Genomic DNA, 288,358 nt, shown 5'->3' on the forward strand with positions numbered 1-288,358 from the left:
AAAAGAAAAACCAGAGGTAAGAAGACCTACTAGAAGATGATTAAAGTCCAGGGGGGAGGTCTTGGTAGGGCAGCTTTTCTTCAAAGGCCTGAGATTAGACGTACAGTTTCAATTTCTTTTTGAGGGCATAATGGCAGCTTCAAAAGACATCCTAGTCTCCTCCTAAATTCCCTAAGGAATTCTAAGCATTTTTCTAAACACTCAAAATCACTTAGGAAAGAATTACTCTTTCTAAATACAGAAAAATAAATTGCAAAGCAGGAAAAAAAAAATCATTTGCTAGTGTATATAAACTTTTTAAACCCAACTTCATTTTTAAAAGTTATTTATTTGCTGGATTTTTGTAGTGGTACTATATTTCTTGAATTTTACTTTCAGAACTGCAATTTTTGTTACCCGAAAATTCTTGAAAGGATTTTGTATTCCTCTTTACTTAATGCATTTCATCTTTCTTACTTATCTGTTGTCCCTTGAAGTAGGAAAATTGCTGTATTTTCTTTTCACCTTCTACATTGTTGATAGTGATGACTTTAGTTAACACGTTAGCAATTCAGTGGAACCTACCAGCACAAAATCTTCTAAAATTCTCTTATAAGGTATTGATGATTCAATCAACATTTACTGATTGGCTTATATTTGCTAAGCATTCTTCTTTTCACTGGTTACAAAGTGATGAACGGACTAGACATAATCCTGACCCTCATGAAATTCATTATCTATTATTGGCTGAATAAAAATATAGAGATGAGTAGTGGATTCTAATGTGTTATGAAGGAGTCAAAGAAAATTCTGAGATACAGATGCAGGGAATGTGATAAAGTGTGAAAGGATTTGAACCTACTTCAATAGAGTGGTCACCTCCAAGGAAGTGTTATTTAAGTTGAGCTGAAAAGATTTTTTAAAAAGCTATAGCCTTGTAAAAATTCAGTGGACTTAAATATAGTAGTTGAAGAAGAACTATATTGAATGTTTAATTGTAAGACAATTTATAAGGGCAAACACAGTTAAGGATAGTCAGCAAGGGAAGGTGAAGTGTCTAGTTTAAAAACAGTAATGAATTGTTACCACCCCTTGTCCCCTTGGGGCAAGAACAGGAGGACAGCACATAATCCAAAATGAATGTAGCTGTAGCCATAAGAGATGATGGGGAAAAAAAGAAACTATGGCTTTGAAAAGAGGAAAGCATTACTGTCAAACTGCAGCTAGCAGAAAAATAGCCCAGAAAGTAAAATCTACACTTTCAATCTCTTCTACAATATATGGAAATGCAATTTAAAGGACTTAAAATAAGCAAAACAATTTTTAAAAGAACAAAGTTGGAAGACTTGCCTTATTTTATTTTGAGAGAGTGTGGTGTTAGTGAAATGGAATACATGTAGATCAATGGAACAAAATAGAAAGTCCAGGAAAAAAAATCATATATATATATATATATATAGTCAATTGATTTTTAATAAAGGGGCTAAAACAATATGTGGGAAAATGCTAAATTTTCAACATATGATCTGGACTGCCTTCTCTCTCTTTCTTTGTCTTTCTCTGCCTGTCTGTTTGTCTCTATCCTTTATCTATTTACCTAGGGAGTGAGACAGACAAAAACATGGGGAGAGATCAAATTTTCCTTGTCTCTCAGCACACATAATAGATTATTTGAGGTGGATCACTGACTTAAATATAGAAATGTAAATAACAGGGGTGCCTGGGTGGTTCAGTCAGTTGGGCATGTGACTCTTGGTTTCAGCTAGAGTCCTGATCTCATGGATCGTGATCTCCTGGGAACTGGGATGGAGCCCTCAGACTCAGTGCTCGGTGGGGAGTCTGCTTGAGGATCCTTTCCCTCTTCCCCTCCCTTGATGCACATGTGCTCACTCTCTTTCTCTCTCTCAAATAAATAAATAAATCTTAAGAAAAACAAAATAAGCTTCTAAACAAAAATATTAAATGAAAATCTTTGTCTTCTGATTGGCAAATGTCTTCAAGTACAAAAAACAATGATTATAAAGAAAGGTTAAACTTCATCAAAATTAAAGACTTCTGCTTATAGAAAGTTGTCATTAGGAAAACAAATAAGCAAGCCAAAAGACTAAAATAAAATATTTGCAAAACATATGCCTGATGAAGAATTTCTATCTGAAATATGTATAGAACTCTACAACCCAATAATAATAAATGCAGCCAACCCAGTTAAAAACAGGTAAAAAATGATATAGATCCTCCCCAAATGAAGATATACAAAAGACCAAATTAGCACATGGAAAAGTGCTCAATGTTATTAGTCATCAGGAAATGGCAAATGAAATCACAGGATCCCATTGTATCCCCACCAGAATGGCTGAAAATGGAAAGGAGTGACTTGTGCTCTCATACACTTGATGGGAGCTTAAAATGGTACAACCACTTTGGAAAAATGCCTACCCTGTGAACCAGAAATTCCACCTGTAGATATTCATGCAAAATAAATGAAAGCCTGCATTAACAAAACATTTGTACAAAAATGTTTGTTAAAGCCTTATGCCTGATAGCAAAAAACTGGTAGTCCTGTATTCAAAAACAAACTGGAATTCTATTGATACCATAGGAATACTACTCAGTAGTAAAAAGAATGAGCCACTGATTCAAGCACCAACATGATAAATCCTTAAAAACATATGCTGTGTAAAGGAAGCTTTATCTATTTACCTAGGGAATGAGACAGACAAAAACATGGGGAGATTTTCCTTGTCTCTCAGCACACAAATAGATTTTTTGAGGTGGATCACTGACTTAAATATAGAAATGTAAATAACAGGGGTGCCTGGGTGGTTCAGTCAGTTGGGCATGTGACTCTTGGTTTCAGCTAGAATCCTGATCTCATGGGTCATGATCTCCTGGGTCCTGGGATGGAGCCCTCAGACTCAGTGCTCAGTGGGGAGTCTGCTTGAGGATCCTTTCCCTCTTCCCCTCCCTTGATGCTCATGTGCTCGCTCTCTTTCTCTCTCTCAAACAAATAAATAAATCTTAAGAAAAACAAAATAAGCTTTTATACAAAGATTATATGTCATGTAGTTCATTTATATACATTTTAAGAACAGATAAAACAAAAATATGGTGAAAATCTCCATAGCCTCTGGAGCTGTTGGCGGTGGAGATTGAAAAGGGATGTGCAAAATTTTCTGGAGTTATATTGTTTTCTATATCTTGATAAGGATTTAGGTCATTTGAGTGTATGAATTTTCAAAACTCATAGAATGACTCACTTAAGATTTGTTTAATTCATGGTATGTAAATTTTGCTTAAAAAAAAGAAACTTAAAGATACATTAAACTCTAGTTAATGGTATTCATAGTGAAGCATTTAAAGATGGTGTCTACTCACGTCTACAACTAATTTCGAATTAAAACACAAAGTGAACTGACAGAGAGATGGATTAATGGACAGATACATAATACATAAAAGTAGCAAAAAAAAAAAAAAATCTCTTTCTTAGACAATGTGGGGCTTAAACTCATGACCCTGAGATTAAGACCTGAGATGAGATCAAGAGTCAGAGGCTTAATTGACTGAACCATCCAAAATAGCAAAATGTTAATTGTAGAATATCAGTGGTGGATATAGGGTAATCATTATACAATTCTTTCAACTTTTCTGTATGCTTGAAAATTTTTATGATTAATTTTGGGGGAAATTACAGAGGATAGTTGGAAGAACCTCAATGCATACTTCCCTTCAGTTCCTTTGTTTTAAAGACATTTAATTTATTTATTTGAGAGAGAGAAAGTGAGAGAGCAGGGAGACAGGCGGAGGGAGAGAATCTCCAGCAGACTCTATGCTGAGCTCAGAGCCTGATTTAAGGCTCGATCCCACGACCCAGAGATCATGACCTGAACTGAAATCAAGAGTCCCTTGTTCAACCAACTGAGTCACCCAGGCTCCTCTTCATTTCCCTTCTAACTCCACTTCTGACTTCACTTTAAAATGACATGTTAAAATTGGGGCACCTAGGTGGCTCAGATGGTTAAGCATCTGCCTTTGGTTCAGGTCATGATCCCAGGGTCCCCACATCAAGCTCCTTTCTCATCCACAAGCCTGCTTCTCCCTCTCTCACTCCCCCTGCTTGTGCTCTCTCTCTGTCAAATACACAAATCTTTAAAAAAATAATAATAAAATGATATATTAAATTTGAAATTATGAGAAAAGCAAACTCCCTTAAGAATATTTAATGGTTACTTTAGTGAAACATGCAAAATGACTCTCCCATTGTGCGACTGACCTGCCCAGTGTACTATTTTTAACATATGGAGTAGGTAATAGTAAAGCGGCCTGACTGTATTTGAGCTAAATGTGTGTGTACACTCTGAAAACTAGCCAGACCTGTCCAGTGTCTTTAGAGCTAAAGCTATAGACAAACTTCTACAATTAACCATATTAACTTCTCCAAATGTGCATCTTTTCAGGCACAGCAATTCTTTGGCCACAGAGGTATGGTTAATAGGCCAGTCTGATGCCCATATCTTCATCCCTTTTTGGTTTTACATATGTCCTTGTCTGTTGGAAGTGATTGTTTTGTGAACTGGACTATTTTAGGCCTATACTTAATCTATCATGAATCTTGTACCACCTGATATATAATTGCCCAGAACGCCCAAAGTTTTCTTACTAGAAGAAAATACATTTCCAATAATAAAGTTTTATGGGATACCACATGTGTTTTAACATTCAGATTCAAGTTTGCTGAGAGCAATTTTTCTAGTCTGCCCTTGACGCTGTCTTCAGTTGGTCTGTTTTCAGTGGCAATAGGCCATTTCTCTGCTACTACTTTCTAGGAATTTGTTTTTCCCTCCAAAAAGTGAGCTTGGAAATGGAGCACATAATTTTACTGAAAAATATCATATTTGAGAGGTTATTGTGTTAAATGCTTTCATCCTCTCGCATCGTTTTTATTAAAGCCACTGTTCTCTTGGGAATGGGGCAAGGGAAGTCGGGAGAGGGGGAGTGGAACACAGAAAGACAAAAGCAGCCCAGGAAACAATGTGCTATCACTACTTTCTTAACTCACAGCACTTTCTGGAACTTTGTCAGGTGCCCTCTCCCTCTCTTTTGCAGGTGGTTAGAGGCATAATTGGAGCCTAAAAAGAAATGTTACTGCTGGAGATCAAAAGTTAAAAACACCATTAATGATTGATAGGCCTGGATTCTGACAAGAGCATCCTTTGGGTCAGAGATGAGTTAAGAAGCACTTAACAAGCATTCCTTTTGCAGTTCTTGATGGAACAAGTAAAAAGAGATGGGAGTTTATTATCCAGATATATAGCTCATTCATTTAAAAAATCATGACTATGTTATGTAAAGCACTGTCTTATGACCAAACATTTAAAATGAAATAATTTTTAAAAACATGATCACCTACAAGGAGAGGTGGTCATTTGAGCCAAGTGTTTGTGTTCAGAATAAAAAGGTATTTGTGTTCATCTTAACCTACATACCTTTTGGCCATTGTATTGAGAAAAAGCATTTTGAGGTCTTCACAACTGTATTCCTTTTGGCCATTGTAGACAAATCCGAATTTCTCCTAAGTAGGTCACAAATAAGTTCTGATGCTGCTCGTTTCCATTTTAACAGCAACCCAGGAACAGACAAGCCATCTCTTCGAGGGAGATGTTTCTGAGTACCAGTTAGAGCAACTGTAGGAATCAGGCATGATGAGTTCTTGCTTTATTCTTTACCCCCCACATGAAAAGTTCTTCGCCCCCAGCGTTGCCTCAGGCCAAAGCCATAAGGCCATAGCCTCAAGCTCCTGATGAATCCTTATAGACCTCTGTGGTCAGAGTTTCTCAGGCAAAGTCAGCATAGAACAAATGCTTTTCACTTGATGTCTGCTTCTTGAAAGCTTAGGGCAAAGACATCTCTTTGCAAAAATAGAAAACAAAAATTGAAATTATGCTTTTATGGTCATCCTTCCCTTCTTCCCATTTGTGTATGCAGTATACACTAAATATTGTATTGCCTAGCAGGAAGTCAAATACAAGTGCCCAATGTGTCTTAAATAAAATAAGAGGCATGTTCATTTAGAGATTGTGAGTGATAATTCAACATGAAAATCTGGGGGCAAAGAAATGATCCTGGGAGCCCGTGGGCAATCCTGAAGAATTGGCACATGGGCAGTCAGCAACCTGGCTTGCCTTCATTACCAATGGGATGTACTTTGCCTTTTTTCTCCTGTCTTTATTCATTTTTCAACAGCCTGCCACATGCAATATGCCAAATCTCATATAAAAAAAGCTCCTATGCACGCACACATACACACACACACACACACACACACACACACACACACACACTGGAACTAAAGAACCTTCAGCGGATTCCGGCATAGACAGTAAAAACAGCCATCTGTACCAAAGCTCGGGATTTATTCAGTTACACTTGCCCGAGTTATTTGTTTGGCTTTGCAATGTAAAGAGTTCTGTTTTATTGTTGGAACCTTTCATGCTGTCGAATTGTTTTCAAAACTCTTTCCCCAGATGCGATTGTCATTTACCAACAGTGAGCAAGCACCAGCAATGGAACACAAAAATGTATGTGCATTAAATGGGCATTGAAATCTTTCCCAAGGTCACTTACTAGCATCAGACTAAGATTTCTGGTATTTAATGGGAAGGTTAAAAAAAGTTTACAGGTTTAATGCCTGTGGCACACTGATCATTTTTCAAGGTTTTAAGGATTAAAGCTTCTGAGATTCTTTGAAGCAAGTTTGAACAAGGGTGTTGGGAAGCATGAATGGCAGGTGGCTGATCTATACAAAATGTCATCCGGGTTCAAGCTTCTGGACATGATGTTATCAACAACCAACTCAGATTTCATGTTTGATCCCAAGGATTCTCACGTTGCTATAATCAAATCAGGTAGTGCAGCCAACTCTTCATTTAAAGTAAGGCTTTTTAGTACTGTGTATGCTTTCTATTAAACCACATAATTGCTCTCACATAGTATTTTTTTGTGAAGAGCTCAAATGCTCATTAATATTTACACCAAAGAAAGCAAAATATAGAATAATAATTGAAAAAGGTAAAATATAATAATTAATTACAACACATGTAATTTTCTGATGCAAAACCTCTATTCTTATCTATGGCCATAATAGTGAAAGACCTTAGATCAAAATGGAATGACTTCATATTCTATATCAGAATGCAGGATTACACCACAATAAATTTATCACATGCAATCTTAAATTTAATGTGCAAAGCATGTAACAATCCACAACTCTTGGAATTGTCATGACCAGAGATGAATCTGATACTTTAGTTACAAGCCTTGTTCAATATACACCTGCTGTAGAGGTTTCATATATTAAAGCAGATGGATATGTGTGTGTGTGTGTGTGTGTGTGTGTGTGTGTATTTATGTCTCTATACCTATCTCCATATCTGTCTTGGAATGTTGCTCACTTTGGTAATAGCTGGGCACGTTTTTATCCCCGTTCTAGTTTATAGTAATTATGAAAACTCTTGTTTTTCCCACAGATATTTATCTTCATTTGAACATTTTAAACATCCTTTAATTGTTCCATTTAGGAACATTTTACTATATGAAACAATCCAGCAGAAGGCTACTTATGGTTTCTCAAAAAATATATAAAATATTAAAAATATTAAAAACTACTTATAGTTTCTCCAAAAATATAAAACGTTAGAAAATATTTCTTCCTTCTTTCCTTCCTTCCTTTCCTCCTTCCTTTCAAATGTCAATGCTTGGTTAGGATTTGAAAATAAACTGTGCTTTCACTGTTTCTAAAAAAGAATGAAATTGGAAATTCAAAAGATATTACACAAAAGCATATCCAAATAAGACCCTTTATGAGATACATGAACGTCAAAACTGATGCTCTTAGTTGTAAAATGAGGCACAGTGCCATGTTGATATGTGTCGTTGTATAGTCAACTGACTGAAGTTTATCCTCTTGGTGTTTTTCCTTCCTGAATTATTACATGTCTCAGGTTCAGAAAGGAAAGAGATGTTGGGGCTTTCATTTGTAAGTTGCACCCATAGGTGTTACACTATAGATACCCTTATTATCTTTTTCCCAGATGTTAGCCAGAAGACAGGTGTCCTCCATTGAGAGCATGGACAGGTTCTTTTTCTGGATATAGCCTGAAGGGATTGGTTAGTTCTGGTGTTTGGTCCAAAAGCTCATTGTAGGCTCAGAGAGAATCTTTTCTTTTTCAACATAATAGAAATCCAGGAATCTCTTTTTATTTTGGGGAAGGAAATGGGGAAACAATCAGAGCCAGGTCTTAGTTCAGTATGGGTCCCTGGATGCCTCTCTGTTTCCAGTTTTTTCTTCATATTTCCCTTCCATTATGAATTTGAAACATGGTGGGTTATGTTTTGTCTTGCAGGAGTTTCTTAGTCTGGGAGCAATTAGTGCCTGGAGGCTAATAGCTAGTAGTATCCCAGCTGTGACTTGGGAGACCTAGCAAACTGCTACAAATATTCAGTGACCTAGGATTTGAGTGAGAGTGGGATGCATACCATATCCATCTATGAATGTATTTCTTTGGATCTGTTCAGCTTTGCTTTCCTATGAGTGAGACAATGACCATTGCTAATTTTTATGCTTTCTGAAAATATTGCTGTGTTGAGCATAAAAATGTGATTTCTTTGTGTCATAACACTGCTGCCAAACAGATGCATAGTTTGCATGTATCAGGGTAGCATTTAAATAAAAAAAAGACAGTGAATTAATTGTATTTTAGATAAGATTTAAATCAACGAAACTGGAGTGGTGGGATGGCTATTTGGAATGTAAGAAGGCTTTTTCTTGTTGTGATTTACATGGTTTGCTGTTTAATTTATACTTGAGCATTTACTGCACAGTCTCTAACTTTTATTCTGTCCTTCAGAAACAATCATCAGATGTCTACTATGAACTAGACACTGTATTTGATATTTGGGTTTTAATGATGAATTTACCCAGTCAGAGAAATGTGGAAATACCAAGGGGATCCCAGGGAAAAAAGCTAAAACATAAGGATTAGGAAATTGACTTTTTACCATGCCAATAAATATCAAAACACTTGAAATTATATGACAAATAGGGAAAGTTAAGGATTGGTTCCATAAATTCCTGCAAGTGTTCAAAGTATAGTTATAGAGGATATTTAGAGGGTATTTCATGTTTACAGAGAATAGTAGGAGGCTCCAGGAGTCAGGTCCATTGCAAATAAGAATTGGGTTTCACATGACAAACTTTTTTTTTTTTTTTTTAAGATTTTATTAATGAGAGACAGAGAGAGAGAGAGAGAGGCAGAGACACAGGCAGAGGGAGAAGCAGGCTCCATGCAGGGAGCCCGACCTGGGACTCGATCCCAGGTCTCCAGGATCAGGCCCTGGGAAAACGTTTTGACATTAAAGGTAGTAAAGAGTTTTTTTAAGGGAGGAGGTGAATTATCCCTCCTTCATCAAGGAACTGAATGTTGAGCTACCTTCCTACTCTGTCTTCCATGATTTGGGTTTTATCTGCAGTAAATGGAGAGATTGGACCAGATGTCCCCTCTTGGTCTTTTCCAGCTTTTATGATTCTTTGATACACATGTTGGAGAATAGCTGTGGGCAAAAAGTAATTTGCCATTACTTGGTTCTTTATAACCTTTCTTTTCTACTTAGTTCGAGTGAACTGAGGCTTGGGGGGAAAGGAGAGTTGAAGATGACAGTGAATTTCATAAAGAGCACACATCAGTGCTTTGCAAGTGAGGACCTGACTCATCACACAACTCTTGTTGAGTTATCAGGCCCCATCTCATTCAAAGATTCAACATGTCATCTCAGGGGTGGTTCCTTTTCGGTGCAGCATTGCCCTTTGCAATGCCATAATTAAGATTGTCACTGTTTTCCTTATAAACTCCTAATTTCTGAATTTATAAGTTAAGGCTAAAAACTCCTGGGCTGAAGCATGGAAACTGCAATCTGATCTTTGTTGGGTTTTTGTTTCTGCTTTTGCTTTCATTTTGGCTTCTGAAGATGAAGAGTAAGTCCAGCTGAGCTCAACGAGGACCTGATGTGGAGAAAATTAGACTGAGGATTACCCTTCCAGTTTCAGCTCAATTTTGCTTAACATACTTCCAGCTTACAGACTCTGAGCCTTTAAATCTCAGACATATGCTGTAGAGGACCATTTATAGATAAACGAGGTCTCAGAGGTTGTGAGTGTTTCATTTTGACCATGTTTCACCAAGTACACTCTATGGGTTAAATAACTGGAAGTCCTTCCCTGGAATTAGTGAGTTTTTATAATTAATTTCTTAGCCATTTCTTTTCTTTTCTTTTCTTTTTAAAGAGATTATTTATGTATTCATGAGAAACACAGAGAGAGGCAGATACACAGGCAGGGGGAGAAGCAGGCTCCCCATGGGGAGTCTGATGAAGAACTCAATTCCATCTTAGCCATTTCTTAGCTTTCCTGCTCATATGGCTTTATGCCACACCTCTAGTAGTCGAGTCCAAACAGCATCTATTAATGATGATAAACAGACCTGATAAAAATAGCAAAAGAGAATCAATTTATACATATCTCATTTGGTTTGGATGGAAGGAAACTGGGAATACTGACTGCATCGAATACTGCATTCAAAAAGCCACGAACAAGCTAAGTAGAAATAATACCTGAGTCCTAGTTGGAATCAATTGAATTTTACTTGGCTTAAAGTCAATGATTTGATGTATCTCTCAAAAAAAAAATTTTTTTTTTCCCTAGGCACTTAAAGAGTCTAAATATAAGAAAAGAGTACAATTCATAAGGGTATGAAAACCTGAAAGGTAAACCTTTATTAATTCTTGCCTGTTGCATTTGTGTGTAGGTGTATCTGACCCCCAGACCTAAAAAACAAAACAAAACAAAAACAACAACAACAACAACAACAAAAAAACCCATCCACCGCGTTCTTATATATTTTCCCCTTTTCACCCAGGTAGATAATCTCACCATTGAACATGAATCCCTGTGCTTCTAAAGCTCTTGATTCTTTACTTTTTCACATAAAACATAATATTCTCAGAAAGTACGATTTGATTTTTTTAAAAGGCATTTTTTTTTAAATGCCAGAAAGGAGATGTTTTATGCTTCTTTTCTGTCCTTTTCTTTTCAATCCACATGAACAGGCTTACAAGTTTTATTTTTTATTCTCAGACCAACACAATTTCATGATTTTCAAGCACTGATTTAAAAAATAGATAAATAAAGCAAGGTCTGTCAAGCTCTGGGTTTTTTTTTTAATATTTTCTTTTATAATAAATTCTTTTTCAAATGATGCCTGTGTGTATATTTTGACATAATCATGGGTACAAATGTGCAAAGCCTGAAATCTAAAATGACACTGGAATGTCTTTTCTTGTATTAGCATTATTTTAGCATTCTTACAACAGGGGGTGGTTTGGAGAAATGCAGAGGCTTTCAGTTTATATATACACCTCTGATTATTATTCTGGTACCTCGAGCTACAGATCCAATCTCATATCATGATGGATGCATCTCTCAGAGTTGAGAAGAAGTGTTGGCAAAGAAAAGGGCTTTCAATAAGGCAACCGTGAGAGCCCAAGATGTAAAATTCAAAATCGAATGCCATGGTGTTAAATGATGATCTGGTTTTCCTTTGGGTTTCTGCAGCAACACCTGAGGTCTATTTGGAGCCTTCACGGGTAGCGTCATGTGTGAACACAGTACTAAGGATCCAGAACCACAGTGACTGCTTCAGTCACGCTCTATGTTGCATTCTGATCTATTCAGTGACTTGGAGAAAGTCTGGTCCTGAGAGGACGGAGGGAGGGTTCATCACTTTAGGGGAGACATATAAATCAGCATGTCCTAAAGAGGAAGAAGAATTAGGCAAATGTGGTAGGAAAGGAAGAAAATGAGCCTATTGTTCTCGTTTTATTTCAGGTATTCTTCCATCTGAGGCACAGCCAGAAAGTTGCAGAGCAGAGATTTGGGTGCTGGTCTTAGTAGAGCCAGTATAGAATGTTCTCACAAGTGTATTGCCATCGAAGTAACTACAGACACTGTCAATAGCTGAAGACTTTTCCACACTTAAACTGAAGAAGCAGGGATGCCTGGGTGGCTCAGTGGTTGAGGCTCAGGTCAGGAGCCTTTGGCTCAGGTCATGATCCTGGGGTCCTGGGATCCAGTCCCACATCGGGCTTCCCATGGGGGAGTCTGCTTCTCTCTCTGCCTGTGTCTCTGCCTCTCTCTCTTTGTCTCTCATGAATAAATAATATCTTAAAAAAATAAACTGAAGAAGCAAAAAATAATCACCTGGTTTTGTTGCACATGTTATGTGTTTATAATAGAAACGTTTGGTCTGTGACAGAAGTTAGTAGACTATTTTAATCTCATCATTGGTTAGAAAACAAAAAGAAAAGACTGAAAAGAAGGAAGAAGGGAAGGGAAGGTTCATTCCTTTGAGATGTGATACTGCACTGTTGAGATTCCAAGTTTGAAAGGAGAATACTCTTCATTGGGGTAACAGGTAACCGATTATTCCCTGAGCTGTGCAAATTAACTGATTAAAACCAAGAGGTGAGGAGGGGAAAAGGTACTGCCAGATGTGGCTGTGGCCCCAGGTGGCAGATTCTGCTGGACAAAGAGCCTCGTGGAGGGAGAAGCTGCCACACAGCAGGAGGGCAAGAGGGAACTAAAGACCCATTTTGGTTTTGTTTTTGGATTTGCCTGAGCCTGGATGTGAGGACAGTTCTGGTAAATTCTGGCCAACAGTCCTTAAGATAAATACTCCTCCTTTCATACCAGCTGGTGAACTACTGATGGACCCAGTGCCTAGAGGTTAGAGGTCAGCTGTCATTTGTGGACCCTCAGCATCTTTGCACCTATTTTATTAAGTGAAAGTATTGAATGGTGTCTAACATCTCTCTAGCTTATAAAGTGCGCTGTTCCAGAGGATAAATTCTATCTGTCCACTTGTAAGAGCTCCAAGGTAAACCGAGCATTATCAGGTTTAGATCTTGCTATCGACATGCACAAACTGATAATGATTTTTATAACACTAATTTGTGGATTTTTTTTTCAGAATCATGAATCAAGTTAAAACCATTTGCAAAAGCTATTGTCACCTATTGGTTCCTTAGCATGGGTCACTAATTTTCTTCGGAATGTGACAGGGTGTTTAGGGAGAAATCAGGCTAAAGAGAGCTGAGGGGGACTCTCCCTTGAAAAGAAATATTTCCATTTATAATGTGCCTGAGTAATTCTCAGGGGCAAAACCCTGGGATAGAAACCATAAGGCTTTTCTAGAGTGTTTTCTCCCTTTACAGCTTTTGTTGTCATATACTGAAAAACTAAATTATAATCTCACATTTTCTTCCTCCCTCATTCTTCTTGCCTCTAACTTGTGGAGTTCTCAACTTAAGAACTTATTTTCCCCTTTCAAAATGTTCATTAAAGCACAAATGACTTTCTCCCTTTTGATGTTGCCAGAGAAGCTGAAGCACTCTGTAATTAAGCTTCTGTTTTAAAGTATTTCTCTCAACAAACACAGGCTTCCAGGACTAAGACTGCATAATAGATGTTATTAACTGTACATATAAATAGGAAATGTGTCTTGCAAAGCATTATATTTGCTGAATGAGTTTGCCTTATTCCAAAGTCATCTCTTTACTAATGACTCATGAATTTTCTTTCCATTATTTAAAAATAATGTAATCATAGACTATTCTGTAATAATTTGACATATCTTATATTCATATCTGAACCTATTAATTAGAGACAGCACAGGTATTTATAATGTCTTTATTATTCAAGGTAATCCCTTTAATCCTATTTAAATGGCCAGATAAAAATTAATCCTTTCAAACATCTTTATAAACAAACATTTAAACTCATCTATTTTCATCTTTGTTCCCCGCACCTACCCTGAAAGCTTTCATGATTGAGGTTGATAGAAGCAGTAAACAAGCAATCCGGGAAGAATAATATGCAAATTATTTTTCTTTGCAAAGAAATAATACGCATTTACAAAAGACTTCTCCCAGTCTACAGGGGCCTAAAATCACAGAGAATTATTTTAAAGACTTTAGTAATGTCCTTAGAAATTATTGATGCAATCATTCTTAGGGCACAGGGTAGTTGTCGGGGTCCTTGACTCCTATGATGAAGCTGTCTGTCTCATAAAATTAGCAGATGTCTATTTGAAGACTTTTTGGCCCAAGAGAACCAGGGCAGTACAAGGCTTTGAGGTTTCTCAGAGGGTCCTTTGGACGAGGCGTTTACTAATGTAAAAATAACAGAGGGAAGCCATGTTGAAGGCAATTTTGGATACTTTTTCCGACACTGTGATCCGCACACACGCTAGGTCACTGGGAACAGGAGAGGAAGCAATTGTTTTTCCCCGCTGTGAGCAATGGATTTGAACATGGCTCACACTGTTCTCATGCTGAGTTTTCCTTCCCTTTCTTTTCCCCATAACACAAGTGTAAACTGAGCTCATGCAAGTCCTTTGGGCACTAGAAATAACACAGCCTGTGCACAAATGAACTGATTATCTGATGTCATTTTTTTTTCCTCTAGAATTATGCAGAATTAAGGAATGATAGCTTACCTAACCGGAGAAAACTGACACATAGCATGTACTTATTTATTTTTAAAATATTTTTGTTATCTAGAAAATTTGAGAAATAAAGTCCAAAAGAATAAAATAAAAGTCATCAGTGATCCTAGAACTAAGAGATAACCATGTTTATTTCCTTTCAGGCTTTAATATGGTTGCATAATTGGGATCATGCTATAGCAATGACATTATGCCTTTTTTCTTGTTATTAATAATTAGCTACATGACATCTCATCTCAAACATTCCCTCTTCTTATGTCCTGTGAATTGCTTCTCCCCACCCCAACATCTTTCTTTTGTTTTTAGCTGAAGATGGTTTTTAAAGTAGTGGCTTGGTCCATTTGGGGGAGTTTCACTATTTTCTTGGGTATCTCCCATGTATACATGAGGTATACATGTTAACAACCTTCTGTTTGTTTTTCAAATCTGTCATTTATTGCAGGGAGTCTCAGCCAAAACTTGAAAGGGTAGGGGGAAAATTATTTGTTCTTTCCTGCAAAGCTATTACCTACTTGCGAAAGATCATAATGGAATGACAAATTTAGGGGTTCCCCACTGGGTTTCTCTTCACCAGGAGGAAATGCAGTATTGGGGAAAATGTTCAAAATCTCGCAGAATTAATTCTCCTCCTCTACAAAGAGGCTTGGCTGTACTGGTAGTGAAGAACTAAAATAAGTAATACAAAGCTCTCTGAAAGAAAAGGGAAATATAGGGAGAGCGGTTATTAAGAGGTCTCAGGAGGTTTAGTAAATAGGCTTGGTATATGGGCCAAAGTACTTAATATTGCTCATTTAAAAATTCTTGAAATAATGAGTGTTTGGCTTCAGGCCTCTGAACAGGACTGGGGAAATGATTTAAAACTCCAGCATGATCTCTTAGGAATGGGTGAGAGAGACTATTATCTATGGAGACAAAGGACATTCAACAAGTTTGGAGAAGTTAAAGTAAAGCCATGGTTCAAAACTAAGGATATAGACAATTCTAGCTACATTCTTTTATTCCAGTTATCTTATTCTTGCTTTACCATTAAATATTGGGTTGGAGTTAGGAGTTGCCTGACCTTGAGAACCCACAGATGAACCTGATGGAAAGGTTTGTGCGTCACCAAGGGATCCAAGACTATCTGGAAGCCATACTTGTCCAGTGGAAAACTGGAGAGACTTTTAGCTGCTCTCCAAAACCCATTTCCTCTTCTTCCTACTACACGAATGGGCCATATTTTCCAGTCTCCCCCAGTGTAATATGGCCGTGTGACTGAGTTTTAGTCCATGGAATGTGCAAGGGAGGGATGTGAGCCATTAGATAGGCCGGCATCCCCCAAACTATCTAATGTTATCCTCCGAGCTCAGGTATCTTTGAAAGCCTGTTGCTGAAGACAAGGAAAAGGGGACAATCTTAGCCTCTCACTTGCTATTTGGATTAGACTTCTCCCACCACACCTCTCCAAACTGGAACCATCTTCTGCCTTTTTGTGAACAACAAATGCACTTCTATTGTGTTTGAGTCATAATTCATTTTTGGATCTATTTTTTTACAGCAGTTATCCACTCTAAGTTTAGGGAAGGTCTTGACAAATGGCAGAAAAAATGACCAACCATCTCTAGGCTTCTTCATGTCTTCATTGCTCACAATATCAGGTTAAGAGAGATATCTGCTCTCTTTCAACAATCTTAAATATCATGTGGGAAAGTTGTTGCCCTTTTAGTGTCTTATGTTCATTCTTAAAATATGGAAGGCCAACTCCTCTGCCCTTTAAAACCACATGGTATTGGTTGTCAATGAGAGAAAACAAATGTGTTTCCTGAAGGATGAACAAGGCTTCTAGGTAAGCAGAAATAATTTTGAACAGTATAATCTGAAGGTACCAATACAGATAATTCTCTAGCATATATAATATGATCGCGTTAGTGTAAATATTTTAAAATGTGTGTGTGTGTGTGTATGTGTGTGTGTATGTGTCTGTTTGGGGCAGAAAATAAACTTAATTTTCCATCTATTGTCTGAAAATTTAAAATGATATTTATTACTTCATTTATTTTTCAGTATCAATGGTTATATTTCATGAGATGACACTGTGGGTCAATTTGTTTCCTACTTTATAATTTCAATTATGAAAATTAATTTTATAGTGATATAGGACTTTAGGAATTTTCCTTACTTAACATAGTGAATGTGGCTTGTCTTGGCCTATATCCCCAGTACTTTCCAATGTTGCTAATATAATCTGAAGTAAGAGGTTCAGATTACTTTGAAATTATTACTAATTATTAAATTATTATTTCTGCCATTATAGATGAAATCCTTAAAAATTATTTATTTTACATTGATTTTGTTTAATATATTTATAAATTTAATTCTTATTTAGTGAAATTAGACATTAATTTAGTCCTTTATTCTCTGACTTATGTTTCTCCTTTGATTCACACTGCATGATCATCAGGAGGATTTTTTTTTTTTTTTGAGTAGTTTTTTTTTGGAATATAGTAATATATATTCTGAGCCCTCTGTTTGAGAATATTTTTTCATTGCCTTTGTATGTGAAAAAAATAACTTGGCAGACCATGGAATTCTTGGATCTCATCCTTTCTTGCTCAAAACTCTCAAGATTAGTCCTATGTCTTCTGCACTCAATAATGAGAAGAATGCTAAGGCTGGTCTAATTTTTCTTCTTTGTAATTTTTTTTCTTGCCCAATTGTTGAGAGGATTTTGTATTTACCATTGAAGTTCAAAATTGCTGCCAAGATATTTCTAGGTATTGGCTATTTTTCATATACAGTATTCCATCAATTATAAGATATGCACTTTTTCCCATCTTAACATCTCTGAAATTAGGATACACATTACAATCAATGATTAGAAAATCATTTTATGTCATAGTTTAATTGGCAGCATTTTTTCTTTCATACTGAATCTGAAAATAGTAGTATATTTTAGAATTGGTGGAATTTCAGATTTGATGAAATAAAAGCTATAGTTTCTACCAATATATACTATTAATATGTGTTCCTTCCCTGCCACCTCCTTGACTAAAGGAAAACATATCACCACCAAATATGTCTCTGCCCTTTATCATAGCCATCTCTTTGATCTATTTCTCTGCTCTTTTCTGTGCCATATGTGGATGTTAGTTTTACCATTGTATCCTTTATTTCCCTGGATATGTTTTTATGTAAGGTAAGTATTTTTATTTAGATATCTTTAAAATTAATATTTTAATGAATTTTAATTCATTTAAAAAAATAAAAATGATACTTGCACCTGGTAAAATTCTCATATAGTACCGAGTATATTATTATATTAGCATAATGTAACCTTGACATACATAAATCTGCCACAGTCTTTCTGACTACTCCATACTTCTAATTTATTTATAATAAATTTATTCATTAAAAATGGCTAAATTATTTAGCCATTTTCTCAAAAGGGACATTGAATTGTGTCTAGCCTTTTGTGATTATAGACAATGTTACAATAAATATCCTTATACATAAGTTTTTCCATTTCTGTAGGTGATAACTGTAAAATGATTTCTTTTTTTTTTTTTTAAAGATTTTATTTATTTATTCATGAGAGACACAGAGAGAGAGGCAGAGATATAGGCAGAGGGAGAAACAGGCTCCATGCAGGAAGCCTGATGTGGGTCTCGATCCCAATACCCTGGGATCATGGCCTGGGCCAAAGGCCGACTCAACCACTGAGCCACCCAGGTGTCCCTATACAATGATTCTAAAAGTGAATTGATAGGTCAAAAACTAGCGTGTAATTTAAACTTATATAGATGGTGCCAATTGCCCTCCAATGAGTTTATGACATTTTTGTTTCTGAAAATGGTCTTTGAACAAAACTTTTAACCTTGATACTTGCTGCATTGTATATTACCAAACTTATTGTCTTTTCCAAAATTGAATTTGAGAAACACTATCTATGGGGTTTTGATACCCATTTCCTTAATTCTAAGAGGGAGAGTTTGAACAATTCTCATGAATTTCTATAATCTGTTGTTTTTTGTTCATGTTCATTATGTTCACGTTTTTTTTCTTATTATTTTTCCCATTATATTCATTTTCTTATTAATTTATAAGAGCTTATTATATTTTTTTTTCATGAAATGAAATACAGGAATTTTTAATGTTTTTTTTTTTGTTTTGTGATCTACTTAAAGCAGCCTTACTCCAATATTCTTCTTCTTCTTCTTCTTCTCCTTTTTCTTCTTCTTCTTTTTCTTCTTTTTCTTATTTTTTTTAATAAAGATTTTATTTATTTATCCATGAGAGACACAGAGAGAGAGGCAGAGACACAGGCAGAGGGAAAAGCAGGCTCCTTGCAGGGAGCCTGATGTGGGAGTCTATCCCAGGACCCTGGGATTACGATCTGAGTTGAAGGCAGATGCTCAACCACTGAGCCACCCAGGTGTCCCTCTAATATTATTTTCTTAAATAGATAGCTTGTTCTATTACTGGTACAGGTCCTTTCTTTACTTGTATAACTTGAGCCCCTCTAAAATATATTTTAGTATAAAGAGCTAGATATAGATTTACCTTCATGTTTTTTTATAACATGGACACTCTCACATCATTTTATTAAATAATCACTTTCCCCAACTGTCCTGATTTTAAAAGTCATATTAATTATAATCTAATATTGAATAATGCATTTTCTCTTACTTCTAAGCTCTGTGTTCTCCTCAGTTGATATGCTATATATTCCTGGATAAACATCAGTTCTAATTTCCACAGCTTTAAAATATGTTTTATTCTTTTGTATGAATGTTCCTCTTAGATTCTCCACTCCTTTCCCTGCCACACACTCAATTTTCATGACTACTATCAGGCACCACCTTTCCCTCCAATAATCATGTTGATATTTACACTGAAATTACATTTGATTTATAGATTCATTTTTGGAGAATTTCATCCACACTGTATTGATTCATCTATTTAAAACAGGTTTTATCTTTCTGGTTTCTCACCTCCTTCAGGTTCTTTAACAGTTTACATTTTTTCCCCCAAACAAGTCAGTATTCCTTGTTATATTCATCTCTAGTTTAGTATTTTTTGTCACTTGTCAAAATGTGGTATTTCCTTTCCTTATATTATCTAACTTATTTGTGTATGGGAAAGCTATTGTTCTTTGTATAACTGAAAACCCTAGAATTATTATTGCTGAATTATTATTATGCTTTAGTTGTTTTTTTTTTAGTTGATTCCCTTGGAGTTTCTATGATTATAATCATATTGTTGTCATATGGGAATAATTTTGCCAATATGTACATCTCATGTATTTCCTTCAGTTCTGATTGGCCAGAATTTGTTCCAATGGGTTGGTGTATGACTCACACCGCTTTTAAAAATATTTTGCATGTTACTCCTGTGTTACATGACACATTTCTATTCCTCATCAGAATAGAAGGCATATGTGGTTCACAATGAGACCTTAGAATTTTAATGCACTTCATGTCATGATTTAGTATGTATTTCTTTCATTTTCATTAGCTGCCTCCAAGGTGATTGCTCCTTTATTATCACATTCCCTCTACCTGCTTCTCCCAAAGATGGCTCATCTGAAGGCCATCCCCTAGGGTTTGCTTCACCTAATACTACACATTTCAATAACACTTTAATGTATATTTATAAAAAGTAAAATAATCCTTGCAAGGGTGTATAGTAACATAACGTAACCTGGACATACACAATCTACTAAGTTCTTTTTAAGTACTGTGTCTAGTTATTTATGATAGTTCACTTAGGTAGTCTTTTATAAAAATATGTGGAAAAGCATTGTTTTGACCAACGTGTGTATTGTCCACACCATCAGATGTGACTATTCCAACTCTGACACAGCTGCTTAGGCCTTTTGCTGATTTCGCATCTAGAACCTCTAAGAAACATTGCATCCTCCAAGAGAAATGTAAAACTTTGCACATGCGCTCAGGGCTCTTCTTTGATTTCATCCTAAATTCATTGTATTTGGCAGCTTTTTAAAAATAACCTGAGACCCAGGATTGTGACTATGTTCTTAGGTTCATAAGGATGGAGATTACTGTTTTTATCTTTTTATTTTATTTTATTTTATTTGCAATGAGTGATACAAGTGAAGAGAAACTGAAATGATGCCGTAATCCTCATTCCTAATGCAGCTGGTTTGCTTTATACTTTATCTTTAATAATGGTCTCTTTCATCTTATCTTGTGTGATAAAGTTTATGTTTTCATATGTTTTATTGAGAACACAGAGTAATGCATTTGAAAATAGAGGTTTCTTAATTTTTCTTTTCTATTTAAAAAATAATTTTTATTGGTTTCATTCCCTCTACCTCATTAGACCAAGTTTTCTTTTCTCCTATGCTACAGATTTTTAAAAATATATAATTGCTATCTAGTTCGTCGTTTGCTTTGTTTATACTTGAAAGCAGGGAGAATTTGCCAGGTCTTGCCAAACAACAGACTGTCTATAATCTCTTTGATATTTTTTATGGTTAATGTGGGGATGGGGTGGAGTGTTAGAATACACTGTTCAGGTTTCTTGCTGGAAATAACATGATGTTCATAGCCCCCAGCTAAATGTGTAGTCTGGCAGGCATTTATCTAATGCAGCTTGGCTGGTTTGAGGTGAGAGTAACTTTGCTGTTGAGTGGTATATGTCTTTCTCTTTACTAGTTTGGTAAACTAGTAAAATATTTACCTGTTTGCATACCAGAGTTCTATAGAAATTTATAATTTTTAATTCTCAGAGGCAGAAATTTGACTATTTGCTAGAGTTTTTCTTATAGAGTTGTTTAGCCTCAGGTGAGCCAACTCACCATTTTAACATCCACATCATAAAAGATCCTTATGGTTCATTGTAGTCCAAACAAAGTAAGGCCAGTGAAATGCAAAACAACCTCCGTATCTTTCCGTGGCTGTTGCTATAAATGGCTAGCCCTGAAAAGGAAACCCATTGCTTTATAAATTATTTTAATCCTACATTTACGGAATTAATAAAGGTTTTGAGAGGCTTACTGTCTTTTATTGAATTTCATGGGGGAAATTATAGCCCAACTCAGTGTTAAAAAAAAATGCAACTATTAGAAGATTAGGATATTTTTTCCCTACTGAGTCGCATGATTTTTTTCTCACAAACTTCTTGAAGAATTTTTCTTTAGCCAGAAATTTATTATCTGGTTTCTTTCTTGACTGTTTTCTGCCTCTTGACTTTGTTAATACTCCTTTTACTATTTTACTGTTGTGCAATTCAAATTTACATCTGGGTTGAGCAAAAGAAGCAAGCAGAGAGAGGAATCTGGAGTCATTGGTTTTACATAGTGATTTATGGTCTTGCATTTGTCTCAGCAACACTTTGAAATGGTTGGACCTATTTCTCTACTACTAAGAATAAGTACAGGATCCTCTTATGTTTGGTGGTGATATTTCTATTTCTCAGCAATTATAATACTTTCATCTAGGCTTTGAGATGTTAAAGTCATTTACAGAAGTGTCAGAACTGGCGCACAAATATATCCAACACAACTCTCCTTTTAAATGGAAATTTTCATAACAGTTGAGTTGGTGCCCGATTTGATTCTCTGTCAAATGCCTGTGGTTTGGTAATCCATGCCAGGCTTTTACCTTTATTTTCCTAAGTAATCAAATATTGTTTGAATGTGCAAGTTAGTCTAATTCTATATTCATTCACTGAACTAAAATATCATTCTGAGAGACTCTAAAGTAAACGATGCCCTACCAATGTCTCCCTACCTCTGAGAATTGGATCAGAAGGCAACATTCATTTGCCTCTGTCCACACAGGCAAAATGAAGTGCAGAACTGAATTAATTAATCAGATATTTCAGATAAAACTAATTTTATTGTTTTATTGAGGAGAAAGTAGGAGTTTGAGGCTAGAATTTTCCTTTTTTTTTTTTTTTCACATTGGCTAAATTCAGCAGATAGCTAACTGCTCAACTCACCAGATAATTGGCAGCTCCTCTTTATGGATGTAGGTGTCTAGTCTCGGTCTTTTAAGTATTCAAATTCTTGGAATAAAATCCTATTAGAACTAGAGTTACTCTTTCCAAAAATTCTACTCTTCTCGCTGAATTTAAACTTTTCTTCCCCCGACAGGTCAATCCTCTTTGCTTTCAGTATCCTAATTCAGCAAGAAGGGCTAAGTTGATATTTAAAGCCACTCTCCCTAAAATGCCTCTCATAATTTTAACAAAAAAAAAAAAAAAAGAAAAAAACATGTTTTATTCAAGATTTTATTTAAATTTGAGTTAGTTAACAAATAGTTTAGTATTATTAGTTTCAGGGTAGTGATTCTTCAGTTGTATATCACACCCGGTACTCATTATATCATGTGCCTTCTTTAATGCCCATCACCCAGTTACCCCATTCCCCCACCCACTTCTTTGTTTCCTAAAGTTAAGTGTATCTTATGGTTTGCCTCCTCTGGTTTTTGTTTTTGTTTTCACTTTAAAACCTATCTCCCTCTCTTTTCTAGGTAGATAATTCCAACATCTATGAATTTCATCATTGGCAAGGTATGTGATGGAAAACCATTCTCTTCTTTAAGTAAACCATACAAGTTAAATTTTTCTTGGAATTAAAAATGATAATGTGGACATTTAAAAACATGCCTGCAGTTGGTCACTGAGATTGTAAAGAAAATATAACGTTAGTTGATAATGAAGAGATATCCCGTGTATTTCCAAAGTATTTACCATTTACCTGGGGTTGAAGCCTAAATGGCCTAGACTCCAAGAATATTCTCACAAACACTCTATCAGACTAATTTGAGGGGGAACACGGAGAAAATGGGTGAAATTAATCAGATCTTGTGGAGCGAAGTAAGAAAGCCTTGGGAAGTGGTCTTTAAAGGCAAGTTTGTAGCTTACCTGCCAAAAAAAAAAACAGAAACAAAAACAAAAAGCAAAAAATCTAGAGTCGATTCTTTGTAATGGTGGGGGCTGTCAGATATAAAATTTAGGAAAGAAAGAAGGAAGCCAGGCTATATGAAGTCACAGAAAACAGAGTTAGTCTGAAACAATAGGTTTTACCTCAGGAGAATAAAGGAATTAGGCCAAGAAATCAGGAGTTGCTGCTGTCCTGGCTCTTAAATTCACCCAGGGTTTTTGGTGGATTTAAGGCACACGCTTCCGAAGTGTTCCCTGAGTTGCTGTGTGGCCTTGCCACGTCCAGGACGCTGACATAAAGAGCACAGCAGCTGCTAAAGTAAAATTTACACTGGTCTGGTCATAAATGCCTAAATGGACAACTCCTTGGGGTTCATGTTTTCTTCCTTTCTCGGGTCAAGTTGAAACTAAGACATTGTATTTTAATCTCTTTACTGTGTAAAACTACCCAGAAAGGAATATCCCGGGACCCCTTTTCGGCCAATAGCCAACAGAGCAGCAGATCTGTTCAAAGAATACTCTTTTTTCTTTTTTCTTTTTCTTTCTGTGATAGATGCTTAGCATCCTATACCCTGAGGAGGACCATGAAAATCAGCGGAGCTTTTGAGAGGAAATGATCTGCTAAGATTTTTGTATATCAGATATTAAAAAGAGAAAAACGTTGTTTTCTGTAATAGGAGCTGTAAAGCAAGTAACAGGAAAACACTTGCACTTACTTTGATATACAAATACAAATCGAAATGGCAGGGCACGTTTGAAAGGCAGTAAAGTTAAGGTGTTTTTGTTTTTTTTGTGTGTTTTTTTTTTTTAAAGATTTTATTTATTTATTCACTAGGGACACACACACACAGAGGGGCAGAGACACAGGCAGAGGGAGAAGCAGGCTCCATGCGGTGAGCCCGACGTGGGACTCAATCCTGGGTCTCCAGGATCACGCCCTGGGCCGCAGGCAGCGCCAAACCGCTGCACCACCAGGACTGCCCAAGTTAAGGGTTTTTTGACAAAATAAAAATACTGTATCCATAGAGGACGCAAAGCTTAGCGATGAGGTCTTCTTAAATCATTGTACCTTTAGGTTTTCAACTCTAGAAATGCTGGAAGAATTTGGCACTATTCATGTATTCCTTGTGCAACTACTATGTTTAAAATGCTGGGAGGCAAACCAGGCACCTGGTGGCTCAGGGGTTGAGCGTTTGCCCTTTGCTCAGGGCATGATCCTGGGGTCCTGCATGGAGCCTGCTTCTCCCTCTGCCTGTGTCTCTGCCTCTCTCTCTGTGTCTCTTATGAATAAATTAGTAAAATATTAAGGAGGAAACCAAGATGCATCATATGCAAATCCTGGTCTCAGGAGACCTCCATGCTAGTAGTCAAGTGAAGGCAAAAATAACTGGTGCTTAAATGCCATAAAAAAGTACCTGGGATTTAGGATTAGAATATGTAACAGGCAATGATTTCTTTGAGCTGGGTAGATTCCAGGCACTATAATGACGAAAGTGAAATTTCAGCTACACTTTGAATACTAAGTAGCTTTTATACAGACAAATGGAACAAAAATCACCTCCAGGCTGAGGCAACAAGCTTGTCTATTGGCGTCCTTCTTGTTTACCATCGTAAGTATAGTACTTGGCACATAGTAGGTGTTTAACAAATACTTATAGACTGAATAAAGTAAATGGTTTATTTAGCAAGAGCATACTGTAAGGAGAAAGGAGACGAAGAACACAAGGTGGGAAGTAATGATATCCCAACAGTGACAGTTGGGTTTCCTTCTCTGGGCAATGGACAGTCCTCAGGATTTGTATTTTTTTAATTATGTCATTTAAGCAAGGGGAGATGAGTGACCGTGGTTCGAAGACTATCTTCTTTACATGGTGGGAAAATGTGTGTCGATGAAGGGGAAACACTGACAGTAAGGGAGAAAACACTCCTCCCTGATGGATAAACTATAAAACAATTACACAAAGAATCAGATTTGAGGAATCATGCTCTGTAGCAGAGAGAGACTTGGGCAGCAGATTTTATTTATTTTATTTTATTTTATTTTATTTTATTTTATTTTATTTTATTTTATTATTTTATTTTATTTTATTTTATTTTATTTTATTTTATTTTTATTTATTAGTTTTTTTTCGGGGGGGGGGATAAAGGTCTTTATTCAACAAAGTTATCTCACTTAGTAGGGCAGCAGATTTTAAATACCGCTCTTCCACAGCAAATATTTTCACATTACAGAGCCTGACTTGATACGATGTGTCTGAACACTCACCGATAATAGACTTTTGACCAAAGTTGATGCTGTCATGAAATGTATGCTTTTATGTCTGTATCTGCCAAGTAGTTGACACACTTCTTGAGGTCAGGGAGTACATCTTGGTTGACTTGGTGTCTCGTTTGTCTTCACATGCTTGATGTTCAGTCTGTGCAACAACTGATTGACCAGTAGACTCCCCATATTCCAATTTTCTGATGCCCTGCATACCTAGGAACAGATAGTTGCTAAGTCAGCTAAAGGATTAGTCATGCCACCAAGAAAAGAAGTTGGGTCTATGTGTCAGTCTCGGGGAACTTTGTTGATTACATCTTCCCATGACCAGTAATTCCTTTCTCCCCTTGCTCACAAGATCGGACTTCTGAGCTTGCACAGATCAGAGGATCAGACCCTGGATTATCACAATTTTGCAAACTAAATGCCATCTTGTGTGCAAGAGAGGAGGCCTCCTCCAAGGACACCCTAATCTCATCACACCTGATCTTCCAAAGGGTTCATATTAGAGATAGTGATTATTTTTATGTTAAATGAGAACAGAATAATAAACAAAGGTGCCTGAGTTCCAGAAGGAACAGCCTAGGCTAGTGGAAACAAGAATTTGCCGTATTCTGAGTTTTCCCTTTTGAGATGTTAAGAAACTGTCTTGTGGCCTATAGGGATTCGACTAACCTAAATGACCTGGGGGAGGCATGGTCTATGCTTGCTCTTTAATTCCATGACACAGTCCTTTCTTTCCACCTAATTTTCTTTTTGTGCTCTACTAAAGAATGAAGGCAAGCTTTACAAATGCATTAATAGCAAAACAGATGACAACTTTAGTACAGGCCCCATTAGCCATGTCTGTATAAGCGCACATGCTGAGAAAGGAGAGCATTTTATTAAATATCACCTGAAGACAGCAAAATAGCAACAGCAGAAAAGAAAAATGGTCACTGAAAAATTTAGTGCTGAGGAGCACACACTATATTTTTTACCATTTGCCATATTTACTGAAAAATCAATTACAGATCTCCCGTGGTATGACCGTGATGGGACAAACTCTTATTATAGGCTAACATCCTATTACACTGGTTCATTTGTGTAAAACTTTCTGCTGGATCGGCAAATATTAGTTGCATTGTCAGGAAACAATAGCTGGGGTCTTCCAAGGATGAGAAGGTAAGGGGCATCTCTGAGAATGGTGATATTTAATTACAGCTTTATTTTGTGTAAATATTCTACTCAACAAAAGATTTGAGATTACTTCACAAAATGTACACAACCCAACAAGATGGAATCATTCTTTAAAACAGACAAGGGAATGCAGTAAAGGACAACAATATTAGAAGGATAATAAGAAATTAGAATTGAGACTAGTATCCGCATCAAATGTTGGGAGTTTTTTTACTCTTGAGTGAATTGGGCCATGCATATGGCTTTAAAATTTTGAGCAGCCAGTTTAAAGAAGACTCGATCAGCTTTATGATTCACAGCATTTAATGAGATTAAAAACAAAAAAACAAAAAAACCCCCAAAAAAACCAGGTCATTGTTCATGAATATTCTGATTTTTCCCACTCTATGCCCAGAGATAAATTTCTCTTGTGGATTCTCAGAGGGGGAGAGAGAGAGAGAGAGAGAGCTCTAGAACATGGGAGACTGTATTCGTACTTTCACAATGAGCTTACTTATAATTTTCTACTACAGAGCTGGGTGGAATTATACTCCAAAGCAACAAAGTAATAAATCTTTGGGGAACTAATAGAATGTGCTTGAGGGGTGACTGGAATGGTATAATGAAAAGACAAATTAATGAAAGACAAATTCTAAAGTATACTAAGGACTGGATGGGCTCTGCATCCTCTTGAGGCTCTCCCCTCCCCCCATTTCTCTTATTTTCTTTTTTATTTGGGCTTGGGATTTTTAAGTACCTGGCTAGCCTCACCGAGCCGTATGCTTCAACTGTTAGTCCTGCCGGGAGTAGGATCAACATACTCTTATGGGAACTGGAGAGTGGCAAAAGCATCTACCTGAACAGACCACTCTGCCTCCCCACCGAGGTGACCCCAGGATGCCCCAACACTTTCCTCAGTAAGAACAGTCCCATTAAGGATACAGAGAAGCATATTGGCCACAATGTTCAGAGAGAACCAAATTCTTTTGGCAGTATCACATCAGGGAGTAAATAAAAACTGATTTATGTTCTCATAAAATTTTCAGTGTGAACTGACAAAGACAAATCAAATAGAAATAACTCCAATCTCTGAAACTTAAGTCTGAAAATTAGTAGCACAAGCTCATCTGAGGGATGTAGAATTTCAGAAATTGAGAACATGGGAATGAAAAGATCAGGGGAAGAAGATGCACTCAAGCCTCCTTCACTCTCTACTTGTTCTTCCTTCCTCTGTGCGCTTGAAACACCCGCACTGCATCCTCAGATCCATCTGCCTTATAATATCCACCATGTGACGAAGTGATTCTCTTCCATTTAGGTCTTTACAGCAGCAGCAACAGCAATTTTGTTTACCTAACATGGTAGCAAAGTCAATATTGGTTGAATGAATTGATATTGCTGTTTTTCCAGCCCCATTTGTGTAAGTAAAAATCCCTTTGCTAGTTTAGGAAGAGCCAAAAGTTTTATTCCTAAATTGGTTAGCTAGTGAAATATTCTATTTGCATTATAGATTTAGGACTGGGTTTAGACAGGAAGAAAAATTAGGGGAATTTTTAACAAGTGTAAGAGTCTAAAAGTTGATAGGGGGGAAAAAAAAAACCTTAACAATTTTTTCCTGTTTTGCTCATCCCTTTTCACATATTTGAAATAAAACAGAACAAAAACAACTGAAACCTCTTAGTCACACCCTTTTACGATTTATGCCATCCGGCATTTAATCCTTGGCCAGTGAAGACGAGGACTTTGAATTTGGATGCTGGTCCAGTGTTGGTGCCATGTGGCTTCCAAGCCCAGAAACAAGGCTCTGCGGAGAGCGGGGTGGAGCCTTGGCCTGGGCAGGTGACGTCTGGGTGTGGGCCTGGGAATTAGGCGCATTGGCCCTGATGCTCAGCCGGTAAATGGGTACCCTCCCCACAGTTTCAAAGTGGCTCCGGCCCTGTTTCACTTCTCTCCCTGTGGGGGGCTAATCTCATAAAGATTTCAGCCACACAAGCAACAGTGTCTGGGGTGTAATGATTGCTTTGAAGTTTGTTTGCTCGCCAGTGCATTTAAAGCGTCTAAATGTTCCAGGAATAGGATTAGATGCCCCAGTGAATTCATTTCATTTACCCCCAGCAGTGGTTTCCCGATGCTAGCAGAGGTTTACATGGTATCCATTTAGAGGCATGCTGCTTTTGAGATTTTCCCCTTCACCCTCTCAATTTTCTACCTCTCCCAAGGTCTCGCCTAGAAAAATATTTAGGGGTCAGGGCTCAGTAGAGAGGGGCATTGCTGTTAGGCCCCTAGGGCACGCTAAAGATGATTTCCGGAATCATCTTCGGAAGTGTTGTTAGCTTACAAAGGAGAAGGAAGAAAAGGAGAACCAAATCAAGGCTACTTTATACTTGTGCAAAGATTAAAGCACCCCCCACCCCCAGCCCCAACCTCTGGATCAGTGGTACCTTTGAGAAGTGGAGGATTTTGAACCCGAATCAGTGCACTCCCTACGTGGCCGTTTCCTGGCGGATGCCCTTTTCACCTTCACCCTTTGGAGCTACAACGATACATCTTCAAACAGCCCACATATTGTCTCTGAAAATAAATGGTTGGTTCTCAGTGGGCCCTCAATGCCTAGCATCTCTTTTTTTTTTTTTTTAAAGCTTTTTTTGTTTGTTTGTTTGTTTTTAATTTTTATTTATTTATGATAGTCACAGAGAGAGAGAGAGAGAGAGAGAGGCAGAGACACAGGCAGAGGGAGAAGCAGGCTCCATGCACCGGGAGCCCGACGTGGGATTCGATCCCGGGTCTCCAGGATCGCGCCCTGGGCCAAAGGCAGGCGCCAAACTGCTGCGCCACCCAGGGATCCCTTTTTTTTTTTTCTTAAAAATAAATTAGAAATAAAACATACTCATTTTAGAAAACTTAAGAAAATAGGGAGTTATAAGGAAAAAAATTAAAATGACAGGTACATTTCCACAAGGTTGATAACCACAGTTAAGTTATTGAGATATTTCCTATTTTCCATCATGTATGTTTCCATAATTATGATAATGCTTTTATAAATGAATGCTTTTTAGAAAGATATTATTTACTCATTTGAGAGAGAGGGGGAGAGAGTATGAGCAGAGTGGGTCAGAGCAGAGGGAGGGGAAGAAGCAGGCTCCCTGCTGAGCGGGGAGCCCCACAAAGGCCTCGATCCCACGACCCCAGGACCCCAGGACCAGGACTCAAGCTGAAGGCAGCCGCTTAACCGACTGAGCCCCCCAGGCGCCCTCTATAAGTAAATGCTTTCTTCATGTCGGTTATAGCATAAGCATTTTTTCATGTCATTAAAATTATTATTCAATGCAATTTTAGTGGCTGAAGAATATTTCATTGGGTGAATATTCCATAGCTTCCTTCTGTATTCCTTTGTTGCTGTTGTTGTTGTTACACATTTAGAATCTTCCCAACCTCTTGGTGTGCAGTTTCTATGTAGTTAGAAATATTCCCAACGATTTGATTAGGCTGAATTTCTACAACCGGAATTACTGGGTCAAAAGTTCGGAACATTTTAAGGATTCTGATATATATTGTCAAACTGTTTTTCAGAAATGCTCTATCAAATTATGAGATGTTTAATGTTAAAAGTATGCTTATTAGCCTTTTTTTCATGTTCCTTGCCCAAACCCCAGTCATTTGTCTATTTTTTTTCCTTTGAGGATGTTTATGTTATTCTTAATGATTTTTTAAAAATTTGTCATATTAGGGTTATTGTCTTTTTCTGTGTTTGTTATAAACATCTTCCCCCTGGGCTGAGAATTATTGGACTTTGCGTCTCCCAACACATTCTTATCTTGCTGCTATAGCTTCTGAATAAACTCATTTAAATGGCAGATGTTGGAATTTATATAGATTATTAATGTGAAAAATAGATTATTAACATGAAAAATAACTTCGTACTTAGCAATTATTAGTTACTGTTTCAGCGTTATGGAGAACCAGCTACAAACTTGCTAGAGGTATGACAAAACATTTTCTAAGGGAACCAGACACATTTCATCTAACTTGGTCTTTACTGGATGCTCATGCTTCTTCCATTTTCTCCACACACCCCCCACTCCCCATTAACCACCTTATCTCTGTTTTTCCCTGAAGGAGAAAACTTTTCTTTCTTTAAAGCAGAGTGAGCAATCAATTGATCTTCTTCTCCCGCTGTCTGGTTAGATTACCCAGGGACCTGCGGCACATCTTTTAGAGTATAGTCTGCTTGCCACACACAAAAAGCTCTGCATGCAGAAACTGCTAATATCACTCTGCTTGATCCTATTTTAAGGGACTTTGCAGCCTGCCACACTTGGTGTTATGATGTGACTTGATACTCCGTACCCTGAACACACTTTTGTCTAGCTCATTAGTCTCTGTGGAGATACAGCTCTAGATAGTTCATTCATTATGCCAACAGTGAATTGGTATCCTCCCCCCCCTCTCTGTAGTTATTTTATAGTTGTTATATGCTTGAATATTCGAGGCAGTGGCCAGTTTTTTGTTTTTTGTTTTTTGGGGGTTTTTTTTGGATGACCCCAGAGAAGTAAGAGTGAACTGCTATTGGCCTTGAGTTTAGAATTTCTCTTTTCCCATAGGCAACACCAGTATACCACCAAGATATAGTTTATCCTCCCTTGAAAACTGGACTTGGCATTTTTGCTGGGTTCTTGCAGACAATTGATAATGGACAGCGTAGCTTATAAGGCTCAGATACCAGACAATTAGAAATCTCTGTTGCCTCTCCTGTGGTTATTTATTTTTGGTGTTTTTGAAAAATGATAATATGCTCATTTACACAATTACAGAAGGACATTAAGGTTATATTTTAGGGTAAAAAGGCTTGTTCCCTGGAATGACCTATGGGAGAGATTATGGAGGTCTTCGACTGTAAACGGTGAAGCAACAAACACCACTTAAACTAGGCTCTGCTTCCTAAACAAGTATTTAATCTCCTCATTAAAGATATATGAAACTAAAAATCAATGAGCTCCGGTGGTTAGAGCTTTTTAGTGGAACTAATGGATACACCTTGTCTAACATTAGAAACTTCACTTGTGGTTTACAGCTGTATATGAGGAGAAAAACATGAATCTAGAAATAAGGTCTCTGGCCAGGGTAATAATTGCGCTGTGAGTTCTGGATATGCAGGCCTCATAAATATATAACGTATGGAATAATGTATTGCCAATGCATATTCTCTCACATTAAATAGATATAGTGAACTCTTACTATAAAGCTCAAGATTAAAGTCAGCAAAATTCTGCTTGGATACATACCCTCCTGAGGCCCATTAAACTCTTTAACTGTATAAATTTAAACCTCTGACACGCTGACATCATGAACTATTTAAACTGAAAAATATTCCGTAAGACTTGTTTGGAGATATGAAAAACAAAAAACAAAAACAAAAACCAGGCTTCCTTTCACTGGGCAAATATAAGTAAAATGCTGGCATGTTTCGTGTAAATAGGATCCTGGTCATTTGGACAAACATCCAGAGCCTGAAATGGATCTCGTATCAAAGATTTTACCAACAAAGCTACAGTATCCTTAAGAAAATTTTAGGACATTTATTACCTATTCATTAGGCTACTAGGTTTCAAAGTCCTTTTTTTTTTTTTTTTGTCTATACATGTTCTAAACAGTGCAAGAAAAAAATAAATAAACACATGAAATAGATTTTTAAGCTCCTTGAGGCCAGAAACTGCATCTCTTTTTCAAAACCTCAACTGGTGCTCGCTTCAGAGTGGGCACTCATATTTTAGTTACATTAGTGAATGGAGCCTGGTGAAGGTAATATATGCAGGCTGGCTAGACTGTGAATGGAGGTACAGTCTACTTTGGATGGTGAGCCAGATACCATTGCACATCGTCCCGACTCAATTCACTGTTTTCAGTCTTTGCTTCATTGGTCTATGAAGAGATACAGCCCTAGGCCTTTCATTCATACTTTTGAAGCTCTCACTTAGTAAGAAATGAACCCACAAAACACAAAACTCCACTAAATTTGCAACCTGACCAAAGTCACTTGCTTTTCATTCTAAGCATACAGCCAGGTATCCAGTAAGAATTACAGGACAAATGTCCCCTGGCAAATGGAGAAGGGGATTCCATGTAGCATTTTAGTAAGGTCCCTTTTTTCTCAACACTAGGGAAATTTCTAGCACTACAGGTAGAGAAAGTTGTTTGTTTTTTTTTAAGATTTTATTTATTATTCATGAGAGACACAGAAGGAGAGGCCGAGACACAGGCAGAGGGAGAAGCAGGCTCCATGCAGGGATCCCAATGTGGGACATGATCCCAAGACTCCAGGATCACGCCCTGGGCCAAAGGCAGGTGCTCAACTGCTGAGCCATGCAGGTGTCCCAAGGTGCAAAAAGTATTAATAGAAGTTAATCAGAGGGCATTTTTAAGAAGTCCAAATGAATTGCAGCATTAGTAGTTCTAACACTGCACAAGATATCAACGCACACAACACCAAATTAGGAAAGAGACGCTTTCCTATAGGCTCCCCATATAGAACAGATATCTAACCCTTGACCATACCAGTGAGGGTTTACACCAAAACCTAGTGCGGAATTCCCTCAAAATCCCACGGTACCTATGTATCTTTACATCTACAGTTATCTCTTGCTTCTTTTCCTTCACATGTTTAGTAATCTATATATGGTTGATTTGATAGAGTAGGTGCATTCCTTTAAGTGAGTACTTTTGCTACTATTATTATTATTCCTTTAAGTGAGTACTTTTGCTATTATTATTATTTTGCTCTTATTATTATTAATTATTAATTATTATTATTATTATGAAATCCCGACTTTAAAGAATCTGTTTGGCCAAGAAGACTGATTCTTTGTCATTATTGTGCTTTCCCAGTGAGAGCAGTACAGGTGAGCTCACCCTTACAATCCACTCTTAATGAGCTCATATAAAGTGGCATGCAATGATGAAACACCATTCAGGATGATTCATTATAGGAAAGCCATCCTGAGGATAACCAACTGTCTGGGCACAGCTGCCTGGACTTCTTCAAAAGTCATCATAAATGACTCACAGATCCTCGGGTCATTTTTCAATTTCAGTGAGCAAAATTATACTCACCTAATGACAGCACGAGAGAAGTTTTGAATCTCAAAATAAGGAGCAAGGAAATTTAGCTGAGGCCTGGCTTATCAGAAATATCTAGAGACTGAAAAAGGAAATACTTAGGGATTGAAAAAGAACTCTTTGCAATGAACAGGAATTGATCAAACGTTTGTAACTAGGATGCCAAGTTCCTCTAATATTGCTTTCATTTTGTGGAGTCTAAGGAAAGCAGAAAGCAGAACCTTCTTGCCAAGAACATAGCATCCCTACTAATAAAATACCCTATCTGCTCCCAATCTTAATGAATTCTGTCTGCAAGATAACCTTTAGAAAAAGAATTAAACCTGTCTTTTTGGCTCCTAGATAAGTGGTTGTGTTTTGTTTTGTTTTGTTTTTTTTTAAATGAGTTGATGTGATTTTATGATGGCATTTTCAAATCATTATGCTTACTAATGCCTGTTCTTGTTTTATGTTTTATAGCCTATTCAACTCTATAAATTTTATTCTGATAATTCACCCTAAGGCAATTCAAAGCCAAATATATAAACCAAATATATAAAGTACATATTATTGCTGTGAGGGCATGCTTTTTGGTAAGGAAGACACCACCGAGTATGGTAAATGATAGCCATATGGGGTGGAAAGAGAAGACAATTGTCCACAATTTTTAAGAGAGGAGTCATGGAAAGGAGTGAGAATAAACCCTGCTCATCACGAAGTATTGAAAGGAGGAAAAAAGTAGCTTTTAAAGTTACTCAGTCTGTAAACCGTAGGTTTATTGTAACAATGCAGGCAGTTGTCCCCTCTTTAAAATCCCACTTTAGCAAGACTCCTCACTGTTTAATGAGCTTTGCTTTTACCGTCTTCTTTACGTTGAAACTTGTGTTTAGAGCTCAGCTCAAATTATCTTGTGAGATGTCCTTTTCTGAGGATCTTATATAAAGTAGCAAGGTCTTTCACTTTGCATGCCTTTACCTTGCTTCTTCTTCTATTTCTCCACAACGTACTTATCTGTCAAATATATATATATATTCATATATAATTTATGAATTATATACATTTCTATAGTGTTTGCTGTCCCTTAATATAATAAGTTGTGTAAGAATAAAACAACTTTGATTTCTTTTCTGTTATGTTTTTGGTGCATTAGACTTTGCCTGGTGCATAGCAGGTGCTCAAAATATTTTGCTGAATGAGTAAAATTATGGACAGATGGCAATGAAGGATTCTTAAATAAAATCTTACTATTTAGAAAATAAATGTACACTTTATAATACATTCGCAGTAAGCAAAGTCCCTGTTTACTTGTATGGTTTTTTTTTGATGGCTTAACATGCAACCTTCAACAATAATAATTCATGTCATGTAAAATAAAGTGTGTATTCTAATAATAGCTTGGAGTTCTTTTGCATTAGCAAAATATAGGGTTTTTTTTCACCCCTGGGAGAGAAAGGGGATCAAAACATTACTATTATTAGTTGAAGATGAATACACAGTAGAAACATCTGAGAATTGAATACTGTTTATAAATGATGTGCTTTGCCAGAATGTAATTATTACTAATTTATTTTTGTAAGAAAACTATATATATATAACAGAAATTTTAGATCATAGTGTAAACACTAAGAAAATGTACATCACATTTTATTTTGTCATCAGAGGTAATTTTAGTGAATTTGATACATACCTTCTATAAGTGTTTTAGATGAGGTTTATAAATAATTGGAATTATATTTTTGAGTATTTTGAAACCTGCTTCTTTTTTCTATTTAGTCATATTCAAAATATCTTCTCATATTGTTAAATGTTATTCTACATGACATTTTGATAGCTTAATAGTATTTCACTTTATGGATGAAAATTATTAATTCTGACAGTCCCCTGTCGTTGGACATTTATATTACTTATGACCTTTCTCTGTTACAAACAAATTGCAAAGAACATCCATATTGTAAACCATTATACCTACCCATGATTGTCTCCTTAGGATGAATTTCCGTAAGTGGAAATTCTAAGTCATAGGAAGTATATGCTTTTCATTTACTTTATACTTAACCTCCAAGTTATTCCTCTGAAAGATTATAGCATGTTATTCTTCCTACTTAGTGTACAGAGTATAAATATAGTAATTTTAGGTAATGAGAAGAAAATGTTGATATTTTGACAGCTAAGATCAAAGTTTATTTTCAAATAAAATTGTCTTTATTTGAAAAATTACTTTAATTCATGCTTATGGTAGAAAGTAAGCTCCCCGAGGGCTTAGAAGTCAAGAGTTACTTTGTATGAGTCCTGAATTAGTTGAATGGTCAGTGACATTCCATGGAGGTGAGGAGTTTCAATGGTTCGTGAATATAATTATTAAATCAAACAAACAGAAAATACTACTGTAAAGTTGTTTGCATTGCTATTGTAGGAACCCATCTCATGTAAAGTTACCTTTACTCATAAGGAGCCTGTGTGTGTAGTTTTTCTTAGCCAAAGTTGAAGGGCGGTTTGGGGGTCACTATGGAGCAGCATTTGAGTTGATAAATAGGGAGACTGGAACCCAGGATAAGAGGGGGTTATGAAAATCAAGTCCTCAGGGAAGTGTTGGACTCTTGGAAAGGAGCTTATATTTCCCATTTCATTGGGACAGTAGAGACATGGTGATGGTTGAGTCAAGTTCATTAAAATCCCAGAGATATGGAGGCTCACATTTAATATTTTGGCTTATATATTAGTAAATTCTAGATAACATTTTTGAAGATCTTTTAACATGAATATTCAAACTGTCACAGGAAACAATATTCAAAGCCAGTTCCGCTATTGTTGCCATTAGATCAAGGATAGTGAGGAGAGAGGTGCTTGGTGGCACAGTTGGTTAAGTGTCAGACTCTTGGTTTCTGCTCAGGTGGTGATCTCAGTGTCATGAGATTAAGTTCCCGGGTTGGGCTCCGTGCTCAGTGGGGAGCCTGTTTGAGTTTCTCTTCCCCTCTCTCTCTTCCTCTGTCCCTCCTGCTTGTGCTCATTCTCTCTCTCTCTCAAATAAATATGTAAGTCTTAAAAAAATAGTGAGAAGAATGGAACCTCTTAATTCATGTTTTTTATGGGTCATGATGAGATCAATAAAAGTATACATTGACTATGTAGACAGATCAGCATGAAGAAGCTGAAGCTTGGGCAGGGTTGCCAGATTTAGCAAATAAATATAGTTCATGTACCAGAGACTTGTTTGTTTCCTCTGAAATTCAAATTTAGCTGATATCCTGTTTTTTATTTGGCCTTAAGCTTGGGTTTCTTATGAGGATAAAGTAACCATTCAAGAGATGTATAAAATGATAACAATGTGAATTCTATTTAAAAAATACAGAATTCTAAATCAAACTAGTAGATTCAAGGACTTGCAGATGACAGTTCTATGAGATGAAGGTCCAGTGTAGCTGTTGCCTTTCTTGACTAATTATTTCAGGAGCCGAGCAAATTTATATTTCTAAATTGGGATTCGTAACACTCTTTATTGGCCTGTGGCTAGGACAGTTCAAGTGGGCAAGACCCTGAGGCCAAGAGATATAACCAATTAAATGGAGACCTACAAAACTTGGGTTGTATCAACCTCTTGAAACATAAAATGCCACTCATTGGCTCCCTGAATCTGCCTGTCTTAACAACAGGACAGATGAGAACCTCAGAATTTCTCTAATATAATTGATACCAATACCCAAGAAAGCTCAATGTTTAGATCTCTTGCCCTTGTAATATTGAAGAAAGCTACTGCCGTTCTTTATCATTATTATTTATAATGTGTTGTCTTGATCAGCTAGCTGCCAAAAACAACTTTATCAAAGTATGATTTATTAATCTCTATTTCCATTATTTTAATGTGTTATATCCTAGCAATTTAACACATTGCATTGCTGTTGGAGTTAGAGACATGGTCTTGAGAGACCCTACTTCGCCACTTCATCTATCAAAATTCCACCTCTAAGTATATACTCAAGAAAAATGCATGTCAGTGTTCTCACAGACATGTATAATAATATTTATGGCAATGATATGGATCCTCTTTCTGATATTGTAAGGCTTAGTAATACACAAAAACTAGAAAAAAAAAGTCACTCAATAATCATGAATGCATGTCAAAAAAGATAAACAAACTAGAGCTATATGCAACAACATGGATGAATCTCACAAAGACAATGTTGGGTGTAAGAATCCAGGCGCAAAAGAAGATATATTGTATAATTCCATTTATGTAAAGTTAAACAGGCAAAAATAAACTATAAGGTTGAGAGATGCAACTTAGGCATAAAGGTAAAAAAAGCAATTTCCATAAAACTTTCCATAAAATCAGCATAATGACTATGAAAAGGATAATGAAAAGGAAAGGGTAGTGATTGGGAAGGGAAATGAGGGGGCACACATGGGGCCCAGGCAACATATTAATTCTTGATGTAGTGTACAGGTGTTTGGTTTATGAGAAATCATTGAGCTGTGCATCTTTCCTTCGTATGGCCTTTTTGAGTGGATATTTCACAACCAAAATGTTTAAAAATTAGAACAAAACCAAACTTCAGCCCAGCTAGAATGAAATGATAGGCTCTTTTAATTTATTGGAGCATGAATTAAAGACATTTTCACATTCCGTTCATGACTATGAAAGGTGCCTTGGTTGCCTCTCTAATATTAAAAAAGTGATATGTTCAGTCACGAAAACAGCATCTTTAACAGGCTACCTAATATCTTGTAGATAAAAATAAGAAAATAAGAGATGAATCACTGATGATATTAATTACATTCATGTCTGATTTTATTTTATTTTATTATTTTTTTTCATGTCTGATTTTAAAGCATCTCTTCAAGACACTGAATGAGATTCTTTCGGAATAATAAAACAGAGTATCTTTTTAAAAAGATTTTTTATTTATTTATTCATGAGAGACACACATAGAAAGGGAGAGAGATAGGCAGAGGGAGAAGCAGACTCCCTGCAGGGACCCTGGTGCATGACTCAATCTCAGGACCTTGGGATCACGCCCTGAGCCGAAGGCAGATGCTCAAACACTGAGCCACTCAGGTGTCCCTAAAATTGAATATCTTGCATAGAGCTATTATTTAGCAATTGAGTTTTATAGTCATCCCCAACCTAGGCTGTTATTCAATATTATTAGCAATATATAAGCCCCATGTTCTGTTGAACAAAATGTATAACATGGTTTCTGACAGTAAGCTATTAATTTTAGCAGATGTACTTAGCAACTTGAAATTGTAAATCCTTTTTCTTCTTTCTGATAAGGTTAGTCAAACAGATGAAAAGCCTACCAAACCAATGAACTGGGTTCAAACTCTAGATTTATAAATACTTGTATGAAGATATATGCACTTAAGTCCTTTTCTACACCCTGCCCCCCCCCCCCCCCCCAATCTTGTGACAAGGGCAATACCACCCACAGATTGGCTCAGGCCTTTAGCACCAAATCCACTGCTGAGATAGTGGTAGAGCCCCACCCAACCTCTTAGCCTGAATTGTAAGGTGGGAGGTGTCCATACTCCATCGAGGCTCCTGGCAGAAAGAAGAGGCTATAAAAGCCAGAGTCAAAAACATGCTCACCACACGTTTATGAATCAGCCTTCTCTTTTCTTTGATATGCATCCTTCAGAGTGTCAAAGGCCATGGACCTCTTCTACTTCAAAAGGTTGATATATAAGTATATTCATGAACTAACACCACCTCCTTGCCTACCAGCTCTTTGTGTAAACAGTCCCAAGGCTGGGGTATCATTAACCCCACTTGTACTGAAGTCCAAGCTGATGTACTTTGACAAAGAAGGACACAGTGAGTCAGTGGCTATCCTTCCAGCTGAGCCAGCTCTACGTGCAGAAGGAAGAATAAGTCCTGACTCCTCGTTCCCATGTAGCTCAATGCAAACGGACAGCATCCTACACATTTGGTCCCAGACTGGCCAGATGACACAACACAGTTACCACTGATTTCTGCAAACATTTTTTCTTCCATCCTTAGCCTGGCTGTACTGTGTTTGAGAGATATGAATGACAATATAGAGGTCAAAAAGACACTCTAGTTCCAGTACATCAGACAATAAGGACACAAACAAAGCTTCTTTTACCAGCTTCCATTGACGCATGAAGAAACCCATTATTGGGCCATTTGTATGTTTTCTCTAAAATGGCAACCCTCGGCAGTGATGTCTTGGTAATGATATGTTACAATGCCCTGCAAAGAGCTCATACAGGAAAAGGCTGTGGAAGCGTTGTCTCCCTCCTATTTGGAGAAAGGTCAAACTCATGTCACTCTTGCTGACATGGCATGAGTACTAATCTCTGCACTTCGAAGTCAACCAGAAATGGAGTGGGACAGCTTGTTCGGGGTTCCTGACTGCACTAATGGTAAATTAGCTCAGTACGACACATGCACAAGCAAAAATCCCAGTTTAGACTTTGTTGCCTAAAGTACTGTAATGATAATCCTAAGGCCTGTCATTACTTCTGAAAGTATAGTCAAGTGGCTATGACTTGGCAGCTACCAGAGGATAAAGACTCTTTTGTTGGGGCAGTTTGGCTAGATCATTCTGCACTGTAGGGATGTTGATGAAGACCACCTGAGAAAAACAGGAGTGAGGGCAGATAAGGGAAAACAAATCGGATTGGAAATGTTTCCAGAGCTTCTAAGTTGTTTGGCAATTTATATTTATTGACTCAATGTAAGAGTAACTACAAGAATGTCTTAATTTAGGTTCACCTGCGTATGATGACTTCCTCTCTGATTTTTAACCTGAGAATCCTTAAGAAGACCGATGTATAGTTGTGGAGAACTGAAGATGCTTAGTTGTCCTGTAAGAGTTTTATTCTTTAGATAGGACAACAACTTTAGGCAAATGAATGTCAATCTACTCTATTTAAAGTATGGTCTCAGGTTTTGTTTGCTTCTGCTTTTTTTTTTTCTTTTTCTTCTTTTTACAAATAGTGTCCATATAAGATATTTATATGTATTTTTCAGGCTTCAGGTTTTCTTTTTTTTCTTCTTCTCTTTTTCTACTTTGTAACGGAAGAGAGCCAGCATTTCCCTTTCTTAAATTTTGGTCTTCATTTTTATCGCACATTTTGTTGCTCTAAAGAAATCATAAAGTGTTTTGGGGGAGTGTGTTCTATATAATTAATTCATTCTTGCAGTTTTAAAACCATTTTTATTCCAAGTAATATTTAGTGTTCTATTTTTTTCTTTCATATTTTTTGGGGAAATTATAAATACAACAATGCAACAGTATTTTCTTTTTGCTTTTCTTTTATTCATTTGTATCTAAAATTTATTATTGATGTTATGTTGTGTGACTTTGGAGATCTGTCATCACAATTCTCCTTCATAACGTATTCCAACGTTCCACAACAGTTTGGAAGGAACATTTCACAATCTTCATTATTATTATATCTGTATCACCTAATGTCAAATCCTTATATCACAGCTTGGTTTAACATCCATAAATAAAATTAAGTATTAAAGTTTCCCAGGCAAGTGGAATGTTAAGGATTAGAAGAAACTGAGGAGAGGCTAGGATTGGTTCCATGGTGGCAAATGACAGGGGAGAAGAGATGGTCCCTGATTTACAAAGGTTTGGCTTGGGACTGAGTTTATGATGGTACAAAAACAATATGCTTTCAGTAGGAAGTGGACTTCAACTTTTGTATTTGAGATTTTTTTTTGGGGGGGGTGGCATGCTGTTGATACATGGCACAATGCTCTTGTGATCCTGGGTGGGGCAGCAAGCTGCAGTTCCCAATAAGCTGCGTGATGAGGAGGGTAAACAGCCAATACCCTTACAACCATTATGCACCCATATAAGCCTTCTGTTTTTCACTTTTAGTACAGTATTCAATTACATGAGATAGTCAACACTTTTTTATAAAATTGGCTTGTGTCAAATGATATTACCCAACTGTAGGCTAATGTAAGTGCCCTGAGCATGTTCAGGGTGGGCTAGGCTAAGCTATGATGTTGGGTAGGCTAGGTGTATTCAATGTATTTTTGACTTATGATATCTTCAACTTAGGATAGGGTTTATGTCCCAATAAAAGAGAAAGATGTGTATTCACTTACAGTTCATCAGTTTCTGGGTGAGGTGTGGAAAACGAGTCATTTAGCTTTTGGCTGTTGTTACTGAGTCCTATGACATAAATAATTTGGGTGTTTTTCAATGACTAATATAGTCTTTAAGAGTAACAATTAAACGCAAGAAATGCTCCAGTAAAGGATGAGAAAGGGAGGGAGAGAGAGAGAGAGAGAAAGGGAAAGAGAGAAAGGAACACATTCAATACACTTTTTCTTGCCATTCTTTGGTTCCTATTTGGTCTTATAGTTCTTGATGGCAACCAGCTTTTTCCTATCTGTGAAATTCTAAAAATAAACCTTTATAAAGCTTTAAGTCATTTCAGGAATTTGTGCTCTATTACATTCAATCTGGGAGGTACTTCAAGGAAGCTCTGAGTATTTTGCTTTTTGCCCTTTGTCTTTAAGGGCAGTGTAATAAAATGGCTATAATAATAGGGAAAGGAAATGGGGAAGAAATCATGTGACCAAATGACTTATGGGGAAACATGTTTCCCTGGTGTTCCTATTCATTTATCTCTACTGTATAATGCATTTTTCTTGTTTTACTGGGTAATTAAACCTTCAACACTCCCAAGTTTGTGAGGAATCTGAATCCCATTATGGGGAGATGCTGGAGTTTGATTCCCTTGTATTATTATCAAGAGTTGGCCTCGTTCAAAGGGAATGCTTTTGATAATGTTTGGAGAGGTCTCTAAGGAGAGTCCCTACTCTGGGCAAGTTAAGCACTGTCACATGTCTTGGCAAGGTTTACTGAACTTTTAGGTTAATTCCTACAGCTGTTTCTCCCCCTCCCACCTAAAATTTTGTTTTAAACTTATTGCCTTGTCTGCTTCTTAATAGAGCAGGATCATTTTTCAGAGGTAGAACGATTCTCTTCTTTCAAGTTACATTTTTATGAAAAGGGAAAAAAGAAGAATCCACATCAAAGCCCTTATGGGAGAGACCACAGGTTTTCTGCATGTGTCTGTTCTAGTAGAACAGTAGTCTGATATCAATCCTAAAAGATGAATTACTTAAAAGTTACACTTTCCATTCTGACCTTTTGGATTTAAAGCCAACTTTTGTGTCATGTGTCTTTAATCTGAAATGCACAGCAAGGATCATAACTCACTTTTATTCGTTTTTCTAATCAAGGGAAGAGGAAGCTACAAACTTCTGTTTTGAATGCTGCTTCTCCTTTGGATACTTCGATCATGCATCTTTGTTCAACTTTTCAAAATCATAAGTACACAAAATAAAGTGGTTCTAGTTTTTTTTCCAGAAAAAAATACCTAAATAGTCAGCTATATGTCTTACCTGCTTACGAATTTACTCTATCTGGAAACTAAGAGACTATGTGATTTCACAATGTACCAGTTTTTGACAAGAACTTTGTAATATGCGATGCTTCCAGAAATGGAAGATGAAATTTGAAAGACCAAATGCTGTTTTTGCCTCTTCAAAGAAAAACCAGAAGATTTTAGTAAGGAGGTATTCTAAGACTTCAAAAACTATGTGAAATAATGGATTAACAAGTGAAGGAAGATTTTTAAATCCTGAAGTAAGTTGGTTTTGTTGAGACATGTATTAAACTATGTGAGCTTTCAAAAATACACTGGGCTTGGACAAAACCAAATATTTTGGTGAAAAGAAATAGAGACATTGTCATGGGACTATAAAGATGTATATGGAATCTTTATTAGTGTTTAGTGATGTTATAAGTGATGAAAAGACTGAGAAGTAAAATTCATATTCCTTATTATTTTTTTTTTTTTAGTGAAAATTTCCTGTGCATTTTAGTTTTTAATATATTTCTCTTTGGGGAAAAAACGAGTAAGACAATAGTGAATTATTAAGAGAACCTAGATTTGTGATTTGATAAAAAAAAATCACTTGACTTTTTGGGAGACCTGGATTGTGGTGGTAGTATTTCCATGAAATAAGATTCTGGATCAGATACTGAATTTCTATGAGTCTCAATGTTCTTATCTGTAATATGTCATTTTAGGCTCGAATCTGTAATCTTATAAATTTATGTTTTCTGAATACATTTTTCACTGAAAACCTCATTCATACTGTGATTGTAATCCCAGTTCAGTTTTTCTCCCTTAAATCTGGGATCTCAACTGTATATTATAACACAAAGAATAATTTTATTCTGCACCCCCCCCCCCCCCAAAAAAAAAGAAAACACCATATTCTCTTCAAGAGTAGTAAAAGCTCACAAACCAGATGCGGTTTGTATAGGTATTCATTGTGAATTTGCTGCAAACTATAATTATAGAGATAGCCAAACCCAAAGGCACACTTCAGAACAGAGTAATAGGGACAGAGATTTAAGTGATCCTAAAAGGAAGATATTTAAGAAATATTTAAATGTCTTCGTTATTTTACCTTGGTGAAACGGCAACACACATTAGGAAGAGTTCCCTTTATCCTTTATCCTGACGAGAACTTCTGTCCCGCTTCTGCAGTCTGGTCAGGGTGCAAGGCTCACAACACATCAAGGAGCACAACACATCATGGGGTTATAACAAGGCTCTAATTCCAAATGAGCTGGGATCAAATCTCATCTGGGCCATTTGCTAAACATTTAACTTTGAAAAATCTTGACTTTCTGAGCCTCTTTTCCCTCATTCAGTTATGACTTTGGGTAATAACACTTACCTGGTAGGACTCATTGTTAGAATTGGAGATAATTTTCACCTGCCACGAATTTTATACCCAATAAGCTACAGATGTCAGTAATGTTATTAGTTGGAGAAGCTAACTACATGTGTCCTTACAGGGTAATTGGAAAGGCCTGGAGACTGTTGATCAGGATATCGTAAACAGGAAGGTCAAAACCAGGAGGCCCTATTCGTGTTGGGCATGGTTGAGGAGCATGCTCTGGCTGCAAGTCTTGGGAATGTGTAGGCCGTGAAGGGTGGAGGGATGCATCAAGTGTAAATAACTGAATAATTGTAAGGACTCCACTGTTTTATTGATAGCTGGCTCCAGGAGGCTACCTTCCTTGTTGGAATGGGAAATTACTTTTTGTTCTTCATATCCACATGGCACTGTGAGTAAAAAAATGCACATTTTAACATGGAAACTTTTATTTTTTCTAATATTACAATTATCCTGTGTGTTTACAGTCGATGTTTATGTTGTTTCCTTCCAGGATCCTCTCCATCTCTTCTGGTAGCTGCCCTTGGATATCTTTTAGAAAATAAATGGTCTTCCTTCCTCGTTCAGCTGACTGGCTGGCATGAGATTGATACACACTCAGCAACCAGAGATGACCTTGAATAGTTTGGGCCAATCAGCACATTACATCTTTTAACAGGGAATGTGTTTGGAATGGGAACTTGAAAACCTGTAAGTCTTGTTGGAGTCTCAAGACGTTTGCTTGGAATGCTGGGGCATGGATGGCATTTTCCCTTCTGGACTTGAAGGAAGCCTAAAGCCCTGAGAATTGCTGCAGCCACCTTGGGATTACCAGGGAAGAAGATGCCTGGGGAAAGGATCAACGGCACGAAAGCAGAGCACAGAAAGGAGAAGGTAAAACATATCCATTACTTTTATTTTTATTTATTTTTAAAAAGATTTTATTTATTTATTCATGAGAGATACACAGAGAGGCACAGACACAGGCAGAGGGAGAAGCAGGCTCCATGCAGGAAGCCTGATGCGGGACTCGATTCCAGGACTCCAGGATTATGACCCCAACAAAAGCAGACACTCAACCACCGAGACACCCAGGTGTCCCAGATCCATTATTTTTAATATGAGTGAGCCAATTATTCAAACAGACTGAAAAATTTCACTCGTATTCACTATACTATTTCATATAAGCTAGTTTTGTTTAGATTTCTGAAACTTTGTAAGATGTTAGTGATATACTTATTAATAGTTGAAAATTTAGAAATAAGGAGAAGAAAATACATTCTATTTATAATTCTAACACCTACAAACTATCTTAGTACTTAATGTAGAATATACATCTAGTCATCTATTTTTCTATGTGTATTTATATACACGTGCTTTAAAATATTTAAAAATACATTTTGTAATCTGCTTTTTTGCTATGATTATAAGCATGTTTTTTTTTTTTGTATATCATTAAGTGTTATACTACAATCCCATTTTTATAGTTTCATAGTAATCTGTTGTATGGATATACCATAATTTATTTTACCAATTTCCTACCTTCGGGAATTAAATTATCACTCTTTTCATTATTGTAAACAATGTAATGAACTTCATAGATAAGGCCTGATGCATATTTTTAAATATTCTCAATAGGAAAAATTTGTTAAACCTACTTTTCAGATCAATGTGTTTGATGCATTTATATGCCTTCCAGAGGTTACATACTAATTTATACTTCTAATAGTGATTGAAAGTTTTTGCACTCAAAAACCGTAAGTGTTATTAGTAAAAATTTGCCAGTGTGGTAGATACGAAATGCTAGCTGTACGGCACCTCTCATGGATAGATGTGTAGATACGGAGTAGAGTTTTTGCAATGTGCATAAAGGATTTTTTCTCTGAAAATTCCAAGAATTTTGAATTATGAACATGTTAATGGGAAACTACAGGATCAACTAAACTGATCCATTTTAGTTGAAGAAAACGATGGTTTTATGTATTTTTACTGATTTATTGCTTATATTAACTATCTTTAAAGATAGAACCCTTCAAATTCCTTGAGAATACATAACAGAGATGAAAAAAAATACTTCAGTTACTCTCTACAGTAGCAGCTGATGGTTTAAAACTGAATATGATATGGTTTATCTTAGGATAGTATTAGGTTGTGGAACCTTTAGAAATGTGCAGATCTACATAGCAGACAACGTTGTGTATGTCATCTGGAGCTATTTTCCACTCTCTCTGTTGCTGTTCAACTAAAGTGTTTTTAAAGGTGATTTGCAAAAAGCTGATCGAGTTACTTGGAATGTTTCATTGTCTAAGGCCACGCCAGACATGGTTTCAAAGATTCTTAGGAAAAGAATGAAAAGAAATGGTGGAAAATAGTGAACATACGGCAAGGTAAATTCAGAGTAGCATTGAATGATGTGACCCATTTGTGCCTCTAAGTAAGTCACTGTGTTTGTCCAAAGAAAGTGTGCAGGTTCTTGCTTTCAAGCCACCAAACTTCCCTGTCTGGAAGTCTGAGTGATTGGGGTCACCACAATGTAACACTTCAAAATACTCATCTGGTTTGGCTGAAATATCCTCTTAGAAACTCACTAATTCTTTTGGGTCAGGGTTAAGGTACATATGACAGCACTGTTACTGACCAGAGAATTATCAGACCCCAAAAGATGTAATTGCTAACAGTATGAGGAGCTATAGGAGATAGAGATGATTTTTTTTTAAATTCCCATTTAAAAAATGGCAATACCTCTCTCACCTCGACAGGGAAAGTAGATCTTCCTGAAATGCTTCAACTAGCTTCTTTGTCTGGGTGACTATGAACACTTGAAGATAAAAACCTTCCTGATCCCTATAGCTATTTCCGTTAACTCCTTGAAAACCAAATAATGTGTGCGCTCAGCTGCTGAACTGTTTTAATGAGGTGCCACTGATTTTAATGGGGCAAAAAGATGGATGATTTACACCAGATGTCCGTAAGGGCCATTCGGGGATTGCTTTGCTGGACACATAGTACATCATGTTGCTCGTTGAATTCTTAAGGGGTTAACTTGACCTTTCCCTTTAACACAGCACTAAAAATAATGTAATTTTCATTCTCGGTGTCTCTTTTATTTATATAGAAAAGCTTCATGACAAACCCATCAGGCCTCTGAGAGCAAGTTTCTCATTTATGTCTTTGCCATCCATAAACCCCAGTGGGTGATTTTGAAAGTGAGAATAGACACTGGTGGATGCTTCACTCATGAGCATGAACCAGGCTTTTATTATCAACACTTCAGGCATTGAATCATTCCAGGATGAAAGGTATTATTTTCTGAAGATTGCTGGTCAGTGTTGTATGCCTCATCTCTGGAAGAGTATTTCAGTTAGATGATCAATACTCTTGCCCCTTGAAGTATGAAAATAAAATTTAAAATCAAGAGAATGGAGCATAAATCTTCTTTTAAACATAACATCACAGGCATTATATAACATTATTGTTCCTTATTTTCTAGATTTTGGGGGTGATATATGCTGTACCATTTAAGTTATCAAGTAGTAAGATATCATAGGGTGTATAAAATGAACACTTGACTGGCATTCATCAGGATTCTTACTTCAGAATATTTTCTGTTTAAAACTGGAGAATTGAGATTCTAAATATTAACATTTTGCCTCTTGCTTGGGCCCAAAAGTTAGATTTGTGTTCCACCTGAGGTCCTAACGTGCTTATTTCAACTCCTTATAAAAATAAAAGAGCTTATTTATTTGTTGGTTATCATGACCTTTGCATCAAGAGAAGATTCATCTTTTGCTGTATATTTCCTTTGAAAATCAGATATTATATGATTGAAAAAGAAATCCAGAAACTCCAATGCTTGTGACAATCATCCAACAATGAGGGCACATCATTGTAGAGAATCTAAAGTGTGACCCAAATGACAAATAATCACTCCTTTCTTGTTTCTTCTGCTGTGTCTTTAGGGTTTACCTATCATTTTGGACTTTGGATGAGGAGCTTCATTTTGCCGTAAAAGTAGTACAGCAATGTCCACATAGTCAAAAAATAAATCCCCCCCCCATGTTTATTCTGCAAACTTGAATTTTGTGTATCAAGATTTTTTTATGTCTATGTATCCTTTGGTGATGCCTACATATTTTCCTTGAAATATATAACAATTTACATTGAGATTATGTCCTTTAAAAAATATTGTGCAAACAAAAGAGAAAAAGAAAAAAAGGTAAACATATCCCACTGACGAGCAGATATTCCTCCCCTCATCTTTCTCTGATATTGTAGATTTTTGTTTGAGGGCTCATGGAAGTGTGATTTCTCTTTCTAGTCTCAATGTGATATTTATGTTTAATGGGAATTGCTAGTTAATCAAGCACACTAAGATACTTCAGTTCTGCTCACTGTATTATTTCACTGTTAAGGTATAAAAACCTTTCATTGGGATCCCTGGGTGGCGCAGCGGTTTGGCACCTGCCTTTGGCCCAGGGCGCGATCCTGGAGACCCAGGATCGAATCCCACGTCGGGCTCCCGCTGCATGGAGCCTGCCTCCCTCTGCCTGTGTCTCTGCCTCTCTCTCGTTCTCTCTCTGTGTGACTATCATAAATAAATAAAAATTAAAAAATAAATAAATTAAAAAAAAAACCTTTCATTATGTTAGCACTCTCATTTCACCAGTTATTTGTTTTTACTCAGATGAAAAGGATCTGAACATTGTTACCAATTATATTTAGTGGCCTTACTGTTGTTTTCCTATCTTTGGTATTACATATATCTGTGTGTCTGACCTTATAATGCAAGCTAAAGTTTTGTAAACTTTTGGTTTCTAGGCCTACACCCACCTCTATTTCTTGTAAAATTTTGACCTGATTATAAGTATGTGGTAACATTAAGTACAAACATGACCCCAAATGTCCCCCTGACCTAGTATATTCACTCATCAAGAGGTAGGAATTCTTTGAATCTGGATTGGCCTTGTTAAACTGTGATTTCTGTTCAATAGAATTCAATAGAATAGTCTAAGCTTATATATATATATGATAGTCTAAGCTTATATATATATATATATATATATAGTCTAAGCTTATATATATATATATGATTATATAATCTGCTCTCTCTCTTACCCCTCTGCCTCTGCCAAAGAATACACCTGCGATAGCCTGCTGGATGTTGAGACACACATGACTAGCTGCCTAGTCCCATCCAGCATTTGAGTGAGGCTAATCTAGACCAGAAGAACCATCTAGCTGAGTCCAGCCTAATTCTCTAACTCACAGTATCATGATCTACATGTGTTCTTTTAAAAATTTATTTATGGTGTATTTTGCTACACAGCAATAATTCAAGTAGATTTGGATTTAAATAGACTTAGGTTCAAACAGATTCCAAAGAAAAGACTAGACATAATTATAGTGAGCATTGAGCTATCTATGTGGTTGGTATATGGAGATTGGACCCACCTAAGACTAATGCCTTTTGCTCTACAGTGCTCTTTTCTGGGTTTATAATTTATCTGCCAAATACTCTCTTTTAAATGACTGTGTATCACTTCATCTTCTTCAGAGTCAGCTATTAGTCCACAAAGGGTTGTTAAAGACAATGATGGAAGAATTTCTTTGCAAGTCCTTTATATGCTTCAATTTAGCAGTACTTCCCAATATTTTATCAGTAAAACAGATTGCTTTTTGCTTTTGGTTTTGCTGTGTTATTTATTTTCTCCACTGACAGCTATGTGGTATATTTCTTTTATAAAATCACATGAATTAATATGTATTCTGGAAAACATTGAGATCGCTGGATATTTTTTGACAGTGAGGAAGAAACTCTTGATGGTCACAAACTTATTTTGGAGAATTTATTTGGGCAAACAACACAAAAAAATCTGGTTTATTAAGCAAAAAGTGAATTATGACAGTCCTCATAATATTAATTTATCGCCACAAGACTTCATGGAGTGGCTGGAAGAAGAATTTTTTTTAAGATTTTATTTATTCATAGAGACACAGCTAGAGAGAGAGGCAGAGGGAGAAGCAGGCACCATGCAGGGAGCCCGACGTGGGACTTGATCCCGGGTCTCCAGGATCATGCCCTGGGCTACACACAGCGCTACACCGCTGCGCCACCGGGGCTGCCCTATTTTTCTTTTAAGTAGGAAATGTGTGGCTTGAACTCACAACCCTGACATCAAGACCTGAGCTGAGATTGAGTCCGGTGCTTAACCAACAGAGCCACCCAGGCACCCCTGGAAGAAGGGATATCTAACTGCTTTGCACTTCTTTAATGGGCCTTTGTTCCCATTTATTTTGGAATGTATTGTGAATAAGAAGGATTTTTAATTTTTATGCAGTCAAGAAACAAGCGTCTTTTCCTATCTCTTTTGCTATCTAACATTCTCATGTACCATTTCCCCTACTGCCGATTTTCTTACATTGAAGATAAAAGCTTTAGGAACAATGACATTTCCATGCAATCAAAAGATGTACTTATCCCCTCCCTAAGAGAATGGTAAATGAAATCTTGTAATTGACTCTGTCAAACCTCAAGTCTAAGTTTAAGGATATTGGTCAGGTCTCTGAATTTTTTCACAATCTTTAATAACAAAGGAAATAGCTTAAGGAAATACATATGTGAAAAGTAAAAAAAAAAAGCTATTTGTGTAGAGGCCACAGTCCTTGTTTTAAGATTTATTAATGAGGACTTAGGTAGTATTGATAGCTTTCTTCTACTTCTCATGTTTTCTTTGCTTTCTGCCAGTACCTCATTTAATTGGTACCCCTTATCCAGTAGGGTGTCCCATATCTTTGTTCTTGAAGAATGGTAACCCTTGACAGTGGCACTGCCTCCACCAGATGCTATTTAATATGACTATCTGTGACCAAGAAACTGTTCCACAGTGTGTGCTTTCCAGCATGGCAGCTTCTGGCCACATGTGGCTATTGAACACTTGAAATAAAACCAATGAGATGAAGATACTGAATTTTAAGTTTTATTTATTGTTAATTAAATCTTAAATAGACACTTATTAGATAATATAGCTTCAGTAGTCTTTCATTTACTTTTACCCCACATATAGAAATGCCTGGAGGTACCCCAAGGGATCACTTGGCTTGGCTTACATTTCTGTTTATTATTGGTTTCTTTTGAGAGTCTTCTAGACCCTCTTAGAGGATATAATTAGCTTTTTGGTGTGTACATGACACGTGATGATCAATTCCAATAATTCCATCTCCCTAATTTTTTGGATTTAACCTATTTTAAGTCAAGAGACAGATGGCATTTCACCTGAATTCACAGTGAAACTGTCTTAGAATCTAGCTAGACTATGAGGTAATCAATTAAGACCACTTCCAATCACTCATGCAAACTTATTCCACAAAATATCAGTTCAAATTTGTTCTCTCTTTCTATCATAACCTGAATCTATTCCTACACATTCTCTCCTACATCAGATATCTCCAAATATCAAATATCTCCAAATACAGTAGCAAAACTCTAAAATTTATCTGGAGTATAGCCTTCTTTTTCTGAGTTTTATTTCATAATTTCTCTATGAGGACTGCTGGATTCTAAATTTATGGTTTGGAAGAATGTAAAGGAGGGATGTATGTGTGCAGCGGATGGGGGAGGGTGGCATGAGAAAAACAGATTTCCTCATAGGAGATCACCAATGCAAGATGCAAGAAAGAGGAGTAAGAGTCTTCAAGGAATACTGGACTTCAACTATGTTTAACTTGAACTCCAACCCAAGATTCTCCCTATTTCCTTGCTCTTGTCTGCATCCCATTCTCTGTTACCAGTTTCACTGGGAGTCAAGAGTTTTTATGTATAAACAATAAAAACTGGCCCTGATAAACTTAGGAAAAAAACTTTACAGAGACCAGAATCAACAGAATGGGTGGAAGACTAGTCAAGGGAAAAAGTAGAGTCAAGATCCTGTGACTGGTTGCTGGTACCAACATCAAATGGCATTTGCTGCCTTTGTTATTGTTACTGTAACCACTGAGCACTTGTGGCCATTCACTGAATTTTTTTAAGATTTAAATTCATTTAATTAACACATAATTTATTATTGGTTTCAAAGGTAGAGATCAGAGATTCATCCACCCAGTGCTCATTACATCATGTGCCCTCCTTAATCCCCATCACCCAGTTACCCCATTCCCCTACCCCCTCCCCTCCAGCAGCCTGCAGTTTGTTTCCTATGAGTAAGAGTGTCTTATAGTTTGTCTCCATCTCTTGATTTCATCTTTTTATTTTTTCCTCTCTTTTCCTATGATCCTGTTTTGTTTCTTAAATTCCACATGAGTGAGATCGTATGATAATTGTCTTTCTCTGATTGACTTATTTTACTTAGCAACTCTCTTTTTTTTTAACAAACATTTTCTTTTATAATGGTTTTATTGGTGGGAGGACACAAACATTCAATCCATTATGGTTTCTAAATTTGCGTTTTTATTTTTGTTTTTTGGTATATAGACGTTCCATTGTTCCAGTACCATTTTTTGTAAAGACTATCCTTTCTCCATCAAACAGTCTGCTCTTTTATCAAAGATTGTTGACTATATTTGTGTGGGCTTATTTCTGGCCTCTCTATTCAGTTTCATTGATCTACGTATCTGTCTGTTTTCTTTTTCTTTTTTCTTTTGTTTGTTCGTTTTTCATCATTACCACACTCTCCTGATTACCACAGCTTATAGTAAGTCTTGGAGTCCTGGAATGTCAATCTTTCAAATTTGTCCTTCTTTGGTATTATGTTGTCTATTCTTGATCTTTTACCTTTCCATATAAACTTTAGAATCAGCTCATTGATATCTACAAAGTAGCTTGCTGTGATTTGATTGGGATTGTATTAAGTGTATAGATGAAGTTGGGAAGATGAATATCTTAATTTAGAGTCTTCTGATATAAACATGGAACACCTCTCTGTTTATTTAGATTTTTAAAATTTCTTTAGTGTTTTATGGTATTCTGTATGCAGACCCATATTTTTCTTTTGATTTATATCTCCATACTTCCAAGTTTTGGTGCTATTGCAAATGGCATTTTGTTTTTAACTTCAAAATTTCATTATTTCTGGTTTATAGGAATGTAATTAACTTCTTCATATTGTACAGGTCCGCTGTGGTTGTGATTCTTGGTAAAGTGTTTTTCCCACTTGCTTTCAACTTCTTTCAAGATTTTTTTCTCCATCTTTGGTTTTCAGTAATTAGACTATTATATGACTCTGTGTGTGTGTGTGTGTGTGTGTGTCTGGCATACATCCTGCTTTGTATTCTCTGAGTTTCCTGGATCTATGCTTTTGTATCTATCAGTACTAGTGTTGGAAAGTTCTTAGCCACAATTACTCAGAAAATTTCTTCTATTCATTATCTTTTTTTTTCTTTTTTGCATTCCAATTATACAAATATTACATTTTTTGAAGTTGCATCATAATTCTCAGATATCTATTCTCCTCCCACCCTAAACCCTGCCATCTGCCATTATTTTCTTCGCTTTGCATTTTAGTTTGGAAAGTTTCTATTGATTTATCTTCATGGTCTCTGATTCTTTCCTCAGCTGTGTCATGTCTACTGATAAACACATTGAAGGCTCTCTTTATTACACTGATTTTATCTCTAAAATTTCTTTTTATTTCTCACGGTTTCCATACTTCTGCTTATATTACTCATCTGTTTTTTCATGTTATCTACATTTTCCAATAGAGCACTGAACATATTAATTGTAATTATTTTTAAGTTATCTGTTTGACAGATCCAACATCAGTGTCATATCAGAGTCTGATTGTATTACATGCTCTTTTCTTTTCAAACTGTCTTCTCTTGACTTTTGACATAGCTTTTATTATTGAGTGGAAAGCCAGACATGTTGAATCAGGTATTAGGAACTAATATAAATAAGCCTGTAAGGTAGGATTTATGTTAATCTGATTAGGACTTGGATTGTGTTAGCGATGGGGTGCCAGAGGCTTCACATTTCTCTTCTGTCTTTGTGTCTTCCCGCTTGACTTAGGGTTTCCCTAAGTACTCCTCCTCAGAGGATATGTCTTGCAGCTTTTTCAATTATAATCTGCTGTTAATTTATTGCTGTGGCTGTGAATTGTTGGGGAGAGGGAGCATTCTATATTCTGCCAATTATCTCTCAGTCTTTTAGTGGGCCCGTGACCCAACATTGTGGGCCCCACAAGTGTTTTTCCAGTGGGATAGCTTTTATCTCCTTCCCCTACTCCCTTCCCTGGCTATAGTATTCCAAATTAGCCAAATCTATTTCCTTAAAGATCTGACCACTGTTGACTATATTTTTCTCCCACCAGTTGGGTAATCAGAAAGGCTAGAGGGCACTAGAGTGGGAGGAAATTCCTTTCCTCTGTCTGATAGAAAGATCCAGCAAAGTCTTTTTTTCTGGAAAGTAGGTTTTTGTTATGAGGAAGACCTATGGTGAAGGCTCTGGATGTATTCCTCAATGATCCATCTTCTCCTCTCTTTGTAAGGGCCAAAAGGGAATCTTTCTCAGATCTCTATGATGAGAACCTGACAGGGCTTCTGGAGGCAAAGTGAAGAAAAGTGTGGGAGCTGCCCTAAAACTGTGATATTGAGAAACTTCAATATCATGCTGGTGTCATACTCAGTCTCAAGCAAGTAGCCAAAATTGTCATTTAAGGTCCTGTTTATGGCACAACCAGCTTCACCTCTAGGCAAGCAGATCTCAGCTGTGACTGTTTGGATAAACCTTTAGATTTTGATATGGCTTTTTGCTACAAGACCTTCATTCTCTGGTGGCTCTGAGAAATACCTCTGATTTTCATTTATCTAGCTTTTTCTTATTGTAAGGACAGAATGAAGACCCAGAAGCTTTTTTCCATGGCAAAACTGAAACCACAAGTCCCTCACTGAACTTGTGGACTCATTGAAATAATTTTTAATGGTTCTTGAGTGATTGTGTCATTTTTTCAATCTTCACAGTCCTCCCTTTCAGCAGGCTTCTCTAACAGCAGAAACTAAGCTGTGTCTCTCACATACAAGATCCCTCAGAAGGAATGAAAGTACCTTGATTCTGTGTAGCCAAACAAAACGCTGTACCAAATGTGTGATAGCAAAATTTAAAGGATATTTTTCTTGAGTGGATATATATTATCATTAGATTGATGTAATTAGAATTCTGGTTGTTTTATACATACTGAGTGATCTTTTGGAACATTTTAGATGCCACTCTCCAACCTAAAGATCATAAGTTGCTTGCCATTTTATTTAGGATACAGACAAAAATGTTATTACCTGATCTGGTCTTGACTTTGTACAGCCTTATTTGATGCCACCATTCTCTTTATTCAATAAAGAGTTCAGACAAAGTCTGCCTAATATATACTTTCACAGAACTGTGTGTATTTTTTGTGGGAAGGGGGAATATTGCATCTATAATAAATTATTTCAGTTATCATGTAATTCCTTCTTTATTATCTGTCTCTCCCATTGAATATACATATTCCAGTTGGTCAGGGACTGCCTGTCTTGTTCATTGTTATATTATTTGCACCAGCAGAATCTTGGAAAACATTTTTCATGTGCATGAATTACGAATGAATTCTACCTTCATTTTCATTTCATGGCAAACCAAATCCTTGATTTGGGCTTAGGGGTGAGAAGCATAGAGAGGCACGAATCACACAACTAGAGGTTCCTGAGGAGAAAACTCGGAGCAGAAATTTAGCTTGAGTAATGATATAAAATCTCTTCCCTCAGGAAACTCAGGAATATTTGTAGCTTTATTTTCTGCAGTTATACAGATGTCAGCATGACTTGATTTCTTTGGGTATCAAAGGAAAGGATAAACTGGAAATGTTGACAAATAGAGGGGCACTCAGATTACAGCAGCAGTAAAAATGTGATTGTTATTATCAACTAGCTAATATTTTTAGGTTTCTCAGTGATTGGAATGAAGCATGAGATGATTCCTCAAAACCACTGTCAACAGAATGAGTCCCTGGGTGAGATTTTGTGCTCATCCAGAGTCTTCTGGGGTCATTTTAGGACTTCATACTTAAAGATGGCCTTCCATGACCACTTCTAATGAGTATCACACTTCACTTATGGTGGGGTAAGCTGTGGCCATACAGTTACCTTCGTAATAACATATAACATGAAATGTTTGTTAGATAGAGATTGAAGCCCATTAAACACATGAAATAATTACATTGTACTTGGTGTGCTCTCATGTATTATTACATTTAATTTTCAAAAGAATTTTATCCAGTAGGGCATCATTTCCATTTTTCACAAATCACAAAATAGGTTTAGGATGATTGAGGAATATAGCCATAATCGAAGAGTTCATGTAGTGCCACAGGGAGGATGAACCTGTTTTCTAACATCACTGAGGTTGGAGGCCTCATTTCGTGAAGAGTTTTGTAGTCATTATCAGTATCTATGGCATTTGGGGGATTTTCTTCTCTCTCTCTCTCTCTCTTTTTTTTTTTTTTTTTTTTTGGTACTGTTTTTCTATCTTAGTCTCTTTAAACATTGACAACATTAAACCTGTGAGTTCAGAGCAACAACACAGATTAATACTTTTTATGCCAAATTTTATGATCATTGTTGTCCCAACCTCAATCCAAAGAAAGAATTCCCTACCACCAACACCAAATTCTCAAAACATGTGTGTTAAACAAAAAAGAGAGACAACAACAACAACAAAAACCAAAAAAAAAAAAAAAAAACCCATGGAAATATGTCGGATATCAAGGTTCTTAAAGCAGCTGTTATGCATAGAAAGTGAGCACACTTTATAGCAGTTTTTAGTATCTGTTCCAGCTGCAAGAGTGTAATATAATCTGAAAATTATACAGTGTAGTATTCATTTAAATGTGTAAACTTTATTGACAAGAAGACAGCTTCAAAAGAAATAGCAAGAGTGCGTTTTGTCAATTTTGTTTAGAGAGATTTCTTGGTAAACAAGGATAAGAAGAGAGCATGATAACTTATATGACACTCTAAATTGCATTTCAGGGCATCCAGCCAATTCTGCACCTTGCATAGCATGAGTAGGAAAGCAATTTTGTCTAATTAGAACACAGGGCAATCTTGATAAGCATGTTATATATTGATATTCATATAAATGATGTGAATGAATATGTATTATTAGATACTACTGGTACACACACACACACACACACACACACACACTCTAATATGAGTTTGGTTTTGTTATAAGAAACACCAAATAAGAAAGTAGGTGATTCTAGACAAACCAATACTGGAAAAAATGCAAAGTTTATTCCCTATAGGAATTAATGCCCTAGAATCAACTTGGTATATGACTATTTTTGCATTGAGAAATTTATTTTTTATTAGTTTGCTAATAAGACTCTTTCCTTCTGTGCCTATATTAAGACAATCATAATTTGTTTTCTACTTAAATTATATTAGGATTGTGAATGATATCAATAGGGTTTTTCGTCCTGCCATAAGATAGAAATTATGTATTATCTATTCCTTGAAAATTTTATAGACTTCACCTACAAACCAATTGAATCTGGGCTTTGAGGTTGATCTATGCTAGTTTTTACATCTTGTACCATATTTTTTCAGAGGTGTATTTATTTCCCTTTGTTTTCAAACTTATTAGCCTATAGGTTTTTTTGATATTTTCATTATTTTAAAAGTCCTTTTTAAAATCTGGATTATTTTTCTTTATAAAATTGGAATTTCTTTTACTTGCATTCTGTCTTTTTTGTTAAATCCGTCTTACCAGAAGTTCATCTTGTTTTAAGTACCAACTTGGTGTTTTATGAGTATTCTCTATTGCTTTCTTTTGTTCTATTACTTTATTGAGTTTTCTTTTATTCTAATTCTTCCCTTCCTTTTTGTTGCTTTTTAAATTTTGTTCTGTACCTATTGTTCAAACTTTTTTATCAGAATGCTTAGCTCAGTTTTTATTTTGTCTTTCCATTTTTTCTATATTAGTTATGTATCACAAATTTTGGACTATATAGTTTTTACTGTTGTTTAATCTTAAATATTTCATTATTGCTTTTGTATTTCCTCTTAAATACAGAGACCTATTAGTTATATATCACACATATAGAATTTTTAGCTAGTCTTTTATTATTAATTTTCTGTATTGTCTTCAGACAGCATAAACTATATGATATCATCCTCTGTAATTTATTGAAGCTTCCTTTAGGGCTAAATACAGGAGCAGGTTTTGTAAATGTTCTATGTATATTCAAAAGGAAAATATGCATTCTCTGTTTAAGTGAATACATTTTTAGAAGTGGATACATTTTTAAGGTATAATAGTTTGGCATTATTAGTTGAGTTATTTATTTATTTAACATTTTCATTTCATTGTTTCCTTTGCTGTACAGAAACCTTTTTTTTACATTTTAAATTCCAGTATAGTTAACATATAGTATTATATTAGTTTCAGGTGTATAATACGATTATTCTACAATTCCATATTGCTCATTGCAACGGGTGCCCTCCTTAATCTCCATCACCTATTTCATCCATCCCCCCACTCACCTCCCTCTGGTAACCATTATTTTGTTCTCTATATTTGAGTCTGTTTCTTGGTTTGTCTCTCTTTCCCTCTTTTTCTCTTTGCTCATTTGTTTCCTAAATTCCACATATGAGAGAAATATTATGGGATTTGTCTTTCTCTGACTGACTTATTTCGCTTAGTTTAATACTCTCTAGCTCCATGCATGGCATTGCAAGTGATTGAACAATATTTCATTGTGTATATACACCACACCTTCTTCATCCATTCATCTATCGATGGATACTTGGGCTGCTTCCTAATTTGGCTATTGTAAATAATGCTGCTATAAACATAGGAGGTGCATGTTTCACTTTGAATTAGTGTTTTTGCATTTTGGGGGGTGGGGTAAATACCAAATAATGCAATTTTTGGATCATATGGTATTTCTATTTTTAATTTTTTGAGGAACGTCCATACTGCTTTCTACAGTGGCTAGTTTTCCTTCCCATCAACAGTACACATCTTTGTCAACACTTTGCCAACACTTGTTTCTTACGTTGATTGATATACCCCCTTTAAGAGGGCTAGGTTAAAATCAACAACAATGAGTGTTTTTTCTACTTTTACCTGTGAATTTCTTAGTTTTTGCTCTATATATTCCTAGACAATATTGTGAATTATAAATATGTTACTTTTACTCTATGTAGTACCTCTTGTATTTTGATTTTTTTTTGCCTTAAATTCTCTTTTGTCAGAAATAAGGATTATTACCTTAGCTTTCTGTTTATTCTTGCCTGACATGTTATCTCCATCCTTCAATTGTCAAATTTTTTTATATTATTAAAGTGTGTAACTTGTAGACCAGTGCTTCTCAAAACATTCTGATGAAGGACCAGGGTTTCTAAACTTTCTATTCCATTTCCATTATATTTTACTTTTGTAACATGCAGTAAATATGGTTTTCTAGCAAAGAAAATAAAACCATACAAAATACATGATTATATTTTTACCTATTAACTCAGTAGACAGGAAGTTTCTCTGTCAAACTTCTATAAAACTTTATAAATGATCTCTATTTCTCTATTAATTTTGTCACAGATTGGTAGCAAATAAGCTATAGACCAATATTATTCTGCAGACCGTATTTCAATAGTGCCATTATAGGCAAATATAGCTAGATCTTGTTTTTTTTTTTATCTATCTTAATTGGTGATCTTTGTTAATTGGTGAGTTTAATTTATTTAAATTTATTATAATTACTGCTAAGATTTATTTCTACTATCTAGTGTCGTATTTTTAATTTATGTTTTTTTTTTTTCCCCCTCACTGTGACTATGGGCACTATCAGTTCAGGCTGGTAGATGTAAACTTACACTTATAATTCAAATACCATGGTCATTTTGCTGATGTGATATTTTTGGAATAGTGAAAAATCCTGGATAAAATTCCCAACAAAACAAAGCATGTTGATTCCTGGACACTATAAACGGATACTGAAATTCTGCAAAAATACTTGGTATATAGAAATAGTTATACTCTGGGTTAGGTAAGTACATAAATATATAGCAGAATATTACCATGTTATTTGGAAGAGAAAAATTAATTTTCTGGGATTATTCTGTGTATTGTAGAACATCCATTATCTCTGCTTCTGTCTACTAACTGCCAATAGCACCTCCCAGTTATTGTGGTAGTCAAATAAACCCTCAGAAATTTCCAAAATGTCTCTTTAGGGAATGCTTTCCTTTTATTGAGAACAGTTGCTCTGAGATGTAACATAGAATTTGAACTAGATCAATTGGAGTCCTTTCCCCAGGGTTTGAGACAGGCTCTGTCCAAGCTGTGAGGACGACTGTGGACACTATCAATAGTACGGCGTTGGCTTTGTGGAAATGGTTAGTTTGCAACAAGACAGATTAAAACTGACACAGGGAAGGAGAGGCACCAGATATATCCAGAGTGCACTGCTATCTCCCTGCCTCCCTTTCATTTGGAGATATTTTTCCTCTTTGCTATAGCTAGTTCTGGTTGAGTTTCTGTTGCTTGCTACTGAAGGAATCCTAAAACAACATAGTTACTTATTTGTGCATTTTACATCATGTGTAATCAGTTATCATTATAATATCCTGGAAGGAACTGAATAAAAGAGATATTCAATAAAGCCAAAAGAATGAGAATAACAGTAAATAGAAAGTCATTTAGATGGTTATGATGAACTACAAAAAAAAATTCCCAGGGATGCTTACTTAGGTACAATTGAAACGTTGCATTTGTATTTTAAAAATGAAAACAGAGGGGTGCCTGGGTAGCTCAGTCAGTTAAACATCAGACTCTTTCTTGATTTCAGCTCAGGTCATGATCTGATGGTTATGAGATCAAGCCCCATGTAGGGCTCCCTGCTGGGCATGGAGAGATCTCTCTCTCTCTCTCTCTCACTCTCTCTCTCACCCTCTGCCTCCCCTCGCACGCTTACACTCTCTCTCAAAAAAAAGAAAAGAAAAAACAATAGATTTGGTATAGAAATTATGCACTCATTTTAAATATTAAAAAAGAATAGGTATCCAAGGATGACTAAAACGTTCTATCTGGTCCATGCAGATTCCTTTCCTGAAATGGAAAGCTAGGGCATTTACTTCTCACATACATTTTACTAGGTGTTACTAAGTGTTCTCTGGCACGGCCAATGTTTTCATTGGAAATAGCTACCTTATAGAGTAGATGTTTTCAGGATAGCAGTTTCTATCAGAATTTTGTCTGTGGTCCAAATTTGGTATGTATATTCTTTGGAAAGTCTGCAGAAAAGATTTACATTTACATTATAAAGAATGTTTAGTTCTTCAGAGACCTGCTATAAAATGTGTATTAGGATGTATGATAATGCACCAATTCAGAATAATGAAACGTTAAAGAATAGTAAATAACTCTAATTATGTCTTCTGTTATTTCTCCAGTAGAGTTTGGTACACATAATCTCTGACAGTCAACTGTAGTTAGAGATAAAGGACATGGATATTAGGATTTAAAGGGAGAATCACTTAAAGGAAACTTAAAGGATAAATTCATAACATATTCTTAATTTATATTTTAAAAAATATTTAATATTCAGATACATGTACGTATTCATTTGTGAAGATCATGAAGTAAAACAAAATAAAGGCTAACGTGTTTAGTTTTGTTTTTTGATTAATTTCCATTTGTCCTTGTTCCTTTTATTGAACTTGCTCTTTATTGCTGAGAACCACCAGTCTCACAGCTCTTCCCTCTTCTCCTGACCCAAGATGATGTTCCTGACTTCATTTGCTTGTCCACTTAGCCTGGATCTCTAGGTCAAACTTTAAAAATTGACACAAATAGAAACAACAGAAAAGTTGCATAAATAATAGGTATCAGAATGGGGACTCAAAATCAAGTGCTCCTTGCTGCCAAGGCCTTTGTAACAGCTGCTACTACTACCGTTGCCATACTTAATGCTGTGATGCATTACAGGCTTTTCACAGATAAGAGCTGAATGTTCATTTTTATCTTTTTCAGAACAGAATAAAACACCTGACATAAAACAGGAAACAATATATTTCAGAATAAGGGGATGATATTATCTGTTTTATTTTAAATGCATACTTCATTAAAATATTTTAAAATGTTGAGTAATAATCAAAATTCTAGTTATATGCATACATACATTCTTTTTATCTACCTGGCAATTTATTTACAATATGAAGTGAAAGCATTGGATGATAGAAAAAAAATCATTTATGTAGCAATTGATTATGAGAGATAGAAAGAATAATACTCTTAGAATATTATTTAGTAATAAGCTTTAAAAGCTCAGTAAGTAAGCTTTTTAAAATATCAAACAGGAAGGAAAACAGAGGTTCTGTAGGATTTATACAACTCAAAAATAGTAAAATGGTTGGATATTGCCAAATTCAATTACTAGAAAGCAAAGCAAATAATTTTAGTATGAAATTTGATGGAAGCTACTACTTACTTTTCATTGGCTTATTTATTTCTCCATTTGATCCCATGAAACCAACTCATTTTATTCTTCATTGTATGTTATGCAAACATTAGTAATGAAAGAAATTTTGAATTCTTGAATATAAGCTCTAAGTTATGGTCTAATTCTTAAACAGAGTATTAAGTCCCATTATGCATTTCAGTGTTTTGCTAATTAACTTTAGTAATTTTATTGGTGTTATTATGGTAACATGTAATTATTTACAATATTTTATTGTAACTCTGTTTGCCATTTAGAGTTGGAAATGATATGGATCAATAAAACTTTTCTATTGTTTGCATGTCTACATCATTTAAAATGTAATAAATCAAGAAAAAATAAAAATGGTGGAATATATTTGATGACACAGCCCTTTTTTTTCAGGAGAGATATTAGGAGCCCTACTGTTTTTGTCATTTGAGATTAGACTAGAAAAAAAGGGATAAATTTATGAAAAATTAGTGTCTGAAGAAAGTGGCAAAATGACCAAACCAACTGTCTTCCCTCTTTAAATTTTGTGGTGTCTTTCAAATGGTTTAAGTGGATTGCTGTATCTTATCTACAATAAGTTTTAACTAGCTTGTTTCTAGGCTACTATTTTCATTTAACATTATAGGAAAGAAAATGGGATCCCTGGGTGGCGCAGCGGTTTGGCGCCTGCCTTTGGCCCGGGGCGCGATCTTGGAGACCCGGGATCGAATCCCATGTCGGGCTCCCGGTGCATGGACCCTGCTTCTGTCTCTGCCTCTCTCTCTGTGTGACTATCATAAATAAATAAAAAAAAAAAAATTTAAAAAAAAAAAAAAAAAAGAAAATGTAATCAGAACACTAGAGACAGCATCTTTGATACAGCTCCTGAATTTGTGAATTATTTCATATAGTTCTGCACATGTTCGAATAATATGAAATAAGTAGTTAAAAATCTCTAAAGTATGTGATTAATATAGGCTAATAATCTAATTCTTTCAATCTGAAGATTTTAATCCTATTTTTCCCTTCAAACAGTATTTATTTTTGGAATCATCTAGATTATCATCTTAACCCTCTACTTTGAATAAATGCTACCTTCATAGGTTCACCTGTGTGGGGGAGTTACTAAAAAGAAAGCTCCTTATAAATATTCTCAGAAAATATACCCATCTCTCTGAAGTATTTTTATTTGATTCATTTTATTCTGGAAAAATAATGAGATAGAATTACATTTCAATGGTATCTGTTTTGAAAAGTTGATTATAAATGCCTCAAGAAGATTCCAAAATTCTTGTCATTCTGTCTTCAGAAAGGTTCTCCTTTCTATCTAATCTAGATTTCCCACATCAACTTCTTTTGTATCTCTACCACATATTCCACACCATTGTCTCGCATGTTTACATTCTCTCTGCTTTACATGTGTATGTATATAAGCGTATACATATATTTACTTGCTTTTTGGCTCTCATTTCCATTAGACTGAGAGTCATGAAGGCATGGGCTCTTTGATCTTACTCACTGCTGTGTTGCCAGCATCCTGTCTAGAGACTAGAGTGTAAAGGAGGGATCTTTGTCTGCTTTGCTTGCTGCTGTATTTTTAGCATGTAGAATAGTGAATGACATATTAAAAAAATTGTCAGAGTGATGAATATAGTAAGCACTTGGTAAATATTTCTTGAATGAACATATTAAAAAATTCCTATAACTGAAAATTTTGTTTCTGGACAGTGTTTTTTTAGGTACAGATTGCATGCACCCAGAGTTTGATTGTTCAGACAGCAGCAATATATTAGTTTTGCAAAGCAATGGTTCAGTCCTGTCCATCTTATAGGCTTATATGCTTTTGCAAAGTATTGCATTCAGAATTCAGAAATTCTGTTTGTTTTAGATACTTTATGTTCCATAGAGGTAGAAGGCTTTTCCAGAAGAAAACAGAGTTGTCCATATTTCTAAGGAGGTTGTCTGTGGGCCTTGATTCATGAACTGAGTTTAAGACAGCTAACTATATATAATATACCCTGCTTTCTGGTAAAAGGAAGCAGTTCACAAGCCATTATCTATTGTCCAATATCCTTGAGAAAATCTGAGGGAGAAAGTGGGGAAAATAAGTCATTGCTCTTTCCAGACCTAGAGTTTCTATGTAGTCACCTGATCTTTTCTGTATTCCCAAAAAGGTTATGGGCTGGGATGGTGGGCATAATTGTGACATCTGTTTAACAATGAGTTTTCTATGAAGAGAAACCTTTTGATTTTTTGGTGATGATAGAAGATTTTCTAAGAATACACTCACTGATTTAGAGTTGTACTTTTGTATTAATGCCAGGTAATGGAAGAGAAATCTCACCATCATAAAATTAAAATTAATCAGTTCTTGGGGCACCAGGGTGGCTCAGTTGGTTAAGCATCTGCCTTTGGCTCAAGACATAATCCAGGGTTCTGGGATCAAGCCCCAGTTTGGGCTCCCTGCTCAGTGAGGAGTCTGCTTCTTCCTCTGCTCCTCCCCGGTTCATGCTCGCTCTCTCTTTCTCTTAAATAAATAAATAAAACTCTAAAAATAATTAAAATCAATCAATTCTTAAAATTATGTCCACATGATCAACAATTATTGCTTCTTTGTGTCAATAAGAACATGGCTCAAAATAGTAATTTGGGGTAAAAAAAATACACTCCTGCCTTCCTTTTCCTCTGCTTTCTACTCTTTTAAAAGTCCCTCTCTATTTTCAACTTGAATGATTATTTGTCCCTGGTACCAGTGTGGAAGAGGAGGTGAGTGGCTAAAAATGGGAGTGGAGGGAAAAATGAATGAGAGAAGAGGAAAAATTAGATAAATTTCTCTCCTAGAAAAACCCAGCAGAATAATTTGGTTGTTTTCAATGGATTATGGGCTCTCTGCCTACTTAATCCCACTTTGCCCAGCTCCCCAGTTCACTCACACTTATGAACATTTTTTGAAAATGGAAGAAGAGTGCATGCTGAATATATACCAAGTCAGATTATGTTGGTGTTTTGCTTTCTTCATTTCTGTTACAGATTTTGGCACCTTAATACAATGATGATAACATGCAAATCTTTATACAATAACCTAGTTAGGATTTCTACAATAAATAATTCTCATATCCATCACTTTTAAAGCATCATTGCAAAGAGTAGAGTGTAGCAATGTGCCCTTATGTTTCTTATTTTCCAGATCAATCTGTTTTTCTTAATTTTAATTTATAATCAGCACAACTGAAGCTTCCTAATCATATCAGACATGCCAATCCTTTCAGAAGCAAATCTGATTTAACATCAAGGAGCCTGGCTTGTGTTCATGGAGGAGTTTTTTTCTCCCACTGCTCTCCAGAAGTTTTTGTTGGTACTTAACACATTTACACAGCTGAAATTCAAACCAGTTTCCTAATACTTGATGGACAAAAATCTCCCTCAGTTGAGCCAAGTAATCTTGTCAGCATAGCAGAGGGTATGCCCAGGCAGGTGACCCTGGAGTTTCTTGTTTGTAGTTTTGGTGGAGAAGAAGAAAAATAAATATACACACAAAAGGAAATTGCTCTTGAAAAAGTCTAGGTTAAAATAGAAGATGCTGCTTTGAAGATGGAGATGTGTTTACTGTAAGCTTTAAGGAGATGTATAGATAGAATATAGGCTTTTTGTCCGATTTTGTTTTGCATCTCAGAACAGTTGAACCTAACAAATACTAATGATCCTATCTTAAGGGATACACAATTTTCCAAGAGGGGACTTTGGGTATTTTTAGCCTATAAAACAGCGGATGAGCTTTCCTTGCTAGCTGCAAGCTGGAGCTTGTGTCAGGCTTCACTAGGCACACAAGGCTCTGATTTTGTATCATTAAAGACTCATTATCTCTTTTAACTTCTGTTGAAAGCATTCATCCATAGCTCTAGCTACTACTGAAACAATAGAGGCTCCTAGCTCAGTAATAATGCCCCCCCACCCCCCCCCCCCCCCCCCCCCCAGCCCCCAGCTTAAAGAGCCTTTAAAGGATGGATTGGCTTCTACAATGTAGAAACAAAAAGCTACTGCCCAGGAAAATATGAAAGGCTATTTCTGTAAGTAACTTCAATTTTAAAGAGTGAAGGAAAATCATCTGATGCGAGTTTCTGGGAGCTGGGAGTCTGAGTATACCTGAATACTAAATTCCTGTTGGGGAAATATTACATTTTCCAAAGAAGAATGGCATGCCTTACTTATGCTTCGTCTCAAAGAGAAAAATACTTTAATAAGAATGAAACAGGCTTGGTGTATTGATCTTGCCAATTTGTTTGGTATTAATATATATTTGGCAGGGAGCTAAACTCTCCATTGAATTCAACAGTGGATTATATGAACAGTAATTTCTACATTTACCGGCTTTGTTTACACTTTCATTATACCTCTAATGCATTATCTGATGCCTTCATACAGTTTTCAATCTTATAGCCACTTTAATCTCCTCCTGCACTCAGCATATCTGAGTGAGTTTGTTGGCATAAGGGAATTTTGAAGGTTATATTACAGTACATGAATCAACAGAAAATGAAATGCACTGGAGACACGATCAGCCAGTTTTAATTCATTGCAGAAAGTTATAGATACCAAAATGCATTTAATGTAATCTGATCTCTTTATTCAGTCCTGAATTTATGAGCAATTTACCAGGAGTCAAATGACAACTTTGTTTTAAAAATAGTAGTCTATATCGAATGCCATTTTAATATATCTCTGACATATTTACATTTAAAGAGTCGGGAAAAGTGGAATCTTTGAACATAAATTTCTCTTTTCATAGAAAAGAAAAGCCTGAGAAAGATGCTACTTTTGTTCATTGAAACATTATTTGTCACTGTAACATAGGTCAGGTTGGTGATAACAGTTAAATAAATCCGGCTCATCAGTACAGCTGGCAAACAGATTAGAAGCCCCCTCGATTACTGAGCATTTCATTTTAAGGAGGAGGCAAATAGCATCATTGTGCTCAGCTCTGTAAAAAAACATTTTATGTCAATAAGCCTGCTCTTTGCCTAGAATGATAAAACGTTCTTGGTTCACACCGGTCAACAAGAAGATATGGACAGTAGCTTTCAGACAGTTTCCCTAGCAGCAACGCAAATGGATGTTAAAAATCAGTCAATTATTGCCTGGCTATAAGATGTGATCTTTCACTTGGGGTCCTAAATCATTTTTGGTAATACTGACCCCATCAAAATCACTCGTCTTACCTGGGAGGAGATAAAGTGACTCTTCTCATTCATATTTAAGACATCTCCCTTCTCACATACCATGGCACTGACATTCGGGTTGAAGGAGAAATATAGGAATACTACTTGCTATTTTTATTTTAACGTACAAAATTTGTAATCCATTCCAAAGCAAACAACATTTTTTTTGTGTCTCTGAAAGTTTCTCACTGTCCATATAGAAAAGCTATATCATTTTATTAAGCCCAAAGAAATAAATCATATTTTTGCAACTAGTACATTGACAACATCTTAGCTTGTCAAATGTGGAAATTATTATTATATAAACAGTATATAGTCCTCACAGAGAAGAGATGTGTATGTTATTTATTATACTTATATTAGTTATAAATATGGCCAGAAAAGTAACCTGTTTTTATCGAGTATGTGAATTAAAATTTTAGGCTACACCATAATTTTCATATAATAACAATAGTTTTGGGATGGTGGTCATTTTAAAGGATTGTTTTCATAGATCAATTCTGAGAACTAAATTCTGCATTGCTTCAGAATTTCTACTTTCACGGTAAACATTTTCCTAACAAGAGTCAAATGGCTAGTTCTATTTAAGAGTTGTTAATTTCCACTCCAAGAATGTTCCAAATCCAAAATGGACTGCTTTCAGATACCTTTAGTTTTTAGTTCATTTTACTCTGGAAAATAATGAAATGGTAGTATATGTCCTGTATATTTCCCTTAAAAGTAGACCATAGGGTTGGGAGACGAGAAAAAAGAGTTAATATATTGGAGGTGGAAGAATTTATTTTTAGAATCAATGGCCTGATACCCTAAACGTTTTGGTTCACAGAAATCAGGAGTAAAAACTATTTATTAGACTCTGTCCAAGTAGACCCATACCCCTAGAGGGAAAGCTTGATCCAATCCAGTTTTAATGAAATAAGAAAAAGGGTTTCACCATTTCCCTTGAAAGGGTGACTTTTCCAGAGTCTAACCAACATCTCTGTTAGAAAATACTTCGTAATACACAGCCCAAGTTATTTCCTCGCTCGATTTCATCCAATTGTTCCATTTCTTGTGTGTTCCCTTCAAAAACCGGTTGACTAGTCTTATCTTCCTTCAGTTTTTATCCATTCAAGCTACATTTAGTTCTTTGTGCTTTCATTATGGTTCAATTCCTCTAATCAAAGGTATCATTTATTTTTCTCATTTTTAACTTTTATTTTTGTTGTTTTGGTAAATCGGTGATGGTGTTTTAATTATGTTCTTTAAATGATGTGAAGAAAGAGGCTTTTCTAGCTTCTAAACACTGAATCTCTACTAATGTAGCCCAACTTGTGGTGCCCAGGAAAATTACTTGCCAAAACTTTTCAGAATTAACAATTTATTGCAGCTCTTCCTTTTGAATATCCCTATACTTTGAATTTTTCAGGATGACTCTCAAGTGATCTCTATTCCCTCTGTGTAACTTTTCTTGGCTATGCCAGGTTTGCCAAATAGAATGAGAGTTTTATCCTGTTTATCTCTGTTCTTCTGAGCTGTCTTTTGTCATCTTAGTAACTATTTCAACTATATTTAAACTACAAAAGTGAACATAGCAAGAATATACACTTAACAGAAAAATAGAAGCATAACACCATCTTTGAGTATACAATCTTAAAATAAAAATCACAAGTGACTTAAATTGTCATTGTCTTGTCTTCATAGAATCTTGAGATGAAGAGGCAAAAGCATTTGACACCACAGTTTATGTCCTTACATTTTCAGGCAAAAAGAACTCTGGTTCATAAATGCTGGTATTCTTGGAAGAAAGTGAGTGAGAACAGGTAAGTTCTCAAGTTATGAGGAACCAATGAGGATGGAGCAGTTTGGAGAAGGATTTGCCTTTCACTTAGGAGCGAGGACTTAGAACAGTGGAATCAGTGTTTGTGGGGGACAAGGGTTGCATGATCTACTTATACTATCCCAAAGCTCAAATTAACAGTCTCTCACCCCCTCTATGCCTTTTGTTCTTTCTTCCTTGTCAGTTGTATCTTCTCCAAACTTATCTTTGCAGTTGACTTTTGAGGGAGTAAGAATTTATCCATTCAAGCAATGTTCAAATTTTAACAAAATTTTACAGATAAATGGACCTCAAGGTTTCAGGTGTTCAGAAGACACACATTTATTTATTTATTTATGTATTTATTTATTTATTTATTGACACTTTTTTTTTAAAGATTTTATTTATTTATTCATGATAGACATAGAGAAAGAGAGAGGTAGAGACACAGGCAGAGGGAGAAGCAGGCTCCATGCCGGGAGCTCGAGGCGGGACTCAATCCCGGGACTACCAGGATCACACCCTGGGCCAAAGGCAGGCGCTAAACTCCTGAGCCACCCAGAGATCCCCTCAGAAGACACTTTTAAAAAAGATGTTATTTGCATAAATAATTCCAAGGCCCTTAGGGGTTAAGTCAATTCACCTAACCCATCCAAATGCCAGTTGCCTTCATATGTTCAAAATCATCTAGACATAATAGGAAAATATTTTGTAATTGTCAGAAATAGGATAGAACTGATCTAAATACATGAAACCAGTTACACAGATTGGCAAGTATGACCAAGGATTCTCTGATTCCCCAACAGTGCTAACACTGAAATATTTTCATCTTGGTAGAAAACAGTAGCAAGGAAAAACCTATGAGGATTAACTTTTTTGAAAGATCAATCATTGCTTTCTCCCGATAACCCTGGGCCTTCTCCAATTTTTGTTTTGTTATCTGTCCATAGTATGCTGTCTAGGGCACGCCTTATATTTGCCACATGGGCAGTCATTTATGTTTCTTCTTGAGAACCATGTGTGAATGCTATGAGGGATGATGCTTTCAATGGGAACAAATGGGGCAACAGTTAATGGGGGACACACATAAAAGAATAAATCCACAAATATTAATCCAACCTGTGGTCTTCGCACCACATTCAAAAATTTGCTTTTGCCAATGGTCAGTAAATAGATATGACCAACCATTGTTCCATTCAGTGGCTGTTAATTCAGGTATTGATAATTCCCTTGCATTAGGAAATTTACTGTTTAACTCTGTTGTCCATGCTATCCCAGGGTGCCCAGAGAAAAGAACGCACTGATGGAAGAGCCAAAATAGAAAGTAAAAGCTCCGAGTGTGGTTGAGGCTGAAGGTCGTGGGGCAATGGTGTGGAAGGGAAAGCTGTGTACAAAATGATACCTATGAATTCATATAGCAACTGCACTCATCCATTTGAGGTAATGTAAATGCATGATAAAAGTAAAATGACCAAATCCAATTATATGCATCAATTCTAACTTCTTGAGCAATTATCATTCTTTCGTAAACTGCAATTTTGGCCACTTGGTGTACCAACCCTTAATTGTCAGTAATTCTCTAGTTTTCTAGCATTTTGTAATGAGATATTTAGCACACAACATGGCTGCTGCCAGCTATTTACATTGTAGAATTAAATTACTAGACATAAAAAATCATGGGAAGCAGCCACTTGGAGTATTCTTAAATATTTTGCTCTTTTAGTTGATATTTAAAAACAGAAAATTATTGACAGAATCAATGGTAATCTCAAGGGGCTGCCACAACTACTCTTTTCCTTTCCATGTCACAATCTCATCAAGAATTACAGAGAGCTCTTTCCTATATCAAATTACACCTAATATAGAAAAGGAAAATCATGGCCACTTCTGAGGGTTATTTAAACATTATTAAAACTCTCCATTTTTTCTGAGAAATATACTTTTAAATAAATATCAGGAATAGAAACTAGTCATAAAGTACTAATACTTCAAAAAAAAATGACCATGTGGACTTCCTGAGGACTTTGGTCTTGAATGAAGTTTTCCAGATGATCGAATCAGTAGAGCGGTGACATTGTTTAAGAATTTATAATGTCATGGAGAATCCAGGGTGGGCATGGTCGGGAAGAATCCCTAGATTGCTTCACTCTTTATTGGAAAAAGAAGCCACTAGAAACTTTAACTGCATGTTACAAAGTGAAAGAAGCCAGTCTGAAGATGCTGCATGCTATACAGCTCTAATCGTATGACTTTCTGGAAAAGACAAAACAATAGAGTCAATAAAAAAAAAAAAAATCAGTGGTGGTGTGCCTGCATGACTTAGGTGGTTAAGCCTCTGACTCTCGATTCCAGTTTAGTTCATGATCTCAGTGTCATAAGATTGAGTCCTCCATGGGGGGTGGGGGGGAGTCCATGCTCAGCAGGGAGTCTGCTGGAGATCCTCTTTCTCCCTCTGCTCCTCCTCTTGCTCTCTTGTTCTCTGTCTCAAATAAATAAATAAATCTTAAAAATAAAAGATCAGTGGTTGCCAGAGGTGAGAGTAGCAGGGGAGAAATTAACAGGCAGAGCATAGAGAATTTTTGCAGGAGTGAAATGCACTGTATGACACCATAACGATCGGTGTGTGTCGTTCTACCTTTGTTCATACCCATAGAATGTATGATACCAGGAGTGAACTCCAAGGTAAAATAGAGATTTTGGGTGATTCTGATGTACCAGTGGAGGCTCATCTTTGGTAAAGCAAACAAAAAAGTCTACCATGCTGGTAGTTGGATGATGCTACGTGGGGAGGCTATGTATGTGTAAAGGCCCTTAATTTTGTCGTAAACTTAAACTACCCTTGGGGGGGAAAAGGTCTTAAAGGAAAGAAGCTATTGCACTGGCTGTTCTCAAAGATGCCTCATCGGTGTCCAAGAGTGGCCTTTGGTGATATTTTAAGGGGTTGGTAAATGCAATGCTGATGGCTGATGGAAGAGAGCTGGCCCTGGGCTCACTAGTTATGCAATTCACGTCCACTGCTTGGGGTTGGAGCTTTTCATCTATCCAATGAAGATGTTGAATTAGATTTGTGAAATACCTTCAAACCCCTAGTTTTTTTGACTGCAGCGATCTAGAAGTTGTATATTCCCCCAGGCATTTCTTTGCTTATTGTTTTTTTTGAAGCTATTTTGCATAGTATCTTTACTATTTGCTTTTGGTTTTGCTTGATTGCCTGATCTTGTGTTTGTTGTTTTTAAAAAAAAAAAAAAAAAAGTTTTAGGGACATCTGGCTGGCTCATTCAGTGGATCAGTGACTCTTGACCTGGCAGTTGTGAGTTTGAGCCCCTCACTGGGTGTAAAGATTACTTTTTAAAAAATCTTTTTAAAAAGTCTGAATATGGGATCCCTGGGTGGCGCAGCAGTTTGGCGCCTGCCTTTGGCCCAGGGCGCGATCCTGGAGGCCCGGGATCGAATCCCACATCGGGCTCCCGGTGCATGGAGCCTGCTTCTCCCTCCGCCTGTGTCTCTGCCTCTCTCTCTCTCTCTCTCTCTCTCTCTGTGTGACTATCATAAATTAAAAAAAAAAAAAAGTCTGAATATGAGCTGTTTTGGAATGAATAGTTTCTTCTCTTATTTCTTTTATTATATGAACCACCCTTTTCTCCTATTATTTTTGGACTGCTGGAATGAAAATACTTAAAAAGAAATGTGTTTCCCGATCTCTCCCCATATGGAATGCCTTACTTTTGAGTTTGTTCTTATTTGCCAGTTTTCATGTTTCATTTAGTCCATAGACCTCCTAAGACTATCTTCTAAGAACCTGGAGATAGTCCACTCACCTGATTCTTTTTGCATTTTCTTCATTCCATATCCATTGTTGCATATCCGGTTCTCTATTCAGGTTGGGAACCTCTTCTAATTCATGTCATTATTTGTATTTATTTTTTGGTTCTTTTAAAAAAAGATTTATTTATTTGACACAGAGAGAAAGAGAGAGTGAGACAGTGGATGAATAAGCAGAGGGAGAGGGAGAAACAAACTCCCGACTGAGCAGGCGGCCTGATGTGGGGGCTCGATCCCGGACCCTGAGATCATGATCTGAACTGAAGGTAGACAGTTACTGATGGAACCACCCAGGCACCTCTATTCTTTAGTTCTAATTAACATTTGATTTAGTTCATTTCTGTTTGGATATCTGACATCTTATGTCCAAAGCTAAATGTATTACTTTCCCATCCCAACATGTTTCTGTGCCCTCTTCCCTCTCTTAGAGAATGGTGTCATTATCCACTACGTTTCCCCTACTAGAAATATCGGCAACATCCCCAACCTCTTTATCTTTCTTTTTCTTCATCCAGTAGGTCACAATTCTCATTGTCATAGCTGCACTTTATACATTCTCATCCCATTTTAGATCACTTCTGGAGAAAGAATCTTTATAAGGTAGAGCTATGTGAGGGGTGTTCCCAAAGATTAAGGATGCTTGTAAGGAGGGAGATTGGAATTTTGTTTCTCAGTTGGTCATTTGGTTGGGCAGCTGGCTTGGCCATCTGCCTTGCATCTACGTGGGCAGGACAAAAGTAAGTAGAGAGAGATGACAGAGCAGGGGAATGGAGGCAAGGCAGCCTCTATCAGACACAAAAGTATATGTGTTCCTTACAGGTCACTGGGCATCACAAAGGGCTAGAGGCTGGGGCAGGACTCCAAAAGACGTTGTGTCATACTTTTCTGGGAGCAGGAGCTGCAAGACTTAGAAGAGGATGATGCCTGCACATAGAGATTCACAACAGTCAGAACAGAGATAGGCAGCGCAGGCAGATGGCTATAGAATTAGGCCTGGAAAGTGGAGGGTACAGGATGTGTCCCAGAGCAGATGACAAGCATCCTGCAGTCCCCACAAGATCAGAGAGGGGGGAAAAAGGAGGAGGAAGGAATACTTTCTCTTTCCTTCCTTAGGTCCCTGCAGGGTAAATTAATATCTTTAAATGTGATAGAGGGGTGCCCGAGTGGCTCAGTTGGTTGAATGTCAGCTCAGGTCATGATCTCAAGGTTGTTTAATGGAGCCCCAGGTCTGGCTCCACATTTAGCATGGAGCCCCAGGTCTGGCTCCACATTTAGCACAGAGTCTGCTTGAGATTCTCTCTCTCTCCCTCTACCCCTCCCTCTATTCTCTCTCTCACAATAAACAAACAAAAAAAAACCTTTAAAAAATAAACATGTTGGAAGAATAAGTTTTAAAGCAGATGACAATTGAAAATGAAAGATTACAACCTTAATAACTAGAAGTGCTTGAGAAATTTTGAGATCTGCTCAAGACATGATTTAGTATATATCCACAAGATAGGGAGATTTGACACAGTGCAACAGGCAATGGATTTAAGAGAGAAAAGTATATCATGTCATCACTTACCCATCTGAGACAACAATTCAATAACCCCCCTAGCTATTAACATATTGCATGGCGTTTTTCTGTTACATGTCTACTTTCCTTCCTAGGGCATCTGTACCCCCAGTACTTGCGTTTCACACATGCTCAAAAATATTTGTTAATAAATGATGGAATACACACATGAATAAATCAGTGTCCAAAGCAGTGCATAAAGGTACATGTGAGGCACTCCAAAAGGGGAAGAATTAGGCAAAAAGAATAATCTACATTCCTAAGGTAACAGGTGCTATGTAAGGACTGAAACATACATATTCCTCGCTAAAAATGAAATTCATAGTAAGCTGCCCATCTGTCCTCCGTCCTACTCCACTCATCCCGACCTCTCACTCTTTTCATCTAAATTCTTCTATCCCTGCATATAGCATATGATTGCTATTGTGCTTTTGAATGCCCCTTGTGTTTCTTGGTCACAGGCCATCAACTGGCTAGTTCTAGGTGGTAGCTACTACTTAGTTACATGATTACATAAAACTTTGAATTAAGAGAGGCCATTGTTTCTGGACCATCATTTTTCTTGTCCATATTTCTTCATGTAATACCCTCAAATCATCTGATATAGTTGCCATCAGGTTTTGAAACTGCAAACACAAACTTCTCATAGTTTTAGATCCACACCTGTATGAGGCTCATTCAATAGAATGAGTTTATGCTCCTTTTCTTCTTTAAAAAAAATAGTACTTTCCATTGCTTTCTGCTTTAGAGATGCAAACCAATACTGCCATCCACTGTTCCTTTGGATAATCTTTTTCCCACAGTTCTCACCAAGATGCTTTGGGGAAAGAAAGAAGGAAAACTGACAGCAAAATTAAGTTCTTTGAAAGGATGGGGAATTTGTTACTTTTGAGCAAGTGCTGCACTGAAGATCATAAAGGAATCAAACAGGATGACTTACCTTCTTTTTCCAAATGCCTTGATGGAGAAAACACACTCTCAAAATGTGACCAAGTAAACGAGCATCTAGAGAGTCAGCCTCTTCCTGAACATCATAAGGAGGAAAAAATCACCTAGACCCTCTTTTTTTTTTTTTTAAGATTTTATTTATTTATTCATGAGAGACAGAGAGAGAGAGAGACAGAGAGAGAGAGAGAGAGAGAGAGAGAGAGAGAGAGAGAGACAGGCAGAGGGAGAAGCGGGCTCCATGCAGGGAGCCAGACGTGGGACTCAATCTCGGGACTCCAGGATCATGCCCTGGGCCAAAGGCAGGCGCTAAACCACTGAGCCACCCATGGATCCCCCTAGACTCTCTTTGATCACAGTTTAACTTTGCTTCATTCAGCTCAAGGCCAGGCTCAAGGTCATTTCTCATCCTAGTCACATTCTAACATTTCTGGAAGAGAGCCCGGGTCTTCTTCCAAGTCAATAAGCAGGGGATCTCTGTCTCCTACTGCTGTCAGAGAAGGCCCAACACTTTGAGAGAGGAGCACACTTTCCTAGTGTCTGACGCTTGCAAGTGACTGTACTCGATTTTGTTCCACTCAATGCCTACCGCACATTATAATGCATCTCCTTTTAGCCTTATGTTTTCTGTCTGCAGTTCAGTTTCCAACGAGTACATTTGTAACTAAGATTATGAGGAAATCCTTATTTTCCTCTCACTTGAAATAGAATTGATCTTCCAGGTGCTACAGGCAAAATCAAGGGGCCAAACTTTGAGGCAGATGATGGCGATGCTGGAAAGCCTTGAGGGGAGCTGGTCTGATTCTCTGACTCTGTGAATGTAGGAACTGAGGCCCAGAGAGGAAAAATAGAACACCTGGGGCTATGGAATCGGGAGATAGCAAAGCCAGTGGTATAACCCAGGTCTCTCAACCCCTAGTCAAAACCTATCTACTGCAGAGTGTTCCTCCCAGAAGCACAGTCCATCTCTCCATCGCTGGGTTACAGGACTTCATAAATGGCTTTTTAAAAAGTAACATAAACCCCTCTGAAGGCATTTCTGTTCCTCTGTGACTCTTATCCTCCTCTTGACTCCCACCTCCCGGAAAGCCACAGGATGTCTAGGTTGGGAGCTCACAACAGTGACATCCTTCTTCCTTCTCACACAGGAAAGGAGAATGTACATGAGCATAATGATCTGGAAAGGGGAACAGAGGAGAATCGTCTGTCTTAGGGCTGTTTTCATAAAAGGACAATCAATGTTATTTTACTTATCTAGATTTATAGCACCAACGTTAGGAGACCTCAATTCCTTCATTCATTCAGGCACCATTATGTTTGAACTGTTCTTCAGATTTATGCAGGTTATATCCCCTTATTAACTCTTGAAAGAGCCCTAAAGCAGGCCGCATGATATTCGAAAGCTGAGTAGCTCTCTCAATGTTTGTTTAGTGCTATTCATTCAGCAAGCACAACCTGCTTGAAAAAACACCAAGATGAGGTTTATGTTCCCATCAGATTCCAATGCAAGGGAAATGCTGGCACTTTTCACTTTATGGATTGTCATCGTGTGGTTGTGAGGTTGAGCTGTACGAAGTTTTACCACAGAAGAAGATGGTGCCACAATGCTTCAAAGAAAATTCTTTCTCGAGCAACAGGGTTTTTCTTCTCTAAGTAAATGATTTAAAAAGATAAAAGTGATTTAGAGAAGCTATTGGAAGGTGGTAGGTATAACATACACCTAGAAAAGGACCCCAATGGGCAGAAAAGGGTAGTGATCAATTTGAATTACAAAATAAAACGTAGTAAGAAAATTACTATTTCCCAAAATCACATTATGGACCAGGCATCATGTGAGGAATTTTGAATCTATTATTTCATTACTCAAGAAGCTCTAGAAGTAATTGTAATGACATCCACTTTTCTGGTGAATTAACTAAGACTGGGAGAACAAGAGGCTTCCCTGAGATCGCTTAGCAGATAGGGGCCAACATGAGGAATGAGTCCGTGAAGAATGAGGGTGTGCTGACATGGAAAGCTTACAGAAGCAAGGATGCTTAGGGCACACACTGGCAACAGGAGGTTGATTTACTTGTCTGGAGTAGATAATTCATAAAAAAAATATTAGGGTAGAGGCCTAGGAAGATAAAAGTTTGAATGCTAGGTTAAAGTAATTTTGTTCTGTAGACAATGAGGAATTATTGGTGATTTTAGAGATAGGAAGAGTCATCAAAATTGTGTTTTACAACTTAAAAATCTGGTAGTCGTGTACAAAGCAAATGTTGCAAATAACAAAACCAATTTGAGAGCTATTCAAGTAGCCCAGGAGTGATGCTAAAGCAAAGATGAGGAGAAACAGTTTTTACAAGGTGGCCTTAAAGTTCAATGCTAAATAACCTGACAATGTTAATTTTTCATTCACTCATTCATTCAGCTAATATTTATCACTGTGCTAAGTATTGGCATCTTGTGGTTCAATTCAGGAAACTGTACTTTTCTAATCGAACATTTTATTTGGAATTAATTATAGATTCATGTATAATTAGAAAAAATAATACAGAGATATCCTGTGTGCCCTTTACCCCAGTTCTCCTATTGATAAACATCTTATAAAATTCTAGTATAGTATCACCCCAGGATGCAATCCATTGATCTCGTGCAGATTTCCCCAGGTTTACTTATCCTCCACAGGTTTAAAACGCATTGTTTATTCTATAGGCCTAGTAGACTATTACTATACTCGGTTAATCAGCTTCTATCATAAACCCTCCCCACTTCTCTAGCTCACTGCAAGGAGAGTCTAAGAACATCGTCAAATGCACAGTACACCAGTCCTTCCTTTACTCAGGTCTCAAACTAACAGTTCTGAAACTGTGTTTAAATCTTATTTCTTGTGGTTAAAACCTGCCTACGCTTTCCTTTCAGCTGGCTTTTATCCATCCCGATAGTTACTGGGGACTTCTTTGGTATTTTTCTTCTACGATTGAAATAAACACAGTCCATTAATACCCTGGAATGGTCTTCATTCTTAAAGAGCTGGGTATTCTGCTATGCTCAGGATTCATATTCTCCACTAAACCGCATGGATTTGTCTACCTGAAGACTTTCAGGTGGAATATATCAGACTCACTGATGTTATTTCTGACTCAGCATGACTTTGGATGCTGTTCTTAACCTCTCTGGGCCTCAGTATTCTTGTCCCTTCCACTTCAAAATGTCATGATGCTGTGGGAGGCAGATCCTACATTTTCTGTCCCTTTCACCTTTGGTACCTCCTTTTTTATCCTCTCAGGCTCCCAGGGTTCTCATTTTCCCTGCTGATATTCCCTGAAATCTTCTCTTATGAGAGGATTTGAGAACTTAATGCCACCACATACCTGGCTTGTGTAGCTAACAAGCAGAAGCAAATATGTGGGTGTCAGCCAGTGCTCTGGGGATGGCATTTGGGGAGATCCAGGATTTCCTGTCTATGGGATGTGTTATAATGTGAAGAACATTAGACTCTGAAGGCAGACTATCTGAATTTGAACCCAGGCTCTGCTACTTACCAGTTATATGATGGTGGGAAATCATTTACCATTTCTGAGGCTCAGTTTCTTCATTTGTAATATGTGACTAGTTAATAGTACCTTCTTCATAGCATTGATTTAAGTATTACATGAGCTAATATAACTAAAGCCCTTAGCATAGTGCTCGACACACAATACACATTTAAGTCTTAGTGTTATAATTTAAAAACCCATAGATATGAATGATCCATGGTATTTATGTAGAACCTGTAGTCTTCCTGATGGGTAGATTATTTTAAAACTGTATTTTTTAAAAAAATGTTTTATTTATATATTCATAAGAGAGAGAGAGAGAGAGAGAGAGAGAGAGAGGCAGACACATAGGCAGAGGGAGGAGAAGCAGGCTCCATTCAGGAAGCCTGATGTGGGACTTGATCCTGGGACTCCAGGATCATGCCCTGAGCCAAAGGCAGATACTCAACCACTGAGCCACCCAGGCATCCCTTTAAAACTGTCTTATTTCACAGATCTCCTCTTCTCTTCCTCATAATTATTATATTGCTAGATAATATGTCAAAATTTTATAAATATATGAATGTTATACCTAACAAGCAATAAAACACATTTTAATGGGGGTTTTCTTGCATCTATGTCATGCCACAAAGCTATCTCAGTGTGTTTTTGGAGAAAGGGAAGGGGATGGTATAATTGAACATGTATTAACTGTAGACTTGTATGAATATTGTAGATTTATTAACTCAAATGATCTTTAACTCTTTAGAGCAGATATCAAAAATTCAGCGTTTTTTTTTTTTTTTTTTTTTTTTAGAAGAGAATACTAAGACTTGGAGAGATTGAAAAACTTGTCTGAGACCAGAGATCCCTGGCAGATCAAAATTAGAACACAGTAGTCTCTACACTATAATATATCTCCTCCTCTGTTTACTCTATATGCTTTTGGAGAAGCCAAAGTACAAAGAAATAATGGCTTAATATAAATATCATAATGCAATAAAAAAGTTAAATAATTGGTGACCATTTTATGGGAAAATAGTTTTTAAAGGTCCATTTTGAAGTGGTCTTTCCAAGCCCACATTTTCATTGCCAATTCTAGGACAAGCTCATTTGGGTCTTTCTAGAAAACTCTTCTATTTTTTTAAGCTTGAGTTACAATAATCTTAATAACTCAATGTAAATGATTCTGTCTTTAGAATCTTTGTGTTTCTTGCTTTGGATCTTCTATCTGGGTAACAGTCACAAAATAATATTTTGAGAGAGAAAATAAAAACAGTTGAACCAATGATTTGTGTTTTTTTAGGAGCGCCAAAATGTTGATTCTCACCATGTCTGTCTATCCCCCTTCCTTTTCCTTACACTTCCTGAATTTTCTGCCAGCAATCAAGCTAAGATTCAGAAAATTACCAGATGCAGCAAATGTTAACCAAAGCTGAATTGATAGCTAGACAAAATGCCCTCTGAATAAATTCTTGTCAGGTTCAGAGGGGATTCTTTGTTCTGGGAGGAGAAAAGTCCTTTGAAGGAAGGAAGGTTGGAGGTCAGCAGTCCCTGAATCCATACCTTAAATGGCTCCACCCTCTCTTTCAATCGCAGGCAAACCCAGTTCATCTACTTGTGGCCCAAGGCTTTCTGGATTCTGGAAGCTACCACAACTTTTTTCCTGATTATTTGTAATTGGTCATTAGGCTCTGATATAGAGTCTCTTTTTCCTCCTTGGTTATATGGTCTTGATTTTTCTTGTATCACCTCTGGTTTTGCTTACTTGTTTTATAAGTGACAGAAGCTCAAAGAAAACTCAATTGTGTAAAAAGAGGAGTTTATTGGATCATGTAATCCAAGAAAAAGCTGATTGCTAATTGAACTTTGGATCTAGCTAAGGATCCATTGGCTTTAGCAGTTACATTTGAATTATTCACTAAGTCTTGAATGTCCAGCTTGTACCCTTCATAGTCTGCCTAAGATTTTTAGGAAAATAAATATGTAACATTTTGCTTGTTTACTTAGCGTGACTGACATGGTATTCTAATAAATTTGAATCAACTGCCAGATACCACCATCATGTCATTAACCAGATTTCTTACCACATGATTTGGATCTCAAAATTTTTGCCATTGAAGTTGTATGTAATAAACTCAAATTTAGTTTAACTAAGATCATAATATAAAATTTTACAAACCATTACAAAAATATTGGGAAAAAATTAGGAAGCAGAGCTCCTCAATGAATTACACTGAGCCATAGCTAATGCGTTTTTTTCAAAATAATAAATTCATAGTGATCCATTAATACTTCTGATTACATATCCCATTCTGAAAAATATCTGTGTACCCATGCAATTATTAAGAATGCTCAGTTCCTCACACCCCAAAGCTTAGTAAATACCCAGAAAAGCTGAATTGCTGACATTTATTCAGAAGGTAGTCTTTCTACCAAACGGTCATTGACCTCTAAAAATGCTTTTGCTGTTCTTGTATAAGTCAGTGATAAAGATAGAATTAAAAATTGAGATATTGGCTTCATCATACTCATTTTTAATATTCCTTCAATTTTGAAGCAAAATAATTTTGGTTAAAAAAAGAAAATACTTTGCTGTCACTGCATACTTCACATCAACATTTTATTTTCATGTTGGATTGGCATTATCTGCCTAATTTCTAAATAAAACTGCACATTTTAATAAAGAGATCTTAAAACAGTGTTATATGGATGTTCACATGAGAGTAAGATGGAATAGTTGTTGCCATACCAAAGCTCCCATTGAGAATAGCTAGAAAAGAGATTAATTAAAGGATCATATGTTTAACAATGGAGAAGGCTTTGACACAAAGAAGAACAGGGGGATTAAGAATATGGAAAGGGGAGAGCCATGAAGTAGAGGGCTGACATTTTGTACTTTTACTCTGGTTGTATTTGCAAACTTGGGGTATGAGCAAGAAATTGAGTTCCTGGACTTTGCACAGGCACAGAACAGCTGCTGCCAGACTTAGAAGTCAACAGGACATTTGGCAGTCTTGCAGGACTTCATTAACAAAATTGGAAACTTGTAAGACCTCAAATGCATGGCCAATTTCCCCCCTAAGACATTTGCTGAATTCTGAAATTTTGGGTAAGGGGAGATAAATAGCTAGGTAGAAAACAGAAAGGCAGAATAGAGTTTTCTTCAGTCTTCCTGTAAGGAGACCAAAAGCTTCATGTCCTGCAAAGGAAAGGAGCTCTGGTAACACATCAGGTTCTCACTGAAAGCCCTGGTTAGGTATGTCATATACAGAAGAAGGGTGAATTAAAATTAGGCTGAGTTCAGCTCACTCCCTAATTGGATCATGTTGGTAAGCCTTCACATTGCCTCACTGAGAAAGGGTTAAATAACTCTGGAGGATGAGCTCATCTATACCTCTACCATGTACAGATGAAAATTTATGCCATTAAATCTAAAGTTATTAGGCCGCCAAAAGATAGGACCATGAGACTAAAACTCAAGAGAATAATGAGTATACAAGAATATAAGAAATCCAAAGATAATCCATATTTTGAAGGTAGCAGACATAAACTCTAAAGTTGGTGAAGATGAATAGTTTTAAGAAATAGATAAAATATGCAAACATATAGATGAAAGATGAAGATTTTTACCAGGCAATTTAGAATCTATAAAATAAAATTAATGCACATTTTAAACTGAAATCACAACATCCAAAATCAACTCAATAGGTATATTCATCCACATATTCAACACAGCAGAAGACAATTTGAAAGCCAGAAGACAGCTTGATAGAAAATATACAAATTGAAACAGAAAGAGAAAAATGATCTAGAATACAGAAAAGAACATAAGAGATGCATAGAACAATATCCAAAGCTCTAGCATACATATAATTGAAGTTCCTTAAAGGGAGAAAGAATGAGGTTGAAGATGCATTTGAAGAGCTAATGGTGGAGAATTTTCCAAAACTGGTAGGAGATAATGACCCTCAAATTCAAGAAGCTTAGCAAATTACAGGCAAAATCATACAAAGAAAACAAGATTTGAGAATATTAGAGTTAGACTATTGACAACCAAAAACAAAGAGAAATATCTTAAAGGTATCCAGAGAAAAACAACACTAAATAATAAGCTCATAGTTGACTCTTTAACATAAACTATGAAAGCTGATAGAAAATTGAAAATGCCAGAAGAAGAAAGTATCAAATTATCCAGCAATAGTGCAAAAAGGATTAAATAGAAATACACCAACCATCAATAAGTGAAAATAAAGTCATGAAAATTAAGTTAAAAAGATCTTCTGATCATTAGTGAAATGTTTTCTCAGGAAAGTAGAAGCTGAGAGATTTTGTCACTAGCAGACCTTCATTAAAACAAATACTAGAAGTTCTTTAACAAGATGTCTCAGAGGTAAATGTAAAAATGCAAAAGAGGGAGCTAAACTAAATTAAAGTATTCCAGAGTTCTAGCGTTATTGGGGAAGAGATAAGAATGGTAATTTGTAGTAGTCTGCTCTAGGCCAAGGATGTATATCATAGTTTCTAACATCACAGAGGATAATAAAAGAATGCATGACTAAAAAATTAATGGAGTAGGATAAATAATATTTTTTAACCCAAAGGAAGACAAGGGAAGGGAAAAAAACATGAAACAGGTTGGTCAACTAGAAAACAAATAGCAGGATAATAGACATAAATTTAAATAGATCATCAATTACATTACATACAAAGAGTATCTATGAATCTTTAAGAAAGGGAATACAACCCAGTAGAAAAATAAGCCAAATATTTGGCTAGCCACCCACAAAAGAGGATTATTGAATGGCCAATAGATGTGAAAAGTTCTCAATTTTATTAGTCACCATGGAAACGTAAATTATCTTGTGATATCATTACACACACTCCAGGATGGCTAAAATTAGATATACAAACAGGTAATATTAAGAATTGGTGACAACGTGGACTAATTCCAATTCTTATTCACTGCTGGTGGCAAAAGCAAATTGAAAACATGTTAGGCAATTTCTTCTAAAACTAAACCTAGCAAATCACATTATCTAGTAAATAGGAGTATAATAATTCAGCAATTTCCCCAAGTTTATACTCGGTAGAAATGTATACACAAGTTCACCCAAAGACATAATAATACTCAAAACAGTACTATTTATAACAACCCTCATACTATAGAATGAATAAATAAATTGTAGTATATTTATTGAGTGGAATAATAAATATTATAAATAAAAAATAAAACAAACCCCACAGTTATATGCAGTGGTGTGCACTGATTTCATAAACACCAAGCTGAGTGAAAAAAGCCAGCCATGAAAGAGTACCTATTTGTATAACTCCATTTATGTAAAGTCTAAAAACAAGAAAAACGAATGCTATAAGAAGGCAGGATACCTGTTATACTTGATAGGGGGATGGGTATGGGCTTGGAGGATGTACAAAAGGGGCTTTTGCGATTCTAATAATGTCCTGTTGCCTAAACTGGTTGCTGGTTTCACAAGTATGTTCACTTGGTGAACATTCCTTTGGTCTGTGCACTGGAAGTACTTGCATGTTTCTGTATGTACATCATAAAGAATTTACTTGTGAATTATTAAGCACCAACTGAATGCATGGGACTGAACTATGTGAGTCTCCCTTATAAATTGCTTTTCCATTATAAGTACTCTGCTAATAATTATCCACTGTTACTTGCCCTGAAGTAGTGGAGAATGGAAAAATAATAATGGTGACGATACATGGTTGATGTGTCACTTACCATGCCGTAAGTGACACATTTATATACATTTCTCCTAACTTCACAACAATACTGCTTTTAGTAATATTATATAAAAAGCAGTTTATTTCTTCAAAGAATTGAGTCATAAAAAAGACAAAGTAAAACATTTCATAACAAAATAATAAACCATACCTCCAAAACTTGTATGATTCTCCAAAAAGTTGAAATCTGCTAAACAAGGAGCCCAGCATCTAAAAATTTGTGAATTGCATCTGTTTGCCTGGCAGTTCAACAGGTCAATTGGCAAGTACTGCAGAAGTTACAAAAGAACTGGGTATTATGGTTTCATCCTTCAAGAATCAAATAATTCATTCAGGGACACAAGAGTTAAATCTGCAAAGCAATGAAAAGAACAACACAAAGAAATGTAGTTTACTAAATTGTGTCAAGTATTCCATGGATAGTCCAGAAATGAAAGATATGGTTATAGGATGGAGTGATTGAAAGTCTTATTGGAGGAGGTGTGGCTGGAACTGGGTGGTAAGAAGGTGATTGACTGACAAAGTTCATTGGAGATCTAATTAACACATATTGTGTTGGACAGTTGAAGATTACCTTTTTATAATAGTAAGAATTGATATCATGAATGGTTCTGATGCCATTATGATGTATCTTGTGTGAATAATTCATGCATAGACTACTGGAGCCATACAATGGAACTGCAGGGGGTGTTACAAATTAGGATTTATGTGCATTGACATAGCTGTGGGTAGAAGCTGGTAGTGTGTTTGCACCCCTCCCCAGTGACTATACCTCACTCTTTCCAGGACTAGAGAGAGGGAGAGAGAGAGAGAGAGAGAGAGAGAGAGTGTGTGTGTGTGTGTGTGTGCGCGCATGCATACATGTTCGATTATTAGGAAAACAAAATTCATCTATACATTGAATTCATAAAAATATTTCTCAAAATAATTTGTGCAAAGAGTCAGTGTATATCCATTGAAGGAAAATTGAAGGAAAGAGACCAAATCTTTTGCAGCAGAGTTTTATGAGAGGCTGGATCTTTTGAACATTATTTTTAAATTTTTTGAGAAGTTTAGCTGAGAATATAATTTGGTTGAGTTATTTTTTAATTTTATTTATTTATTTATTTTTAGAGGGGGAAAGAGAGAAGTGGGGGAGAGGCAGAGGGGTATGGAGAGAGAATATTAAGCAGGTTCCATGCCCAGTGTGGAGCCTGATCCAGGGCTCGATCTCTCAACCCTGAGATCATGACCTGAGCCAAAATCAAGAGTTGGATGCTTAACTCACTGAGCCACTCAGGCATCCCTGGTGAAGTTATCTTAAGAGACTAAGTTTTATTAGAAAATTTCCTGTATAAGCCCACTGTTCATTTTATACTGCCATTGATTTTTCTTTTTGCTTCTAAAATTATCAAAGTTAATGTATTATTTGCTAGGCCTTTTTTTTTTTTTTTTTTGTGGTGGGGGGTGCCAGGGGCATAATTTAATCCATAACAACTATTATGTAATTATTTATCAGATTACTGTGCTATGTATTTTAGTTCCATTACCACAAGGATAGCAAAATGTACTGTAAATGCTCTGTTTTGCTCATGGTATAGGGCTTTGCCACCGTATGTAAATGAAGTCATTTAGAATAATAAATTCACACAGCAGAACATTTTGAAGGTAACTTTTACCTCTGTTAAATCACTATTATGTGCCCAGAAGAAGGAGTAAATTCATACTTTGATATTGTTATGTTCACTCAAAGATTCAGAGTCTTAAAATTGAAGGGACTTAAAGGTTCAGTAATTCCCAAAGGATGATCAAGGGACTCATGCTAATCCATGACAGGGATTTTGCCATTTTGCCTCAAATGGAGAAAAATAAAGCTCATGTCAATCTCTTGATTTAGCAAGCTAAATTTTTGTCCAATAAAGTTAGGATCTGTGCAAAATTTGTGTTTATTTTTGCAGACTTCCTTTAGTTTTAATATTATGTCTTCTTATGTTTTCATTTAAAATATAATTTATTTATGAAATGATACTGGTCACTGGTTTTGGTTTGAAGGTCTTGGCATTACAAAAAAATTAGGGAGCATTTTTTAGTTTCCATTAAAAAAATTATATATATTCCTGGTCCATGAGATTTATGTTCATGGATCATTGACCTAATCAAAATACCCATCTGATTCTTGAATTCCCTGAACTCTATGCTCACTGCACTCAGGTCAAATATATATATATATATATATATTAAAAAAAAAAGAAAAGTCACCAGTCACCACTTTCAACATAGTCCTTTCCATCCTTAATTTTCTTAGAAAATCCTTTTAAAAAACTTAGCTGAAATTTTCTTGAAAATTTATTATGTTTTAATTTTTCACCTCTGAAATCATACCAAAGAAATATACTCCCTATTCTGAATACATCCCTTCACAAAAATGAAGAAAAGTATTGTTTTCTGAGTCTTCTCTTTTTTTGACCTGATTCTCTTGGTTCTTCACGAAACAATGTTGCAAATCACTCAACTTTTCCTTCCTTGCAAACCTGTTTTAGTTTGTCAGTGATACTCAAACTCTTGATACCCAGAACTGAATTAGAGGCTCAATAGACATAAATATTTAATTGAAGGGTTTATCACTTACCAAACTCCAGATACCATGTTTCAGTACCATTTACTATTTTATTTGCCATTTTGTCAATTGCAACTCATCTCAACATTTTCAACTGAACGAGCACTTACAATTTCTTCAGCCTCTAGCTTACTATTTTCATCTAGAAAACTAGAAGGCATTGCACTAAGAAAGGACAACTAAATATTCACTTGTGGACAATTTACAGCAGGCCATGTATAGAGCACTGGGTGTTATACGCAACTGTTAAACTACTGAACACGACCTCTGAAACGAATGATGTACTACCTGTTGAATTGAATTTAAATAGGACAACATGAAAAGATAAAAACAAATTCTTTCCTCAGTGTCCAGTATCTCTTGGATGGCCATCTCCTTGTGAAAAATCAGTTCTTGGTAAAGACAATAAAGTTGGTTGGTAGTTAAAGAGAATTCTTCCATGGGCCTCTTCATTTTAGCCAAGTCTAGAGCCATAAACCAAAGCAGGGAACAATAGTCCCTGGGGCCAAATGCACCTTATCTGCCTGTTTTCACAAACTTTTATTGAAACACAGCCACACTCATTCATTTTACATGGTCTATGATTGCTTTTGCACTACAAGGGACGAATTGAGTAGTTGCTACAGAGCCTAATTATCCACAAAACCTAAAATATTTCTTTTTGGGCCCTTTTAAGAACAATTTTGTTGATCCCTGAAGCTGCAAGAGCATTTCAGCTATGGAAGTTTTGGAATAACAGGGCAGAGGAGCATAAAAGAAGGAGAGAAGTTTTCATGGACACCTAAAATTAGAGCTGGTTCTCAATCTACCTGACAAGAGGTCAGTCTGGGTTGGGAGAAGAAATGAACAGCACTGACCTAGTTATTATGGATTCGACATCTGCTTGAGAAGAGATCTGTTCCATATGGTAAAGCTGAAAAATTAGAAGTCAGTGCTGAGTTTCTGCAGAGAGGCTGGCTGTCTTGAAGTACCATACACATTGTCATTTATGACAAGAATTACATTAGCGTTCTTTTTGTCACCATGCTCAGGCCTCCTTCAATTTGGAAAGAAGGTGGACCAAATAATCCTATGCTTTACCATGTAGTATTCACTGGAGAGATTTTTAAAAGCTGACTCAACAGAACCAAAAGAAGTCATATTACATACATACTGCACTGCTTTGGGGGTACAGAGCTAGCATCTGAAGAGACAACACCATACGTGGTGAAGTCAGCTTCTGTTTATCAACTGTGGAGCAACAGGATGCTGATCCAGCAGATGTGATTTACATCTGAGTGGTGGTTTTTAAAAAGACCCTTTTATATTATAAGAGTTTGGACTTTTTTCCAGTCTGGAAAACAAATAAGAAACCAACATATTCTTAATTTCTTTCTATGAAATGCATCCCAGCCTCCACAAAGGAAATGCCAAAAAAAAAAAAAAATAAATAAAAGATCAAAATTTGAAATGATGTTAAGAATGCCTGTGCAGGAATTGTCAATTTATGAACAAACAAATAAACAAATGAAAACCTACCTTTGCAGTGGAAGGAATTAGCACGGAAGACCATAAGCTAGACTGTGACTGAGGCAAATTTACTTTCCAGGTTTTTTATTTCCTCCCTCCATTTTTGGAGTTACCTCTGCCTTCCTCTCTCTCTCTATGAGTTTAATACACTGTGCCACTGATGGTGGTCCTGGTTTTCTTCTTTCACAAGTCTTTTGTGGATCATTTTGGAGATTCATATACACACTCAAACATGTACATACACTTTCCCACGTTTTATAATATGTATAGTCCTGCTGATTGGCTTGATCTCTTTAGTGGTTCTGAATACTTTCCTTTCTTCAGAATTTGATGTCATGGAGGCCATTCTCACAGGGCCTCTAGATGATATCACAGGTCCTGCGTAGAAGACCCCAGAAGTAAATGCCCATGTGTGGCACCAACTGCAGGAGAAAACTAGAAACTCCAATTCTTATGGAATACACGATACCTACCTCATATGATGTCCCTTGACTGGAGAGGATCTGCAATGCCTTGCTGAGCCATACTGGTGCTGAGGCTAAAGGCAAAAATGTGCTCTATACCCAGGCACCAAAATATCTTTCCATAATTTTAACCAAGTGGAAAAGTTAATAAAAACTATACCGTTTTTTAAAAAATATAATATGTAGAACCCTGTGTTGCCTAATCTGTTTGCACACTGTTAACCTTTATACATATGCCTGGAGGAGAACACGATCCCCATGGTCAGGAACCAGACTGACTGGAAATAACTGTTTTTCTTTGTACAGTAATGCAAAAAACAATTCTAATATTAAATACTGAAACTCTCATGCAAATTAAGTTTTGTTTTTGTTTTTTTTTTTTTACCTGCCTGCTTCCTCAGCTCAGGCTAGACATAATTCAACTTTGAACTATGTTTCAGTTCACCTTTCTGCACTTTGTTCCCAACACCCTAGGTGCCTTTGACTTCTCCAGGATTTGAAAATGCGGAGATAGGTCAGACACTGAAAATGTTTTGCTTGACTGGCACAGTTGGTAAACTAGCATTGGTACCCTTTGCGTTTCATTGAATTTCATGCAAATAAAATGAAATAAAACCAGAGAGGAAGGCAAACCATAACAAGCTGAGGGTCACTGGAGGGGAGGTGGGTGGGGGATGGGGTAACTGGGGGATGGGCATTAAGGAGGGCACATGATGTGATGAGCACTGGGTGTTGTATGCAACTGATGAATCACTAAATTCTACCCCTGAAATCTAATGATACACTATATGTCAACTAAATTGTATTTAAATAACTTTAAACAATTCTTTTCTTCTTTCACAAGTCTTTTGTGGATCATTTCGGAGATTCATATACACACTCAAACATGTACATACACTTTCCCACATTTTGTAAGACTTCTTGCTGAGTTTTTCCAGCACAGATGCTGCATTATTTGCTAGCTGCTTAGGACTTGATACCTAACTTAGGGAAGTCCACTCACACAGATTTACTTGTTAAGTTCACTTTGTCCTGCTGATGTTCCTCCAGTCAACATCCAGGACATCTCAAGTCTTCTCTGAGGTCACATTTTAGCACAGAAATCATCGATGGTCTTGCTTCATCAGACTCTGGAGGTGTGTGATTTTCCTGTGGTGGGTGATGCCTATGAGTCACCAAGCCGGCTTTCTCCATCTGTGAATGCCTGTGAAGACCCAGCATGCCATTTTTGATATAGGAGTACTTACATCTAAAGGATTTTTTTTAACACTGAGGTTTCAGCCCAAATTAGGCAACAATCAAATTCTCATTTTAATATTCTTTACAACCATGTAGCTAGTTTTTAAAATAGAGTTGGGGCAGGAAGTTTTTGCCACTCTTCTCTGATGATACTCCTTTTTATTAATCCATCAGCCTCTTTTATTTCAAAGTTAATCTTGGTAGTGACCTGTGTAAATTAAATCTATGAGTGAGAAGAGTGTGTGTCAAACATGCTCTGTGGGAAATTAAAAAGAAGTAGTTAGAGCTCTTGTCCTTAATTTGCTTATTGTCAATGGATGTGCTTTACTATCACAAGTAGGTTCCCAGTAGCATGATTGAGAGACATAAATACAACCATTCGCGGCTCACCTCTAAAACATATTCTTTAGTTGACAATTTGGTAGAAGATATGAGATATGTAATAAAATAAATATAACAAAAAGATACCACAATTTTAACATTAAATTAGGTACTACGTTTTTCTAAACACGGCTTCTTAAAAAAAAAAAATGACTAGAGCAGATCATTAATGTGATTCTAGACTCTGAACTTGGAGGAACTTTGTTCTTTTAAAATAGAGATGGAATCACTTTTACCTGTTGGGACAGAGGCTTCTTTCTGACTTTTGAACTGAACCAAGTGGTCTTTTCCTAAGGTTTCTGAAAGCTATTTGGTGCAAAGTGTTCCTTTGTGGATTTCAAAAATACTTCAATCAATAGTGTAAATCATTCATACCTAATTTTAAGTGCTCCCCTTATAACTTCTTTCTATTTCTTTCTCATTTCTTCCAAAATCCACCTCTGATGTACCCATTTTTTTCCCTGTGGGGGGGTTGTAATCCTGCTTTCCCTCCATGCATGTTATTCAACAGTAAGTTCAGTTCAGTCAGTGAGTCAGCTTTATGACTGGATGGATGTTACCCTGGGAGACAGGTAACATTCTCTGATTTTATGGTTGTCATATATATATATAAATACTGAGTCCAATTTTCTAGTCTACTCCTGTTATTGCTTAAGATAGTGGCCAGGCAACAGATGAGATTGGGTCAGCAAATTTCCAAATCTGTAAAAACTGTTCTTTAAAAAAAAAAAAAATCAAGATTTTTTTATGTGGTGTTTTGTTTGTTTTTTTTTTTTTTTTGTGGTGTTTTGTATTTTAACTTAGGATCTGGCTTTCTAATGTAAATACACACTTAAAGTTCTGGGCGTTTCGCTGGAATTATGTTCAAAATCTATAAAGTGGCCTACCAGTAACAAAAAATGGCCAATAACAAAAGACTAAAAAATTAGCCTGAAGAGCAGTCACTGTCTTGCCTGAGTCTTCAGAGTGCTGGGAGTCTTCAGAAAATGCCAAGAAGACCTGAGAGCACATGGCAACACAGTACCAGGTTAGGGTTGGAGACTGTTAAAGCTAAGTTGGGGCCAGATTGTGTCCGCATTCAAAGACATCTGTGGGTGTTTGGTCTTCATCCTGTAGGCAGTAAGACGACTTCAAAGAATTCTAAGAAATGGTATGGCATGATCAAATCTGTGGCCGACTGCAATGTGGGAGAGATTTGAAAAGTGCAAAGTCAGAGGCAAACAAGCCAGTGAAGAGGCCATTATAATGATCTTGGTCATATACAGCCGACACATTATTTGGTGGAATGTTACCCTGAATTATTACCAATGATAATTAGCCTATAATTTCTAAAAGATATCAGAAAATTTCACTGGTAATTGTCAGGCCAAGTATAGTTAGGAACATCAGAGAAGTTCTGTCCCTGGCTGGGAGTTAATAGCCAATGATAATTCAGACATGAGCCAAAGATTTTGGTGCAAAATCTGAAGAATTTGCTTGCCAGCCAACCTCTCCCTGTGACTTGTCCTTGGCCTTCAAACTCCACAGAGAAGTCTCAGCAACGAGAAAGCCTAGAGTTAGGAAATTTTAGAGTTCAAAATATTGTAACTATTGGTGTTTCACCTGAAGCCTGGTAAGTTTCACAGCAAGTGCCTTCCCTTCTAAGGAATATTTATGGTTTCAATGTTAGGAGTAAGAAAAATCTGAACACTTGGATGATGTGAATCAAGTATGTTATTGATAGATGAACACAGTGTGTAAGTGGTTAGAAGGCCCATTGGGGCATATATTCCTTTCTACTTTAGTTATTTAGCAGATAATGATGTACTTTTATTAGGTTTTATGCAAGGATCACCCAAAGGAGTTTTAAGAGAAACCTAATTGAGAGAATGATAGAACAATGTGTTGGAGCAGACAATAGATACGGCTTTGATATCATGAAGATCATGGATCTAGATAAGACACTTAAATAATAATGAAGGCTTTAGATTCTCTTGTTGAAGGATTCAGTTAAGCACTATAAAATCCCAGGATATTCTGGCTTTTGCCACTTGAAGTTAGTAGAAATGGAGTTAGAAAGATCTAGGCTGTGTATTTATACTAAAATCATTGAAATTCCATCTTCCAAGAATAAGGAGATTTAGATTCAAGTGTTTAGAAGGACTAGAATGTGTACGTGTGTGTGTGTGTGTGTGTGTGTGTGTGTGTGTGTGTGTGTGTGAAATATTAGCTTTTAGTTGGCAAAATACTGATCTTTGATTAGGGAAACCAAAATTGTTTCAAATTATATGTCACAGACTTCAATTGCTCTGCAGAACTATTTTCCAGTTTGGTGAGTTGTTTTATTCCTTGATTCCTGCTTATGCTTTTCTAGTCCAGCAGGGGAAAATGAAATGGATCCTATTCAGCCAGAACTCTGTCCTTAAGTCTCATGAACTTGATGGCTTGTTAACGGTGCCCCAGCACAAAACAAACCAGTCTTTCTATTGGAAAATTTCTAAGCAGGCTTCATCTCAACTCTGTTCTATTAAGGGGACCCATACACATTTTCAAGGAGCATGGATTTTATGACTGCAGCTTGAATGCAGCTGTGTCTTTTCCAATCTACAGCCAAGAGACAAAATGCAACATGAGATTTTTAAACATTCCAAGGCCCATCTGCCATGTAACCCACTTATCTTTGTGGCTGCAAGTTCTTTATTGATCCAAAATGGTAAAGAAAAAAAAAAAGGCAACAAAGGGGTAAAATGTAGGGGGAGAGAAAAGCCATAAATCCATTCTTTTGTTGTTCTTCCAACAGCATCTGTGAGCAATTGTCACAATTACTAGTCAAACTGTATTTGACTTGTTGCCAACATGAATTTTCCAAAAACCCAATGTAAACAAACTCTGCAAGTACTTCCTCATTTGCCAAGCCAGTAATTATTTACTTTGTTTGGGCCTAGCATTAATGTCAGTTCAGCTTTACAGCCTGTAATGTGTTTGTTAATGAAACCGTGAGGTCTAAAGCTATGTATTAACCTTGCCACCCTTCAATTTTGAGCTCAATAAAGTTGCACCATGGTTTTGTAAACTAGTGTTGGGGGACAGGCAAATGATTAATTATATTTTTCCTTTTTCCTTTATCCAAGCAAATTGTTAATCTTTAAACCTGCCTCTCATTTTAAAGTTAACAAACCAAAATCCAGCAGCTGAGAGATATGATATCATTTAGACGAGAGTCACTGTGGCTGTTGTGATGCCATATTTGGAAGTCATCAGCGATAGTGCTTGCATTCATATTTAGTAACCTTGCAGGCACTGCACACTTCTTGAAAGGAAGGGAAAAATCCCCAGGGAATTGGGGAATATCAATCTGGTAGAGAAGTGATGGAATGCATGGTTGGGACGTAGTATTCATTTTGTGGAGACTAAATGAAAGTCAGGTGGTTTGAGGATGTCTGAGCGATTCAGCTAGCAGAAGAGATAAAAATTCCTGATCTGGGTGAGGAAGTAAAAAGGTTGGGGAGAAGGAGACTTAGCCTAAGGATATGATATTTTTCTCCCAGACACAACAGAATCTGCCTTTGTCTCTGGTCTATTAAACATATACTGTGCACTGCTGGTGGCTTAGAATAAAACAGAGGACAGGGAAAAAGCCCTGTTCTCAGAGAACTCAGATTCCAAGGGGGAATGGAGGCCTGAAAATAAACAAAGAAATAGGCAAATTTGTCTCAGGTCATGAGAATATTACAAAGTCAGTGAAACAAAGGAGTGAGAAATGAAATTTCTGCTGAAGCCACTTTCAGTGGGTGGCTAGTGAAGGCCTCCCTGAGCTGAGACTTGAACAATAGGACAAAGCCCTATCAGAATGTATGTGTGTACGTAACTTTTCAGGAAGAGAAAACAACAGCAAGTAGCCAAGCAAGGACCAAGAAGAGAAGAAAAGGCAATGTGGGTGCACCCAGTGAGGAGGAGGGGGTTGGCGGGGGCAGAGGGATGGGCCTGTGTATTGCTCTCTGGACAACTCTGGATGTGAAAGGAAAGAAGTGATAGGGTTTTAGGGTTGCACCTTCCCAGAAGATGCATTTGCCCCCAAATTAATTTGGCAGTCTTGATTTGTTCTGCGGAGAGAGAAGCATGAAGGGTGAAGCATCTGGCTAATACTGGGTAAAAAGTCCCTGGAAAAAATATCACTTTTCATAAGCTTTTTCATGACCACCTCCTCTGAGTATTTGAGGGTTTAAAAGCCTCAGGAACTGTCTAGAAATTTGACTTACAGATGAAATTTAGTTCTTCACTGTGGAGCTATGACTATTTGATTTACCTGACATGGAAATTGACTCCAGATAGAGGTGTCTGCTCTATCTAATGTAAAACTATAATGTTTCAGGAAGTTAGATGATTATTGTCCCCTTTATCTCCAGAGAAGGTGTGAATAAATCCCCCCAAAGGGATAATTTTGTTTAGCATCAGAAACTGATGGTTGTGTTTGATTATGTAGTTCTGAGCTCAGAATAGGCATTTTATGCAAAAATCAATATGAATTATGGAAAGAATCTAGCATTTTAGTTACACAGTGTAAGGGTTTTATAGTTAGCTACAGTGAGGAAGGAAACTACAGAAGGCAATTTCAAGACTCTTTCAGGAATCCTTTTTTTCTGGGGAAACACTTTACACTTAACAGTGTAAGTTGATGAAAAATGCACAAATTGGACATTCTCAAAATAAATGGTGAGAGAGAATGTAAAGAATCTTATGAATAATGTCAGTTCCTTATGAAGAATTATATTTTAGCTTACTTGTATGCCAAGAGTGCTTGCATTCATATCTTGTGGATTTAATTTAACATATTTATTTTGAGGTAATCTTAGCTTATGAGCTAAAATTTTCAACTTGTCATACCAAAAATATTTTTAAAACAACAACCCTCCAACCCTAGTATACAGAAATCAGGAACAGAACCTAAATTCGTGGATAATTGGATTGAGCCCCGAGCTTAAAGATGAAGGAGACAAAAGCATGTCCCAAAGCAGCATTTGATAGTCTTATCTGTGGATGTTTTACACCAGGCGTGGAGGCAGTATTTGTTTATGGTGATTTGTGCTATTTGCAGTGACATTTTATTTGAGCTAGTATTCTGTATCCAAGCCAAAACATTTATGTATAATGGCTTGTTTCCCCCTTTCCTTTTGGTTCAAAAGAGATACCCAAGCAACATCGCCTATTCTGATGACCATGTTGGCAAACTGAGAAGGTGGTTTGTGAGACAGGGACGCAGGCTATAGAGCAAGGATGATAACAAGACAATGACATGTCACGGGGGCTTTGTGACAGCTATAGCCTGCTCGGGCAGAAACAGAGCTGTAAACAACCTTTGTAGATGGGGAGTATGGAACTCAATAAACTCAAACTCACAAGATTTGGGAGTAGTTGAAGGCTGACTATCTCAATGCTGACACTTCTCAAGTAAGTCTGGTATCTGAGTGTTTTGAAAGCATCATAGTTTGTGATCATGCTCATTGGGAGATACACGGTGAGGCAGGCTCTTCCATGCTGTTTAGAGCGGGGATCTGCTTTCTCTTAAGGGCCCTGAACTACACGTTTTCATGCATATCACTGAGCCATGCTCTGTAGATGGGCACCGAGTAATGCTCAAGGCATTTCCCGTTTTTTTCTTGCCCACAGTCCTTCATGTGTTTGTGTCATCTCTCCCTCTCATTTCTAGCCATTGTTTCTGGGAAGTTCTTCTAAGACAGTGACGACAAATGGAAACTAACTTTAGTAGGTGTTGCTAGGCTCAAAGGGTCAATGAGTAGTGTTTTTTAAAAATTTACCCTGATGATAGTAAAAAAAAAAATTATTTGTTTTTACAAATGCATTTTAAACATTTCTGCCCATCTCTGTAAAGTTAGGAAGATGGACAAGAAAGAAAGGTTCAAACACAGAGACAAGGGAAATCACGGTGAAAAATAAAAATCCATTAAACAAAAATGCTTGCTTGTTTTCAAACCGTACTCATGGAAACCAATGATGGTACCTATATTTAAACTAGGTTAAGAGTCATCCTGGGGCAGCCCCAGTGGTTTAGCGCTGCCTTCAGCCCAGGTTATGATCCTGGAGACCCAAGATAGAGTCCCACGTTGGACTCCCTGCGTGGAGCCTGCTTTTCTTTTGCCTGTGTCTCTGTCTCTCTCTCTCTCTCTGTCTGTCATGAATAAATAAATAAAATCTTAAAAAAAAAAAGTCATCCCAGAATTATAATTGACTGTATGAAAGGCAATTGCTTGATTTAATCGGTGTTGCAAATTTGAAGAAACTGCTGGAGGCAACACAGACATTTATTCTTTCTCTCTCTCTTTTTAAATTCTGTGGCCTATGTATTTTATTAAGAAACCCACATGTGGTTTAATTACTTCATATCAAAGTTATGGAGTTCCATATCTTACCACCAGTTGTATATTCTTCTTTCATCTGTCCATCTGCTAATTTATTGATTCACTTTCAGAAAGTGCCTACTTTGAGAGAAGTACTGAGGATATAAGAAAAAATAAGACCTAGTCTCTGCCTTCAGGGACCTTATTACTTAGGGCACACTTGCATGTACTCACTCACATATGTGCCCACACATAGACTTGTGCACACATCTATATTGCCAAAGTGTTTTCTCGGCCCAATGATGGCCTTGTTTGTCTACTTGTCATCTGGTGGTCAGAGTGTGAAGAAAACCTTATTTTCAGCCTTAGGCCCAGAAAATAAGAGATTTCTCTGACCAGATATAAAATAGTCATGAGGATTCGAGAAAGAATTCCATTTTCCCTTTAGAACAAAGAGTAATTGAACCTATTGAGTTAAAAAAAAAAAAAAGTCTTAGATTTATGTGTCTTCAATTATTCAGGTCTCAAAAATACACTTTTGATGTAGGTATTAAATAGGTTATAATGTTTCACTTTGAATAGACATAGACATAATCCCTCCCAATTCTGCTTCTATAAAACCTTAAAAAACTAAGGAACCACGGTATCTCAAATTCCACAAATATGCACACGGGTATTTGTGACTTTTCATAGTCTTTCTATATATATCTTCTGGATTGCAATTTTGAATAAAAAATCTAACTCCTCTCAGTATGAGCAACCTAATACCTTGGATAAAAATTCTTTTGCTCTTTTTGGAGATAAGTGTATTTATGTGGAAATGTTTGAGAAGTACATTTGTTTACATTCTTGGATTCTTCCAAATATTATTGGACAGTAGTGGACTAAGTCAAATGTTTAGATCACATTATGTCTATGCCTATTTACATAGACGCAGTGGCCTCCCTGTGTATGTGTTTATTGGGGCGGGGCAGGAGGAGGGCGGCATTTGCTTCTTTAAGGCTTAAGCACCAGCTCATGTTCGCAAGGTGAACAACTTCATGATCAGTGTCTTATAGTGCATTATGATTCTACTTTTACCATGAACATGACAGTGAGCCTGTGGAATAAAGACTGTCTACCGTTTATTTCTACAGCCCCAGTATCTACCTCTGTGTTGAAACATAAAAAAAAAACCTTGAATTAACAAGATCTGAAGCCCAAATACAAAGGGCCAATCATGGAGATGGCAACAAAGTGGAATTCCAAATGTAAAACACATTTTTGAAATGCACGTACACTTTCAATTCCTAATAAGCAAACTCACCTCTGGGGAATAGCAATTACTGAAGATACAGAACTTGAATATTTGCTACCATTTATTGAGCTCTTAGTTTGAGTTGCAGTCTGCATGCCAATTGCTTTATAGACTTTATCTCATTTAATCCTCTCGACAACAGGGTAGGTGAAGGCAAGTACAGTAAAACAAAAGAGCTGTGAGATAGCAAAATGGGAAGTATTCATGGGAACAAGGACACTTTCCAGTTCTTACCCTCTTACTGATTTGTATCTCTGGTAACTAGAACAGTGCCTGGCACCAGAGATGGATTTACCAGAAAGGAAGACTGTGCCTGGGGCTGGAGGGGAATTGAAATGCATAAGTGAAGGTCTCTACTCTAGAGGACTGGATAGATCTTTTTGAATGTATTTGGCATTTAAAAGAGCATTTATAAGGTTGGTGACTAAAGTTGCATCAGAGTATTTGGGATTAAATCCAGAGGGCCATGGGCTGAGAATAAATTCAAGCTGCAGAAGTCAGCAGAATGTATAGCACATTCTTCCAAGGAGTTTGATGAAAAGAACAAGAGAGGAGGGGGAGTAATCTAAGAGAAATCAGGACTGAAAAATTTTCGTATCCATTTTCTCAGTGAGGAAATTGAAGTCATCACTGATAAACTGAGGTCAAAGAAATGATGGAGAGAATACAGAAAAACTACAAGGGGGGTAAAGCCATTTATAGGAAGAAGCAAAACATGAGGAGAACAAGATCATGGATGTACAATTCTATTTCAATCTTTTTGAAAATTTAAATAAACCTCCTTTTCTTTTATATGTCTATTTATACCCTAAGAGATATTTATTGGAAGTCTTTGCTTAGACTTCTAATCCAACTCTCCTTAGGCTTATTTTTTATTACGATTCCAATGACTTTTTCAAGATAGTTAATATGTTTTTAAATAATATTTTATTAAAAATAATAATTGTTTCGGGCACTTGGGTGGCTCAATTGGTTGTGTCTGCCTTTGGCTCAGGTCATGATCCCAGAGTCCTGGCATCGAGCCCCACATTGTGCTCCCTGCTCAGCAGGGAACCTGCTTCTCCCTCTCCCTGCCATTCCTCCTATTTGTGCCCTCTGGCTCTCTCTATTTTTCTGTCAAATAAATAAAATCTTTTTTTTTTAAAGAAGGCTTTAAAAATTATAATTGTTCCAAAAACCGAATAATTCAATTTAAAAAATGGGCAGAAGACAAGAACAGACATCTCTTCAAAGATGACATAGAAATGGCCAAAGACACATGAAAAGATGTTCAACATCATCAGGGAAATGCAAACAAAACTACTATAAAATATCACCTCACACCCATCTGAAATCAGAAACACAAGAAATGAAAAGTGTTGGCTAAAATGTGGAGAAAGGGGAACGCTCTTGCACTGTTGGGAATGCACACTGGTACAGCCACTGTGGAAGACAGTATGAAGGTTCCTCAAAAAGTTGAAAATAGAAATACCCTACAATCCAGTAATTGGACCACTGTTTACCCATAAAATTTTTAAAAAATACTAATTCAAAGTAGTACATGCACCCCTATATATATTGCAAAATTATTTACATAGCCAAATTATGGAAGCAGCTCAAGTGCCAACAATAGATGAATGGATTAAGAAGATATACATGTGTGTGTTTGTGTATAAAAATATTATTTGGGGCAGCCCAGGTGGCTCAGTGGTTTAGTGCCTGCCTTCAGCCCAGGGCGTGATCCTGGAGACCCGGGATCGAGTTCCACATGGGGCTCCCTGCGTGGAGCCTGCTTCTCCCTCTGCATGTGTCTCTGCCTCTCTCTCTCTCTCTCTCTCTCTCCCTCTCTCTCTCTCTTTCTCTGTCTCTTTCTCTCTGTCTCTCATGAATAAATAAATAAAATATTTAAAAAAATATATTATTTGGCCATAAAAAAGAATGAAATCTTGCCATTTGCAACAACACGAATAGATCTAGAGAATATAATGCTAAGCAAAATAAGGCACTCAGAGAAAGATAAATACCATATGATTTCACTCATATGTGGAACAAACAAAGGAAAAAGAGAGAGAGAGAGAGATCAAGAAACAGACTCTTAACTATAGAGAACAAACTGATGGTTACCAGAGATGAGGTAGATGGGGCGGGGCGGGGGGGGGAATAGGCGATGGGAATTAAAGAATACACTTATTTTGTTGAGCACTGAGTAATGTACAGAATTGTTGAATCAGTATATTACATACCTGAAACTAATATAATACTGTATGTTAACTATACTGGAATTAAAATTTAAAACAATAAAAATTTTTAAAAAGATTCTCAGAGCAACATTAGCATCAAGTTTCTTCACGTGCTGGGGGAATGAGACAGGTTAGCCTACGTGGCAAAATTCAGTATTGAGTAAGGTCAAGAAGATCATTTGGCTCCAAATCTAATGTCCCAAAAATTCACATGGATCATAGATTTTAAAAGGCTGCCATATTTTGATAAGGTTGGTCTCATATGGGACAAACATCGTGTAATGTAACAGCTGTGGCCTGGGAGCTGAGCCTGAGTTCCAGTCCCCCCTCTGTCACCACATAACTTTGTGACACTGGGAATCATTAACATTTTGGCTTTCATTGACTCACACATTGAGTAGAGGCCATTGTCCCAGCTGATCTGAGGTCATTTTGTAAATATTACAGAAGCACAAATGTGATTAGAAGTCACAGATTACTTCTTGTTGAGACAAGGAGCAACACTGATTTTATTTCTTGCATTCCTTGTAGGGCAAGCAGGCAAACATCAGTCAAACCCATTATTCAATCATCCAGACTATCATTGGTAAGAGGGTAATAATGCACGGTCTGAAGAGGGTGCATCTGTCTAGTGTGATGGATTCCTTCCAGGCCATTGAGGAGGACTTGGATGCTGGACTATGAATGGGAAAACATAGAATGAATTATACAGTGGAACTGCAGCTTCTAAATCACATGCAGCCATAGGCATTGGGGAAAACTGATTGTAGTCAACTTTCCCAAAAGCTAATGATGGGTGAGGCTAGATATCTGAGAGGTAGAATCTGGCATCAGGGTCCAGCGTCCTGCTAATTTAGGAGAGCTCTGGAAATGTGCCCTGAGAGCTTCAACTGCAGGACAGAGGAGAGCAAATCTGATGAGGCTTCTGTCTCACACTGGGGAGTCCTGTCCAAGTTTAGACCACAGGAAGCCGCCCTGTCCCTTGCTCTCAGGCCATCCCACCTATACACAAATGTGCTCTAGAAAAACTGGCCTTTGTGTGCAAGGACAACAGGGAGGAAGGGTAGAGACTTCCTTTGACTTGTTCTCAAGACTCCTGAGTAGAAGTGAAGTGGGTCAGGACCTGGCCAATAGTGGGACATGGAGTTGCAGTGTAGGGATACCAGAAAAACCAGGACTGCAGAAGTGAATGAAAAATAATAATAACAATAACAACAACAACAATAATAAACAATACTAATAATTATTGATACAAGTAATACATGGTTCTTGTAGAAGATTTGGAAAATATAGATGAAGCAAATAATTTTGTATTTTAAATCCTTTATAAATATATTCATTATTCTTCCTCAATAGGAATTATGATGATCGTAATCATCACTGAACCAGTCTTTCTACCATTTATCTGTATTTTCAAAAGTTTTATTCCTTTTTTGTAAAACAAAAATGGGATCATATATCAAACTATTTTAAATCCATTCCCAAATGTTTCTTAAATAATATTTTTTAGCAACTTTTCATGTCATTCCACATAATTGTCTCATGATTTTACTAACTGAAGATAATTAAATTGTATGTATTTATTATAATTTATTGAGTAATCTTTTCCTATTAGATATTTCAGATTTTTATATCATAACCAACCATCCATGACTAACTTTAGAATACTAAGAAGGAAATGCTTAGTCAGAATATGCATTATTTTATGACTTTTGTGAAGTTTTTCCTGATAGTTCTCCGAAGAGATTGTGCCAATTTATACTATCACCAAGAGAATATATGGGAGTGATTGTTGCCCACACCCAGGCTAATTCTAGGGACTGGCATTAAAAAATCCTTTCTAATATCAGTTTTTTTGAAACATACTTCACTATGGTCCTACTTTGCACTTTTACTATAATAAGGTTGAACTTATTTCTAGTGGCTCTTTCTCTGTCATTCCTTGCTCACTTATGTGGTTGTTTGATACATTTTGTATTAGGGTTGAATTTCTCAGTGTGTTGCAAGTACTTTTTAAATGATATATATTGAAATATGAACCACTTATTAGGCATTTATTTTCTGTAAATATTTTCCCTTTTTGTCATTTGCAATTTACTTCATATGATTTAGGTCATGCATAAGCTTCAAAAATTTGATATATTAAGCCTTTTTCTTTATGGTTTCTACTTTTCTTGTGAGGCTAAAGGCTATAAATATTCACCTCGCATGTTTATGGCTTCACTGTATACATTTGAATCTTTAAACCATTTGGGATTAATTTCATTGTATGGTATCAGATGTGCAGTTAGAATTTAAAATTATTTTTATGTTTGGCCAGTTATCTAAACAATATTCATTGGATAATGAATTCTCTTCCTCACTGATTTGAGGTGTCACTCTTACCATAGATTAAGTTCTTGTACATTCAGCACTTTAGGTCTAAATATGGTAATTCTCTCCATTACTATATCTATCATTTCTTGTAGTAATATCTCACTTTTATTATATTATAGATTTATAATGTCATTGGGATAAGACTCCCTCATATTTTACAATTTCAAAAACTTTGGCTCTTTTGACCTATTCATTCCATCAGTAACCTCACAGTTCTTTTGGCAGCTATGTTCATGCAATGGAATACTATTTAGCAATAAAAAAGGAACAAAGTACTGGCACAGGCCACACCAAGAATGAATCTCAAAAACATTGTATTAAGTAAAAGAGCCAAACACAAGAGATCTTATAAAGTATGATTCTAGTCATCTGATGTCTCTTAGTGTTTCTCTGGAGCCTGATTTGGGAAGGGGAATTAACTACACATGGGTATGGAAGAATTTATTGGAGTGATGAAGGCATGTTCAAACTGATTTAGGTTGATGGCTTCACCATGCAGCAAGATTACTAGAAATCATTGGATTGTGCACTTGAAATGAGTGAGCTTTATGATATGCAATATATATGTCAGTAAAATTGTTAGGAAAAAAGAATCACCCTGGAAAGTTCATCAAAAATTATCACTATGCTTTGTTTGGAATTGGACTATGTTTTTATATGAGTTTCAGAATTGACATCTGGAAACTTTATTTTCTTTTCTACATGATGATATTTACCTCTCAGGAAATATTATAACCTTTTCCTACAAATCTATAGTTTCCCTATTAATTCCTTGGACTCTCTGTTTTCTCATTTATTTGTTTTATTTTTAGGTGGTTGCTATTGTTGATGTTGTTACCCCCTGTTAAATAGAGTGCCTGGTTATTGATAATATAGTGGGAGACTGCTTGATTTTATGTATTTATTTTATGAATAATCCCATTAATGAAATCGTTTATTAATTCTAACATTCCAGAATGCACTGAAAGGTGTGAGTTACATTAACAATCTGACTGACCTCTGGCCCAGAGACTTTAGAATGACAGCTTATAGATCTAGCCATGAGTTGAATAATTTCACTGTGAATTTTTCCCCAAAGTTGTTAGACAAAGGTCACTTGATCCTGGTGATTTATCAACATCCAGTCTGTCAATTTGGCTTGAATTTAGAATATCTACTCCCAGTGTCAGACCTTAAACCTATGACCTACCAACTTGAAAATAGAGCTTTAGAGTGGGAAATTTTATAACAGCATGGTTAGTAAATTAACTATCTAATGTATAATGATGATTAGAATTTCATTGAATTCAAGCATATGTCAAGAGATCATAATCAGAACACTGGCCATCAGGTAAATTAACAAACCATTTGGCTGGGGATAGACTGATTAGCACAGGGATAATCTACTCTGTTGCTGATGGTTATTGGACATGAGACAGTTATCTGATATCTACATGTTTCAGTAAATACTGAGCAAACCTTTGCCACTAAGAAAAAAATGAAGATTTTAGTTGTTCGCATTTGGTTGCTGACATATTTTTCGTTTAAATACACTCTACTGTACATTCTAATTACCAGATAAAGGTATAGGAAAAGTTAGAAAGGTCAAGTGGTGGTAAATTTACAAAAAGGATTTGAAAAAAGGAGAAGATATTATCTTGGATTTCACTTAGACATGTTAGAGAATATTTGAGGATAGAAGTGAATTTGGACAAATTTTAAAGCTCTGGGGACTGTAGTTATGGGAAAGAGGGTCAAAATGGTGATCTTCACCTCAGCCTTTCTGGCTCATCTAATATATTTAACCTGAAGATTTTTGTTCTATGAATTATGTTGGAAAAGTCATATTTTGTCATATTTTGGACCCAGTAAATCATTACATTATCCTGCTAGTATGCACACTTATGTAGTGGTCAAATTTTTTGTTCCAAATGTCAAACAGTGACCCCAGAAAAAGTATATATTTAAAGGATATTGTAGCATGCTCGTTTACAGTTGTAGTAACTCTCGCTGACTTCTTATCATTAGATGTTATAGGAGAGGCATTTCAGAAATCTGCCAGTTCCATCTAAACACATTCCATTGTATGGCAATTACAGAACATTTCCCTTCATAGTTAGGATTATCACTGTGGCCAATATCGGAATCCTTAATTGTTGCTGTTCACCTTTTGGCAGAGAGTTCCAAAATTGCTAGACCATAGTCTTAGCTTATCATCAAGTTGTGGATGCTTCATGGGGGAAGCATACATTTCAGAGTTACTAAACCTCTGAACTGGTAAAACCAAGAGTTGGAAAGGTAAGGGCAGAGGTATTAATGAGTCATCGCTTGGACAAGCAGAGAGCCATGATTTCTTTGTCCATTGCTTGGTTTCCAGGTGCTTGGATATGGCTATCAAAGAGATAACACCATATATTGTTCCTGGTTTGGAGCATCCATTTCTCTTCTATGTAAGCAGTCTCTGTGCAATGAGATAGATGATAAAAAAAAAATAGTGAAGCTCATCATGCATTTTATTTTGCTGCAAAGTTTGTTTCTTATTCAGGAGCAATATTGTGTAGCATTTCCTGAGGGAGTATAAGTGTTCAGAAACTTCACAAATTCTAGAGTTAGGTATAGCATGACAAGCAGAAAAAAAAAAACACAAATCTGGATTAAGTGTCTAATCTGTCATGGATTGGATTCCATGAGAAGCAAATTCTGAGACAAATTTGCATGTAGCATGTTTATTGAGGAATGCTCTTGGGATCATCACCTAATGGAGACTAGAGGCATGCAATTGGAAGGAATGGTTGAACAGTAGGGCAGCCACAACAAAGTTCTTGGCTAATCCCTATACAGAATTCTGGAGTGGAAGGGGGCTTATAAATTGGTCCTAAGTGGGGCATAGAGGCTGAGGCTTTTATATAGCCCAAACAAATGTACCTTAGTTATAACAAATGTAATCTCAGTTGAATCCCAGTAGGACTGTTTTAGTACCGACAGCTAATTCTAAAATGCATTGGAAATATAAAGGGCTAAGAGTAGCTAAGATGTTGAAGAAGGAAAACAAGGTAGTAGCACTTGTTTTTCTACACATGAAGATTGAGAAGAAATCTACATTAACTGTGAATTGGCACAGCTGGAAAGAGGAGGCAGGAGAAAGGGGTTCCTATGTACGTGGACACCTGATATGTGACAGATAGGGCACGGTAGATCAGTGGAAAAATAAAGGCCATTCTGTAAATGGAACTTTGGGAATTGAGTATCCACATAAAAAATAAAATTGGGCTCTTTCTTATATCATAAACAAAAATAAGCTTCCAGTGCATTAGGGAGTTAATTATGAATGATAAAACTAGTGAAGCCTTTGAAGGTGCTATATAAGAGAATGTGGTTCAGATTAGTTGGTGAGCATATGAAGCGAAAGGAACTCTTAGGGTGCTTGTCAGAGGGTATATTCGATTCATCCAGTTTGGAATGCAGTTTGGTAATCTATGTTAAAGATGACTGCAAGCATATTCTATAACCCAACAATTCCACTGTTAGTAGCAACATTTGTAATAGCCAGAAGACTGGAAGCAAACCCAAATGTCAATCAATAGAGTAGTTAAAAAAAAATTGTGGTTTAAATCCACACTGTGGAATACTATACAGCAATGAACATAAACAAACTACATGCAACATTTTGGATTAGTTTTTAAAAAATATAATATTAATCAAATATATTAAGCAAATACAGAAGATAATTTAACAGTATGATTCTATTTGCATAGAGTTCAAAAGTCAGGATTGTAACTAATTCCAGAGGAAGCAAGGAGTTTTGATTCTGAAAGGACACATGAAGAGAGAATGTTTCCATGGTGTTTATAATGTTCTCCATCAATCTGTGTGGAGTTTATATGTATTCAACTTAAAGTTATTTGTTGACTTGTATAAATATTTTTGTACGTTTTCCCCTACGAAGGTTATATTCCACATAAACAACTTGAAAAGCAAAGCACAAAAAAAGGAATGTTTGGGCACTGACTCATGACTTACATGTTCACTTGTACTTTTTTTCTGTACTCTAATGGAAGCAGTGCAAAATGGAGAGCAGTGGCCTTTTGACTGTAAAATCTCTCTAGGAAGTTGGCATCCTGGGCAGTTACTCAGCTTGAGTTGTCAAAGCAGCCACATGCTAGGAATGGACTTTATGATGCCATGATTACAGTCATTATGCATATTTATATCCCCAGCACCTCACTCAGTGACTTGCATGTAAAAACTGTTTACGGTTGTATTCTGAATGGATGGTTGCATAAATGAATGAGTGAGTGAAGGAAAAGTGCCTTTTATGAAGCCTGCTGACTCACTGCAGAGCCTCCTTGCAGATGAGCTCCTTGTTCAAAAATTATAAATCAATATTAAGAAATAATAACCTTCAGCCCTTTGGACTTTGAGATCACTTTCAGAATCCTACGTGGACCTTTAAGAAATAAGAGAAAACTTAAGAAGGGTGAGAGAATATTTTGATACGTGGCTCTGGTTAGATGGGAGGTGCTAAGAATGGCAAAAACCACATCTGCTAAATCTCAGAATTATCTAACCTTATCTGAAAATTTGGGATTTTTTTTTCCTTTTCACATGTATCTTCTGATAGATTTCTGTAAAATATCCCACATCAACCCACTTTCCACCTTTTGTCAGTTACAGACTCCCATTCAGAAGCCAAATGGCTTTCCATGGCAAGCAAATATGCAATTAAGATTTACTTTGGTTCACTGAAAATATGCTTTCTTTATATAGAAGGCCCCAGGCTAGGTTCAGAGTAGGCAAGGTTAGATATGGTGGATTTATTAGCAAATTTAGCCCAATTTAAGAGGCATGCCTTCAAATCTATTAAAGATGGTATGTATGTGATATTCTGTGATGTCTTCCGCCTAAGGATTTGGGCAATTCATGCAGTTTACTTCAGCCTTGAAAGTGGATTTATATGAGAGAAAAGGAAAGTGCTGAGAATTTTTTTTTTTTTTTTTGTCTAACATCCTCCCTTTGACCACATAATAGTCCAAAAACTCACACAAGCAATTCCATATGGAGATGAGGAATGTCTAGCCAAAACAAGTTGTTCAGCTTATTAGCCTTGGGCTGAATAAATTACTCAGAATATCTGGCATGGTTACCCCATTTAAAAGGAAGGGTGGGATGGCTGTGTTTGCCTTTTCTTTCTCCCCCTAGAGTTTTAGATGAGAAAACAAACGGTTAGTGGGGCGGCGCTGCAGGCCAGAAGCCCTGTGCTTGCCTGTTTTCTCTGAACATTTGAAAAGCCTCACAAGTGCAGCAACGCAGATTTCTTTGCACTTGACTGGCTGCAGAGAAGGGCACATTGCACAATTTTCACTGTCGTCTAGTTTCACATTCAGTCCTTCTTGGGCAAGACTATCAAGTTGCTTTGGTGTGAATCTTGGCAGAAAAAACCTCTTCTCTCCAAGAATTTGAAATACTGTGAAAGGCAAAATAAATTGGCTCCAACTGTAAGCTCTATTGTACAGGAGATGCAAGAGAGCAGAAGGGGAATTAGAATACATTTTATTTTTGAGATCTACTAGAGATTAAATTTAAAATTTTTGTAAGGGGTAGGGAGTATAAAATTGCATTCAAATCTAATTGTAATGCAATCTGAGGATTTTTTTTTTTCTCTCAATCAAGCCGTTGGGAAACTCAGTTGATCCCTTTGTCTCTAGTTCAAGTATTAATTGGAACATCATGCAATTATTTTGCCTGCCCATTTTGGCATCATTCAGATTCACAAAATAAAGGACAAGTCATTTAGTATTACTTTTTCCACCAACTCTTACTCATTGACCCATATGTTTAATCTTTCTGCCTTTCTGGTTCTCTCTCTCCCTCTTTCTCTCTCTTTTTCTCCTTTTCCTTCTCTCTCTCTCTCTCTCCTCCTCCTCCCTTTTTTTTTTTTTTTTTAAAAAGCACATATGTTCACCTTCAGATAGATGTTAAGAGAGCCTTTGAGACTAATTCTGAAAAAACGTTAAAGGTGTATAATACAAAACCCATTTATAAAAATAGTTCATAAAAGTGAATTTAAAAAAAAAAATCTATACTATTATGAATTTCTGGATTCCCTGCCTTAATTTTTTTGGTAAAGTTATTGACTGTTTTTTGAGGAAGACCATTAGTAAATAATTCTGATTTCTGCAGCTTGTTAACTTAGCTAACCCAGCATGACACCCAAATGGAAGATTGGTTGTAGAGCATGGTAAGGTAAACTACATTCACTAGGCCTGCAATGTAATTTTATGTCACATCAATCCAACTCAACAAAGCCCAAGAGACTGAGAGACAATTCTAGGCAGCAGTTAAGAGCAATTGTGGCAACCACCCACAACAGGGCTCATTTTGTGTGGTTGCAAAGCGTTTTCGTGGCATATAATTTGCCAATAATTGCCTTGATATTTTGACAGGCCCTGACTTGCATATTTGTAAATATTTGTGGTTGCTAAGTTACCAGCTATACTTATTTAAGTTTGTGGACCATGTCATTTTGTTGCAAAAGGAGATGTTTTAGACTTCACAGCAAGGGACTTCCTACCTTCTAATGGATGCCTTCTTAGGAGTTTCCAATAGAAATCTTTTATACCATAGAGTACACTGAAAACTTGCAATGTTTTAAATGGGTGAGCATTTCTGGTTTGTTTATGTTGTTTTTTATGGTACACAGACTGTTCATATGGAACAAGATCAGATCGTCTTTTTTTCTTTCATTTGTTAATTAATTTAAATGTAATTCTTTACTTTTTTGCAAGACCCTGTATTAGGTTCTTTGGGAAGTGTAAGGAGGTGTCTAAACTTTTCCTAATAGCTTAGGAGGAAAGATAAGATCCCTAAAAGTAACTCAAGTATCCATATAACCTAATTGTCCCCAGTCTTCTCTGGCCAATGAGCACTGAAATCTTCCACCTGTGTCCAAAGGGACTCCAGACTCAGCATCCCTTCAAGTATTTCTAGGAAAGCCAAAAGAGTGCTTCCCATGTGTTCACAAACTGGGTTGTCAGCTTCAGTTTCTATGAGGCATCTATCCAGCATTTCCTTTTATGCTAGCTTCCCTTTAACACAGTCTTCTTTTTAGGAAGCTCCTTGAGAAGTCTTTACATTCATTCATTCCTCCTTCAACAGTGTTACTTGCTTCTTCTGGTCATAAGAGATCAACACAATAGGAAAGCCCCTGACTTAGAGCTTGTGTGTATGTGTGTGTGTGTGTGTGTGTGTATCTGGTAGGGGAGGTTGGTGGTAAGAAAGGCAAATAACATGATTTCAGATAGTGACAACAACTTCAAAAGTGACAAGAGCTTAAACATGACTGAGGCTGGGTGGAGGGTGTTAGAAAAGGTGGTCAGAGCAGGCCTGATGAGAAGTTGCTGATAATGTCAGTGTCTATCAAGAAAATGCCTATTGCTCTGTCCAAGGTAGTGTAGGTACCTGTTTCCATCACTGCTAATCCTTATATTGCCCAAATAGTCATGGATTATAGATACACTCCCAAGTTCTGCCACACTTTGTTATCCAAACCCCAAATAACACACTCATTCCCAATTTCATGATATCTTTCATCAACATAACTCTTAGGCTCTGATTCCCTCTATGGTCCTCATAGCCCTTCTTCTTCCCAAATGTGAATCAGGCTTTGTGGGGACCAACATCCATACCATCTGGAGACATCTTCAAGAGAAAGAACACAAGAACACAAAATTAGATACAAGGAATTGGAAAGAGCCCAAGGTTACTCTTCTTTCTGTCTAAAACCAGGAGCCCTCAGGCACGTAGACCCCCCAGGGGAATCCTCTGCTTTTTATGTCAACATATGCCATGATATGAACTTCAATGTGATGCCCCACACTACACAATTAGAAAGATATTTTCTCCATATGATATACAAAGGTGAAGTGAGATAGGAGTTTAGAAGAGGGAAAGATTGTATCCTGGTGGAGGCAATTGGTAGACACTTGATGCCAAAGGTGCTATCTGAGCTATATCTTGAAAGATGAGTAAGATTTGCATATTCAGAAAAAGGGAATGATTTTATTGGGCGCCTGTGAATGGTCCCTCTATATCCTATATTACCCTTTTAAGAACATTGCACAGTGGGAAGCTTCGTTGCACAGATGATTAAGATAAAGGCCCAAAATTCCATAAGTATTGCACTGCATAAGTCACTTAGCCTGTTTAAGCCTTGTTTCCTACTCAGGCCCATGGGAGTTAAATGGTCTTTCCATTGTTCCAGGCTGACTTTCATTTTGAGTAAAGGCATGGGATTGCAGCAACCCAGGAACAAGCATGGGGAATAAGCAGTGGAGGGGTTGACTGACTCTCAGGAGGTAGTGCTAGACGAGTTGGAAATTAGTCCAGAATCAGGTCACAAAGTGACTGGTATTTTGTTTTATGTTAATACATATAAATAAAGAATATCTCAACCAATGGCCAATTTTCATTAGCAGAATCTCTTGTATGCGTGAATACAGTAAAGGTAAATCACAGTGAAAACATAGTTTAAATTGACTTCTATCAGGGCTGCTCACATACGATTATTTCAGGAATGCTGAAAATTAACCTTCACCATTTTACCAATTTTTGAAATACTGTACTGTAAGTTTCCCTTTTGCCTTGCTGTTAAGCTCTTACCTCCGAAAGAGGCAAACAATGAGTGTGATAGCAGTTTTTACTTTCTTCTCTGGGAGCAGTTCTAAAGAAGCAAGAGACAGAAAGGTAAGGGCAACTTAGCATCACAGAAGAGGGAAAGCTTCACAAGTTTTTGCTGTATCTTTTCTGTCCTTTAGATCAACCCACTCTTGCTCTACTCAAGGAAGACAGTCCAGAGCCAAAGCCACAAGGATAAATGGCACTAGGTTTTGAGTAAGGAGCTGCCACTCTGTTTTGTTGAAACCATCTCCAAAGCCTCTTTTCATTTAAGGCAAAACCTAGTGTGGGGAAACATTATGTGGAAAACAAAGAGGAGGGAGAAGTCTGGTAAGTGGAGAATGACAGCAGAAGCCCTCCCAGCAACAGATCCTGTGGTCTCATTGCTGGTGGGCTGTCAGCATCTTCCCAGCTGCTTCCTAGCTCTGGCTGGGTGTGTCTGGGAAGCTTCACACACTTTGATTCAAATTGCATTTTGTTATTCTCCTTCAGAGCTTTCTCATCTGGGATCCCATGGGGAACACAGAGGCATGTGTTTCTACTTTTAAGACTACGATAGATGTTGAAAAAAATGTGAAAGTAAATGCAAAGACCAGGTCTTGTGGCAGAGAACCTTTGGCCTACTTGGTACCTTTAAATGGTGCCAAGCTCCATCTGGCAGCTCAGCCTTGATTTTGCTGTCAACCAAGAGTAAACAGCATTCCACAGAATCGTGCAATCTCTTTTAAGACAGGAGAATTGATGGGACTTCATAGTCACTAAAATTATAAAAGGGGTGGAGGTCATTAAGGCGTATGTAATTCTACTTAAGTTACTCTAGAACATGAGCTTCTGAGAGCAAGGGCCACACCTTTGAATCAATCAGTGAACCTAGTATAACATCTTGATTTAAGTTTGTAGAATGAATACATGAATGATCAGATGCAGCCCCTAATTGAAATGAGTTTGGGCATGGAGCACTTCTGCAGGGATCTTATCTCAAAATGTAAGAGTCTATCTTATTGTTTATGGGATAAAGAAATGGGACGTAGAAAAAAAATTCTGAGCTGAAGCTTAATCCTGGGTTTTGATTGTAAGTGAAGAACGCCATCACATCCGCCTGCCATTACAAAGTAAATATGGTGAAGCAATCTGTGAATTTCATTTTTGCTGCTTTGCCGTTCAAAAGTTACTTCAGTAACTTTCCATCTTCTCCTAGAAAACATCAAACACATGGGCCAGACTTACATCGCTATCTTGGAATAACTACTTTTCACCTGAAGGGAGATGCTCATTCAGACAAACATGGGTTCAAATCCCACCTTCTCTTACTTCCCAACTATGTAACCCTTGGGAACTTCTGTATTTTTCTAAGTCTGTTTCTTTGTCTAAAAGGTTTTAGAGGAAATATAACTATTCTTTATCAGGGATTTGATTTTGAAAGATTTCATGCAACAAAGCCAAGAAGAAAAGGACCCAACTCAACTCATAAAACTCAAAACTCATAATTAATATCAACCCTGTTCATTTGACATTTAGTATGGTTTGTCTGAAAATTAGTTATTCTTCCATAATAATAACAAATAAAAATATCTACGATTTACTGAGGTATGTAGTATGATAGTCACAAGTACTGGCTTTGCTGTTTACTAATTGTATAACTGTATATTTATTATTCCATGCATCTGTTCCTTCTTTGACAAAGTGAGGGTAAAAATACATCAGTTCTTTTAGTTCACATAAGGTGTTTAGCACAGTGTCAGGCACGTAGGAAATCTCTGATAAATGTTAGCTACTATTATCAGATATTTGCTGTACATCAAGCATTGTATATCTTACCTCTCTTAACTTCACAATAACCCAGTGAAGTAGGCATTACTATTACCATTTGAAGATGAAAAAAAGCAAAATTGTAATTTACAGAAGTAACTTGTTCAATGACACTGTATTAAATGGTGGAACCAGGATTCCAACCCAACTGTATTATTTCAGTGCTCTAAATCATGCCTCCAGAATCCTGATTTTATTGGTCTGGAAGTAGGGCCAAAGTTCTGGTACATATTAAGAGTTCTCCTAGTGATGCCGTGTATACAGAGATGTTGAGAAACACCAAGCTTTTTACCCCTGCCTTCCCCTCGTCTCAAATAAATTAGCCCTTCTGGGAGTATAACCTGGGAAATTGTATTTTAAAGAACTGTCCCAGGTGATTCTTAGCGACCATTTCCATATGCATGTCTTTTTCCTCCACCAGGTGATCTGTTGCTTAAGATCATATATATTTGTCTTTTCTTGTCTTTGCAGTGCTTTATAGACTTAGTAAAATAGGTTCACATTGGTCATTAAATGGTTGAGAATATGGTAGGAATGAGGTAGCCAAGAAAGTCTTAGAGATTAGCTTTAGAAATGGCTGAGAGGAAAATGTAGATGTAGTATACAGGTAATAATACTGAACAGTTTTAAGGCAGCTGTACTTCTGGACAGACTGTTGTCCTTTTTACTGCATCCCCACATGGTATTTGCTTAATGTATTTGGGTGGGGAGGGGGGAACCAGGCTTTCTGTTATCTCTTATAAAGGCAGTAATCCCATCATGAGGGTCCCACTCTCCTGACCTCATCTAAACCTAATTATCTCCTAATTACCTCTAAATACCATCATATTGAGAGTTAGGGCTTCAATATATGAATTTTGGGGAAACACAATTCGGTCCATAGCAGAAATATTGTATCTTGCTAGCATGCATTTTTCAAAACACATCAAAGCATACACTTAAATCTGTGCATTTAACCTATTTAAATTAAACCTTGATATAACAAAAATATATACATATGCAATATTCATATATACATCATAATTATACATATATACATTCAAAATTATATACATGTTCAGCTTTGTATTTATATGAACTTATATAAGTGTGTGTGTGTGTGTGTGTGTGTATATATATATATATATATATATATATATATATATATATAGTCAAGGAATAAACAGATAAACAGAATGAAAATCTGAGCTAATCTTTAGGTTGGAAGCACCTACCAAATGTAGAACAGAATGAATTAAATTGACCCACACAGCTATACATATTTTGTCTATGGTTTAAAATTTCAAGGATAAAGATAAAATGCTAAATGTTCCCAAAGAGCTTTCATATCTCAAAGAAATGAAAATCAGATTGACATCAGGCACCACATTGGCAATGCTAGATGATGGTAAACCTAGAATTCTATACTTAGATGAACTAGCATTCAAGTGTATGTGAAGAATGAACACACTTTTAGACATCCCAGGACTTAGAGATTTTGCCACCCACAAACTAATTTTAAGAGGCTTACTCAGGATGGTCTGCCACCCAAAAAGCAAACACGTTAACAAAAATAGAGAGCATACACTCACACACACAAAGCCAAGATATAAATGTAGGTTACTAGAAAAATGTAAGGAAAATGGAAAAGTAAAACCTAGAATTAATGTGAAATACTTGTTTTTTTTTTTAATTAATTTTTATTGGTGTTCAATTTACCAACATACAGAAAAACACCCAGTGCTCATCCCGTCAAGTGTCCACCTCAGTGCCCGTCACCCATTCCCCTCCAACACCCGCCCTCCTCCCCCCTTCCACCACCCCTAGTTCGTTTCCCCGAGTTAGGAGTCTTTATGTTCTGTCTCCCTTCCTGATATTTCCCAACATTTCTTCTCCCTTCCTTTATATTCCCTTTCACTATTATTTATATTCCCCAAATGAATGAGAACATACACTGCTTGTCCTTCTCCGATTGACTTATTTCACTCAGCATAATACCCTCCAGTTCCATCCACGTTGAAGCAAATGGTGGGTATTTGTCGTTTCTAATTGCTGAGTAATATTCCATTGTATACATAAACCACATCTTCTTTATCCATTCATCTTTCGATGGACACCGAGGCTCCTTCCACAGTTTGGCTATTGTGGCCATTGCTGATAGAAACATCGGGGTGCAGGTGTCCCGACGTTTCATTGCATCTGAATCTTTGGGGTAAATCCCCAACAGTGCAATTACTGGGTTGTAGGGCAGGTCTATTTTTAACTCTTTGAGGAACCTCCACACAGTTTTCCAGAGTGGCTGCACCAGTTCACATTCCCACCAACAGTGTAAGAGGGTTCCCTTTTCTCCGCATCCTCTCCAACATTTGTTGTTTCCTGCCTTGTTAATTTTCCCCATTCTCACTGGTGTGAGGTGGGATCTCATTGTGGTTTTGATTTGTATTTCCCTGATGGCAAGTGATGCAGAGCATTTTCTCATGTGCATGTTGGCCATGTCCATGTCTTCCTCTGTGAGATTTCTCTTCATGTCTTTTGCCCATTTCATGATTGGATTGTTTGTTTCTTTGCTGTTGAGTTTAAGAAGTTCTTTATAGATTTTGGAAACTAGCCCTTTATCTGATATGTCGTTTGCAAATATCTTCTCCCATTCTGTAGGTTGTCTTTTAGTTTTGTTGACTGTATCCTTTGCTGTGCAAAAGCTTCTTATCTTGATGAAGTCCCAATAGTTCATTTTTGCTTTTGTTTCTTTTGCCTTTGTGGATGTATCTTGCAAGAAGTTACTGTGGCCGAGTTCAAAAAGGGTGTTGCCTGTGTTCTCCTCTAGGATTTTGATGGACTCTTGTCTCACATTTAGATCTCTCATCCATTTTGAGTTTATCTTTGTGTATGGTGAAAGAGAGTGGTCCAGTTTCATTCTTCTGCATGTGGATGTCCAATTTTCCCAACACCATTTATTGAAGAGACTGTCTTTCTTCCAATGGATAGTCTTTCCTCCTTTATCGAATATTAGATGACCATACATTTCAGGGTCCACTTCTGGGTTCTCTATTCTGTTCCATTGATCTATGTGTCTGTTTTTGTGCCAGTACCACACTGTCTTGATGACCACAGCTTTGTAGTACAACCTGAAATCTGGCATTGTGATGCCCCCAGATATGGTTTTCTTTTTTAAAATTCCCCTGGCTATTCGGGGTCTTTTCTGATTCCACACAAATCTTCAAATAATTTGTTCTAACTCTCTGAAGAAAGTCCATGGTATTTTGATAGGGATTGCATTAAACGTGTAAATTGCCCTGGGTAACATTGACATTTTCACAATATTAATTCTGCCAATCCATGAGCATGGAATATTTTTCCATCTCTTTGTGTCTTCCTCAATTTCTTTCAGAAGTGTTCTATAGTTTTTAGGGTATAGATCCTTCACCTCTTTGGTTAGGTTTATTCCTAGGTATCTTATGCTTTTGGGTGCAATTGTAAATGGGATTGACTCCTTAATTTCTCTTTCTTCAGTCTCATTGTTAGTGTATAGAAATGCCATTGATTTCTGGGCATTGATTTTGTATCCTGCCACGCTACCAAATTGCTGTATGAGTTCTAGCAATCTTGGGGTGGAGGCTTTTGGGTTTTCTATGTAGAGTATCATGTCATCGGCGAAGAGGGAGAGTTTGACTTCTTCTTTGCCAATTTGAATGCCTTTAATGTCTTTTTGTTGTCTGATTGCTGAGGCGAGGACTTCCAGAACTATGTTGAACAGCAGTGGTGAGAGTGGACATCCCTGTCTTGTTCCTGATCTTAGGGGAAAGGCTCCCAGTGCTTCCCCATTGAGAATGATATTTGCTGTGGGCTTTTCGTAAATGGCTTTTAAGATGTCGAGGAAAGTTCCCTTTATCCCAACACTCTGAAGTGTTTTGATCAGGAATGGATGCTGTATTTTGTCAAATGCTTTCTCTGCATTGAAATACTTGTTAATGCAGGTGATATACTTGTGTATCTGGAAAATCAAAGAAAGCCCATAGCAGAGTTCAGTAAAAGACTAATAGCAATATCAATATAAAAAAAAAAAAAAACCTCCAGTAACTTTCTTATATACCAGCAATAAAAACCTAACAATCTAGAAAACAAAATGAAGAAACACCTTCTTACAATTATGACAACAGATGAATAGAAATAAATTCAAGACATGTACAGTGTTTATAGGAAGAGAACTAACTCGACTAAGGAATATGAACAAAAACATGAATAAAGAGATACCATTTCCTTACATAAGAAGAATCAACATTATCAACATGCAACTGCTCCCCCTATATTACCAATAAATTCAACCATATTCCTCCCTCCTCCCAAAAACTCCCAATGACACAATGTTTTAGAAACTTTACTAAATCATCCTTATACATGAGAAAAAAAAAGCATAGACTGTATAACAAAATTTTTCAGAAGAATGAATAATGGAAGGACTTATCCTATCAAGTATTAAGATATTTAAAAATTATAGTCAGTGAAAAAATGTATTGTTGCCAGAGAGATAAACATTCTGATCAAAGGAACAAGACTGGTGATATTTTAGATTATTTGGTGTTTATGGGATGAACGGTATCTCCCCCCACTAAAACACTCATATACTGAAATACTCATCCCCCCAATACCTAACAGAATGTGAGCTGATTTGGAGTGAGAGTCACTACAGACATAATTAATTCAGTTAGGGTAAAGTCATACTGGAGTAGGGCAAACCCCAAATGTGATTAATATCTTTGTAAGAAGGAGAAATTTGGACACAGGCACATAGAAAAAAATGAAGGCAGAGAGGCATGTGCTGCTTCTACAAGCCAACAAATGCTAGAAAACCAGCAGAAGGTAGGGGAGAAGCATAGAACAGACTTCCTCACAGCCCTCAGAAGGAACCAACCTGGTTTCTCGATATCAGACTTGAAGCTTTGAGAACTGTGAGACGACACATTTCTGTTGTTTCAGCCAGCCAGTTTGTGGTCCTTTGTTATGGTGGCCTTGCAAAACTAACAGAATTGAAAAGGAATGAACCATCAATAAATGATGAGATAGCCAACTAGCCATTTGGAGAAATAAATTGGATATTTGCCTCGTTCCTCATGCTGAATTCAATTACAGCTGTGATAAGTTTTTAATGTTAAAAAAGTATTGGAAGAAAATATTGATAAATGTACTTTATAATCTTAGAGGGAAGAATTTTTTAGCATTATACAAATTCTAATAACCGTAAAAGAGTAATGACTATCAAAATAGTAAAGATTTAAAATATTGATAATAAAAAGCATTGGCTAAAGTTTTTAGAAGTTGTACTTTAATACACTGGAGATATTTTCTATCTAACAGAATATAAATTCCATATGTAATATATAAGTAATTTAACTACATATAAAAATATGATGTATTATGTAATTACATGTGTCCTTTAGTTCAGTAAATATGCACACATATGTATATATTCTTTACCTCAGTAAAGCTATAAAGAATATATCACAAAACATAATTGCTCAAATACCTAAAGTTATATATTATGTAGCATTATATATGGGAGGATAACCAGAAGTAAAGTAAAAGTTCATCAGTTGAGATTGGTTAAATAAATTATTCTCCATTTATAAAGTGGAATTGTCTTCATCCAATAAACATGTAATTCCATTTTACTTAATGTTATAGTAAGATCTCCATAACAAACTGTGTAGTGAAGAAAGCAGGTTAAAAAGGGCGTGTGAAGTATAATCTCACACGTGCACCACCCTGCATATACATGCACATCAAAAAATCTAGTCATCTGAAGTCTAGAAAAATACTGAACAAAATTATAATCTAGAGTGCAATTCTAGTAGCAACAGGTTTTAGGGTGACTTGCAATTTTTGTACTTTCTACATTATTTGAAATTACAATATGAGTGTTCATTAGTAATAATTTGAAGCTATATTCATTAGGAACTTAATTAAGAATAAATATAGTTTAAAATAGTCATTCTGTTTTCACCATGAATTCTATTCTAGAAATATATCTTAAATAATCAAAGATGCATACATGGATTTACATGCAAAAGATACTTGCTTTTAATTTTGAAAATTAGGAAACAACTGTTATGTAACAGAATTTGTTTCATAAATGATGCCATATCCAAGTGACAAAATACTATGTAGCCATATAATATAATATAAAATAGTGTATATGGTATGATGGCAATTTGTGGGGAAACATGTATATATGTACAAATGCTTAGGAAAATTGAAAGATATATTTAAAAATCTTGTATTTTTACTTCTGAAGGATAGAATTGCATTACTGATATTTCTTTGTAATTCTTTTTTTTTTTTTTTTTTTAAAGATTTTATGTATTTATTCACAAGAGACACAGAGACAGAGGTAGAGACACAGGAAGAGGGAGAAGCAGGCTCCCTCTGGGGAGCCAAATGCCGGATACAATCCCAGGACCTCGGAATCACACCCTGGGCCAAAGGCAGATGCTCAACGATTGAGCCACCGCTTTTTGTAATTCTTTATAACTGTTACATAAGACAATAAAAAAAAAATACATGGTATGGGCAGACTTGTTGTTTTGAGTGCTGTGTGCATATATTCAAACAAACGCACAATGTGTACATATTAATGGGAAAAATACACATTTGAGATGTTTCTTTTCCCCTCCCTTCCCAGATCCGTCTTCCTTTTGCCATGTGTTGCTCCTCTAGAGGCCGTCTTTCCTGGGCTCTTCTACTAAGAGCCCTGTGAGAGTGCCCTGCACTCATCAGGAATCAAAGAAGTGTACCAGGAGACAGAGAGCCAGTTCCGAGAAAAGAAGCTCTATGTTCACCCTTCCTTGCCCCTCCCCTCCCCTTCTCTCCATTTTGGTGCTTTTGGAGATTAGAGATTTTAATTGTATGCCTTGTGAAATGCCGTTTTTCTTCCAACAGCTGTGTTTATGGTTTATAATCTATTACCTGCCTATATGCCAACATTTAAAAGCATTCTGATGGATAATACTCAGCAAGGGATTAATCTTTTCCAGCGTCACCCTCTTGACCTGCAAATGTACATTAGTGGGGGGTATAATGCCTGCTCTGACATTTGTTTGCAATGTATCCAAATACATTCTGGAATGCAAGCACATTCAGGTTTCCTGGCATTGAGACAGACAAGCGAGTCAGCACGAAGACATATAGTTCCCATATGTCAGGGTGAAGGGAACTAGGACTTGTAGAGCCCTTCCAGCCGGGCTTTGCACTGCCTACTTTCACATCGTCCTTCCCTCAACATTTCCTCTGCTGCACATCAACCATCCCACCCTGAGTGCAGTGAGGTCATATGGTAAATAAGATGTACTAGGACACATTTGGGTCTCCTCTCATGTGTCCTCTGCACATCATCTTGTCAGGATCAACCTAAAATATAGGTCAATAGAGGATTGCCTTTCGGGACCTTCCTCATTTTTTGCCCCCATACGGTTATCTGAAATTTTGGTTTCAAATCCTGGCTTTGCCATTCTACTGTCTTGGGTGAACCTGGGCAGATTGCTTCATGTTTGGACGCTCTACAGAGGGTATCATACTACCTGTATCACAAGGATTGAGGGAAAATACAAAAAATTGTGTAGCTAAACCAGTATAGACCTGAAACATAAGTATTATGCCACACATGTTTTTGGAGACATAATAACACCTCATGTTTTAAGACTGATTGTTTAGAGTCATAAAGGAGTATTTTGTTGGGTGTTCATGATTTCTCTGTTAGGGTAAAACTATTCAGGACACCTGGGTGGCTCCATGGTTGAGTGTCTGTCTTTGGCTCAGGTTGTGATCCCAGGGTCTTGGAATCGAGTTCTGCCTTGGGCTCCCTGCAAGGAGCCTGCTTCTCCATCTGCCTGTGTCTCTGCCTCTCTCTCTGTGTCTCTCATCAATCTATAAATAAAATCTTAAAAAGAATACTATTCTTGGGAGGAGCAGTACTATAAACTGGGAATAGCAGACAATTCAGATTAATTGACAGCTCCTTGAAACTAGTAAGATGCACTGGGGAAGGATCACAAAGTAAGTGAAGAGAGGGACAAAAAAGCATTCTTTTTCACTAGACAATGGATCCCATCCTCTGCCATCAGTTATCATTTAGCTTGGGTAATGCTTTCAGTAAGGTTTCTACTAAATATAAGCAATAAGTTTCTCTGTATAAACTGTTTATATACTATTTTATTCATAGGCATCTAGTCTTGTGGTTCATAAGCAATTTTCATCTCTTTTTATTAATTCAAAAGAAGAATAGGGCATAAACAATACTAAAAATGGAGGCCAACCTGTAATATTTTTCCCTATTCTTGGTCAGCTTTAGAGTTTGAACTGGACCCTCCTAGTTTTGAAACAGACAAGGGCAATGGAACAAGCATAAACCTTGATCTTGGATCAAGTCTTGCTTTATCACTTTATCAGGTGAATCATTTGGGGTAAATTGCTTAATCTTCCCAAACTCTTTCCTTGTCAGTTAAATAGGGTTAATAGTATCTATTTCAGAGGATTGTGATAAATACTAGATGAGATAAGATGCACGTATCACAGAGTTTGATATATTGGCAGGCAAAAATGGCAGTCATTATTATTTTATTATCTTGTTAGCTGTAGTCACATCATTCATACTCCCAACAGAAATGTTTTGAGAGGGAGAAGGAACCACCATGGGCCCATCAGAGCATGAGGTCCTCTCTAAAGTAGTCATTAGTTCCCAAAAAGGGCTAAAAAGAAATCGCAATTGTGAATAATTATAAATGCTAAGTATTATTTTTCTACTTAGAGAGAATTTCAAATTTTGATTCATTTTTGAGAGGGGCTAATACTGCAACACTGATCATTGATCGTAGAGATATAAAAGGTTTTCACCTAGAATTTGACTTTGACAAAGTCATGTAATGTTTTTACTAATATCTCTTTATTGAGAAAGACATAATGGCTATGGCATTGGCTTGAAACCAGTTTTAGAGGGTTCGATTCCTTCCTTCCTTTTTTTTTTTAAGATTTTATTTATTTATTCATGAGACACACAGAGAGAGAGAGAGAGAGAGAGAGAGAGGCAGAGACACAGGCAGAGGGAGAAGCAGGCTCCATGCAGGGAGCCTGATGTGGGGCTCGATCCCAGGACTCAATCACACCCTGGGCCAAAGGCAGATGCTCACCCGCTGAGGCACCCAGGTACCCCTCCTTTCTTATTTTTGAATTACAAAGGTAGGTTCCTCAAATGTATGATAAAGAATACTGCAATATGCCAATGCCCTATCACCAAAGATGAGTGGGAACACAACTCTAGTAAAACAAAGTTTGATTTATTGGCCCACTGCAATGAGGGAGAACATACCAGGGACATCCAAGAAGGACAGCATTAGGAAGAACTTCTGGGACTGGAGCTCACGGGAGGTGATTTGGGGGCAGGTTCAAGCAAGCAGGACTTTGGATTGGACTGGATGCTGTGAGGAAGTGGGAGTCATTCTATGATTGGGTATTTTAATAAATCCTGTATAGATGGTAGGAGGCCTAAAGCAAGTCTAAGGGACAATCCTATCAGCCAGAATAGGGATATTCTTGGTTGTTCTTGTGGGTTAGTCCTGAGTGAGAAGTTTTCTTTTGGTCTTGATCCACTGTGGTCAGAGTGGCCTTGTCTGATGTTGGTGTTCTGTGAAATTGTTTCTGCTCAGCAGAAGGCCACAGCCTGGCTCTAAGTGCCAGGCCAGCTCCTGGTAACAGTAAGACCTAACTGATTGTGCCGGGTCAGTCCCCAGTTGCAAGGGGATGCTCTCCTCTCTCAGATTCTCACCCTCTTGCAGACCAAGGAGGGATTCCTAACCAGTTATTTCGAGTTGAACTGACAAAGCTGTACTAACATTGAGATTTCCCAAACTTCACTCAGTGCCTCATTGTATCATTAACGTGATATTTTTTGTTATTAACGTGATATTTTTAACAATTTTCATTCTAAATTAATGTGTCTTATATCACGACTTCAAATCATTACTGTAAATGGAAATTAATATCACTCAAATCAGGAGGTAAATATAAAAGAATAAAGTAAAAGAAAAGGCAACAAAATAAAAGAGACAATATAATTAATTCTAGCCAGATGACTTCATCTGTTGAAGAGGCTGAAGCCTGATCTCTCTCTGTTTTAAAGGAAACCTTGAGCTTATAGATTTCAAAACTATGACCAAACTGAGATTTGGATACAACCTGACATATTGAAAAATAAGCCAAAGTGAAATAAATGCATTACTGTAACAGCCACTATTTAATACCAAGTCTACATGCTGCTATCAAAAACAATCACACTCACTACCTACTTTATCATAATCATACACTTTGGGATTCCTGGGTGGCTCAGCAGTTTAGTGCCTGCCTTTGGCCCAGGGCCTGATCCTGGAGTCCTGGGATCGAGACTCGCATCAGGTTCCCTGCATGGAGCCTGCTTCTTCCTCTGCCTGTATCTCTGCTTCTCTCTCTCTCTCTCTCTTTGTCTCTCATGAATAAATAAATAAAATCTTTTTAAAAAATAATAATCGTACACTTCTTATATTTTGAGAAACAGTAACCTGCACGTTCTGGACATCTGACTGGCTCCTTTAGTCTAAAATATACAACAAAAAAATTTTATCTTTGGTAATTCATAATAGTTGTCTTATTGTAAACAGGGTGACTCTATGACTTGAAATCATGACAGAGTTGCTCTAATTCATTTTATTAACTGTGTAGGACAAGTTATTTTGCCCCTTGGGAGAAGGGCCTTGTATACTGCAGAGGGATTTATGCAAAACTTGGTTTCTAATACATACCACCTTATAAGTGCTCTTTCTTTATAATTGTCCATGCAGCAATTTCTAAAGGAGCAAAATCAAATAGCACAAAAGAAAGAAAACTAAGCCAAGAAACAGGATACTTGGGTCCCCCACCTTCAATAACTATCACTGTGACACTTACCTTCAATTTTATCCTCACTGAAGTAAATAGAAAAACCTCAACCCAGGTAATTGTTGCGAGGATGAAATAAAGTGATAAGCTGAATAATCTTAGCTACTAATAAGAATCAAAACTCATCTAGTCTAGGCAGCCTGTGTTGTACTCATCAGTTTATAGCCCTAGAATTATCTTTCTTTCTTCTTTTTTTTTTTTTAGAATTATCTTTCAATGAAAGATTCCACGTAGCAGTTTCAATCACACGATAGTTAGCTAATCTTAAGCATGTAACTTTTCATGATTGTCTAAACTTTAGTTGCAGATTGTGGATTGAATGCTAAGTTGTTTTCCTTTCTTTTGAACTTTGAAGGCCTTTTTCCAGATGGTGTCATGTGGCACGCTGCTTATGTTGTAGTTCCTGACGATTTTGAAAGCTCATTCCATCCGAGATGCTCACCACCCCACAAGGGACCCAGAATAGCCAGCCTTCCCATATGTTTCTCCAGCCCTGCACTCTAAGTTCTTTTGCTGCCTTGCCTGCATAACAAATATAAATATGGTTGTGGACCTGGATTTCTCCCAGATGAGCAGACTTCAAAACAAGTGTGAGGTCTCCAGCAGAAGACTTTTCCTTTGTCCATCTGCGTGCCCATTGCCAGCTACGTGCCTGGTTTCCTTAGTGATAGAATGACGAAAGGGGGTGGCAAAAGCAGGGAGAAAGTGGAGAGCCCAAAGAGGTTTGAGCCCATTTGAATAGACCTGGAAGTGAGTGGAAGGAGCAAGACAAAATTAAATTTTCCATCTGGAACAACAAATTAGGTTGAGAATGACAAATTCAGTGCAAGTTGCAGGTTAGCAGCGACACGGCATCAACACGTATACTGTAACTTTGCATGTCATTATTTAACATGCTAATATATCACTATTAGATGCTCATTACTGGCAGCAGCATCACACTGAACAAGAGATCATTATTTACCTGCGGGCCGTGTCAGTGACTGATGAGGATTGTATAATGCAGCAGCTACCCTAGGTTTTTCAGGATGAAAATGAAGTAAGACTTATTATTTTATGCTTGTGTATAAGTTAGACTTGAGATATGATGGAGGAGGTACAAGAGTCTTCAAGTTCTTTTGTGGGGGCTTTAATATCATTCCAGTCTGTGTACATACATTACCCTTCCACTTACAATTTTTCTCTTTGTTTCCCCCTCTTCATCTTTCTTTTATTTTTAAACTCTTTCCACTTTTTGCCTTCTCATGTTTTTTTTTTTTTCTTTCATCATCTCTTTCTCTTGGACTGAGGAGTATTCTCCTCTAAGTGATATATTTCTTTCCATTCTTAAGCAACCCACAAGTATTCATTGACTATCCGTTAGGTGATCAGTGCTTCCCAGTTATAGGGTTTTATTCATGGCTGGAAAGTAAACTGTCTTCCTTCGGAGATTGTGTGTAATGAAATCAGGGGATGGATGACTTGCTTTAGTGTAATGGTGACTCTTGGTAGGAGGTATGACAAAGGGCAAAAAGTAAGAGCCAATAGAAGAAAAAGTTCACCAGACTGTGACCTTGTAAGCAGGGCTCATTAGCTTTTTCATGTGCCGTTTTGTAGCAAGGTGCCTGCATATAGATAGTGCTTAATAAATAATGCTTACAAAAAGAAAGCTATTTGCATTTCGTGGAAGATATTCGCTAACATTTTGTAGAATAAACAGATAAATGAATAGATTGAATAAATGATTGCAGTTTCTTCATGTTTGTTTTCCTACCCCCTTTTAAATGGTAACACCTTTTTCATGACATTAGGTAAATGTGAGAAGAGTTGGGGAAATTTTGATACTAGTTATGTCAGAGCAATCTTTCTCTTATTGCTAGCCCTTAACTGAAGGGGATATGAAGCAATCCATCACAGGGTTTTGGGGAGTGAAGTGATTAAAGATCATATTTGAGTATTAACAGTTTAGTTATTACCACAGACTTAGTGAAGCTATTATCCTCTTCTTCATCTTCTTGATCATATTTGGCTACAAGAAAAATCAGACTTGTCTAGAAAAATAATACTATCCTATATTTTCTAGGATAGTATTTCTTTTTTTACAGTTTTGTGTGTTATCTTCTGTTATAAGCACACAAATTGCAGATTTGCTATCAGGACTAAGGTCCGGTAGAGTTGCACGGAGGGTAGCCAGGATCATTTGGAACTATAAGCTCAAATTCAAAGTCCTGCAAGTCCCTTTTCCACCTAATTATCCAGTAATTCCTGTTAGGTCACTTAATGTTGGAAATTGAAACTCAAGTAGAAAAATCCAGTGTGGCACATAGTTGACATGCATTGGGAATATTAACTGATTTACATTTTTCCTTTTGTTGGCTATTTTACTTTAACATGTTTTCAATTTAATATTGGTATGTAACCATTTATAAATTGTTTATTTTTCTGACCTTATTACCATGATCATCCCCACAGTAAAATTTTTCACTATTTGATAATCTAAGTGTTTATTGATATTACTGCTATCAAATCTTAATGGAAACACTTTATGATTTTATTTAAAAAGGAAATATGTGTCAAAAAGCAGATGATTAATGGCTTATAAACAGGTTAAAGAAATATATTGTTCATTTTGAAAAATGCAAATCCTATATTGCTCTCCATGGATTTACTGACAATACTTCTTGCTAAAATTTTACTATGGCATAAAAATCTTTTTTGTGGTATTTCAGAATCTAGTGAACACTTGGCTGTATTTGAAGAAAAGACTTCTTATGAAAATACTAAATTAAAAGATTATACCTTTTTTATTGAATGACAAGGAGACAATATGCATTTTTCTTTAACTAACCTTGCCAAACAGTATTGGGGCATGTTAATTGATTTCACCATACACGGAGACTCTGAGGACAGAGCCAATGGTAATACCTGACTATAGAAAGCTTGCCCTGCCTGTGAGGTACATCCTAAGTAAACATCTGTTCCTTACTACTGCCATGGAGTCCTTGCCAACAGACCGTATCAGAGAGATGATTTACACTGCTCATTATTTATTTCATTCTTTTGAGGGATGATGGGAAGAATAGAGCTAAAGTAGTCATTAGATAAATTTGGGCTCATTTGTGATTTGTTTTCACATAACAATTGTACTGAATCTAACCCATCACCCTTACTTCCCCTAACCCTTTTGATTTGGCAACAAAACACATTTTGGCAGTGAGACATCTTAGTCCTTTATTTCTCAACCTAACTGAAATTTAAAGAGGACACAGTACATGTATTTTGTCCTTACTTCTGCTTAATTCATCCATATAGTATTTTGGAAACATAAATTAATGTCTAGAAATTCATTGGATGCTTCATTTCTAAATGTAGAAGAAACCTCCATTGGTCACAAATAAATTAAGTTGTCCGTGGAAAGTTTAACTTTTATTCCACATTATAAAATAATAATCATAGATTCTAAATATGAAAGGCCTTGATTATAATACTTCAACTACAACATATGTTAAAAAGAGCTTGTCTATCAAATATAAAGTTCTAGGCTTTGACTAGTTTAAGTAGTATATATATTATCCTTCTCTCTACATACGCTAGATAATATGGTTAACACCAGTCATCCAAAAGCTATGTTTATCCTTTTTTTTTTTTATGTTTATCTTTGAGATAGACCAAATCAACTTGGGATTTCTGAATAATCTCTTCTTTAATACGTTGAATTTAAAAAGAGAAAATTTTCTTTAAAACTCACTGAGGATCTGTATCTGTCAATATCTAATAAAATAGAAACCACACTCTTGGGAACCCTGGGTGGCGCAGCGGTTTAGCGCCTGCCTTTGGCCCAGGGCGCGATCCTGGAGACCCGGGATCGAATCCCACATTGGGCTCCCTGCATGGAGCCTGCTTCTCCCTCTGCCTATGTCTCTGCCTCTCTCTCTCTCTGTGTGACTATCATAAATAAATAAAAACTAAACAAACAAACAAAAAAGAAACCACACTCTTTCACTGGAGAGATTTACTATGGGACTCAGCTACTCAGATTTTGGAAAGCAGCAAAAGGAAAAAGGGATCACGAGTGTAACATGGAGATAAAGAGTGTAGGAAGCAGCTATCAATCCTAGGGCCCAGTAGGTCGTCAGAATATTGGGTTTTCAGAACCTTGAGGAGAGTTAGGAGCAACACCGTGGAGGAAGGACCATTATACAGAGGTGGTTCTGCTCTAAACAGGAAGTGCTGCTCAACTTAGGAGCTTGTAGGAGGGATCTACAGAACTTTAGGGAGCCACTGCTGAAGGGGAGTCCCTGGGTGGAACTGGTAGCTCTGAGGATGGGCCGTACCCCTGGCTGGTCCTAAAGCACGTAGCCAGAACGAAGGGCCATTGTTAAGGTGACTCAGTAAAACAGAGAAAGCTGAAGACTCTTCCCTACCCCCCTGTTTTCAAACCCTCCTCTGGTGCCTCTTAATAACCAGACATAACCAAGGAGGTTCATAGAGTCCAAGAAGCAGTATTACAGAGCAGAAGAGTTGCAGCTGACAATGGTAATAACTGAAATGGAACAAGTGTCTGGAAAACCTTAGCCATAGATCTGTTCTGTAGCACAAGTAACCACTCTTCACTTTTGAAAGTTTCATAATTTTTAAAAATATTTTCTTAGATTCACACAAAATTGTATGTCTTAGGGATGCTGTACTGAACCCCAAATCCATGTTGCTGTGTTTCGTTCTCTTGCTACATTCTGTAACAGACTCTTTGCTTCCAAGACATGCATTCTTATGGACTCCTAACTCTTAGTTTGACCATGGAAATGAAAGCATAGCATTTCCCCCAAACTCATTCTAGGTATGATCCAAAGGTATTTTCAACACTGAGTAGCTGAAGCATAGGTTCAGAAATGCGAAGTGTGGGCTTTCCAACAAAACCTGGTCCTGTAGGATTTCCAGAACTTAAAAAGACCAGTCTCTTGCCAAGATGGTGCCATCCAGCCAAGGAACAAGCAGAGCTAATCACCTGGACACCCCATGGAGTTTGTAGGGAGGCAATTTCATCTTTTTTATGGCTTTCTCCTTCCTCCAGCTCCAGGTAATTTGAACATTGCTTCATTTGTTATTAAAGGAATTCCTTACACTTCTCTCCTACATATTTTCATGATATTTTGTACATACCTAATCTATTTTACTTATTTAGTTGTCCAAAATAAATTTGCCTTTTTGAAAGACTCCTTGAGATAAATAAAATTATCAAATTCTTATTTTGTAAGTTTATCTTCTTTAGATAGTGAAGATGTGCAGATATAAAAACAAAATGGTAAACTAAAATTGAAATACACTAAGAATATGTCAAATGCTGTGAGTAAACGGTAAAGGCAGTTGGCTAGGATTGAAGAAAGGTGTTTAAAAATAATTAAAGGGGGGGATGGGTAAAATGAGTGAAGGGCAGTGGCAGACACAGGCTTCCAGTTATGAAATGAGTAAGTCATAGGGATGTACATAGGGAGTACAGCATAGGGAATATAATCAATGGTATTATAATAGTGCTGTATGGTGATAGATGGTGGCTGCACTCGTGGAGAGCGTAGCGTAACACGTAGACTTGCTGTACACCTAAAATTAATTTAATGTGTATCAACTATACTTCAGTTGAAAAAATAATAATACTCTTAAACAGAAATCCCAATTCTGCCACTTATTGGCCATAAGGCCTTGGTCAAAAGTCTCAACCTAACCGAGCCTCAGTTTCTCCCTTAGGAATACTGTTGATATCTACTGCATAAAAGTATCATGAAGACTGAAGGAGACTGTATGTGAAAGAACTTATTCTCATACCTGGAGTATAATAAATCCTCAAAAATTACTAAAGTGTGAAAAATCCTGAACTCCTATAAACATCATTCTTTGATTAAATGTGATGAAATGGTTCTTACTCCCTCCCTGTAGTCTATGTAAAATGTATAAGAACTTAAATTCAGTTTTCCCTCTGCTATAAACGCACAAAATAGTTGCTCTTGTTCTTTGAAACTTTGACTTTTTTATTTAAATTGCTTTTTTGGGAGCACCTGGGTGGCTCAGTCACTTAAGTGCCTGCGCTCAGCTCAGGTCATTATCTCAGGGTCCTGGGATCAAGCCCCACATCGGGCTCCTTGCTTATCAGGGAGTCTGCTTCTCTCTCCCCCTCTCCTTCTGTGCACCCTCTCTTCCTCTCTTCCCCTCTCAAATAAACAAAATCTTTTTAAAAATAAAGTGCTTTTTGAATTATTTAAAAGGCGTTTTGGAGAATATTACTATCTCCAGGTTTTTTTTTTCCCCCCTCTATAAGAGAAATTTAGGACAGATTAATGCTGGGGAGAATGAAACCTGAAGGCCTGTGGGCTAAGATCCCGAAAACCCTGTGACTTGACAAAGGCAATCTGCATTACATAGTATCCTATGTACCACTGATCTCAGAGCAATGAGCTAGTGCATAAGAACAAAGACAATTTACTTTAGAGAGTCTTATTCAGCTTAGTCTAACCTACCTCCTCCCTTACTTGTTCATGATCTGGGGGACAGGTTATTCTGAGCACTACAGAAACAGGTGAAAATGAGCTGGGACCGTTAATATTATTTTGCTCCTTTTCTCCTTTTTGTTCCTTTGGAAACCTAAAGGGTACTTTTTGCATAGGAAGATTTAAAAGTTGAAATATGATTTAAAAGTTAACTAGTTTGGGGATCCCTGCGTGGCGCAGCGGTTTGGCACCTGCCTTTGGCCCAGGGCGCGATCCTGGAGACACGGGATCGAATCCCACATCGGGCTCCCGGTGCATGGAGCCTGCTTCTCCCTCTGCCTGTGTCTTTGCCTCTCTCTCTCTCTCTCTCTCTCTCTCTCTGTGTGTGACTATCATAAATAAGTAAAAAAAATAAATAAATAAACTTCATGGTTCTTTTTAAAAAAAAAAAAAAAAGAAAAAAAAAAGTTAACTAGTTTGGAGTTTTGTCACGATCTTTGTTCCAGTCATATTTGTTCTGGGTCTAACCAAACAATTAAAGCCAGTGGAGAAGAGCCTGATCCTTCTCCCTGGGCCTGTTGAGCTGTGCATACCCTGTTACCTACACCCGCAGCATTTGTTAAGTCATCCTTTCAACTGTGCTCAAAAGTCTCCTCCAACCATGACTCAGTATTGTAACCCAGATGCTTTTCCTTGAGTGTAAACCTCCATGTCACTTGCATTGGGGTCAGTTCTTGCATGTCTGCTTCCTCACTGAACCATAAGCAACTTGAAGGCAGCTTCAAGTATACCTTAGTGAGTTTAGTAACTTCATAACCTCGCCATGCTTACCACATGGTGGGTACTCAATAAAGGGTATGTTAATAAACAGATGATCATGGTTCAAACGGCTGAGTGTGGAATCAAGTCCAAGAAGGAATTGGGAAGTGGAAAAATAAGGAATATTGGAGTTGAAAAGAATATTACATGGCTGGAAGGAAAAAAAAAAGATCCATAAAGCTAAGTTTGGGTTTAAATAGAGATAGGCACTAGAGCCTTAATGAAAGTAAATTAATAGAATCTCAGTTTTTGCTTATACACATATTTGTTCTGGCTTTAACCACTGTCAGTGCTTAAACATAGGTCAAGGTGATTGCAGAATTGTTCTAATAGGTCATGAAGTAAATGGAATGTTATTGAGAGCAGCAATCAAGTAATTTTCAAGTTAGACCACATTTGTCAATTAACATCTCTAAGAGATTACGGCGCAGTAAATAAAAGCATAAAGAAATTTTAAAAACACACATTTATACTATATGCAACTTATGAAGTACTTATAGAATCCGAACAATAAATGTCACAAATATAGTAAAAGAATTAACCAAGTTTCATGTATAGAAAAAAAATTTGGAAAAAATACATAATAAATTTTTTTTTAATAAAATGTCTTAGCTAGGCATACAAGATCCTTTACAATGTGCCTCGTCCGCTTGCGTTCCTACCCATCTCTACAACCTCATTTCTTTTGACTCTCTTTCAGACATCACTGAAGGTGTCACCATTCCTGTGCAATCCTTTACACACATGTCCCTCTCCACCTGTTACACTTCAGCCCCTGATCAAGTGTCAGCCCATCTGTGGCACCTTCCCTGGTTCTCCCAGTGTCCATGCTCTAGTGGTTGACCATCTTGTTTAATCTACTTCTCTGTCTCTACCATGCAGGAACATGTGTCCTGGAAATGAGAGGCCATATTATAGTCGTGTGCATGTTTTTACCACCTAGAACCATGGCTATTATAGAATATGTTTTCAATGAATAAGTTAATGCTAAGTGAGATTTCAGGAACTTTTGGAATAAAAAATGAATTAAGGAAAGTAATTTCTAAAGGTTTGGGAGACAATATAGCATATTAATTGCAGGAAGCTGTAACCCAGGGAAAAGAAATAAGAAGAAGCAAATAGGCCTGGCAAACAGTCTCAGAATCAGAGGGCAGGCCTGGGCTGCACTATAACTTTTGCCACAACATAAATCTCACTCGGTGATAAACCCAAGAAGATGCACAACAGAGCTTTCACAAATCAACATTTTCTAGGTATATGAAAGATCCATTTGGAGTTCAGCTCCACCAGGTCAATACCTTTTCCCTCAATAACCATAGCAAGCAAAGGTATTTAACTTCATGAATTATAAAATGACAGGAAACATTTCTGTATTGGTTGTGGATTCAATCCCACAATAGGTTCAAAAGTTCAGAAACAGCTAATACCCAAATTTATCATAGTAAAGGTTACTACATGAGCAGCATTTTTAAATAATATATACTTTAAATTATTGAAGGTGAGCATCAACAGGTAAGAACATGGTATTTGAAGTATTCTCTCATTTTCTGAAATGCTTCAGCACTTTTCAAATATTCCTCAAAGCAATTCTTAATGAAACTATGTCCGCTTTAATATCAGCAGATAACTGTTTGGTATATTTTATTGTAAACAGATGCTTTACATCTCAGCTCCTTCAAGAATGATAATTACAATGGGAAACTTATTGAATGCTTTGTGCTTGGCACTACAGAAACATTTCATAAATATGAAGTCATTTAACAGTCTTCTAAAGTGATTTCTATTATCAGTTCCATTGTACAAATGAGAAAACCATAGGTGAGAGAGCACCCCAAACAATCTATTCTTATCTTTATCTCCAAAGCTTTGTTTATTCTGTTGCCTTTGCCTGGAAGGTTGCCTCTTTTTCAAATCCACTACTCTCTTCTTTTCTTTCTTCAAGACCAACTTAAGTCTCTTTCACACACTTTCCTGCAACCTACCTTGTTTTTCAGCATTCATTCGACTCCTTCTCTGTAATTATTCACTCATTTTTCCATTTATTCATCCATCAGCCATTGGCCCATCTATCTATCCTCTGTTAGATATTGTTATAATGAAAGCTATGGGAGTTCCTTGGAGATATGGCATAGGTTTATATATTGACTTATATTTTCACTTCACGTAGTAGACTTCTCTCCCTAATTAGATAATAAACTGTTTGAGGGAAAGCACTGTGTCTGAAGGTCCTTAATAAATGAACTTAGAGCCTATGTGTGTTAATAGATGGCAAGGGAGTAGGCTCTAAAAGATACTCGGGGTCAGGAAATCCAAAAGAAACTAGAGTAGGAGAGAAGAGTGGTTAGAGGATTTGGAGAATCAGGAGGATTTTTAATACTCTTCAGGGCTTCTGAGTGGTCTCTAAAGCTGATGAACAAGAAAAGACAATTATGTTTGGATAGAGTTAATTGGGGACTATGCATGATGTGCAATGCTTCTATTGCATCCAAAGAGACTGGTTGTGCCTAAAAAGTGGGATCAGTCATGGGGACGGAAGTTAGTTTGCCGGGGATTTAGTTAGGAGGTTGGTAAGGAAATGAAGACAGTAGCTCTGGCTCCCATTCAAGCCTTTGGCAGCAGAAAATAGAAAGTAAGTAAGATGCTAATTGTAAAAAGCCAAAGGATGAGATTTTGAATGCATAAGAACCTGTACCACTTGTTAAAAAGTAAAACACTGCAGAGAAAGGGGTTGAAGAATGTCCATGGTTGGCCAGAAACTGCCCCCTCCTCCTGCTATGGGAAAAGAGGAAATAATCCAGTTCTTTCCTCTGACCCTTAGGCAAATACCAGGTCACCCTCTGGGCTAGTCTATTTAAATCTGTCTGTCTTTATTCCTAGCCTGTCAGACGGAGCATTTCCCAGCTCTGCTGATGAACAAGGCTCTCTGACAGATATTGACCAAATATAGTTGCTTTTTTCTTTCATCACCATTCAATTTGCTTAAATAAAAAGTCCCATGAAAAATGACTTCCTTGAGCATATCTATGCTGCATCCATCCTCTCCGTTATTTTTGGATGTCCCTCTGGAGTGATTTGGTTATATACATGTAACTCCCCATTCACCAAGTCTAATATGCAAGTCTTACATTTTTAAAATTGCCTGGGCGTCTATGGACAGTATAGAAACGGTGCAGGCTGTCTGTTTGTGACTTGAAATCTGATACTCTGAATCCAAAGGAATTACCCACCATATCCATCTCTATTGCATTTCGTGTCTCCTTTTCCTGCCTGTCGTTCACCAGACAGTAATGTTCTCAGATCAAATATTCTCTATAAATTGAGAGAACATTTAGCTGATTTATGGGGCTTTTAGCTATTATATACTTACCTATTCAATAAAAGTAAGTACTTACATCACATGACACATATGCTACCTTCACAATATAAGATCTTTCCTTCAAGGGATTCAGGCATCAAATTGTAATGAGATTTCTTGTAGCTAATACATCACTTAAGGGCAAACTGACATTCTGAATCTATTTCTTTCTTTTTTTTCTTTCCTCCTTTTCATCAATGGAATTCAGGGCATAGCATTCTTTGTAAAATTCTAAAAATTAGTAAGATTTTTATTTTCTTTAAAAAAATGTAAACCTTTTTACTAAAGAAGTAGACACAGGGATATTGGTTTTTCACTGAATGATGGAAAAGGGATACTGCTTTTGTCTTTCATTCAGCTTTGCCAATTTCCAAAATCAGAAGCAGAGTAAATGCTGCCTTGGCATCCCTGCCATGGGAAAACTTGTAGGGCAAATACATCTTATGCTGATCTTATTTTGGTATATCAATCAATACATCAACAATGAACAAATACTTCACAAAATATTCTGTGTGTATAAGGAAATATAGGACATAACAGAGTTAAATCCCTTGAAAGCCACTCTAATCTAGGCTTTCTCAGTGTCAGCATCATTGACATTTTGGGCCAGATGATACTTGGTTGTGGTTACTACCCTATGCATTGTACATAGTTTAGCAGAATCCCTGGCCTCTACTCTTCCCCCAGTTGTGACAGCTAAAAAATGTCTCTTGTTGTTGCCAGTAGTCACCTGAGGGCTGTGGGTGGGGCGCAAAATCACCCTCAGTTGAGAATCACTGCTCTCACTGGACCTCCCTCATATTGATTTTGGCTCCATTGTGGATATGATTGTAGCAAAATTCAAAAATATTTGCATCTAAGGGTAGAAATTTACTCAGAAATTGACGAAGCCACCTATGACTCTGGGAATGTAGGTTATACTGCTTTTGCTCCCCATTATTATGCTACTTGGTGCTATGAATGTTAATGAATTAATAAATAAGCACTTTAAATAGAGAGGTTTTGACAAACCTAATGTCTACATTGTAGTTTAGAAAGCAGATCTGAATCAGAATGGTGGAGTAAGCAAAGCTGGTTGGCATTACTCCTTCCACCATATTCTTTTCTTTTGAAGCAACCTAAAATCTAACTCCGTCTAGAGATTTCTCCATTTCAGATGTCAGCAATATTCATTATACATCATCTCATTGCAACTCATTGCAACTATTATCTAAAGCTGAACTTAGTATCCTTCTATATGTTGAATGTTGGGTTTCCCCCCCCCCCCCCCCCCCCGATTCATTAGACACAGCAATAAGATGGTTGCCATGAACCAGGAATTGGGCTCTCTCCAGATACCAAATCTTCCAACACCTCGATCTGGATCTTTTCACCTCCAGAACTGTGAGAAATAAATTTCAGGGTTTTTTTTATAGAAGCCACCCAGTCTATGGTATTCTGTTATAACATCCCAAACAGACTAAGATATTACCCATTGCAAAAATAATTGTGATTCCCATTTTGTCAGTTTCTATTTATGGAGCCATTATTCTGTATAGGTTTTGTCTGACCTGTCCATACCTCTCCCATATCCCAGAAGTTGCCAAGTCCTATTGATTTTTATTTGTTGGTGATTTTACTAGTTCAATTGAATGCTACCTTTCTACCTCTCTATTCCCAAGATCAGCATCCTGGAGGTCATCTGGCTACATTATTGCCACACTCAAGAGCTCCTAGCCTCAGTCTCTCCCTACCTCAAACTCTCCTGCATGCTGCTCTCTAACACATGCCTTTTAAAATGCCGTCTGCCACCCTCTTCAGGGACCTATATCATGTACCTCTTATTGAAACAAGTACAAATTTCCTACCACTGTATTCTGTTATCCCTCCGTTCATTTTTCCATCTCAACACGGCTTTTTCTTTTATCCTGTAATTAGACTAGATCCCTGGGATGGTCTGCCTTCCAAATGGGATATCTAGAAATTAGCTCTTTTCAAGAAGTTTGACATTCCGTGAATTGTTTCATTATAAATAGAAATAGCAGACTGTGACACAAGAGGAGCAACAGATTTGCATATTATGTTAACAACATAAGGCCCATGCACTACAATAGTTGGCTGGCAAGGAAGCCCAAAAGACACCTGAGATATCACTAACCAGCAAGGTCAAGAATGCAACTCAACTCTAGATTGACAAATTGAATTTAAATTTTAAAAAGTAAAAATAAAAATATTAGACCACACACACATACACACACAAAGGAATATAACTCAAGAAGAGGACGCAAAAAAAAAAAAAAAAAAAGGAATGCAAGGAGGTGGATTAGGCCTTGACTCTAAAATGACTAGAAGAAAAACATCTTTTTTTTCTAGCAAGAAACAAGTAATGATAAAATGAGATCTCTACATATATATAAAGAATTAATTTTTATTTTCTTGAGTTGAGTTTAATAAATTTTTATGTGGAAAATTATTTGTTATTTTAGCTCATCTAATTTATTTATATTTATTGTCCTTATAAAGAGCTTCATTTAAGGTATTATAACATTGTAATGTGAGGTGATATTAATATAAACGTTTGCAAGTCACTAAGTGTACAAGATAGAATTTCTTCTGATTGATTCTCCTAGGTTGTTATATAATAAGCTTCTTACACAATTAGTCTCAAAATGGTGCAGTTTGCTTATTGCTCGATTCATAACACTATATTAGGACTATGGGTAAAACAAGAATTATTATAACACAATTTCGAGTCCTAAAGGAACTTAGAATCTAGCCGGGTGGTTAAAATGATGTGACAAATAGGTATAACATAATACAAAATATAATGCATGCTGTAACATTTGAGGTAAGTCTTAAAAGAGGGGGCTGGAAGATTGAAATAGGAGATGAAAGAAAAGAAATAATTTTAGGTGGAGAGAACACTATATGTAAGACTCTCATGTCCTATGAAGGTATGACCGTGGGAATGGAGTCTTGTTCAACCCACTGCTATAGGTAGCTTAGGGAATTTCAACAAATCTCCTGAGCACCACCTGCATACCAGGTAGGCTGTTTGAAAATTGAGCTTGCTCTTAAGGACCTAGGAGAAATTATTTGAGGCCAGACCATGGGGAGCTTTGAATCAGGCTTAAGACAAACAGATTTGCACAATATACAACCTTTTAATGTTTTAGACAGGAGTCCGTGTTGCAATGTGACTAGAAATATATTTTACACAAATGAATCTGAAAGGCAGATGCATACAGGAACCTACTCAAGAAGAATATTAAGGAGATTATTATAATGGTCCAGGAAAAAGATAATATAAGAATGGAAAACAGACTTATAAATGAGAATTGCAGCAGGAGAGATCATCAAAATTTGGCAGTAGATTTGTTGACGTGCATGTATTGGCAATGGTTTATCCCCTGTAGTCTCACAAGTTAAATTTATTTGCTTTTCAAAACATGGGGAAATATGATTAAATAGTTGTCTTCGCCACTTTCTATAAACACAGTTTTACTAAAAAAAGACCTGATGAGACCCGTCATAGATGTATTTCAGGAGCAGTATGGCTGGGTTTGATCTTTGGCTTGAGGAGAAACCTGAAAGATTAAAATAAAGATTTTCTGGCACTTACCAAAAAAAAAAAAAAAAAAAAAAAGAAGCTTTGGAAGAGATTTTTTTTTTTTAAGTGACACACAAAGCAAGACAAAACAAAATTAAAAAGGCTGATTTATCTAAACTAGTTACATTCCAGAAATTGAGTTGGTAGAATTAATATAAATTCTCTCCTACCTTCCAATCTTCATTTTAAGTTAATGCAAGGAATGAGGAGTTGTAACTTTTTTTAAAAAAAAAAAGTCAAATTCAAATGTTTTCCAGAGGAAATTAGCTTAAGAAATTTACCCGGGCAAATCACATCCTGTTGATTAAGTATCAAGAAATTTTTATTCTTCTCTTTTAACAGTGAAAAATAAACAAAAATTTGTACTCTTTATGTCAACATTTAAAAAATGAGAAAGATAGCAGTGAGGATGCCAACGCAAATACCATATCAATATAATACAAGCATTCCAAATGCCAGCCAGCTTGGCGGAAACATCCTTTCAACAGCATTCTCAAGCCTGGTGCCAGCACAACTGCCAGTAGAGCCAAGGGCAAAAACTATAAAAACACACCCTCATCTGCAGTCCTGTCTGCCAGGGCCAGGGTCTAAGGACAGGAGGATTTGAATTAGCACTCTACAAACTTCTCTTGAGAGGTAGCTCCTTCCATGACTGGTGATGCAACCAGAGGACACTTACAAAATCTGTTGTCACGTGTATTGTATGGTGATATAAGTGGGAAAACTGAGATATGGCTAGTTTCCAAATTTCACAGCTTCTCAGATAGATGGATGTTGCTGAAAGAATCAATCCAATGAAGCAGTTGATCTTACCTGAACATGGCATCATGCAGATCAGATAGTGGGTGGAATGTTCTCCCTAGATTTCATCTGGTTGGTTTAGTGTACTATCATCTAATAAAAAAATCACTGAGGCACAAATAAATTATATTTAGAGTTCAGGTTGATGTCTGTGAAAATGTTTGAGATGTCTGCCTCACGCAAATGAGTTTTCCCAAATACAGAAAAGGAAAACTTCAATTTAATCCCAAAGCCTTTTCTCCTTGTTGTAGGTGAGTCTACATTTGGCAAGATAAGAAAATTGCCCGAATATTAGTTTTGACCCCAAATAATGTGGATATGCTGCTAACAAGAATTAAGGCAAATCTTTTTGTAGGCAGGGGAGTGGTTTTCTAACCATTGTTAGAAACTCCAATGGGAGTTTTCTAACCATTGTCTTGGGGCACCTGGGTGGCTCAGTCAGTTAAGTACCTGACTCTTGGTTTCAGCTCAGATCATGATCTCCGGGTAGTAAAACTGGGCTCCATGATCATCAGGGAGTCTCCTTCTCTCCCTCTCCCTCTACCCCTTTGCATGCACGCACTCTCTCTCTCTCAAGGAAATAAATAAATCTAAAACAAAAGCCATTGTCTTATTATTTTTAGTAGAAAATTACTTAAGAGAAATTTCTAGTGCCAAATATGAATCTATTCTACAGAATTATATGTAGTTCCTAAATTACAATCTAAAAATCACAGAAAACTTTAGATATTGAGAAATACCACCATGGGCTGGAATAAGAGGAACTAGAGAGGTCCTTTTATACATTTGACTGGCTAAAAGCACAGAAGTGAAAAGCATGACAATAATCATTTTGAGAACCCTGGAAGTAATGTTTGACTGACAAGCCAACCTATTTCTCTCTCCTCTGGAGACAGAAAAAGATGAAATGTTTTTAGTTTTATTGGAAGAAATTAAAATAAGATATAAGAAACTTCTGGCCCAGAACTGTCCAATCTAACTTTCTGTAGTGAACTAGAACTGTATCTGTGCTGTTCAACACGTTAGCCACTAGCCATATGTTGCTATGGAACACTTGAAATGTGGCTAATGTAACTAGAAAACTAAATTTTTAAGTTGATTTAATTTTATCTAATTTAAATTTGAATTTAAATCCCTACATGTGGCAAGTGGCTACTGTATCGGACAATGCAGCTCCAGACAATGCCAGTTGTTAAATATTAGGCCTTTGGTTTTCACAGTGACCTAGGAGCATGTTGCCAAGTCCAGAAGGTGCTTTGCTCCTCATCTTCTGCATTGGGTTGGGGTTTCTCTACCTGCCTTACTTATCTAAGGAGGATTTTATAAGTTAGAACGAATGCCAGAATTTGAAAATCTAAAATAGCTAAATATAGAATGCATTTTAAAGCTTAAGAAGTAGACATTACAATTAAAAGCTACGTTGACACTTGGTTATCATCATTTGGCTGTGTGAAGAGCTTTAGAAAGATTAATATTATTATCCAAAATGTATGTCTTGTGATTACCACAGATGGTAATATACAGTAGCAACATCATCGTGTACAATATAAAATCTGTTTGTGTTTCAAAAGTTCATTTGTACATAGTAAAATAAAAATTATAAATAATAAATAGAATGCATTTTGCCATTGAAAACTTAAAATTAGATTCCAAATTAACCAAATTAGAAACTGAATTACTCTCAATAATATTACTAGATCCTACTAGGGCTGATATTCAGTGATACGAACTGATACAGCTATTCTAGTAGTTAAAACATTAAAATATTGCTATATACTCACTAAATAGACACTGCTTTGCCCTACTTTTCCACTGCTACTCCCCTTAAGGCTCTCAGACTTCCCACAATCCAGACACTAAAGGATTGAAGCCTGGACCACCAAGGGGTCTCCTGGGCCTGCCTCTAGCTGGCATTTATTCCACTTGGTTGGGGCCTATGCCATACTGGTTGCTGAGTAATTTCCCTACCACCCCCAGCATGCTCGTCCTATAGTACTGTGTAGGACTGTGATTTCTAGAAAGTTACAATCTTTTAAAAGTGGAAATTATCTGTTCATCTCCCAGATTCTATGTCACATGCAAAAGCATATCTGTCACGATGTGTGTTCAAATACAGATGTACGCCCTCTGAAGTCCTGCTTCGTGCAGCTCTCAACCAACCATAAGCCCCTTTGTCTGACTGTGGGTGAGGTGGCCTCCCTCCCCAGCTTTGTGCCTGCTAACGAGAGCTCACCACTGGGAAGGGTTTAATAACCTAAATTACAGTGAATTATGAAGAGCAATTTAAAAATGGGGAAGGCTTATTTTCTAGAGGCCTGTTTTCTAAGAGGTATTTTTGGTGGGATTAAACAGTTTGGATGAGTTATTTGATGTATGAAAATACTTTTTAAATTTTTAATCCTGAGGAACTGGGGGAAGGGAAATCATTAAGACAAAAACTGATGCATTTGAAGGTTGTTTTTTTTTAATCTTCTGTTAGCATCAGAGTCCTTACATTTTTCTAATTTTACGGAGTTCCAGCAAATTCTAAAATTTTAGTAGTGTATGAAAAAGCCTATTCTAGCATTATTATTAGATAAGCTTACTATGATGAATTATTTGAACAAGTTATGAAACCTTTTGGTCTCACTTCTGATAGTTATAAATTAGGAACTGTTGTCTGTGATGTTGTTGAATTATCAAAGGTATTTATATGGAGAATTAGATCACATAATTTAAATGTTTTGAAATCTTAAACTATTCTTTTGCTCTTCTGCTCCCTTCAAACTATGAAAATTTTGTATTTTATAACATCAGTTCAAATATATATACATTTGCTTGCAAACAACTTTTTCTATAGGCTCTCATCACCACAAAAATGCTATGGGGTGAAGATAGCTTATATATTAAATAGTGGTTGCCTCAAGAAATGGACTGTGCTTCATATTTCCCATTTTAGTTAATGCTTTCACTTATCTTTCACATGATGCCATATAGCTTTTGGGACTCTGGCACAAAACTAATTAATCTGATTCAGATCGCAAAAGGAAAAAAAAAAAAATGAACGCCATTATAAACATCCCAAACCGCTGTTGAATGAGATTTTCCATGGGATACTATGGAATTTTTTTCTTGGCCCTAAAAAGATTATTATTATTATTTTTAATTGGAAAGCAAGCCAGAATCCCAAGTAGCCATGGAGGATACTAGATACAATATTTATCTTTTTCTTTTCTTTCCTTTTACTTTCAAGTAATTACTTTGCTTTATGCCCTTGCCAACTGGATAAGAACCAAGCTTTTTACACAGAGTCAGTCAAAACTAATCCATCTTCCCTATTGGAAAGGGTAATGGACTGCCCCCAACCACTACTCTTTCATAAGGCAAACACATTTGGAAAAACCTCTTTCAAAAGACCACCATTAGTTATGAAGAATTGGCACCTCTCAAAGACTGTTCCATTTAATACCAGTCATCGGAAAGAGTGGAGCCAATTTTCACCCCCTGTTGTCAACAATCTATACACAGCCACTGTGGCAAGAAAGAGATGTTTGTTCCTTTGCTTACATATTTGTGAACAAAATCAGCAGAGAGTAAATATATGGCAAAGCAGAACTTCTCCTCACATCAAATACCTGACATAGAATATGTTGGCTCTCTCGTATCAGGAACAAAAAGAAATCATTTGAAAATTAATTAGCATCAACTGAATTGTCTTAGTCCCTGGAATTTTTTAGGTAACCTTTTCATCTCCATATTTTGGAAGATGACCTAAAGTTTTGATAGCATTCATACAAAGCATACATTAGAGATTTTTAGAAACTGAATTTGGAGATTCCAAGTGGGAAAAAGTTATGGATTTTTTAAAAGATTTGATTTATTTATTCATGAGAGACACAGAGAGAGAGGGGGGCAGAGACACAGGCAGAGGGAGAAGCAGGCTCCATGCAGGGAGCCTGATGTGGGACTTGATTCTAGGATTCCAGGATCCTACCCTGGGCTGAAGGCAGGCACTAAACCGCTGAGCCACCCAGAGATCCCCAAAAATTATGGATTTAAAGGACCCGATTTTATGTCCAGAGTCATCACTAATTAAGAAGTGAGAATGAAGCCTTTCATTTCTTAAGCCTCACTTTCTACATCTGTGATATGAGAACATTTACTCATCTTCCACAAAAAGGCTATTATGAGATTTGGAGGAATTTATGTAGTGGCAGACTCTCAAATGGGTTACACATACTCCTGGGGCATACTTAGCAGTGTTGACAGGTCCTTGAAACCACAGGATAAAAACATTGCATCTCCCTAGAGCATCCATTTTTATTATAAGGTTTTGTAGGATAGTTGACATTGTTTTGAATTTGGCTTGTTTTTTAATGAAAATAAACACAGCTATGCCATGTTTTTTGCAAGAGCCCTTCAGATAAGTGGTCTCATTAGTAATTTTGTCAAGGAAGACAGCATTCTCAAAAATGGTTTTTATTTAACTTCTGTCGTTTACACAGAACTGCCAATTTCTTCTTCTATTTGGAATGCTGACTTTATCATTGTCTCCTATATTTATTCACAATTTTTTTTTATTAGGCCTATTGCCCAGTAAACAAGTAGATTTGAGGAGTTGAACTGAGTAATCCCCAGAAATGAAAGGACTGACAAAGCAATGCTGGTCATGCTGGGCCCACATCCACATTTCCATTGGGCAGGATAGGCTGGGGCTAAGCAGCAGTTGTGTGTGTGTGTGTGTGTGGGGGGGTGTTCTCCAGTTGGCCAAGCTCCATTCTTTCCCATATCTCCCATTCTGCCAATCACAACTATCTGCCTAGATGCAGCTTCACTTTTCTAATGGACGCAGAATATATTTAACTAAGTATCACGAAGACTTCCACCAAATGAACAGAAATTCTGTAGACTGTATTCTGTGTTGGAAAGGTGGTATTACTTGCTTTGGAACTTCAAACTCTAGTGATGATGAATATGCAGAGGCCAAGAGTAACTCCAGATAAGCTTAAATCTAGCTGCCCTCTCTATTATAATAATACAAGCTCAGAAGAAAACCTGTGATCTCCAAGACCAGTGCAAAACTTTACAGAGTGCCTTCCACAAGTTAATTTGACTTTTTTTCTACTGTGATGTTTCCTTCACCATGATTTCTTCACTATTTTTTGTATTTTTATCTTGTAGTGTGTATGTGTGTGTCCTTGGTAGCAACACTGAATAACATAAGCAAATATATTTATATTTTTCTTTCCTACTATTTGGCTGATATATACTGTAGTATGATCACAGGAGATGAATAACAACAGTACTATGAAATTCTTCATTGCAAGATTCTCCACATCATGAGTTTACTCAAAACATTATAGGGTTCTTATGGCTTTAGACTTCTTTTCCCCATATCTACATCACACATTCATATGTGGGTAGAAGCTACCTTTCAGAAACTTTGATGTGTTACATGCTAAATACTACCATACAACATGAATTATACTGGATAGTTTCCCATTATTATTTTGCGTAATCCTTAGTCATCTTAGTGTCTGGGTGAGGCTGGTCAGGCTATCCCTTCACTTCCTGATGCTCCAACTTCTCAGCCCATCCTACTGGTGTCCTGCCCCCTCTCCCTGACCTAGCCCACCAACTGCAAGTCTTCTTTGGCCACCACAGGTGTTTATGGTACTGGAGACTTGAGAGAGTAAGAATCCTTGTGGGAGCAGAGGAGAGGAATATGGGGGGTGGGGGTAAGTAAGGGGTGAAGGGCATGGGGTGAATACTGCTGGCAGTTCTGCTAAATATGTCTTGTTTGGGTTTTTGTGTTGTTTTGTTTGACGTCTATTTTTAGTATAACATATATATATGTATGTGTATATATACACATACATATATATATGAATTCCCTTCAAGTCATTTTTGTTGTTAACAAGGGGCAGGGGGAGGGGAGGAAGTGGGAGACAGAGACATGACCCCAGGAACCTGTAGGACAGGGCTGCATCAGTGCATTTTTTACTTTGTTTAGCCCTTTCACAAAAAGACCGAGCGGTCTCTGTCTCTCTCTTACACACACGCACAAAATCTTTTCTCTTAGTTCGAGAGAGGTTTGATAAGTTTTACAACAGAATATCATCAAAGATAAAAGAAGTGGAAAACAGTAATATAGGCATAGATTCTAAAGAGAGGAAAGAATTTTGAGAGGTTTCAGGTGAGGAGGACAAGCAGCGGCACCTGAAGTAGCACCAGGCAGGTTCGCAGCTGTGGTGAGCTGGGTCATCAGTGAGGTCTTAAGAACCCTCATGCAGTGTTTCTTTCTCCATGATTCGCCTGACCTCTTGGTGGATGGGCTGGTGCTGACGAACATCAACTCCAATGGCAAAGCCTGGAATCACTGAGCTGCCATCAAGATGAGTGTGGTCTGCTTACCTCCTCCTTCCCTACCAGGAAGTTCTGTGTTGTCACTGGGAAAGCAAGGAAATGCCATTCGAAGGCTAATATCAATGATAGTTACTCTTTTTTGAGTTGCTTCATCATCCAAAAGTTATTGGCAATGTGTCACTCAGATAATTTATTCCCCAAGTTATTTTTCTGGCTGCAAATGAGTTTCCTAATATATTCCCACCTCCAATTAAAAAAAATAGTAATTAAAAACAAAACAAAACAAAACAAAATAGTAATTCAAAATATGCGAGAAGAAAAAATGGACAAAAAGCATAAGAGAATTTAAAAGAAGAAATCCAGCTGGGAACCATTTGGCTGGGGTTCCTGCTTATTGGTAACTCACCTTTGTAAAATGACCATATGTTCTGTCGCTACTCACTGGCAATAACGAGAACGTGTTGCTCCTGGTTCTCTTGGCTGGGCTGCTTCTCATTGCAGCTCTCAACTTAGAGGCATCACTTACTGAACAGCTGTAATTATGCCACTAAAAGCCATGCATAAAGTTTAAAAAGAATCCCAGGCATGTGTCTACTGTCATTGGCAGCTCATCTAGCTCAAAGTTTTTCTGAGCGGAGCTGTGGTTGCTGGGGTGGGGAGGAGGGGATTGCTTTCTTCCACTGCAATTCCTAAGGCCCAACATTATGACCTGTCTATGGAAACATGCACAGATGAGCTGGTGAGCAACTGTGAATAAGAATGTAAGAGACATGAAATCTCAAACCCAGGAGAGCCCGGCCACATTAGCCCATCCTATGTATGTACAGTCTGAGGAATCTTTATGTCTGAAGGTGATTCCCATCTCCAAGGGTTGGTTCTCTGGGTTCTCACTGATCAGTTATTTCTGATACCACTTAGAATCCTACTTTTTGGTTGTAGTGGGTCCTCCTTCACCTTTCTCTCCTCTTTGCCAGCAATAGTTAATTAACCTACTATGTCCTGATTTAACCCATTAGGCAAAGTGAGAGGTCCAAGGTGGAGAATCTGAGAAATGTGAGTTTCACTAAATATGCAACAGGCCGCAGCCCAGCAGTTGGAAAGCTTCCCTGAGGTTAAAGTATTCTCACCCCACTCCGATATTTACTGTGGCCAAACTAGAAGGGAAGGATCATTTGTTTGCTTTTCTTTTGCTTTTTTCCTAATCCAAATTTCTCTGTAACAGAAGTCTCAATGAGTAGTAAGAGGTATTGGACCTTAAATTAGGCAATTTCTTGTATTCTTGTACTATTTTTTCACATATACATGTCGTATCTCATCGGTAAGCCTACAGGTGAGAGGAAGGTAAAGGCTGTTTATTTACTATCCGGCATTCACAGTACTTTCATAGGGCTTAATATACTCTTTTTTTAATCGAGATATAATTGACATATAACATTAGTTTCATGCGTACAACAAAATGATTCATTATTAGTATATACTGTGAGATGATCACAAGTTCGTCACTTCATGTAGTTTACAAAATTTCCTTGTGATGGGAACTCTTCTTATCTACTCTCTTAGCCACCATCAACTATACAACAAAGTATTATTAGCTGTAGTCACTATGCATTATATCCCCATGACTTATTTTATGCCTGGAAGTTTGTACTTTGGAATACCCTTCACCCATTTTGCTTCTTTGCTTCCCACCTCTGGCAAACCACCAGTTTGCTCTTTGTACCCATGAGCTCAGTTTTTGGTGGTGGTGGTGGTGGTGGTGGTGGTAGTATTTTTATTTTTGTTTTTTCTTTTTAATTGCACATATTAGTGAGCTCATACAGCATTTGTCTGTCTTTGTCTGATTTATTTCACTTAGAATAATGCCATGATGTTCTATTCATGTTGCTTCAAATGGCAGGATTTCCTTATTTTTAATGGCTGAACAATATTCCTGTGTGTGGATGGATGGGTGGGTGTGTGCGTGTATACACACCATATTTCTTAATCCATTCACCCATCAATGGACACTTAGGTTGCTTTCATATCTTGGCTATTGTAAATAATGCTGCAATGAATATGGGGTGCATATATCTTTTCCAGTTAGTGTTTTCATGTGTTTTGGATACCTGGAAGTGGAATCGCTGGAAAACATGGTAATTTTAATTTTAATTTTTGAGCAACTTCCATACTGTTTTGCATAGTGGCTGCACCAATTTACATTCCTACCAACAGTGCACGTGGGTTCCCATTTCTCCACATCCTCATCGACGCCTGTTATTTTTTGTTCTTTTTTGATAATAGCCATTCTAACAAGTGTGAGGTGATACCTCCTTTGCATTTCCCTGATGTTCAGTGATGTTGAGCATCTTTACATATACATGTTGGCCATCTTTGTGTTTTTGGGAAAATGTCTATTCAGATCTTCTACCCATTTTTTTTATTTATATTGTTTTCTGCTCCTGAGTTGTATATATTCTTAAATAGTTGAATATTAGCCCCTTATCAGATACATAATTTATAAATATTTTCACCCACCTAGTAGGCTGCCTTTTCATTGTATGGATGGTTTCCTTTGCTATGAAAAGCTTTAGTTTGAAGTAATCCCACTTGGCTACTTTTGCTTCCATTGCATCTGTTTTTGGTGTCCAATCCAAAGGGGAAAAAAAAATCATTGCTGAGACAAATATCAAGGAGCTTATTGCCTATGTTCTCTTCCGGGATTTTTATGGTTTAAGATCTAACATTCAAGTCTCTAATCCATTTTTGTGGGTTAATTTTTGTGTATGGAATAAGATATGGATCTAGTTCTTTTCGTTTGCATGTGATTGTCCAGTTTTCCCCACACCATTTATTGAAGGAAATTTTCCTCTTGTATATTCTTGGCTCCTTTGTCATAAGTTAACTGACCAAGTATGTGTGAGTTTATTTCTGAGTATTAATAGTATTAATAGCTAAGATGTGTTTAATATTTAACTTAAGCTTATTTTAATTTTAACTTCTCAACAATAGATTGTAACTGTAGTCCTTATGAAATACTATGTCTGCTTTATAAATAGATACAGTGAATGTCTGAGCTTTTGAAATCAATAGCTGTAGACCATATTTGTTCTCCTAAGTTTATTGGATAGTCAATAGTTGGACAGTCCTAGAACCAGAAACCAGAATGTGCTTTTTATGGCATGGGACAGAAAGCCATGGAAACTGAAGTAAAAACTCAGTGAGGGTAATATCAAGCAATCAGAATTTTGTCTGGGCCTGGAAAGTGGGCCTTTGCTACTCCTACAGAATCTACATGCTACCTGATTTAGTCTGGCTATCTGATTTCCTCCTGTAAACTTGATCTTGTCACTGTGTCTGCTTTGGTTCTACTACAGTCTGAATGTTTGTCTCCCTCAAATTCCTATGTTGAAAACCTAATGCCTAGTGGGATGGTATTGGGAGGTGGGCCTTTGAAGGGTGCTTAAGTCCTGAGATGGAGCCCTTATGAATAGAAAAAGCACTCATGAAGGAGACCCCACAGAGCTCCCTACCCTCTTTATTGCCACATGAGGACACAGAAGTTGAGAAGTTGGTGGTCTGCAACCCAAAAAGGGGACTTCACCAGAACAGGACCATGCTGGTACTCGGATTCTAGACTTCCAGCCTCCAGAGCAAGGAGAAAAAAGTTTTTGTTGTATATAAGTCACCCAGATTGTGTTATATTGGGGTAGCAGCCCTAACAGACTAATACAGGCTTCTACTCCTAGTCTGCTCCAGTTTAGAAAACCACCAATCACCAGTAACAGGTTCTTGGGTACAGACCTTCAAACTATCACCTGTCTTTGCTCCCAGTTGGAAAGCATACACTCCCTTCTTGTACCAGATACTTAACTGGACTGGAAAGTTGAATATGTTATAAAATGATGCAAATTGGTCATTTAATCCTATCTTTTACATATTGGTTTGGAAATTCTAAGAGCGTAGAGGAGTTGACTTTAGACTCAATACCATTTAGCAGGTCTATTGTCTAAAATGCAAATTCTTTAAATACAAAGACTATGGCTATCCTATAAGGAGTAAATATTAATATGAGTCTTACAAATGTTTTAATACTTGAGATAATACATGATCAAGAGATGAATAGCAAATTTCAAAATGAACAGCTACAAAGGAAAAATTGTAGAATTGCATTTACACACTGAAAAAAATACGCCAAAGGAAAGAATGTAATTCATCTAGATAAAAGCAAAAAAATTAAAGTACCAAAATAAACTACAAAAGCATATAGAATATCATGTAGAATAATAAGTGACACACATACATGGCCAAGAACAATCCAGATGCCCCAAGTGGACAATGGAAGAAATAGGAATCATGAGGAAATACTACTGATGTGCTGTGATCTACTTAGACATTATAGACTTCCATTCACGTTTGGGGCTTCAGATCTTCCAGCCTCTGCAGTATTCATTCTATAGTAGTACTTCTATGAGATTTTAGTTATATTATTTCCTAACAACATTTTTCTGCTAAAACAGTTGGTAAAATGTTGGGCTTATGTTCAATTGTCTATTGCCAGCACACAGCACAATGCCTGGAACACCAAGAGCAAGATTAAAAATAAAAATAAAAATAAATAAAAGAATATGCATATGAAAAATTAATTAATAAGTATATTCTTTAAAAAACTGGAAAACTCAGGATGAAGGTTAGTTGCTGGTTAATAGCCATCTCCTATTTCAATATGAAATTTTCCTTATTTTTTTGTAAGATAATTGTTCATAACATGCCTGCAGGGACCTAAATTCTAACTTGTTTCCTCATTGGCTAGCATAAAAGTTTTATCCTTAACAAAGACAATTACTAAACAGTCAGATCTAAGTATTAGGAGAAAAATATTTTTAAAAGTCATGCAAATACTAATTTCCATCTCTAAAAGTGCTTTAGTGCACACAAGAAAACCCATAATAAATTGAAAATAGTGTCTAAACATAACTATACATAAGATTCCAGTTACTATACAATATAAAATTTATAGGTATAGGAAAATGAAAGAGAAGGCAGTACACTAAACTAGTAACATTAATTGCTTGCAGATGGTGGAATTATGGGTAATATCTATACTTTCTACAACAAGCACACATTCTTCATGATCAGTTTAAAAGTTACTATTGTGTTTTCAAAGTTAATCTTAAAATTATCATGAGTTCTAAATAGTATGGTATCTGCTGGCTACCCGAAGACTGGCTTACAAAGTAAAGGAGCGATCAAATGGATAGTCAATTTTTAATTTGCACAAATGAGAGACTTCCTAGTGAAGTTCATGCCTTCGTGGGAAGGTAGGAAGGGAGTTCAGAATGCATCCAGGGTTTCCAACTAGACTCACTCCAATTCACTCTGGTCATGCAGGCACATTTATTTGGTCTGTACAACATCGACTCATTCAAGCGATATTCATTTGAATGTAGTCTGGCACTTCAAGCTTGTAAGGTACAGTAAAAGTCACATTTCTGGCTTCTCTTGAAAGTTGAATATATGGTCAGCACCTAATTCACATTCGTGCATGACATCAACGCGGAGTTCTTCAGCACCACCGATTGGCCACACTTTGCTCATTTGGGACTTCTCCCCCTTCATCTAGCGGCCTATAGCAGTTTGTTTTGCTTGTCTCCAGTCTTAGGAGGTCTCTGACATTGTGACTCCATTCTAGCTGTTCTGTTCTACAGAAGAGGAGGAAACAGAACTTTGGGGGAAAGACAGATTTATATTTGCCTTTCTTATATGCTCTTCTGTGTGTTTTGTGTGAAGGATGGGAGCTGGGGAGGAGAGAAGGATGTTGACCTATAATACTTAACCAAAAGAAATGTCCTATTTCCTTAGAGTTAAGTGTTTACAAGAGTTGGAATTCAACACTCGCACCAAAAGGGTAGGTTGCAGAATCAGCAGACACTGTAAATGGCTGAAATTTCAGCAAAAAAGTAAGTTTTCTGAAACCAGTTCCATATCTGCATTTTTATTTTTATTTTTTGGAAATAAACATTCTAAGGCAAAAGTGACAAGTTTGAGGGATGATATATGAAATGGTTATTAGCATTTCAAGGTTCTTTTTTTTTAAGATTTTATTTATTTATTCATGGCAGACACAGAGAGAGAGAGAGGCAGAGACACAGGCAGAGGGAGAAGCAGGCTCCATGCAGGGAGCTCCACACGGGACTCGATCCTGGGTCTCCAGGATCACACCCCAGGCTGCAGGCGGTGCTAAACCGCTGGGCCACTGGGGCTGCCCGCAAGGTTCTTTTTGACCAATACATGTTACACGTAATTCTTAAAGACATATGTTTAAATTATGCCAGATTAGAAATTAAAGAGTCTTTCCAACGACAAAGATGAATTTACCAGGAAGTAATTTGAACATTCCCTGGGCACTTTCAAGAATAACTCCATTGCCCAGGGAGTGGGCAGGACAAAATTAATGACCTCTGGAACTCCCAGATGTGTAGGACTCAATTTTCTTTCATATTTGGAGAAGGACAAGTACAGGTGAGATGAAAATAGCCAACATCTGTATCTCTTCCATCTCTTCATCCTTCCGTGACTCCCCAAAGCTGTTGGCATTGCCACATGTGCAGCTGAAGCCTCTGCATGAGCTGCAGCAAGAATATAACCAAAACCTCATGATAGGTGTGGCTCGTCAAAAGCAAGGTAGTCATATTCTAACTGGCCTCTGTCCTCAAGCACGATGAAGGAGAAAAGTAAAATCTCTTTATTTTTATCATCTTGTTACGTTCAAAGGGTTTTTCTTTCCATTTTCCAATTATGGTTAACTTGCATTTATTTTTTTTTTCATCTCCTCATTATATGTCATGATCATTAGGTCTCCTACCACGTATAAATCTGGCACATCAGACCACAATTTGCACTGTCAGCTCCTATGAGTGAAATCTATTGCACTTGCCGAGCTGTCCCGCTTTTGCCTTTGTAGCAACTTTTAGACCACAATAACCATCATCCGTTTAAAGCAGGCAGATCCATTACATTTCCTCTGTTCCTACAGCCCCACATTAAGCTAATATTATCTATTTCCCAAGTGAAAAGAGTCCTTCCAGTCCTATCAATTATTAATTCCTTGCTTGCAGCTAATGTTTTCTTTGAATTATTTAAATGCATCTTCATTTATCAATAAACATAAAATGTTAAACAAAGAATACTGATGAAGGGCATTATTTAAGCTATAACATTTTATGAGATTATTTCAAGCGCCTTTTCTGATTTATTAACACAATATATTTTATAATTATTTTTCCATTTTTTAAAAAAATTATTCTGGGTATCATCTAGAGGTTTGGAGATTTTTGTGAAGTGCTCTCTTCAACTTCCGTTATTTTTGACAAGTTTTTAAAAAAATATTCTCATGTATATACATCTCTGTGTGCATCTCTCAGTGTACACACAAATGTGTATAGATAAAAGTATTTTGTTTACTAATACACATGTTCATCATCCCTAATATTGTTCTTAAAGTATTAGATATTGTTAAGTTTAAATTTCCCCTCACAAATTCTACAGCATTATGTTCAACAAAACATGTTTGTGTGGGTTTACAAACGAGTTTGCACAAACATAAGGTAGGCAACTATGAAAAGAACAATGCCTTTTAAAGATAAAACTTTATCAATGAGGCAAATGCCCCCAAAAATTGTCTGTCATTACTGATTTTCTTTTTTAATCTTGGCAATAACACCTACATGTGCACATACGTGCACACTCATGAAAATTAATCCTACTTACGTATATTCTCTTTCATTTCCAAGTTTTATAACCCCAAATAAAATATGGGCTATTGAGAAGTCCAGCTGTAATAGGAGTACACTCGTATTCTGTTGCCCTCTGAAGTAGAATGAAACTTAGTATCTGAAGTAAATATTTCAGGTGTGCCAAACTAGAAAAATTAAATCTCTGTGCATACTTGAAAAAGAAAAAAAAGATAATAATTAATATAATCATCCATCCATGCCACTCTTTGGCCCCTTTCACAGACATTTATTTTTTAAAAATAGTATCCTTCATTATGGAATTGGAATCAGTGGATCTAGTCAGTGTTTTCTCCAATCTAGCAGCCTCCAAATTCTCTGTTGATCCAAATTATCCAAGAAGAATATCCATATGTTTACAATTGCTATAAGAAGCACAGTGATAGTTATAAAGTTATCTTAAATACTCAACAATATGCTTTGAAATTATTAAGATTGTTTAATTAATCACCCTCAAAAGGAATTCAAATAATTCAGCATATACTATCCTAGCAGAATAAATTTGAGGCAAGCAAAGATCTTAGAAGTCCTATAATCTAAACCTTCCTCTATAAAAATGAAGAAACTGAGATCTAGAAATGTTATTGACTTACCCATGGTCATAAAGTTAGTTACACTCACTACCTAAAGTTCATAAATAAATGTTGAGTTTTTGCTGTGTTTGTTTTAGAGAAAAGAAAATTATACATTTCAAATGGTATATATGGTATATAAAAATTGCTTTAGGTTAAAATTTATCCATTTTTGGGACACCTGGGTGGCTCGGTGGTTGAGCGTCTGCCTTCGGCTCAGGGTGTGATTCTGGGGTCCCGGGATTGAGTTCAACATCGGGCTCCCTGTAGCGAGCCTGCTTCTCTGTCTGCCCATGTCTCTGCCTCTCTGTGTGTCTCTCATGAACAAATAAATAAAATCTTTAAAAAATCCATGTTTTAAATGTCAATGGTAACAGAGTTATCGCTTAACATATTACGGTTGTGATTATATAAACAATTTTTTTTGTGAAAAATATCAAAATTAAAGTATTGTTAACAAATTATGGTGTACACTGTGATTCTGAGTTTTTACATTGTAGGACGTAAAGTTCTATAAATTATTAAGTGACACAAACTCAGGATGAGCCCCAGGCAAAAGGTGAACTAAGGGATAGCTGCTTTATCTCCTCCTCTTCTTTTTAAACAGTGATTGATCCCTAAGGCAACAGCTGATAATTGCTTTCACTAGTTACCTCAAATTAAAGGCATTTCAAATGCCAGGTGTCAGGCACTATCTTAGGCACTTTAAATAAGATATTATAATTATTCTTAACAAAAACCAGTTCAGTAAGATTTTTTCATTTTTGTTCTATAGATAAGAGAATCCTCACTGAAAGAGGTGAAATTATTTTATTTTGTTGAAGAGATTTAGCTAATACTAACATCTGAGAGCACGTATTTTCCCACTGAAAACCTTGAATTTTATCACATGAAAGCTTTTGAGAGCCACTGAAGAGGTTTTTGTGGTTTTATTTTTTAACAGCTTTAGTAAAGTATACTTGTCATGCGAAAAAATTTCACATATTTGAAGCGCAAAATTTGTTTTGACCTATGTACATACACATGGCATGAGTGTCCTAGTCAAAAACAGTGAAAATAATCACTGTACAAATAATCTGTGAGTCAATTTGGGCAGAACTGACATCTTAGCAGCTGGGTTTTCCTACACGCGAACAAATATATTTGTCTATTTAGGTCATCTTTAATTTCTCTCAGCAACGCTTCTGTAGTTTTCAGGCTATAGATCATGCACATCTTTTGTCTGATTTATCCCTGAATATTTGATATTTTTGATGCTATTGTAAATGGTGTCTTTTTAACTCAATTTCCAGTTGGTTGTTGTTAATATATAGAAATAAAATTGATTTTTTAATATTGATCTGGTGAACTATAACATTGTTAAACTTGCTTATTAGTTGTAGAGCAGTTAATCTAGCAGCAGATACCAACAGATTTTCTACCTCCATGGTCATATCATCTGTGCATAAAGACAGTGTTACATTTCCCTTTCCAATCTAGAGGGCTTTTCTTTTTCTTACCTTATTTTACTAGCTAGAACCTCTAATATAATGTTGAATAAAGTGGTAAGACACCCTTGTCTGGTTTCTGATCTTAGGGGAAAGCCTGTAGTCTCTCACTATTAAGTATGACGTAGGCTATGGTGTTTGTTTTTTATGTCCCTTATCAGACTGAGGAAGGCACTTTCTCTTCCGATTTTTGCTGGAAGTTTTTCTTTGTTTTCTTTTCGTAAATGGATGTTGGATTTTTGTCAAACATTTTTCAATGCCTATTAAGAAAATCCTATGGATATGGTTTTTCATTTTTAGTCTGTTAATGGGGTGAATTACATTGATTTTTTTTTTTTTAAGCGTTAAACTACTCTTGTATTCCTGAAATAAGCCCTATAATGCATTGTCCTCTTTTTATATTTTTGGATTTGATTATTAAAGATATGTGCGGAGTATTTTCATATCTATGTAAATTTTAGATCTGTGCAATTTTAATCTATTGGAAGATGGTTTCCTTGTAATAAAACCATCTCTGGTTTTGATATCAGGGCAATGCTGGACTCCTAGAATAAGTTGGGAAGTACTGTTTCTCCAATTTTCTAGAAGAATTTGTGGAACGTTTTTTTACCAGAAGAAAATCAATTTTTTAAAATAGATAAATCTTATTTAGGTTATCTTTTTTTGTCTTATGTGAGTTTGGTAGTTTGTATTTTTCAAGGAATTTGCTCATTTCCTCTAAGTTGTCAAATTTATTGGCATAGAATCATTCATGATATTCCTTCCTATCCTTTTAATAATCTGTCAAATCCATAAGTGAAGAGCCTTTCTTATTCTTAATATTGGTCATTTGTGTCTTTTCTTTTTCCTGTTCAGCCTGACTCAAAGTTTATTAATATTATTGATCCCACAGAAAGAGAACTTGGTTTCACTGATATTTTTCTTTTCTATTTAAATTGATTTCTGCTTTGGTCTTTATTATCTCTCTCTCTGTTTCTCTCTCTTTTTTTTTTCCTGCTTACTTTGGTTTAATTTGCTCTTCTTGTGGTTCCTTAAGGTGAAAGCTGTGGTCATTAATTTGAGAGCTTTCTTTCTGAATATAGGCAGTTAGTGCTACTCCTTTTCCCCTTCAGTACTTCTTAAATGCCATTCCACAAGTTTTGACAATATTGTGTTTTTATTCTCATTCAATTTAAAATATTTTCTAACTTGAGACAATTCACATACTGTTCTATCTGTCCAGACCATGCTGGACTAGCATGGTGCCAGTGAAAAGGAAGGAGGTTCAGAAGGACCTGCCAACTTGCTTTAAGGGCTACAGGAAAAGAAGGAAACAAAGTTAATGAGAAGCATCTAGATGGCATGATAGCTTTGGTTTTCATGTCACAAAGTATGTAAGAACATTATTCTGTTGTGCCCAAGATTGCAAATCCGAGAAACCACCAAGGAGCCAACACCGATGCAAGCACACGAGGGTTTATTAGCAAGCTGGAGCTTGGGTCCAAGTACACCCAACACAGCGGAGCAGGGACTTGGACCCCGGAGTTGGTTACAGCTGGGTTTTTTATAGGCTGGTCTAGGGGATTTCCAGAAGGGATGGAAGAATTCTAAGATGGGACTTTCTACCACGGGTGTGGGCTCTGTTGTCTTTCTGATATGGGATTACCTGCCTAGGACATTGAGGACATTCTGCAGTTTTTCCCCTTAAAGTTCAGCTCTTATTCACAGGGACCTAAGATGGCTGTACTTGTGCTAATGCTAAACTTTAGGTGGGATGGCCTTCATTTTTCTCGGCCTCCACAAGAACTAACGTTAGGAGAGAGAAGAGAAATAAAACAATCTTGATCTGAGTCATCCACAAAGAGATGAAGGCAAAATAGTGGGCTACATAGCTAAAGAGCATGGTACACATAGTTAATCTGTATATGGAGCTTGCTATGTGGTAGGCATTATTCTAAGTACTTTGCATACAGTAACTAATTCAATAATCACATCACCTGGTGAAGGTGCTATTAATATTTCCATTGTACAGAAGGGTAAACAAAGACACAAGGAGATAGACTAGTTAAGGAATGGAACTGAGGTTTGAACCCACAGCTATCTGGCTCCAGAGTTCATGCATTTACACTGTACTGCTAGGTAAAATCCAGAACAAGTGCATAGACAATGATGGCAAGATAAGTTTTTCAGGTATTAACTTGTATTTTGTTTTCACAGTTGAGAGGGATCAGAAAGAGTAAGTACTGTCAGGCTTTGATTGGCCTTTCTCTCAGAGGAAGTAGCCAAGGCCTTTGCGTTTGCTTACCTCAGCTGTGGTTGTGTTCTAGGACCTAAAGTAGAAGTCAATGGAGCAAAGCGTCACTCCTAGCATAGCCCTTTGCCTTTAAAAATATTTTGTTCCTGCCTTCCCAGACTATTCCCAGTACAAAATACTCTGCTCTAACTCTGCACGTGACCAGAAGAAAACGAGTTTTGGGCGGCATGAAATGAACTTGGAAGTGTGTTTGGGGGATGTATTGGAAAAGGCCTTCTGTACTAGCTAAGGGCTTCAGGCTTAATCCTATACAGAGTCTGTGGAGAGGGCGGGGATACAATGGGCAGGGAGTTTGGAAGGCAGGCCTGAGTCAGAAGCAATGGTATAAGCTGGACAAAAGATAAGGTCCCAAACTAAGAGAGAGACCCTGAAGGGATAAAGAAGGGAAACGCTCAGGAGATAATTTGGAGGTTAAAGTGCTAGCATTGAGCACAGGGTGACTGACCCAGTGTGGGTAGTGAGAGGAAGCCATACCTGACTAGGGCTTCCAGCCCTCAATCACTGGGAGAATGCTAATATAACTGACTTCCATGGGGAATAGAGGGGAAATGTGTGTGAAGATCACCAGTTATTTTTTAGAGGTGTCAATTTTGAAGAACTTGAAAAAGATGTTTCCCAGGATTTTTCTTCCAAATACATGCAAACATGTTCAACAAAAGTGTAGGGGTTTTTTGTTTTGGTTTTGGGTGGGGTTTTTGTTGTTGTTGTTGGTTTGTTTTGTTTTGTTTTGTTGTTTGTTTGTTTGTTTGTTTGTTTTTGGAAAGGATGAGCTGAATGGTAGCGTAACCTTAGACTGGGCAACAGAGACTTGGCTGAATTATGTAAAGGGTGACATTTAAAAAAAAATAAATAAATAAAGGGTGACATTTACATAATGTGATTACATTAGTGATTACTAAGGGAAAAGACATGAATAAATTGTAAAACAGTAAACAAATTGAAGTATCATGGAAAACATGTGGGAGACTAACCATATGCCTAGTAGGACCAAAGACAACTTAAAATACTAAGGCTTGTGTTCAAACATGTTAACATATTTGTTCATATATTCAAATTATTTATTCGTTGAGCTTTTTTTTTTCTACTATGTGGAAGGTAATCTGGTAAGTGCTGAGGATAGATAAATGAGTAAGAAACACATCTAAGCATTGAGAAGTTCATGGTTTAATAGGAGAATGGTAAAACAGTCATTTCAACTATGAAGTAAGTATCCCAGGAGACATGTGCCCAGAAAGTTCAAACAGCACAGAAATGAGTGAGGGGAAGGAAATAACAGGGAGGGCTTCCTGGAGGGAGTGATACTTGACTTGAACCTTAAAACATAAGGAAAAAGCAGCTAGTCTAAGGATGGAGAATAAAAAAAAGTACTAGACAGAGAGGTTGACATGAACAAAGCAAGAATGTGAGAAACAATGTGGTTCATGTAGGAATTCTGAGCTGATGGATTGGACATGAGCAGTAACAGGTAAGTGAGCAGCATAAGCCAGGAGTCAGTTACAATAGGCCTAATTATCTTCTACAACTTCTCTGAGGCTCTTCTCTAGCCTCAAGAGTTTGTGGGATCACCCAGCTATTGAGCTATTCCAGCAAGATGGCGAGATGGTGGCCTGCACGAGGACTAAGCCAGCAGGCATGGACACTGACCACTCTGTTCTTGGCTGTTGAAACACTGAAACTGTTGAACTGAGATTGTTTTTCTCTCAAAGCCTTTAGAAATGAGTCCCATTAAACATTTGAAGAGATTGTATTAAAGTCATTCCAGAAAGGTTCTCCAATCCAAGATTAAAACATAGGCTTTATTGCCCTCCTTGTTCATCCCTCTTAAACTCCTTTCAAAAACTGACAGTCTCCATTAGAAATTAGATTCCATTCCCAGAAACCTGCCTCTGCTGCCACTCCTGCCCCAACAGCTTCAGCAATACGTATTTCCTGGAAGAACATTTCACTGTCAGAAGTGCTGACTGGCTCAGACAACCCTTGGCCCAACCAGGAAATTTATGGGTGAGCCCTCAATATAATTCTCCCCTAGTTCTGTACTCAAGTAGAAAGCATGTCGGAGCTTCCTTCTTCCCTTAAAATCTTTAAAAAGCACTCGTTGGGTAACTAAGTTACAAAACAAAATCTATACCATGTTTCTATTCTAGAGTGAAATTCTTATTGAAGTCTACATTAGAGTCCCATTAATATCACATTAGCTCCTTGTGATTAATATTACTGCAATGAATGAATTAATAATGATTGGCCACTAAGGTTTTCCCTCCCCCTACCATGACATGAAGAGGATCCAGGGCATTGATTATCACAAATATAATGGATTGATTCATCATTTATGGGAAAAGAGCTGCTCTTCCCATAAAGCTTAGCTGCCCCCCTCCCCCAATCCTCACCAAGATGTATTATCTTTGGCAACAACTCAAAGCCATCCACAGATTATTCACTGCAGCCAACAATTCTAATTAAGGATGGTGATTTGAATACCAGCCTTGACTGAATATGTCTCAGACAAATGAACTGCCATATTGAAGCTGTACCCAGAAAGGAGGATCCTTTCCTCAGCCTTCCTTTGAATGATAACCATTGGATAGCATGGTTGCCTTCTGAATAGAATAATCCGTTACCCTGTTGGCTTAATTTTAGGGGAAATATCATTTATTGTATTACCTATTGGAAATTTCAAAACCCATTTAGGAGGTGATATCTTTATACGCTTGATCTTATTATGGCTGTTCATCTTTTAGCAGGTATGCATTTACTGAATTAACTGTCCAATTTATTCCTTGGGTTTCTTCTTGGGCTTTATAATCAACATCCCTTTTGGGGAGAGTTATGCTTTTGTCCAGCTGGTTGAAAAATATCCCTGTACCACAGTCTTTTATTATTAAGAGTAGAGCCTTCAAAATTGCCCTCACACTAGGACCTGCCTCTTGATAGGCTGATAAGGATCGAAACTTTTACTTCTATCCAGCATTGGCTTGCTGCAGCAATGTAACACAATTACATTTTTAATTGCATTTTTAAAGTATCACCACATTTCCTTCCCATTGATATTATGTCCATATATGATAAAAAGGGTTTAACTTCAAAATTCGCAAATTCTACATCTAGGCTATGCATTCAGGATGATGATGTCTATTCATTGTGACACTTGACACTGTTGTAGTTTTAGTGTCCTCCTGTCTAATAATGAGCACTTATGGTTTCATAATGAAATGGCTAATATTTCTTCCCTAGAAGTTGTGGACAAAGGGGCTACAAAAGTAGCTATATTTTATACATGCATAAATGTGAAACAGCAAAAACTCAGTGTAGCACACACTAGTTCACTTTGACAAGCACCTATATAGGACCTACTGTGTCCCAGGCTCTATGCTGTTCAGAGAATGAGGGTATACAAAAATGAAAGACAATGCTCTCATTTTCAAGGGAAGACCAACATATAAACAAATCATTTAAATACAATAGAAATGTAGAATATTTTTATCCATATATATATATACATATATATTGTATATGTACAATACATACAATACATACAATTTTTTGTATGTATACCCACAATGCTTCTCATTTTCTTCCTACTCTGGAAATACAGAAGCTGATAGAAATTATACTACCACCAATGGGCTTTAATCCTCTATTTATGCAGAATTTTGTGGTTTGTATAAATGCTTTTGGCCTTAATAATTTATTGAAGTCTTTTTATTTAATATAGAGCTCCAACAAGAAAATCCATACAATCTATATCTTTGTTCTATAACATCATAAATTCATCCATTCCCTGTGAGCTATTTATAACCCTAAACTGAAAACATTAAAATAAGAATTAATAAGAGGACGTATTGTGAAAGGCAGCCTACCACTACTGATAATATCTAAACTAACGAATGATGTCTCTGATGAGAAATCTTGTAGAGCATATCTTGTTTGGGATTTTTGTAATGTATCTAGCCATTAAAGGTTAAAACAAAGCATACAAATTTGCTTTGAAGAGCAAGTTTATGATCAAGTCAAGGGAGAGAGTTTGCTAGTAATTACATGGTATGATACAGGAGAATTATTACTTATGTCATCTGGCTTTTATAACCCAGAGTTGGACGCATGATTCTGATTTATGTTTATAAACTTATTTTTAGATTCACCAATATGTAATTATATATTGTTTTACAGGATGTTTTTAAAAGGCTGATGGAAAAATTTATTTCATAGTATTTGAGATATGCAAAGCATGATGGTTGTGTATGCCATTTTTTAATGTAAAAATCTTGTATTAATAAGAGTATACATGGTTCTTTGGCAGAAATATTGGAAGTAAAGAGTGATATTGGTTATTACTATTTCTACATCTCCTGTGGTAGAGATAGAATATTTCATTTCTGATATAGAGATAAAGGTTTATTAATTTCAAAAAGAAAGAAAGGGACAGAGGGAGAGAGAGAAGATAATTTGAAGGCCAAGCAACTATACAAGTTCACCATTTCTGTTGGATCTGTCTACTTACTATATTTGTACTTGAAAGGGAAAAGTGCAGCTGACCCATGCTCTAAAATTCACCACCCCCAATTTCCACCCTCATTAAAATCCCTTAGTTTTTGGGTGTGTAGTGGTTCAGTTGGTTAATTGTCCAACTCTTGATTTTGACTGGGGTCATGATCTGAGGGTCAGGGTCATAAGATTGAGCCCTGTGTTGAGCTCCACACAGGACATGGAGTCTGCTTAAGGTTCTCTCTCTCCTTCTGCCCCTGCCATCTCCACTTGTACTCTCTATCAAAAACAAAACAAAACACCTTAGTTTTGATTTTCCTAATTTTCATGTTTTTCTGCCTCTCCTTGTAATGGTCTCTCCATTCTCCTGTCAGACAGTTATCCTAAAGCTTAGGTCTTATTTGTTTGACTTCCTGCCTCAAAAAACTTTAATAATCCCTCATTGCTTACCAAATTAAATTCAAGTTCCTCAACCAACCTTTAGAATCCTGGACTCTATAACCCCAACCAGACTGATTTTCCACTATTCTTTCCAACATGTAACTGATGGCCCTCCCTTAACAGGAGGTATGTTTTTTCCACTGAATATGCCCCATAGTCTTATCCTTGAAATTTATGTCCATGCCCTTTTTGCTGCATGGAGCATTCTCCACACTTTCCAATCTCTCCTTGTGGAAATTCTACCCATTTTCAAGCCTATCCTCAAGTGCCTCTGTTCCACAAGACCTACCTTGATCACTTTTTTTTTTTTTCTCTCATTTAAACTCCCAGGGTTCATTGCACTTCTCTCATGGTGTTTATTTTCATTTTCATGCCTGTGTTGATTCTAACAAGAAAGGAAAGTGTGCCAAGCAATAAGGGATTAGAGATAAGTCCTAGATTCTAACTCAAGTTGTTCACAATTGCCTGGAAAAGGTTAGGATAAGTACACAGATGCTCTCAATATAGGATGATACGCATTCTGATATATATTGTGTTAAGTCCAGAATACTGGAGAAGAAATAAGGAAGAAAACCAAATCCTCAGACTAGATGATTTCTGGAGGACTTCCTGAAGCAAATGGAATGAGTGGGAACTTAAAATTTGAATAGAAAACCACCAGGGCAAAAGGAAAGGGGGAATTCTAAGATTAACTAGTGCAGAGGCCATAGAGGTAGAGCAGTTAAAAAGCTGAGCTGGGTTGTGCTGCTCCAAAAGAATCGACTGTTTAATATTCAGGAATTTAAAGATCCAATTACTCAACTGTTGGTAACTTGACATTAGCTGTGCTGGGAGTAATTATATCATGGATATAAGAAAATATTATAAATCAGGATTTTTGGTTTGTTTTCAGAAGGCAAGTTAACTAGGAGATCATGGTTGTGAGAGAATATGGATGGTCCAGAGAATTGGAAGTAGTTTAACATTCTACTTTAGCCATTTGCACACCAAACCTGACCGGTGTACTAGATTGTAAGCCTCCTGAGGGAAGGAATGATGTTCATTGATCTTGATGACCTCTGGCTATGCCTCCAACAAAAGTAGGCAGGCTGTCACCTCAGGCCACCAATTGAATCTAGATTTGAGAAAAGTCACTTCCGATATGAAAATGTGCTTCTTAAGATTTTGGTTAAAGGCATTTGCCTTTTATTGCTTAAGTGTGCTTTTTCTCTTAATGAAAATAAGCATTTCTTGAAACAGTGGAGTGTAGCATCTGTTATCTGCTTGGAAAAAGGTTAGGGAATTATCTTAAAGTAATATTTATATAATAGGCTTAGTTTTTATTTCCATCTATTTAACAATTTTCTGATGATTCTTTTTTTTTTGAAACATTTAAGATTAAGAAATTGGTTGCTCAAATTAAGAAATGTTATGCCATTGAGAAAGGATATTTCAAAGGAACAGAAAGTTCTATTATACTTGACTCAAATTTTCTGCTCATTCCATTATCCTCAACGTATCCAACCACTGGTCTGGCTGATTAAATGACCCTGTTTTCATGTTTGTTAAGCGGGTGAATAAATTATAAAATAATAACCAATATTTATCAAGCATTTGCTGGGTGCTGGATGCTATCCGAAATCTTTGCATAATTATCTCATTGAGTGCTCACAGGAACTAATTTTCTTTTTAAAAGAAGCAAACTGAGGCTAACAGGGTAGCTAGGTCTTAAACAGCTCTGTGATAATGAATAGCCAGATGACTGATGTGAATAAATGAATGGAATCTCTTTCACAGTTATATGAATATGAGCTAACCTGTTCCTGTTAAACTACAAATTCAAAGAATGGAGTAGTTCACTGAATTTTCTGATTAATTCATGCTTAAAAATAATTTTAAAAATTTGTTTTCAAATTTTCTAAAGCAAAGCCATGCTTAATTTTTTTTTAAAATAAAAGAGATTGAATATGATTACTGAAGCTTCTCCCTTCCTTCTCCGCCCCCCTGGCAGTAATACTAGGCTACCATCTACTTAAATGTAGATGGAGGAGATTTAGATGAATTTCTTAAAAACTTAAAGAATATGCTAGCTCTTTCAGCATATTTGTTTTGCAATTTTTTTCTCCTGAAATTTGAATAAAATATACCAGTTTCTTCAATATTCCAATTCACTGGGTTCTAGCTAATTAAATTTCTATTACATATTTTAATCTCTTATATCATCGAGACCTAGAGTGTGGACTTTGTACCATTCACCTTGACTAGGTTAAGTCAGTGGCCCGGACTGGTGACAACTCATCTAAACTTACCTGAAATTTCTTCTCTGTATTTCACCCTTTGAATGACCTAATTCTCAACAGCAAGAAAAACTTGTATATTCTGCAGATGTTTTTTTGTTTGTTTGTTTGTTTTTTTGCTTTAAAATATTTTAAAAAGTTGTCCTTGATGGCTCTGTTGGTTTATTCATCCAACTCCCACATATCCCCAGTTAAAATATCTTAATAGATTACACCCAGGAAATCATTCTAGGAAGTTTCCAGTATAGCTCTAAGTGCTATCTGTTTTGAAATTTCTTTAGCCAGTTAAGAAAGTCGAGAAAAACAAAAACAAAACAAAACAAAAAAACAGTTAATTGGGCAGGAGCAGAACAAACTGAGGGGAGGTGGGTGGATGGGGGATGGGGGATAATCCCAAATAGATGATAGGGATTAAAGAGGGCACTTGTGATGAGCACTGGGTGTTGTATGGAAGTGATGAATCATCAGCTTGTTCACTTGAAACTAATACACTGTACATTAGCTGAAATTTAAGTAAAAAATTGAAAAGAAAACAAAAACAAGTATTCTTTCTTGATTACACTTAAAGTTCCCACTATAGTAGAGGATTGTGTTACTGGTCCCATATACTCTCTGTCCTCCTTGTGAAAGCTTTATTCATCCCTGTCCATCACTGTGTGATACCCAGTGCCTACAGTAGGGATGAGAGTATTTCCCACGTAACTGAAATCAGATGCCACCAGATGACTTACCTAGACGATGACAAGTAAACAGAAGCCTTGTGAGCCGCACAGTCTTTCTTAGCCCACTGGCAACAAGAAGACATACCCTAGAGAGCAGCTATCCTTTCAGCACAGACCCAGAGAGAAAAAACAGGTTTCCCCTGCTACCTGGAAGTAGAATATTCCTATGAAAACTTTTGTCAACCAAAATGACAGAAGGGGAAGAAGCAAATGCCACTAGTTTGTATGGGGAAATATTTGAGCATTCCCAGACCCCAGAAATAACCTCTCTTAGGTTTCCCTCATGCCTCAGGATACATCTTGCTAATGGATGCACAAAATAAAACAAGATAAAGCACAGATGCTCACAGACACAGTTCCACGGCTGTAATGGCTCGATGCGGAGATGTTGAGCCTAGTTCTAGGGAAGGAGCGGGGCAGGGTGGGGTGGGGCCCCCTCAGCTCGCTGGTGGGCTGCCTCATGCAGGCTCACTGCAAAACAAACACTAAATGCTGTTTTTGTTTTCCGCCTTTTTTTTTTTTTTTTTTTTTTGGTAAAAGTGAAAATCCTCTTTGAATTTCTTTTAGCGAAAATAGGTACTAATGTAGGTCTTTTGTAAAGGCAAAGTGGCAATCACATACTTTCGAAAAGTGGGGCACCCCTACACAGCTCTGAGAGAGACTGAGTGAGTAGCAATAGTCAGGGGTCTCCAGCATTTCACCTAAGCAATCACTAAAGTGTTGTAAGTCTCTGAGATTTGAGTGTCCGGGTACCTCAGAGTAACCTAGAAAAGCTGACTTGTTTACCATGTAACGTGCCAAGAAGACCCACATAAAATTACAGAGGTCTATTGCTTCTCTTTTTGTCATTTTCTGTCTATATCTGGTCACGCTAAACCCAAATTGAAGTTTATCTTTTACTAGTCCCCCATATGGACTTCTACTAAAAGGAACCTAGGGATGTTTTCTATCCTTAGGAATATGATCCTGGGGACCTGGCCTTAAACATTGCTTCTGTACTTCTCTTGCAGATTCTTTGCAAGTATGTTCTACATGTTTCCTCATGACAGTAGAATATATTCCACATTCCTGGGGATAAATGGAATAATTGTGAAGTCCTGAGGTTATAAACCTCCTCATGAGGCCTTCTCTTTTCCGTCTGAGAGAACTTATTGCACACCACTCCAGGAAAATAGCCATTCTTCCTTTTGTTCCTCATTTCCAGAATAGTTCCTTGGTAATATATGGGCTTTAATTTCATGAGTATAGACTTCTTGCTTCTACTGACTCTAGATCTAGTTACTGCATCTACTCCCTGAGATATTTGCCCCTTAAGACTATTTTCCTGTTTGGAAATTATAGCTATAAACTGATTAAGAAAACCACCCTCTCTTTTCTTAAAGATAGGCTTACTTATTACTTCAGAAACAATGTGATTACACAAAGATTAGTTAGATTAATCAATGCTTTACAAGGTTAGTGAGCTCTCCAAAATTAGATAGTGCTTTAGCTACTTCCTCATTTTGACCACTGCCAGGATAATTCAACTGTTGTTTTGCCTTTTTTTTTCCACTAGGAAGATCCAATTCTTGCTACTAAATGTCACTACCACCCTCTTTGCTGCCCCAAGTTGTGAATGGGAAAGTTGATATTTTCCTTATTCTGTCCTGAAGGAATTGATAGTTATTGTGTCCAAAGAGTGGACCCCACTCCACAACCTCAGGGCTTTCCTTTGGTCATTAGAATCCCTCCTGCCCCTTTTCAGTTGTTAAACTGTCACAATCCTGGCAGAGAGGTCTCAAGCAGAATCAACACTATAGCTTATTAATGATACTCCATCTCCTGGCCTAGGGTGGGGCACCACAGAGTCAACTGTGGCCTTCTGTGACAAATTTTGATCACCCTTGAACTTAAAAAAGGATCAGGAACTGCTAGGATAAAAACAAAGTGAGATCCCATTTCAGCCTCTGTCCCTGCCTCCCTGGCACTTCCCAAGCATCTGACCCAGGAGTTACTTTTTTCCTAGAGTCTTCTCACATATTTCTCTTCAAATATTACTTGTACTTCAACTATAATTGCGGTCTCCTTCCAGGAGTCACTTGTAACACATTGCTAGAACAGGTTACATATATCAAGCTATATTATTTTTTGATAGAAGAATTGCTTAATTTTCAAGATAGGATTTTTTTATTCATCTTTGATTTTATTTATTCTATGAACCTCACAACTTATGTTGGGAAATACCAGCAAAGCTGGATTTTGGAATCCTATTCTTTCACATATGGTACCAATATATCTTGGTGTTTGCCTTCATGCAACACAGCAACAGATGTCTAACATTTCTGGTTTTTAATAGGCCTCTGATCTTGGGAAGGTCCCTTTTTGGATTAGATGATGGTATGTTTTTAAAGCTATAGCTCATTTACAAGATTGTTTTTTACAAGTTTTATTTTAACTAATGATATAGATTCCACCCTTATTCTGAAATTTTTGTTGAATATACCTAAGCTAGTAGTGAAGTTGATTGGTACAACTTGCCTCATTAATAACCTTAAAAGGAAAGAGAAGCTTTAACTCTACATGGAAGTAAAATATTGTGACCTGTGGTCGTGAGTCTTTAATTGATACCGCCTATTTTAACTTTTCACAGATGTCCTATTAGAACAGCTCCTTCACAGGCATTCTGACAGCTTTGCTTAAGTAGTTCTGGTTAAGAATCTGTAACGGAGATAGCAGCAGCGTAGGGAGGTTTGGTGGAAGAACTTGTTTAGTGAAAACTTGAATTCGATTTTCTCCATGAGAATCACAATGAAAATTACCACTGAAATATTTCTTTATCAGAGCATTTCAGACCTGGGTGAAAGGATCTAAAGGATTTAGATCCTTTCACCCTTTCTCTCTCATCCTTTTTCTCTCTCTCTCTCTCATTCGTGGTCTGGAGGTTAGTCTGCAAGGACATCATGATTTGTATTAGTAAATGCTATAAGGAACTTTGATTAGCCTGATGATAATTTTATGCTGATTTTCTTTTTCTATAATTATATCATTAAAAACAATAAAAAATGCTAACTGTACCAGGAGACTTTCTGATTAACAAATACAATATTCAAATCTGCGTTGTTTTATAAAGCTATTCAGAATGCCCAGCCTAGAAACCAAATGAACATACCCTTGAACTTCATCAGAATGATGCAATGATACAGGCTTACCAGCACTGGTAATTTCTAAATGAGAATGGATTGGGATATTTTTTAAGATGAAAAGAAATAATCAAAATAGTTTAAGGGAAAAACTAGCTTTGTGGAAAGATACTTTTTTAGACTGTTTATTCAGTGTTTCCTTTCTCCAGTTTTTAATTAGGTGGAAAAAAACATTTAAATGTAACTGTTTTACACTTAACATTTCAATGCCGACTTTAAACATGAAATGGCTAGTTCAATAGAAGGATGAATTTTGGACATTGAGGAAAGGGTGTGAATGGGTGTATTTTCTACCATTTACCTCAAAACAGGAATTTTCTAGGAAAAGCAATATAATCATTTTTTTTTTTTTTTATTGTGGGAAATAAGAGTGAAGAGTGCAGGGTATTTGGATTTCTTTCAGAAGAAAAACCTGTTTAATCAAGGATCAAGGATCAAGCAGCTTCAAGCTAAAAGAATAGCCAGATTCAATCTGTTCTAATTTTTAGACCTCCTATCATCAACCAAGATTTTAAAAAATGAATTAAATAAGAATATAAGGGAGGTAATTATATCAATCTACTTTACCTTGGTGCAGAAGGCAATAAAATAACCTTGCAAAGTTTATATGTTGGTTTGTAAAATTCTATTTGCCTTTATTAACAAGTGCTTACGGCTAATTTCTCAGGCGAGATCATAATTTTATCCATTCCTCATGCTGCACTTTCATCATGGCTACATTCAGAGGCTGAGAAGCCTTGTACTTGGGGATGCTTTGAGGGGGCTGCTGTTTTGATTGTTTTTGATCGAGTGCCTTAATTAGGTCATCCCCCCAAAAGTGTATTTTAATAACCTTTGTCATTACTGAACAAAAGGGTTTTAAATTCTACCATAAAGACCTTTCTTTCATGTCAAACATCTGTTCTAAAACTTATCATGGCAATATAGTCACTGAATTGCATGAACAAATTTGATTAGCATCAACTTCTGGGAATGGTTTCTAGCTGATTGACCTGAGGACCTTATCTTTAAATATTGGCATTGTATGGATTAACCAAAATCCAAGAGAATGTCAGATATTAAGACACATAATTGCAGGTTAATTGGAAGATAAAGATACTTTAATCTAATGTTGAACTGGGGAAATATTGATGGTATTAACTTATTCGCCTTGCTGAGGGAAATAATCTTATTATCATAGGGAGGACTGTGGTAGAATTGTTTTTGTGTAAATGGTTCTTTCCTGTAATAAACAATTTTGGGCTCTTGTGCTAAGTGGGGTTTTTTTGTTGTTGCTTTTTTTAACTGGTGCTCCTAGCCACATAGTAATGAACTATATGAATAAAAAGAGATCTCAGATAAATTAGAATTTCTTAATTTTTAGAGAAACATAAAATAATGGTGCTCGTACAATGTAGTAGGTCCCTTTCTGTTCCATACTCGAGGAACATAGTATATATTACAATTTCTAAGAGCAAATTTATTGGCTCACAGATGGCAAACAGATCTAGGTTAGGGAAATGAGACATGAAGAGAAAATCTTGAAAATATAGGGAAATCAGGGAAAGAAGTTCAATGTTTTAAACCTTTCACTAGGTTCTTTAGTTTTATTTGTAGGCTCCTTTCAAAAAGCCACTATCGGGTGGCTGGGTGGCTCAGTGGTTGAGCATCTGCCTTTGCCTAGGGCAGATCCTGGAGTCCTGGGATCATGTCCCACATCGGGCTTCCGGCATGGAGCCTGCTTCTCTGCCTGTCTCTGCCTCTCTTTCTGTGTGTCTCTCATGAATAAATAAATAAAATCTTAAAAAAAAAAAAAAAGCCACTTTCTGTGCACCTGGGTGGCTCAGTCGGTTAAACATCTGCCCTCAGCTCAGGTCATGATCTCAGGGTCCTGGCAAAGAGCCCTACATCGGACTCCCTTCTTATTGGGGGGCTGCTTCTCCCTTTCCCTTTCTCCCTCGCCCAGTTGTTCTCTCTCTCTCTCTCTCCCTCAAATAAATATTTTTAAAAACCCTTCAAAGCTAACATTTTTACAAGGCTACTTGAAGGGGGTCGAGGGAGAGAGCATAGAGAGAAAATTAACTTTTTCTCCTAAGCACCTAATATATACTAGTCACTTTACAATTTTGAGTGGTAAGGGGAAGACTTAATCATCTCCATCTCCCACCTTTATCAGCTCTATCTCTTCCTTCACCTTTGGTAGCTTTCTCTATTGAGGCATAAGTGATGCAACAGAAGGAGAAGTATTGGAAGAAATATTAAATAAACTTCTTGGTAATGGCTTTAAGTGAAGGAGGTATTCTTTCTGAATTTTTGTAGATTTTCCTTATGATTATGGCTCTGACATAAACTAGTGATATGAATTTAGTCAAATATACCAACTTCTCTACATCTGATCTCCTATAAAATGGTGGTGTTGGGGGGGGATGGGCAGTAAGAGTTATTGCAATCAGTGGAGAGTGCTAGAAATTGGGAGGATGGATATATGTATTAGAACTAGCAACTCTCCAGGTAATTCTGGGGCATCAGTGATTTCTGAGGTACCAGTGATTTTTGTATGACAATTAAGAAGGATAATTTCCTAGATTATCTCTGCTCTCAGTGCTAAAATAATAATTCTAGTTTTCATTTTGGTAATTTAAACTATTTCCACAAGGTTAATCATATTTGTTCAGTTTCAAGTTGCAATTTCTGTCAATCTCAAATCTGTGTCAAGACCTCCTTGGTAGGAGGTAGAAGAAGTTACAATGAGAATATTCTGGATTTGCAATACTTCAAAATTGGAAATTTGGGTAGCTGAATCATTCTTAAATGCTAAAGCGTACTGTTTAACTGTGTCATGCCTATCTTTTTCTGATGTGTCTCCATCATTTTTGAGGACTCCCTTTTTCTCTGATGCAGTAAGATATTTAGAGTCATTTTGCAGTTTGTCAGCACTAGAATCAGCCATTTTTCCAAAGGAGGGACTCTTTCCTTTAGCGAAGAATAACACTTAAAAACAAAGATTTTAAAAAAATAAAATAAAAAAATAAAAACAAAGATTTAAGTACAATGGATACTCATGGCTCCCAATTACTGCTGGGTCTTTCAGTGGACAGAGCTAGGAAATACATGTACGTACACTCACACACATGCACACATATCCACCTACCTATCCTTCTTTCTCCGTATGTACCCACACACATCTGTATCAATTTCTACATCACTCTACGTGGATAGTGAGTAGGTAAATGGCACATAAATAGATGAATAGAAAAATATAGAGAGATGTATATGGGTAAATATATGTGCACATATACATGTATGTGGCCCAGTGTGTATATACACTTGTATTTCATAAATGTATATATATGTTCAGTTTGTGCATATCATGTAATCATGAGTTCATTGAGGTAATTTCAGTTCCAATCTAATTCCGCAGGGTTCATTCTAGCTTCTCTAGTTCCTTTTTACATTTGTAGTTCCCTTTTGGACAATGAGCAATCTGTCTTTCATTGTCCACAAAATATTTATTATTTTACTAAATCCTAGATTATATAGAATGTAACTTTAAAACTGTTTACTCATTCCTCCGTATGAAGAAAAATTACAATCAGAGTTCAACATTTGTTTACAATTCTTTTTGTCTTTAGTTTGAGGGCATACAATGCAAATGCTATTGCAAAAATACTTATGTCATCCTCTCCCTTTCAGTGTGGTCATGCTACTCAATTGAAATTGAGTTTGGTTCATTTGGTTCTGTTTATATTTCATTTTGAGGATTTTTACCCTCATCCTTTTCGATTATATTTTTTTGTTGTTGATTATACTTTGGATATAGTTCCAAAAGTTAAAACCATACAAAAAAATATGTATCCTCTGAGAAGTATTTGTCATCTTTCCTCCATTTCTTCCATGTCAGTACAGCCCATTCCCAGCCATCCCATGTAGATAATCCATCTCCTTAATTTCTGATCTACCCTTCCTTTCTTCACATAGGAGCAGATGCAGGCATATTTTCTTATTTCACTTTTTTCATTATACATCTTTACTTGTAAGGTTATTTTTATTGCTTATAAGTGTCGTAAAATAAAGTAATATAGATATCCCTACCTCAGAAGTGACTACTCTCTCCTTCATTTTGCATTTATTCAGTTATGATTTTTACAATATGTATCACTAACCTAAACAATGTATTTTTGTGCAATTTATTTAAGCTAAAAATATGAAAATAGTTTACCTGTTTTTCCTGCCTCTCTACCCTCCTGCTTCTGCCAACCAAACTGTTCTCTGTATCTAGAAGTTTCTCTATTATATTATATTGTAGTGTATTGATTAAGATTCCATATATAAGACAGATTATACAGTATTTGTCTTTTTCTTTCTGACTTATTTCATTTAGCATAATACACTCAAGTTCTATCACATTGTCTCAAATGGTAAGACTTCAGCATTTTTAATGGCTGAATAATATTCCATGATGGGGTGTGGGGGGGGGTATTATTGATGGACATTTATGTTGTTTCCATATATTGGCTATTGTAACAGGGGAATGTATATACATTATTAAATTGATGTTTTGGGTTTTTTTTTTTCTTTTTTTGATGTTTTGTTTTCTTTGGATAAATACCCAGAACTAAAATTCTTAAATGATATGTTAGTTCAATTTTTAATTTTTTGAGGCACCTCCATACTCTTCTCCATAGTGGCTGCACCAATTTATATTCTCACTAACAGTGAACAAGGGTTCTTTTTTCTTCACATCCTCACCAACACTTACTTCCTTTTGATTTTAGCCATTCTGACAGGTGTGAAGTCATATCTCATAGAGCTTTTGATTTGTACTTCTCTGATGATTAGTGATGTAGAGCATCTCTTCAAGTACCTGTCTCCTAGCTGTATGTATTCCTTACAGTAATGTTCATTCAGATCTTCTGCCTAATTTTAATTGGACTGTTTGTCTTTTGCTATTGAGTCATATACATTCTTTAGGTATATTAGATATTAGCCCCTGTGAGATACATGATTCGTGAATATTTTCTCTTTCAGTACATTGTCATTTCATTTGTTGGTGGTTGCCTTTGCTGTGCAGAGGCTTTTTAGCTTGATGTAGTCCCATTTGTGTATTTTTGCCTTTTCACTTTTACTTTTGGTGTCAGATGAAAGAAAAAATATTGCTAAGTCTGATGTCAAGCTTTACTGCCTATGCTTGCTTCTAGCAGTTTTATGGCTTTTAGGTCTTACATTCAAATCTTCAATCCATTTTGAGTTCATTTCTTATATGTATATGGTGTAAAATGCTGTCCACTTTTTTTTTTCTTTGCATATGGCTGCCCAGTTTTCCCAACACTACTATTGAAGAGACTATCCTTTCCCAGTTGATGCTCTTGGCTCCTTTTTCATAAGTTAATTTACCACATATGTGTGGTCTAATTCTGGGGTCGGTTCTGTTCCACTGATCTGTCTATTTTTATGCAAATATCACAATGTTTTGATTACAATGGCTTTGTAATATAGCTTGAAAACAGAGTGTGATGATTCTAGCTACATCTTCTCAAGATTCCTTGGTTATTCAAGGTCTTTTGCAGTTCCATACATATTTTGGATTTTTTTAAATTTCTGTAAAAAATGCCATTGGAATTTTGATAGGGATTGCATTGAGTATGTAGATACCTTTGCGTAGGATAGACATTTTAAGTCTATTAATTCTTTTATCCATAAGCATGGGTTATCTTTCCATGTATTTGTGTCTTCTTCAATATCTTCCATTAATGTCTTATAGTTTTAAATATGTAGTCTTTCAATTCCTTGATTAAATTTATTCTGAGGCATTTTTCTTTTTGATGCAATTATAAATGGGATTGTTTTCTTAATTTCTCCTTCTGATAATTCATTTTTGTTTTGAAATGCAATAAACTTTTGTGCATTGATATTGTATCATGCAGTTTTATTGAATTTGTTTATTCTGACAGGTTTTGATGGAGTATTTAGAGTTTTCTATATATAATATGTAATCTGCAAATATTGACAGTTTTACTTTTTCTGTTCCAATTTGGATGCCTTTTGTTTATTTTTCTTGCCTAATTTCTCTGGTTAGAATTTCCAATCTGTATTGAATACAAGTGATGAGAGTTTAAAATCCTTGTCTTTTTACTGATCTCACAGGGGGAAAAAAAGCTTTCAGCTTTTCACCATTGAATATGATATTACATGTGGGCTTGTCATATATGGCCTTTATTATGTTTAGGTCCATTTTCTCTATACCCACTTTGTTGAGAGTTTTTTTTCTTCATAAATATATGTTGATTTTTGTCAAAGGCTTTTTTTGCATCTATTGAGATGATCATGTTTTTTATCCTTCATTTTGTTAATGTGGCTTATTACATTGACTAATTTGTGGATATTAAAACACCATCCCTAGAATAAGCCCCAATTGATTGTGATGTTTGATGCCTTTTTTTAAAGATTTACTTATTTGAGAGAGATCAAGAGAGAGCAAGTAGGGGGAGGAACAAAAAGAGAGGGAGAGAGAGAATCTCCAGCAGACTCCCCACTGAGCACAGAGCCTGATGTGAGGCTCGATCTCATGATCCTGAGATCATGCCTGATCCAAAATCAGGAGTCAGATGCTTAATCGATTGCACCCCTGGCCCCCAATGTTTGATCCTTTTAATGTATTATTAAATTCAATTTACTAATATCTTACTGAGGGTTTTTACATTTATGTTCATCTGGGATATAGGTGTTTAATTTTCTTGTGGCCTTGTTGCCTGGTTTTAGCATCAGGGTAATGCTGAATTTGTAAAGTTAATTTTGAAAAGTCTGCTTTTCTATTTTTTGAAAGGATTGGCATTCATTCTTCTTTCAGTGTTGGGTAGAATTCATCAATGAAGCTCTCTGGTCTGGGGCTTTTGTTTGCAGAGAGGTTTTTGATTAGTGATTTAATCCATTTGTAATTTGTCTGTTGAAATATTCTTTTATTATGATATGGGTCAGCCATGGTAGGTTGTCTATTTCTAGCAATTTGTCCATTTCTTCTAGGTTGTCCAATTAATGTTTAATTGTTTATAGAAGTCTCATAATCCTTTGCATTTCTGTGCTATCAGTTATAACATTTCTTTTATTTCTCATATTAATCATTTGAGTTCTAGCTCTTTTTTCCTTGATGAGTCCAGCTAAAGGTTTCTCAATTTTGTTTCTTTTCAAAGAGCCAGTTCTTAGTTTCATTGATCTTTCCTATTATCTTCTTAGTTCCTTTCATTTACTTCTGCTCTCATCTTTGTTATTTCCTTAAAAACAAACAAACAACTAATTTTGGATCTCGTTTCTTCTTTTTTTTTTTCTAGTTTCTTGAGGTATAAAATTAGGTTGTTTATATAAGAATTACTTGTTGAGGTAGACATGTATTGCAATGAACTTGCTTCTTAGAACTGCCTTTGCTGTATTCCAAAATTCTTGTATGTTACCTTTCCATTTTTATTTGTATTATTGTGTTTAATTTCTTTTGTTTTCTTCTTTGACACATTGGTTGTTCAATAGCATGTGGTTTAATCTCATTTAAAGGTTTTATTTATTTATTTGACAGAGAGAAAGAGCACAAGTAGGCAGAGTAGCAGGCAGAGGTGGAAGGAGAAGCAGGCTCCCCAGAGAGCAGAGAGCCTGATACAAGGCTCAATCCCAGGAGCCTGGGATCATGACCTAAGCCAAAGACAAATGCATAACAAACTGAGCCACCCAGGTGCTTCTAATCTCTACATTTTTGTAAATATTCAAGTTTTCTTCATGTAGTAAATTTCTATTTTCATGCTGTTGTGGTCAGAAAGGAAGTTTGATATGATTTCAGTCTCCTTAAAGTTATTAATACTTGTTTTGATCTATCTGGTGAAATGTTTCAAGTCCACTTGAGAAGAATATGTATTCTATTGCTTTTGGATGAAATATTCTGTAAATAACTATTAAGTCCACCTAGTATAATATGTTAAGGCTAATGTTTCTACTATGTTTTTTTAAAGATTTTATTTATTTATATTTGAGAGAGAGAGAGAGAGAGAGAGGCAGAGACACAGGCAGAGGGAGAAGCAGGCTCCATGAGGGGAGCCTGACATGGGACTCGATCCCAGGTCTCCAGGATCAGGCCCTGGGCTGAAGGCAGTGCCAAACTGCTCAGCTGCCTAGGCTGCCCATGCTTCTACTATGTTGTTTAAGGCTGATGTATTGATTTCTGGATCCATTGATGCCAGTGAGGTATTAAAATCCCCTACTATTATTGTATTCCTGTCTATTCTCCCTTTAGATCTGTTACCATTTGCTTTGCATATTTGGGTGCTCCTATGTTGGGTGTGTAAATATTTTCAAATGCTATGTATTATTTGATGACCCCTTTATTACTATGTAATATCCTTCTATATCTTTTATTACAGTCTTTTATTTTTTAAATCTATTTTGTCTGATATAAGTATAGCTACTTTGGCTTTCTTTTGGTTTTCATTTGCATAGATTTCTTTTTCCATCATTTCGTTTTGGGTCTGTGTATGTCCTTATATCTAAAGTGAGTCTTGTAAATGCTACATATAGATGGGTCTTTTTTTTTTTTTTTTTTAATCCATTTGGCTACTCTAGCTTTTGATCAGGGAATTTAATCCATTTACACTTAGAGTAATTATAGATAGATATGTGCATATTGCCATTTTGTTAATTATATTACTTATTTTAAATTGTATTTGTTTACTTGTTGTGTTTATTTTTGCATAGGTTTACATTGTCTGAAATAGTACATCTATTCAATCTAAGATTGGTACCTATTAAAACAAATCCCCCTACTAAGTCATCATATTTAGGAGCAAGGTCTTAATTTTGTCCCTTTACCCTTCCTCATAAATTTTAGTTTCCCCTCTCCCTCTCTCTCCCCACTTCCCCTCCTCTCTCTTGTAACACACATATACTCTGTTGGTATTTTGATTGTGACTAAATCGGATTTATAAATCATTTTGGGCAGGACTGACATCTTCCCAATATAAGTGTTGTACTCTCAGAACATGACCTCTCTCTCCATTTTTGGAACTTCCTTCAATAAAGTTTATATTTTTCTTCAGAGAGATTGCACATGTTTTGTAATATTTATTCTTATGTATTTTATATTGTTATTCTTTATAAATACTTGCTATTTTATAAATTGCACTTTTAATTCTTTGTAATTGTGAATGGAAATGAAAATAATTAGGTATCCAAAAATTTGTTGTATACATTTTAAATCTAATAAATCACATGTTGATTCCCTTGAGATTTCTATGTTAACAATGGAATTATCTGCAAATAAGGTAAGTTTCCCCACTTTCCAACACTTAAGTTTTTTAAAAATTCTTTCTTTACTTTTGCATCGTTCAAGAACTGAAGAATAATATTGAGCAGTGGTAGAGATACCTAGCACTCTTGACATGTTTCAAATATAAAAAGGAATTCTTTAACAGTGAAAACAATAATCTGCTGAACTTTAAAATAATAATGCAAAGCTTCATCAAAATCTTTTGCTAAATCAATTGAAATGGTTATTTTATTTTTTTAGTATTCTATTAGTGAATTATTTAAATAATTTTCTTACACTAAACCATGCAATGCTTGATCTATCCAGCTTTGTCATGGTATATTTTTATATGACAGAATTTGGTGTGCTAATATTTTGTTTAGTGGGTTTGCATCAAATTTCACAAGTGATTTTAGTCTGGAATCATCCCTTCATGTAACATTTTATTCAGGCTTTGTATCAAGTTTATCTTAGTTTCATAAAACAGGTGGGAAGTTTTCCTTTTTTTCTCCATTCTGTACTTGTTTGTGTAAACTTAGACTTGTTTCTTTTATTAGGTAGACCTCAAAGACACATCTGGGCCTGGTGTTTGTTGGACTGTTTTGTAATGCAATCCAACTTTAGTAATCATTTAGACATATGCTAAGTTTGACATCAGTCTACGTATTTGGTTAAAAGCCACTATTTAGCTTCAACTTCTTCCTCAAACTTTGGAAGCCTAAATAGCCAAATGCTATTTGAGATTTCTGCCAATAAGTTTGTACATGATCAATATATAATTTCTACTACATCTAACAAGGCTAACACTATCTCAGTATAAACAAGTCAGATATTCAGATTTACTATTAAAATCCAATTTTTCATTTAGATAAGCATTCTACAGGTAATTTAGAATAAAATTCAAACACATGAGGAAAATTTTCTTGTGAATTTGTAAAGAAGTGAAGAAATCTTGTAGATTGAGGTGGAAATGTATATTTATTATTTCAAGATAAAAGGCCACAAAAATGGATGTATGAAAGTTATTTAACATTCACAATCAATATAAATTTTCAAATAGTAAAAAAATTAATTGGCCTTAATATATTATGAGAAAACACATTAGCTACTGGAATAATTTAAGAATATGTTATCATTTTTTAGCCTACTGATGCCTTTAAAAACTTAAGTTTTAATATGAGGGAGAATAGACTTGGAAAGCTATTTTGCTATAATTCCCATCTGGAACAAATGGATTATAAATATAATATCACTGTTATCAGGTAAAAATGTCATGAAGAAAACAAATTCCAATATCACATAAAATTTAATTCATAAGTCATACTGGAGGTATACATCCAAAATGTATAAAGAGAATGAAAAAAATAATAGAGAATTTTTCTTGCTAATCAAATGAGGACAAAAATGAAGTTGGCAATAACTTAAGATGATTCTTACAGTTTTTAGTTTATGAAGGCTAATGATGTAAAAATTGCCTGTAAAAGTAACAGCTATTAATTCATAACCAACTATAATAGCTTTTTTAAAAAGATTTTTCCAAGTTTTTGATTCCAAGTACAAATTTACTACTAGAAAATATTTTATGAAAAACATTTTCCTCTATTATATTCAGCCAGCCATAAAGAAGTTTATTATATTATTAAATATGGCAGGTGAGAAACAGCAGATTTTGTATCACAACTATACAGTAGCATGGCTCCAGGAGAAATATAGCAACTGACAGTGAAAAGAATTACCATTCTTGTAGTCTAACTTTAAACTTCCATAATTTGCTATTTTTTTTAAAGATTTTATTTATTTATTCATCAAGGACACAGAGAGAGACAGAGAGGCAGAGACACAGGTGGGAGGGAAAAGCAGGTTCCATGCAGGGAGCCTGATGTTGTGGGACTCGATCCTGGGACTCCAGGATCATGCCCTGGGCCAAAGGCAGGCGCTAAACCTCTGAGCCACCCAGGGATCCCCAATTTGCTATTTTTAAAAAAGATACAATTGCTATTATAAACAAATATTTCAAATAAATTTTAATTTATTAAGTATTGTGCCTCAGAAATTCATTCTGTGATGATTTCGTGTGGCTTTGACCTACCTTTGGTTAAATATTAATTTTAATACTTGGAAGTTTAGCGTTGGCCAAAATAGGTATAATTCGGGGTGTAATTCTGTACAATTCTTCAGATTTTCTATTTCTTTAGTTATTCTGGCAAGGTATCCTAGAAATTAATTTCATCTATATTTTCAAGTCTACTACTATAAAGTTATTCTTAATATTCACTTATCTTTTGAATTCCTACATCACCTAGATTGTGTCTCCTTTTTTACTTTAATATTGTTTGTTCTCTCATTTTTTTACCAATCCACATGAATATTTGTAGATTTCGTTACCCTACTAGAAAAACACAATTTTTGGTTTTGCTGTCTCTGTTATATGTTTATTTTCTTTTTAATTACTTTATGTTGTTTTCTTAAGTTTTTTTTATTGAAGTATTATGTATATACTGTGAAGTGCAAAATCTTAAATATAAAGGTTAATGAACTTTACAAATGAATACATCTCTGTAAAACCACCATCCAGATCAAGATATAGAACATTTCAGAGAGTTCCATTCCCTTGTGCCCCTCCCCACTTAATATCCTCAGAGGAAACTTTCCATCATTTTTATCACTACCAATTAGTTTTGTCTGCTCTTGAAATTCATGAAATGGAATCATACAGCATATAACCTTTTGTGTCTGATTTCTTTCAACCAACATCATCTATGAGATTCATCCATATTGTTGTGAGTAATGATACTTTGTTCTTTTTTCAATTGCTATCTACTGCTCCTTCTTTTAAATTTTCTCCAATGTGTTTCCTTTCCTGTTTAATTTAGGTGTTAGGTCATTGATGGAGTTTTATTCTTATTAGTTCCAAGTTTTTTTGTTTATGGTCAAATAAGTGTGTTAAGATTTTCTTTATAGCTATGTTTGTGATCAGTTTTCATAAAAATTTTATATGTGCTTGAAAGAAATATTTATTTGCTACTGGTGTACACATACAAAATTTTCTACATATGTATTAAGTCAAGTTTGTTCAAATCTTCTTTATTTATACTTGATTTTGGGGGGTCTGCTTTATCCATTGATTACTAAGAAATGTATGTTATAATAGTACACTGAGATGGTGGACTTATCAGATTATCCCTGTAATTCTCTCAATTTTTACATTATATGTTTTCCTTTTTGTCATTTATTTCATAAAATTTATAATTGTATATTTTGGCTAGAATAAGCTATTATTTTTATTGCTTTTGTCTTAAAGACTATTTTCTTTATATATAGCATAGCTAGAAAATATTCCTTGGGTCATTATGTGTCTTCTGTATTTTTTACACTTTTATATTCAAGCATTTTGTATCCTTATATTATAAATTTACATTTAGTAAATGCCATGTAGCTTTTATTTCATCCTGTTTGAAAATACTTTAAATGTTAATGTAGTCATATCTTATATCATTGATATTTTTAATTTATTTTGTGCTAATTGATCCACTGTTTTGTTTTGCATTTGTTTTTCTCATTCCTGCCTTCTTTTGGATTGACAGTAATTTTAATCAGCCCACTGTTTTTATTCTTTAATTTCAGGGAAATGATTTATGTAATAAACTTTCTATATTTTAAGAACACATAAAATTTACTTATTTCCTGGGCAGTATAAAAGCTTTAGAATATTGCACCTCCGCTCTTAACATTTTCTAATTTGTTATCAGTACTTTATTCTCTCTCTCTCTGGTAACCACTCATCTGTATCCATGAGCTTGTTGTTTTGTTTTGTTTTTTAATGCATATAAGTGAAATCATATAGTATCTTTCTCTGCTTGACTTATTTAATTTAGCATAATGCCTTTAAAGTCCACCTATGTTGTCACAAATGGAAAGATTTCTTTTTTTAAAAAAATAATTATTTATTTGAGAGAGAGATAGAGTGCAAGTGGTGAGGAAGGGCAGATGGGGAGAGAGAATCCCAAGACTCCTTGCTAAGCATGGAACCCCACATGGCGATTGATCTCACACCCATGAGATCCTGACCTGAGCTGAAACCAAGAGTTGGACACTTAACCCACTGAGTCACCCAAGTGCCTTAAGGTTTCATTTTTTTACAGCCAAATAATATTCCATTGAGTGCAAATATACCACACTTTCTTTATCCATTCAACTACTTATGTACACATAGGTTGCTTTCATATTTTGGTAAATAACACTGCAGTGAAAACAGGGGTGCATATATCTTTTCAAATTAGTGTTTTCTTTTCTCTGGATGAATACCCATAAGTACAATAGCAGAATTGTATGATAGTTTTATTTTTATTTATGTAGGAACCTTAATACTGTTTTCTGTAGTGCCTGCACCATTTATATTTCCACCAAGTGTACACAAGAGTTAATTTGTCTCTACATCCTTGCCAACGCATCTTATTTCTTGTCTTTTTTTTATACTCAACATTCTAACAGGTGTGAGGTGATATCTTGTGGTTTTGATTTGCATTTCCCTGACCATTAGCAATATTGAACATATTTTCATGTATCTGTGGGCCACCTGTGTATCTTCTTTAGAAAAATATATCTATTCCAAACTTCTGCCCATTTATTAATTGGATTGTTTGGGGTTTTTTGCTCTTGAGTCATATAAGCTCTTTATATTCTTTGGATCTTAACACCTTACTAGATATATAATTTGTAAATATTTTCTTCCATTCAGTAGGTTGCCTTTTTATTTTTTGATGGTTCTTTGATATGCAAAAGCTTTTTAGTTTGATGTAGTCCTATTTGCTTATTTTTGTTTATGTTGTCTCTACTTTTGGTGTTAAATCCAAAAATCATTCAAGTTTTATTTTAGAGTTTTATAATTTCAAGTCTTATGTTAAATCACTGACCCATTTTGGGTAATTTTTTAGCATGATGGGAGATAGTGGTCTAGTTTCATTCTTTTGAGTGTGAATGTCTAGTTCTCCCAACTTCATTTATTGAAGAGACTGTCTTCCCCAGTTTATATTCTTGGTGCCTTTGCCATAAATTAATTGACCATATATGCATAAGTTTATTTCTGGGCCCTCAATGCTATTTCATTCAACTATGTGTCTATTTTTATTCCAATACTAACCTGTTTTGATTACTATGGTTTTATAACGTATTTTGAAATGCGTGTGTGTGTGTGTGTGTGTGTGTGTGTGTGAGATGACCCCAGTTTTGTTCTTTCTCAAGATTGATAAGATTGTGTTGCTCTAGATTGCATTGGTAGATCGCATATGTAGGTTAGTAGATTGCATATGTAGATTGCATAAATTCAGGTATAAAGAATTTAACAATATAAATTACTCAATCCATGAGGATGGAACACCTTTCCATTTATTTGGAAATTTCTTTCATCAGTGTCTTGTAGTTTTCAATTTCTTAGTTAAATTTATTCCTTCGTATTTTATTCCTTTTGAAGCAATTTTAAATGGATGGTTTTCTTAATTTCTCTTTTAGGTAGTTCATTATTAATGTATAGAAACAGATTCTTGTATGTTGATTTTTGTATCCTTCAACTTTACTGAGTTGGTCGATTAGTTTTAATAGTTTTTGGTGGTCTTTCAGAATTTTTTTTTTTTTACATACCCTACCATATCATCTGCAAATAGTTTTACTTTTTATATTCTAATTTGAATGCCTTTCATTTATTGGCTAATTGCTCTGACTAGGACTTCCAATAATATGTTGAATTTAAGTTGGAACACAATGTTGACACAAAGTTGGCATCTTTGTGTCATTTCTGTCCTTTGAAGAAAAATTTTGAGCTTTTCATGCTCATAAGTGATGTTAGCTATGGTGACCTTTATTGTGTTGAGAGTACGTTCCCTCTATATTCACTTCGTTGAGAGTTTTTACCATAAATTGATGCTGATTTTTGTCAAAGGCTTTTTCTGCATCCATTCAAATGATCACATGATTTTTAGCCTTCATTTTGTTAATATGGTATATCATATTGACTGATTTGTGTATGTTGGACTATCCTGGCATTCCTAGAATAAATAGCACTTGATTATGGCATATCATATGACTTACTTATTTATAAGATTTTATTTATTTATTCATAAGAGACACACAGAGAGAGAGAGGCAGAGACATAGGCAGGCTCGCTGTGGGGAGCCCAATGTGGGACTTGATCCCAGGACTCTGGGATCACGCCCTGAGATGAAGGCAGACACTCAACCTCATTTTGAGCCACCCAGGTGTCCCTGGCATATAATCCTTCTTTTTTTATTTATTTATTTATTTTTGATAGTCACACACACAGAGAGAGAGAGAGAGAGGCAGAGACACAGGCAGAGGGATAAGCAGGCTCCATGCAGCGGGAGCCCGACGTGGGATTCGATCCCGGGTTTCCAGGATTGCGCCCTGGGCCAAAAGCAGGCGCTAAACCGCTGCGCCACCCAGGGTTCCCAGCATATAATCCTTCTAATCTATTGTTGTACTCAGTTTGCTAATATTTTAAAATATTTTATTTTTTGCTTTTATCTTTGTCATGGATATTTGCCTGCGATCTTCTTCTTCTTTTCTGTGATATCCTTGTCTAGTTTTGGAATCAGAGCAATGCTGATCTCATAAAATGAGGTTGGAAGTAGTTCTCTTTTATCTTTTCTTTTTTTTTTTTGGAAGAGTTTGAGAAGGAATGGTATTAATTCTTTAAATATTTGTAGAATAGGCCAGTGAAGCCATCTGGTTCTGGACTTCAGCTGGGGCTTTTGAATACTGATTTAATCTCTTTACTAGTAATTGGTCCTATTTAGATTTTTATTTCTTCATGACTCAGTATTGGTAGGTTGTATGTTTCTAGGAATTTATTCATTTCCTATAGGTTGTCCAATTTATTAGTGTATAATTGTTCATAGTAGTGTCTTATGATCTTTCATATTTCTATGTTATCAGTAGTAATTTCTCCTAATCCACATCTTACTTTATTTCTTTTTTTTTTTAAGATTTTATTTACTATTTATTTATTCATGAGAGAGAGAGAGAGAGAGAGAGAGGCAGAGACACAGGCAGAGGGAGAAGCAGACTCCCTGCATGGAGCCCTATGCAGGACCCGATTCTAGGACTCCAGGATCACGCCCTGAGCCAAAGGCAGATGCTCAACCACTGAGCCACCCACGCATCCCACATCTTATTTTATCTCTGTCCTGTCCTTTTCCTTGGTGAATCTAGTTAAAGCTTTGTCAATTTATCTTTGAAAAAAATTGTTCTTTTTTTTGTAATGTTCTTTTTAGTTGTCCTTTGTCACTATTTCATTTATTTCTGCTCTGATTTTGATTAGTTTCCTTTTACTAACATTGGACTTCAATTCTTTTTCTGATTCCTTGATGTGTAAAGTTAGGTTTTTTATTTGAGATTTTTCTTGTTTCTTGTCAGGCATTTGTCACTATGTAATTCTTTCTCATACTTATTTTTACTGTATCCCATCAGTTTTGATATGTTTTATTTCCATTTTCCTTTTATCTCAAGGGGTTTTTAAAATTCCTTTTATTTTCCTCTTTGACACATTGGTTATTTAGTAGCATGTTGTTTAATTTCCACATATTTATGACTTCCAGTTTTCTTCTTGTAATTATTTCTAGTTTCATATCATTGTGGTTAGAAACGAATCTTGATATGATTTCAATCTTCTTAAATTTATTAAGACTTGTATAATGGCCTAATATATGATCTATCCTGGAGAACATTCCACTTGAGAAGAAGGTATATTCTGTTTTTTTTTTTGGATAGAATATTTTATATATATATCTGTTAAGTTCATCTGGTCTCATGTGTCATCTTAAGACTGTTTATTGATTTTCTGTCTGGATGATAGCCATTGATGAAAGTGGGGATAATGAAGTCCCCTACTATTATTGTCCTGCTATCTGTTTCTCCCTTTACGTCTGTTAATATTTGCTTCATATATTTAGGTGATCATCTGTTGGGTGCATATATAAGTATATTATATATATATATATATATTTACAAATGTTATATCCTCCTTTTGGATTGAGTTCTTTATCATTATGTAATGGCCTTCATTGTCTCTTAATATAGTCCTTGTTTTAAAGTCTGATAGAAGTATAGCTATACTTGTTTTTTTTTTTTTTTTTGGTTCCCATTTATATGAAATATCTTTTTCCATTCCTTTACTTCCAATCTGTATATGTCATATTATAGATATTATTTATATCTATTTATTACCATTTTGTTAATGTTTTCCAGCTATTTTTTTTAGCTTTTCTGTTCCTTTCTTACCTTACTCTCTTCCCTTGTGATTTAATTATTTTTGTGGTGGTATGTTTAGATTCCTTAATCTTTACTTTTGTATATCAAGTATAGATTTTTGCATTTTGGTTACCATAAGGTTTCTATATGACTATTTATATTAATAACTGTCTATTTTAAATGGGTAACGTAAACTTGAACATATTCTAATACTCCATATTTTTAATTCTCCCTGCCCACATTTTGTTTTTGACATCACAATTCATATCTTTTATTTTGTATATCTCAACAAATTAATGTAGCTACAGTTATTTTTTGATGATTTTATCTAATAACTTTCATACTAATTTTATAAGTGACTAATTCATCACCTGTGCATCATTAGATTATTTTAAATTTTACTATATATTTACCTTTGCCAATGAGATTCAGACTTTATGTCTTTCTGTTACTAATTTGTGCCTCTCATTTCAGCTTAAATATGTGTCTTTAAACTTATTCTAGTCAAGTAGTGATTAATTCCTTTAGGTTTTGCTTGTATTAAAAACTTTTATTTTTACCTCAATTCTGAATGACAACTTTGCTGGATACAGTATTATTGGTTGGAATTTTTATTTCCTTTTAACACTTTGAATATATCATGCCATTTCCCTTTGACCTGCAAAGATTCTGCTGAAAACTGCTAATTGTCATATTAGCATTTCCTTGTTATTTAACACATTATTTTTTCTTTCTACTTTTAATATTCTCTCCTTGTTTTTAACTTTTGATATTTTAATTATAATATATCTTTGTGTGTGTCTCTTTAGGTTCATCTTCTCTGAGAGTCTCTGGGATTCTGGATCTGTTTCCCTGTCTAGGTTAGGGAAGTTTTTATCCATTATTTCTTCAAATAAATTTTCTGCCTTTTTCTCTCTTGTCCTTCTGGAACCTCTACAATGTGAATGTTGGTTGAGTTGACATTGCCTTTTAAGTCCTTTAAGCTTGCTTTTTTTCACTCTTTTTTCATTATGCTTCTCTGATTGGGTGAGTCTCACTGACTTGTCTTTGAGTTCATTGATTCTGTCTTCTGCTTCATCTAGTCTTTCTACTTTCTTATGTCTTGTATTACTTTAAGTTCTTACTGTGTTCACCCTTTTTTCACCTACATAGGTGAAACATCTATATGAACATTATGTCAAACTCCTTATCAGCTAAATCACTTATCTCAGTTTTATTAGGAACTTTTTCTCTTTTTCTGAGATTTTCTCTTTTTATCTAGTTTGGATCATATTCCTCTTTATCATTGACTTTCTGTAGTCTTTTTTATGCTTTAATTAAAACAGCTATCAACCCCCCCCCCACCCCATCTTCAAGACTGACCTCATATAAGTGATAAGCCTTATCATTCAAACTTGCCTTAGCTCTTGGTTGTCTCTCAAACCTTTGTGATTGTTCAGGCAGACTGTTTTATTTTTAATGTCTTCTAGTTGTTGATGGTGTGTGAAGACCTGTCATTGTCCCAAAGGGGGAGGATTTCATTCAGTACCTAGATTCACACTGCCTGGAGCCAGACCCTCAGGCAGCAGCATAAAGCATGCAGATCTGCACATTCCTGTGGAACCTAAATTGTAAGTCCCACAGGCCACCAGAGGTAAGAAACCTCAAAGGGTTCCCTGGAAGCCAGTCACAAACATCAGAGCACAAGATGAATGTACACTCTCCTTTGTGGGAGACACTAGTGGCCAAAAGCAAAAAGATGGGATCCGCTGGCCTCCCTCACAAGATAGCATCTTACCAGGTTTCTACATATATGATGAAACAGAAGTATACCTATCAGGCTCAAGCTCCAGTGTAAGCAAATATGCCTCTGTCACAGAAAGTCAGGATGTGTTTCAGTCTGTTCTCTGTGCTGTCCTCTGGTGGGTGGGTGTGCGGGGAGCGTACGGTTGTATTAGTGCTTCAGCTGTTACAGTTCATGAGATATGAACACAAGCCTTCTGCCCACCATACCCAGGGTATCAATGGGTATCCCTTAGGTGGTACCCACAATATGTGGGACACTGGACATTAAAAATGGGGTGCCACAGATACAAAAGCCTTTCAGGGAGATACTGGCACTCTAGGTCACTACAAAGGTAGAACATGAACATAGTGCTTGGCCTCTGAGGTCTTTGCCAAGGATTACAGTGGGCCCTTAGAAGCATCTTTAATTAGAAGCCTGCCTGTGTATTTATGTTCTATAGCTTCATTATCTCTCTATTGACCTTTCTTTTTTAAATCTTGCATGCTATATACAGGGTGAGTTTCTCTTTTAATTCAATGAGTGACTCTTCCATTTTATCCAGTGTCAGGTTTACTATACCTCTCAACTATTTGAATTTTGAAGACTGCATATCTCCTTTCCAATTTTTCAAATTATATTTGTTTCATATCTTCTTGGTCTTGCTTCATTTCTGCCTATCTTTATTCCATAAGTCCTTGCTTTTCTTTAATATAACTTATTCTTCATTTATATTTGGACACTAAACACATTTATTTTAAAGAATTTTTTAGACTCTTCCACTATCTTCCACTATGTTAGTTTCTCCTTGGGACAATCTATCTTCCTTCTTCTGATATTTTTGGCTATCCTTCTCAGTATCTGTCTTGGTTTGGGTTCTCCATGGAACTAACCCTGAGTAAAGGATGTGAGTGTAAGTAGGTTATTTGGGAGGTGAAGGAAATAGTAGTAGAAGAATTGACAAAAGAGACAGACTAAAACAACCAATGATGGGAGTATAACTGAACCAGTTACCCCCTGTGTGTAACTAGCAGTCAATCTTGCAAGGAAACTTCTGGGACCAGTGTAGAACAGACCTCTTAGAGTTATCTTACCCAAGGGTCATGCTTGTATTTATGTACCAATTTCCTTTAGTCAGCTTGAGGCTGCTCCCCAAAGGCATTAGTTCTCCATCACTTTTCGTATGCCAACCAGACCAGTAGACAAGCAGGATTCAGTGCCCATATAGGAAGACTAAAAGAAATGCAGATGTTGAACGTCAGACCAATATGTACTTAAGCAATGAGAACAAGGAAATAAGGGGCACTGACAGTGCCTATTATAGAATTAGATCTTTTCTTTCTTAGAACTTGGTTGGTTTCTGAGAGGAATTCCACTTGTTTCTTTGTTCCCTCTCTTTATCTTTGTTTTAGATGTATTAGCATAGTATTTATCCAGACTTATTGTCCCTAGCCCAGAACCAAGAGTATAGGGGCTCCTATCCCATGATGATGTTGGGAACAATGTTGTTCCAGTCAGTTGGCTGCTGGACTACCTGGACTACTTTGACCCAATATTGCCTTTTGTGAGAATATCTGTCTTCCGACTCTCAGCTTGCAACTTGCTAAAAACCTTAGCAATAGGGAGTGTTCAGCAACTTTTCTTGGTCCTATTTCATAACCTAGAGAGCCTTGTCCACAAGCAGTGTTGTTTACTATCACCTGCTTCTTCTTCTTTTTTTTTTTTTTTTTATCAACTGCTTCTTAAGGGCAGCAAGATTGTGTATTCAGAACATTTTCCTCTTTGCATTTCTTTCAGTTTTCACTTTGCAAAGTCACTTAAATTGCTTTTAAGGATAAAGTATTTTTGTCTTCTACTGGTATATTTTATCTATTATTGGTATGTGTTTGGAGGAGGAAATATAACAAATTATAATTTTACTGTGCTACAATGGCTAAATGTTTATTATCTCCTTATTTTAAATAAAATCATAGAATATTAAAAATGTATGTATTTTTGAATGCTCATTTAAATGAAAGGAATGGTGCCTAATGATAAATTGTTGTTTGTGCAAGGCTTGTAGAAACTATTTTCTTCTGACTCTTTGTTTTATGTGTGTCCTTTCTTTTTATATGTAACTTCTAGGAGGAAAGGAGGGAATTTCTGCTTTTTTGTACCCTTCTAATACTAAGTGGTACTGAAAGATTCTGTTTGGAGTTTTCTAATTTGTTTGGAAACAGCTACCTTTTCTGTGTTCTAAATATGTCATTCTAAAAACAAATCAAAATTCTTGATATTTGCTGTTGAGTCAGTACAAAAATAACTTGCCCAATATGTAATGCTTATATAACAGAAATGGTCTCAATAGAGTAAATAAGAGTATTAAAAGTTTGAGGAATAAAATACCCAAGAATAGAGAATTAAGAATTGCAGAGAACAAGTCTGAGGAATTTTATCTTTTCCACAACTATGTCAGCAACTGTGGTGGGAACACAAAGAATCAAGCTCGTGTTTCCTTTCCAACCTTGCCTTACCTCCTTGCACCTTTACTCCAGACTCTTCAAAGTTTGTACAGCTTCTAGCCTTATAGGGAATGACAATTTCTCAGAATTTCTGCCTTAAACCTACGTATGAAAAACAAACGGAGACTACACAGACCTGTCAGGATTGAGAATGGTAGCTATAAGAACAAAGACAAAAATATCCCGGGAAAAGTAATTCTGATTAAAAGAGATTCTCATGGTAGGAACTAGTTAAGTGGTTTATTTGGTTTTGTTCTTTTTTCTGACATTTTAATTGAGATATAATTGACATAGCATTATATAGTTACCGTTGTACAACATTATTCCATATTTGTATATATTACAAAATGAAACACACTAATTAGCATCTATTTTCTGTAATTACAGACTATTTTCTTTTTTTTTTCAGACTATTTTCTTATGATAAGAACTCTTAAGATTTACTCTCTTAGAAACTTTCAAATATGCATTGTAGCAGTGTTAACTATAAATACCATGCTATACATTACATCCTGGGACTTATAAGAGGGAGATTATAACTTTTGAATTTCCTCACATATTTTGCCTAACCCTCACTCCCTGCCTCTAGCAAACACCAGTTTTTTCCCCTGTATCCATGAGCTTATTTGGGGTGTTTTTGCTTTTTGGATTCCACACATAAGTTACATAGTATTTTTCTTTTTATGACATTTCACTTAACCAGGAGCGTCTCAAGTTCCATTCATTTTGTCACAAATGGCAAGATTTTCTTCTTTTGATGGCTGAAATACTGTTCATGGTGTGTGTGTGGGGGGTGTGTGTATACACACCACACTTTGTAATTCATTCATCAATGGCTAGCTACTAAGGTTGTTTTTCTATCTTGACTATTGTAAATAATTCTGCAATGAACATGAGGGCGTATATCTCTTTTTTGAATATTTTTATATGTTTTTATTTTCTTTAAATAAAAACCTGGAAGTGGAATTTCTGGATTATTTGGTAGCTCTGCTTTTAATTTAAGGGATTTCTATACTGTTTTCCATAGTGGCTGCGCCAATTTATTCTTATCAACAGTACACAGGGGTTTCCTTTTTTTTCCACATCCTTGCCAACACTTGTTATTTCTTGTCTTTTTGATAATAGCTATTCTAATATTTGTGAGGCGATATGTCATGGTTTTGATTTGCATTTTCCCAAAGATTAATGATGTTGAGCATCTTTTCATGTACCTGTTGGCCATCTATATATCTTCTTTGGAAAAATGTCTATTCAGATCCTCTGCCCATTTTTTAATCATGTATATTTTTTTTGCAACGAATTATATGGAGTCAATATATTTTGGATATGAATGCCTTATCAGATATGATATACAAATATTTTTCCTAGTCAATAAGTTGCCTTTTCATCCCATTGATGGTTTCCTTTACTGTGCAGAAGCTTTTCAGTTTGATGTGGTTCCACTTATTTATCTTTGCCTTTACTGCCTTTGCCTTTGTTATCAAATTCAACAAATTATCACCGAAAATATTAAGGATCTTACCACCTATGTTTCTACTAGAATTTTATGGTTTCTGGTTTTGTGTTCACTGCTTGATCCATTTTGAGTTACTTTATTTATGGTGTAAGATAGTGATCCCATTTCATTCTCTTGCATACGGCTGTCCATTTTTTTATAGCACCATTTGTTGATGAGACTGGTATCCCCCCATTGTATATTCTTGCCTCCTAGGTTATGAATTAAATCACCATATGTGCATGGGTTTATTTCTGTGCTGTCTATTGATCTACACACCTGCTTTTATGCCAATACCATACCGTTTTGATTACTCTAGCTTTGTAACACAGTGTGAAATCAGGAAGCATGATACCTTTGGCTCTGTTCTTTCTCAAGATCACTTTTGCTATCTAAGATCTTTTGTGGTTCCTTACATATTTTAGGATTGTTTTTTCCATCACTGTGAAAATAGCCTTTGGAATTTTGATAGGGATTACACTGTATCTGTAGATGGCTTTGAGAGACATACACACTTCAATAATATTAATTCTTTGAATCTATGAGCACAGAAAGTCTTTCCGTTATTGGTTCTTTTTTAGTTTTCATCAGTCAGTGTCTTAGTTTTCAGTCTACAGGTCTTTCACCTCCATGGTTACACTTATTCCTAGGTATTTTATTATTTTTGATACAATTGTAAATGGGATTTTTAAATTTATTTTTCTGATAGTTCATTATTAGTGTATAGAAACAACAGATTTTTCTATGTTGATTTTTGTGTCATTCAACTTTACTGAATTTGTTGATTAGTTTTAATAGTTTTTTTGGTGGAGTCTCTAGGGTTTATATACAAATAATGACAATTTTACCTCTGTTCCAATTTGGATGTATTTTATTTCTTTTTCTTGCCTAATTGTTCTAGCTAGGACTTCCAATACTATGTTGAATAAAAGTTGGGAGAGTGGGTATCCTTATATTGTTCTAGATCTTAGAAGTTCTAGATCATCTTTTCAACTTTGAGTATGACAGTAAGTGTGTGCTTATGTTTATTGTGTTTAAATACATTCCCTTTATACCCACTTTGTTGAGAGTCTTTATCATAAGTGGAATGTTTGAATTTTGTCAGAGACTTTTTCTGTACAATCTGTTAAGATCATGTAATTTTTATCCTCATTTTGTTAATGTGACATGTCACATTGATTTTGTGGATGTTGGACCTTTCTATACCCCTAGAATAAATTCCACTTGATCATGGTGTTTAATCCTTTAATGTGTTGTTGAATTTCATTTGCTAATATTTTTGTTTAGGATATTTGCAACTATGTTCATCCAGGGTATTGACCTGTAATTTTCTTTTTTGTAGTGTGCTTGCCTGGTTTTGGTATCATGGCAATGCTGTCCACATAGAGTAATTTTAGAAGTCCTCCTTCACGTTTTTGGAAAAGTTTGAGAAGAAATGGTATTAATCCTTCTTCAGTGTTTTGCAGAAATTCCCTTGTCTGGCCCTGGATTTTGTTTGTTAGGAGGTTTCTGATTACTGATTCAATCTCCCTACTAGTAATCAGTCTGTTCATATTTCTATCTTTTCATGATTCAGTCTTGCTAGGTTGTATGTTTCTAGGAATTTACCCATTTCTTCTAGGTTTTCCAGTTTATTGACATATAATTTTTCATAGTAGTCCAAGCAACCTATTTTATTTTTAGTGACTCCCAGTTCTTGAAAGTATGCCAACACCTGTCAGTGTCCCAAAGGGAGGATCATAGTCAGTACCTAGTTTCAAGCTGATGAAAGACAGATCTAAAGCAGCAATTTTTAAAGTATGCCAATATATATATATAGTCCTGTGAGGACCATAAGCCAAAATCCCATTGGTCACTAGAGCTAGGAAATCTAGAAGTGTCTTCTCGGTGAGAGTTGTAAAAATCAGGGCCCAGGTGACTATATAAGTTCCTTTCTGGGAGGTACTGGTGAGCTGAGCTCCAGTAAGGCAGAGGGAGAGCATAGGTATGTTCTACTGACCTCTATTCCGGGGCATGCCTAAGGAGGGCAATAAATGTGTGCCAAATCAGAAGCCTGCCCTCAGGCCTAAACTCTAGGACAAACAAATAAGTCTTCTCCATAGAAAGACTGGAGATGTGTTTTAGTCGTCTGTCTTGGGGTGGCAACCTGCCAGCAACTGCTCTCTTTTGGCTATAGTTCCCTGTGACCCAGGAAAGCAAGTCCCATAGGCCACCAGGGCCATCAATCGAGGGCATCCTTTTGGTTGCCGGCATAAAAAATGGACACCAGATATAAAAACCAGGGCATCAGATGCATGTATAAGCTCCCTTCCAGGAGATACTGGCTCTGCCGAGCAGAGCATAGGAAGAGCACAAACATAGCACTGGCTTCTGGGTTCTCTGGTAGAACAATAGGTTCTTTGATGTGTATTTAATTAGAAGCTGGCCTCTTAAACCACAGCTATGAAGATAAGCTGGAGCCTCTTTCATAGAAAGACTGTGCCCTAGGGCTGGTGGCCATTTAAGAAGTCTCTCCATTGTTTGTAGTCTGGTGGGATCCACAAATTTAAGCCCCATTGGCAACCAGAGCCACACAATCTAGAGGTATCCCTTGATGGCAGTCACAAAAATTGGGGTCCCAAATGACCGTATAAATTCTTTTCTGAGAGATTCCAGCAAACTAGAGCAAGGCAGAGGGAGAGTGGAGGATGGGATCCACCCTCCTATGCCTCCAGTGTGTGCTTCAGGAAATTTCCAGATCTGTAACAAACCAGAAGCCTGTCCCTCAGGCTGTAGCTCCAGGACAAACAAATAAGCTTTTTTCCCAGAAAGACTGGAATGTGTTTTAGTCTGCTGTCTGTGTGGGGGTGACAAGCACCCTAGAAATGTCTCTCTGATTATTACAATCTGGTGGGATCCAGAAACACAAGCCCCCTGGCCACCAGAACCAGGCTGTCAAGAGGTATCTCCTAGGTGGCAGCCAGAAAACTGGGGAATCCACTCCTTTTCATGAAGTACCAGATAGCAGAGGGGAGAGCACAAGGATGATGCCTGCAAGCTTCTGTCCTTAAAGATGCCTCATCAGGCTCTAGATGTGTGCCAAATTAGATGCTTCACCCTCAGGCCAATGCTGTAAGATAAGAAAATAAGCCTTTTTCACAGAAAGTCTTCAAGCCTCTCAGTGCTTCTGCACTGGTACCTGGGGCAGGTGAGTCTGAGCCCATGAGCCCTTTAAGAGCCATTTCTCAGTTTACCATAGCCTTGCAGGTCTCATGGATAAAAGCTCTATTGGTTTTCAAAGCTAGATGTTTGGGGGCTAATCTCTCAGGGACAGGTCTTAAAAAGGTAGGGTGCCCAATGTACAGTTCAAATCCACAGCTCCTCAGGGGACAGCTCCAGATTTTAAGTCCCTTCCTGATTGTGGGTCACCATTCCAGCGGTAAGGTTTATGGTGAAATTGTATCTCCGCTTCACCCACCCACTCTGATGTAGATTTTTCCTCTTTTGTTTGAAGTACAGAAGTTGCTTAGCTAGTATTTAGATTTTTTTTTTTTCAGAGGAAATTGTTCCATGTGCAGCTATAAGACTTAGTGTGTCTGTTGGAGGAGGTAAGTTCAGGGACTTCCTATGTTAACATCTTAAACCAGAGTATCCAGACCTAGTTAAAGGTTAAAATTTCACTCCTTCCCTGCCCCTTCCACCACATATCCTACTTTATACACACCAAGGTAGCTAGAATAAATAAATGTTCTAATGCAGGGTAAGCATGCCAAATAAGATCAACTAAACACTCATCTAGCATAGGACAGCTATTTCTTTCACATAAGCACATTTTTACATTGGATAGGACAAAACTCTACATGATACAATTAAATGCTAGTGGAAGTTAAGACTATGCAAGAAATCACAAAATCCCCATCCTTAGAGAATTTTTCAAAAATATTTTTTTTTAATTTATTTATGATAGTCACAGAGAGAGAGAGAGGCAGAGATACAGGCGGAGGGAGAAGCAGGCTCCATGCACCGGGAGCCCGATGTGGGATTCGATCCCGGGTCTCCAGGATCGCGCCCTGGGCCAAAGGCAGGCGCCAAACCGCTGCGCCACCCAGGGATCCCTTTTCAAAAATATTGAGTCCCAGATAGTCTTACTAAAGACTAAGATGGGAACTAACATTGAAAAACTTCTACTGAGTGCCAGATAATGTGTTAAGAATACACACACACACACACACACACACACACACACACACTTACTCCTTAAGCATCACTTAGAGCTTCCCAGTGAAATATTAGTTTATAAAGAAACATATTCAGAGAGCCAGAGTTGCCAATTCAGGATTCAAACCATTTTTTGTCTCTCTTCAAAACATAGGCTCTTTGCATTACAATACGGGCGTATATTCTTTCCAGGGTTGGTGTGAGAGCTGGAAATAACACATGTATATCTGGCACATAGTATCATGAAATAAATGGTAGCAATGATTATTACTGTTGTTTCACACTGCTCCCAAATGCTTTTGCACAGATCCTGTGCTACTACTTTTATAGAAGTAATTTTATAGAATGCCTGCCTTCCATTTTCAAACTGCACTCTGGCAGCTTACTACTTTTTGACAAAATAAAGAGATGACCAAATCTGCTAGAGCCTTTTGAGAAAGTTCTCTCTCCAGAGAATCAAAAGTCCTGACCCACTCCTTGCAGATGCTTATGAACCACAAAGCTTATAAACTGTAGGTGGGTCTCCTGGTTGGACTTGATGTTAAACTTGACCCTTTTAGTTATTCAAGTTTATTCAATATTGGGGAGGTGCCAGGAAGAAGTAAGGGTAGAAAGGCTCATTTAGCTATTTGGGAGAATGAAATGACAATGATTACCATGGTGTAAACTAGTATCTGCTTACAACCCCGTGGGGCTTCCTGAATAAACAACCAAGAGAGCGCTGAAATCAGAGAGAATCCCAAGTGCACTTTTCAGCCCTTGGAAAGGGGCTTTGGTGAGGCTGAAAGGCAGGACTATCACAGGGCAGACCTTCCCTCTCGGTTAGCCTTCCCCATCCTGCGCCCGGCTGCTCTGACAGGCTATCACTTACCACAATGTATTCTGTTCCTTTTACATTAACGTTGTGAGTTTTTATACAAGATCATTCTTTTTTACAGAAGACCAGAGGAGCTACTTGCATAGTAGACCCAATGAAATAGCTACATTTTAATTAAATTTACACAGCTTTTATGACACCAGTGGGTAGCCTTCACTACTACCCAGAGAAACCCCAGAGCCATCAGATGTACTTCACATGTAATTAATCTCTAATGCTCGACTTTGTAAGACACGTAATAATACTGCCTGGATAGAAATGAGAGCTTCAGAGAAGACTCATATTAAAGATGAAGAGAGAAGCTTTAGGAAGAATTGGTTTTCAAGAGAGCAACTAAGTGTGAACTTTATTAAAAGGAAAAGAAATAATGGGAATATCTTGCGTTAAGTAAAAATGCTTGACATCTTCAATTTTTCAGTTTCTTTTATTTTGCCCCAGACAAATGTTTCAGGGTTTGTTTTTATAATGCATACCATGTGTAGGGTTATATTTGTAGCCTCATAGATTTAATATTTGGGCAAACGGAAGATTTGCTGTATTCAGAAACTGAAAAAATAAAAGGGAGAGAGAGAAAGAAAGAAAAACCCCAACTGTGACTAAATCCTTTAATAGAATTTAAATCTCTTTCCCTGAAAATATTTTTGAGAAATTACTTTCAATCAAGAGTTTTTATTTTTAATTATCAAACTAACAACATGTTAAGATGCATCCAAATCACTTATGCTGCACTCTGTAGTTCTCACTTGGCCTGAAAATGCATCATCTCACTTGATCCTCATACATACTGAGAGGAGGGAAGAGAAAGCATCATTACTAGTTCACAAGTTATGAAATGAACAACTGTAGGGACCAAGTTGTTTGTTTAAGGTCAATCAGGTGGCTAATGGAGACTATGACTTCTGATTTATAATCTACTGCTCTTTCCATTCTGCCATCCTAATCCCATAGTCATTTCCAGACCTTTTTAAAATTTAACCTATATACCGATATAAAACCTCACCTAATATTAAAGCTGTTATGATTGTCGCCTACTCCAGGGGAAATTACCTAGAAGAGATCATGTCGTTATTCTCTTAAAAAAAAAAATTCTTAGTGCTAAGTGGTAACCATGTAACTTTTATGACACAAGACCCCATAATGGTACCCCCTTTTCTGGTCTCACCTTTGTCTTGGATTCTTCATGTGGGCTTTCATCATCTCTCTCTGGTCTGGAGGCTCTGCTAGAAACATCAGCATTATTCTTGACTCTCCCTCATGCATCCTACCCAGTTCTTTGGTTCTACCTTCAAAATGCCATTGGTCTCAATAACTGCTATTCTACTCATGTCCACTGACACTGCTCTGATTTGACATCCTTTATCTCTTTTCTGAAGTATGCCCGTAAACTATAATTCTAATTTCTCCTCCTTTTATCCTCTTTGCTTTAGCCAGAATTATTGCTGGAAAACTTTGATTCAGTCATGAGTCTTCTCCATTTAAAAAGCTTTACTGACCCCTCTCCACGTATAAGATACTATCCAGATATATCAACATGTTATACAAGGCTTTCCACACCTGTACCCACCGTCTTTTCATTTCCTTCCTCTCCTTTACTCTGTGCTATCCCCACAGGGTTAGGGGCACTAACCCTACACCTCAACCCCAGCTCCTTGCAGCCACTAAATCTGCATATTATAGCTTTTGACTCTCCCAAAATGTAACTAATAGCCTAGTTGTGACCAGAAGCTTTACCAATACCATTGATTAACACATTTTTTCTATGTATTATGTACTGTATTCTTAGTAAAATAGAGAATGAAAATGTTAAGAAAATCATAATCTTAATCAATTGAGCTGGATGGCTCAATTGATTAAGCATCTGCCTCTGACCCAGGTCATGATCCCAGGATCCTGGAGTGGAGCCAAAGTGGGGCTCCCTGCTCAGTGGGGAGTCTGCTTCTCCCTCTCTCTCTACCCCTCTCCCCAAGAGAGATGTTAACAATGTGCTGTGTGTGTGTCTCTCTCAATTAAATGAATAAAATCTTTAAAAAAAATCATAGGGAGAGAAAACAGATTTAGAGTAGTGTTCTGTATTTATTTTAAAAACATCATAAAGTAGACCTGAGCAATTCAAACCTATGTTGTGCAAGGGTCAGCTATAAATGCAAACCCCTGGGCTCTGGGGGAGGGGTCAGATCCCCGTAAATTAACCTTAAATTATTTGATTAGATATCACTAGGATGGAGACTCACACAGCCTGTAGTCTGCATTAGCAATATTTAGACTTGTTACTCTACCTTTCAAAAAGACATTTCCCAAGCCTCCAGGAGAGAGAGGGCAAACTTAATAATAATAAAAACGTATCATTATTTGATAAAGCAACTGAGGACAAAATTAATATATTTTTAAAACATGTACATATAGACATAGAGACACACATGAGAGATGTTAACAATGTGACAGTGCTTTTCAGGATACACTTGAACTTTTTTGTACCACATAAACAGCTGATATTTGGACATAGAATGGCTTTACATTGCTCCTCCTATGCCACCAGATACCTAAGGCTTTGAGGATTCTATGAAGAGAAAAAAATAGGGCTTATTTTGCCTCGTAATATATGCCACCAAGCCATGATGTGAGACAGTATAAGTTTCACCTGCTTCCTTGATTTTTCCAACCTCAGTCTTATAACGATGAGACAGACAGAGCCATGTAACACTTTGGGCTTCTAAAAATAATTAAAAACTGCAAGGTGTCTGTGTCTTATTCCTAAGTCAAAATGATTTATGCTACTTATTATTTAATGACTGATGCTTTGCCATCCTCATTGCACAGCTGCAGTAGAAAATATGATCACACAGTGATATTTTTTAGTTGGAGGCGAGCATTTTTGTTTTTGTACCTTGCATTTAATTCATTCAACATCCTTTTCACTTCATTGCTCCCTCTGTCCCCTGGCAAGAATAAACTCATGCACTGAGCTTAGATTAGCTGTCAGCATCGGGGAGCTCTGCGAGGGTCCTAAACTTGGCAGAATAACCCTTCCCTTCACAGGAGATATTCCAAATGAAGAAGCCAAGGGCTGGGCTTTCCTCCCTCTCGCAACCCAAATTTTTCAAAAGTCTTTAAACTCCTTCCTTATTCCTGCAACTCTCAAGGGGAATTACACTGATAAGGTTTCTGTTCATCAAAAGCATGCAATGGCAGTGGCTCTGCTATTCCCAGGATACCTCCTTCTGGAAAAGGGCGGCTTCTCCCCAGAGAAGCTATTAGAAAGAACAGGAGTTCTCCAGCTCCTATCATGAATGCATCACTCCACTTCAGTTATTGTTTCTGTGGATTCCTTTTCCTCTGGTCTCTCTTCCCTACACTCCAGCAGTTTTTAAAATCCATTACCTAGGGGGCTTCAAATTGTGTCTGACCTATTGATTCTACGAGATGGCCGTGTCCAATGGGCACACAATACAATACACAACCCAGAGCCCAGGACCTGGCAACAATGTGCAGAGGAGGTGAGGAATGCACAACAGCGAACCACGATTTGGAATTTCTAGGGGAATGAAATACTTTTTTGATTTGGGGTTGGCAGATGAGATGGTGTGTATATGAAGAAGCTACATAAAGCATAAAGCATCCAGCAGATAGAAGAGAATGCCTTTGTTCACAAGGATCGAAAAATCTACTCTCAATCAGGGGCAAAATGTCACACGTGTGTTCCCTCCACGTCTCTAATCTAGATTTCAGGATGCTGGGCTGCTGGCCTACACTGGTAACCAGAGGATATTTAAAAGGGAGGAGGATATCTTGTTAAAACCTGCCTGTTCTCACCCTTTTACAGTTGCAGGAAAAGGTATCATGGGAGGTAGAAAACAGAAAACAGCTCAGAAGCCAACACTGCTTAAACCACCTTCTGATACAGGGCATCTATCAGAGAAGAGTCTGCCGGAGAGCTCTACCTATTGTACTTTGCACTGGATGTGAAGGTCCAGTCTAAGATCATCGCCTTGCCATGTACCAAGATACTGGAGAACTTAATTCTGTTTCATTCAACAAAATCTTTATTTTGTGCTAACCTGTGACCCAATCGCTATGTTAGTCTCTCTGAGGAATATTATAAATATGTACGATGAGGCCCATAACCTCAAGAAATTAAGGATATCATTGAAGGAGCTCACAATGCAGTTGCTTTTTAAAAGGTGGGGGAGGAAAAGGTAATAGAAATTGTTCTAAGATGCATTCGTCATTTTATTGCCTTTAACGTATCAGCACGGACTATCAAGAAAATCATCATACTTTGGAGGAAAAATGAATATGTACAAATAAAATGGAGAGCCAAGCTTTTATATTGTGCCTCAAGCAACAAAGCCTCCTTGTTCTGTTTTTTTTTTTTTTTTTTTTCTGCAGAGTGAAGAGACCTACAGGATTAGATATATAATGTGTGGCCACTCTTCAGTAACCACTATTGAACTTCAAAATGAGTTTAGTCATTAGCTTTGACAAATGAGGAGCCTGTTATTGATTTTTACACATGTCTATCATGGGATCTATTTAAAAAGAACAGTCAATTCCAAGAAAGATTATGTTAATCTTATTGGTGTGATTTCCTAATGGGAGGAGGCTGAACAGGGAATAAAAAGAGAGGTCCAGAAACTGGCAATATCTGTATCATTTTCTTGAATCCATTCAAAAAAGAACTTGGAAAAAAAAAAAAAAACCAAAAACAAGCGCATCTGTCTTTTCTAAGAAAGCTAAGAATATATTGATAAATCATTCCAGACAATGTTAACCAACAGCTTGAGAAGTTCACACAAAAGGACATTGACAGGAAGGATGCAATTACTAATTTATTTGTCTTTTTATGGTTCAGTTAAGAGTATCTTACGTAGTCGAGCACATGGCAGCTCGTCAGACTTCACAGGGTAGCTGTCAGAGTTTTGACTGATGTACAAGCGCGACTTGCTCACGTTTGCCCTTCCTTTCAGTGGAGTGCACGCAGGTAAGGCAGCTTGTTGGTAATTTTTATTTAACGCTCCCAGGATCTGTGGCTGCACGTTCCTTGAAAGTTCTAACAATAAAATTCCACTCCCTGAGATTTCCAAGGTTTCTGCTGCAAGCGCTTCTCCATTTCAACGAGACCTTCCTCTGGGATTACACAACTCTTTAGGGTCTTTTCTGATGCTTTCTGATCTTGGAGACAGCTGGTTAGTCTGTTGGAGACTGTTGTATTTTGCTTTTTTGTTATTGTTGTTTTTGTTCTTTTTATTTTTTGTTAGCTCCACTGGAAAGGCACCTAAAAGAAAAAAAAAAAAACACCAGGAATTAGCAGTGCAAAGGCACAGTGGGGCTCCAGGGAGGCCTCCATAATTCTGAATTGTCAAATGCCAACTTGTACCCAGTTTGACAATTTTCAACCTTCTCCTCCACACGGCCTCTCTCCATTCTAGTCCACTTATTAGATAAAACTATTCATTCCACAGCGGGCCTAGAATTCGACTTTATTTTTCTGAAAATTGAATCATCTAGCCTAAATCTTCTTTCAAATGGGCTTGGGTCCTGAACTGTTTGGTGTTAGATCAGAAACCTTTTACTTATACAGGAATCACGAACCCATTTTCATACCACTTCACACCACGTGGGTGAGTCTGAAGACCATAAGCTGTATTATGGCCTTGGAGTGCCATACATGGTAAAGGCAGCCACTTAGCACGCCTCATACAGGAACTTCATCCATCCATCTGAGACTAAATCAGTGGGACACTCACAGACCCGCCATAGTATTTCAAAGGTCATGCAAAGCTATCATGATTTGGTTCCCAATGAGAAACCCAAACTTTGATGTATGTTCTCACATAGAAAGTCTGATGCGCTAGAACATAAGGCTTGATGGGCAAATCTTTTGAAGGCATATTCTCACAGGTATTATGATTATTTTTCCCCAAAGCAGCAGTCACGTGGTACATCCTCATTGTATTCATGTAATTTCACAACTTCATGGTTTGGAATTCTGTCTCTAACAGCATGATAATCTTTTGATAAAGGATATTTTACCACAGCATAAGAAGGTAGGAAAAGCACAAACTCAGAATGAAGTCCAGTTCTTTAAATTTAATAAGTGTAGCTTTATGGAAAAAAAAAAACAACAACAATAAAAACCTCATTGTTTTATCAGAAAAGATAAACTTGATTAATCATAAAAAAATCTTAAAACCTCATGGCTTATAAAACAACATAATGCAATCCTTGCTCAACCCACTTTACACTGGGGCTTTTTTGAGGGGTAAATATATCCTCAAACAACATGAGAAGCATGGAAAGAGAGCGAGGCAGCTTATATGCTGAAACTTCACATTTTTATGTAGAAGGAAACTATTATCCATATTTTTATTGTTTAAAGCAAACGTCACAGCTCAGTCCAGCGCAACAGGTTGGAAATGTGTGATACTCCTGTGTGAAGTGGCTCTGGGTATTAGTGGATATTACCTACTCCACTTTTTAATCTTAAAGAAGCTGCAGTGATTTTTTTTTTCTCTGTGTCCTAAGCACCTATGTAATACTGTGCAGATTACTTCCTAATTGCAAATCGGGACTTAAACCCAGCTGTTTGACTCTTGTTCCTCCCCCCTCATCCCCAAACCTGTTCCATTAGCATCCTGATACTGTTAAGCATGGACAAAGAGAGTCCAGATTTACAAAAAAGCCAGAGGCCACAGAGTGTTCTCATATTTTTATCCTTTTTTGTTTCAGAACAATCCCAAAAGCTAATTATGACCGGTGTTTTATCTTGATTTTTGGATTTAAGGAAATAGGTGTAGGGGGAAAGTGGCTCAACCAAAGGTCCTATAATAAGTGGTAAAGCAAGAGCTCATGTGGGGACTCTTGCCTGAATCCCTGAATCCTAGGGAGTTTTCAGGTATGGCATGGGTCAGCAGCCCGGATGGCAGCACCTCTTGACACCTATCGCCTGTGTGTTTCGAGTTCAGTTGTCTTCAGATGTTCACCTTGTGAACTTCTTTTTATCAAGTTCCAATTCACTTTGAATAGACGATGCTGCCTTTGGTGTCTACAAATTGGTTGAATCGGTCCTTTGCCCTGACACCTCTGCAGTGACTTTCTTGGCAAGCAGAGAATTATCTGCCACAGTGGGGAAGTGCTAAAGCTCCCATCAGACTTGCAGATGTGGCCCAAGTCTCCCTTACGGTGTGAGCTTCGAACTTCAATGTAGGCCAAGGCAGTGTAAAGTCAAGGGGCTGCTTATAGAAGAGTTGCCGCCCCCATGAAGTCTGATTGCAAACTTGTTGTGGGATTTACTTACTAGGATTGAGGTTTTAAATATTATTATATTGATTTTTCATGTTTTAATGATTTTTCTTTATTGTACTAGCTTTATTTTCTTGTTCCTGTCTTATATTAATCTATACTATGTTTTATTGGCTGATGATGAACGTTCAAACTTAGTTGTACGGTGAAGCACCAGAAAGATAGACAAGGATGCTCTTTGTAAATATCAACTGGAGGGATGCCTGGGGGGCTCAGTGGTTGAGCATCTGCCTTCTGTTCAGGGTGTGATCTCGGGGTCCTGGGATGGGGTCCCACATCAGGCTCCCTGCAGAGAGCCTGCTTCTCCCTCTGCCTCTGTCTCTCATGAATAAATAAAATATTTTAAAAAAATCAACTGGAAAGAATCCTGTTCTACTTGCTAAAGTTGTCTCTTTGGTCAGCCTATCAAATTCTCCCTGATGTTTTGTCTCTGGGTAAGAGCAGGTTTTTGAATCATTAGAGAAAATGGTCCCCCGACCTTCTCCAGAAAGTATACAAAGGTTAGATTAGCTACATTAGGGATAGGACTTATATATATTTATATTAGTTGTAGTTACAGAAAAATCAAGCATTTTCTAGAAAATCATTTTACCCTGATAGGAATGCGGTTGTTTTAGGTTTTGAGGATTATTTCTTACCCTGTGGTTTCTGTGAAGTCCAGATGTTGTCAAGATGGTGTTATGTGTGAAAACCATGTATTTAGGAAGATTTGACTAAATAGACATTCCCTGGAGGTAAATAAGTTTGACACTTTAAAGTTCAAATGTGAAAGTAGACATTTATAGAGTAAGATTTCACAATGTCTTAGAAATTCAAATACATATTATGTCAAGTTACAGCTATAATCTCCTTATAGTTATTTTAATATGCTGATAAAGCTCACTTAACATGTAATTAATGTGATAAAATGTCAATTTATTACATGAAAATTGAAAAACATGCCAAAGTTGATTTTAGTTTTGAGAAGATTGTGAAATCTTTTCAATATTTAAGAAAATAGAAGATTTACCTTTAAGAAAGTCAAATATATATATACAAATATATAGTACATGTATATATATATATACACACAGACAAAATATGTAACACTATCACTCAAAATGATTGATATCAAATGATACAATTTGATTATCAATCAAAATGATCATCTACCTTAGTAGTTAAGACAATGGTAAATTTTGCTTACATGGGTTTAGAACCTTTTTATTTTTTCTTGGAAGTAACTTTCATAAGTCAAGTACTTACATATTTGTGAGTTTATTTCTGGGCTGTTCTGTTCTGCTGATCTATTTGTCCTTGTATCAGTAATATATTGCTAATTACTATAGATTTGAAAGTCTTGTATGTGTTAGTATAAATCTTTTAGATATGTTCTTTATATTATTTTGGTTATCCTTGGTCTTTTGTTTCCATAAAACTTTTAGAATCTGTCAATATTAACAAAATTTTCTGGGAATTTGAGATTGTATTTAGGGAAAACCACTTTCCACTTAGTTTAGCCTTATTTTCTCCCTGTAATGTTTTATATTTTTCAGTGTGAACAACTTGCATATTTTTTGTGAGATTTATTCCTAGTATTCAATTTTATATTCTTATAAATGGTATTCGTTTGCATTTTCTAAATGTCTGCTGCAAGTGTATAAGAATACAATTAACTTATATTTATTGATTAACCTTGTAGCCAAGGATTTTGCTAAAATCATTTATTAATTCTTTTTTTTTTTTTTTTTTTTTTTAATTTTATTTATTTATGATAGTCATACAGAGAGAAAGAGAGAGAGGCAGAGACACAGGCAGAGGGAGAAGCAGGCTCCATGCGCCGGGAGCCTGATGTGGGATTCGATCCCGGGTCTCCAGGATCGCGCCCTGGGCCAAAGGCAGGCGCCAAACCGCTGCGCCACCCAGGGATCCCCTCATTTATTAATTCTATTGGATTTTGTAGGTTCTTTTGGAGTTCTGTTGAATAATTAATTTCATTTTTACCTTTCCATTCCACATGGCTTTATTTTTTCCCACTTTGAGATATATTTGATATATAATGTTTTATACGTTCAAGGTGTACAACATAATTTGATATCCTTATATGTTGCAAAATGATTATCGCAGTAGGGTTAATACTTCATCACTTCACAGAATTATCATGTCTTTGTTGTAGTGAGAACAATTAGATCTACTCTCTTAGCAACATTTAACTATGCAATGCAGTATTTTTTTTTTATTTATTTCTGATAGTCACACAGAGAGAGAGAGAGAGAAAGAGAGGCAGAGACACAGGCAGAGGGAGAAGCAGGCTCCATGCACCGGAAGCCCGACGTGGGATTCGATCCCGGGTCTCCAGGATCAGGCCCTGGGCCAAAGGCAGGCGCCAAACCGCTGCGCCACCCAGGGATCCCTGCAATGCAGTATTGTTGTATTATGTACCAGAACTTCTAACTGGAAATCTGTGACCTCCATATCTCTTTAATTACTATTCCTTGGCATTGCATTAGCTAGGACCTCTGGTACAGTACTTCATAGAAGCAAAGTGTTGCTCTAGTCTTGTGTTTTTTAAAAACAATTGTAAATGACTTCTATCTGAAGAAGTTTCTCTTGATTTTTCAGTTTGCTGAGTTGGTTTGTGAATGTATACGTGTATTTAAGTCATAAAGGGGCATTATATTTTTTCACATACTCTTCTGGATTATTGAAATCATAAGCTTTTTTCCTGGAATATTTTAATATGGTAAATTCAGTTAATTTGTTTTGAATATTAATCCATCCTGACATTCTTAGAATAAGCCCAACTCGATGTGCTATCCTCTTTTATTATGGGGAACTGGATTGAGTTTACTAATAATTTACAATATTTCTGTCTGCAGTTAAAAAAAAAAAAGAGCTTGGCCCATAATACTGATTTTTTGTTTTAATGACCTTATTAGGTTTTGGTTGCATGGGTTTATACTATTCTCCTAAAAGTAATTGGAAAGTATTCCTATTCTTCTACCATTGGAAGCATTGCGTATGATTGCTGCTATATTTTTTCTTCTGATATTTGGAGTAATATACCTGTGAAGCTATTTTGGCCAGAAGTTTTTCCTGTGGAATGATTTTAAATTAAGTGTTTGATTTCTTTAAAAATATAGAACTATGTTGTTTTTCCATTTCTTCTTGTGTCCAGTTGCTAATGTTTTTCATAAGATATATTCATTTTATTTGATTTTTCAAATGTATTAAGTTATTCACTATATTTGCATCTATTGACGTCCTTCACCCATTTTGCCCATCTCATCCCCCCTGTTTCTGGCAACCACCAATCTGTTTTGTTATCTATGAGTGTGGTGTTGGTTTTGTTAGATCTGACATACAAGTGAGATCACTTGACATTTGTCTTTTCTCATTTATTTCACTTAACATACTGTCCTTAAGATTTGTCTATGTTGTTGCAAATGACAAGAATTCCTTCTTTTTGTGACTAAACAATATCTTGTATGTAAATACCATGTTTACTTTATCTGTTCATTCATCGATGGATACTTTGTTTCTATAGCTTGGCTATTGTAAATAATATTGCAATAAATACAGGGTGCATATATCTTTTTGAGTTCGTGTTTTTCATTTTCTTTGGATAAATACCCGTAGGTGAATTGCTGGATCAAAGAGTAATTTTATTTCTGATATTTTGTGAACCTCCATGATGTTTTCCAGAGTGACTGCACCAATTTACCAACAGTGCACAAGGGTTCTCTTTTCTCCACATCCTTGCCAACACTTGCTATCTCTTGCCTTTTTGATAGTAGCCACTCACTGTGAGGGGATATCTCATTATGGTTTTAATTGGCATCTATCTGATAACTGATATTGAACATCTTTTCATGCATCTAGCCATCTGTAGGTTTTCTTTTGAAAAATGTCTATTGAGACCCTCTGCCCATTTTTTAATCAGGCTGGTGTTTTCTTTTCTTTTTTGCTTTTGAGTTGTATAAGTTTATAAATTTTGGATATTCACCCCTTATCAGTTATATGATTTGCAAATATTTTCTCCCATTCACTAAGTTGTCTTTTTGTCTTGTTGATGGTATCCTTGCTGTACAGAGCTTCATAGTTTGATGTAGTCCCATGTGTTTAGTTTTGCCTTTATTGCCTTGTTTTTGGGCGTCAAATTTTTAAAAAATCACAACCAATACTAATGTCAAAAAGCTTAGTACCTAGTTTTATTTTAGGAATCGTATGGTTTCAGATATATGTTCCAATCTTTGTTGCATTTCGGTAAATTTTGGGTATGGTATATTGGTCCAGTTTTATACCTTTGCATATGGCTGGCCAGTTTTCCCAGCACCATTTATCGAAGAGACTATCCTTTCACATTGTATATTCTTGATTCTTTTGTCATAAATTGGCCATAAGTGCATGGGTTTATTTCAGGACTCTCTATTCTGTTCCATTGAAATATGTCTGTTTATATGCTAATACCCTACTGGTTTGATTAATATAGCTTTGTATTATTATTTGAAAAAAGGAAACCTGATGCCTCTTGCTTTATTCTTCTTTCTCGAGATTACTTTGGCTATTCAGGGTCTTTTGTGATTCCATACAAATTTTAGGACTGTTTGTTCTATATCTTTGAAATATGCCATTGTAATTTTGATAGCAGTTGCACTGAATCTGTAGTATGGGTATATTGACAATATTAACTCTTCAAGTGCATGAGCACAACAAAATAACTTTCAATTTATTTGTGTCTTCATTTTTTTTCAACAATGTCTTATAGTTTTCAGTGTACAGATGTTCCACCTCATTGGTTAGATTATCCCTAGATGTTTTATTCTTTTTTTATGGATTTGTAAATGGAACTGTTTTTCTTAAATTCTTTGTTAGGTTATCTGTATAGATGTAAAATAGATTTTGTATCCTACAATTTTACTCAATTTGTTTAGTTCTAACAGTTTTGTTTGTTTTTTTTGGAGTGGAGTCTTTAAGATTTTCTTCTTTTTTAATATTTTATTTATTTATTCGAGAGAGAAAGAGAGAGAGAGACAGGGACACAGGCAGAGGGAGAAGCAGACTCCATACAGGGAGCCTGATGTGGGACTTGATCCTGGGTTTCCAGGATCAGGCTCTGGGCTTGAAGGTGGCACTAAACTGCTGAGCTACCTGGGCTGCCCATGAGATTTTCTCTATATAGTATCATGTCATCTGCCAATAGTGGCAGGTTCACTTCCTTTGTTCTGCTTTGTATGGTTTTTATTTTTCTTGCCTAATTGCTTGGCTATGACTTCCAGTAATATGTTGAATACAAGTGGCAGACTGGGCATCCTTGTCCTGATCCTGATCTTAGAGAAAAAGTTTTCAGCTTTTCACCATTGAGTATGTGTTAGCTGTGGGCTTATCATATATGGCCTTGAGAGAGAGAGAGAGAGAGAGAGAGAGAGAGAGGCAGAGACACAAGTAGAGGGAGAAGCAGGCTCCATGCAGGGAGCCCAACATGGGACTCGATCCCAGGTCCCCAGGATCAGGCCCTGGACGAAGGCGGCGCCAAACCACTGAGCCACCTGGGCTGCCTGGCCTTTGTTATATTGAGGTATGTTTCCTCTATACTCATACTGTTGAAAGTTTTTATCATAGATGGATGCTGAATTTGTCAAATGCCTTTCTACATCTTTTGAGATGATCATATGATTTTTTAGTGCATAATGTTTGCTAAACGAATAAATGAATATAGTTTGTTTAGTACTAGTACAGAGTCTAGAGTGTAAGTATCATAAGGAAAAATTATAATTCCTGAAAGGCATAATTGAACCAAAGTAAGCAAAGTGGAATTGCTTGCATCTTTTTTTTTTCTTTTATTCAAGTAGAGTTGACACAGAATGTCACACTAGTTTCAGGTGTACAACTGTTATGCTATGCTCACCACAAATCAAGCAACCATCTGTCACCGTACAATGCATACCATTGACTATATTCCCTATACTGTACCTTCCATCATTGTGACCTATTCATTTCCTCCATCACCCATTTTGCACATCTCCACACCCCCTTCCCCTCTGGTGGTCACTAGATTGTCCTCTGTATTTATGTTTCTGTTTCTGCTGTGTTCATATGCTTTGTTTTCGATTCCACGTATAAATGAAATCATATGATATTTGTGTTTCTCTGTCTTATTTCACTTAGCATAACACCTTCTAGGTCCATCCATGCTGTTGCAAACGGCAAGATATTCTATTTTTATGGATGCATAATATGCACAGTGTTTATGTGTATCATATCATTATTACTCATTCTTCTACCAATAAGCATTTAGTTTACTTCCATCTCTCGACTATGGTAAGTAATACAATAAACATAAGAGTGCATATATCTTTTTAAATTAATCTTTTCACTTTCTTTGGATAAATAGTAGTGGAATTACTGGATTGTGTGATATTTTTAAGTTTTGAGGAATTTCTGTATTGCTTCCGCAGTGGCTGCCTGAGGAGACACACCTCGTATATGAAAATGTTTTTTTCTAGCTGCTATCAGAGAGATTAATGGCTAGTTTTGATCTAGAACTTTTAAGATTGCAGGCCTTACATTTAGGTCTTTAGTCCCCTTTGAGTTTACTTTTGTGTGGAGCGTAAGAAAGTGGTCCAGTTTCATTGGTTTGCATGTTGCTACTTTTCCCAGTACCATTTATTAAAAAGACTGTCTTTCCCGCATTCTCTATTCTTATATTCTTTGTCATGTATTAGTTGACCATACAAGCATGGATTTATTTCTAGGCTCTCTATTCTGTTCCAGTGATTTGTCTATTTTTGTGCCAGTAGCATACTGTTTTAATTACAAAGCTTTGTAGAATATCTTGAAATCTGGAATTGTGATGCCTCCAGCTTTAGGTCTTCTTTCTCAAGATTACTTTGGCTCTTCAAAGTCTTATGGTTCCATACACATTTTAGGATTATTTGTTCTAGTTGTGTGAAAATGTTGTTGGTATTTTCATAGAAATTGCATTAAATCTCTAGATTGTTCTGGGTAATATGAACATTTTAACAATATCCTTCCAATCCTTGAACATGAAATATCTTACCATTTGTGTCATTTTTGATTTCTTTCATCAATGTTTTGTAGTTTCAGAGTACAAGTCTTTCACCTCCTTGGTTAAGTCTATTCCTAGGTATTATTTTAGGTTTAAATGTAAATGAAGTTGTTTTCTTAATTTCTCTTTCTGCTACTTTGTTAATAGTGTATAGAAATATAACAGATATTTGATTATTAGCTTGTGTTCTGCAAATTTACTGAATTCATCCTAATATTTTGGTGGAGTCTCAAGGGTTTTCCATGTATAGTATGTCATCTGCAAATAATGACATTTTCACTTCTTACCATTTTGGATACCTTTTATTTTTTTGTCCACTTGCTATCACTAGGGCTTCCAGTGCTATGTTGAATAAAAGTGGTGAGAGTGGATATCCTTGTCTTGTTCCTGAACTTAAAAAAAAAAAAAAAAAAAAAAAAAACACAAAACTTTTTTACTATTGAATATGATGTTTAGCTCTGGTTTATTATATACAACCTTTATTATGTTGAGGTATGTTTTCTCTAGACCCACTTTGCTGATAGTTTTTATCATGAATGTATATTGAATTTTATCAAATAGTCTTTCTGCATCTATTGATATGATTTCCATGGCATATCACATTGATTGACTTGCAAATATTGAACCATCCTTGCATCCCTAAAATAAATCCCATTTGAGCCTGATGAATGATCCTTTTAATGTATCATTGAAGGCAGTTTGCTAATACTTTGTTGAGGATTTTTATATTTATGTTTATCAGGGATATTGGTCTATAGTTTTCTTTTTAAAAGTGTCATTCTCTGGTTTTAGTATCAAAATAATGCTGGCCTCATAGAATGTATTTGGAAGCTTTCCTTTCTCTTCCCTTTTTTTTTTTTTTGGAATAGTTGAGAAGGGGTATTAACTGTTCTTTAACTGTTTGATAGAATACACCTGTGAATCCATCTCATTTTAAGTTTTGTTGGAAGTCTTTAAACTAGTGATTCTATATCATTAGTAATAATTGGTCTATTTGAATTTCCTGTTTGTTTTTTTTTAATTCAGTTTTGGAAGATTGTATTTCTAGGAATTCACCCATTTCTTATAGTTTGACCAAGTTATCGGTACATAATATTTTATAATCTTTATAATCCTTTGTATTTCTGTGGTGTTGGTTGTTATTTCTTCTCTTTCATTTTTGATTTATTTATTTGGATTCTCTTTTCTTGATGAGTCTAGCTAACAGTTTACCAACTTTGCTAATCTTTTCAACGAACCAACTCTGGCTTTGATTTTTTTTTCTATTGTTTCTTCAGTCTCCATTTCATTTATTTCCATTGAAATCTTTATTATTTTTTCTTCTACTACCTTTGGGCTTTATTTCTTTTTCCAATTCCTTTAGGTATAAGGTTAGATTTTTTGAGATTTTTCTTACTTCTTAAGGTAGGCGTGTATGGACATAAATTTCTCTCTCAGAATTGCTTGTGCTATGTCACAAAACTTGTTAAACTGTTGTATTTTCATTTTTATTTGTCTTTATGGTTTTTTAAATTCCCTCTTTGTTTTCTTTCTTGACCCATTGGTTATTTGGTAGCATGTTGTTTAGCCTCTATGTGTTTGTGTATTTTCCACTTGTTTTGTTTGTTTGGGTTTTGGTTTTTGTTTTTGTTTTTGTTTTTTGTGGGTTTTTTTAAATAAGTGACTTCTAGTTTCATACTGTCTTGGCTGGAAAAGATACTTGATAGAATTTCAATCTTAAATTTATTGAGACTTGTTTTGTGACTAACATGTGATCTATCCTTAAGAATGTTCAATGTGTACTTGAAAAGAATGTGTATTCTCTTGTTTTGGGATGGGTTGCTTTGTATGTATCTATTAAATCCATCTGGCCTAATGTGTCATTCAAAGACACTCTTTTCTTATTGATTTTCTGCCTGAATGATTTATCCATTGATGTTGGTAAGACATTAAAGTCCCCTACTATTACTGAATTACTGTCAATTTCTCCCTTTCTGTCTGTTAATCTTTGCTTTATGTATTTAGATACACACATCCAATGTTGGATGTGTAGATATTCATGATTGTATATCCTCCTGTTGGATTGATCCCTTTATATAATTCCCTTCTTTGTCTTGTTACATTCTTTGTTTTAAAGTCTATTTTGTCTGATTTAAGTATTGCTACCCCAGCTTTTTTTTTTTCTTGCTTCCATTTGCATGGGATATCTTTCTATCCCTTCAGTTTCAGTCTATATGTGTCTTTAAGTTTGAACAGTCTCTTATGGGCAGCATGTAGATGGGTCTTATCCAGCCTCTCATCCTATGGCTTTTGATCAGAGCATTTAGACAACTGACATTTAAAATAGTTATTGAGGGGCAGCTGCGTAGCTTAGATGGTTAAACATCTGACTCTTGATTTTGGCTCAGGTTATAATCTTGGGGTCATGAAATTGAGCCCCATGTCAGATTCCATGCTGGGTGTGAAGCCTGCTAAAGACAGTCTCTCTCTCTCTCTCTTTCTATCTCTCTCTCTCCCTTCTTCCTGCTCACTCTCTCTGTCAAAATAAAAATAAAAATAAAATAATGATTGACAGGTACATACATATTATTCCATTTTTTAAATTGTTTCTTGGTTGTTTTGTAGTTTTTATCTGTTCCTTTCTTTTCTTGCTCTCTGGTGTTGATGACATTTTTAGTGTTAAGCTTAGCTTTATTTTATATGTATTACAGGCCTTGATTTGTAGTTACCATGAGGTTCACATATAGCATCCTAAGTAAATAGTAATATACATAAGTCAGTGGTCACTTAAATTCAAACAGATTCTAAAAATCTTCATTTTTATTCCTCCTTCCATGTATATATATATATATATATATATATATATATATATAGTCATATTTTATAACTTTTTTGAGTTTCTATTTAGATATTTTTAGATTTTAGATAAAATTGAAATTATTACTTTTGCCTTTTAACCTTCATACCAGCTTTATAAGTGATTGCTTTACTACTGTTATTGTATGTGTGCTTTTACTCACAAAATACTTTCTATGCATAATTTTCCTTCTAATTATGGCCTTTTCTTTTCTACTTAAAGAATTCCACTTAACTTTTTTTGTAAGGACAGCTTAGTAGTGATGAACTCCTTTAACTTTTGTTTCTCTGGAAAACTCTTTACTTCTTCAATTTTGAATGATAATTTTTACTGGGTATTCTTGGCTGTAGGATTATTTCTTTTCCTTCAGCACTTTGCATATATCATGCCACTTTCTTCTGTCCTGAAAATTTGCTGCTGAAAAATCAGCTGATAGACTAAGTATATTTCCCTTGCACATAACTAGTTGCTTCTTTTTTGTTGCTTTTAAAAATTCTCTATCTTTAATCCTCAGTATTTTGATTATGATGTGTATGGCATATACCTCTTTGAGTTAATCTTGTATAGAACTCTTTGTGCTTTCTGGACCTCAATGTCTGTTTCCTTCCCTAGTTAGGGAAGTTTTCAGTTATTATTTCTTCATACAAGTTTCGTTCTCCCTTCTGGGACCCCTATAATGTGAATGTTTGTTTGCTTGATATTGGGCAAAAGATCCTTTAACCTATTCTCACTTTTTGAATTCTTTTTTTTTTTTTTTTTTTTTTTTTTTGCTGTTCTATTTGGGTGCTTTCCAATACTCTGTCCTCCAGATCATGGATTTCTTTTTCTGCATCCTCTAATCTACTGTTGATTCCATCTAGCATATTTTTTCATTTTGTGTTATGAAACTCTTTTAAATATCTTCTGTCTCTTTGTTGAAGTTCTGAGTTTATCCACTCTAATTTTGAGTCCATTGAGAATCTTTATGACCTTTACTTTGAACCCTTTATCAGGTAGATTGCTTACCTCCATTTTATTTGGTTCTTTTTCTAAGGTATTGTTTTATTCTTTCATTTGAAGCATATGTCTCTCTCCTTATTTTGCTTGACTTTTTTTTTTCTGAAAATTATGTGGGACAGGTCCTTTTCCTAAACTTGAGGAAATGATCTTGTATATGGTTATCCCTGGGTAGCCTATGTGTGCCTGATAACTTTGGCTAGCTGGCATGGTGGGGGGTGGTCCCTGGGCACTTTGTATAGGGGCTGCTTTGGCAGGATGGCTGAAGCTGAAGTGGGGATGGGCCAGGGTATTTATTCCCAGGCCTCTCTCTACAGAGGGCATTTTAGCAAGTCATCCAAAGCCAAGGTGAACATGGGTGATCCCTGGGCACTCTGTATCAGAAATGCCCTGGCAAGTCATCTAGAGCCAAAATGGTGCAGGCCTGGAATGTTCCAGGATGCTTTTCACCTATATCATTTTGGCAAGATGGCAGGAGCTGTAGTGAGTACTGCCATAAATGTTCAACATCCTGGGGCTGCCTTGGTGGGTCTGCTGGTTTGGGCTAGAGATCTAAGTCACACTGAGGCAGGAGGACAGCTATGTTACCTCGATTCTGCTCTTTTCTAGATTATCATGGTGGAAGGGGAATATAAACCATAGCATTTGGCAGCCCTTCTTTTTTTTTTTTTTTTTTGTATTTTTTTAACATTTTTTTATTTTTATTTATTTATTTATGATAGTCATCAGAGAGAGAGAGAGAGGCAGAGACACAGGCAGAGGGAGAAGCAGGCTCCATGCACCGGGAGCCCGACGTGGGATTCGATCCCGGGTCTCCAGGATCGCGTTTAGCAGCCCTTCTGACCTAGAGAGAGTTCCAGCTGTTTGGGACATTTGGCAGGGTTCTAGAGCTGGTTTGTTTATACTTTAGTTGCTCTTTTAAACCATGTGCTGCTTCTTCTTCTTCTTCTTCTTCTTCTTCTTCTTCTTCTTCTTTCTTTTTCTTCTTCTTTTTTTTTTTAATGTCTTGGGGCAGAAGAATTTATTCACCATATCCATACTGTCCCTCCCCACTGCAATTAGTAGCATTGGTGTGGGGTTCCCTTAGTTACCATGTCTCAATCTCTCTTATTCTCTAAGTGGTCTCTCAGTCTTTTGTTGCACAGAAGCTCTTCACTTCTCAATTCTTCAGGAGAAATCACTCCATAAATAGGTATAGATTTCGTTTGTGGAAGAAGTGAGTTCAGGATCTTCACCATTGTCATTTTGTGCCCTCCCTGATCATAATTTTTAACTTCATTTTGTTAATGTGACATATCAGCTTGATTGATTTGTGGATGTTGAACCATCCTTGCATCCCAGGAATAAATTTACCTGATCATGGAGTATTTTTGAATTTGATTTGCTAATATTTTGTTGAGGATTTTTGCATCTATTTTTATCAGGAATATTGGGCCTCTTTCCCTTGCACATAACTAGTTGCTTCTTTTTTGTTGCTTTTAAAAATTCTCTATCTTTAATCCTCAGTATTTTGATTATGATGTGTATGGCATATACCTCTTTGAGTTAATCTTGTATAGAACTCTTTGTGCTTTCTGGACCTCAATGTCTGTTTCCTTCCCTAGTTAGGGAAGTTTTCAGTTATTATTTCTTCATACAAGTTTCGTTCTCCCTTCTGGGACCCCTATAATGTGAATGTTTGTTTGCTTGATATTGGCAAAAGATCCTTTAACCTATTCTCACTTTTTGAATTCTTTTTTTTTTTTTTTTTTTTATTTTTTTTTTTTTTTAGATTTTAGATAAAATTGAAATTATTACTTTTGCCTTTTAACCTTCATACCAGCTTTATAAGTGATTGCTTTACTACTGTTATTGTATGTGTGCTTTTACTCACAAAATACTTTCTATGCATAATTTTCCTTCTAATTATGGCCTTTTCTTTTCTACTTAAAGAATTCCACTTAACTTTTTTTGTAAGGACAGCTTAGTAGTGATGAACTCCTTTAACTTTTGTTTCTCTGGAAAACTCTTTACTTCTTCAATTTTGAATGATAATTTTTACTGGGTATTCTTGGCTGTAGGATTATTTCTTTTCCTTCAGCACTTTGCATATATCATGCCACTTTCTTCTGTCCTGAAAATTTGCTGCTGAAAAATCAGCTGATAGACTAAGTATATTTCCCTTGCACATAACTAGTTGCTTCTTTTTTGTTGCTTTTAAAAATTCTCTATCTTTAATCCTCAGTATTTTGATTATGATGTGTATGGCATATACCTCTTTGAGTTAATCTTGTATAGAACTCTTTGTGCTTTCTGGACCTCAATGTCTGTTTCCTTCCCTAGTTAGGGAAGTTTTCAGTTATTATTTCTTCATACAAGTTTCGTTCTCCCTTCTGGGACCCCTATAATGTGAATGTTTGTTTGCTTGATATTGGCAAAAGATCCTTTAACCTATTCTCACAATCGCTGATTTTTTTTTTTAGAACATTCGACACTACTCATCTATTTCATCTTGAATATTCCTCTTACATAAACTACTGTGAAACTGAACTAACATGTTTTCTCCTCAGATTTCTCTTCTTTTCATACAATGTACATAATGGATCTTTCCATTTTCTTTTTTTTTTTTTTTTCTTTTTTTTTCTTTCCATTTTCTATTTTCTTTCTATACTGTCTTATAATTGCTGCTATAAGGTAAATGAAAATATTCTTTCAAACTACAATTTCAAATTTGCCACTGCCTCCTGGCCACACTATTGGCAAATTAGCATTCTAAAAATAAGTTTTTACCATCTTTTCCACTACCAAATTCTAAAGCATAAGCTCCTATAGATTTTCACATATTATCGATGATATTGTCATTCTCCTAGTTATCCAAGGTTAAAATCTTAGTTATCCTTCAATTATACAAACCTTTCACTATAGAAGTGTTCTAACTCAATTGCTAAATTAGTATTCCAACTCTAAAATATCATGAATTCATTTTTTAAAAAGAGTTTAATTATTTATTCATGAGAGACACACATAGAGAGAGGCAGAGACACAGGCAGAGGGAGAAGCAGGCTCCATGCAGGGAGCCCGATGCGGGACTTGATCCCAGGACTCCAGGATCATGCCCCGGGCTGAAGAAGGCAGGTGCCAAACCGCTGAGCCACCCAGGGATCCCCATTAATTCATTTTTTTAACCTTAACTAGGACTGTTGACTAGGCTTCTAAATGATCTCTCAAATTATGGTTTCTCTCTCTCTCTCTCTCTTTTTTTTTTTTTTAGATTTTATTTAATTATTCATAGAGACACAGAGAGAGACAGGGACACAGGCAGAGGGAGAAGCAGGCTCCATGCAGGGAGTCCGACGTGGGACTCGATCCCGACTCTCCAGGATCACGCCCTGGGCCGAAGGCAGGCGTGAAACCACTGAGCCACCCCCGCTGCCCCTAGTTTTTCTCTTTACCAGTCTATCCAAACTATCTGATCGTTCCTTCCTATTGCTTGGGTGGGGGTGGGGGGAAATTAGAAGAAAAATAAATGTCCTATACTGTCTCAAGAACAAAGATTAAAAATCCTAACCTGGTTTTATTTTTTATTTAAGATTGTTATTTATTTGAGAGAGAGAGAGTGTGTGTGTGTGTGTGTGTGTGTGTGTGCCTGCATGAGCTAGGGGAAGAAGGGAAGGGAGAGGGAGAAGCAGACTCCCTGCTGAGCAAGGAGCCCCATGGCTGGATCCTAGGACCCTGAGATCATGACCTGAGCCAAAGGTAGACACTTAACCCACTAAACCACCCAAGTGCTCCTAACCTGGGTTTATTGACCCACCTTTTCTCTTATCTTCACCTACACTTTTTTCTCTAATGTATATATTCTACTATTATTATGCATATACTCCAATTTCTTACCAGGATAAATTAATCCCTATTTTCTGAATGTAACCTGTCATCCCCTACCTTACACCCTTGTGAGCTTTTTTTGTGTAGGGATAGCACAGAGTAGGGTGAGATTTAGCCATTTCTTGGTCTATGTCAAATACCTCAAATATATAAAAGTCAAGTGAAAATGGAGGGGCAGATATTGAAACTATAGCTTCTGGACAAGAAGTCCATCTTTAATGCTCCTGATAACCAATTATTGCTCCTTAGTCAGTCCCACATGAAAATAATGGAAGCAACTACTCTTTTTTTAAACCTTCCCATTCTATTAGGTCTGAGCTCAAATTCTAACTCATCCATTCCATTTCCTTTCATTTTTTTAAAATGGAAGAATTCCTCCTGATACTCCTTTAGTTTTTTCTTTGTCTAATAAGCAGTTTTCTGTATGGTATTATTATATGACTTTATGCATCTACTCTACCACCACTTATTATAAACCATCTTTTCATCATATTTATAAATATTCATTTCTAACTCCATATCACCCAGCACAGGCATTCCAATATTTGAACTATTAGTGTCTGCTAAACTAACTGCTTAAATACAGCCAGATTCTTTTTCCTTTAGCTGGGTCTATTTTATGTGGATTTTGCTCTGACATCATAAGTCACTATATATTTGTGACAACAGATATTGTAACTTTTATTTGGCCTGTTCTCTACTAACTTTTATTTTGTTTTAAAATTATCCTCTACTTCCTTCAGCATATACTGTCTTTGTGGAGAAATATATGTACATATATACATATTCATCTGCACACACTTGAATAAACATGTATCTCCATATACACCTAAGTTATGACTACTGGGACTTCAGATGATAAACTTCTTTAGACCTAGGACAATGGCTTACATGTTTAACATTTTATGTCATGTCAGTGCTTACTAAAATTTCAGGCAATGAACATTTATTATTTTTTAGCTCAAAGTATGGAACACTGATTATAGTCTCGTATATTTGCATACGAAATCAACAATTTTTAATATCTTCATGTGGGAACTAAAATTGGGTCTGCTTTTCATGTCTCAAACGTGATCTCCAAGTCATGTATAAAAAATGAAAGAAAATACTTAACACATTTTTTGGGAGGGGAGGGTTTTTTTCCCCTAAAAAATCAAACTGAGAGATCTGTAGAATGCTGTGTGCAGTTATGAATTTGGAGTTATCCGGAAGCTGGCAAACATCTGCATTTTCCACATCTGGGGCAGCATCTGTTCTGTTGTTAGAAGAAGAAAATGAGAAAATTGGGGTAAACATCACAGCATAATATTAAATTCTACAAATCTAGCAAATTATTTATTGTTGATCCAGTGGCCAATAAGTGGTGTGATGCCCATACTAAGATGCTTGATAATTACATTTCTTAACTCCCTTCAGAAAATGCCATACTCCAAGCCTGGGAATAACAAGCTTTTGCATAACAGCACAGGGCCTATAAATAAGAAACTCATTAAGCTACCTGTAGCAGGCCTCTACTCCAGCCCTGCACTGGCTAGGCTGCTTAATGAGGTGATAATGAGGAGAAAATGGTTTAGCTCCTTTTTTGGCCTGGTTTGCGATGGGTAGGGAAATATCAGTCTTCAGTGAAACAGTCACCATAGAGTGCAATTCATCATTCAGGGTGGGTCTATACCAGAGAAATAATTTGCTTCTAGGCCCTGTAGTTATTTGGCTCCCCTGTCTGTGGAAACAAAGCAAGCTATTCATTCACATTTGAAGGGACTGTCCGAATAACACCAATAAAGGGTGTTAAACTAGCTGGTCATTAGCATTTGAAGGGAATGGCCAAATAACACCAACAAAGGGTGTTAAACCAATCCACATTGTAGGTGGGGGGGGTGGGAGCACTGTGCAATTCTAAGTGGATTAATGCCAGCATTATTTTCTCACTATGAGCCCAGCCTTCTCTCTAAGATTTCATATTCATTCATGGCTGGACCAAACCTTCTTGGCTATGCTCTCCCCCTTTTTTTCCCTATAAAGAAACTAAAGCAGTGAGCTGGGATTAAGAATATAACATTTAGCATGTTAAAGACAAGACTGAGATCAGATCACCAAACTGTTGGGCATCCAGGCCACAATGCCAAATTCAGTACGATATTCTATGGCAATCCCTAAGTGGGGTCCATGAAGAATAGACCTGTGATCAGTTTCATTTGATTTAAGCTTTTCTCAGGCTTAGTGCTGAGGCTGCTAACCCTCAAACTAACTGAAAAACCAAGAGACTTGCCAAGATTCTTGGTTAGAATCTTGAGAGGAAAATATCTGTCCAAATTCCAAACCAAAATGGAAATCCTCTATAATATCCCTTTGGCAAGTACATTCTGATGAAAGATCAATACTGTGGGTGTTACAACTATTCATCAAGGTGGAATGGCCATAATGACACACATTTGCTACATAATCCTGGAATTTTATTTTATTCTTAAAATATTTTGTGCTGTGCACAATCAATAGCTGATCCTGCCTAGCATAGTAGTAAGTACTGGAGCCAAATTCATACCCAAAGAATATAGTTTTCTATAATGAAACACAATTGGAACCCAGAGAATCTACAGACCTCAGCTGATTGTGTAGAGTGATAATTTAGCAATAATTTTCAAGTAGAGAATTTTAAGTAAATCATGGTCTATTGGACACAAGAATGTATCTTTGATTCTTCATCATACCAACAACAGGGGATATAAAAAATATTGTAAGCTCACAAGGACAAAGATAATGGAGGAGATAAAGAAAGTCATTGAGACGTCTCTTAGATAATAAAGCCAAAAAAAAAAAAAAAACCACATTGAACCCTTAATATGCACTAGAGATGAAGAATGACGACACCGATAGGAAGCAAGTCAAGTCATGTTAATGTTGCAGAAAGGGGTTGGCAGGGACAACAGTGAGTTCTGAGCAGGAATACAGGATGAGGCTGAAACAAGTAGACTGGTCAAACATCCCACCTGCCCCAATCACCAGGCTAAGCAACTCATCCCTCTCATATCATTTTTATCACTCTACCAATTTGTAGGTTATTGGTTAGATTGATTCACAACTTCTGTCATCATTTTAAAAAATTCAGAAGACCCCAAAATTTCATCTTCCTCTTTTTCTTTCTTTCTTTCTTTCTTTCTTTCTTTCTTTCTTTCTTTTTCTTTTTCTTTTTTTTTTTTTTTTTGCCATTTCCCTCTTAAAACTAATCTCTCTTTTAAGCCCCCTTATTGTATTTGTAGTGATTGTTTTCATATTCTGGTATTCCTGTTGATTACATATCTTACAGTTTATGATTTATCTTTCATCTGCATAGATTTTAACAAATATAAAGTTGTATTTAAGATTTATTCTTCATTAATTAGCATTAATTTATGCATGTGAGTGTGTGTTTATGTCTTGCAGAAGAAAACTTTTTCAATTCTGTGTTTCTAAAGATAGTCTCCAAAAAGGTGGTATAAAAGTTTAAAGTTTTGACTGTAACATTTAATTAGATATGTTTGGATTTTATTTTCTTGTATTTTATGGTGTAAAGCTCTACATTGGTACTTGTACCTGAATTCCCCATTGTCACAGCACCATTTAATACACAGTTCCTCATTTTTCCCATGAGCTCGAACACCACCTTTGTCTATATAGTTTTCATAGATGCATGTATCTGCTTAGTTATTCCTTTATGTTTATCTGTTTGTCTATGACTAAGCTAGTACCATACTGCCCTAATTACCACAGTTTTTATGATGAATTTTGATATCTAGTAGAGTAAGTTTCCATCTTCTTTAGGAGAGTAATTTCCTTAGCCTTAGTTTATTTTTTTCTTTACATTTTATAAATAGTTTTTCAGTTTCCATTAAAAAATTTGTGTTTTGATTCAGATTTCACTGAAATTTTTTTATCAATAAATATGGTATTGAGATTTCCTTTGTGTTTCTTTATATATTTTTTCATAGAAGTCTTATGGATTTTTATTAATTTTTAGGTACCATCTATTTTTGTTATATATTATAACTTTAATTTTTTGTTCTTTGCTGTTGCATATAAATGTAATGGATTTTTACATTTGGATATTTAGCAACCTTACTAATACATCTAATCTTCCAGGAATTGTTCTGTATATTCTTTGTAGTAATCTAAATTGAGAAACTTTATCAGTTGTTTGTCAACAGTTTAGTTTTTTCCTTTCCAAACCTTATAATTTATTTTCCTGTTATTTTGTGGGCTGGGAACTCAAGGACAATGTTAGTAGATATCTGCCCTGTTATTAACAGTTATGATTCTAATATTTTTCCATTAAGTATGTTCTTTGCCTACTTTGCCAAAAAAAAAAAAAAGATTTTATAGGGGTCTCTAGGTGGTTCAATCAGTTAAGCCTCAGACTCTTGATTTTGGCTCAGAGCATATCTCAGGGTCATGGGATCAAGCCCCACGTTGGGCAATGTGCTCAGCCTGGAGTCTGCTTGTCCCTTTTCCCTGTTCTCTCTCTCTCAAATCTTTAAAAAATTATTTTATGAAAAATAAATTGATATTTAATTTTTTCAAATGCTTTTTCTTTACCCATTGAGGAAATAATTTTTTCCTTTAATCTATCTATATATTAAATTATAATTGTATTTACTAGCATTAAATCACCCTTGAATTTCTATTACGATTGTGGTTAGGCTTTTTTTTCCAGTTATTGTTACATTTTAAGAGTTTTTTCATGTAAATTCATGAATTAAATAGGTTGTGATTTTCCTACATTGGATACTCCCTCTCTGATTTTTATTTCATAGTTTTACTAGTACTGTTCTATGACCTGTAGTGCCCCTATTTATAAGTGTTCTCTAGGAAGAGTTTATATAAGATTGAAAAGGTGTTTCTTGAATAGTTGGTAGAATTTTCTGGTAAAAACATCTGGCCCTGGTTTTCAAACACTTGATACAGAATATACAGTTTTTCAGTCTTTACATTTTTCAAATTTATATGGTCACTAAGATATTCACAACTCTTAGTGGCATTTAAATTTAGCCTGTTACACAAATATTTCCCCTAATATTGTTTATGTGTAATCTCCATTTTTAAAATTAATTTTACTTAGGGTTCTCTTTAAAGAATCACTTCTTTGTAGATACTCTCTTTTGCATTCTTGTTTTCTTTGACATTTATAAGTTTTATTTCTAGACTTCTATTGCTTTAGGTCTATATTATATTTAAGTTTATTGTTCTTTTCTTAATATATTAGATGTTTAGATTATTATACATCAGCAATTCTTTTTAATAGTTTAGGATTGTAAATATCCTTCAGGTAATCATTTTTGTTGCATTTTATAAATTTTGCAGAGCATTTAAATTACATTCAGTTTTAAGTGTTTTGTCTCCAAATTCTATGATGTTCTTAAGTTATTTTGAAGCATATATTTTTCTAGTTTTTAAAGTATGTTTTTAAAATGTGTATTTAGGGGGATCCCTGGGTGGTTCAGCAGTTCCGCGCCTGCCTTTGGCCCAGGGCACCATCCTGGAGTCCCGGGATCGAGTCCCGCGTCTGGTTCCCAGCATGGAGCCTGCTTTTCCCTCTGCCTGTGTCTCTGCCTTTCTCTCTCTCTCTCTCTCTCTCTCTCTCTCTCTCTCTCTCTCTCTCTCTCAATGTCTATCATAAATAAGTAAGAATAAATCTTTAAAATGTATTTGTTATGAAATTAGATTGCCATAAAAAAGCACAGGCCTAGAGCATAGTGTCCTCAACCCAGAATAGTGTTAGCATTTACTCCAGCATAGCATTTACTCTCTTATTTGCTGATATCTTGCACGTAGACTCTTTCAGCTCCCTGTTCCTTTGTATTTACTGGTTCTAAGAAATTTTTACTTTCTCTCTTATGATTTCACCAATGCATTAAAGCATAATTGTCCTAGCATATCCAGGACCTAGTTGGTTTCTAGTAGGTAGGCTTTTCATAATATCTGTTTAATATCTACTAAACTCTAAGAATTGTCTCCAACTACATCTTGGAAATTTCTATTCACAAAGTCAAATGAAAATACAGAGCACACAGTTTGAGATGCTGTCCAATATTTTTACCTGTTCACACTCTTCAACTCTTTCTGTTCTCCAACTGCAAGCCATGGAAAAACAGAATGATGCCCAGCACTAGTCTAAAAAGATTTGCTTTAGCTAAATCTGCTTAATTTCAGCCTCACAACATCTCTGGTGTAGGTAATTATGTGTATTGATTGAAAAGATCTTCTTTTGTAGCTCTTAGTAAAAGATAAATAAGCAGAATAGATGGGGTTGTCAAATTTTCCTGGCTATATGAAGAGGTGATTGGAATAGATGAGCTCTAAGATGCCTTTCAGCTCTAAGAAAATATGCCTGTGTCTAAAAACAATAAAATAGTATTTCCCATTAATTACCTGCCAGTGAATAATTGAATGTTAAGTAAGCATTGCATTTTCCCTCTATTAATGGAGTAGCAACTTCTTAAGTATCTTTTTTTCACCCTTTGTTCCTTATAACAAGCTAATGCCCTCAAGTCACTAATAATTGTTGCTGTATTTACCTGTCATTTATGGGTTGAGATTTAATGTAGTCTTTGTTAGTCAATGCAGGGGAATAATCCATCCCTAAAATCAAAGTTCAAGAATGTACCCTTGGAATAGGACTCCAGGGACAGAGCAAACAACTTGTCTTGCAGCCCATAACCAGACAGTTCAGAAAGAACAGGTTTATTGAATTGAAGCAAATTTGACCCAGTGATATTTATGAAGTCAGAAACCAGGAAGAGGAAACTGAGTTTGTAAGGTTAAGAAAATATACGGAGTGGCCTTGAGAATAATGGTCATGGTCTGTGGAAGCATGTATTGAAGGAGTACTTTTGAAAAATTCAAGTGGCATGTATATACAAACACTCGCACAAACATGAACTCACATGTATATTCACATATACACACACAGACATAAATATACAATTTTAAGAATATAGCATTTTTTTGGTAAAAGTCCTAAAAAATGATTTTCTTTTTGCTCAGAATAATTTAAATTTAACTGAATTAATGAAATACAAGAGTCCTTAATGGCCTTTGCAGAGTTTTAAATATATTCAAACACCTACAGATAAGATTTTTAGGAATTAAAACTTTAAAATGTTCATTTCTGAGATCAGATTCATAGGAAATCTGTACATGTAACCACTATTGGCTTTAATTGTTATATAATAATGTAATATAAAAATAATTATTATTACTGCATATAATTGAGATAATTATATAGGCAATAATTTCACTTCATAAAAGTTAGTAAAATGATTCCAGATTAATTGCACTACTGTACGGTACAACATTTAATATATATTTTTCAACTTGAAAGGTTGGCAGTTAAAATATATGTGGGGAAATGAATAAGTAGCATACAGATATTCTTATTAACTTAGATAATTCAATAAATCAAAATCAAGCTCTGTCATTAACGTTCTGGGAGTAAATGAAATTTAGGGTCTTTATTTTTTCAGACTTGAAATTCCTGCTCATATTCTAGTTTTTAATTATTATTGAGAAATATCTAAAAGAGAAAGGAAAAAAATGGGTAATTTATCTTATAGCATTAATGAGTAAAACAGAGGCCTCTGTATAGTCTCTTAAGAAGCAGTTCATTCAAAAACGGACTATAATGTCCACCTATCACTCTTGAGAACTTTCTTCTTGCGTATCAATTTTCTTCTGGGAAGTGAGTATAGAGTAACAGCAGCATTGTTTGTCAATGTCCTCCTGTGATTGTTAGCAATGCATCCTTGCACATATTGTTTCAGACAAAAAATTAGTATTTTGCATTAGAAGAGGATAATTAGGCAATAAGATACAAAAGCGAGTGTGGTTATCATGAGATAAACACACACATGGGGTGTTATGAGCCACAGCCAAGTGTCTGTAATCCCTCTAGGGTATGATTATCTCGTGATAACCACACACCCTGGAGTTGCCTTATTGCTATTATAAAATATCTTTATTATAGGAAGAAATGTGCATTTTTGTGCAGAAAGGAGACCGAGCTGGCAATTTAGAATGCCGAACAGCAGTTTCAGCTGAGCTATGTGGTTTACATAGATTAATCTATCCCATTGGAATGTTTCCCCAGCCAAAAAATGTTCCCTAAATCCAAGCAGTCATAATCTGTAGTGATGTGCAGCTATTTGGAGCATTTGAGAAATTCCCTGCCTGGTTCTTAGGCTGTTGGTTTGATGGTTGCATGGGGTGAATTCTGAGATGCACAATGATAAAAGGCTACAGTAGTCTAGAAACTTGGTGTTCTGGGGACCCAAACTGTGATTCACGCAAATGCCAAAGTTCTGTATCATAACTTTATATTCTCTTGATCAGGGTAAATGTTTTAAAATCCTTATGAACATAGCATCTAACAACAGTAATGCTCATTAGAAAGAGAAATTATTAAGGGGAAAACAAGAATATTGAGATAAAACTCCAAATGGGGAGGGAAGAGTTGATTAGTGTCCCAGATAAGGGATAAGAAACTCAGGGCTTTAAACTGAATGAAGATCAAGGAAAAGTTTGATGTACATCCATAAATATCTGAATTATAATCATAAGAGATGAATGTATTTTCAGTGGCTCCGGAGACAGAATTAGTTTAAATGAAAATCATAGGGAAAGAAATTCATTACCATAAGAATCCAAATCTGAACATTTATAAAATATTATTGTCCTTATTGGGGAAAAATATCAAGCAAAGACTGAGTGATATATTGAGGGATTCTCCCCCTAGAAAAGTTAGATTTATAATGAAAAGTTATGGGTATATATGAAATCTCAAAAGATGATTCAACATCACCTAATAGGCAAGAACTGAAATAAGATTGCTCGGATACCTTCTAATAGAAACAAGTAGCTCTTGTGTGCATTATGAGTTTTTAAATACGCTAAAGGCACTGAAATAGCATTCAATTGTATTGAGACGTCCTTGATGTCTAAGTGTAAAGGATTGGCTATATGAATCCCATTTGATTTAAAACTTATAATTTTCTGTGGGTCTGATCAGTTATCAACCTGAGATTTTAAAACTGTGATGGGAAGTACCTGGGTGGTTCAGTTGGTTAAGCAACCAACTCTTGATTTTGGCTCTGGTCACGATCTCAGGGTTGTGACTGATCATGGAGTCTGCTTAAGATTCTTTCTCCCTCACTCTCTCTGCTCCCACACCCCCCAAAATGTGATGGAATCAGAGGATGGTCAATCAAGACTTTTTTTCGATAAATTTCCATTGTAATTGAACTTAATTGTGAGGCAAAATCAGCAATGGATCAGGCTATAAATAGTGTTAAAATGAACATCAATATTTCTATTCATGTTTGGGCAGCCAGTCTTTGAGAAAAAAAATCCAGGGTATTTAGTCCAGCTTTGGTACTTTTATGGTAGTGATCAAAATGTGTCAACTCTAATGTAAGACTGTTTAATATGGGATATGAAATCAATGTAATTTATTTGATTGAATTTTTAAAAAACCTTCAAAGAATACATACCATACCTTCCTAAATGCAGCAAAGTCAGTAATTGGTTTAAATTAAAAATAAATTGTGTCTGGAGATCTCCTACCCAGCCATGGTGATGCTTTATTGGTTTGTGCATCTTACTAACTGATAGGCTTTCATGTAAAATCAATACCTTGCTAATATTTTTTGCATTGCTTATGGCATGGGTTCTATGAGCTAAAATACATTGTTTGATGTATAACTCCAAATCTTTATTTTACAATAAAACTTGCCATGGGGAAAATTTAAAGGGGCACTATTTGTTGTCTAAATATGCAACAGCATCTTTCACATAGTTGACAATTGTTTCAACGGAATGCTATCATTTCTAGTCTAAATCCCCATCTTTTAATTTAGCCCTAGGCCATACCTTTTAAAGAAATTGCCATCCATGAAATATCAGATGCTCCAACAGGGCCAGACTTGTGTACCTCCCTTGTAGAGCTGTGTGAAAAATTTCACACCTACACTGAAACTGCCAAAATATGCTTCTTCACTCTTTTCAGTACCAAGGGGAAAACATATACTTTTTCCCTTTGGGCAGTTTTGACAGTTTTAATACAAGTGAAAAGCAGGTTTTGCCAGCAAAAAAAAAGGGAAAAGGGAAAAAAATCTTGAAATTAAAATGTGAGAACCTCATAGTCTCAGGAGGAGGTAAAAGGGAGAGAAAACTGAAAATCTACACTAATACTTAGTCTTCTCCAAAGCTGACCACATGATTGGTAGTGTTCAGTTGCTTGCTGGGGAAGATCATAAGTGAAACAGGCTAAACATTTTAAAGGTAAAGTCAATACTAAATAAAAATAATAATAAATGGCAGTAAAACTTGAGCCTCCTGCAGCATTTCTCCTCAGAGTTAGGTCATAAGTAAAGCCAATTATTTCTAAGACTCTGTCCCATTGCCAAGCTTACTTTCCTCTCCCTATTAACAGCCCCACTCTGCCCACTGTCAAGATTTAGAAATCTTCCTTATCTTTAAGGGAAAGAGATAAAAATATAAAAGTCAACTAATACATCCCTGAGACATCTCATTGCTCAAGGAAAATCATTCTTTCTTCTTCAACTCCTTTCTCTGGGAATTTTTGGAAAATCTTACATTTCTATGGGGAGAAAGAAGCTGCTTTGCTAAAACGTTTTTTAAATAGAAAATTGTCATCATGGCCACTTTCCTTAATCACTGTAATCCCAAAACACTCAAAAGGTTTGGAAAAGAATAGGTCTAGATACCGATAGATGTAGTTCAGTGGATTCAGCCGAGCAGAGATTTCTTCTGGACCCATGAATTCCTGTAGCATTTTTTCACTCCTTAGTCATGCTTTAAAACAATTAAACACCCAATATAAACATCAGGTCAATGAAAAATCAAATGTGCTGAACTGCTCTGCATCCACCCAAACTCATCTGGTAGACTACGATACTTTCAGAACATGTGGGATGAATTTTAACTTGACTCTTATGTGGAAGTCTGTAGTACAGGCAGTTCAAAGCATTTACATAAAGATCCATGTTTTGTCACTTTGAAGATAGGGTTACTATGTACTGAGACAAAAATTGATGGACCTTTTATATAAAGAGGGAAAGTGGCTTTCATTTTGTTTAGTTTTTATAAAATCTTTAGAGGAATAATTCTGAGTTCTATATTAGTTATTTAGAGGAACACTGCTAGTGAATGTATTTGAGGATTTGCCCCCTTGGATTATTTTCTACTCTGTCCATTAAATAATAAAAATGGTCATTTGAGCAAATGCTAATGTAACTCTTCTGTACCTAATGACTGTAGGCTATTAAATTTGTGAAATTAACTCCTAGGCATAGGATAAGCAGAAGTTATACCACATGGCAACATTTTGGGGGGCAGGGAGGCAGGGAGGAAAATATATTTTACTGCTGTTACAGTAAAAAATAAATAGATGGACTTTTCCAATGACACCAGACTAACTCTGTACTCTGAGTTGTGTCAGCTTTTCTCTCCTGAGGATTCCCTTCCAAGTAACCATCTTCCAAAGTGACTTTTCTGGGAATTAGGACTGAGCTTCCAGTGCCTTGTTCCTACCAATAGTGACTTTGATTAAGTTATTTTCTGCTACTCTCCTCCTGTGTCCTCCTTGTGTCTCCACGCCTGCTAATGCTGGCTCCAATTCCACCTCACTTGTCCTGAAGCCACCTACATTGCCCCAGCACTGGTTCTCTCACCTTTGAACACAGAGCCAGCCCAGGTGGCCACATCTCCACAGATGCTTCCACCTGCCCAGCTGGCTTCCCCAAATAGTCTCCAGGCCTGGAGTGGGTGGGTGGGTGGGGTCTATGCACTGCCCACGGCCCTTCTTAAGACATCTCTGCCCCAGACCAATGTGGAATCCTACAGAGAAGCAGTCAGTGCCTAATGAGCAGGAAGGAGCTTGGGTTTGGTCCTCACTGTCAGGGATACCTGTGTGACCTTGGGCAAGTTACTGCACTTCTCTGGGCCTCTCGGGTCCCTTCAGTTGGGTTTGCAAGTTGGGGGTGCAGATTGAGGAGCATGGTTCAGAAAAAAAAAAATTTTGGATGAGCATTACCATTGAAACCGCCTCCCAGTATGGGAGATACTTGTCTATAGACCTGGAAGATTGGACCAAGCTAACTCTGTACTGTTCTTTCATCACCAAGTTTATAGACTTTGGGTGAAAAAAAAAATGTCTCTTGGTGAAAATTTTTAGCTTTCTCTTTCCTGAAGATTCAGATACATGTGCCTACGTCTGAGAGAAGATGTGACAGTGGCTGACCCCATGTTATCCTCAGAACTGTTCCTTTCTTTCAGTGGTGGAAGAAATACTATAGGATTATATTTTCACCCTTGGCTTTCTCTTACAATGGTTTCTTTTCCAGAAGCATCCTCTGCTCATCCCAACTTTCAGACAAGGAAACATACATCAAGTATACAGATATAGTTTGATCAAATTGTGACAGATGCTGCTAATTTTCTCTGTGTCCATTTACTCCTTCTTCACTTTAGTTATAGAACCTCCCCACCAATCCACCTCCAGGTCTCAGCAGGGCATGTGGCAAGTTAGCTAGATACCATATTTCCCAGCCTCCCTTAGGATAGGATATGACTCAGTGGCTAAGCTCTTTCAATAGATTTGATAAGAAGTGACATTTTAAGGTTTGACCTTAAAGAATATGATTTCCTTCTTTCTTCCTCTTTTCTTCTCTGGGCTAGAAAATGGTAACAGTTGGAGCAAGTACCATGTGCCCAGAGGTAGAAGACACATACTGAGGATAGCGGAGTGAAGCTAGCAGCCTGGGTGCTATACATATCCTGTGGAGGAAAAGAAGTAAAGCCTCTAGCCTTGCACTGCTAATCTCTGAAGTGTCAGAGGACAGGGAAATGGGCTTCTAATTTGTTTGTTCTGCTCCATTATTTGACTATCTTTATTATAGCATTTTGATCTGTATTCTAACCAATATACTAGGGTTGAGAAGAGAGGAGACATCTGATATATATTTTGTCATATGCCCGAAAGCATAGTAAATTGATAAACAATGTTGGCTTTCTTTTTTAATATTTTAAGTTTTACTTTAAGTTCTAGTTAGTTAACATACAGTGCGTAACATTAATTTCAGGAGTGGTATTTAGTGATTCATCACATATAACCCATAGTGCTCATCACAACTAGTTCCCTCCTTAATACCCATCACCCATGTAACCCCACTCCCCTATCTATCCTCCAGCAACCCTCCATTTGTTCTCTACAGTTAAGAGCCTATTTCATGGTCTGCCTTTCTCTTTCTTTCTGCTCTGTGTTCAGCTGTTTTGTTTAAGTTCCAGATATGAGTGAAATCTAATGGTATTTTTCTTTCTCTGACTTATTTTGCTTAGCATAATACTCTCTAGTCCCATCCACATCACTGCAAGTGGCAAGATTTTATTCTTTTTTATGGCTGACTAATATATGAATATTTTATATTTTCATATTCATTTATACACACACATATTCTTTATCCATTCATCCGTCAATGGATATTTGGGCTGAATCAGCTTTCTCATATAATTTCACATTCCTACCATAGAAATTGTAACAATTGTAACAAATTGTAACAAATCCAAATGATAACTGGATGCTTTTAACATTGGGACTAATCTAGCTTGCAAATAAATTCAATCAGTATCTCAAGATGAAAAAAAGATTATGTGTGAAAATAGATTATATATGTAATAACTGTGGACAAGAAATTGTTATATAATAATATAATTGTTATTACTATCTTACTGACATAATGATTATTGTGTTACCCAGTTTAGAGAGACCAAACATACTTCTGCTAGTATTTAAAGTATACTTCAGCTCACACATATATGGTCAATGAATCTATGACAAAGGAGGCAAGAATATATGATGGGGTAAAAGAGGCTCTTCAATAAATGGTGCTAGGAAACCTAGATAGCTATGTGCAAAAAATAAAATTGGACTATTATCTTAAACTATATACAAAAAAATTCAAAATGGATTAAAGACTTTAATATAAGACTTGAAACCATAAAACTTTTAGAAGAAACTATAGGCAGTAAGTTCTTTGACATTAGTCTTATTAATATTTTTTTGGACCAGTCTCTTCAGGCAAGGGCAACAAAAGTTGGGATTACATCAAACTAAAAAGCTTCTGCACAGCAAAGGAAACCATCAACAAAGCACAAAGGCAACCTGCTGAATGTGAGAAGGTATTTGTAAATTGTACATTCAATAAGGGGTTAATATCCAAAATATATAAAAACTTATACAATTTACATCAAAAAAGCACTTAACAGTTAAAAATAGGCAGAGGACATGAATAGGCATTTTTCCAGATCAGACATACAGCCAGCCAACATAAAAAGATGCTCAACATCATTCATCAGAAAAATGCAAATCAAAACCACAATGAACTATCACCTCACATTTATCATATTGGCTATTAAAAAAAAGTGCTGGCAAGCATGTGGAGAATAGGAAACCATCATACACTGTTGTGGGAGATTTAAATTTGTGCAGCCACTGTAGAAAACAGTATGGAGGCTCCTCAGAGAATTAAAAATAGAACTACCCCACAATCCAGCAATTCCACTTCTAGATATTCATCTGAAAAAACAAAAACTGAAAACACCAGTCTCAAGAGAGACCCTTCTATTCATTGTAGCACTATTTATAATAGCCAACATATGGAAACAACCTCAAAATCCAGGTGAATGAAGAAAGCAGATGCAGTATATATACAGAATGGAATATTACTTAGCCATAAAAATGAAAACTTATTTGCAGCAACACGAATGGACCTAAAGGATATCATGCTAAGTGAAATAGGTCAGAAAAAGACAAATACCATATATTTCACTTTTATATGAAATCTATTAAAAACACATGAACAAAATAAAGCAACATAGAAACAGACTTGTAAATACAGGAAGCAAGCTTAGTTACCAGAGGGAAAAGTGATTGGTGGTGGAAGAAAAATCAGTGTAGAAGATACAAACTTTCAGTTATAAAATAAATAAGCCATGAGGATGTAATGTGCAGCGTAGGGAATATAGTCAATAATAGTGTCATAACTTTGTATGGTGACAAATGATAACTAGATTTATTGTGGAGATAATTTCATAATATATAAAATATCCAATCACTCTGGTGTACACCTAAAACTAAAAGAATATTATATGTCACTTTTACTTCAATAAAAAAATTAGTAAAATCTACTTTAGTAACCAGGCATGGTACATCTTTATTCTTGCATTTGTTCATTTCATACATATCTGTGGGCTACATGCAGAAGACGCTGGCAGCATACATCACAAAAGGCTGATGTAACAGTGATTCTACAAAAACGGACTCATTTTATCTATGTTGAAATCAGATAAATATTCACACAAGGAACTGAAATATGTCACTGAAAAGCAAATTTCCAACTTGCACATTTGTTGATCTATGTTTATGTATTATAGAATATGTGCATATAAAAATATACAGAACAAATGATGACACTGCATAAGAAGGGGAATGGAAGGCTTTTTGAGAAATCATAAGGAAACAATAACAAAAAGAATGCCTGAAGTTTAAAGAGCAGTTGAATGAGAGGAGAAGGATATTTCTAAGAGGTTGCATAAGATAGGAAACTTAGTTTTTTTTTCTCCTTGCAATCTGTGGGAAGCATTTTTAATGTTGTGCACCTCTTTATATATGTGACTGCGTAATGGCCTTGTCTTCTTGTGAAGATAACTGGTTAAGCCTGTGAAATGTTCATTGATCTAAGTGGATGGGTCTGAGGGGAAGGGCCTGTCAGCTGGGACAGCTTATCAGAAGAGGGCTGTTCTTCCCACCCCCCTCCTTCCTATTTATTCCTAAACCAGGGAAAATTCCCCTGGGAGCATAGAGGCTTCAGAGGGAACATTGCAGAGACTCAAGAGATGAGAAACGGTTTGTAAATGAGCATTTAAAACATGAAAACACTCTTGTTTTTAAAGCCAATGCGTATAAAGTACCAGTGGGAGACGTGAGTTGACAGCTGGGACTCTTCATCCGTCTGGCCAAGGGATTCTGAGTCAATCTCTGACGGATGAAAAGTAGGACTGGGAGAACTGGGGCCTGTCAGGATCTGCTCAAAATTCCTGGGCTTGCCATTTCAAACCAAATTCAAACCTTCCAGAACTTGAGATTAAAGAGAGTGTTTACAGAAAAATAAAAGAGGCTTGAAAATGCTTATTAAGAGGCATCTCAGAAATCTTTATAAAGCGTCATCTGTGATGATTTATATGCAAATGAATCTGAATGTGCTTGGCATACATTATGTAGGGTTTTCAGATTTGATCAAATCCATGCTGATCATGGAAAAATACACACATAGAGCCACTAGAGAATTTGAAACAAGATGGCTTGTCCACTCCTGGTTTGAAGCAGAGCAGTGACAAGGGGGGACACAGAAGTGCTTTTTATTCAGTCACTTGAGGACAATGTTTGTTCCCAAAGATATATTTTGAGTCCAGAACAGCTCCAGAGGTTTCAGGGAGCATGAAATAGCCTCGGATCTTCAGGTTTGTATTAGAGAGGTCTTTGCAGAAATTTACTTTATGCCTGGAAGAGTCCGAAAGCTATGGTCTTATTCCAGTGTTTCTTAGGGATCTGCACTGCTTCTGCCAGAAGTTCCTAAGCATCCCAGATAGTCTCTGATTTCAAGTGACCTCTCTCAGTAGTAGGACTTGAACTGGAACTCTGGGCCTTTACTGACCATGGTTTGAATTACTAAAGAGGTTTGCCAAGTTCAAGAAGTTGCCACAAGGTGTAGGAGGTAGATAAATGCAAATGACAAAAAATTGCCACCAGAGGCTATGAGGAGGAAGGCCGTGACAATGTTATAACAAACTAAAATAGGTCTCTTTGGAAAATTTATGCAGCTATCAAGTTCTTACCTAATACTAAGTTCTAATGGTCAGCACAAAAAGATATGGGTCTCAGAAATTGCAAAAGACAGATACGTAAGGGAGTGTGTGTTGTTAGATTAAATAGATGGAATTGGCAGCTTTGTTCATTGCCTAGCATAACATCCCACAGGTATCAAATACTTACTAGCACAGCACTCTGATAAGTTTTCCTGATCTTTCCCCCTCAGTATCCACTAAAATGAATAATTCAGGATTAGGGCCAAAATTGGCCCTGAGGAAAAAATATGAAGTAGGCAAAAGTTTGCTTTGGATGCCTATTTCCTCCTCTTTCCATCTCTCCCTTTCACATCCTTGCCTGTATCTGTCCTTTATGCCATGTCTCCTCCCATCCAAGGCAAAGTCATTACAGTTAAAAATAAGAGTTGGCTAAAATAACCACCAAAGATTCTTGTCCCCCAAAATATTAGTGCTATGTTTAAAAATAAGCACCCATTAGATGATAACTTGGTTTATTTTCTAAAAATCTTTAGTTTACCCATTAGCATTTCATTGTGTAAGTCTGATTTTCAATAGAAAATGGAATTTTTCCAGATTCTTCAAATGAAGATGCCCTATGAAAGGATCCCTTACAGAGGTGTGAGCAAGGAAAGGGAACAAATAAAGTATGGTAATGAACCCAGAAACCAGCAACAAAAGAAATCATTAATACCTTTAATGCTGAAAATGCAAATGAGAAAGCTATTACTGGAGCTCAGAGAAAGCTAGAGTCCTAGAGAAAGGCAGCTATTACTAGAGGGCAAATGCCAAAGCAGGGAGTAGATAGGAAAGAAATACCCAAACATGTTCTCCTCTATCTAGTGTTTCCTATTGATAGAACACAGCCAGAGGGCAAGGGAGCCCAGTTGTTGATGCAGTCTGTAGAGGTCAGCCAACTGGCACTGAGCAAGGCAGAGGATACAGAATGAATTGGTAAATGGGATGGAAGATAGAATAAAAATCAGTGCATTAATCTATTTATCTTTTTTTTTTTCTATAGCTTGATGAAGATGCTACTTTCTAACACCATACATTCTACATTGTATTTAAGTCACTCCAGGGTCTGGTTGTAGGAATTCAGACAAGCTCAATTTCAAAATCTCTTATCTATAACTATCACAATAACTTCACCTTGTTCTTAATACTAAATCTTCCTAAAATACTAGGCAATGCAAAGAAACTAGAAAATAAAATAACAAATTTCAAGGTTTACAGAAGGGAGGAAATAATAAAGAACGGAGCAAAAAAAATCAATAAATAAAAGTGATAAGCCTTTACCCAGACTCATCAGAAAAAGAGAAAACACAAATAAATAAAATTAGAAACAAAAGAGTAAAAGTAACAAGTGACACCAAAGAAACAAAAGATTATAAGAGACTACCAGAAAAAAATTATATGCCAACAACTTGAAAAACCTAGATGAAATGCATAAATTCCTAGAAACATATAATCTTTCAAAACTGAATTACAAAAATTAAAAATCTGAATCTACCAATTACTAGTAACAAAATTCAGTAATCAAAAAATTCCCAACAAACAAAAGTCCAGGACCAGATGAATTCACAGGTATATTCTATCAAAATTTAAAGAACACTTATTTTTTTAAAACCATTTCAAAAAGTAGAAAAAAGTTTCTAAATGCATTCCATAAGACCAGCATTTCCCTGACACCAAAACCAAAGATGCTACCAAAAAAGAAAAGAAAAGGAAAGCAAGATAGAAAAATCCTCAACAACATATTAGCAAACCACATTCAATAATACATTAAAAGAATTACCACAATCAATTGAAATTTATTCCAGGGATGCAAGGATGGTTTAATATTTACAAACCAATTAACATGAGATACCACGTTAACAAAATGAAGGATAAAAATATAATCTCAAATGTAGAAAAAGCATTGAACAAAATTCAATATCTATTCATGATAAAAAAAATTCTCAAATGGGTTTAAAGGGAACATACCTCAACATAATAAATGCCATATATAACAAAACCACAGCTAACATCATACTCAATAGTGAAAAACAGAGCATTTCCTCTAAGATCAGGAACAAGACAAAGATGTCCATTCTTGGTACCTTTTTTTTTTTAAATAAAGATTTTCTTTATTTGAGAGAGAGAGGGAGAGAATCTAAAGCAGATTCCACATTGAGCCTGGAGCCTGAGGTGGGGCTCAATCTCACAACCATGGGTATTATGACCTGAACCAAAACTGAGAATCAGCCACTTAACTGATTAATCCACTCTGGTGCCTCCCTTCTTGCCACCTTTATTCAACACAGACCTTGCCATAGCAATCAGACAGGAAAAAGAAATAAAAAGTATTGAAATTGGTAAGGAAGAATTAGAACTGTTGCTATTTGCAGGTGATATACTATACATAAAAAGCCCTAAAGATTCCAACAAAAAATAATTAGAAGTAATAAATGAATTAAATAGAGTTTCAGAACGGAAGAATCAATACTCAGAAATTGGTTGCATTTCTATATACTAATAACAAAGTAGCAGAAAGAAAAATTGAGAAAACAATTTCATATATAATTATGCCAAAAAGAATTAAAAACCTAGGAATAAACCAATGAAGTAAAAGACCTGTACTCTAAAAACCATAAAATATTGATGAAAGAAAGCAAAGATGACACAAATGGTAAGATATTCCATACTCATGAACTGGAAGAATATTAAGAAGTCCATAGCACTGAAAGCAATCTACAGATTCTATGTAATCCCTATCAAGGTACCAACAGTATTTTTCACAGAACTAGAGTAAATTATCCTAAAGTTTTTATGGAAGCACCAAAAAAACCCAACCAAACAAATGAACAAAAACCCCCCACAAACATAAGTAGCCATAGCAACCTTAAAAAAATGAGGCTGGGAAGTATCATAATCCTAGATTTCAAAATGTACTACAAAGCTATAATAATCAAAAAAGCATTGTGCTGGCACAAAAACAGACATATGGAATGGAATAGAGAGCCCAGAAATAAACCCATGCATATATGGTCAATTAATCTATAACAAAGGAGGCAAGAATATACAAGATGGAAAAGAGAACCTCTTCAATAAATAATGCTGGGAACAATACACAGCTATATGCATAAGAATGAAACCAGACCACTTTTCTACCGCCTATACAAAAATAAAATCAAGATGGATTAAATACTTAAATTTGAGGAAAAACACAGGTGGATCTAACAGACATATTAAGGACATTCAACCCTAAAACAGCAGGTTATACATTATTTTCAAGTGCATGTGGAAGTCTCCAGATAATATATTAGGCAACAAAACAAATCTCAATAAATCCAAAAGGACTGAAGTCATACTATGCATCTTTTCCAGCCACAATGTTTTGAGACCAGAAATCAATGACAAGAAAAAAATCCAGAATGAACACAAATACATGGACGTTTTAACACACTATTAAACAATGAATATGTCAACCAAGAAATCAAAGAGGAAATTTAAAAATACCTGGAGAGAAAAATGAAAACAAAACAAAACAATGGTTCAAAATCTTTGAGATGAAGCAAATGCTATGCTAATAGGGAAGCTTCTAGTAATACAGGCCTACTTTAAGAAGAAAAACCTCAATCTAATCTTACACCTAAAGGAGATAGAAAAGGTAAACCAAACAAAACCCAAAACTAGTAGAAGGAGAGAAATAATAAAGATGAGAACAGAAATAAACCAAATGGAAACAAAAAAAGAAAAAAGAAAACAAAACAAAGCAATAGAGCAGGTCAATGAAACAAGGAGCTAGTTCTTTGAAAAGATCAAAAAACTTGATGTCTTTAGCCAGACACATAAAGAGGGCGAGAGAGAGAGAGAGAACTCTCACAAGGTCAGAAATTAAGGAGGAGAAATAATACCTGACTCACACAAACACAAAGGATTATAAACATTATGAAAAATTATATGTCAGTAAATTGGAAAATGTAGAAAAAAATGGACAAATTCCTAGAAACATATAACCTACCACAACTGAAACGAAAAGAAATAGAAGATTTGAACAGACTGATTACCAGCAATGAAATGGAATCAGTAATCAAAAAACTCCCAACTAATGAAACTTCAAGGTCAGATGTCTCCACGGGTGAATTCTATCAAACATTTAAAGAAAAGTTAATACCTATTCTTCTCAAACTATTCCAAAAAATACAAGAGGATGAAGAACTTCCACCTTGATTCTTCAAGGCCAGCATTAACCTGACACCAAAACTAGATAAAGACACTAAATAAATAAATAAATAAATAAATAAATAAATAAATAAATAAAATAAAGATAACTACAGGCCTAAATCCTCAACAAAATATTTGCAAACCAAATCCAATAGCACATAAAAAATTAATAATTCATGATGATCATTGAGATTTACTCCTGGGATCCAAGGGTTGTTCAATATTCACAAAATGATCAACATGCTATACCAACATGATATATGACATCACCAAGAGAAAGGATAAAAACCTTTCAAGAGTTGCAGAAAAAGTATTTGATGAAGTATAATATCCATTCATGATCAAACACTCAATAAAGTAGATTTATAAGGAACATATATCAACATAATGAAGGTCATATATTTTTTAAAAACCCCACAACTAATATCATCCTAAGTGGTAAAAACTAAGAGCTTCGCCTCTATGATAACAAGACAAGGATGTCCACTCTTACTGCTTTCATTCAACATAGTACTGGAAGTCCTAGCCACAGCAATCAGGAAAGAAAGAGAAGTAAAAGACATCCAAACTGGTAAGGAAGAAGTAGAACTTTCGTTATTTCCAACAGACATGATATAATACATAGAAAACCCTAAAGACTCCACCAAAAACTACTAGGATTGATAAATGAATTCAGTAAGGTAACAGGATACTAAATCAATACACAAAATTCTGTTGCATTCCTATACACAATAATAAAGTAGCAGAAAGAGAAATTAAGAAAATCCTATTTACAGTTGCACCAAAAATAACAAAATATCTAGGCATAAATTTGACCAAGGAGCTGAAAGACCTATGCTCTGAAAACCATAGACACTGATGAAAGAAATTGAAGGTGACACAAATGAGAAGATTTTCTATGCCCACAAATTGGAAGAAAAAATACTGATAAAATGTCTATACTACCAAAAGCAATGTACAGATCTAATGCAATCTCTATCAAAATACCAACAGCATTTTTCACAGAACTAGAGCAAATAGCCCTATAATGTATATGAAACCATAGAAGACCTCACATGGCCAAAATAATCTTAAAAAAAAAAAAAACTGGAGGTATCACAATCTCAGATTTCAAGACATGTTGCAAAGCTATAGTTATCAACACAGTATAGTATTGGCACGAAAATAAACACATAGATCAATGGAACAGAATAGAGATCCCAGAAATAAACTCACAATTATATTGGTCAATTAAACTTTGACAAAGAAGGCAATAATATGTAATGGGAAAAAGTCTTTTCAACAAATGGCGTTGGGAAAACTGGACAGCAACATGTAAAAGAATGAAACTGGACCACTTTCTTATACACAAAAATAAACTCAGAATGGATTCAATATCTAAATGTGAGACCTGAAACCATAAAAATCCTAGAGGAAAACACAGGCAGTAACCTCTCTGACATCAACCATAACAACTTTTTCCTAGATAGGTCTCCTGAGGCAAGGGAAACGAAAGCAAAAATATACTATTAGGACTTCAACAAAATAAAAAGCTTCTATGTAGCAAAGGAAACACTCAACGAAACTCAAAGGCAACTCATAGAATGGTAGAAGATATTTGCAAATCGCATATCTGACAAAGGGTTAGTATCCAAAATAGCTGAAGAACTACAACTCAACACACACACACACACACACACACACACACACACACACACAAAATCCCAAATAATCTGATTTAAAAGTTGGCAGAGGACCTCAACAGACATTTCTTCAAAGAAGATATATAGATGGCCAATAGACACATGAAAAGGTGCTTGACATCACTCATCATCAGTGAAATGAAAATCAAAACCACAATGAGATATCACCTCACACCTGCCAGAGTGGCTAAAATCAAAAACATAAACAAGTGTTGACAAAGATGTGGAGAAAAAGGAACCTTCACCCACTGTTGGTGCGAATGCAAACTGGTGCAGCCACTGTGAAAAACATATTTAGTTTCCTCAAAAAACAAATATATATATATATATATATATATATATATATATATATATATATATATCTGCCATATATTTCACTACTGGATATATACCAAAAGAATGGTAAAAACCAATTCTAATAGATATATGCACCCCTGTGCTTATTGCAGCATTATTTACAACAGCCAGCCAAATTATGGAAGCAGCCCAAGTGTCCATTGATAGATGAATGGGTAAAGAAGATGTGGTCATATATACAATGACATGTTTCTCAGCCATAAAAAGAATGAAATCTTGCTGTTTGCAAAAACATGGATGGACCTGGAGTAAAATGCTAAGTGAAATAAGTCAGAGAAACACAATTACCATATGATTTCACTCATAGGTGGAATTTAAGAAACAAAACAATGAACGATCAAAACAATAGGCAATGAAAAAAAAGAGACAAACACAAAACAGACTCTTAACTATAGAGAACTGATGGTTACCAGAGGAGAGGTGGGAAAGGTGTTGGTGAAATAAATGAAGGAGATTAAGAGCACCCGATCATGATGAGCACTGAGTAATGCATAGAATTGTTGAATCACTATATTGTACACCTGAAACTAATGCTGTATGTTAACTATGCTGGAATTAAATTTTTTAAAAAATTAAACTGTCAAAATAACTAAAATGTCTCAACTATTATGTCCTTAAATATTGTATTTTCTCCATTCTCTCTTATCCTACTGAGGTTCCAATTTATAATATGTATTTTACAGTGTGTGCTATGTGTCTCTCAGGCTTTTGCTTTTTCCTATTTGTGTTTCTCTTTGTGCTTTAGTTTGGATATTTTCTACTCACTCAGGTACCCTTGCTAATCCTGATTTCTATGTTTAACCTGTACTTGATCCATCTATTGAGTACTCTTATAGTATTTTTCAATTCTAGAATTTCCATTTGATTCTATTTCATAGTTCTAATTTTCTGGTGAAAGTATCCATCTTCCATTTCTTTTGTTACCTTTTCCTCTTTTTTTTTTTTTTTAAAGAAATATCATTAATAGGTTATTTCAGCCTTTGCTAAAACAAATATCTGGATCACCTGCTTATCTTGCATTTTTTTAAGCTTCTTTAGTTGGAGCTGTTGTCTGGTTCTTTGTCTTGGCATGATTATTTTGGCTGAATGGTAGATACTCTATATTAAAAAAAAATCATAGGAACTCCACCTGATTTTTTTTTTTTTAAGAGAGGATCATTCTTTTCTCTACTAGGCAGAGAGAGTAGAGGTTTTATCACTTCAATTAAGTATTGAACTGAGTGTAGATAAGATTACAGGTTCAATTAAGCTCAAACTACCCCTAGTTCATGCTTGTTCTTAAGGTGTAGTTCTCTTTTCATTGTAACACCTAGTATGTTCACCAGAAACACCCTCCCCTCTTTATTTGGCCAATGGTATGTTTGAGGTGGAGGTTTGTTCTGTATTCAACATACCTTTTGTAGTAAGGCAAGACTGAAAAAAAAAAAAAAAAGGAAAATCTCTTCTCTGTTTTATTATAGGGGTTAGATGTAGTTTCATATGCGTTTGTCCTTTGCAGCTTCAGAATTCAGCCAAAACTTTGAGGGGGAAACTAGCTGCATATCAGGCCCAGTTCTCACTGCCCTCTCAGTCTGATCTGAAGCCCTCAAGCTTCCAACTTTGTCCAGTCCCATAAGTCTGCTTGTTTCTCTGTGACCACCAGTGACCCTCTATCCATAGAATCTGGACTCTCAGGTTTTCATTTTGTACATAGAATCGACAAATGCCTTCACGAAAAATGGCTACAGAATGTAAGCTCATATTTGTGGTTTCCTCTCTCTATAAACATTTTTTCTTCTTGTACTGGTTGCTTTAGTAGCTCTCTTATGCCTTTAACAGATCTTTTTATTTTTTATTTATTTTATTTTATTTTATTTATTTTATTTTATTTTTTTTATTTATTTATTTATTTATTTATTTATTTATTTATTTAAGAGTGTGTGTGTGTGTGTGTGTGTGTGTGTGTGTGTGTGGTTTGTAGGACGTTTCCAGTGGTTTTCAACAAGATTGTTGGTCTGCTTCAAGTGATTTTAACTAGTCTATAGTTGTCCTAAATATCATTTTATTTACTTATTTGTTATTTATTGTTTTTGTTTCAAGTCTTTATTTACATTTCAGTTAACATACAGTGCAATGTTTTCAGGAGTAAAAAAATGTGGACATAATATAATTGAAGTAATGTGCTTAAGAATCTGGTAAGTATTAATTGGCAACTGGAATACCTGAGACACATTTCTGATTCTGAAATTTACTGTATAGCATTGGGCAATTTACTTACCCTTCCTACATTCTAGTTTTCCTATCTGAAAAGAAAAAAAAAGTTAGACTCAATAATCCCTAAGATATTTACTTTCATTCTGTGAATTTGTATTCTCATAATTTGAACAATTTTATTAGCTGATAAATATTGTCAGAACATCTACAAAATCATCATCATAATAAAAATAAATAATGCACAATTAAATAAGAAATATGTTTAGAGAATGATGAGTCTTTAGAGTTCTATTTTCATTGAAAATTAGTCACCATAACCAAAAACTTTTTAAATCACTAAGCTAACAAGTTTCCTTAAGGATAACCATATTGGCTGTTAGAACTAAAATGGCCATATGTTCTTGTTTTCAGGGGCATCTCCCCATTTATATTTTTGTCTTTACATAACTGCAAATAATTTTCCCTTTCCCTCTAAAATAATATTTTGTTTTGGCTGGAAAGTTATATGGTCATTCCAGTTAAAATTCTGAGAGAAAGAGAAACTCTTGGTTCGTCAGTTGCATAATCCTTCTTGTGAGACTAATTTCGGATTTTAATATTGTACATGCCAAAAAGCAGAAGTGACTATTGATAGAAACTATATTAAGTTTCTATTCAGATATAATATTGATAGACTCTAGAATATTCAGACATGGTTTGAATCCCTAGCCTAGCTACATGACAGTTTTTCAAATGTGTTCATGTTTTTCACAGAAGAGTGAGAATCACTTGGACAAAATGTTATTCACAACAAGCCAATACATGTATCATCCAGTGACTATTAGGGCTTTTAACAGATATAGACAACTGAAGACAATATATCATAAAGAGTGTAAAACTCAGTGATGGAGAACTGTTTATAAGAGACATTATAATGTCTCTACAGACCTACCTATCCTAGTGTTTAGAGATCTTGTAGTTCAGTTGTGAGGCTATAATGACTTTGATGGAAATACTTCAATTTATCACTAGATTTTTAAAATAACATTTATTACTGGTTTCCTTTAAAGAAAATAGGTGTATAAAAGATATTATAAAATATTCTGGAAAATTTTTAAAAATTATATTTACCGGTAGAGTTCTAGTTCAAGATAGTAGTATAGGCAGATCCTAGATTCATTTCTTTCCATGGACACATTGAACAATATCTATGGAACAATTTCCTCTAAGAAATCCTAGAACCTAGCTGAGTGACTCCTATGCATCATGCAAATAGAAAAAAAAAAAAAATCTACATCAAAGTGGGAAGGGGAGGCAAACACATGAATTCCTCTGCCAGCATAGACCCATTCAGAGAAAACTAAAACCCTGAAATATATACCTGAGGAGTGAAGGGTTTGAACCCCACATTGGGCACCCCAACTTTTAAGACCTACGAGTGAGAAATGAGTCCCAAGGCAATATAACTTTGAAAACTAGTGAGCCTCATATCTGTAAGACCCACAGGACCATAGTGAACTAAGAAATGGCTTTTAAAATACCTACAATCACAAACTCACACACTGGGGTCAAGTATAAAAGCAGTCAATTGAAGAGTGCCCAGACTTTATGTGAAAAAGGCTTATTGCTTATCTTAAGGCATTGGTCTGAGGGGCAGGCATCTAATTCAGCATACAAGTAGAGGGCTGCTGGGGTATTCTCTGGGAAGGGAAGTTGGCATGTGCAATCTTTGTGCTCACCCTTTACCTTGCTCCAAATCACTGATACCTCTCAGAAAGAAGCTTGTTCTCTCCTGTGGTGGCCCAATTTTTATAGCTACACCCACAGGACACCTAAATTTCCCAACTGGTCCCCGTTGGGAGCGTCCTAAGCTGAACAAAAACCAATGTGCTTACTACAAAGAAGAGGGCCACCGGGTGAAAGACTGTCTTAACAAAGGACCTAAGGCCCCTGCCAAGATCTTGGATATGAATGACCTGGACGACTAGGGGAGCCGGGGTTCAGCACCCCTCCCCAAGCCCAGGGTAACTCTCAGAGTGGAGGGGCAACCTGTTGAATTCCTAGTGGACACTGGTACACAACATTCAGTTTTATTACAACCCCAAGGGAAATTGGCAAACAAGACTTCATGGGTTCAAGGGCCATGGGCACCAAACAGTACTCATGGACTACCCAAAGAACTGTGGATCTCGGCATGGGCTGGGTATCCCATTCCTTCATGGTCATCCCTGAGTGTCCCTACCCATTGTTAGGTCGGGATTTGCTCACCAAGATGGGGGCACAAATTTGTTTCCACCCCGAAGGGGCAAAAATCCTAAACAAGGAGGGGCACCCTATTCAGGTGCTTCTCCTGAGTTAAGAAGACGGATATTGTCTCCACCAAATGCCCTCAGCCCCAATGACTGACATTGACCATTGGCTACGGGAATTTCCCCAAGCATGGGCAGAAACTTGGGGAATTGGGCTGGCCCAGCATCAACCAGCCATACACATAGAACTAAAGCCGGCGGGCAGACCCTGTCAGGGTCCGCCAATACCCCATGCCTCTCGTAGCATGTAGGGGAATCACACCCCACATACGGCGACTACTGGACTCGGGCATATTGAGGCCCTGCCAATCGTCATGGAACACTCCCTTGCTGCCGGTTTGGAAACTGCACTCTAACAATTACTTGGGTGAATTCTGTTCCGAGCACCCTCATTTGATATCCTGTTGGTGGAGGAGGAACAGGACACATGCCTGCGAAGCACCAGGGACTTGCTACAAACCATAGTGGCTCTAGGATACTGGGCCTCAGCTAAAAAAGCCCAGATCTGCAGAGCAGAGGACAGCACAGACCGTGACCAAGAAACTGCTGGAAGACATCTCACTGAGGTATGGTTTTCCTGTTAAGACTGGATCAGACAATGGCCCAGGATTCGTCTCTAAGGTAACACAGGGAGTGGCCCTAGTACTTGGGGCAGATTGGAAATGACATTGTACATATAGGCCCCAGAGCTCAGGACAGGTAGAGGATGAACAGAACCCTATATAGGGTGAGGAACTCCCCATAAGATGGGACTGACTCCCTAAGAGGCCATGTTCGGTCTTCGTCCACCTATTATCCCCAGTTTAGCAGCAGGTTTCCAAGGTGAACAGCCTCTGGCATGTTGGAACCGATCGAAGGGGAGTCGGGGTAAGATCCTCGAATCCGGAGTGACAGAGATGGGCACCATGAGGCGCCCAGTGTGGTAACACAACCAATCCCGGAGAAGCCAGCGGGAGCCCGGGGGAGAATTCTCTTTTCTTTGTGAAGGGCAGGGCACCCTGGAATGGGCTCGCCCCGAGAGAGGGGCCTGCGCCTTGGAAGCGTCGCAGTTCGGTGGTGCCTGGGGAGCTCTCGCTGACCCTTGGGAATCCGGGGGAGAGGGTGTAAATCTCATGCCTGGCTGTACCCATATCTAAACCTGAGGTGCTTGCTGAGTTTGATCACCAATTCCTTTTCTCCCTCCAAATGTTAAAAGGAACCCATGAGCAGGTGTGGCCTAAACTGAGGGCCATCTATGAGACTGGGCCACCCCCGGGCCCCCATCGATACCGGCTGGGTGACCGGGTGTACATGCAGAGATACCAACACCAGATACTTCAACCTCACTGGAAGGGACCCTACCTCGTGATCCTGACCACTCCCACCGCTCTCAAGGTCGCAGGATTACTCCCTGGGTCCACTACACCCACGCGGGGCTAGCTGCAAGGACTTTGTTAAGACTGGGCCGTTCTCACTTACCCCACTAATGTTGTTTATGCTCTGTCCTCTTCGTGCCAGAACCAATCCCCATTAGCCATTTAAAAATGTGCACCCAATTCAGCCTTGCTTTTAAAGTCTTTTAAGGTTTAAAAAGATAGGAGCATCTTAACTGTAGAGAGGCTTTTGCAAGAAAGGGGGTGGGGGTTATGTGTTGCCCCAGATGAGGAGTGTTGCTTCTTTACTGACCACTCAGGAATAGTCCGGGAATCTATGGCAAAAGTCAGAAAAGGTTTGGCTAGTCGTAAATGGGAGCGAGAACAGCAACAAGGTTGGTTTGAATCATGATTCAATCATTCCCACTCGCTCACTCTGAGACCAACCCAGACCCATGATTGGGTCCTTCCTTAGGTTCCTCTGAGAGGGGGAAATGTGAAGGCTGAGAAAAATTAAGGCCATCCCACCTAAAGTTTAGCATTAGCACAAGTACAGCCATCTTAGGCCCCTGTGAATAAGAGCTGAACTTTGGGAAAAACTGCAGAATGTCCTCAATGTCCTCGGCAGGTATTCCCATATCAGAAAGACAAAAGAGCCCACCCCCGTGGTAGAAAGTCCCATCTTAGAATTCTTCCATCCCTTCTGGAAATCCCCTAGACCAGCCTATAAAAAACCCAGATGTAACCCACTTTGGGGTCCAAGTCTCTGCTCTGCTGTGTCGGGTATACTTGGACCCAAGCTCGAGCTTGCTAATAAACCCTCGTGCGCTTGCACGAGGTCAGTCGGTGTCAGCTCCTTGGTAGTTTCTCGGATCCGCAATCTTGGACACAACAGTAATAACACCAGGCACTGCACACAAAGTAGACTGAAACACACTCCAATCTTTGAGTGAATGAGGCCTATTTGCTTGTCCAGAAGCTTCAATTAGAAGGGTAGTCTTCCAGTTTGACACACCTCTAGGGATCTATATACATATATGTAAGGAACAGTAACCAGTGGACACATTCTGCTCTCCCTCTGCCACACTTCAGCTCACCAGGATCTCCCAGAAGACTCTATACTCTTGTCTGTGTCCCTGATTTTTGCAGCTGCCACCAGTAGACATCTGTCAAATGCCAACTTTGGTGGCCAGTGGAGTTTACATTTGTGGCCCCACAGAGCTGTGTATATCTGAATACTTCAAAAGCTGCCGCCTAAAGGTCCAGCTTCCAATCAGCCTGCCTCTAATGCTGACTAAGGTCCTATCCTTTGAGACACAATAGATCTGGAAGACTCCTAAATGCTGGGAGTTACTAAAAACAGAATAGGATGTTTGGACAATCACAAAGGCTTAAGAGACAACCAATACTAGGGCAGGGTTAAACAATAAGGTTGATCTCTTACATGTGGCCACTCTTTGAAGACTAGGAGAGATGGCTATTTTATCTAATCATAGAAACCAATGCACAAAGTTAAGGAAAATAAACAGAGGAATATGTTCCAAAGAAAGGACAAGATAAAACCTCAGAAAAAAATCCTTAAATAAAATGGAGATAAGTGAGTTATCCAATAGAATTAAGAATAATGTTCATAAAGATTGCTCATGAACCTGAAAAAATAGATGAATGCAAGAGAAATTTAACAAAGAGACAGAAAATATAAGGAAGTACAAAATAGAAGTCACAGAGCTGAATAATACAGTAACTGAACAACAAATTGCACTAGAGGGGTTCAATAGCAGACTAATGAAACATAAGAAATGATCAGTTAACTCAAAAATAGGAGTGAAACTCATTAAATCAGAAAAGAAAAAAGAAAAAAAGTAAAACAAGTGAAGATAGCTTAAGAGACTTATGATACAATATCAAGCAGACCAACATTTGCATTACAGGGTTTCCAGAAATAGGAGAAAATGGCAGGGGTGGATTTAAAAGCCAGTGTGTGTGAAGAGCAAGAGGTGGCTAGTTTGCAACCCGGAACACTGGAAGCTTGCTGCTGGCCATGGCTACCTGCCTCGTTTGCAGCCAAAAGTGGACTGCTTCTATTCGTGAAACAAGTAGGCTTTGCATCTAGTATTCAGTTTTGGAGAAAAAAGAGATGAGCAGTGTCCGAGAGAAATCAATACTTAACAGCTGTGAGAGAGATGTATGGGGAGGGAGGCAGGGACGGGGCAGATAACTTATTTGAAGAATTAATGGCTGAAAAGTTCCTTAAACTGGGAAAGGAAAAAGACATCCAAACCCAGGAAGCCCATAGATTCAAAATAAGATGAATCCAAAGGTACCTACATCAAGACACACTATAACTAAAATGCCAAAAGTTAAAGACAAGGAGAGAATCTTAAAAGTGGCAAGAGAAAAACAACTTGTTATGTACAAGAGAATCCCCATAAGATGATCAGTATATTTTTCAGCAGAAATTTTGCATGCCAGCAGAGAGTGGCACAATATACTCAAAGTACTGAAAGGAGAAAACTTCCAGCCAAGAATAGCTACCCAGAAATGTTGACATGCAGAATTGAAGAAGAAATCAAGAATTTCCAGACAGGAAAGAGCTAAAAAACTTTATTAACTGCTACACTAGTCTTATGAGAAATATTTAACGGACTTAAGCTAAAAAGAAAAAAAGGTGCAAATTAGAAACAAGAAAATATATAAAAGTATAAATCTCCCTTAAAAAGGTAAATATATAGTAAAGGTGGTGGATTAATCATTTATAAACTAGAATGAAGGTTAAAAGAGAAAAGTAGTCAAAATAACCATAATTACAATTTAAAAATACACAAATTAAAAATTTGTAAAATGTGATATCAAAAACATAAAACATGGAGGGGGAGAATAAAATTTAGAGCTTTAGAATAGGTTTGCACTTAAATTGTTATCAACTTAAAATAGACTATTACAAATAAAAATTTCTATATATAAAAGTGTTGGTTACCACATAGCAAATATCTATAGCCAATATACAAAAGGTAAAGAGAAAAGAATCTAAATATAAAACTAAAGAAAGTCATCAAACCACAAGGAAGGGAGCAGAAGAAAGGAACAGAGAAACAACAAAACAGCCATAAAACAATTAACAAAGTGGCAATAAACACATACTTATCAACATTTACTTTAAATGCAAACAGACTAAATTTTCCAATCAGAAGATGGAGTAGCTGAATGGACTAAAAAAAAAAAAAACAAAAACAAAAACAAAACAAAACCTAACTATCTGCTGCTTTCAAGAGACTTGCTTCAGATTTAAGGACACAGAAAAAGTGAAGGGATGGAAAAATTATATTACATGCAAAAGTAAACCAAATGAAAGCTGGGGTTGCTATACCTATACAAGACAAAATAGACTTCAAAACAAACTGGAATAAGACACAAAGAAGAGCATTACATAATGATATAGTGGTCGATTCAACAGGAGGATATAACATTTGTAAATATTTATGCATCCATCATAGGAGCACATAAATATATAAAGCAAATATTAACATATGCAAATAAATAGCAAAGCAGCAATCATAGGAAACTATAATACCCCACTTTCATCAAAGGATAGATCATTCAGGCAGAAAATCAACAAGGAAACATTGGCCTTAAACAAAATATTAGACCAGATGGAGCTAACAGATATATATATAGAACATTCTATACAAAAAGCATCAGAAAATAAGTATACATGGAACATTCCCCATGATCTTATGATTAAGTCACAAAATAAGGCTTAATAAATTGTAGAAGATTGAAATCATATCCAGCATCTTTTTTGATCATTATGTATGAAACTAGAAATCATTCTACAAAGAAAATTGAAAAATTCACAAATATGTGGATATTAAACGTCATGGTCCTAAACTATGGAACAACTAACAGTCAAAGAGGAAATATAAGGAGAAATTTAAAAATACTTTGAGATAAATAAAAATGGGAACACATCAAAATCTACAGAATGTAACAAAAGCAGTTTTAAGAAGTAAATTCATAGCAATAAATGCTTACCTCAGGTAACAAAGAAAAATCTTAGACAACGTAAATTTACACCTCAAGAAACTAGAATAAGAAGAACAAACTATAGTCAAAGTTGATAGAAGGAAAAAAATAAAATAGGAACTAAAAAGACAATAGTAAAGATCAATGAAACTAAGAGCTGGTCCTTTGTGATATACCACAATAACAAAATTAAGGATAAGAATTATATGATCATCTCAATAAATATAGAAAAAATCATTTGATAAATTCAAATCCATCTACAATAAAAACTCTCAATTGAGTTTATAGGGAACTCTACACAATAAAGGCCATATATGGCAAAACCACAACTAGTATTATACTCAATGGTGAAAGCTGGAAGCTTCTATTTTAAAATCAGGAACAAGGCAAGAATGCCCACTCTTGACACTGTTATTCAACTAAGAATAATCAGTCAAGGGATGCCTGGGTGGCTCAGTGGTTGAGGGTCTGCCTTTAGCTCAGGGCCTGATCCCAGGGTCCTGGGATCAAGTTCCACAACGGTCTCCCTTCAGGGAGCCTGCTTCTCCTTTTGCCTCTGCCTCTCTCTGTGTGTGTCTCTCATGAATAAATAAATAAAATCTTAAAAAAAAAAAGATAATCAGTCAAGAAAAGAAATAAAAGACATCTAAGTCAGAAAGGAAATACAACTGCTCCTATTTGCAGATGACATATTGTATATAGAAAACCCTTAAGACTCCACCAAAAAACTATTAGAACTAATTAGTTAATTCTGTCAAGGTGCAGGTAACAAAATCAATATATAAAAATCCCTTATGCTTTTTTACACTAATAGTGAACTTTCAGAAAGAGAAAGTAAGAAAACAATCCCATTTACAACTGCATCAAAAATAACAAAATACCTAGGAATAACTGTAACAAAGAAAGTAAAATTTAAAGACACAAATCAAAAGATATTAATTAGTTATAGGTGGGAGGAATATTGGGTTTTTTTTGGTTTTTTTTGGGGGGGTGGGAGGAATATTGTTAAAAGGGCCTAAAGCAATCTACAAATTCAATGTGATCCCAATCAAAATTCAAATGGCATTTTTCACAAAAAATAAACACACCTAAAATTTGTTTGGAACCACAGAAGACTCTGAAAAGCTAAGCAATCCTAGGAAAAGAATAAAGTTGAAGAGCTCATATTCCATAATTCAAGCTATATCAAAAAGCTATAGTAATCAAATTGTATGATATTATCATAAACACAGACACATAAGACACACAGGTCAATGGAACAAAATAGAAAACCCAGGAAAAAGAAAAATCCATGTATATGTGAATTAGTGATGTTAACTAATGACAAAGGAGCCAAGAATATACAATGGGGAAAGAACAATCTCTTCAACAAATGGTGTTGGGAAAACTGGATGACCATATGTAAATGAATAAAACTCAAACACTATCTTACACCATATATAAAAATTAACTTAAAATGGACTGAAGACTTGAATTTAAGATCTGAAACCATAAAACTCATAGAATAAAACATAAGCAGTAAACTCCTTGACATTGGTTGTAGTAGTAACTTTTTAATTTTGATACCAAAATCAAAGGCAAAAATACACACTCCCAAAACCAAGTAGGGCAACACGAAACTAGAAAGCTTCTGAACAGCAAAGAAAACCATGCATAAAATGAAAAGGCAATCTACTTAATGAGAAAAAAATATTTTCACATCATATATCTGATAGGGTTTAATATCTAATATATGTAAAGGACTCACAACTCAATAACAAAAAAGCAAGTAATTCATTTAAAAAATAGACAAAGGATCTGAATATTTTTCCAAAAAAAAAAAGAAAGACATTCAGATGGCCAATAGATGCATGAAAAGGTATCAGCATCAGTTATCATTAGGAAGATGCAAATCAAAATCCAGTGACATTATCACCTCACTTAGAATGGCTATTATCGGGACATCTGGGTGGCTCAGCGGGTCAGTGTCTGCCTTTGGCTCAGGGCATGATCCTGGAGTCCTGGGATGGAGTCCCACATCGGGCTCCCTTCATTGAGCCTGCTTCTCCCTCTGCCTGCGTCTCTGCCTTTCTCTCTGTGTCTCTCATGAATAAATATATAAATAAAATCTTTAAAAAAAAAGAATGCCTATTATCAAAAAGACAGGATGTAACAAGAGTGTTGGAGGGGATATGGAGTAAAGAGAACACTTGTACATAGTTGGTATGAATATAAATAGGAACAGCCACAATGGAAAATAGTAGAGAGGTTCCTCAAAAACTTAAGAAAGTAAGCTATCATATGGTCCAGCAATTCTATTTTCGATATTTACCCTAATTTTAAAAAATTATTCACCCCCTTGGTCATCATGGCAATAATAGCCAAAATATGGAAACAATATAAGTGTCCATCAAATGCTGAATGAACAAAGAAAATCTGATATGTGTGTGTTTGCATACATTTGTGTGTGTATCCATACACACAGAATGGAATAATTTTTGGCCATAAAAAAGAAGGAAATGTTGCCATTTACTATAACATAAATGGATTTTAAAGCATTTATGGTAAGAAAAAGAAGACGGAAAGATAAATACAGTATGATCTTACTTATATATTGAATCCAAAACCAAAATTATAAAGACCCCAAATAGCCAAAGCAAACTTGAAAAAGCAAAGCAAAGCTGGACCTCAAGCTATATTACAAAGCTATTGTCCTCAAGACAGTCTGGTACTGGCACAAAAACAGACACATAGATCAGTGGAATAGAATAAAAAACCCAGAAATGTGTCCATAACTATATGGTCAACTAATCTTTGATAAAACAGGAAAGAAACTGGACAGCAACATGCAGAAGAACGAAACTGGACCACTTTCTTACATCACACACAAAAATAAATTCAAAATGGATGAAAGACCTAAATGAAGGACAGGAAACCATCCAAATCCTAGAGGAGAACACAGGCAGCAACCTCTTTGACCTCCCCCATTGCAACTTCTTGCTAGACACATTGCCAGAGGCAAGGGAAATGAAAGCAAAAATGAACTATTGGGACTTCAGCAAGATAAAAAGCTTCTGCACAGCAAGGGAAACAGTCAACAAAACTAAAAGGCAGCTTATGGAATAGGAGAAGATATTTGCAAATAACATGTTGGGTAAAGGGTTAGTATCCAAAATCTATAAAGAACTTAATCAAACTCAACACCCAAAAAACAAATAATCCAGTTAAGAAATGGCCATTAATAAATATTTTTCCAAAGAAGACATCCAGGTGGCTAACAGGCACATGAAAAGATGCTCAACATCACTCATCATCAAGGAAATACAAATCAAAACCATGATGAGATACCACCTCACACCAGCCAGAATGGCTAAAATTCACAACACAGGGAACAACACATGTTGGGGAGAATGTGAAGAAGGGGCATCCCTCTTACACTGTTGGTGGGAATTCAAACTGGTGCAGCCATTTTGGAAAACAGTGTGGAGGTTCCTCAAAAAGTTAAAAATAGAGCTACCCTATGACCCAGCAATTGCACTACTGGATATTTACAGAAATGATACAAAAATACTGATTTAAAGGGGCACCTGCACCCTAATGTTTATAGCAGCATTATCAACAGTAGCCAAACCATGGAAAGAGCCCAAATGTCCATTGATTGATGAATGGATAAATAAGAGGTGATATGTGTATATGCAATGGAAATAATAGCCACCAAAGAATGAAATCTTGCCATTTATAATGATATAAATGGAACTAGAGTGTATTATGCCAAGTGAAATATGTCAAAGAAAGACAAAACCCTTATGATTTCACTCACATGTGGAATTTAAGAAACAAAACAGATGAACATAGGGGAAGGGGGGGAGAGGGAGGCTAACCAACAAAGACTCTTAACTAAAGAGAACAATGGATGGAGGATAGGTGAAAAGAGTATGGATGGGCTAAATGGGTGATGGGTACTAAGGAGGGCACTTGTGATGAGCACTGGGTGTTATATGTAAGTGATGAATCACTCAATTCTACTCCTGAACCCAATATTATGCTTGTTAACTAACTAGAATTTAAATAAAAAGTTGAAACAAAAAGAAAACGAATAAAAAATAATTTCCTTAGTGAAATAATACCAGTAGATGACAGTCATTCAGAGACATTTCTTTTTATGTTTATTTCACTAGGAGAAAACTTAAAATGAGATTTTACCTAGGAACCAGATTCTTCGATGTTAAAAGTAGAAGTGCCTTCCCGATAAATCATAGTGCAAGAACTTAAATTCCTACGAAGAAATTTAATGCCCAGAACCATGGAATAAGAACAAAGAATATTTTCTTGCTACAAAAAACACTTTTTGTTGGTTTCTGGTATAGAATTTGATGATTCATTGCTTATATACAGTGATGAGCACTCATATGTAGACTATGTGATGAGCACTGGGTGTTGTATGTGGGTGATGGGTCACTGAACTCTACAACAGAAACCAGTACTATCCTGCAGGTTGACCACCTGGAATTTAAGTTAAAATTTGGAGGAAAAAAGTGAAGCCAAAAATATAAAAACAAACAAAAAACACAAAAAACCAAACTCGTATAAAACAGATGGTGGGTGGGATCCCTGGGTGGCGCTGCGGTTTGGCGCCTGCCTTTGGCCCGGGGCGCAATCCTGGAGACCCGGGATCGAATCCCACGTCGGGCTCCCGGTGCATGGAGCCTGCTCCTTCCTGTGCCCGTGTCTCTGCCTCTCTGTCTCTCTCTGTGTGACTATCATGAATAAATAAATAAAATCTTTAAAAAAAAAAAAACAGGTGGTGGGTGCCAGGGGCAGGATGTAGGGAGTGGGTTAAGTGGGTGAAAGCATCAAAGGGTATAAACTTCTAGTTAGAAGTAAGAAATAAGTCGTGGGGCAATAACGTACAGCATAGTGACTAGAGTTCATACTTTCTTGCATGCAGTAGCTAAGAGGGTGCATCTTCAAAGTTCTCACAAGAAGAAATCATTTTTGTGACAAAGTATTGTGATAGACATTAACTAAATTTACTATGATAATTTTTCAACACATACAAATGTTGAATCATTAGGTGGTGTACCAGAAACTAACATAATGTCATATGTCAATTATGCCTCAATAAAGAGGGACAATACACTGCCAGATTGATCTACAATCCTTTCATTCATTCATAATGAATGAGTTTTCATTAACTCATTCATTCATCAGGAAACATCTACCTAAACACTATTTTTGATGCTGGCTTATATTGAATTTATCATTTAAAGTTGCTAAATAATAAGAATTTCCAAGCTAATAAATAAAAATTAAAAAAAAAAAAGTTTAAAAAAAATGGGATCCCTGGGTGGCGCAGTGGTTTAGCGCCTGCCTTTGGCCCAGGGCGCGATCCTGGAGATCCGGGATCGAATCCCACGTCGGCCTCCCGGTGCATGGAGCCTGCTTCTCCCTCTGCCTGTGTCTCTGCCTCTCTCTCTCTCTCTCTCTCTCTCTCTCTCTCTCTGTGACTATCATAAATAAATAAAAATTAAAATAAAAAAGTTTAAGAATTTCCAAGCTATTGCCTGGTAGTTAAATCCATAGTAATTCATAAGTAACACAATTCTATTAAATCTATATGTCAATTTTCTTAACCATTCTATAGTTGGCCATTTTTGTTATTTCTGGAGTTTTTCACAATAGAGTAAACATCCACACATAAAACATTTTGCATTTTTAGGATTACTTCCTCAGAACTCTTTATCAGAATTAGAGATAGTGGGTCAAGAAGAATTAACTTTTTTTAAGGCTCTTGATGTGCTACCAAATTGCTATATATTGCTATATCAATGTATATTACCAGCAGCAAGACATAAATTTAACTTTATAAATAAAAACTGCCTATGTATTCTGTGGTTATCTGTTGGGTTGTTTTCTCTTTTTATTTTTGTGTCTTAGTTAATGTAGTTATAAGATTGTCAATTTTGTTCACATTTTTTGGAAAAACTGGTCATTACTTTCAATGTTATTGTTTATTCTGGTCTCTATTTTATTTATTTCTGATTTTTCTTAGTTATTTCCTTCCTCTACTAAATTTAAGCTAAGTTTCTTCTTATTCTAGTTTCTTGTGGTGTAATGTGATTTATTTGAAAGTTTTTCATAATACAAGCATTTATAACATAAATTTCCATCTAACATCTGATTTTGTTGCATCCCATAGGTTTCGGAATATTGTTTTTTCTTTTGTTTTAGGACATATTTTGATTTGCTGTTTGATTTCTTATTTGGTCCCCTGCTTGAATAGTGTGTTGTTTAATATTTACATTGTAGATTTTCCAGCTTTGTTCTATTATTGATCTTTAGTTTTATACCATTGTGGTTGGAAGATACACTTGGTATGATTTTAGTCTCTTTAAGTTCATAATATTTATTATGTCTCTTTTTATTTGATTTAACCAGGGGATTGTTTCATGCGTATTTGAAGAAAATGTTTATTCTAGTTTTCTTAGACGGAATGCATACACACATACACACACACACACACACACACACACATATACACACACACTATAAGCATTAATTTACTGCATATATATATACAAATATTATAATTTTATTTATATATATATTTTAAAATCATGTATTCTGAAGTATAACTTTAACTGGGGGTACTTGCTTAAAATAAAGCATATCAGAGGGGAGGTGGATGGGAGGATGGGTAAAATAGGTGAAGGGGCCTAAGAGTATACTGTCATGATGAACATGGAGTAATGATGCATAGAATTGTTGAATCACTGTATTGTACACCTGAAGCTAACATACCATTATAATTTAACTATACTGGAATGAAAATTGATAAAAATAAATAAAAAATAAAAATTGCCACTTTAATTATGAAAAACAAATAAAAATGGAAAATACAAAATATGAATACAACTTTTATTTTTTAAAATTACAAACACACATTCTTTTCAAAATGAAAAATAAAATCCCCTTTCCTCTTAGTTTTCCAGATGGCAAATGCGTTCTTTTGAAGGTATTTTATCTTTGACATTTAAAAAGAAAAAAATCAATTTCAGTGTGTATTGAAGAACGTAAAGATCTGTGAAACAGAATAACCAACTTTAGGTAAAGAAATGGAACTGCATTTCCATAAGCATAGTTTTATTTATAAAAATTAAGGGGACAATAATATTGAACGTGAAGCGTTCTTTTCTTCGTAGCTTGTGGTCTAACTTCCCCAGATTTATTTTTTAAAGACTAGTAAGAGATTGGCATTTACCAGGTAATGAATTCAGAAGCATGTAAACTACCCCCATAATTGTACAATTTATATTTGGGTACATATATCTATCTCTAGTTCAATCTGACTAGAAACAAGTTTTATTCCAGCCTTGTGTTTAGGCTCTTTTTCATATTGCACACAGTGATATTAATTTTCCCACACTGCTTTCAGCAAAGGAGCAGTTCCAGTCCACATAGTGTACTTTACAATGGATGTTTATTTAGTATGCTGAATAATAATCTGACATCACTTGGCTTCCTGATATGGCCTTTGATGTTCTCAAATGAAGTTTGATCTCACATCTGTATTACCATATAAGGCAACATATTTCTGGGAAACCTTATGAGGAACCCCCTCTCCCTCAAAACACACATATAACAACATACATCAAAAAGTTGAGTGCAAAACAAACATTCTTTGAATAAAGACCAGGAAAGGAATCCCAACTGTTTAATCTTCCAGGTCTTTCCACCAATTACAGAAATCCTAACATATTTCATTTTATGATCTGACACACACACACACATACACACATTACACTTTTGAACATACACAAATTGTAGCCAACATTGTCTTAAGCGAAGTTATACTGCATGAAGCATTGTGTGTAATCACCAGAGGACAAGTTATCCAGTTATAGCTCTCATTTCTTGATCCTAATTTCATAAAAAGTTCTCAAATTGTAACTTATCACATTCCTTAAATCAGAAAAAAAATATATTATCAGGATCAAAGATAATTTGATTGCTTACATGTAGTACTTCATAGATTTTGTAATGCAAAATTCAAATTGAATGTTGTGATCAATTTGTCATCTGAGTAATTATTGGGTAGACTTAAATATTTTACATGTATGCAACACATTTAATAAATCTTGCTGTTGCATTTAGTGCAAAAAAAAGAATGAATAGAATCTTTAAAAGTGAAAGCTTACATTAAATTTATGGTCTGTTGTTTGGAAACCAATGATTTTTTCTTCTGGGCATTTGACATTGCAATTCCACTCCTGACTTCATGATCTATTACTCTCCAGACCTTGATTCTCTGACCGCTATTCTCTGATTATTCTTTGCCATGAGAGATGGTAAACTCCTAAGCATATTTACAGAATCTCTTTGCTTCTCTGCTTTAGGTAATTCATATGCTCAGAAGAAACACTTCACCAACTTTATTTTGTCTGTTCTCAGTTTAGATACCATGTCCTTTTACAGTTATGAAACTTCCGTTGGCTCCTGGAAAGTTTATACTGACTATCAACACCTGAAGGTAGACTTGTCAGAAATTAAAGTTCTTATTTTTCCTACACTCCACAGTTTGGCATTCCTTCTTAATTTCCAATTATTTTCTATGTTGTTACCATTTTTTTTGTTTTTCCTTGGGACCTTACAGTCATTTCTGTTACCCCATTCTTTTTAAAAAAATTATTCATTTGAAAGAGAGAGGGAGAGAGCATGAGCAGGGAGTAAGAGCAGAGGGAGTGGGAGAAGAAGTCCCCCACTGAGCAGGGAACCCAACGTGGGGCTCGATCTCAGGACCCTAGGTCATGACCTGAGCTGAAGGCAGATGCTTAACTGGCTGTGCCACCCAGGCACCCCTCTGTCACCTCATTCTTATCACCACTTGTGCACTATACATAACCAAGAGACCCACATCTTCTTTTATCTCCATATTACCCACTATAAGCTAGGCCCTAACCATTATTCAAACATGGATAATCACACAGCTTATAACTTCAGAAAAGATTTCTTGAGCTGCCTTGTGTTCCATAGACTTGTTTGTGCTTGCAACATTAAATTTACTCTGTCTGGCCTCATTTAATTGTTCTTACGCTCTTCCGGTGAATTTTGTTGTTCAACACATACAATTTGTGTGGTTTTGTATATAAAATTTTCTTCTTTCTTCCCAAATATGCACTTTCTCTTCCCAAATCTAAATCTGTTCTTTAATTAGCCCTTTTTACCCTTGGTTTCCATTATTTCAAGTTGCACTTAGCTTTGTGTGATATCACGAACTTAAACTTCTCAATTAGACTGCTAACTCTTCTATTTATCTCACACAAATATAGAACAATGTTTGTTAGTTCCAGCACCTATTCTTTTTTTTCAATCAATATTTTTGTTGACTAAACTATTCCATGAGATAGATGTGTATTTATTTATTTTTAGTGCTGAAAGACAGTATCAGAAGAATATTAGAAACTATAAAGAGCTCCTTTCTCCCATGTAAAAACATAGGGATCTGAGAGTGAAATTAAAAAAAAAATTTAAATGTTTATAATAACTATCTGCAGAAAAATCACCCATCATCTTATCATACATGGCTGATAACCCTGAGAATGCCAAAGATCAATCTAGGTAATGAGAGTACAGCTTTAATTTTAACCTAGAAACATGATGAACCTAGAAACTGGAGAAGAATCAGTTGTGTTGAGACCTGTCTAAAGAAAGATGTAAGCACAGATAGGTTGCTTAGAAAGAAGTCTAAAAAAAGGTAAATTGGAAAATATTAATATTTGTGAGCACTCTCAGAGTGAGAGAGATACTGGACCTGGGAGGATAAGAGACTTCTGAGGAAAAAACCATTCTCTATGCTCTTCCATATCATTGGTGAATTTCACTTAGGATTTCCATGAGCTCTGACTCCAGGGACAAGATAGAGTCTCCAGCCTTCTCTAACTTGCTTCATGTTCCAGAAGGATACGCTCCTCAGCTTGAGCTTCTTTAACTCAAACTACCACTTGGTCTTGCATTCCTCTACTAAAGCCACAATTTTTACCAGGTAGCCTCTCTTCAAAGGCTATCACCCTCACCAGGCCCTGGGCACTAGCACTCCTTTTGGCCTTTTCCACCAAGCGTTGGTATACTTACCATTGTGTTGAGGCTTCTGGGTGGTTTCCCATTCCATTATCATTCCAAAATCCTGGTCAAAACTCTCTAAATAGATCTTTAACTATATTCTCTTCAATTACCTACTTTGGGTATGTGCCATCTGCTTCTTCTTAGGACCCTGACATCATCATCACTTATTGACTGCTTTTTAGCTTCTTCAGAAGATAGATGATAGATAGATGGATAGATAGATAGATATTTAGATAAATAGAAAGAAAGAAAGAAAAAGTGTGTATGTCCACATTGTCAAAGAATGAACTTCCATTCTAATCTAAAAATCCATCTCTACAGGGTTTGACTTGCCTGGATCAATCTTTGAGAGCAAGACCTACTTTGGGTGCACACTGACAAACCATGTGGAGCCATGAACATTATGAAAACTTAGGCTGAGTGGGAAACAGTCATAGGGATCTTACCTAATTCGAGAATTTACTAGGAAAATGTCAAAGTTGAAGCCTTTGAAATCTTTAAAGCCTTTGAAGCCAGAAGCCAGTTTAGATTTTAATCAAATAGTGGAAATTTTATGATGGAGTTGGGCCAAATATAGTTTCTTCTGTGGAGTAGAATTACTGGAGCAGTCCTATATTAGGAGAAGCTGTTTAGTTATATGATCTTTATGTAGTCTTAAACTATTGAATCATTTTAAGATCTGTTATGGGAATATTATCTTTCAGTTTGGGGCCAAAAAGTTGCCTTTTGATGAACTGCCTAGACATGGCAAAAACAATTTTCTAATTTTCTAAAAAGATATAAATAAAAGATCAATAACCACATAGGAAAAATAAAAGTTTTATATATGAATAAGCAATTAACAGAAATGGTATGCAAATGGCACTTTAACCAGATAAAAAGATGCTCAAATTTTCTCATGAAAGTTCTTAGGGCTGAGGTAGGAAATTTATAAGCTGAGACTGAAATATTTGATTACTTCAAAAAATAAGAAAATTCCCAATGACTTCTAGGTATGTCAAACAAAACAAAAATCTTAGAAAGCAGCTTAAAGAGGCTCCAGTAGCCTACAGAGGACAATTTAAGCATCAGTAAGGGATACTATGTGAAGACAACTAAGGTATAACAATATGTTTAAACCTATGAGATTATAATGATATTAAAACAACTCATTTGTCATATTTGAAAAATGCCAAGGAAACAACTCTTTATTTTGAAAACTAATTTTAAAAATGGAAATAAACAAGCATTTTTTTCTACATTCTTTGTACAAAATTATTTGAGTTGATAAGGAAAATCCTACCTGATAGGAATATTTTAGTCAACAAAGTAAGAAGAAATGATACATTAGAATATCAAAGTTTTTAATCCCAATGCCAACATCAGAAAAAAGAAAAAAATCAGATAAAATGTACCTCCTGGCAGGAATACAGATTACCACTACTTTTATAGGAAAAAGGAATCAAAACTGAATCTGGTCAAGCTTCTAGTTCTACCACTATTCAGGAAAGCAGGTGACCGAGAAGCACGCGGACACCACGGGAAGTAATCAACAAAATACAGAGTATGAGAAAAACCTATGGGCCTACAGAGTATTTAAATATTTTTAACATTAATTGCCAATATGTAAAGATTTAGGATATTTTACCCAATAATCCATAGGGGCAAGTTTTCCAGAAAATTCAAAATGTCTGTAACACTATCTTCAGTATAGAAAGCAATATTTACTTTGCTCCAGGTAGAAACTACATCTTCAAGATGAGCCATGCTTTCTCCAATTTACAACAGAAATCACCAGGCTCACTTCCATCATGTTACTATGTCTCTAGGTTTTTAATCTCTATTTCCAGAGATTTTGTCATCTATGATGGCTGGCGTGGTATACCAGACAGTGATGCATTCATTCAAGTCACTCAGAAAACAATTTGTATGTGTTTATTCTGTATCAGACGCTGCACAAAGGACTGGGAATATAGTATCAAAACAAGTTTTTAAATGTTTATCTTTTTCCTGTTCCTCTAACACTTTTTAAAAGTATTTGTGGGGGGAGGGGCAAGACGGCGGAAGAGTAGGGTCCCCAGGTCACCTGTCCCCACCAAATTACCTAGAAAACCTTCCAATCATCCTGAAACTCTACGAATTCGGCCTGAGATTTAAAGAGAGACCAGCTGGAACGCTACAGTGAGAAGAGTTCGCGCTTCTATCAAGGTAGGAAGACGGGGAAAAAGAAATAAAGACACAAAAGGCCTCCAAGGGGGAGGGGCCCCACGAGGAGCGGGGCTGAGGCCGGGGCGAGTGTCCCCAGGACAGGAGAGCCCCGGCCCGGAGGAGCAGGAGCTGCACCGACCTTCCCCGCGGAAAGGGGCTCGCAGGGAGGCGGAGCAGGACCCAGGAGGGCGGGGATGCCCTCGGGCTCCCTGGGGCAGTAACAGAGGAACTGCGCCCCGGAGAGTGCGCCGAGCTCCCTAAGGGCTGCAGCGCTCGGCGGGACCCGGAGCAGCTCGGAGGGGCTCGGGCGGCGGCTCCGCGGAGGGGGCTGCGGGGCGGGAGCGAATCCAACAGCGCAGGCCCCAGAGCACAGGGCGCCGGGACACAGCCCAGGATCCGGCCTCCCCCGGGACAGGCAGAGGCCGGGAGGGCCCAGGACAGCGAGGACGCTCCTGCCCCGAGCTGAGCAGATCAGCGGCCCCGCCCCGGAGCCCCCAGGCCCTGCAGATGGAGAGCCCCGGAGCTACTGCGGGAGCTGACTCCAGGGCTGCAGAGCTGGCCCCGCCACTGCGGTTGTTCCTCCTGGGGCCTCACGGGGTGAACAACCCCCACGGAGCCCTGCACCAGGCAGGGGCAGAGCAGCTCCCCCAAGTGCTAACACCTGAGAATCAGCACAGCAGGCCCCTCCCCCAGAAGACCAAGGAGACGGACCAGTTCCAGGGGAAGTCAAGGGACTTAAAGTATACAGAATCGGAAGATACTCCCCCGTGGTTTTTTTTTTTGTTTTTTTGTTTTTGTTTTTTTGTTTTGTTTTGTGCTTTTTTTTTCTTCCTTCTTGATTTCTGATTGCTTCCCCCACCCCACCCCTTTTTTTTCTCCTTTCTTTCTTTTTCTTTTTCTTCTCTTTTTCCCCTTTTTTTTCTTCTTTCTCTTTTCTCTTTTTCTCTTTTATTTCTTTCTCTCTCTTTTTTCTCCTTTTCCCAATACAACTTGTTTTTGGCCACTCTGCACTGAGCAAAATGACTAGAAGGAAAACCTCACCTCAAACAAAAGAATCAGAAACAGCCCTCTCTCCCACAGAGTTACAAAATCTGGATTACAATTCAATGTCAGAAAGCCAATTCAGAAGCACTATTATACAGCTACTGGTGGCTCTAGAAAAAACCATAAAGGACTCAAGAAACTTCATGACTGCAGAATTTAGATCCAATCAGGCAGAAATTAAAAATCAATTAAATGAGATGCAATCCAAGCTAGAAGTCCTAACGACGAGGGTTAACGAGGTGGAAGAATGAGTGAGTGACATAGAAGACAAGTTGATGGCAAAGAGGGAAACTGAGGAAAAAAGAGACAAGCAATTAAAAGATCATGAGGATAGATTAAGGGAAATAAATGACAGCCTGAGGAAGAAAAACCTACGTTTAATTGGGGTTCCTGAGGGCGCCGAAAGGGACAGAGGGCCAGAATATGTATTTGAACAAATCCTAGCTGAAAACTTTCCTAATCTGGGAAGGGAAACAGGCATTCAGATCCAGGAAATAGAGAGATCCCCCCCTAAAATCAACAAAAACCGTTCAACACCTCGACATTTAATAGTGAAGCTTGCAAATTCCAAAGATAAGGAGAAGATCCTTAAAGCAGCAAGAGACAAGAAATCCCTGATTTTATGGGGAGGAGTATTAAGGTAACAGCAGACCTCTCCACAGAGACCTGGCAGGCCAGAAAGGGCTGGCAGGATATATTCAGGGTCCTAAATGAAAAGAACATGCAACCAAGAATACTATATCCAGCAAGGCTTTCATTCAAAATGGAAGGAGAGATAAAGAGCTTCCAAGACAGGCAGGAACTGAAAGAATATGTAACCTCCAAACCAGCTCTGCAAGAAATTTTAAGGGGGACTCTTAAAATTCCCCTTTAAGAAGAAGTTCAGTGGAACAATCCACAAAAACAAGGACTGAATAGATATGATGACACTAAACTCATATCTATCAATAGTAACTCTGAACGTGAATGGGCTTAATGACCCCATCAAAAGGCGCAGGGTTTCAGACTGGATAAAAAAGCAGGACCCATCTATTTGCTGTCTACAAGAGACTCACTTTAGACAGAAGGACACCTACAACCTGAAAATAAAAGGTTGGAGAACCATTTACCATTCAAATGGTCCTCAAAAGAAAGCAGGGGTTGCCATCCTTATATCAGATAAATTAAAATTTACCCCAAAGACTATAGTGAGAGATGAAGAGGGACACTATCTCATACTCAAAGGATCTATCCAACAAGAGGACTTAACAATCCTCAATATATATGCCCCGAATGTGGGAGCTGCCAAATATTTAAACCAATTAATAACCAAACTGAAGACATACTTTGATAATAATACACTTATACTTGGTGACTTCAATCTAGCTCTCTCTATACTAGATAGGTCTTCTAAGCACAACATATCCAAAGAAACGAGAGCTTTAAATGATACACTGGACCAGATGGATTTCACAGATATCTACAGAACTTTACATCCAAACTCAACTGAATACACATTCTTCTCAAGTGCACATGGAACTTTCTCCAGAATAGACCACATACTGGGTCACAAATCGGGTCTGAACCGATACCAAAAGATCAGGATAGTCCCCTGTATATTCTCAGACCATAATGCCTTGAAATTAGAACTTAATCACAACAAGAAGTTTGGAAGGACCACAAACACGTGGAGGTTAAGGACCATCCTGCTAAAAGATGAAAAGGTCAACCAGGAAATTAAGGAAGAATTAAAAAGATTCATGGAAACTAATGAGACTGAAGATACAACCATTCAAAATCTTTGGGATGCAGCAAAAGCAGTCCTGAGGGGGAAATACATCACAATACAAGCATCCATTCAAAAACTGGAAAGATCTCAAATTCAAAAGCTCACCTTACACATAAAGGAACTAGAGAAAAAGCAACAAATAGACCCCACCCCCAGCAGAAGAAGACAGTTAATTAAAATTCGAGCAGAACTCAATGATATCGAGACCAAAAGAACTGTGGAACAGATCAACAGAACCAGGAGTTGGTTCTTTGAAAGAATTAATAAGATAGATAAACCATTAGCCAACCTTATTAAAAAGAAGAGAGAGAAGACTCAAATTAATAAAATCATGAATGAGAAAGGAGAGATCACTACCAACACCAAGGAAATACAAACGATTTTAAAAACATATTATGAACAGCTGTACGCCAATAAATTAGGAAATCTAGAAGAAATGGACGCATTCCTGGAAAGCCACAAACTACCAAAACTGGAGCAGGAAGAAATAGAAAACCTGAACAGGCCAATAACCAGGGAGGAAATTGAAGCAGTCATCAAAAACCTCCCAAGACACAAGAGTCCAGGGCCAGATGGCTTCCCAGGGGAATTCTATCAAACGTTTAAAGAAGAAATCATACCTATTCTACTAAAGCTGTTTGGAAAGATAGAAAGAGATGGAGTACTTCCAAATTCGTTCTATGAGGCCAGCATCACCTTAATTCCGAAACCAGACAAAGACCCCACCAAAAAGGAGAATTACAGACCAATATCCCTGATGAACATGGATGCAAAAATTCTCAACAAGATACTAGCCAATAGGATCCAACAACACATTAAGAAAATTATTCACCATGACCAAGTAGGATTTATCCCTGGGACACAACACTCGTAAAACCATCAATGTGATTCATCATATCAGCAAGAGAAAAACCAAGAACCATATGATCCTCTCATTAGATGCAGAGAAAGCATTTGACAAAATACAGCATCCATTCCTGATCAAAACCCTTCAGAGTGTTGGGATAGAGGGAACTTTCCTCGACATCTTAAAGGCCATTTACGAAAAGCCCACAGCAAATATCATTCTCAATGGGGAAGCACTGGGAGCCTTTCCCCTAAGATCAGGAACAAGACAGGGATGTCCACTCTCACCACTGCTGTTCAGCATAGTTCTGGAAATCGTCGCCTCAGCAATCAGACAACAAAAAGACATTAAAGGCATTCAAATTGGCAAAGAAGAAGTCAAACTCTCCCTCTTCGCCGATGACATGATACTCTACATAGAAAACCCAAAAGCCTCCACCCCAAGATTGCTAGAACTCATACAGCAATTTGGTAGCGTGGCAGGATACAAAATCAATGCCCAGAAATCAATGGCATTTCTATACACTAACAATGAGACTGAAGAAAGAGAAATTAAGGAGTCAATCCCATTTACAATTGCACCCAAAAGCATAAGATACCTAGGAATAAACCTAACGAAAGAGGTAAAAGATCTATATCCTAAAAACTATAGAACACTTCTGAAAGAAATTGAGGAAGACACAAAGAGATGGAAAAATATTCCATGCTCATGGATTGGCAGAATTAATATTGTAAAAATGTCAATGTTACCCAGGGCAATTTATACGGTTAATGCAATCCCTATCAAAATACCATGGACTTTCTTCAGAGAGTTAGAACAAATTATTTGAAGATTTGTGTGGAATCAGAAAAGACCCCGAATAGCCAGGGGAATTTTAAAAAAGAAAACCATATCTGGGGGCATCACAATGCCAGATTTCAGGTTGTACTACAAAGCTGTGGTCATCAAGACAGTGTGGTACTGGCACAAAAACAGACACATAGATCAATGGAACAGAATAGAGAACCCAGAAGTGGACCCTGAAATGTATGGTCAACTAATATTCGATAAAGGAGGAAAGACTATCCATTGGAAGAAAGACAATCTCTTCAATAAATGGTGCTGGGAAAATTGGACATCCACATGCAGAAGAATGAAACTGGACCACTCTCTTTCACCATACACAAAGATAAACTCAAAATGGATGAGAGATCTAAATATGAGACAAGAGTCCATCAAAATCATAGAAGAGAACACAGGCAACACCCTTTTTGAACTTGGCCACAGTAACTTCTTGCAAGATACATCCACAAAGGCAAAAGAAACAAAAGCAAAAATGAACTATTGGGACTTCATCAAGATAAGAAGCTTTTGCACAGCAAAGGATACAGTCAACAAAACTAAAAGACAACCTACAGAATGGGAGAAGAGATTTGCAAATGACATATCAGATAAAGGGCTAGTTTCCAAAATCTATAAAGAACTTATTAAACTCAACACCAAAGAAACAAACAATCCAATCATGAAATGGGCAAAAGACATGAAGAGAAATCTCACAGAGGAAGACATGGACATGGCCAACATGCACATGAGAAAATGCTCTGCATCACTTGCCATCAGGGAAATACAAATCAAAACCACAATGAGATCCCACCTCACACCAGTGAGAATGGGGAAAATTAACAAGGCAGGAAACCACAAATGTTGGAGAGGATGCGGAGAAAAGGGAACCCTCTTACACTGTTGGTGGGAATGTGAACTGGTGCAGCCACTCTGGAAAACTGTGTGGAGGTTCCTCAAAGAGTTAAAAATAGACCTGCCCTACGACCCAGCAATTGCACTGTTGGGGATTTACCCCAAAGATTCAGATGCAATGAAACGCCGGGACACCTGCACCCCGATGTTTCTAGCACCAATGTCCACAATAGCCAAACTGTGGAAGGAGCCTCGGTGTCCATCGAAAGATGAATGGATAAAGAAGATGTGGTTTATGTATACAATGGAATATTCCTCAGCCATTAGAAACGACAAATACCCACCATTTGCTTCAACGTGGATGGAACTGGAGGGTATTATGCTGAGTGAAATAAGTCAATCGGAGAAGGACAAACAGTGTATGTTCTCATTAATTTGGGGAATATGAATAATAGTGAAAGGGAATATAAAGGAAGGGAAAAGAAATGTTGGGAAATATCAGGAAGGGAGACAGAACATAAAGACTCCGAACTCTGGGAAACGAACTAGGGGTGGTGGAAGGGGAGGAGGGCGGGTGTTGGAGGGGAATGGGTGACGGGCACTGAGGTGGACACTTGACGGGATGAGCACTGGGTGTTTTTCTGTATGTTGGTAAATTGAACACCAATAAAAATTAATTTAAAAAAAAAGAATTAAAAAAAATATTCATGAAAGCTATGTAGTGTTATAGAAAATGTATAAAAACCAAATAATGTATCTTTAATATGATGACAATTAATTTAATATGATGACAATTGTAAGTATACATTCTGAAAGGAATAAGAAAAACAATTATAATCAATATTTCTGGAATTCTTACAATGCGTGTGATAATTAAAATATTAATAAATTTCTGAACTGGAAAAAAAAATAAATAAAAGTATTTGTGTTTTTTAAGAGCAGCTTAGGTTCACAGCAAAATTGAGAGGAAATTACAGAGATTTCCCTTATACTCCGTGCTCCAATGCATGCATATAGCATTCCCCTTTATCAGCATCTCACTAGCATAGTACATTTGTTACAGTAGGTAAATCTATACTGACACATCATTATCACTTAAAGTCTATAGTTTACCTCGGGATTCACTCTTAGTGTTGTACATTTCATGGATCTGGACAAATATATAGTGACACATATTTATCAGAATAATATCATACAGAGTATATTCACTACACTAAAAACCCTCTGTGCTCCACTTACTCATCTTATCCCTACCCCCCTCCCCCAAGTCCAGGCCAACAGCCCATCTTTTTACAACTTCGCCTTTTCTAGAATGTCATATAGTTGGAATCATAGAGTAAGTAGCCCTTTCATGTGGGCTTCTTTCACTTAGTCCTATGCATTTATGTTTCCTGCATGTCATTTCATGGCTTGACAAAGCATTTCTTTTTAGTGCTGAACAGGATTCCATTGTCTGGATGTACCACAGTTAATTTATCCACTCACTTATAGAAGGACATCTCGGTTGCTTCCACATCATAAATAATGTTGCCATTTGCATCCATGTGCAGGTTTTGGTGTAGATGTTATTTTCCAATTCCTTTGGATAAATACCAACGAGCACTGATGACTGTATCATAATTTTGTTTAATTTTGTTTAATTTTGTTTAATTATGTTTAATTTTGTAAGAAGTCACCAAACTGACTTTCAAGTGTACCGTTTTGCATCCCCACCAGCAATAGATGAGAAATTCAGGTTGCTTCACATTCTTATCAGCATTTGATGAGAAGCATCTTTTCATATGATTATCTGCCATCTCTATATTGTCTTTGGTGAGGTGTTTAAGAACTTTGGCCCATTTTTTAATCGGGTTCTTTTCACTGAGTTTTAAGAGTTCTTTTTGCATTTTGGACAGCAGTCCTTTATCACACGTGTCATTTGCAAATATTTTCTACCAGTTTGTGGCTTGTTCTCATTCTCTTTGTATTGTCTTTCACAGAGAAGTTTTAAATTTTAATTAAGTCTCACTTATCAGTTATTTCTTTCATGTTAAGTGTCTTTAATGTATCTAAAGTCTTATCACCACACTGAAGGTCATCTAGGTTTTCTCCTGTGTTATCATCTAGGAATTTTACAGGTTTATGTTTTATATTATATACTTATATTTTATTAAGTCTCTGAACTACGTTAATTTTTGTGAAAAGCTTAAATTGGGAAAACTGGACAGCCACATGCAGAAGAATGAAACTAGACCATTCTCTTACTTCATACACAAAGATAAAATAAAAATGGATGAAGGATCTAAATGTGAGACAATAATCCATCAAAATCCTAGAAGAGAACACAGGCAAAACCCTTTTTGAACTTGGTCACAGCAACTTCTTGCAAGATACATCTTTGAAGGCAAGGGAAACGAAAGCAAAAATGAACTATTGGGACTTAAAGATAAAAATACTTCTGCACAGCAAAAGAAACGTTCAACAAAACTAAAAGACAACCTACAGAATGGGAGAAGAGATTTGCAAATGACATATCAGATAAAGGGCTAGTTTCCAAAATCTATAAAGAACTTATTAAACTCAACACCAAAGAAACAAACAATCCAATCATGAAATGGGCAAAAGACATGAAGAGAAATCTCACAGAGGAAGACATGGACATGGCCAACATGCACATGAGAAAATGCTCCGCATCACTTGCCATCAGGGAAATACAAATCAAAACCACAATGAGATCCCACCTCACACCAGTGAGAATGGGGAAAATTAACAAGGCAGGAAACCACAAATGTTGGGGAGGATGTGGAGAAAGGGGAACCCTCCTGCACTGTTGGTGGGAATGTGAACTGGTGCAGCCACTCTGGAAAACTGTGTGGAGGTTCCTCAAAGAGTTAAAAATAGAACTACCCTACGACCCAGCAATGCACTGGGATCCCAAGATACAGTTGCAGTGAAACGCTGGGACACTGGCACCCCAATGTTTATAGCAGCAATGTCCACAATACCCAAACTATGGAAGGAGCCATGATGTCTATTGACAGATGAATGGATAAAGATGTGGTATACAATAATATATAATACAATAATACAATGGAGTATTATTCAGCCATCAGAAAGGACAAATACCCACCATTTGCTTCGACGTGGATGGAACTGGAGGGTATTATGCTGAGTGAAGTAAGTTAATCAGAGAAAGTCAATCATCATATGGCTTCACTCATACAGGGAATATAAGAAATAGTGAATGGGACTATAGGGGAAAAGAGGGGAACTGAGTTGGAAAAATCAGAGAGGGAGACAAACCATGAGAGACTCCTAACTCTGGGAAACAAACAAGGGGTAGTGGAAGGGGAGTGGGTGGGGGAATGGCGTGACTGGGTGACAGCCACTGAGGGGGACATGCGATGGGATGAGCACTGGGTGTTATACTGTATGTTGGCAAATCAAACTTCGATAAAAATATATATTTAAAAAGTGTAAAATCTTTCCCTAGATCATTTTTTTGTATATGCATGTCCAGTTTTTTCAGCATCACTTGTTGAAGAGACTATTTTGTGTTGCTTATTGCTTTTGCTCCTCTGTCAAAGATAACTGTCTCTGCGTATGGGATTTATTTCTAGGTTCTTTATTCTATTCCATTGATCTATTTTTCTGTTCTTTCACCAATACCACATTGTACTTTTGCTTTGTAGTGGGTCTTGAGCTGGGTAGTGTCAGTCTTCTAATTTTGTTCTTCAATATTGTTTTGGGTAATCTGGGTTTTTAGCCTCATATAAACTTTAGAATCAATTTATTCATATTCATAAGATTACTTGCTCAGATTTTGAGTGGGATTACATTGAATCTATAGATCAAGTTGGAAAGAACAGAATCTTGACAATATTAAGACTTCCTAGTAATGAAGATGCAATCTCTCTCCATTTAACTAGTCTTTGTTTGATTTTGCTCATCAAAGTTTTGTCATTTTCCTCATATAGATCTTATTCAGATTTTGTTAGATTTATACATAAGTGCTTCATTTTGGAGCGTAGAGGGTGCTAATGTAAATGGCATTGTGTTTTTTATTTCAAATTCAATATGTCTATTACTGGCAAATAGAAAAAGTTAATTATCCTTTGTATATTAACTAGTATCTGCAATCTTGGTATAATCATTTATTAGTTCCAAGAGTTTTTTGTTGATTCCTGTAGATTTTATACACAGGTGATAATGTTATTTTCAAACAAAGATACTATGATGTCTTCCTTCCCAATGTGTTCCTTTTAATTTTCAAATGTTGACTTGCATCAAATCCCAGATTTGCATATCTGAGATTAATCCCACTTAGTGGTGGTTTAGAATTCTTTTCATACATTGTTAAATCTTATTTGCTATTTTGTTGAGGGTTTTTGCATCTATGTTTATGAAAGATACTAGTCTTTTATGAACATACATGTCTTTGCCTGGTTTTGGTATTAGGGTAATCCTGGTCTCACAGAATGAGTGAGGAAGTATTTTTTTCTGCTTCTATTCTCTGAAAGAAACCATAGAGAATTATTATAATTTCTTCCTTAAATGTTTGGTAGAATTTACCAATGTACATATCTGGGCCTGGGGCTTTCTGTATTAAAAGGCTATTAATCATTGATTCGATTTATTTAATAGAGGCCTATTCAGATTATCTATTTTTTTCTTGGAGTTTTGGAAGATTGTGTCTTTCAAGGGATTGGTCCATTTCATCTACAGAATCAAATTCATGAGCCTAGAGCTGTTCAGAGTACTTTTTTATTATTTTTCAAATTTTCATGGGATCTGTAGTGATGTCCTCCCTTTTCTTTCTTCTTTCTTTCTTTCTTTCTTTCTTTCTTTCTTTCTTTCTTCCCTTTCTTTCTTTCTTCTCTTTCTTTCTTTCTTTCTTTCTTTCTTTCTTCTTTCTTTCTTCCCTTTCTTTCTTTCTTCTCTTTCTTTCTTTCTTTCTTTCTTTCTTTCTTTCTTTCTTTTTCTTTCTTTCTTTCTTCTTTCTTTCTTCCCTTTCTTTCTTCTCTTTCTTTCTTTCTTTCTTTCTTTCTTTCTTTTTCTTTCTTTCTTTCTTCTTTCTTTCTTTCTTCTCTTTCTTTCTTTCCTTCTTTCCTTTCTTCTTTCTCCTTTTTTTAATAGAAAATATCAATACTGCATGACTATTGATTCACATAAAAAGACAGTGAGGTGGGCTGCATAATTTTTTAGGTAAGGAAATTGAGACTCAGAAAAGTCAAGTGATTCCTTGTCTCAGAAACTTTTTAATTTCTGATAATTTCTGTATTCACTCTCTCTCTCACTTTCTCTTTTTTTTATGTTAGCCTGGCCTGAAAGTTATACATTTCATTAACTTTTTCAAAGAACAAGCTTTTGATTTCATTGATTTTCTCCATTGATTTTCTAACTTCAATTTAATTGATTTCTGTACATTTCTTAATAAGAAGTACCTCTTAACAAGAAATATTTCTTTCCTTCTACTTATTTTGGATTTAATTTGATCTTCTTTTAGTTTCCTAAGGTGAAAACATATATAATTGATTTTAGATCATTTTTCTCTTCTACTATTAAGTATTCAATTTTATAATTTTCCCCAAAGAATGAATTTCACTATGTTTCACAAATTTTGTTATGTTTCATCTTCATTTAGTTCAAAATATTAAATTTTTCTTGAGATTTCTTCTTTAAGCCATGTGTTATTTAGAAGCATAGTGTTAAATCAATACATATTTGGATTTTCCAGTTATCTTTCTGTTATTAATTTCCAGTTTAATTTCATTGTGGTCTGAGGGCTTCATTTGCTTTTAATCTAAGTGTGTCTTTGTAGTAAAATATTTTTTATAAACAGAATATAACAAAAAACAAACAAAAAATGTAGCTAGGTCATGTTTTTTGATCCACTCTGACAATCTCACTTAATTGGTCCATTTGGACCATTGACACTCAAAGTGATTATTGATATAATTGGAGTAACATTTATATTATTTGATACTATTTGATACTATATTATTTGATACATATTTGATACTATTTTCTATTGCACTTTTTTTTTTTTGCTATTTTTAAATTCCAATCTTTTCCTGCCTTTTGTGGTTTTAATTGAACATTTATAGGACTCTATTTTCTCTCAGGATATCCATTATACTCTATTTTTTTTTTTACTGTTTTAAATGGTTGCTATAGAATTTGCAATCTATATTACAACTAATCTAAGTTCACTTTCTATTTTTTAATGGCATTTAAAATATTGAGTTTATTACAAGAGTAAGCAATAGCCTTGATATTATCATTAACATTTGTTCCAAATATAAAATTCCATTTCATACACCTATCATATTAGCAATTTTTAACATGTTAAACATAATTTCTTATGTATAAGACACAGAACAGTCATAGCATACTTATTATTTTCAGTTCTCATTGCCATAACCCTAATTCTGCTTCTAATTAGCTAACACTTGTAATGACCATAGTTTCCAAGTGGTCTTCATTCAACTTTTTTCTCTTTCACATGTCTCTCAACAGTATTGTTTCATATTCTTTTAATCATGCATTAATCCTTTTAGATGGGCTTGACAGATGCCTATCTTTGATTTTTTTCAAGAACATAACTATATAAGGTTTATCTTAGTACTCCCCAATTATAAATCTACTTTAACCAGAACTTTTACACACCTCTTAAAATTAACTCTGCTTGTTCAAGTCCCTAAAGCTTTACCATACCCTCCACTGAGTTTTTTTTTCTATTCATCTGTACTACCAGTCTTTTAAAAGCTACACAGTAGCATATTTTCTTCAAAGACTTCACTACCCATTCTGTATAATTAGTGTTGATTTCATTTATTTATACTTTGTTTCATGAGTGTTCTGTTTTCTCCAGTATTTTTACTCTTTGCATTCCAGTTTTGGATGTTTCTATTGAAATATCTTCAAGTTTATATATTCTTTCTTCAGTCATATTTACTACTAATGAGCTACCAATGAAGTGATCAAAGACATTCTTCATTCCTAGTAGTGTTTAGGTTTTTAGAGTTTTTTTTTTTTTTTTTTTTTTTTTACCTCTAGCATTTCTTTTTGGTAACCTCTTAGGGTTCCTTGCTTACTTTTCCTATCCAGAAAGAAAATGCTTTCTATTTTTCTTTCTGAATTTTGTTTTTTATTACTTTTATACATATTTTTGGAATGTAGCTTTTTTAAAAAAATTAAATTCCAGTTAGTTAACATACAATGCAATATTAGTTTCAATAAAGTGTACAATAAAGTGATTCAACACTTCCATATAACACCTGGTGCTTATTACAGCAAGTGTGCTCCTTAATTCCCACCACACTTTTTACCTATCCCCCCACCCACCTCCCCTCTGGTAACTATTAGTTTGTTCCCTAGTTAAGAGTCTGTTTTTTGGTTTGTCTCTTTTTTCATTATTCATCTATTTTGTTTCTTAAATTCCACATATGAGTGAAATCTTATGGTATTTGTCTTTCTCTGATTTATTTAATTCAGCATAGTAATTTGTAGCTCCATCCATGTTGTTGCAGATGGCTAGATTTCATTCTTTTTTATGGCCGAGTAATATTCCATTGTGCTAATATATATCACATCTTCTTTACCCATTCATAAGTTGATAGACACTGGGGCTGTTTCCATAACTTAACTAGTGTAGATATGACCACTATAAACATTGAAGTGCATGTCTCCCTTCAAATTAGTATTTTTGTATTCTTTGTATAAATACCTAGTAGTGCAATTACTAGATCACAGTGTACTTCTATTATTAATTATTTAAGGAAACTCCATACTGTTTTCCAGAGTGGCTGTACCAGTTTGCATTCCACCAACAGTGCAGGAGGGTTCCCTTTCAGTGGTGACAATAACATCCTCACCAGCATCCATTGTTTCTTGCATTGTTTGTTTTAGCCATTCTACCATGTATGAGGTGGTATTATCTCATTGTGGTGTTGATTTTCATTTCCCTGATGATGAATGCTGCTAAGAATCTTTTCATGTGTCTGTTGGCCATCTGGATGTCTTCTTAGAAAAAATGTTTATTCATGTCTTCTGCCCATTTTTTTAACTGGATTATTCATTTTGGGGAACTGTGTTTTATAAATTTTGTATATATTTTGAATACTAGCCTTTTTATCAGATATATTATTTGTAAATATCTTCTCCCATTCCATAGGTTGCCTTTAATTTTGTTGATTGTTTCCTTCACTGTGCAGAAGCTTTTTATTTTGATTAAGTCCCAATAGTTTTTGTTTACTTTGCCTCCAGAGAAATATCTAGAAAGAAGTTGCTACAGCTGATGTCAAAGAGGTTGCTGCCTGTGTTCTTCTCTAGATTTTGATGTTTTCCTGTCTTACATTTAGGTCTTTCATCCATTTTGAATTTATTTTTGTGTATGGTGCAAGAAAGTGCACAGTGTCATTCTTTTGCATGTTGCTGTCCAGTTTTCCCAACATTACTTATTGAAGACTGTCTTTTTCCCACTGGATATTTTTTCCTGTTTTGGGAAAAATCAATTGACTATATAGTTATGGGTTCATTTCTGAGTTTTTTATTCTGTCCCATTGATGTATATGTCTATTTTTCTGCCAATACCATACTATCATAATCACTACAGCTTTGTAACATAACATGAAGTCCAGAATTATGAGGCCTCCAGCTTTGCTTTTCTTTTTCAAGGTTGCTTTGGCTATTCAGAGACTTTTGTGGTTCCATATGAATTTTAGGATTGTTCTAGCTCTGTGAAAAATGTTAGTGGTGTTGTCATAGGGATTGAATTAAATGTATAGATTGATTTAGGTAGTATAGAAATTTTAAAAATACTTGTCCTCCAATCCATAAGCATAGAATATTTTTCCATTTGTTTGTGGCATCCTCAATTTCACTGATAAGTGTTTTATAGTTTTCAGAATACAAATTTTTCACCCCTTTGGTTAGGTTTATTCCTAGGTATCTATATTTTTTGGTGCAATTGCAAATGGGATTGATTCCTTGATTTATCTTTCTGCCACTTCATTATTGCTGTGTAAAAGGAAACATATTTCTGTACATCGATTTTGTATCTGCAACGTTACTGAATTTGTTTATCAGTTCTAGTAGTTTTTCCAGTGGAGTCTTCCGAATTTTGTATATAAGTATCATGTCATTTACAAATAGTGAAAGTTTGACTTCTTTGATTTGGATGCCTTTTATTTCTTTTATTGTATGATTACTATTGCTAGGATTCCCAGTACTATATTCAATAACAGTGGTGAGAGTGGACTGTTCCTGAGCACAGAAGAAAATCTCTCAGTTTTTCTCCACTGAACAGGACATTTGTTTTGGGGTTTTCATATATGGCCTTTATGATGTTGAGGTATGTTCCCTCTAACTCTAGTTGTTGAGGATTTTTAAAATGAAAGAATGTTGTACGTTGTCAAATGCTTTTTCTGTAACTCTTTGAAAGGATCATACGGTTCTTATCCTTTCTTTTATTAATGTGGTGTATCACACTGATTGATTTGTGACTATTGAACTACACTTGCAACCCAGGAATAAATCCCACTTGATTCTGGTGAATGATTTTTTTTTTAATGTATTATATTCATTATAGCACTTTTTGAGAATTTTTGCATCCATGTTCATCAAGGATATTGACTTGCAGTTCTCTTAATTAGTGGAATCTTTATCTGGTTTTGATATCATGGAGGCTAAATAACATGCTACTAAACAATGAATAAGTCAACCAGGAAATCAAAGAAGAAATTTAAAAATACACAGAAGCAAATGAAAATGAAAACACAATGTCCAAAACCTTGGGATGTAGCAAAAGTAGTCCTAAGAAAGAAGTAAATAGAAATACAGGCCTATCTCAAGGAGCAAGAAAATCTCATAACCTTATACCTATAAGAGCTAGAAAAAGAACAACAAAAAAAGCCTACAAAAGCAGAAAGAAGAAAATTATGAAGATTAGAGCAGAAATAAATGACATAGATCAGATCAATGAAACCAGGAGCTGGTTCTTTGAAAAAAATAAAATTGACAGGTTTCTACCCAGACTTATCGAAAAGAAAAAAGACCCAAATAAATAAAAATCACAATTGAAAGAGGAAAAATAACAACCAACACCACAAACAATTATAAGATAATATTATGAAAATGTATAAGTCAACAAATTGGACAACTGAGAAGAAACGTATAAATTCCTAAAAACATATAAACTATCAAAACTGAAACAGGAAGAAATAGAAAACTTGAACATACTAATAACCAGCAATACAATTGAATCGGTAATCAAAAAACTCCCAACAAACAAAAGTCTAGGAGATGGCTTCACATGTGAATTCTACCAAATATTTAAAGAAGAGTTAATACTTATTCTTCTCAAACTATTCCAAAAAATAGAACAAGAAAGAAAACTCCCAAATTCATTCTATAATGCTTACATTACTGTATTTGTCTACTTTATCCATTAGAGACCTTAGCATATTCATCGTAACTGTTTGAAATTCCCAGTCTGATCATACCAATATCCCTGTGATATCTGATTTTGATTTTTGTCTTCTCCCTTCAAATTTTCTCATTTTTGGTTTTGTTTTGTTTTTTGCTTTTAATTTTGCTCTGTAATTTTTTTTCCCTAATAATGGCATGAGGTACTGAATAAAAAGAATATTTGTAAATAGGCCTTTAGTAATGTGGAGGTAAGGTATGAAGATAGAATGTGTTATAGTTCAATGAGTAGGTCTCAGTCCTTTAGGGGAGGCTCTACCTCTACACTGTACACTCCACAGTGTTTCTCAGGACTTTTTCTGCCACTTTTAAGTGAGATAGGATGGCCAGAGTGAACTGGAGCTAGGTATTCCCTTTCCCCAAATCAGTTAGGCTCTGATGATAACCTAACAGATCAGGCTCTCATTAACTAGTTTCTCCTGAGGGCAGGAGTTGTTAAGGAGAAGAAAGTGCTCTAGTGCATTTCAATATGGTTCCTTTTTCCCTTTCCCTGACAGAAGCACAAGAGGATTTTTCTCCAATATTTACTTTGAGAGCCTAGTATAGCTCCTGGTGGTAAATCTCATAAAATTGTGGGGCTCCCCTTGGAGTTTTCAACTTACAGAGTTGTCCAAACTGAATGTCCAGCAATTCACCGATTATAGTTGAGGTTTTCGAACCTAGCACTGGTTCCTACAATGATTTTTACTTGTCTCTCCTTCAATAAATTGTTATACTCTGGTATTTGTCTGTTGGTGTGCCCAATTTTGTGGGCAGCTATTTGCCCTGTGCCCTCCTCCTCTCTTACAGATCCTAAGAGGGTTGTTGATTTTTCAGTCTTTTCAGCTTCTTATTTAGGATGGAGCTCCTTACATGTGGAATTGGAAAACCTGGTCATTTATGTTTGTGACATTTGCTGTTTCTGAATTCAAGTTTAGCTGTGAAAAGGAATGCCCTCAAAAGAGATTGCTGAAAAGGGAAAATAACAAAATGATCTGAAGTGTGGACTGGGGAAACTGGGATTGCCAGCTGCTTCCCGGGGTACAATGCTCTGCTCAGTTTAGAGCAAAGTTATTTTGAAGTAATGTTCATGTGAAGGTGCCTCTTAGGCATTTAGGAAGACGCATATAACTTCCTTGCCTCAACCGTACCCTATGTGTGATGGTCCCGAACTGGAGGTCTATTATATTCTATTTAGAGAGAACAAAGCCAAGTGTATTTTAAGTAATTTTGGGGAGAAACAAATAGTAATCTGAATGAATAAACATTTTTTTGCTAGCACATCAATTTCTGATCCTTAAATATCATTTATCTATTAACAGTTTATTCATAGCAGATTATTAATCCATGGCTAGTCCATCTTGCCTCACAACAGAGTGCATAATCTACTTGTTGCACTGTCTACTATCCAGCTGATGTTTTATTTTCCTTAGCAAAATAAAGTAGTAAGTCCATTTTTAACAAAGTAACATAGCATTCTGAAACTAAAATCAAATGACCTTTGGGTTATCTGTACTTCTACTTTTTCCCCACTGGCATGGAAACAGGAGAGTTGTCTCAGAAAACATGTATAAAAGAGAGGGAGGATTACAGAAGCTGGAATTAGTATTGATGAGATAGCAAGCACAAGTGAGGAAGGATGTACAGATAGAAAACAAATAAAAAAGAGGTACAAGCAGGAGAAATTGAATTCTAAACTTCACTCCATCAGGTATTTTCCTTCAACCTCCTGGAGCAATACTCTTGCCCTGTGGACACACTTGAAGCAAGGGCAGCAGAGAGGAGAGGTTAACTACGGATTTTCACTAAGTAAATGTTTCACTTCAGCTGTATCATTAAGAGTGACAGAGACATTGCCAGAATTTCAGATGGGTGTCAATTATGGCTCATGAATAAAAATAAGGAAAGAACAAATATGAATATTTCCTCGATAGGGAAAAAAACTCCGGGAGTAGACTATTTCCATGTCCAGACAGTTCAGTACTAAGTCAGCACCCAATTTATATATTGAATCCTAACCTAGGTATACGTTTAGTCAAGCATTGCATGTTTAAAACACAATTCTTGTGACCTTCAGAGATTTGATTCATGGCATCCTAATTGAGTAGGGCCCTAAGTTTATGAATGGGTGTTCTGTGTACACAAGGCTTTGTCTATTTATTTCACCATCATTTCTCACAACTCTCTATAACTTCAGAAGGGAACTCTCAGATTTGCTTTTTGGATAAAGCCTGAGCACTTGCCAAGCAGGCAAGACTCTCCAGAATTTTGCCCAAAACGTGTATTTCCTTTTTGCCATATTTTTATCTTTCATTTACAAACTTTCAGCTCGAGCCAAACTCAACTACTCAAGCCAGTTGCTCTTCAACCTCTTATTATTTGTTCAAGTAGCTGCCCCGACTGAAATACTCACTACATTGGTATTACATATGTTCTCCACTTTTTCCAGGAAGCCTTTCCTGATTCTCTAGTTAGATATAATGTCTTCCTCCTCTCAACACACTTATTGGGTTTTATTTTTATTTTTTTAAATATTTTATTTATTTATTCATGAGAGACACAGAGAGAGAGGCAGAGACACAGGCAGAGGGAGAAGCAGGCTCCATGCAGGGGGCCTGATGTAGGATTTGATTCCGGAACTCCAGGATCACACCCTGGGCCGAAGGCAGGCTCCAAACCACTGAGCCACCCAGGGATCCTCACTTACTGGGTTTTATATGAGTTTTCTGTTGTACATCTCCCACTTCTCATAACACTAGTTTTATGTATGTTTATAAAGGGTCCCTCAAACTGTGTTGCCACTGTGTTTCCATGTCAACAAGTCAACAACACCATTATAGGGAATCCTACTTAGGTCCTTATTCTCTGAGAAAGAGTCTAATTTGGACATAAGTTAGTGATGTCTTCTATTCTCAAGCTTGAGTTTTGCAATATGTAAAGACAATATCTTTATGCTGGGCAGTGTTCTTAGATCTGTAAAGCCTATTTTATCTGACCTCTACAGTCCTCAGCGGTGAGTTTCTTCCATGTTTATAAATCAAGAGACTTAGAATTTTAAAAAATCACTCAAGGTTATGCAGTGCATAAACCTCTGAATCTGGTCTTTATGCCCATCAACCTGTATACCCCACTTGCTTTTTACTGTGCCCTCATATTTTGTTAATTTATATTTACAAAGCAAAATAATTTCTTTTTTTTTTTATGATAGTCACACAGAGAGAGAGAGAGAGGCAGAGACACAGGCAAAAGGAGAAGCAGGCTCCACGCACCGGGAGCCCGATGAGATGGTAGCTACATTTGCGGTGAACACAGCATAATGTATAAACTTGCCAAATCTCTAAGTCGTACACCTAAAATTAATGTAATATTGTGTGTCAACTATCCTCAAAAAATCATATCTTTTCCCATTCAAAAAATAATTAAAAAAATAAAATAAATTTTAAAAATAATGTATGGCTCAGGATAAGTACCTAAAATGTTGGCTATTATTATTGTTTTCCAAAACTTTATGGATTATTGAGTTATGATTAGAGGAAGAAGAGGATTGAGAAAAGCTGAGAGAGACTAAGTTATATTATTTATATTGGGGTAAAATGAACATAACCTAAAACTCACCATTTTAATCATATACAATTCAGTGGCTTTTGGTACCCTACCATGTTGTACAATCATAATTATTTAGTTCCAGAACTTTTAATTACCCCAAAATGAAACCTCTACCCATCAGCTATTAAAAAAAACTCCCAAAAAACAAAATCAAGGATCAGATGGTTTCACTGGTGAGTTCTACCAAACATTTAAGAATACCAGTATCTTTTTAACTTTTCCAAAAATAGAAGAAGAGGGAACACCTCCAAACGCATTTTATCAGGGCAACATTACTCTGATACCAAAACTAGATGAGGATGGAAGAATTCTCAAACAAAATATTAGCAAACTGAATTTAACAATGCATTAAAAAGAATCACACACCATGATCTTAAAAGCAATTTATTCCAGTGAGCAAGGATGGTTCAACATCTGCTAATCAATGTAATGCATCATGTTAACAAAATGAATGATAAAAATGATAAAAATGATATGATTATCTGGATAGTTATAGAAAAGGTATTCAAAAAAAGAAAAGATATTCAACAAAATTTGACATCCATTTATGATAAACACACTTAACAGAGTGGATATAGAAGAAAGATTCCTCAACATAATAAAGGCCATATATGACAAACTCACAGCTAACATCATACTCAAAGGTGAACAGATCAAAACTTTTACACTAAAACCAGAAACAAAAAAAAAAAAAAAAGGATTTTAACTCTCCACTTTTATTCAACAGAGTATTGGAAGTCCTAGCCAGAATAAATAGGCAAGAAAAAGAAATAAAAAGTATCCAAATAGAAAAGGAAGAAATAAAACTGTTACTATTGGCAAATGACATAATATTATGTATAAAAAACCCTTTGGAGCACCTGGGTGGCTTGATGGTTGAGCGTCTAGACCTTTGGCTCAGGTCTGCCTTCTGCTCAGGTTGTGATCTCAGGGTCCTGGGATTGAGTCCCACTTCAGCTCCCCGCAGGGAGCCTGCTTCTCCCTCTGCCTGTGTCTCTGCCTCTCTCTCTCTGTGTCTCACGAATAAGTAAATAAAATCTTTTTTTAAAAAAAGAAAAGAAAACCCTTTAAGAGTCACTCCAGAAACTGTTAAACAAATTCAGTAAAATTGCGAATAAAATCAATAAACAAAAATCTATTGCATTTCTATACACTAATAATGAATTATCAGAAAGAGAAATTAAGGGACGCCTGAGTGGCTCAGCAATTGAGCATCTGCCTTCAGCTCAGGTCATGATCCCGGGGTCCTGGGATCGAGTCCCGAATCGGGCTCCCTGTGAGGAGCCTGCTTCTCCCTCTGCCTATGTCTCTGTTCTTCTCTCTGTGTGTCTCTCATGAATAAATAAATAAAATCTTAAAAAGAAATTAAGATATCTACCTCATTTACAATTGCATCAAAAAGAATAAAATATCTAGGAATAAATATAACCAACAAGGTGAAAGACCTGTACACTGAAAAGTATAACACATTGATGAAATACATTGAAGAAGACACAAATAAATGGAAAGATTTTTTTGTGCTCATAGGTTGGAAGAATATTGTCAAAATATTCATTCTACAGATGCAATGCAATCCCCATCAATACCCCAATGGTGGGATCCCTGGGTGGCGCAGCGGTTTAGCGCCTGCCTTTGGCCCAGGGCGCGATCCTGGAGACCCGGGATCGAATCCCACGTCGGGCTCCGGGTGCATGGAGCCTGCTTCTCCCTCTGCCTGTGTCTCTGCGCCTCTCTCTCTCTCTCTCTCTCTCTCTCTCTGACTATCTTAAATAAATAAAAATTAAAAAAAAGAAAAAAGAAAAACTTTAAAAAAAACAAAAAAAATACCCCAATGGTGTTTTTCACAGAAATAAACAATTCTAGAATTTGTAGGGATCCAAAAAAATCCTGAATAGCCAAAGCAATCTTGAGAAAGAACAAAGCTGGAAGCATCACAGTCTCTAATTTCAAACTATATTGCAAAGCTATATTAATAAAAAAGTATTAGCATAAAAATAGACACATAAATCAATGGAATAGAGAGCCCAGAAATTCTCGGCTATTTTTACATTTTATATTTTGATTACTATTTTCTCTTTTTATGCTACTACCATACTCTTGTTTTTTTTTTTACCATACTCTTTTGATTAATATACATATAACATATTATATATATATATTCAATTAACTTCTAACAAAAAGACCAAAATATGCAATGAAAAAATGACAGTCTCTTCAATAAATGGTATTAACTGGACAGCCACATGCAAAAGATGAAACTTTACCACTAGCTTATATCATACACAAAAATTAACTTAAAATGGATGAAAGACTTGAACCTAAGAAGATATAAATTTCCTAGAAGACACACTGGTAATAAGCTCCTTAACATCAATCTTAATAACTCTGGATTTGATACCAAAAGCGAAGACAACAAAAACAAAAATAAGTAAGTGAGGCCACAATCAAACTAGACAGCCTCTGCACATCAAAGGAAACCAGCAAAATGAAAGGGTGACCTAATGAATGGGAAAAAATGTTTGCAAATTATATCTGATGTTAAGATCCACAATATATAAAGAACCCATACAAATCAATAGCAAGAAATTCCAATGAAAAATGAGTAGATAATCTGAATAGATATTTATTTTTCCAAAGAAAGCATACAGATGGACAACAGGTCCATGAAAAGATGGTGAACATCATTAATCATCATGGAAACAAAAATTGAAACCCACTGAGATCAACTTATATCTCTTAGAATGGCTATTATCAGAAAGAGAAATAACATGTGTTGGCTAGGATATGGATAAAGGGCACTGTTGGTGGGAGTGTAAATTGGTCCAGCCACTAGAGAAAACAGTATCGAAGTTTCTCAAAAAAATTAAAATAGAACTACCATATGATCCAGCAATTCCAATTCTGGGTATTTATCTGAAAGAACCAAAAGCACTAACTCGTATTCATAACCTGTATTCATAACGTGCAGCATGATTTCCTATAGCCAGATATTGGAATAATCTCAGTGCCTATCAATGAGTGAATGGAAAAGAAGATTAATATATATAATAGGTATATTTATATGTATATAAACACACATTTATCTACACATATGCACTATACACACA

Source organism: Vulpes lagopus, chromosome 2, assembly GCF_018345385.1.
Source record: "Vulpes lagopus strain Blue_001 chromosome 2, ASM1834538v1, whole genome shotgun sequence".
NCBI lineage: Eukaryota > Metazoa > Chordata > Mammalia > Carnivora > Canidae > Vulpes > Vulpes lagopus.